General features: G+C 45.4%; 1 protein-coding gene across 1 annotated transcript; it reads right to left on the bottom strand.

Annotated features, from left to right (window-relative positions):
• Positions 1 to 87482: 87482 nt before the first annotated feature.
• LOC146809256 (uncharacterized) lies at positions 87483 to 238144 on the bottom strand. Its single transcript, XM_085614323.1, has 5 exons — positions 238116 to 238144; positions 204180 to 204285; positions 188823 to 188875; positions 188663 to 188719; positions 87483 to 87876 (listed from the first exon to the last, which is right to left on the bottom strand). Exons 2-5 carry the CDS (start codon positions 204281 to 204283, stop codon positions 87662 to 87664), a joined length of 429 nt encoding a protein of 142 aa, XP_085470449.1. The 5' UTR covers positions 204284 to 204285; positions 238116 to 238144; the 3' UTR covers positions 87483 to 87661.
• Positions 238145 to 288358: the final 50214 nt, after the last annotated feature.

Below are 288358 nucleotides of genomic sequence, written 5' to 3' on the forward strand. Positions count from 1 at the left end.
CCTTGGGCGCGCCAGGAGTGTAGCTGCACAGCGGGCGCCATTTTAAGGGGAGGTGGGAGGGAGGAGCAGGCGGGAGGCAGGTGGCAGGGGGCAGCGAATGGGCGTAGGGGGGCAGGGCCACAGGGGATGCAGCGGCGGGAACGGGAGCGGCGCAAGCGGGCACGACAGGGGACCCAGAAGGCAAAATGGGCAGCGGGGCACAGAGGAGCAAAAGGCACACAAGAACGTGGCACAGAAGGCACGTGGGCAGCGGGGCAGAGAGGAGAAAAAATGCACACACGAACGGGGCACAGAAGGCAAGTGGGCAGCGGGGCACAGAGGAGCAAAAAGGCACACAAAAACGGGGCACAGAAGGCAAGTGGGCAGCGGGGCACAGAGGAACAGAAGGGCACAGAGACACTCAGAGAGCGCAGGTGGAGCTGCTGCGGGGGGGAGCGACCTACCTGGCAAGGTCATTTAATAAGTGCCAACTTTAGACTGGTAACGCAGGTCCCTAGTTAAAGAAATATGCAGAAATGATGTCCTGTCAAAGGACAATTTTAATCCATTAAAACATTTAAGTCACAAAAATGGAACTGTGAGTGCCAGTGTAAAACAACATGCTCGGTGCTCCCTTATAAGGGACACAGGCATGTGAACAACGTGATCACCTTCCACGTCTAAATACCAAGAGGAGCAGAAGGGCACAGAGACAATCAGAGAGCGCAGGTGGAGCTGCAGTGGGGGGGGGGGCGACCCACCTGGCAAGGTCAAGGGTCGCTCTCCTCACCGCGCAGCGGCCGCCATTTTAAGGGAAGGTGGGAGGGAGGAGCAGCTGGGAGACAGGAGGCGGGTGGCAGGGGGCAGCGAATGGGTGTGGGGGCGGGGCCACAGGTGATGCAGCGGCGGGAACAGTAGCGGCACGAGCAGGCACAACAGGGGGCACAGAAGGCAAAATGGGCAGCGGGGCACAGAGGAGCAAAAGGCACACAAGAATGGGGCACAGAAGGCAAGTGGACAGCGGGGCAATGAGGAGCAAAAAGACGCAGGTCCCTAGTTAAAGGACTATGCAGAAATGATGTCCCGTCAAAGGACAATTTTAATCCATTAAAACATTTAAGTCACAAAAATGGAACTGTGAGTGCCAGTGTAGAACAACATGCTTGGTGCTCCCTTATAAGGGACACAGGCATGTGATAAACGTGATCACCTTCCACGTCTAAATACCAAGAACAACACAGCCCATCATACCAGATCATATATTCATAAGTAGGTCAGCTGTATCATCAGTTGACAGCATTTCAGTCCTAAGCAAATACCAGGATCATCATCAGGACACTAACATATATCATGAGCCCGAGACCATATTAGCAGACACTGTAAATTGAAACTGAAGAAGAAAGCAGGGTGAGTAAAAGAAAATAATTAAATATGTTGACTTGGTGCAAATACTTGTGGCAAGTGGAGTGCTCTACTACTATCATTAATAAAAACATTGTCTTATTGGGATTTATAAGAAATTGGAGCTTCTTAACTGTATTACCGTCAATCCTCGTCTATAAGAGTGATCTTGTCACAGGTCTTTCTTTGACGTATTAGCAACGCTGAAGATAGCATCCACAGTCAGACAAATTACTGAGGATGAGGCTTCAATGTCTAAAAAGGTTTTCAGATCTTAACACAGTACTCCATATAAGACTTTGAGATATTGTCACAATATTTTATGATATATAACTTTACAGCGTTAATCTTCATAAGGATCAGACATTCTGGGACCCCCATCGAAAATATGGTATCTAGCTCTATGATGAACTACATTGAACTAGTAAGGAGGCCGCAACCTGAGCCCCTGTCCTTTGCACACTAGCCACTCTAACTCAAACTACACTCATCTACTCCAGGTAGACATATTTGTAGTAAAGTGTTCAGTTCTTGAATTCTTTCTTGAGTTCTCTCCTCTAGTTTTGTTTGAATTTAAGCTGTAGGGGTGTCAGCACTATAGTAACAAGTTAGACACAAATAGTATAAATGATCTACACCACCAGTTAAAATAAGACAGCAGGATCAGCACTAAATAGCAGCCCCTCTTGGTGCAAAGGACCAAGCCTATTTGATATTAACAGCACCATAACCAGCATCTAAACGTACATGAAAGCAGAATGGCAAAATGGCATGTGATGGCTGTATTATAACATTTGATATTATGAAATCTATTTGTATCTAATTGTATTTGTCATTTACTATTCATAATTGTCAAGCTGTGGTAATCTCTGCCTTAGGCTGGTGATGGATCTTGTGTCTCATGAAAGACTCTTTAAGATTGGTGCCCTCTTTTTCATGCCTGGATGTTTGGAATAGTATATGTAATATACATAGTTATGTTAATCTTGTTTTTATCATCTGTAAAGGTCTGCTTCTGACAACATTTTTACACTAAATTTGAAATTAGAGGCACACAAATAGATAGTGCAGCAAATATTTGATAGAGTTGTATGGAAACAAATTTCGATACCTAGCAGCAAATTATCCAGGTGCAGAAAAATACTATATATGTGGCATTGTATTCTGAAAGTGTTCTCCCTAAAAACTAGAGGGCAGTATGCTTCCCTGCACATGTAAAAAAAACTATTTCCCTCAATGTCCATGAATCCATTGAATGTTGTAAATTCCATTGTAGGGCAACCACACTTTTTGATAAATGTTGATGCTTTTTTTAGACTCTTCATACAGTGCCCAATGCATGTGCTCTGACCTGTAGGAATAGGATATATGGAAATTTCATATTTGACTTACCTGAAAGTCCCTATGATATGGTAAATATTGTACAAAGGGCATGTAATTTAAATAGCAGTAGAGGACTGATGCACCCATTGAATCTTTTTTTTATATTTATGTCCTCCTGTCAGCATGGCATCTTACAAGTCAAGGACCATTTCCTGGTGCCCTTATATCGTGTGGACCCTTGCCTTTTCTCAGCCAGACCCTTAAAGAAGGTTCTTTCATACCGAAGAATAGACACCTCCCCCATATTCTGCTGTTATCATAGGACTCCGGAAAAAAAAAAAAGGGAAGGCATCTCAGCTAACTCGACCAATCTGCAAAAACCTTCCACAAGTCCCTTGTTCGTGGTGTATTGCCTTCTATCGCTATTTTGTAAGTCCACCTGGCCGCTGCCAACCAGCCATTTGGGTGTGGTGGTGCAGAATCTGTCCAGTGTTTGCAGATCTCTCATCTGGCCAGCAATAACAAGTAGAAAAGCAACCCCCTAGATTTACTATCAAGCATTGTTTGCAGATCGTGATTCACCCCAAAAAGCACAAGAGCCAGTGTCAATGTTAGTGGTATCTTCAAAATGTCACAGATAGTGGATTCCACCACCTTCCAATATTGCTCTATTTCGGGGCATGTAAAAAAAATATGTATATCATTGGCTTTTGGTATTTTGCATCTGTTACAACTAGGGATCGGTTGAAATACAAACTTGGCTATTTTCTGTGGTGTCCAGTACAGTCTATCTGTTGTAAAAAAGTGATGCCTTTTAAAATGTTCTGGTGTAACTAAAGAGTATAGCATTTTTAGAGAGCTCTTCCAAATTATTTGCAAATCCTCTTCCTGGAGTGCATCCTGCCAGATGGTATATGGGGCGTCTAATTTCCTTTCTTCCACTTCCATCAGTAGCATATACCACTTGGACACTTCTTTGTTCTTTGCCCTTGTGTCTTGAATATCATTCTCGAAGTCCCATTGTGACCCTATCTCTCGAGGTATTGTGGAGAGCCATGAAGTTAGCTGAATAAATGTATATTTCGATAATCTATTTTCAGTTTTGGCTTTCAATACTTCCCAGGGAGCCAATTTGCCTTGAAATAAGATTTCCCCCCACTTAATCATCCCAGTTTGCTTCAATGGTAACGCCTAGCAATCTTTTAGGCATTCCGGTGTACCAGGAGAGTCCCAGAAAGGGGCAAATTCCGAGAAGTATCCTATATTTAGCATCTTCCTCACTGTAAACCATAAATTTAAGGATGCCGTTAAAACTTTTAATCTTACTTTCTTAAAACAGTTCTGAGCCCCAAACATGTACAGAAAAGCTGTCCCGAGCTCATTTATAATTTCCCGCAATATTGAGCCCCAGGTGGTTGAGTCGGGATCCCCTATAAGCATTCGAAAGTTTTTAAATTGGAATGCCATACAGTATATCTTGAGATCTGACAGGGCTAGACCTCCCCCATGGAGCCGTCTTCTCAGCTTCTTCCATGAGAGACGTATTCCTCGAGAGGCCCAGATAAAGCTAGTTATTTTCCCTTGTATTTTGCTTATCTTTTCTTTAGGGAATTTTAACCGGATGCAGTTAAATATATATGTTAATTTGGGGAGGATGGACATTTTTATCAAGTTCACCCTCCCGTTGATAGTAAGCAGGAGGTTTTTCCATCTGGCCAGGGTTCTATCCATCTCTTTTCCCACTCTAATTAAGTTCCGGGCGGGATATCACTGATCTGTTTAACTATATTATTCCCTAGATAATTAATCTCCAGGCACCCTCTATCTTCCCACCCATCTAAATTCTAAGCCATCACCTCGGTTTTGGTAGTGTTTACTAAATACCCAGAGATTTCCCCGAATTCCTTGGTTAACTGTTCCATCCTTGGTACTGTTCTCTCTGGGTTGGAGGTATAAATTATAAGATCATCTGCAAATAGGGCTATTTTACTACAGAAGCATAGCGAGTGAATGGGAATTATCTGGTCATCCTTCCGCAGGAGCTGGGCTAGGAGTTCAATATAAATATCAAAGAGGAGGGGGGACAGTGGACACCCCTGCCTCGTACCTCTAGTGATCTTAAAACGCTCAGTCAAAACTCCATTTACCAGAATCTTGGCTGTAGGTCCTTGATATAATTTTTTTATAGCCTTAATATAGCCCATATTAATGCCCATTGATTCCAAAACTGCCCACAGAAACACCCAACACACGCAATCAAATGCCTTGGCGGCATCTATAAACGATCGCGCGGTTGCTAAATCAATAATCCCAATCAAGGGCAGGGTCAATTCCTGGATCTGCCTCTTGGGAACAAATCCCTTCTTGTCTGCATGGATTAGCTGAGGAGCTACCTTGGCCAATCTCCCTGCCAAAATGCCAGCATAGATTTTATAGTCGACATTTAGCAGGGAGATGGGCCGGTACGAATCCGCACTCTTCGTGTCTTTTCTAGGCTTAAGGATCAACATTATTATGGCTTCCTTCCATGAAGCTGGGGTTTCTTCCTCTCCCTTATACATCGAATTGGACGGTACTACCATGTCTGGAGTTATTTCATCTACAATTATCTTATATAGTTCTCCTGGCAGTGAGTCTGAGCCTGCTGCTTTTCCCCTTTTTAGATGTTTAATTTGTTCTCTAATTTCGCCCTCGGTAATTTCAGCATCTATTATCTCCCTGCCATCACTTGAGAGGACTGGGCGGTCCAATTTATCCCAGCCACTTTTTTAATGCCCCCTCTTCTGGCCTAATTTCCTCAGTATATAATTCCGAGAAAAGGGAGACCAGGCAAGCCTTAATCTCGTCTTCCTTATTTGAAATGTCCCCCTAGGCATTGATAATTAGTTCTCGAATATGATTCCGGGACCTATCAGCCCTAGACTTCCAGGCTAACAGTGCGCCGGCCTTCTCCCCATACTCAAATAAATCCATATTACCAGTCAACCACTTCTCCCGGCACTTGGTCTCAAAGGTCATCCTATAATTTGGTCTTGCCTCTTCCAGTTGTTTGATTGAGGACTCCGTATTTTGGGAAGGGTCAAGAGACTGCACCTTTAATTCCAACTCCCCAACTCTCCCTTCCCGATACTTCAGTTCAGCCTTATCACGTTTATTTAAATATAATGCTTGATTTTGCAATAACCCTCACATATATGCCTTAAAGGCATCCCATATTAGATTTAAAGGAGTGGACCGGGCATTCTCCAAAAAGCCGTTGCCCTTTCCCTCACAGTGTTGGACACCTCTGCCTTTAATAAAATTGATCTTTTTAAGGTCCATCTTGTGCTAAAGCCTACTCTCACTCCGACTAGTGTAGCACTTACCGGGGCATGATGTGAGATATGGGCTGGTAAAATATTTATATCTTTTAGTTTCCCTGCCCATAATCGGTCTACTAATAGGTAATCTAGTCTGGAGAAGTGGGAGTATTTTTTACTGTGGAAGGTGTATCCTCATTTTTGCCCTTTAAGCTGTCTCCATACGTCCATCAAACCCATTTGGTAAATCATGTGTTTCAGGGCCTGCCTTGTCCTAGGTGCCTGAGCCTGTCCGCTAGCCCTGTATGTGGATCTATCTAGTAATGGATCTAATAGGGTGTTAAAATCTCCTCCAATAACAATGGGGTTTTTTTACCGTTTCCTAACGTACATTTAGAACCTATTTATGTTTATATTTTACCGTTTACAAATGGCGACTGTGTGCTCTCAAGGTAATGAAGACCAGTATTCATGGTCTCTACTCATATCCATTGGCTTAACAGCTCACAAGGGGGTGGAGTCCCGTATACTTAAACACCATGGCGTTTCTCTTTAATTTCAACGAGGAACACGCCGCTTCACTAGGAACCCTGCGTAGGCGACTGCCGGTAAGAAAACCCTTTACGGATGATACACAGAGAGAGGGTCCGTGGTGGTAATGTGCACCTTATGTTTGTGGGGGTGTTTCGTAAACATAGCCCTTGGTTCAGGTTTATACATTGCCGTGATATTGCCTACCACTCGTGTGACGGCATTCTGTACCCTTCATGCAGTTATGTTTCCGTGCTTTTACGATACTACACGCACAGATTTACCTCGTGTCTCTTCTAACTGACGCTCAATACTCACTTTCTATAGTAACTTTGGTCAGGTCATATGTACGCTACCGGCTTTAGTCCTTTCCGGGTTCACCAAATGGCTGTACCTTGTCAAACTCTGGTTCGGAGCACATCAGTTTCGTTGGATTTAGTCTTGACATCCATGTAGACTTGAAACGTATGATGATTTCTGCATGTCTTTCATACAGTGCTTTCCATTATTTCGGCACCCCTTTTTGACTATCAAAATCAGTGAGTTTTTATATGATATGTTATAATCAACTTGTGGTATAACACACAGTGTGCGCCATCAGAACGAGTTACATTGGAGGTTGTGGTTATAGTATCTTAGCTGGGATTACAATGCCATCTATTCTGATTTTGGACATTGTATTTGTTTACAGAAAACCGAAGTATATGTGAATTACACTATACTTCGCCAACCATTCAAGACTTGCTCTACTTTTAAGAACATTATCATTGATTCAAGGTATGCATATTTCTCTCTTTTTTTGACTTGGATCTGTCTCTATTATATATTCACTTTTTCTTTATTAATTCAGTCTTTTTCATTTTTATTTATTTTCTTTATTATGTTTTTCTTTACATAAAGTTCAATAAGTTGCTCAGGTTCCTCATATCCTTTCCATACATCAGATGTTAGCAGATTAAATGATTAGGTGGACACTCACTACAAGTCGGTCATTGCTAGCCCAACACTTGTCTTTATATATGTGCTAGGTGGACACATTTTTACAATTAAGCTATTGTTAGCCAAATATCTGTCTGCAAATATGTACATAGTGTAAATATACAAAAAAACATGTTATTTTAAAGGGTCACTTTTTCATGTTGTCTAAAAAATGTCTTTAGAATTGTCATATTGTTTGGTTATATTTGTGTGTGTTGTTAGTCCTGTGCCTTATGATTCATATGTAATATATATGTTGTTTTATCATGTTACAGCCCTGATGAATTTCCCCTTGAGGGAATGAAACGCGTTGGCTGACCATCTTTTTACAACCCAAAATTATTTTGAATTAAAGAGGATATTAAGTTACAACGTCTGGCTTCTTGGACTATCTCATCTGTGCACTCCCACTCTCATTTTGTTTATACCCTCAAACCTTGTACTCTTAACTCCAAACTACATGCACCTGTGTCAGCCATATCTCAACTGAACTTCCCCTCACAGGCAGGAAGCTATTGGTCGTGGATGAGAGGAGGAGTCTTTGAACTGTCCTCAACTACCATCAGGACTTCTAGCCCAAACTCTCAACAACAGGCACCTGTGATGTTCCTCAATAATCACTTGTCAACCATTTCACTATGGAGGGTAAGTTCAAATTTGATGAGCAGTGTACACACAATGCTATGCTCTGACACATGTCTGCCTACTTAGGCTGAATTTACCATGGAGTCCTGAGCGAGAAATAGTGTGTCCATTACTGGCGCCATTCCAAATGTGTGCGCATTGTGTTTTCACTTAAATTTGTAATTTGGAACTACATTCTAACAAAGAATTGACGATTTGCATGATGTTTAGTTGATGTATTTTTACAAATTAATGGACTTAATGACAAATGTGTTGGTATTTTCGAAGTCCTTTCTGATTTTTAGATTATGAATTGTGTATGATCCAGGTTTTTAGTAATTGTTCACTTGATGTTTTTGTGACAAAGAACTTTTTTATTATTTTGTTTATTAAATTGTATTTATAAGTGTTTCGATATCCTGTCAATTTCTGCACCTGTGACTTATGGTTGGATGTATGTGAATATATGTGGAGTGTTTGTTGATTTATGCACCTAAAGGGAACTATGTATTTGACATTGACCGGTTGCGTTACATAAGGACACATTCATTTTTGTTAGGCACGGGGGGATTTAGTGATTTGCCCACAATCACAGGATGTTCAGAGTCATTGCTGAGACTCTAACCCGTTTCCCCAGATTCAAGGTCAATTAACCTAGCCGTTAGGCCAACGCCTCTCTCCATTATTATTGCTAACATAATGGGAATAGGTGGTAATGTTCCCATCGAAATCTGTTTTCTCATCCAGGCGTTCACTCATTGTGTTCCTGTTTATGTAGTTTAGTATACTTACATAAATAACTATGTGATCTCTATATCAACAAGTCACACTGGTAACACATCAAGAAAGAATGAGGAAATCACCCAGCCTCAGACTCCAGCCCAGAATCAACCCTCCAGTGATGATGACTCTCCTGCAAACTTGGATGTGAAGGAGGAACCTGGTCCATCAGGTTTGGCTGGGCAGACAGCACAAGTGAGTCTAGCTGGGTCGACTGCAACATCTACCACCACAGCTGACCCCTACCCCAACAACCACACAATCCAGCACGAGCCACAACATCTCCTGCGCACAACAGTCAAATCCAAGTTGAGGGGTCAAAACTTACTCAGTGAGGATAGAGGAGCTGATGCAAGTGTGCAGGCACAAACAGTGCAAGCCAATCGGGGTGGGGTGGTGGGAGGGCAAATGTGGGCCAACAAAGTAAAACGGCTGGTGGCACGGATGTCCAGGCCAACCTGGCCCGAGTAATGGGTACCTATGAGGGGTACCAGGGAGCAATGGACCAGGTATATCAGTAACTCGAGCTATAACAACTGAAGGTGTATCTATACCTCCAAATGAGAAGACATAATAAGCAAATGGATGAGGTCATTTGGGTGCTGAGTAACATTAGTACCATCCTCCACCCGGCTTTTGCACAAACATCTACCCCTCCCTGTGGTACAACTAAATCTGTCACTGCAGCATCTGAGACAGCCACGGGGAGGGATGGTGTGTATGGCAGAGAATCCTCAGTAACCCTGAAGCTATCAGTTGTGGGTCCCCCTATTGGACGTGGGATGGGTCGTCCAAGAAAACAACAAGGAGGGTCAAATGGCAATACACACACCACCGCCAGTAAAAAACGGTGCCCCTGATTTCCTCCTTTGTGTGCTAACCCTTCACTTTGTTGACTATTCATCCACAATGTTCCACCTCTGATGGGATGAGTGTGTTAAACTTTGGACTCCAGTCACTGTGGCTTTGATCCCAAAGAATTCATCCAACAACACTGACAACTTCACTCCATTGTGTTTTTAGGTCTCGCTGCATAGGCAAAAAGACCTAATGCAATCGCTACGGCTTTTCAGCCGAAAACGTGCACGTGTTCAATTGCCTTCAATGGCAATGCGTGCACGTGTGGCGATTGCCTTGCGGGAGCGAGCTTGACACCATATGTTATAATTAACTTATAAACACAAGGTGCCCCTGGCTCGCTCCTGCAAGGGAAAGCTTTGTGTGCTGTTGCACCCACCCCTCCCACTTTTAGCGGGAGGTGCACGCTTGTTCACATTTCTAACGTTATTTGGTAACCTTTTTTTTTTAGCAGAAGTACGTTACACTGCTGAAGCCTGTATCCTTTTTTTTACTAGGGCTGTAAATGGTTACCGCCAGTTGGAAAATTCTGGTAACTTGGCAAACTGTCTACGCTGCATGGTCTCCAGAAGCCTAGACATCTATGGTCCAGTGGTTAAACTTGTGAGCAAGTGCTACAAGGGCTTCATAGGTACCCTGACACAGACAACTATGTTTAAAACGAAAATTCGCAAATGCACTTGATGTGATGAACTGGCCCCTTCACTATTTGCTTGATAAACGTTGTACCCAATCATCTGCCCGTTTCCCTCGACCAGTCATGTTTTAGGTGGTCGATGGTTGGCTGCACCCAGCAGTCTTGTTTGCACACCTTTATTGACATTTGGGATTTTGGTGTAGTGTGAGGCGGTTTCGGTCACTGACACATTTTTGGGTTGTTGTTACCCTCCCATCCTTTCCCCCACATAACGCCATCCAGTTGCATAATAAGGGCCACTGTTTTCCAGTTAAGCCCTCCCCCTGCCACCTGTCACTGGGGCTGGGAGGCTGTCGTGCTCACACAATTGTTGTTTCTCAAAGCCAGCAGGTGTTGTGGGACTGAGTGTTTGTTTCGCCCCCCGCTGTGCATTGCCCCTGCCTTACACTCTGCTCTCGCGGGTCACCGAGGGGTTACAAGGCCAATCTGGATCACTTCGGAGTATTGTGTGGCATCGCGTACTATTTTTGTTGATGTTTCTGTTGTGAGCCCCGCTCGGCCACCGTTGTGACCTACTTCTTTATTTACATCACAGGCCTCGATGCAGAGTGAGCTCTTTGGTCCCAAATTCTGTATATAAATGTATGCACTGATTGAAATGTCCTCGCACTAGGTGCCTATGCAAGATAAGTTGTTGTAAACAGAATTTCCGGTCTGCTTCTCTTCATTATAGCTTTCGCATAATCAAATGTATCACCATAAAACAATGTCAAAAATAATAAGTTTATCAGTTGAGTTTAGCTTAAACTTGTGCACTTGGTTGTCTTGCTCATTGCCCATGTTACCCTTGCTGCTTAAATAGGCTCGGTTTCTCAGTGGCATGCAATTATGCAAAATATTAATTCGGCGGTTGCCGTTAATCAAAAACCTGCAATGGGTGATGTTTCTTTGTGTGAATAAATCTACTTAAAGGCGCAGTAGGCCGCACCAGCCAGATGGCTAGGTTTCCTCTAGAAGTGTCAAATGTGTACCTGTTCAGGGGAAAGCAAAAAAAAACAGCATTGGCATAGCCAATAGGTCTCGCTTTTGGGACCTTATAAGTGTTTAGCCATGCAACAGTTGTTGTTGCACCAAGGATATTGTGCTGCATAACTAAATACTTATAAGGTCCCAAAAGCGAGACCTATTGGCTATGCCAATGCTTGTTTCTTTATGCATCATAATTTGTCATTTTAGTACTCACCATGGCAACAGCAATAAATACACTTAACACAACAATACTAGCTCATGTGGTATAATCCACATCTAGAAATATATGGTTTAATTAGCATGTGATCCCGCTGATGAAAGTGTAAACTGCTTAGGTCAACATGTACATGTTAAATGTAAATATAGTGCAACAAATTCTCTCAGCCATGCCGCCACAAGATAGACAAACAGATGTACTGTATCTGAATATCTTTATTCTATAGTGACTAACAATAGATTGTCATGTTTAGAAACAATCAGCAAAAGTAGATATCCCACTCAACAATCAGTGTCAGTGACCACATATGTCATGTGCATATTTGTTTTTAACATGGTAAGAAGAGACACTTCTGACAATGCCAAATGAAATAGGAAACAGAAAATGTGTTCACTTCACCATCTGGAACAACACCAAATACCTCACAAAAGGTATCCAGCATCACTAGACAAAAGAAAACTAAACAGGGCAGTACTACTATCTGTAAGCACAGGTCTCTTCCAATCAAGTCATGCTGCATCTGGTGGGATGTCACAATCATATGTCAGTGGTGCGGCATTAGCACTGTGTCATACAATGATGAGACACATTTCCTGCTACATCCAGTTCTCACAAATTGAGGATATAGGCAATGTGAAAGAAAACTTGTATGGTCTGTCACCACCACCACATTGTGTTGGAGCACATGATGCCACACATATTGCAAAAGGAGCAACACGATAGGAAATACGTTCATTGGAGTTGTAGCAGCTTCCATCAACTGTGCAGGCGGGCTTTGTTATAGATTTGTACGCTCAAATTCTGACAGACATTCCCAGGAGCAATTCATGGCGACTTCGGACTTAGACACAGCTTACTGATGTCACAACTTTGAAATGTCCAAATGAGGAAGATATGGGGAAATTCACTAAAGAGAAAGATAATAAAATAGATCAGCTAGGAAAACATATTTATCACAAGTGTCTGTCAAATTTTACTTCAGACAGATCATTGGTAAGTTAATGCTAAAACAATTCTGTGTGGATGTGACATACCTATTTACATAAACAGTCTAGCACGTACTTTAGCACACATGTCCAGTACAAAATGTATCCATACACATAGTCCTCACAGATACATAACACTAATCACTGTAACAAGGGGGTGTGGCTGAGCCAGCCAAGATGACGGAAGTTGCTCCTGAGCTCCGCGCGCACGCTGGCCCATCAGTATCCATCCTGGCCGCTGGTACACCGTTGGGGTGAGATAACCCTGCAAAGAGCACCAGAGGCCCGGCTGCTGCCCCCTTGCCGGAGTCCTTGTACCGTTGTATTGGCGCTGCAGGGTGCTGGCACTGAGTGGTATCGCACGACATGGCGGCACCCGGCCCCCTTCAGCCTGCATGTCTGTGGTGTAACTCTTCCCTAGAGAGCAGCAGGAAGTAGTGATTCCAGACCCTTGAAGGGGAGAGGAAGTGGGCACTCACGATCGGCTGCTGCAGCGGCAGCCTCGGCTCTGGCTTACCCTGTGTGATTCCCTCCGTACGGCCTACCTGCCTGCTGAGCCGAAACCCTCTGATACTGCACTGTGCCGAGAGCAGCGCTGGAAGTCCCTGCCAGAACATTGACACCAGTACACGTTGTACCACTGCAGGTGAGAGGTGCAGCGACGGGGCAGGGAGTCAGATGCTCAGACCCCCGTCCGTCCCCTGAAACGGTGCCATAATCGAGGCACAGTGGTAGGGGTTACTCCCGGGAGAGCAGGGATCCTGCCTTTCGCTGCCCCTCCCTGGGCTCTCCCACACACCGCTGAGTTGACTCTGGACCTGATGGAGAGGCGACCTCTGCTGGCCTGCTGGAGGTGGCCCGCTGCAGCGCTGGGCCCCTGAGAGGAGACAGCTGTTGGGGGACCTGCGGTCTTGCCTCTTCCTGGCTCCTGACACCCTTCCTGCCTCTATCTGTGCACTCCTGGGCCCAGGAAGAGGAGGCCCCTGCTGCGATGCTGGGGAAGGCCCTTTCTGGCATTTGGCCCCTTACTTTGCCACCAGCATCGGGGCACAGGGGGCACTACCAAGGGACCGGGCCCATTCCCACCAGCTTATATCCTGCACCCTCTCTCTTCTCATCTTACCAGGACCTGGATGCCGGGATGTGGGGGTTCCTGCTGGGCTGCTGGTCTCTTCTATCTCTTAATGGTGCCAATCCTGACTATATGCAAGGAGAGGGGTCCCCGCTCTATCACTAGGAGGGCCCTCCTGGGTGTTAGACCCCTGAATCAGGGCCAGCATCGAGGTGCCAGGCACTGCTTGGGGGGCTGAGACCCTGCGTCCCCTGGCTGCTGCAATTTGGCCCACGTGACTTCCCTCACCCAGGCCTGGGTCTCAAGATACCAGCTTTCCTACAGAACTGCTGGTGGGGTCGGCTCGTGGACCCCTTCTGCTGGACCCCTATCGGAGCAGTCTCTGAGGGCCGGTTGGACACACAGCGAGACCCCTGGGTGGTGATGCACATCTGCCCTCAAAGCAGAGGCACCTGACATTTCATTCAAAGCACACGCATTGCGTCAACCTGGATGGAGGCACTGACCTCAGCCCAGACCCTTCATCAGTTGCACCTCCTGGGCATTACACTCCTTCCAGCCTCCAAAATCGACCCCTGATCCCACTAGCCAAGGTGCAGGGCATCCCGCAACCGTAACCCCCAGTGTGTGGGCCTTCGTAAGCCAGCCAGAGCCCATCACAGCAGATATCTGGGGTGTATCAAGCAACTGCGTCACTGCTAATCTTCCTCCCCCCCAGAGCCCATATTCCGGGCTGTGCTGACATCCTGCACCGTGTGCAGACTGCGCTCAGCCAATAGGGTCCAGACACCAGCTCCTGCATGACAAGCCTCACTGCCCCAACCCCATGTGGAGTGGTGAGGAGGGAGCCCAGAACCTCACTACATCGACAAGTTGGACAAAGTGCTGGCAGCGATAGAGCACTCTGGGTCGCGACTCGCAAGCCATTTGGTCCCCCCTTTTTCTGCCAGCATTCCTCCCATGAATGTTGGGGTCCCGCAGGGCTCTATTTTGAGCCAAACCTTGTTCAGTCTATATATGGCACCTATCGCCCTTTATGCTGAACAACATGGGGCAAAGATTGTATCGTATGTGGACGATATACAGTTGTTGTTCACTTGTGAGTTTGATGGTTATGAAATAAACTCATGTCTCTCAGAGGTTTTCTCATGGCTGAAAGATAATCAATTGAAATGTAACCCTGAAAAGTCTGAGATTATCTTTTTTGGCCCTCGCCCATGTGAGGCATGGCACAACTGGTGGCCGCAGGATATGTCCCCCCCCCAGTTCGTCTGTGACCATGGTTAGGAATCTCGGAGTCAGATTGGACGCCACGCTTTCTATGAAGTCTCAGATCCAATCTGCAGCCGGCACTTGTTTCGAGGTTTTAAGAATGTTGAGGAACTTTCTTCCCTTGCTTTCTGTCCCTCACAGAAAAAACATTGTCCAAGCTTTGGTGATTTCCAGAATACGGCTGCTAGGGCCATTTTTCTGGCAGGTCCCAGGACTTATCCTGTCCTCTTTGCATTGGCTCCCTGTTCAGAAAATAATCAATTTTAAAGCTATGATGTTGGCCTTTAAGGCATTTCATCAGATTGGAGCCCCTTACCTTAGTCAAAGATTTCCCCATTACACTCCTCAACGGACTCTGAGGTCTTCAGCTCAGCTTCTGATTCCTGTTCCTAAAGTTTCGCTCTCCCGGGTTGGAGGATGATCTTTTCAAGTGGTCGCCTCCCGCCTATGGAACAGCCTTCCTTTGTCCTTTAGACAGGTTCATGACCTGTTCATCTTGAGGAAAAAGCTCAAAACATGGCTTTTCCAACTTTTATCTGTTTTTTGCTGTTTCTGCCTTGGGAGTCTATTCTGTGGCTGTTATGTGTTTTTTTGCTCAGCGCCAGGACTCCAGGGAGTAGCCGCGTGCTTTATAAATACCAAATTAACATAACATAACAATGGAGGATAGCTTAAGAGCCCTGGCAGTAGACATCAGGTTTCTCCAGGACAACCATCGCAAGCTTGCTGACAGAGTCATGGATGGTGACAAAGCCCTTACTGCCCTACAACCACTTGCAAAGGACAATGAGACTGCAATCCGAGACATTCAGGGTTGAGTAACCCAGCTGGAGGACAGAGCGGACGTCTTGGAGCAAGGTTCGAGTTCTGGGGCTTCCAGAGGGAGTTGAAGTGCCCGACCCCGTTGAGTGACTAGACTGTTAGTTTAAAACATTCACCCTAGCCTCTGACCTCAGGCCGTTCTTTTCCTTTGAGTGGGCCCAACGGGTCCTGGCAAAACGCTCACCCCCGGGCTCCCCTCCCTGCCAAATGCTGACAAACTCCTCCATTTCAAAGACAGGGTTGCAGAGCTCTGTGTTGCTAGGCCAACGGAGCCCCTGTGGGTTGAGGACAAGCACATCATGTTGTTCCCTGACAATACGCTCACCAAACAACACCAGTGCTCTTCCTTCTTGGAGGTGAAACGTCGACTTCAGCAATACAGAGTACAGTATTCATTACTATTTCCAGCAAGTGTCAGGATCATCTTTCAGGGCATCACCCTCTTCTTCACTGGGCTGTACTGACCAGTATGCTCAGGAACCTTCTTCTAAGCAGCGGTGCAAGAAAAAGACTCAGCCAAGTGCAAAACCACTGTCCCAGACAGCCTCTACCAGCTCCCCCAGCCTGAAACAAATCATAGCGGATCTCAGACAAGCCCTGCAGGCTTTGGCGAACCTTGGGCCTGGCTCCGCAGCCACGGATGATGACAAAGGTCCTCACATCTTCACCACTGAGGAGAACCTCAGCTGCTCGGGCAGCTCCAGAACTGATTTGCCCACACCTCCTGTGGAGACACTGCAGATGGCAGACACTCTCATTTAGCTGGTCAGCGGTGACCTATCTGTGCTACAGACTGCTAGCAGTGCTTTGTCGCATCAGTGCACCCTTCGCACAGACGGCGACCTTACTCTCTGGACATTAATGGGCAGTTCACCACCCCTTGTTTTGGCTGCATGACTTGCTCACCTCCCAACAATACTCTAGAGCATGATACACAAATTACGTTTGAGCGTACCGCCAGGGCCGGACTGGCTACCAGGCGATTTGGTGTGCTGCCAAGCTAGGGGCTGATTTCGTTGATGGGGACCTGCGTGTGCTTAAAAGCTTTTGTTTTGCTTTGTTTATTTAAAAGCACACACAGGTCCCATTAACGAAATCAGCCCCCACCGCAGTGAAATCAGCCCCCAGCTTGGCAGCACTCCAAATGCCCGTTAGCCAGTCCGGCCCTGCGTACCGCCTATTGCTGTAGGACTCAGTATTGGGTATATCCCACTCCCCTATCCTTGCATTGCCTCCTCACCTCACTTTTCCCTACACCCTGTGCAGTAGGTCAGGTGGACGGCATTGCGATGTGAGGGTGGGCACTCTGGTACTGGAGAGGGACACCCCTATGCAGCTTCCTCACATCACTATTACATCATCATGGCCTCGCTAGTTGACATCCGCTTTCTCTCTATATACATCTGAGACATGCACACTGTACGCAAATGCTATGCTGTCTACTCCTATATCAAGCACCAGAAGGCCCAGATAGTTTTTCTGCAGGAGACACACCTAACCGCAGGGAAGCTAGACAAGTTGTGCAGGCACTGGTGGGGCTTCTTTTGAGCCACCACCTATACGGCATACGTGCGATGGGCTATGGTGTGGATTCTTCCTGGGGTCCCATTCCAAGAACTTCACAGGGCAGTTGACAAAGACAGCTGGTATTTCCTTCTTGAGGGGCACCTGGATGGGCAGCCAATACTACAGGGTAGCATTTATGCACCAAACACTGATCAGGATAAATTCTGGGTAACCCTCACAGGCACGCTTGCCCACTACACAGCACACCCATGGATATTAGGGAGGAATACAATTGTATACTCAACATTTCCTTAGACAGGTCCCATCCTCCCCTCACGCACTCCCCACCACACATACAGACAGAGCACTTTCACACCTAATCGCACCACTGGACACTCACCGATGCTTGGAGGTGCCGACACCCCACATCCAAGCTATATTTCTTCAATTCCATTCTGCACATTCTCCATGTGCAACTCAACTGATATCTCTGTTCTCCCCCAAATATACCCTTAATACAACACACAGACTACCTAGGTCGGGAAATTTCTGATACCGATGCACACAACCTGACCCTCAACTGGAGGCCCCCCTCACCTCCCACTTCCACTTGCAGACTACCTCAAGACTGCCTCAAGGATCATGTGTTCCGCAAGGAGCAGGAGACAAGTATTTACAATTAGTTTGCTGAGAACCAAAACATGTCGTCCATTAGGACACTAGAGTAGGGGTGGGCGGAATTTGCGAAAGCGACTTTCGCAAATTATCGCGAAAATGTTTAAAATCTCCGCAAACACGCGGAAATATCGCGAAGATGCGGAAGTTTTTTTCCCGCCCGTTCGCGGTATTTTATGCGTGTTCGCGGCTCGCCAACTTACCCATGCGGTTGCTTGCGGGCGCGGCCATCTTGTTTTCACTCTTCTCGCGGTGCATGATCGCGAGAAGAAAGACGTGATCGCGCGACGCATGACGTCACTGCGGGCGCGAACTGTCGCGAGACAGCGCAAATGGCTAAAACAATACAACATCTCATGGAGAACGCGACCGGATCGGGAAAACTTGTCGGCGAACGCGGGGATTCAGGTAAGGCGATCGCGCGCGCGCGCGAGAATGTATTAGTTTACAGCGTGAGCAAGAACCAAATTATCGCAAAGCTGCGGAATGCGGACATTTTGACATTTCCGCGCTCTCCGCGGAACGCGGAAATGCCAAATTATCGCAAATTCCGCGAACGGAACGGAAATTTTGCCCAGGCCTACACTAGAGAAGGTTGCTTTTAAAGTAGTGGCCTGAGGAACCTCTATTGAGCAGATTGCATGGGTACACAAAACTCTTTCAAGAGATTTGAAGGCAGCCAAGTGCAATGTTGCTACCCTCAGCAAGGCAGCTGATGCTGACCCGGCACTTGCACTCCGGTTGGCAGAGGCAAAAACCACCTATGCGGCCCTCCTCAAAGACCTGAGGTGATATCATCTTAAGGTTTATGCCGCCAGAATGCACCGAGGGGTTGATAGGCCAGGAACACTCTTAGCGTGGCTCATCCAGAAAGCCTTATTGTCCCACCATATCACGGACATGATCACCCCCAATACCATCAGGGTTCATACTCAAACTGAGATCTTGCAAGCCATCTATATCTATTACTCCATGGTGCCCCTCTCTACTTGGACAGAATCGACAGAAGAGTTCCTAGCAACATCCTTCTGCCTCGAATCTTCACCCTTGTGAGGGACTCTCTGGACATGGAGATCACCCCTGCTGACGTAAAACACGCAATTCTGGACCTGGCCTGGAACAAAACCCCAGGCTTAGACAGCCTCCCCGTGAGTACTATAAAACATTCTCAGCCCTCTTGGCGCCCCGACTGGCCACAAAATACAGGGCAGCCCTGGAGTGTGGCAAGCTACCCCACTCCCTTTGCGATTCCCTCTTGGTCTCGATCCCAAAATGGGATAGGAATCCTACCCAATTGGCCTCCTATTGGACAATTTACATACTTGGGGACGTTTACAAAATCCTAGGCATAATAATGGCTGGCTGATACACTCAGGTTGTCTCAGAGCTTGTGCATTCTGATAAGAATGGTTTTGTTCTTGACGAAGCACCTCCCACAACATTTGCCGCCTTTTCCATATCAAAGATCAGTTGAGAGGTAGGTTTCCCCGCACTCCCTGCCTTATCCTTGACCTGGAGGTGCTTGACACCCAAACCTGGCCTTACCTGTTTGCAGTACTCACCCACATGGGGTTGGGGCCCAAGTTCCTAGAGTACACAAAATTACTGTACTCAAATCCCACCACCCAGATCCATCTAGGCTGTCACATTTCCGTGCCCTTCTTGATAGGCCGAGGCACAATTCAGGGGTGCCCACTCTCTCCCCTGCTTTTTTTTTCAGCCATGGAGCTCTTAGCCATAGGTTTCCGAAGAAAGGGGCTGTAATGGGGTATTCCTTTAGTGGGAGAGACTCATAGTGTGCCGATTACCTGCTCCTGTACATAAGGGACATATTGGTTGACCTCAACCCCCTCTGTGCCACACTTGTGGGGTTTTCTGCTGTGTCTGGACTGCGAGTTAACAGGACGTAATCCACAGTATACCCACTAAGTCCAGACTTTCCACCACATGAGGTGCGCATTTGGGACTCCTGCCTTGCTTGGAACACACAGGCTCCGGCTATCTGGAAGTTCGCTTGTATCATGCTCCTCTCAATTTCTATGAGGGCAACCATCACAGGTCCTTGATGGGCATATGCTCCTAAGTAGGTTTTTAGAGTACACTTACCCTAGTTCCCATTGCCAGGATTGCCTTGACGAAAATAGTCATTCTACCTGGCCTCTCATATTACTTTGCTAATCTTCCAGTCATCTCACTCCACTCCATTTTTAAGGAGATAGATGCCTTACTCTGTTCCCTCATTTGGGGTGCCCGAGAGTCGCCTTGGCAAAGTTACAGTTGCCCACGGACCAGGGAGGTCTGGGAGCCCTGTCCTTTTAAGCATATTTCCTGGTGGCATAGCTGCAATGGCTGTCCCGCTGGACTCTATCTCAGGGAAATGAGTTCAGACACTCGCCCCTGCTGGTAATTAGTCTCTTACTCTTGCCAGAGGTCAGACCTGCCCTGACGCACCCCGTGCAAGTGATGTTAGCAAAATCTAGTTTGGCTAGGACACACGTCTTTCCCGGAACCCTCCGCTCTATACCCCTCTACTACCTCTGGTCAGCTTACCCTGGGGCCTGGGCTATTACACAGCTGGGGAACTATGTGCCTGGCCCAGGTTCTCACTTCTTGAAGAGGAAGCCCTTTTCTCAAATAGCCAGGTGCTTCCCTTTGCCCAGCTAAATGAGGAGAGCAGACTCCCCCAGGGCAGTTCCTTCTCCACAGGCAACTCGCACACTCTTGCCAGCGCCTATGTGACCGGTCAAGGAGTGAACCGCTGAAACACCCAGTGCTTCAGACCACATTGTCCATGGGGCCGGGTCATCACCTCATTACCTGGTTATACAGGGCCATCCGTAAGTCATCAACCACATCGCTCGACACACTTCGCCGAAACATGGGAGGAGGAGTTTGGAAGGGTGCTTCATGATAAGGAATGGGACAAGGCCCTAGAATTCCCAAAGAAAGTCTCCCTAAACCCACGCTTTAAGAACATACAGTGTTTTACCCTCCACTGTGAATATCTAACACCAGGGCAGCTCTACCGCCACTTCCCAGAGTCACACTCCTGATGCAACACTTAAGCATACTTTATGGTCCTGCTCAGCCCTACAATATTACTGGCATGACATCCACTCTACACTGCGGAAGGTCGCAGGTCTACAGTACATATGCACATGGGAAACCTGCTTGCTGGGCGTCTTCAAGCGCAGGACGCAGAATAAGGTACACACCTGATTTGCAGCCCTGGCCCTACATTTAACCAAGCATGCGATCACACTGCACTGGTGTGCTCCCATGGGCCCCCAAATGGAGGCAAGTATAGGGGCAATGCACAGATGGGGCACTGCAGAGAAGCAGGCACTACGATATGAAGAGTTGCATCGAGTGCGCCGATGCCCTATCTCCCCACAGTGGGCCCTTTTGCTTGCCCACTTCCGACAAATCTCAGACAGGGACCCTACACTCCTGCCGCCATAGGGCTCAGCCGTGATACCCGGGAGGCACTTATCTCTGAGGTGTCAACTGCCCATCTCTCGTGGGGGCTGCCCCTCCTTGGTGCATACTTACCCCCACAGCTACTTAATAAAATGGAGACACATAATGCAGTATCCCCGAGCCCAGTATTGTGCCCTCTATAACCAGCAGTGAACTAGTAATGCACCTGCCCTACCTTCTCTCCCTGCCATCTCTTCCAGAGTTTTCCCCGATTTACCAGTTTAGTTTTCATTTGCTTGTGGGTGAGACACACTGAGGCACAATCCGTCACGGGGGCGGTTAAGTTCTTTGGGCTCACTATGTGGCACCGTCTAACATCTACTGTATGTAATTTTGATTTGATTTGATTTGGAAATTTGCAAAACGCACGATTGCCCAAAGGTGTCTAGGCACTGCGCGGTGAGGTGCTAGAAAGAGAATGGGAACATTAGTTAGTGAACAGCTAGTTTTTAGCACCTTTCTGAAGGAAAGCAAAGTTTTGCTATTCTTTATATTGGTTGGGAGAGAGCTCCACAATTTCACTGTCCCCATAACAAAACCTCTTCCTCCCCAACGCACATTGTTAAATCTGGGGGTTTGTAGGAGTTTGCTCTGCGTTGATCTTAGATTCCTGGCTGGAGAGTACCAGATAGTGTTGTTTTAGGTACTGAGGACCATACCCATGCAATGCCTTCAAAGCTAGACATAAGGATTTAAATTCTATCCTTTTATTCACTAGGAGCCAGTGTAGCTAATAAAAGCCACATACACAGGTATCCAAATGAGGCTGTTTTATTTTATGCAACCACCGACAGGTAACCGATGTTCACAGCAGCGAATCCAGTGCCAGAATGCCTCGCAACAATTCAATGAAGTAAAGGCATTCTGACATTCTACAGCCCAGCTCGAGCTGGTCAATTACAACACATCCCCTTTACAAAAGCAATGAGGATTTGGAATAAACAAGAAGTAAATACAATGGCACAAGGCATGGACAATACAGAGAAACTAAATATAGTTACAGAACATTGTTATTGTGTACTAGCTAAACAAAACAGAATGAAAGATAAAAGGAGAAAATGAAATATGTTCAAATGCAAATAAGAACATATCTAGTACAAAATGTCATCTTTAAATTTCACAGGGGGCCACCTGTGCCTGTCTGAACAACCAGTGTTATCATTCCCCTCTACACAAACAAGATTAGGGTTTCAGCAGTACGGTGAGATGTCTCAGTGAATTTGACAAGCCTAGACATACTCCATGTACAGCCATTGTCTTGCAATTTGATCGTCTTTATATAGCTTGTATCATGTCACTTTATATATGATGGGGCAGATTTACTAGCCCCGTGCGCCACTCTTGCGCCGCCGTTGCGTCACTTTTATGACGCAGCGGCGGCACAAAGCTAGCGCCATGCTGCAACAGATTTACAACGTGACGCATCTAGGGAGATGCGTCACGTTGTAAAGCCCTGCGCCACATTAAACCTGCGTCAGGTTTAATGTATGCAGGGTGGGCGTTACATTGGAAAAAGCCTCAGAAAAGTGACGCAGTGAAATCTACAAGATTTCACGCAGTCACTTTTCCGACGCTGGTGCGTCAAATCTTTACGCCTGGTTCAAGCGGCGCACCGTGTTAGGGATAGGGCAGGTTGGAACAGTGCTGGAGTTGCGTCGAACTTGCGACACAACTTCAGCACTGCGCCAACCTTACGCCGGCAGATGCGTCACGCATCTGCTTGTCCTTGTGCCACGATGCACCGCATTGTAAATGCGGCGCATCTGCGGTGGCGCAAGGGCAAACTTGCGTGACACATTTTCCCTGGCGCATCCCTGCTGATTTGCAGGGATGCGCCAGGGAACATAAATGTGCCCCATTGTCTTTTGCACCACCATTGGTGATGGGTTACTTTTACTTTTTTCTTATTTTTTGCTACGCTGTCTTTTCAATCTTTGGAATGGTCTTTGCTCCTCTGATCTTTTGATTTTATATATTTCGCATGATTTATTAATTACATGTTTTTGCCCCACAGACCAACAGTTTTAGCTTGACTGATACCCGACATTAAGAATAAATTATGGTCATAAGTAAACCACTTGGTTGTTCATACAGACTGTAATATTAGTTGCGCCCTGAAGATGGAGCTCACTGGACTTCATGGGATCTCCGAAACACGCATCGGCGCTTTTTTCTTTGTTCATTGTTTTGGTCTCTTATGTATGTCTTATCGTATTGTGTAATGCATTGTTCTGTTTAGTATTTTTTGTTAGGTATTTTTGTGCTTTTTCCATGTATCAACTGTGATGAGCTTCTGTATGTTTGTTTTACTTGTCAGGCCCAGGAATTGTTTCCTCTTTTATGTCTGTGCTATATTGTGTGTATTATGAACAAAAAATGAATAAAAAATGAACACTAGTAGTGACATCACTACAGTATTTATATAAAAAGATATATTTTTGATAAATAAATGAAAGAAAACACTTTATAAACCTACTCTTGGTCTGTGGGTGTATTTTATCCAATGGACTAATTGCCTACTAGCATTATATTAGTGTGGGGATAGCGTTTTCGTTTTTTGATATTGTTTACTCCCTGATTACTCCCCCTCTTATTGACTGTTTCAGGGTCCCTCTATCGTTTTTCTTGCAGCCATTGTCTAGGACCACAACATTTTTCCTAATGGCAGTGATGGTAAATGGGCCAAGGAAATTAGACGTACCTTTGTGACTATGTTTAACTCTTTGGAGTCTCTACTTCTTTACTCTGACAGACATTTTATCATCATACCGCAGTTTGTATCTCTGCTGGTAATCTGCCAACTTGATTTTTTTAAAGTCATCAGACACAATCCTCTCCTTCCTAACGGGAAACCACACTGGATTAAGCTTAGAGTTGGCCACCCTACCTTGTAAGGCTTTAAAAGGAGATTTTTGAGAAATAGCATTGGGAACAGTGCGATGTGCCCACCAGGTTTCTCTCAACACACTGCTGAAAGAAATCCTGGAATCTAATGCCCGCTGAGCACAACTCTTGACAACCCTATTCATCCTTTCTGTGAGACCATTGGCGTTGTGGGGAATATAGGGCTGTCTTCTGATGAACAATTCCTAGATCTTCAAGAAATGCATTCATCTCATGGGAGGTGAACTGCACCCCATTGTCCGTAACTAAATATTTCGGAATTCCCTCAGATACAAACACGTCCTTCAAGAATTTGATCAGAGACCTAGAGTTAACAGCACACATGCCTTTAGAAATAACCCATTTAGAGGTATAATCGACAAAGACAACAACATATCTCTCATGAGAAGGCATAAACTCAAATGGACCAATTATGTCTAACCCCAACTGGGTCCAAACAACATCAGGGACCTCAGCGGGGGAAAGAGGAGTATGACTAGTGGTATGAGACTTTACATTAATGGCACACAGATGGCAACTACCTTCTCTATCTCTCGGTCCATTCCAGGCCACTAATATCTTTCTCTTACACGTGCCTTGGTAAGACACCTACCTAAATCCCTTCATGAGCTAGACTCACCACTTTCCTTTTCAGTGCATCAGGTGGGACCACACTGTCGCCCCTCATGAGGTATCCTTGACAAAAGGTCAAATTATCTTTCACAGCTCAAAAAGGCTTCAAATCAGAATCAAGATTTTTGTACTCGGGCCAACCCCTATTGATGACATTGATTAAATTTTACCTTTGGGGAATTCCGTTCACTGTTAAGTGAGATCGCCGCCCCCTTGTCAAAGTTTTCTCATCTCATCACAGTGACAAAAATCCCAATGATAATCAGAGGGGACGATGTTATAGGTGTGGTAGTTATTCCCATTCCTCTGCCTATCCCAATTGCTTTGCCAGAGATTCTGTGTGCAACAACTGTGGGATTAAGGGACACTATGCCCGAGTTTGCAAGTCCTCCAAGAGAAATCGTGTAACGCCAAGTGTACCTGAAATCTCAGTCCATGGGAGATTGACTGGAATTTCGGAATGTCCAGCAGCAATCTGGCAGCCGCGTTCTGCACATGTTGCAGCTTAAGCAGATGCTGTTTTTGCAGGCCCATATAAAGGGCATTATCATATTTGAGTCTGGCCAGGGCCAGAACTGTCACCAGTGTATTTACGGACTTTGGTGGAATAAAGGATAGAGCTTTCCTAATTGTCTTTAGAGTAAGGAAGACAGTAGATGAAAGCTTGTTAATCTGTTGTTGAAACATCAGGTTTTCATCAAAGATAATGCCAAGATTCTTCACCTTTCTGACTGGGACCGGAAAATCACCCAGACCGGCTGGCCACCAGCTATGAAACCAAAAGGATGTGTCGGAACACAGTAAGAGTCCCTCGGTTTTTTCCCCGTTCAGCTTTTGGCAGTTTGAGCTCATCCACTGATTCACACGAGACATACATGGGTTAAATCAGTCAGCTGTTCCTCCAAATTACTAGAGATGGACACCACCAACTGAGTATCAACTATGTAGGAAATCATGGAGAAGCCAAACTGCCTAATTATATCAGCCAAGGGGGCCATGTATATGTTAAATAATATGGGGCTCAATGAAGAGCCCTGCGGTACCCCACATGGAAGGATGAAATGCTCTGATATGGATGTTCTGAGCTGAACATAAAGAAATCTATTATTCAGATAGGATTTAATCAGTTTGAGGGCAGAGTCCTTAACCCCACCTCTGAAAGCCTTCTGATCAGTATGTCATGATTCACAGTGTCAAAAGCCACAGACAAATCCAATAGGATCAGAGCGGCCTTGGCACCTGAGTCCAAGATTGCTCTGAGCTCTTCTGCTGCCATGACTAAGGCTGCTTCCGTGCTATGTCCTTTCCGGAAACCATATTCCGAAGGATCTAGCGGTTCCGCTGATGATATGGAGGCTGTTAGTTGGATGTTTAAAATTTTTTCCAGAACCTTAGCAGGGAACGGTATCCTGGAAATTGGTCTGTAACTGCTGGTGTCATTAGGATCCAAATTAAGTTTCTTTAAGAGAGGTAGGATTGAGACTGTCTTCCAAGACTCGGGAAAGATACCAGAGCTGGTGATCTCATTAAAAATTATACTGAGTTGATCGCTGATGAGGTCAGGTGCCAGCTGTGATATCTGCTCTATGTTCAGAGGATCGTAGGACAGCAATACGTTGTCGTACGTGAGAAGTATACCAGCGAATGAATTGCCAATATTATCAGTGACCTTGTCTGTAAGAAATCTGTACACGGTCTCCACCTTCTCCTTGAAGAATCGTGCTAGCGAATTACAAAATTCCTTGCTTCTGTCCATATTGGTTGTTTCTGGTATTATAACTAGAAGTTTTAATGTTGCAAAGAGTACGTTGCTAGAGTTACTAGCCTGCAGAATTTTCCCTGTGTCTGCGACTGCTTTGATCCACTCGTTGAATCTACCGGCTGCCAGATTTGCCTCTGTTGTCAAATGAGGTTTTGAGTTTGACAAAGCTGATTGCAGTAACTGATGGTCGATGTTCCTCCAATCACGCCCTTTTAGTGCTCTGAGCAGATTGTGGGTACACGGTAAATGATGTGTGGTTGTTACTGTGAACAATATAGCTTTATGGTCTGACCAGGTGATTGGCAGAACCTCTAGAATTACAGACCAGAATTGGAAGTAAAAATGCTGTCTAATATGTGTGCAGTGTTGTGTGTGGAGTGCTTGACAACCTGTCGTAAGGAGACACTAGCCATCATGTCCAATACTGAGGCTTAATTATGAGCCTCTAATTTTTCTAAATCATAGTTAAAATCCCCCAGGATTGAGAAGTCCTCAGTATCATTACTGGATTCAATAAACGGGCTGATGGCTTCCGAAAAACAGTATTTTGAGACCAGAGGGCTGTAAAGGAACAGTCCTTTGAAAGTATGAATGAATGAATGAATGAATGAATGAATGAATGAAATGAGATTTATAGAGCGCATTTCTACCCTGAGGCCTCGTAGCGCTTAGGACCGGACAGACAGTAAGCGTGGCAAGTAAATAGGTGGTAGTGAAGAGGTGAGTTTTAAGGAGTCTACGGAAGGTTTGAAGTTTGGATTCCCTACGAAGAGTGGGGGGCAGAGAGTTTCAGAGAATGGAGGCATTCCAAGAAAAGGAACGTCCACCCCATCTGGATCTCCGAACTTTCCTCGTAGTGGCGAGGAAGGCGGCGCTAGAGCGAAGACTCCTAGAAGGTTGGTAAGGGGTAACCAGAGGATGGGTAATGGCTGGTCCAGTTTTCCAAATGGCTCTGTGGGCCAGGCACATAGCCTTAAATCAAATTCTGGACTGAATTGGCAACCAATGAAGTTCTCTCAGTACGGGTCTCGCTGATTGTCTCAGTGGGATCTCAAGGAGTAGGCGAGCCGCACAGTTCTGAATTACTTGCAGTTCTTGGATGGTGGCCTGAGGGGCGCCCAAATACAGGGCATTCCCATAGTCCAAGAGGGATAGGATAAGGGCTTGCACCATGATCCTCCGCGCCTGAAAGGGAAGTAGAGGGAGGATTTTCCTTAACATCCTCATCAGACCAAAGCAGGTAGCTGAGAGCATAGTGGCTTGATGATTAAAACAAAGGGAACTGTGGAGCCATATACCTAAGCTCTTGATCTGGTGCTTTGGGGCAAGCATAGTGCCAAGACAGGTCGGCCAGGAGAAGGCCGAGGAGGGTGAGGGAGACTTGCCTAGAAACATTAGTTCTGTCTTGTCCCCATTTAAATTAAGGTGAAATAGTGCCATCCATTCGGCTACCACCTCTAGGCAAGTGCCCAGAGCACACGAGGACCCCTCGGGGTGGTTTAATGCCACCACCAGTTGGGTGTCATCCACGTAGGTAATGATTTTTATGCCGAATGGAAGCACTATTCAGCCAAAGGCGCCATATAGGTGTTAAAAAGTGTGGGGCTCAGGGAGGAGCCCTGAGGAACCCCACAGCTGAGAGGCCATCGAGCTGAGGTGGCAGTACCCTCAGAAACCTGGAAAAATCGGTCCTTCAAAAAGGACTGAGGCCAGGTGAGAGCCAGATCCGTTACACCGAGACTTTCTTATCGTTCAAGCAGGATGTTGTGCTCCACTGTGTCAAAAGCGGCACTGAGGTCTAGCAAAATAATTGCTGCTGAGCCGCCCTGATCTAAAAGTCTCCTTGCGTCTTCTGTCACTGCCAAAAGGGCTGTCTCTGTCCCAAGCTGGGGACGGAAGCCTGTCTGGGAGTCGTGGAGTATATTGTTGGACTCTAAGTAGTGGACTAGAGTGGAATTTATGTGTCTCTCAACCAGCTTGCTCAGCCAGGGAAGGAGTGAGATGGGGCGATAGTTGGCCATATTAGAAATATCTAAGTTAGGTTTTTTCAGCAAGGCTATGACCTGAGCACATTTCCAAGCCGGTGGTACCTTTCCCGAAGTAATAGAGGCGTTAAGAGTATTCAAAATTACTGGGCGGATAGCATCAAGAACTAAAGTGAGATGTTGCGGAGGAGCAGGGTCCGTGGGCGAACCTGATGTTATCCTGAAGATAAGTGTGCTCAGCAAACCCTCATCAAGCAGAGGGAACTCCGCTAGGGAGCAGTGTGGATCAGAATGGAAACTCTCAGTGCGAGAGGTTGCAGACTCACTCTGGCCAGGAGGGAAGGATTGAGATATTAGCTGAATTTTTTGATGGAAGTATTCCACCAGATTGTTACAGCGAGCTTGTAAATCCTCTGGGTTGGGGGATTTTTGCGTAATGGAAATAAGAGATTTTGCCATCCTGAATATCTCCTTAGGAGAGTTGGCGACTGCACTAATCCTGTTCTCATAAAATGTGGATTGCGCGATTTTAATTTCGGCCTTATAGTCTCTAATTGCCTCTCTATAAACATTTTTCCTCTCGTCTGCTAAATTCTGTCTCCAACTCCTTTCAAGTTTCCTACAAGTTTGCTTGAGTTCTCTTAATTTGAGGGAAAACCATGGTACCAGTTTTTGTTTAGATTTCTAATGGAAAAGTTTCTTTGGAAGTAGTTAATCTAATGACTTTTTTATCCAGGAGTTACAATTACTGTTAGCCTTTTCAGGGTCTAGATCAACGATGGGGGTAGTGGCGGCTAACATTGTAGACCACTGACTGACGGGGAGATTTGACCATTTCCTTCCCAACAGAGGAGCAGCACTCTGTGTGGAAGAAGGGACTGTAGTTTCCCATACCAGGGGAACTAATAAATGATCAGTCCATGGGAGAGGAATGGGGGTGCCTACTGACAGACTCTGAATGTTACTGAGCACAGCGTCAAGGAGATGACCCTTAATGTGCGTGGGGGCAAAGCCCTTCTGCACAATTTGGAGAGCTGAGAGGCTGGTTAGTAGGTCTGTGGCCAGATGGTTAGAGGAGTCATCGAAGTGGATGTTAAGATCACCTAGTACTGTGAAATTGGCTGGGATTAGTGCTGATTCGGCAACAAAGGTCGGGAGTGTACTGAGGAATTTTCCTATGGGTCCTGGGGGCCGATAAGGTAGCAGACCAGAAAAGGTGCTAGTAGATGAAAATTCTAAAGAAAAACTCATGCTTTCACAGTCAGGTAGCTCCTCAGTAGAAGACAGGCAACAGAAGTTGTCTTTAAAAATTATGGCTAGACCGCCACCTCTTCCCGTCTTGCGATCCACTCTATGAATTAGATACCCCGATTGCAAGATCTGAGTAATAGCTGGATCCGCTTCCTCCTGTAACCAAGTCTCAGTCAGGAATAATGCGTCAGGTTTGAGATCTTCGATAAGGAGTATCAGTTCAACTGAGTGTTTAGGGAGGGAACGACAGTTTAAATGGAAAAAGTTTAATGGAGGAGCAGACACCTGGACTTCCTTTCCATGAGGTTGAAATTTAAAATTGCAATAGGGGCAGCTTAAGGGACTGTTGGCCGGAGACATCGAGTGTAGAAATGTGGTGCCCGGGGTAGTTCTTAAGTTCAACAGTGTCTGCGCACTGTAAGTAGGAGTATTTTTCTGAAAACTACCAGGGGTCCTGGCCCCTGGTCCCGGCCGAGCGCGGACTTTTACAGACGGGCTTGCCTTTGGCGTGTCTATTGCGCACCGCTGTCGCACCCGCTGTGCGCGTCCGCTGTGCTTGCGCATGAGCAGGAAGCTAAGTAGTGCTGGGGGCGCGAGAGACTAGTGCCCTACCCTAACAGGAAGTGGTTGCTGCTCCCAGGAAGCCCTCCGAACAATCGTCACTTGCCGCGTCGGACCAGGGCTAGGGAGATAGGTGACGGTAAGAGCTAAAGTGCAGATACAATTTTAAAATGCAATGGTTAAAAACACAAAAATGTCATAGTATTCAAACAAACACATGCGCACAGCTAGCAGCATCTCCTGCCACTGTGTGTCTGCCGCGTCCGCTGCGCGTGCGCGTGTGCATGAGCAGGAAGCTAAGTAGTGCTGGAGGCGCGGGAGACTAGTGCGCTACCCTAATAGGAAGTGGTTGCTGCTCTCAGGAAGCCCTCCGATCAATCGGCACTTGACGCGTCGGACCGGGACTAGGGAGAGAGGTGACGGTAAGAGCTAAAGTGCAGATACAATTTAAAAATGCAATGGTTAAAAACACAAAAATGTCACAGTATTCACACAAACACACACGCACAGCTAGCAGCAGTATAATTTTCACTTAGAGTGATTCTGAAAGATAGTAGTTCACAGTCTGGGCTACTTCCTGTGTGAAAAACCTGCTGTGCCTTTGGGCTAAAATGATGCTTCATAAGTAATGTAATTTGGTGCGCGTGATCACTCTATGTAATGCTCTGTATAAAGTCTGTAAAACACAAAAAAAAGATTTTAAAAAACTAAACAATCACTGTAACATCGAAAAGACATCTCACTGCACACTTACAGTCATGAAAATAAGTTGTTGATGAGATCTTGTGGCATGTCAAATCCTTCCTCTTTACCACTGTCATCATTAGCCATTCCAGGATCCTCAGCCGGTGGCTCCTGTTGGTCTCCATCTTTTCCGAAGAGAGGGATATTTTCCACACTGCCAGGATGTGGAGCATGCAGCAGGCGATTGTGATCTGACACCATGTCCCTGGTGAGTATTGGAGGGCTCCACCGGTCTTGTCCAGACAGCAAAATCTAGCCATCAGGAAGCACTACTTGGAGACATATTTTGTCCTTTCAAGTCTTCTATTGCACAGGTGACTTCTAGATGAGGTACTCATGAGGTACTTACAACTGCATCATCTTTAAGTGGACAGATGTGCAAGTGTCATTTGAGCAGGGTGGATTGAGCTAATCCATGCCACCTTCATCTTGCTAGTAACATTTTGCAATAGGTTCCCTGTAGCAGGTGGGCTGCAGCTCAACATGTTCCGGATTAGGGACACCTCACCATATGCTGATTGCAAAATCTTGCGGGGCTAGTCAGTTTTGCTTTCCATGTGTAATATCCTTTTGATAGCATGAGGTAAGTATGGTATACTACAAGGGCCTAGGAGGTAAGAGTCAAGAAATCTGCTGGAACATGCATGAGGTTAAATTGGGAAAAAGGTCACACATTCAGTTGTATCAGACTGTGGTTATGGCACCATTATGTAGGAGTATGAATAGATCATGTAACTTTCATGCATGTACTAATGGCTATATATGACCTAATGTAGTCATCCAAGTACATATTGTGAAAGGCCACAGCAGCTGGCCAAAGTGGTTCATGTGCTGACAGTGACCAAGAGGGACTTAGTGGCACAGAGGGTGATGGGGTGCCACGGAGAAGCAGACTGACACAACAGCAATCTCATCATTGTCAGAGTTGAGCTCCAGTGAGCCCTCCCAGGTGGTAGTGGATCCCCTGGACCTATGTCTATTACATCTAAATCCACCAACACCCCTACCATCTCCACCCTCACTGCTTCTACCCAGCCAGCTGTCCGAGGATGCTCCCCTAAAAGGGGAGGGGTCTCCTTTGCACTAGGCACCTCACTCCCTGCCTATGTCTCCTAAGCTGCCCTGAGTGTGGACGCCATTCACCTCCTGAGGCAGATCTGTGTGGGTCAGACAGCAGTGCTGAATGTACTCCAGGTGCATACCAATCAGCAGATGGTGTCGTACCGAGAAGGTATTCACTCTGACATGTCTTTCCTGAAGAGAAAGTGTCAGGCTCTAGCATCCACACTCACTGCAGCCTTCACACAATTCCAACTTTCCACCCACCCGCCTACCTCTTCCCCATCCACAATCCCTATTCCAGTACCTACCCAAATCAAACGCAAACATGACCATTCATCCACCACAACATTCACATGCATCACATAAGCACACACACATCATGCAAAAGACAAACACACACCAACTCAGCAGACAAAAGACACTCTCACTACTATAACTATTGACATACAGGCAGACTCCATGCCCACTATACAACATACCTCCACTACAGACATACAGGCAGACACAACAGCAGTAGACAAATCCACAATGAATACCACACCAGCAGACAAAGACACATCACAGACATCACATCCCTCTACCTCCAAAACCCCACCCCTTGTCTCACCTCATCCCCAGTGTGTCCAAAAACACTGCCTGATTGCCCTTGACCTCTTCCCTACCTCAACTGACCCACCCCCTTCCAAACCTAAAATGAAGGTCTTGCCACCCCTAACTTACCCTTCAATATGAACCCTAAAGAAACCAACCCACCCCCCTACTAACACCCAACCTACAATAAAAGTCACCAGAAAAAGGAAGTGTACCCGTCCTGTCAACGCCCCACCCCCTCCTAAAACACAAAAGTCCTCTTCCTCTTCCCATCCCAGTTCTTCCATGGGGAAGGAAAGTAAGCAGAAACTAGTTCCCCCTCCCTAATCCCTTCACCACCCTTCATGGACACTGTTGGACCTGTCAGCCCTAGGGTGGTCTCCCCTTCTATTTTTGTATCGTGCCTCATTTTTTCCACCCTCATTTTTATGTTGGACTAGGTCTCCGGGCGCCTTTTCATTGCCAATCAGTGTTAAGGTGCAGGTGTTCCCTTCTCCCAAGATGGCTGCCACAGACCCCTGCTACTGCAGAGTGGTCTTTCATAGTAGCACCCTAGCTGCCAGGAGCTGGCTGGAACCCCACAACAATGTTGCGACACCAGCCCGCCTTTTTGTACCATAGGTAGAGTGGGGAAGCTCCTGGAATGTGCTGGAACCTTCTAGAAGGGAGGTGTGGTTTTTCTTTTGCCGCCTTGGCTAGAGGTCACCTGACCTAGGGCTACTTAAGAGAGGGAGGGAAACTTTTGTGGTGAGTTGGCCATTGGGGTGAAGCAGAGCTGGAAGAATCCACCAGGAGTATAGGCGGTAGGGCCTAGCCAGGGACTTATGCCTCTGAGAGTGACAGGATTTAGGTGCTGCCTCTTAAGTGAGTGAGGGACCCTGTGAAACCCATTGATCTTGCCCAGTAGTAGGAGGACCCAGAGACTCTCTGCCCAGCCTGACTAGGAAGGATCTAGTCGCCCTCTCCATTCCTAACCCCCTGTAACAGAACCCCTGAAGGGCGCCAGATACATCTGCGCCAACAAGACTTCATCTAACAGCTGAGAACCAGACTGAACTCAAAAACCTATTCACCAAGCACTGAGACTGCGTGTCCAGACTGACCCCTGCACCCTGATACCAAGCCGACTGGAGAACCACCGGGGATCGACCAGGTATTAGCGCTGTGACCCCTGCGCTCCCTGCCCTGGTCTGGGACCCCCGGCAGCGTGCTCCGCTGAGCACAGAACCCCTTCCTTAATTTGAGCCCCCCCTGTGACGACGAAGCCAGCGCGCTCACCGCCGCGGCCTGGAGACCTGGTGAAGTGCCCTGTCGTGTCACGAGGCCCGCGGAGAAGCCCGGGGCCCCGTCGCTGCCGTCGCAGCTGCGTGAGGAGGTGTGCGAGGCCGGGGCCGAGTTCCCCCATCATCGTGGGAGCGGACGCCTGCTGACGCCGAGATCGAGGTAAGCCCGGAGGCTGGGATCACCCCCAGTGCGCCCCCTGTGGGTTGGGAGCCACACCGCACCCTTAGCTGAGTTTCCTCTCCGTGGGATTTCCCCCCCCCTGTCTTCGCGACGGAAGAAGACCCCGCCGAGGGATCCTTCCCGTGTGCCCCCTCGAGCGGTACTAAAGCGCGGTGCTCAACGAACTGCACCGGAGCCTAGAGACCTGCTCCTCGAGTCCCGTGGCGCTCCCCGCTGGAAGCTCCACTTCAAAGTACTGAGAGTCAGCGATTACGAGTGGCGCTTTGTGTTATATGCTCCGCTTCAAAGTACTGAGAGTCAGTGCTTACGAGTGGCGCTTTGTGTTATATGCTCCGCTTCAAAGTACTGAGAGTCAGTGATTCCGAGTAGCGCTCTGTGATTCATATGCCATACTGAAGTGTTACATGCTATTGATTCCGAGTAGCGCTCTGTTATTCCTATGCCATACTGAAGTGTTACGTGCTATCGATTCCGAGTAGCGCTCTGTTATTCACATGCCATACTGAAGTGTTACCTGCTATTGATTCCGAGTAGCGCTCTGTTATTCATGTGCCGTATTGAAGTGTTACGCGCTACTGATTACGAGTAGTGCGCTGTTATTCATGTTTCCCATTGCAGTGCTATGTGCCAGAGATTACGAGTAGCTCTCCAAGCTAGATGCCCCGTTCTGAGGTCGTCACCGGTTAGCGCGCACAACGCGTCAGGAAGGTAAAGCGCGCGTGTACAGCTAAGTGATTGGTAGGTGTGCCCTAGGCAGTACTGTTATTCCCTGAATTGCATATATGGTATGAACAGCCTTACTAGCTCCTGACTGATATGTACATCGCTAGCTATTGTATTATCAACTTATGAAATGTACTGCTACCTCATGAACTGCATCTAACGTGATCTACTTGGATAAACTTGAGTATCTAACTGAATCCAACTGTGTGGCGTCCCTTATTGTGTGTGACCATCGTTTCATGTGAGGTGCGTGGTGTATGGTTGCTTAACACACAGACCTCTGGTTGCCCGACCGCTCGTGTCACGTTACCGCCCCATAGGGCCTGGAGACCCCAGGTTCCTACATTGTTGGCGAGCGGTGGGATCCTTAGGACCTGTGACCATACAGCACCCTTCCGTGAAGCGAAGGGCGCCACAATTAAACGCATATTCTGTTTGTTCCAGAGCTCTAAAAACATTGATTGCTGCAGAGTCATTTCCACTGTCCAGGTTGAGAGTGCAAGAAGCCTGGTTAGCTATTAACTGTTGCCTATACCCTAGGAATTTTTCTCCTTAGTGTCTAGGTCCCCACCTGCCAGAATGGAATTCCAGTTAGCTGACCTCGAGGGGTACACTGTGAAGCAACTAAGGGAGTTCGGGCAAGGGATGGGGGTGCCTGGGATGCGGAAGGCCAAAGGACCGGAACTCCGCACCGTCATTAGGGCATGGGTAGAGGCCCACCCAGAAAGGAGAGGGGAGGAGGGACAGGAGGCGCCAGATGCACCTCAGGAGGAGAGCGCCCAGGAAGTCCTAGACATATTGAACGTACATGTGTCTGAAAATGTGCCCCCAGGGAGACGTTCTGGGGCCAGTAGTAGGACAGGGTCTAGCATGAGCGCGTCTCCAAGGGAGTATGAGGATAGAAGGGAAGAGAGGCAGTTAAAATGGGAGCTAGCCAAATTGGAACAAGAAAAGGAATTGGCCAAGTTAGAACAAGAAAGAGAGAATAAGAACTGGGCAATGGAGGAGAAGAAACTGGCGCACGAGCTTCAGTTGAAAGAGCTGGAGTTACGCGCCCTCCAATTGAACTTGTCCAATAGGGACAATGGTGGCAGCATACCGAAGGAACCTCACGAGTCAAAATTCTACCTGCCTAAGGAAGTAATTGCCAATTACACGGTGGGGGACGACATCATGAAATGGTTGGAGGCATATGAGGTGGCCTTGACTGCCCATGGGGTACCCGAAAGTAATTGGGGAGGTGGTCTATACCGGTACTTACCTCCCAATGTTAGGGACACCCTGCTATATTTGGCCAGAGTTTACAGGCCTGACTCTGGTTTCACTCGGGGATAGAGAGGTGGTCCCCGTAGTGTCCCTGCCCCCGAACACTGCTAAGTCTCAGCAGAGGGTGAGAATTAATGGGGAGGAGGTGGAAGCTCTGAGGGACACAGGGGCCAGCATGACCACTGTCGGGCGGCGGCTGGTGTCCCCAGACCAAGTAGTCCCCGAGGAGTTCCATCCGGCCGTATTGGCTGACAGCAGTCTGAGTCACTATCCAGTGGCTTGTGTTCCATTCGAGTGGGGAGGAGTCAAAGGCCTATTGAGAGTTGCTATGAGCCCTGCCTTGCCTGTGGGGTGCTTGCTAGGGAACGACCTGGAGCACACCAAGTGGAGAGACGTCGAGTTTCATGCTCACACCGAGATGCTGGGATTACCAGGGTGGACTTGCGTGAGCACGCGGTCCATGGCTGCCCGGCATGGAACTCACCCTGGGTTGGAGCCTGGAATCATGGCCCAACCCAAAGCCAAACATGGAAAGAAGAAGGTGGTAGAGGACATGCCCCGTGAGATGGATGGGGAGGCCGCAGAGGTGCCCCCGGAGTCCACGGAGGTAGATGTCGTTCCTGTGGAGGACTTGCCGACCCTTGCTGACTGGCATGTGGAAGGAGGGCCTACCCGGGAGGAATTTTGTCAGGCACAAAGGACGTGCCCCACTCTTGAAGGCATGCGGCGGCAGGCCGAAGCCCAAGTGGCCAGTCAGGAACTGGGAGGTTATCATGTGTATTAGGAGGATGGTCTCCTATACAGTGAGTCCAGGGTGCCGGTACATGGATTGTCGAGGGCCATAGTGATCCCCCAATGTTACCGGGCCTTCCTGCTGGAGTTAGCCCACGAGATACCCTTAGCCGGACATCTGGGTCAGGACAAAACCTTTGCACGGTTAGTCCCCCATTTTAATTGGCCCAGGATGAGGATTGCCTCAGACACCTTTTGTAAGACCTGCAAGTCTTGTCAGGCTAGTGGCAAGACTGGGACTAAGTTGAAGGTCCCGTTGGAACCGCTCCCCGTGGTCGGGACCCCTTTTGAGAGGGTCGGTATCGATATTGTTGGGCCGTTGGACCCTCCGACCGCAGCGGGACACTGGTTCATCTTGGTTTTGGTGTACCACGCCACAAGGTACCCAGAGGCTATTCCTCTGAGGACCATCACTGCACCGGTGGTGGCGCGGGCACTGTTGGGAATTTTTACCCGAGTGGGATTCCCGAAGGTCGTGGTGTCGGACAGGGGCACAAATTTCATGTCGGCCTACATGCAGGCCATGTGGAAGGAGTGTGGGGTGACCTACCGGTTCTCCACTCCTTACCACCCCCAGACTAACGGACTTGTAGAGCGCTTCAATAAGACATTGAAGGGGATGAGCCGAAGCCTTCCAGAGGGCTTGAGGCGTAAATGGGACATCCTCCTCCCCTGCTTGTTATTCTCCTATCGGGAGGTACCGCAGAAGGGAGTCGGGTTCAGCCCGTTTGAGTTGCTCTATGGCCATCCCATTAGGGGTCCCCTCAGTTTAGTGAAAGAGGGGTGGGAGAAGACTTCACAGAAGCTTCCCCGTGACATTGTCAGCTACATGCTGGCGTTCCGCAGCCAGATGGCCAAGCTGTGGAAGGCAGCCACAGAGAACCTGGAGGCTAGCCAGACCGTGATGAAGGAGTGGTATGACCACAACGCTCGGATGTTCGAGTTGGACATTGGACAGAAGGTGTGGGTTATGGAACCTGGGGAGCTTTGTGCCCTCCAGGATCGGTGGACTGGCCCGTTCAACATTGTGGAGCGGCGAGGCCAGACCACATACGTTGTAGATGTAAAAAACCCCCGTCAACCCCTCACGGTGCTCCACGTCAACCGCCTGAAGCCGCACCATGAGCGATCGGAGCTTGCTCTCCTTATGGTGACGGATGGGAGCGAAGAGGAAGAGAGTGAAGCTCTTCCTGACCTTCTTGCGGTACAAGAGAAGGATGGTTCAGTGGAAGGTGTAGTCCTCTCCCCATCCTTAACCCCAGAGCAACAGAGGGACTGTCGCCATGTCCTGGGACAGTTCACCCCGTTGTTCTCCCTCACGCCTGGAATCACTCATCTGTGTACCCATGACGTGGACACAGGGGACAGCCCCCCGGTGAAGAACAAGTCTTACCGGCTCTCTGACCGAGTGAAGGATAGCATCCAGGGTGAGGTGGCAAAGATGCTGGAGCTGGGGGTGATAGAACCTTCCAGCAGCCTGTGGGCTAGTCCAGTGGTGTTGGTGCCGAAAGCGGCCCCACCGGGTACGACGCCAGAACTGCGGTTCTGTGTGGACTACCGGGGGTTGAACTCTGTCACGAAGACAGATGCTCACCCCATCCCACGTGCAGATGAGCTGGTGGACCGGCTGGGAGCAGCCCGGTACCTCAGCACCATTGATCTGACATCCGGATATTGGCAGATTGCCATGGCCGACGGAGCACGGGAGAAGACAGCGTTCTCCACCCCAGAGGGCCACTACCAATTTCGAGTGATGCCCTTTGGGCTCAAAAATGCTCCGGCCACATTCCAGCGGTTAGTGAATCAGGTACTATCTGGTCTGGAGTCCTTCTCAGCGGCCTACCTGGATGACATAGCTGTCTTCAGTAGCACCTGGGAGGACCATCTGCAACACCTCCAGGAGGTATTGCAGGCGCTGCAACGCTCTGGCTTGACCATTAAAGCCAGCAAGTGCCAGATTGGACAGGGATCTGTCGTGTTCCTGGGACACCTGGTGGGCGGAGGTAAGGTGCAACCCCTCCAAGCCAAAATCGAGACCATCTTGGCCTGGGAGCCCCCCAAGACCCAAACAGAGGTCCGAGCGTTCCTCGGCCTCACTGGGTATTACCGCCGGTTCGTCAAGGGATACGGTACCATCGTGACCCCCTTGACGGAATTGACCTCAAAGAAGCAACCTCGCAAGGTCATATGGACAGCTGCATGCCAAGAAGCCTTTGACACGCTGAAACATGCGATGTGTACCGCTCCAGTACTAGCAACACCAGATTTCAGCAAGGAATTTATTGTACAGACAGATGCCTCAGAGCACGGCATAGGTGCGGTGCTCTCGCAACTCAATACCGAGGGCCAAGATCAACCAGTGGCCTTCATATCCAGAAGACTCCTCCCTCGGGAACGGCGATGGAGCACCATTGAGAGAGAAGCCTTCGCGGTGGTCTGGGCTCTGAAGAAGTTGAGGCCATACCTCTTTGGAACTCACTTCCTTATTCAGACCGACCACCGGTCCCTTCGCTGGCTCATGCAGATGAGAGGCGAAAACACCAAGTTGTTGAGGTGGTCCATTTCCCTACAGGGGATGGACTTTCGGGTGGAACATCGGCCCGGAGTTGACCACGCCAATGCTGACGGTCTCTCCAGGTTTTTCCGCCTTAGTGATGAGAACTCCCTAGAGGTTGGGTAGCTCTCCCCTCTTTCGGCTGGGGGGGACGCATGTTGGACCTGTCAGCCCTAGGGTGGTCTCCCCTTCTATTTTTGTATCGTGTCTCATTTTTTCCACCCTCATTTTTATGTTGGACTAGGTCTCCGGGCGCCTTTTCATTGCCAATCAGTGTTAAGGTGCAGGTGTTCCCTTCTCCCAAGATGGCTGCCACAGACCCCTGCTACTGCAGAGTGGTCTTTCATAGTAGCACCCTAGCTGCCAGGAGCTGGCTGGAACCCCACAACAATGTTGCGACACCAGCCCGCCTTTTTGTCCCATAGGTAGAGTGGGGAAGCTCCTGGAATGTGCTGGAACCTTCTAGAAGGGAGGTGTGGTTTTTCTTTTGCCGCCTTGGCTAGAGGTCGCCTGACCTAGGGCTACTTAAGAGAGGGAGGGAAACTTTTGTGGTGAGTTGGCCATTGGGGTGAAGCAGAGCTGGAAGAATCCACCAGGAGTATAGGCGGTAGGGCCTAGCCAGGGACTTATGCCTCTGAGAGTGACAGGATTTAGGTGCTGCCTCTTAAGTGAGTGTGGGACCCTGTGAAACCCACTGATCTTGCCCAGTAGTAGGAGGACCCAGAGACTCTCTGCCCAGCCTGACTAGGAAGGATCTAGTCGCCCTCTCCATTCCTAACCCCCTGTAACAGAACCCCTGAAGGGCGCCAGATACATCTGCGCCAACAAGACTTCATCTAACAGCTGAGAACCAGACTGAACTCAAAAACCTATTCAAGCACTGAGACTGCGTGTCCGGACTGACCCCTGCACCCTGATGCAAAGCCGACTGGAGAACCACCGGGGATCGACCAGGTATTAGCGCTGTGACCCCTGCGCTCCCTGCCCTGGTCTGGGACCCCCGGCGTGGTGCTCCGCTGAGCACAGAACCCCTTCCTTAATTTGAGCCCCCCCTGTGACGACGAAGCCAGCGCGCTCTCCGCCGCGGCCTGGAGACCTGGTGAAGTGCCCTGTCATGTCACGAGGCCCGCGGAGAAGCCCGGGGCCCCGTCGCTGCCGTCGCAGCTGCGTGAGGAGGTGTGCGAGGCCGAGATCGAGGTAAGCCCGGAGGCTGGGATCGCCCCCGGTGCGCCCCCTGTGGGTTGGGAGCCACACCGCACCCTTAGCCGAGTTTCCTCTCCGTGGGATTCCCCCCCCCCCTGTCTTCGCGACGGAAGAAGACCCCGCCGAGGGATCCTTCCCGTGTGCCCCCTCGAGCGGTACTGAAGCGCGGTGCTCAACGAACTGCACCGGAGCCTAGAGACTTGCTCCTCGAGTCCCGTGGCGCTCCCCGCTGGAAGCTCCGCTTCAAAGTACTGAGAGTCAGTGATTACGAGTGGCGCTTTGTGTTATATGCTCCGCTTCAAAGTACTGAGAGTCAGTGATTACGAGTGGCGCTTTGTGTTATATGCTCCGCTTCAAAGTACTGAGAGTCAGTGATTACGAGTGGCGCTTTGTTTCATATGTTCTGCTTCACAGTACTAAGAGTTATCGATTCCGAGTAGCGCTCTGTGATTCATATGCCATACTGAAGTGTTACATGCTATTGATTCCGAGTAGCGCTCTGTTATTCCTATGCCATACTGAAGTGTTACGTGCTATCGATTCCGAGTAGCGCTCTGTTATTCACATGCCATACTGAAGTGTTACCTGCTATTGATTCCGAGTAGCGCTCTGTTATTCATGTGCCATATTGAAGTGTTACGCTCTACTGATTACGAGTAGCGCGCTGTTATTCATGTTCCGCATTGCAGTGCTATGTGCCAGAGATTACGAGTAGCTCTCCAAGCTAGATGCCCCGTTCTGAGGTCGTCACCGGTTAGCGCGCACAACGCGACAGGAAGGTAAAGCGCGCGTGTACAGCTACGTGATTGGTAGCTGTGCCCTAGGCAGTACTGTTATTCCCTGAATTGCATATATGGTATGAACAGCCTTACTAGCTCCTGGCTGATATGTACATCGCTAGCTATTGTATTATCAACTTATGAAATGTACTGCTACCTCATGAACTGCATCTAACGTGATCTACTTGGATAAACTTGAGTATCTAACTGAATCCAACAGTGTGGCGTCCCTTATTGTGTGTGACCATCGTTTCATGTGAGGTGCAAGGTGTATGGTTGCTTAACACACAGACCTCTGGTTGCCCGACCGCTCGTGTCACGTTACCGCCCCATAGGGCCTGGAGACCCCAGGTTCCTACAGACACAAAATCCCTAAAATGATTAAACCCATCCCTACCCCTCCCAACTGAATCTTGCTCTCCCACTGACCCAGCTGACCCTCCCAATCCTGAGCCCAGCCCTTCCAAGGACCAACCCACTCCACCCTAGTTCCATCCTTTTGGTGCCTGGCCTGTCCCCTAGATGTCCCTACCGAGGGAGGGGGGGTATCCCTGGCGGTGTATCTGAAGGCAAGTTTGGATGGCCAACAGTTTGCTGTTTCATTTAGAGTGGAAATAGGCCTTTGTTTCTTGAAGTACCAATGTTTATATTAAATAAAGCATTAACTTGTTCTTGTATTTCTGTGTCCACTAATTGCTAATGATGCTAACTGGTATTCTTATGCAATTTGGGATGTGTGACTACGGTTGTGTTTGTTTAACCATGATAGTATATGGTTCTCATGTAGGTACGTTTATTGTGATCTTGTGTGAAAATATGTACTTACAGTGACTGAGGGTCAATGTCCGCAGGATATATATGTGAGTGGGGTCTAACTGGGCAGACATTGCATTGGATTTACTATGCATTCATGAGTTTTGTAGCTTTCTTTGGCCAGTGGCCAAGTGTGTCAATGGACAGACTTCCCTGAGATGTATGCTGCATGGGAAACATCCTTTACAACGCAGTCATTACATCGCAACATCCTTTACAACGCATGTCACTACAACGCAGCCATTACATTGCATGTCACTACAACGCATGACATTAGAACGCATGTCACTACAACGCATGACACTAGAACGCATGTCACTACAACGCAGGCATTACATCGCATGTCATTACAATGTATACCATTACAGCGCATAGTACCCCTACACTATCCAACATTTACCGTACTGTTGCACCCCCTGGAGTTAGAATATTAATTTTTACCCCTACACTATCCAACACTTACCTTAAATGAAATGTAATGGTATGCGTTGTAATAGTATGCGTTGTAAAGGTATAATGCGATGTAATGGAATGCGTTGTAAATGTCGTTTTCAAAAATTCGTTGTGATGGCATGCAATGTAAATGTATGCGTTGTAAAGGATGTTGCGGTGTAAAAACTGCGTTGTAAAGGCATGCGTTGTAAATGTATGCATTGTAACATCATACATTCATGCTGCAAACGTATTTCATGTGTACAAAGTAGGAATTTGTTTCTGCACACTTGGTGGGTCTTGTGTTGTCATACATAATAAGTACTTTGAATACACATGTACCCAATGCAATGTGTAGATCTCAACATTTCTCTTACTAGATATGGGACAATTGCTTTTGCTTCTGTGTGTATTGTTATGAACTTCCAATTACATACTTGCCACATGTGAATGCCACTTTTGTGACAAAACCCATTACTCCCAGATGAGAATAATTCCACATGTCCTGTTCACATGGAGACTAGGAGGTAGTAGCAATACAGACTGTGTCCTGGCCCTTTAGACTTACAGGACTCCATCTATTTTTGGGAAACATTATATGCAAGGAGTCGATCCCTTTGCGTGCGTCAGACGGCCGGAAGCTCTCCAATGTCACAGTGGGCGTGTGTGTCAGATGGATCCCGGCCGTCTGAGCACTCACTCATGGGGGAAGTGCTGGCGCTCCGTCCGTGGGCAGCCCTGCATGCTGCTCCTACCGGAGGGTCAGCGGAAGCCCTTCTGCTGCCCCCCTGCCCTCCCCCTCCACGTCATCTAATTACATCAGCGCGCACTACGCACCAGCGTCATTAGGTGAAACCAGACGTGATGTCAGCCATTTGCCTCCAGCGCGTCCAGGAGAGAGGAGATAATTTTCTCCTCAGGGAAGAGGCATCCGAGGAAAGGAAAGGGTTTTCCTTTCCTCCGATGTCTCTTTTCAGCATTCCTGCTGAACAATCGCTCATGGGGTGCGATAGGGCACCAGGAAAGCCCACTCGACACCAGGGATTTTTTTTTTTTAAATGCCGCTTGTGTCAGGGAGCACCCCCTTGGGAAAGGGTCGCTCCCCTTTGGGGAGCAATTTGTTTGGCTCTTCCTGCCCCCTTGGGGGCAGATCGGTAAAAAATAAAATAATTAGCTCTGTGTCCACTAGGCTACCAGGATTTTTTTTAATATGTTTTTGTGGAGCTGCCCCTTAGTCAAGGGTTGCTCCCCTTTAGGGAGCATTATTTGAGCCGTATCTGCCCCCCTGGGAGGGCAGATCGGCTCAAATATTTTTTTATTAATATGGTTGTGAGGAGAGGCCCCTTAGGGAAGGGTCAGTCTCCTTTGGGGAGCATTTATTTTGGCCATTTCTGCCCCCCTTGGGGACGGATTGGCTATATGTTTTAGGCCCATCTGTCCCCAAGGGGGTCAGAAACCATTAGACACCAGGGATTGTGTTGGTGTTGTTGGGTAGTGGTCCCTTCAGCAAGGGTCGCTCCCCTTTATGGGCTGATTATTGTGGCTGTTTCTGCCCCCTTTTGGACAGATCGGCTATAATTATTTAGGCCCATCTGTCCCCAAGGGGGGCAGAAGCCATTAAACACTAGACACCAGGGTTTTTAGGACTCGCCTGCCGTTATCAGCGCGCATGCTCTGCTCTCGCTGTTGCAAGTGCCTTTTGCAATCGATTCAGCCAAAGCTCGTACGGATGGACAAAGGTGGCTGCTCTCGCCATTCAGCCAAAGGTAAACATGCACGCATATGTGCACGCGTCGTACAGACAGTGGACAGTCCGACACCATCTTGTTTTGCTTTGTCGTGGCAACCACTCCCTCAGCAAACTTCCCAGGAGTCAGAGGGCTGCTTTTATTTACTTTATTTTCACTTTCGCGGTAATTTAGGGGTCAGGCCTAGGTACCGGCACAGGCGCGTAATGCTTTTATTTACTTTATTTTCACTTTCGAGGCACACACGCTTTATCTTCAGCCATGTTAAGCTAAAGCGCGGGTGCCGGGATTGTAGCAAAAGTAAACAAATAGAAAAACATCTATTACTTTACTTTTTCAACAATCCCGGCACGCGTTTTAGCTTAACATGACTGAAGATAAAGCATGTGTGCCGCAAAAGTGAAAATAAAGTAAATAAAAGCATTACGCGGGTGTGTGCCGGAACCTTGGCCTGACCCCTAAGTTACCGTGAAAGTGAAAATACAGTTTGCACCCACACATATATTTAAATGAATATTACTGCTAAGTTGCAAAAAATGTGATTTGTTTTGTACAGCACACCTTGCTATACCCTCACAATGTTCTAAGCTATCTGTACGGCGCATGCGTTTTTGCAGAGCACTCGGGACTTATCCACACCCCTGCCTCTTTTGAGGTAGCCTGGCATATATATCCATTGCAGCCTAAAGTCAGTATTTGTCACTTTGTCATATATTGGCTTGTTTAATGTAAGACTCATTTGGATGGGGTGTATGTCCTGCGGTTGTGGTACTAAGAGTATGGTGGGCAGAACTGTTGAGCTTGGGTGCGCACTCTAAGTAGGCAACACACCCCATGTGTGTTAGTACTGCCGCTCGTGTAGTCGTGCAGAAGTGTCCCAGAGTCTGCCTGTGCAAGTGTCACTGTGTATGCATTCAAGCCAATTTGAGTGAATGAATTAATTGTGTGGCTGCCGGCAGAGAAGTTTCAGAGTGGACATGCACTGCATATGTTGCCGATAGGGACTGTTTGCACATTAGTGTCCCATGCGCTTGGCCACCCGTGTGTCTCAGTGCGTGTTGCTACACGTATCCGCAGACCTTGCAGTTTGTCAACATGGGGTGAATCATTGCTGCTTCATGCATTCCACTGCTGTCAGTCACAGCGTCCACAAGTACCTCAGTCCTATCTAGATCGCATTTTACGGCTCTTTTAGCAGCTGCAAAATTCAACTCTCTGAGCACTTTCAATAAAAACAAGAATTAAAAATGCAATAGGTCTCGCCTTTCATTAAGTTAAAGCCATTTGCTCTTCTATACAATACCTTTAGCAAAGCAAATGGCTTTAACTTAATCAAAGGCGAGACCTATTGCATTTTCAATGCTTGTTTTAATGTTGGTGTTGGGAAGAGACCCCTTGGCCAAGGGTCACTCCCCTTTATGAGGGGGACTTTTTCAGCTGTTTCTGCCCCACTTGGGGGCAAATCGGCCTCATGCTTTTAGGCCCACCTATCCCCCAGCTTGGATGGTGGCTTGTGTGTGGACTAGTGCATTAGCTGCATATGTGATTGTAATGTTTTATTTCTCCTTTTTATTCTAGTGCAAAGCTTTTGATTCTAGTTTGTGGTTTCTGTACTGTTTCATCTGCAGTTTTGCGTAGTTGTATTTATTTGGTTAGAAAAACATTTTTGTTGTGTTTACTCCAAATGAGTATTATTGTCATGCATGAATGCATTTTTAGTAAGTGGTGTCATAATAGCAGCATATTTAGTTAGTGTTTTGAGCATTACATTCTTTGCGATGTGTTTTGCGTTGTCTTATGTGTCATTTCTTTTCTTTTTCTTTTTTAGTGGGATATTGTTGGTCCTTCCTGTGTTGGTGCAGAGTAGGTAGTGGTGAGTCTAGCTTCATCTGGCAAGTGAGTGGTATAGTTTTGGAGTATATAGGTCTTTGTGATAAAGACACATTTTGTTTATTACTTATTTTAAAAAGTGTTTGCTGTTCTTGACTTGTTTGACAAGTTATCTTTATCAGTAAGGATTATGGCTAGCCGCAGAATTACTGCTCAGCAGGAGGTTGGTATGCTTTTTCAATCTTCCTCTGACCATGATTATTAGACTGACAGTGCGCCTGACGGAGAGGAGGGAGTGCAAGATTCTGGCAATGAGTTTCCTGTCCACGAGGAATCAGCTGATTATGAAGCTACTCTCAGTGGGGATGAAGCTACTCTCAGAGTGGATGAAGTGCCTTTTTTAGATTAGGATACTGATGTGCACCAGTTGTTGCCTGCCTTTAGTGGTGATGCAGGGTGTAGAGTGAATTGTGAATTTATTTTGCCTATACTGTTTTTTCAGTTGTTTATGGATGTTGTATTTTTTGGCAGAGATTTTTTGAGCAGACTAATGTGTATGCTGAACAGTATTTAAGGGACAACAGTGCCAGACTTAGGCCCTGCTATAGAGCTACCCAGTGTACTCTCACAAATCCGAAAAAAAGAAGACACTTTGTAAAATTCCCTATAAGTCACATACCCACAGTTTCAGAAATGTGCAAATAGCTACTGTTTCTAAACTCTGGGCCATAGTATCAAGAACGGCGATAACATTATTGCCGCTTTAGCAACAGGAAACCGCCACTAAAGCAGCGCTTGATAATATGACCTAGAAAATTCACAAGCCCAGGTTCTGGTGTGAAGGACCACAAACCTGGGCTTCTACTGGAATTCTCTAGGGCATATTATAAAGCCCCTTATCGCTGCTTTAGCGTCAGTTTCCTGCCGCTAAAACGGCGATAATGTTATCGCCGTTCTTGATAATATGGCCCTTTATATTATATTCCTATTTCAGAAATACATAGGTGTCTTTGATACCTCTTTTCACTCTTTATATTTTACCAAATGAATTGCTATATACCCAAAAATCTATGAAAACCATTGCAAGACACTGTTCAGTGTTTGGCTCTGGGTTCCTCGGGTTCTTGATGAACCCACAAGTCCTATATATCCCCACAAAGGGGTCCAGCAGATGTAACGGTATATCGCTTTAAAACATCTGTCATACTTAGAAGAGGTTACAGGTTAAATCATTGGAACAAATTGCTGCTTTTTTAAACCAATTTTAATTTTTTCTTATATTCAACTGTTAGTTTCTATTAAAAAAACTTTGAAGGATCTACACAAATGACCCCTTGCTTAATTTAGAATTTTGTCTGTTTTTCAGAAATGTATAGCTTTTTAGTAACCATTATTGCTTTCACACCCATTTCTACCACTAACTGGAATGAGGTTGAAAGAACAAAAAGTAGCAATAATAGGCTGTGTCCCAGTAAAATGCCAAAACTGTGTACAAAAAAAGTGGTTTTCTGACAAAAGTCTGTCAGTCCCTGAAAGCTGTGAAGATGGTGATTTTGGCACCACAAATCCTTTGTTGATACCATTTGCAGTGGAAAAAAGAGACACTTTCTTCTGCAGCACTTTTTCCCCATTTTCCACCCCAAAAAAACATTTAGCTGTATTTTGACTAGTTTCTGGGTCCCTTCCAGAGGAATCAACAAACCCTGGGTACCTTTAAAATCCCCATGATGTTGGAACAAAAGAGTGCAAATTTGGCATGAATTACATATGTGGTCAAAATTGTTACAGGGGCCAGAGCACAAACTACCCCGAATAGCAAAAAAAAGTCTTAGCGCAGAGGGGGAAAAGGCCTAGCAGCGAAGTGGCTATACACTGAGCCTTCTGATGTTTTGGAACTTATAAAGATGGAATCTAATTTTCTTTACTTGCGTTTTTCATGTGAATGTTGTGTGTACAGCTATTACAGTGCTCTGTGAGTTAAGCTGTGTTTACTTAATAGCAAATTCCATACAGATGGACAGAATGCAGAACAGTGTCATACATTGACCCCAGTACAGAGATCTGGGCCTAAATCCTTTGTGTTTTTGCTCCCCATGCCTTTCCAACCCTTGAACCCAGCCACTTGCAAATCAGTCTTGACCCTGAGCCCAATTGGAACAGTCCAGCCTGAACTGCCAGGCCAGGTCCTCCCTGGCATGGAAACAAGAATCCTAGAACCGGTTTTGGGGTTTCAGCCCTCATCAGCATGGATATCTTGACTCCAGTGGCATTGAGAGCACTGGACCTACGTGTGAGCATACCCATCCCACTCGGGGTGACAAATGCAAAAACAATAATTGATGGACAGAATGCAGAACAATGTCATACACTCACCCCAGTACAGAGATCTGGCCTAAATCCATCATTTATTTTGCTCCCCATGTCATTACAGTTTGAACCAAACGCAGCCATATGCAAATCAGTCTTGACCCAGTTAGGACCCACGTCTGGGCATACCCATCCCAATCGGGGTGACAAATGCAAAAACAAAAATTGATGGACAGAATGCAGAACAATGTAATACATTCACCCCAGTACAGCGATCTGGGCCTCAACCCATTGTTGTTTAGCTCCCCATGCCATTCCAGTTGGAATCCAGCCATATGCAAATCAGTCTTCACCCTGCGGCCAATGGGAACAGTCCAGCCCGAACAGCCAGGCCAGGTCCTTCTTGGACTGGAAACAAGCATCCTAGGACCTGTTTTGGGGTTTCACCCCTCATCAGAGAGGATAGCTTTACTCCAGTGGCATGGAGAGTACGGGACCCACGTCTGGGCATATAGTACCACAGTACAAATGCTGATGAGGGATGTTACCCCCAAACTGGTCTCAGGATGCTGGTTTCCGGTCCAGGGAAGACATGGCTTGGCAGTTCAGGCTGGACTGTTCCCATGAGTCACAGGGTCAAGACTGATTTGCATATAGCTTTGTCTGAACTGGGTTGGCGAAGTGAGCTAAAGAACGATGATGGATTTAGCCTGTGACTGGGGGTGAGTGTCTCAAAAGGTTCAGCGCTCCGTCCATCATCTCCTTGTTTTTGCTTTGTTCGCCCTAAGTTGGCAGGGTATGGCCTATGAGGGGTGCTACCCTGTAACCAGTCTCCCGATGCATGTTTCCGGTCTAGGGAAGACATGGCTTGGCAGTTCGGGCTGGACTGTTCCGGACTTGACCTAACGGCTAGGGCGGCCAACCTCGAATCTGGGGAACTGGGTTCGAGTATCTGCAATGACGCTGAACATCCTGTGATTCTGGGTGAATCACTTAAACTCCCCGTACCTAACAAAAAAATAAAAAACAAAAATGAATGTGTCTTCATGTAATGTAACTGGTGCTATGTAAAGTGCTCTGATACCCGATTCGGGTCAGGTTCGTGCTATATAAAACTGTGTAAAAAAAAATGAGGCACAGGGTCAAGAATGATTTGCATATAGCTTTGTCTGAACTGGGGTGGCGAAGTGAGCTATAGAACGATGATGGATTTAACCCAGATCTGTGATTGGGGATGAGTGTCTGAAAAGTTTCAGCACTCCGTCCATCATCTCCTTGTGTTAGCTTTGTTCGCCCAAAGTTGGCAGGGTTTGCCCAGACATGGGTCCCTTGCTCACTTTGACACTGGGTTCAAGCTAGCCTGGCTGATGAGGGGTGTTACCCTGAAACTGGTCTCCAAATGCTTGTTTCCGGTCCATGGAAGATATGGCTTGGCCGTTTGGGCTGGACTGTTCCCATTAGGAACAGGGTCACAAATGAATATTTCTTTTTATTTTATTGATTTCATTTTTTTATAGCGCTGGCTAGACCCGGAGGTATCAGAGCGCTTTACATGAGGTTCCACATTGTTACAAAGTTACACCAGTTACAAGTTACATCTGTTGCTATAAACATTTAAGAAGCATAGAGGACGAGATAAATGGAGACTAGAGGGTAACGGAGTGAGGTAAAAGCGTAGGGGGGGGGGATACAGCGGAGAGATGAAGTAAAGTCTGCCCAAAGTCCAGCTGGGTAGGTGATGGTCGAGGGGGAAGTCCACAGCCCATCTTCTCTATAGCTATCAAAGTAGCTCCACCGGGCATCGGTCAAAATGCAAGGTCTCAACGTTCGGTGGCAAGGTCACAGATTCTATGTCCTGATGGGTGAGCCGGAAGGGGGATATGCTTGTGGTCTGGTCAATGTCCAATTTTTGTCAAAGAGTAGTAGCTTATTGTGGTAAAGGACCACTGTGGAGGCCATCTTTGGGTCAGGCAAGAGATACAACCCCTAGTGTTTCATTCGGCCGGACCTCAGTCTTAGGTGGGCATCTGGATCTACCCGTGGCTCTCATAGCTGCAATGATTTCAGTGTTTATAGTGTCAGGCGTTAGGGCTCTGGCGGCCACCTTAGGGTCAGCCACATTGTAGTTTCGGGGTTACCCCCTGAGCTTATTGAAATTAATCCCATCTTTGAGCAGTTGAGGTTACATAGGCCCCACGTATCTTCCATGTGTAAAGGTGCCCCTCCAATCACTTATGCAACCCTTTGTGGGAAAAGGGCTTCCCTTGGGTCACCATTTTGAGGTCAGGCATGCCATGTAGAATCTTAATTTTAGATAAAGAGAGCCCCACAGTGAAAAGGCAGTCAAGGTGCCCCCAGTGACCCCCGGTCCCTGCTCACCGTGATGAGCCGCTTCCGCTCTTCACTCACCGGTTCAGGGCACGTTCAGGAGCTTTCAGGGCCTCGGGCGCAGGCCTGCCGACTATGGAGTTGAATGTGCCCGCCACCTCCATCAATCACTCTCTGTGTCCCCCGGTAATCTTCACTGCTGCTGGAGGGACAAATGGGAGTTTTTGTGGCTCCCAGGTCTTCCACTTCGCTCGGCGTCTCTGCTGCCACTCCAGCGCAGTGATGTCGGGTAGAGGACCCCTGCCAGGCTCACCTCCTAACGCAGTGTCTTGGCTCCCCGGTAATCTTCAGTGCTCTGCCACCCTCCTGATGCCGCAGTGGGTCCTCTGCATTGCCCCTGCAATGGGCCTTCCACCCACGCCCTCACTGATGCCATCTTGATTCCACGGCAGCTGCCGGCCCGGAGTCTGATCCATGGCAACCCTCACCCCTGTGGTATATCCCTCGCAGTGCCACCAGCTCTACTGATTCCCTCAATCGTTCGGGATCGAATCATGTATTTTGGAGGTCGTAAGCGCTATGGATGCGCTCTCCTCAGCCGCGTTGTGATGCTTTTAAGATGGCCGCCTCACAATGGGCTGTCAGACTTTGAGCTGTCACGCAGTCAGCATTTCCTCAAAACGGATAACGCGGGCATGGTTGGAAAGATACTATATGATGGGCATATGGCTTTGTCTGAACTGGGGTGGCGAAGTGAGCTAAAGAACGATGTATTTAACCCAGATCTGTGACTGGAAGTGAGTGTCTGAAAAGTTTCAGCGCTCCGTCCATCATCTCTCTGTATTTGCATTGATCGCAGTAACTTGGCAGGGTATGCCCAGACATGGGTTCCTTGCTCACTTTGACACTGGATTCAAGCTAGCCTGGCTGATGAGGGGTGTTACCCTGAAACCAATCTCAAAATGCTTGTTTCTGGTCAAGGGAGACATGGCTTGACAGTTTGGGCTGGACTGTTCCTGTGAGGTAAAGGGTCAAGAAGGATTTGCATATAGCTTTGTCTGAAGTGGGTGACAAAGTGAGTTAAAGAACGATGATGGATTTAACCCAGATCTGTGAATGTGGGTGGGTGTCTGAAAAGTTTCAGCGCTCCGACCATCATCTCCTTGTATTTGATTTGTTTGCCCTAAGCTGGCAGGGTATGCCCAACATGGGTCCCTTGCTCACTGTGCTACTGGATTCAAGCTAGCCTGGCTGAAGAGGAGTGTTACCCTGAAACCGGTCTCAGAATGCTTGTTTCTGGTCCCGGGAGGACCTGGCCTGGCAGTTCAGGCTGGACTGTCCCATGAGGCACAGTGTCAAGACTGATTTACATATAGCTTTGTCTGAACTGGGTGGCGAAGTGAGCTAAAGAACGATGATGGATTTAACCCAGATAAGTGACTGGGGATGAGTGTCTGAAAAGGGTCAGCGCCCCGTCCATCAACTCCTTGTGTTTGCTTTGTTCGCCCTAAGTTGGCAGGGTATGCCCAGACGTGAGTCCCTTGCTCACTTTGCCGCTGAATTCAAGCGAGCCTGGCTGATAAGGAGTGTTACCCCAACACCGGTCTCAGGATGCTTGTTTCCGGTCCAGGGAAGATATGGCTTGGCAGTTTGGGCTGGACTGTTCCCATGTGGCACAGAGTCCAGAATGATTTGCATATAGGTTTGTCTGAACTGGTAATACAACAGATTCAGAAAGCCTGACTGACAGAATAGTCATTGACAGTGAGGTGAATTTTGATGCTGCAGCCTGAATACATCGATGTGCTCAATGCCGATTGCCTTGAGTGATGCGACATGGAGTGCCCAATAGCAGCATTGACTGCTAGAAACAGAGATTCTATCCTCAGGGGATACACGAGGCCCTGAGGTGGATGCGAGACTGAGGAGAAGGATTAATTGAAATCTCCTACTCACTCTGGGGCATATTCACAAGCCCTATTGCCACGGGAACGTCACTTTTTTTGATGTTCCCTTGATGATAGGGCCAGAGTCCTATTCTCAAGGCAGCGTTAACTCACTTAACGTGGCTTAAAGCCATTTTTAGTGGCTTAACACTGTCTTGAGAATAGGGCCCCTTTCACGCTAAACTTAGCATGAAAGGAGGCGTGCAGTGGGTGTTGCAGTGGGAGTACCACTGCAACACCCATTGAGTTTGACGCTACCGCCTATTATCAAGTGCAGTGATAATAGGAGGTAGCGGAAAATTTTAGATGGGACATTTTCCGTCTTAAGGTGGCTAAACGAGAAGAAAACCTGTATTTCTCCTCAGTTTTGCTTTTTTCTCGTGTGCTGCATGTAGCAGCACACATGGAAAAAGCAAACTGGCATTTTTGGTTTGTTAATGTACAGGAAGGGACACCTTTCTGTGCATTAACAAACCCCTCTGCTCGAATGAGATTTATTGCCGTCGATATGGGTAATGCCAGTCTGCACCACATTCTTGTCAATAGGGTGCAGACTGGCATTCCCGAAGTGGCGGTGAGAGGCGTTAAGCCAAAGAGGCTAATGCCTCTCACCGCCACTTCTTTGTGAATATTACCCCCTGTCTTAAGAGACTCAAAGGTGCTGGACATTCTAATTTTCCAATGGAGCACTACTAGGCAGTCTTTACTGTGCTCTTCATTTTTTCAAACTTCATATGCAGGCTATCATCACTTCGCTTAATGGCATGAAAAACTGAAACAGACTTCACACACAATGTAGCCATTCTTACTAGACTTCCAATTTTGCTTGACACATTTCTTGCTCTAGCTATCCAATCTGCTACCCTCCTATGCTGGACAACCATTGAAGAGGAGCCTCCGGTGTTGTATTTTTACTTTGCCATGGTCACCACAAGAAAATTTGGACATAAGTTTAGGAATGTGTTAAAAAAAAGACCCATGAAGACTGTTCCAGAGGTGTTGAGGAGAGCCAGAATGATGACTGAGTTGTGAAGGAGAGTGAAAACACCCCAGAATTAATGGCACAATAATAGCTCTTTCTGGTGTTAGAAAATTAAAAAGACTGAGAAATGAGAATTCACTACAAAAAGGATTATTAAATGGTAAAAACAATCTGATGTATAGTTATTATTATTTCACAGAATGCAGTTCAGCACAGAAACATGCTGTGCTGTGTTGCAATGGAGAGAACAGAAAGGATCCATATTTAAAAGGTATGGAACATTTCTGCTTTCTCCTAGTGCGCTGTGTGCTGCCTATCTCCAAGGCAAGCACCCTTGCACTAAAGTGCAAGAGTGCCTATGTTAGGGGCATGATTGTTTTTATGCAGAAAGGGACATCTTCCTGCAAAATAAAAACAATCCTTAAGATATTTCTCCTTGTTATGCATCTGTAGGGTAGGCATATCATTTTTTCGCAAACCCAGGTTTACAAGTCTTTGTAAATATCTGTTTGCCTCAAAATACATGAGTAATATTTGGGAACACCCATGTTCCATAAATGTATCGCTTAACACATGGTAACGCAAGGAAGAGCTATGATCTGTGTTGCAATACTTTGTATTTACTAAACCACACAAAGTCATACAAAGTGGGTTTGTATGGCTTAGAAAATGCCAAAAATCATTTTGCATTAGGGCTTTGCCACAAAAGTGACGCAGCCCCAATGAAAAGTCTTAATACATTTCGGCCAAACTGTCTCAAAGGCCATGCTTTGCAAGATAGGAAAGGTACAGCTGCACTTCCAGTTTTGTTTTTATTTCTTTTGGTAAGCATCTCTTTTTAGTGATCTTCGCCTAATGTATATCATATGATGAATTGGCTTCAATTACATATAACCAGAAAATAGAAAAAGAAAAAGAAAAGAAAATCCTGACCCCGCACTGGCTTTTTTAAAAAATGTATTCCTAATTGTAAATAGTACATATTTATAAAAATGTTCAGGTATATGCACTGGTATTTTCAAGTATCTGTGGGTATATGAAAGAATCCTGTGATGGGAAAGTAAATTTAGGTAACGTAAGCAGATAGATATATATATATATATATATATATATACACACATACATTTATTGGTGATGTGCCTGGGCCTTTCAAAGATAGTTTGATAGGTGGTCTGAGCTACACCGCAGAGAAGAAATATGATAAAGACGTACAATCGGTGTATTGTTCTCCGTTTGGCTTTGTGCTCTGTGTAGTTTATTGTTTTATTTATAACTGTAAATCTCCATTACATAAATGGTGCCAGCATTATTCCCACATGATAATAGCAGAGGTGTACAGTTGCTTCACATCTTCCGCATCCTCCCATATTTCAGAACGTGCTTTGACTGTCCTAAAGTGTGAGCTTTGAGTGCAGTCATTAACCCAGAGAAGATTAAGCTTTTATATCGGCAGTATCATCTTATAGGGCAAGAGTTGCTGTTATTATGTAGGACAAAAAGACTCCTGTACTCTGTGAGTCTTGCAACATATTACTCACTGATATATAACATTTTCTACCTTGTTTGATTATGAGGAAACGAGTGGCATAACGTGTCCATTACCTATGAGATTATTGGAAATGAATGTTATTTTTATATTTTCCTGCAAAGTTTCAATGACAAAATGGGCCACATCTCATACTATTTAATAACAGAAAATGACAAATGTACTCATTTTTTACATCATGATAAATGAGGAGTTGGGCCTGCAAATGAAAACGCTTAATGATTCTTAGATGAAGGGATACATAGAGAAACCAAACCAAAGGGGATGATGGACGGAGTGTTGAACATTGCAAGCACTCACCCCCAGTCAACTGATCTGGGTTTAATTCATCATCATTCTTTAGCTCACTCCGCAACCCCAGTTCAGACATGGCCATATGCAAATCAGTCTGACCCTGTGCCTCATGGGAACAGTCCAGCCCGAACTGCCAAGCCATGTCTTCCCTGGACCGGAAACAAGCATCCTGGGACCGGTTTTGGGTTCATAACCCTCATCAGCCAGGCTATCTTGAATAAAGTGGCAAAGTGAGCGAGGTACCCACGTCTGGGTATACCCTGCCAACTTAGGCCGACCAAAACAAAACCAAAGGGGATGATGGACAGAGTGTTGAACATTGCAAGCACTCACCCCAGTCAACTAATCTGGGTTTAATCCATCATCATTCTTTAACTCACTCCGTCACCCCTGTTCAAACATGGCCATATGCAAATCAGTCTGACCCTGTGCCTCAAGGGAACAGTCCAGCTGCCAAGCCATGTCTTCGCTGGACCGGAAACAAGCATCCTGGGACCGGTTTCGGGTTCATAACCCTCATCAGCCAGGCTATCTTGAATCCAGTGGCAAAGTGAGCAAGGGACACACGTCTGGGCATACCTTGCCAACTTAGGGCGAACAAAGAAAAACCAAAGGGGATGATGGACGGAGTGTTGAACATTGCAAGCACTCACCCCCAGTCAAGTGACCTGGGTTTAATCCATCATCATTCTTTATCTCACTTCGCCACCCCAGTTCAGACATGACCATTTGCAAATCAGTACATACATACATATGCACACTGGCAGACCTGGCTGTTTCTGCATGGGTCACCCCTAGCTTTTTACGTTGTGTTCCTGAACCTCCGGGGGTTGACTGATCATTCCCTAGGTCCCCTCATTGCCAATTTCAAGCCTCTTCCCTCTCAGGATATCGACTCCTCGGCACGGGAGCTTGCGAGCATTATCGCAAAGGCACTGGACACCCTTGCCCCCCTCAAAACTCTATATAGCGCCAGGAAACGCCCTTCAGCACCCTGGTACTCCGACTCTCTCAGAGTTCAGAGGCAGGCATGTAGGAGGCAAGAAAGGCTCTGGAGAGCTCAGCCCGATACGGAAGCTCGGACTAAGCACAGACATCTTCTCAAGAGTTATAAAGCGGCGGTGCTGACTGAAAAGCAATCCTATTTCTCTAACCTTACCTCTTCTCTTACTTCCCCTGTAGACCTGTTCAAAATTGTAGACTCCCTTTCCCTTGTCCACCACCCTAACCCCATAATCCCCTCACAAGAACTCTGTGATCAGATCTTCTCCTTTTTTCACTCCAAAATTTTAGACATCTACACAGCCCTCCAGACGGATAATCTCACTCGGGCTCTCTCTCCTGATTCGGGGAATACTACTCTCCCTACCGAAACCTACCCCAGTTTTCCCCTTCTCACAGCCAAGGACCTCGATAAACTTTTGGATTCTCTTAGGTCAGGCTCTCCTCTTGATCCCTGTCCACTCAAAGTTTTAAAAAACTGTAGGGCAACTCTAATCTCCCCCCTGTTGGCAGTTATGAACAGGGCTATATCCAGTGGTGCTTTTCCAGCCTCCTGGAAAACAGCTATTGTAAAGCCCCTCTTAAAAAAGGCCACTCTGGACCCTAGGATTTTAAAGAACTTTCGTCCCATCTCCCTTCTTCCTGCCCCGGCCAAGATGTTGGAAGCTCATATGAATCTCCATCTTAGCGCCTTTCTCAATAAAACCTCCCTGCTGGATCCTTCTCAGCATGGTTTCAGAAAGGCGCATAGTACTGAGTCAGCCCTTACAGTGGTGGTCAATAATATCCGCGCCAAGGTCGACAGGGGTCAGACTACGCTTTACAGCCGCGTTTGACACCCTGTCCCCTACCATCTTGGCCTCTCGCCTCAGTGAGATGGGAGTGGAGGGTCCGGCTCTTAGTCTCCTTACCTCCTTCCTCAACAACAGAGAGCAAAGGGTTAAATTGGGTGACTTCCTCTCCACCGCCAAGCATTTGCAGTGCGGGGTCCCTCAGGGCTCCTCTTTGAGCCCTACACTTTTCAACGTTTATGTGGCCCCACTTGCTAGGCTTGTCAGGTCCTTTGGATTGGAAGTTCTCTCGTACGCTGACGACACCCAAATCATGGTCTCCCTGTCGCAATCTGTTGGGTCCACGGCCCTAAACTTTAGGAACTGTATGGGGGCCATGGCAGGTTGGATGACGTCAAACTTTCTAAAGTTGAACGGGGAGAAGACTGAGATCCTTGTGTTCGGGGAAAACAAGGAGGTTTGGTCAGCCGATTGGTGGCCATCGACTCTGGGATTATGCCCACAGCCATCCCCCGTAGCTCGAAATCTGGGAGTCCTATTTGACACCTCACTCGCCTTTGACAAGCAAGTGAACAGGACCGTTTCCACCTGCTGTGGGGTTTTAAGGGTGTTGAGAAAGCTCACCCATTACCTCACCCCTGATGCCCGGAAACAAGTCTCGGTTGCCCTTTTATCTTCACGCCTGGACTACTGTAACGCCTTATATCTTGGGATGAGCAACAAACTGGTTCATCGGCTGCAAGTGGTCCAGAACGCGGCAGCAAGGTTTGTTGTTAATGCCCCTAGACGCTCCTCAGGAACTGCGATCAGGAAACATCTTAACTGGCTTCCGGTGCATGCCAGGATTAAATTCAAAACCCTGATTATTATCCACCGGGCTCTTCATGATGCAGGGGCCGAGGGCATTAGGTCTCTTGTGTCGTACTACACCCCAGGTAGGGCCTTGCGATCTGCTAGGCAGATGTTGCTAACCGTCCCTCGCGTTGCGAAAGCGAGGTGGGGAGGCAGAGCCTTCTTCGCTCTTGCCCCCAAACTCTGGAATGAGCTTCCCCTTGTCCTCAGGAATCAGGAATCTCTTATCCTATTCCGTAGAGGCCTTAAAACGTTGCTCTACTCTGAAGCTTATCCCTAATGCTTCTTTCTTTCAGTATCTTGGGTCTGGCTGATTGTTTCCATCAGTTGCGCCTTGACGCCTTCGGGCAAAGTAGCGCATTATAAATTCCCTATCATCATTATCATCATCATTAGTACACTCTTTCCCGGTTAACTTGTGGTAAAGTACTTGCACGCTCTCCTTCAAGCATAGCAAGATTGAACTACACCTAATTTGGCAAATTTAAATTAACTTGTAATTCCCTAGTATATTGTACTAAGTATACCTAGGGCTTGTAAATTCAATTATACCATTGGGAATGCAACCCTCCATGCGAGACCCTCTAAAGTAGCCTTTTAAAACATTTCTCAGGCCTGACACTGCAGCTTGTAGTGCTGTTTTAAAATGCCATTTCAAACCCACAAAATAAACAGTTTACCATGCCCAAATCTTTCTTTTCTAATACTTATGTCAGCCCTAAAAGAGTCTCTAAAGGCTCACAGGGCAGGGTGCAATGTATTTTAAAAGTAGGACATGTGTACTTAAGGTTTAGATGTCCTCTCAGCGAAAAATGTTTAGTGTCGTTTTTCACTGTTATAGGGCCTATCACTCCACTGACTAACCTTATTACATGTAATAAGTGCCAACTTTAGACTGGTAACGCAGGTCCCTAGTTAAAGGTATATGCAGAAATAATGTCCCGTCAAAGGACAATTTTAATCCATTAATAAATTAAAGTCACAAAAATGGAACTGTGAGTGCCAGTGCAGAACAACATGCTCGGTGGACCGTCATAAGTGACACAGGCATGTGATAAATGTGATCACCTTCCACGTCTAAATAACAAGAACAACACAGCCCATCATAACAGATCATATATTCATAAGTAGGTCAGCTGTATCATCAGTTGACAGCATTTCAGTCCTAAACAAATACCAGGATCATCATCAGGACACTAACATACATCATGAGCCCGAGACCATATTAGCAGACACTGTAAATTTAAACTGAAGAAGAAAGCAGGGTGAGTAAAAGAAAATAATGAAATATGCTGTCTTGGTGCAAATACTTGTAGCAAGTGGAGTGCTCTACTACTATTATTTATAACAACATTGTCTTATTGGGATTTATAAGAAATTGGAGCTTCTTAACTGTATTACCCTTCAATCCTCGTCCATAAGAGTGATCTTTTCACAGGTCTTTCTTTGACGTATTAGCAATGCTGAAGATAGCACATCTAAAGTCAGACAAATTCCCGAGGATGAGGCTTCAATGTCTAAATAGGTTTTCAGATCTTAACACAGTACTCCATATAAGACTTTGAGATATTGTCACAATATTTTATGATATATACCTTTACAGCGTTAATCTTCATAAGGATCAGACATTCTGGGACCCCCACCGAAAGTATGGTATCTAGCTCTATGATGAACTACATTGAACTAGTAAGGAGGCCGCACCCTGAGCCCCTGTCCTTTGCACACTAGCCACTCTAAATCAAACTACCCTCATCTACTCCAGGTAGACTTTTTTTGAGTAAAGTGTTCAGTTCTTGAATTCTTTCTTGAGTTCTCTCCTCTAATTTTGTTTGAATTTAAGCTGTAGGGGTGTCAGCACTATAGACACAAATAGTATAAATGATCTACAACACCATTTAAAATAAGACAGCAGGATCAGCACTAAATAGCAGCCCCTCTTGGTTCAAAGGACAGACCCTATTTGATATTAACAGCACCATTAACAGCATCTAAATGTACATGAAAGCAGAATGGCAGAATGGCATGTGATGGCTGTATTATAACATTTGATATTATGAAATCTAATTGTATCTAATTGTATTTGTCATTTACTATTCATAATTGACAAGCTGTGGTAATCCCTGCCTTAGGCTGGTTATGGATCTTGTGTCTCATGAAAGACTCTTTAAGATTGGTGCCCTCTTTTTTATGCCTGGATATTTGGAATAGTATATGTAATATACATAGTTATGTTAATCTTGTTTTTAACATCTGTAAGGTCTGCTTCTCAAAACATTTTAATACTAAAGTTGAAGTTAGATGCACTTAAATAGATTGTGCAGCAAATATTTGATAGAGTTGTATGGAAATAAATGTTGATACTTAGCAGCAAATTATCTAGGTGCAGAAAAATACTATACATGTGGCATTGTATTCTGAAAGTATTCTCCCTAAAAACTAGAGGCAGTGTGCTTCCCTGCACATGTAAAAAAACACAATACACCTCAATGTCCATGAATCCATTGAATGTTGTAAATTCCATTGTAGGGCAACCACACTTTTTGATAAATGTTGATGCTTTTTTTAGACTCTTTATGCAGTGCCCAGTGCATGTGCTCTGCCCTGTAGGAATAGGATATATGGAAATTTCATATTTAACTTACCTGAAAGTCCCTAGGATATGGTAAAAATTGTACAAAGGGCATGTAAGTTAAATGGCAGTAGAGGACTGTTGCACCCATTGTGTCACCTACTAATGTGACAGTACACACGTGTCAACAGGCCTTCCACTGTAGACTATCAGTACAGTTTTGTTCATTATATTATTCTCTATTTAAATACATTAAAGTGGTATTTGCATTGTGTTGGGTTTTCATTTTTATTTTTTACTGTTTTGGTACTACTAAATGCTTTTTCCATTTTCCTGTGTTAATTCTGTGTGTTCTGTGCCACAGCTATTGGCGGTTGAGCTCAGGTCTAAATTATGAAACCTTGACTAGACCTAACAGGAATAGCGCCAAAATTACTTGTGGTGGACTATCATACTGTCCCACTAATAATCCACTTTCCCACACCAATCACATGGGGTGACCTTATTCAAATCATAGAATGGAACCTGTTAGCTTTATTATTGGCTTCTTCTCTTGATATATACCTCAGACAGGTTATTTGCAGAAGTACAAATTACTCATTTAAAGAAACTCCTCAGGTATCAGTAACTCCTAAGGGGAAGAGGTATCAGGAGAAACAATATGGCATCATAAATGAGGCTTTATGATTTTAATAAACACATTAAATGGAAATTTCAAGTAAAGCTTAAGGAATATTGTACGAAATTTCCATCTTTTGCATATTGTTCCCCAGATTTTGCTTTCACGTTCTTATTTATTTTTGGAACTCACTTCTGATGGCATTAGGACTCTGTGTACCTTAGTCCTCCTAACCAAAGGTAAAATGCTTGTGCTCTCCCTTCCAAATATGGTAAAGTTGGTATACACCTAATTAGCACATTTAATTTACTTATATATCTGGTAAATTGTACTACCTGTCCCCAGGGCCTATAAATTAACTGCTACAACTGAGCTGCAGCACTCATTGTGTCATCTACCAAAGTTTCACTGTAAAACAAGCCCCAGGCCCACTACTTCAGCCTGTAGTGCAGTTTTAAAACTGACATTTTGACCTTGCAAAATAAATCTTTTCTCAGGCCTGAACCTACCTTTCATTACTTATAAGCCACCCCTAAGTTAGGCCTTAAAGGCTCATAAGGCAGACTGCATGGTGTTTAAAAGTTAGGACATGAGGGGCTGTAGCCAAGATGATGGTTTAGCAGGACGCTGTGTCCCGGCTGAACAAGCCTGAATTCCCTCAGTAAGTGACTGAATTCTGTGCCATACCAAACCCTCAAATGCTCACGCCAGGGTATAATTTGGTGGCCGGTGCCAGAGATGTGAAAAGGGAGCTTTTTGGCGTCAGGCTGCCCTCCTGAGTTTCACAAAAGCTGTGAGCTGCCAAAAGAAAGGGAGATTGAACTGGCTGAGGTGAGTTTCTGGGGTCTGCTGCATCCTGCTACAGGAGGAGCTGTGGTGTGTCAGAGTGAACCTTGGCCTGCGAACCGCACCTGTGAAGCAACGTAGGACTGCTTAGTAACACTACGCACCCAAGGCCTCTAGAATACAGTTGCTGAGGAGGCAATGGGGGAGGAGGTCGGCAAACAGGTGCAGCTTTGGAATATGCGGCCTGCCGTCCTGAACCACCATGGGCAGTTGTGAGATGAAGACTCTGAGGTGCAGAGCAGGAGGCCCAATCGACCACACAGGCCTGGAGGATAGATCAGCACACATGAAGTCCTCAGGCAAAGAATTAATCTTTCTTACACACCCCACCCAAAGCACAACTGAGAAACCACCTACCCTTATTGGCAGTAGAGGCCCAGAGACACTGAAGGCATCAGGGGTGTTGTGGAGGGTCCAGGCAAGGAAAGAGTCTCCCTACAACAGGGTACCAAAGTTTAACTGAGCATTTGCAAACTGGGTTGTGGCATCACTACCCCCAGGTCGCTGCCCGAACATGACCCTGTGAGTGTCCCAGAGAAGTAGGCCTTAGAGGCAACTAGCCCCGGGAGTAGAAACTGCATGGGGGTGGTGGGTCCCATGGTGACCCTCACACAGGAAGACATATCAACCTCAGTGACTCATAAATAGAGGAGGGAGTGGAACATCAAGGACATACTTTCCAAAACTCAGGGCTCCAATTTGGATACTGAAACACCGGCCGCGTCCTCATCCCCTAGCCACGCTCCCCAAACAGACCTATCAACAGATGCAGTGGGGGCTTCATTGACCAGATCATTTATGGAGGACCTTTTCAGAGGCCTGTGAGAGGACTTTTCCTCCTTAAGGAAGGAACTGCAATTGGACACATATTTGCTGAAGCAGGACATGCAGCAGATTGGCAACAGGGTCGATATGCTGGAGTGACGCCAGAGAAGAGTAAATTAAATTTTTAAAACAAAACATTCTCATCCTTAGAGATTGCATGGAGGATCTGCAGGCCCATATTGAGGACAGTGAAAACTGTGACACCGTTCTCGATCATACATACCAAGTCTCACTCCTTAAAACATGGTACATTAACTTGCCTCGATTTGGCATATTTAATTTACTTAGAAGTCCCTAGTAAAGTTGTACTACATGTACTTAGGGCTTGTAAATTAAATGCTACTAGTGGTCCTGCAGGACTAATTGTGTCACCCTCTTAAAGAGCATGTTAAACTTGTCCTAGCTGCCATTGCAGCCTCTGTATGCAATTTTATAAGTGCCATTTTGACCTGGCAAAATAACGTTTTTGCCATGCCCAAATATTCCCTTTTAATACATATAAGACTCCCCGGGGGTAGGCCCTGAACAACTCAGAAGGCAAGGCACAGTATATTTAAAAGGTGGGACATATACTTCTAAGTTTTACATGGCTAGGTAAAGAAAAACTCTTTGTTTTCACTACTGCATGGCTTGACTGTCTTATAGGATAACATTGGAGTTACCTTACCATATTTAATGAGCTATCATTTTCAAATGGCACGCAATTCAAGTCTGAATTGTAACGAAAAAAGCTAATTTATTATCACCATCCCCTCCTGCTTCCTTTCTGTTGCAACCCCCCTCTTGCATCTTCTGCATAGTGCTCTACCACGCAGGGCTCATGTTGCTTTATCCCTATGGCACCCTAAAGATGCTATGATATCTTAACTGGTGTTTCCTCAAAATGCTCATGACTGATGTCTCCCACCATCCTCATGACCGATGTTCCCCCATCACCCTCATAAGTGATGTTCCCTCAGTAGCCTCATGACTGATGTTTCCCCAGCATCCTTCATAATGATGTTCTCCTAGCACCCTTATGACTGCTTGTTAGAAATGGGGGTCTCTAGTTGGCAGAGGTAGGGATCTTTGTCCAAATAGGGACCCTAGCTTCTAGTCAGGGTAAGGGGGATACACTTCTAAAATAACCCCTGCTCACTCCCTTGATAGCTTGACACAAGCCAACAGGCTTATCTCAGAGGCAGTGTGTAAAGCATGTCTGAACACATACAGTAATTCATTGAAAACTCTACAAATGTACACCACACTAGTAGAAAAATAGGTGATCTTTATTTAAACCAAAAACAAGACCAAACGACAAAATACAGTAATAAAAATATGACTTTCAGATGATAAAAATAGTTCAGTTCAAAGCAGATTGCAGATGCGACACTTTTCACACAAAGTACGTTGGATGCGTCGAACAAACAAATAAAACGGGCCGCAGGGAAGCTGATGCGTTGGTTCCTTACACTCAGGGAAGGTGATGCGTCGGTTCCTTGCTCCAGGGAAGGTGATGCGTTGGTTTCTTACAGCTACGCAGGGGAGGTGATATGTTGGTTCCTTACCGGAGAGGAGGTGATGCGTCGGTTTCTTACTGCATGGGGAGGTGATGCATTGGTTTCTCACTGAGTCCCCCAACAAAGCGACAGACTTGACGCGTCGATGCGATGCAATGATCCGGGACGATTTGTGGACTCTTGCGGCCACACAGCAGGGCTTGCGTCAGAATCGGTGTGATAATCTTGGACATCAGAGATCGTTGCACTCGATGCAGCGTGCAGCGATTTCTCGAGCTGCGGCAGGCTCTGTGACGGTTTCTTTGGCGATGCGTTGGAAACAGGTACGGATGCGTCATGCTTCTCGGTGTTGCGTTGATTTTCCAGCTCCCAGCAGAAAACAGTCTCTAGAGGTCCAAAACAACAGCAGGCACCTTTTTGCAGGTCAGAACTCCCAGCAAAGCAGTTCAGGGAAGCTGGTGGTGAAGTCTTTGTGTCCCTGAGACTTCAGAACAGGAGGAAAGCTCAGCTTCAAGCCCTTGGAGATCTTTTTCAAGCAGGGGACACAGCAAACTGCAAAGTCCTTTTCTCCTTTTGTTGGCAGCAAGCAGCACCTGCAGGCCAACCCCAGACAGAATGTATGACATTATTCTGCATTCTGTCCATCAATAGTTCTTTTTGCATTTGTCACCCCGAGTGGGAAGGGTATGCTCATACATGAGTCCCGTGCTCTCCATGCCACTGGAATCAAGCTATCCTGGCTGAAGAGGGGTGAAACCCCGAAACCGGTTCTAGGATGCTTGTTTCCAGTCCAGGGACACCTGGCCTGGCAGTTTGGGCTGGACGGTTCCCATTGGGCACAGGGTCAAGACTGATTTGCATATGGCTGGGTCCAAACTGGAATGGCATGGTGAGCAAAAAAATGATGGATTTAGGCACAGATCTCTGTACTGGGATGAATGTATGACATTGTTCTGCATTCTGTCCATCAATAGTTCTTTTTGCAACACCAGACAGCAAACAGCACAGGGGCAGTATTCCTCCTCAGCTTCCCCTGGCTGCACTCCTTGGCAAAGGTTTCTCTTGATTCCCAGAAGTGATCTAAAGTTCTGGGGTCTGGGCCCCAATATTTTTACTACAAAATCATTTGTTCTCCGATGGCAGAGAAGCCCTGTGCCCAGTCAAAACCAGCTCTGTCCTCTCTGGTATCGCTTCCTGGCAGGAGGTGGAGACAGCATTGTCCTTGGCAGACCAGGCCCATTCAGGTGAAAGGAAATCTCCTCCCCCTACACTAAATGCAGCCCAGATCTATTCAGCCCCAACAGCCCTGACTCAACAGGCTCTCTGGAGCCACTCCTCCTCCCCAGCCCCTGTCATCCAAAAGCCAGACATGCAATACACAAACCTGGCAGAGGCATACTGGATGGCTAAGCAAGAAAATACCTACTTTCCAAAAGTGGTATTTTCAAACAGAGAATGCAAAAATCACCCTCACTAAAAGATGCATTTTAGCATTCTGAGTTCAGGTATACTAAACTTTATTTTCCTATCTTTTTCCCATGGGTAGTTATGTTTATAAGATGTTATAAACAAACTCCCCATTCTATCCTGTGGGAACAGGTGTCCTTGCAATAGTGAAAAACGAAATTGGCAGTAATTCAGTATCAGGACATGCCACACACCACACACCACACACCACACACCTAGGCATGGCCCACCTTTCACATGCACGGCACACTGCCCACTGGGGTACCTTGGACCTACCTTAGGGGTGACTAATATGCAAGAAAAGGGAAGGTTAGGGCCTGGAAATAGGGTACACTTGTCAAGTCGACATAGTAGTACTAGACTGCACACAGGCTCTGCAATGGCAGGCCATAGTTACATTTACAGGCTGCTTGTGTGGGTGGCACAATCAGTGTTGCAGCCCACTAGCAGCATTTAATTTACAGGCCCTGGGCGCACACAGTACACTGTACTAGGGACTGACTAGTAAATCAAATCAACCAATCATGGAAACACCAATCCATAACTATAATTTACACAGGAAACACTTGCACTTTGGCACTGAACAGCAGTGGCAAAGTGCCCGAAGCACCTAGACCAGCAAAACAGATGCCAACACACATCAAACACACAGGAGGCAAAGGCAAACAATGCAGGGGAGACCCATGCCAATGGTGCCAGGTCTAACACTGATGCACCCCCAGCATCCCTCATAACTGATGTTCCCCCAGCTTCCTTATGACTGATGCGTCACAGCATTGCTCATAACAGATCTTCCCCCAGCTTCCTCATGCCTGATGAACTCCCAGCATCCCTCATAACTGATGTTCCCCAGCTCCCTCTTGACAGATGCACCCCAGCATCCCTCATAAATATTACTCCCTTAGAATCATAATGACTGATGCTTCCCCAGGACCTTTATGACCGATGCTTCCCTAACACCGTCATTTCATTGCGTTTGTATCCCTTCAAGTGTTCCATACATCCCATGAACCAATAAGTTAACTACACCCGCTGTTATTAGGGCCTTGGTGTGGTTTTCCATTGAATCCCTGCAAGCTTTCCCCAGAATTCTGTGAGCCCATGGCAAGCCTTGTTGACAGTGTCTCTGTGGTCTTGGTGCTGTTTTACACTATGCATGTTCAAATAAAAACAATACATTTGTTTCCTGTTATTTGGTTCAAATCAAGGAGTTGCACCTGTCCATTTTGTAAGGTCAAAGAAAATGCACTAACAAGTGCTTTCCTCAAGGTTGGAGAACCTTCCAGATGGCCATTTGCCCCATGTTCTTCATGTGATATAGCTACATCCATTGAGCCTTAAAGAGGGTATATACACCCTGCCCACACCAGAATAGTGGCTTGGCCTCACTCCCTGAAGAACAAGCCTCACCCTTCCCACTTACCTGGAAAATCCTGCCAGAACCGAGAGGTGCTCCAGTCTCCTTCAAGTGCATCCAAACCAGTGAATCCCCTGGCAACAGCTCTCTTGAAGACTTCTTCCCCTCTCCCTCCTGCACAGCTACTCCAGACCACCGCAACTCCCTGAGTCAAGGCTTCAAGATCTTCTTCGTACTTAAGAAGAACAATGCTAAGTCTTGGTATGAGGTTAGTGTGCACTAAATCTCCTATAATAGTAAACAGGACCGGGTATGCATGTCTTCAAAGACTATAGACTTTTCCCTCATCCCCTCTTTGTGAATTACTCCAGTGCTTCTTGTGTGTTTGTACTCTGGACCCTTCCTGCAACCTTGGTGCTAGAACTTTATCACACAAGGATTAAAGACTTGTGCTCCGTCTTTCAATGATGAACTGTAGTGCCAAGAGAAAGCACTTCAGAGTCTTTGATATATGCATGAACCTTCTACTTCACACTGTGTTCTGGGTGTATCCGTAGGAGTGCTAGTATCTACAACCTTTGCTCCTAGTGTATCTCTGGGAGTGCCAATAACTCCAATCTGTATTTCAAGTTTAATCCTAGGAGTGCCACACTCCAATTTGTGATGTTAGTTATTCTTCTCTCATGCCAAGCTGCTGATCAAACCTATAACTGAGTGTCACTGAAGTTAATGCCTGGTCATAGTATTTAGAGTCCTGTTAGTGAACTGTTGGTAACTGCACCCTCTTTTTATTTTCAGTATATTGCATCATCGTAAAACTATAGGTTCTGGTCCGGTGCATATCCACCTTGTAGACACAGAAGGTCTAAGGAGCTGCAAATCCTGTTATGCAGTGCCGGACAGCTGCTGAGAAGATCCAGTACCGCAAGTCTCTCTTTTCTCCTACTATCCCAACTCCCTTTCCCCTAAGGGGACAGTGAGGACTGTCAGGATTAGGTTCTTAAATCTGCATTGTCCTCAGGAGGGATAAGAGGTCCAGCATCGGCTCCAGTGTTTTGCCTCTGCAGTTGAGACCAGGTGAGTGCATGACACTTACGGATTCACATGACTGTGTGTAGCCGACAGTTGTGTTTTGAGTATTTCTCCTAGACAGCCAAGCACAATAGAGAGCTTAGGTGTGCCTGAATGGGCCATCACAAGCAGGATTGGAGGGCAGTACTGGGCCTAGCACTACTTACACCTGAACAGTCTTCGTCCTAACTTCACACAAAGGGCTGTATACCCCCTGTAGTTAGTGTGGAGCCAGGACAGGGAAGGCGGGATGTCTGGGGACTTTAAAGGGAAACCTATAGAAGCATCTCTCCCACTTCAAAGGCACAACTGGATATAAATACTTGACCTCAGGCAACAACTCTTTTGTGCACTTCAGTACCTGTGGATACTATGCCAGAAAGAAGGACTGCTGTGCTGCTGAAGGACTGCCAATCTTCTTGACTGCTGCTCCGAAAGACCACTGCCCTGCTGTGCTGACCTGCTGCCTTCTTGCCTGTGGGAGAAGGTCTCAACCTGTATTGCTTGAACCCAAAATGCCACAGTGACTCAAAAGGCTAGTTATCTGACCTCCTGATATGAAGTCTCAGGGACACAGCAGGCCTCCACCAACCTTGCACCTGCACCAGGAGTATGTCAAGTCTACCCTGCCAAGTTTTACCACCCCAGTCCTGGATCCTTGCAAAGTGGGCTTGAGGTGCTCTGCCAGGCTCTGTGGATCCAGCTGAACTTACCCATCTGCTCTACTGTGTGGCGCAACCCTGAGCAGAACCATTACTTCGCTGTTGCTTCGTGGATTGGAACCATTGCAAAAACTTAATCGCATCGCAGCCTGTAACCGCTGATGCGCGATGCATCCTTTGCAGTCCCTCGCATCTCTTGTCAATAGTAGTCTCGCCAATGACACCGGACTCCTCATCGCAGCCTTGCAGTACCTCGGAGCTGACGCATCATGCCAACTGTGTGACGCATCCTCGATGCCAGACTTGACTTCACAAGCCCTCATCAGCGGGATTATCGATAGAGGAGCAGGACCTAGCATTGAAGCCTCACCACATCTCAGAACTGACGCATCGCTTCGGTAGCAAGATATATCTTCGACACGGATCCTTGCAACACTCCGCAAGCCCAGATTTAAGGTACTCCGTTCAGCAGGCCTAACTTCATCCCTGTAGCAGGCTCGTGCTCCATCGCGGTTGGCCTGCACTTGTGACTTTGTCCCAGTCCGGTGGTACCAGATATCAACTGTTGATGGTTTATGCCTTTTGACTCTATTTGTATTAAAATCTGTCACATTTAATATATCCGGTTCTACTGATTTTATTTTTGTTCTATTGATTTAAAATACTGTTTTTCTTAGCTAGTGTGGGATCCCGTTTGAAGTGTTGCTCAAATTATTTAAACATTTACTCTGAGTTAAGCCTGACTGCTTTGTGCCCAGCTTTGTGCCCAGCTACCCAAGGGTTGAGCACAGATTAATTTAGGGTTGCTTGTGACTTTACCCTGAGAAGAACTGTGGTTGAAGCTGCCACTGAAGCTGCCTCCCCTTTAATATTAGCTAGTATTATGCTGATACCTGATCATAGTTATTTAGTAACTTCATCCCCAAGTTCAGAGCAGGCTATGCTCCGTACTCGTTCTGTATTTGTCTTAATACATATGGTACCACTGCTACTTAAGGAATACCATGTTTCTGGTATACATGGCAGCAAAGACTGTACCCTAAGAGGTGCAATCCTCTACTTGTGGTGTTATCCCCATGGACAAGCAGGTTTTTAGTATTCTGAGTTTTTCAAACGGGGTAGTATTTGGGAATACTGCCGCAAATGGAGTTATTTTCGGAGCCACCCAGAATGGCATTTGTTCACCTTTTAATGGGCATTTTGCCCATTACTACATGTAATGTTTGTTGAGGTATATTAATTGTTGTACCCTGAGAATGAGTTCCATTTGTTGCAACTGTTGTTGATTGGACTGTGAAAGTCCTCATAACGTATTGTGTCCGGTTTTGTTAGATTCTAATTAAATCTTTGTGTTGTATGAGTAAGTCTTGTTGTGGCATTGCATAAATGTCAGTATGTGGTGTGTAGGCTGCTAATATTAGCCAAGTTGCCACGTCTCCTCCGAGCAGGCCTGATCTTACTCTGTGTCTTATATGGGGTAGGGCACCTTTAAATCAGTATCTGTGTTCCAGTTACGTTAGGGGAATCTCTATGTCCTCGCAAGGACCACATTCCAGTGGTGCATCTCCTTCTGTATAGTAGTGAAATGTCTGTGTTCTTGCATCTGCTTCTGGGAATGTAACCCTCAAATAGAATACCTCTGTTTTGTTTGATTTGTGTGTCTCTATCACGAAAGCTACTATACCACCCCTAGGTGTTAAACCATATTCTAGTAGTTACAGAGTGATAGTCCGTCTGAATTTAGGTTCAATGTGAATTGTGTTTGCATCTTCTTCACCTGTTGTGAGCTGCAGATTCCCTGCTGGGTTATCTTAGCCCTCAGTCATTTTTGTAAAGAAGAAGTTTGTTCAAGGGAACTAAGATAAGGTGTTATGCACAATATAAGGAACACTATGTCCTTCAAGCTTGATTAACCAGCAGCCAATAAATAGGATTTCTCGCCTACTCAGCTGTGGCTGAGTTTATGCCCACCCACTCCAGATGTCTCTGTTGTATATGAGTAGGGGTCTCTGAGAATTAGCACAACTGAACTACTCAGATTCGACTGTTAAATAAGTACCCAACCAACGTTGGCAGCGCCATGTCTTGTAGTTCCTATATTACCCATACAGGACCTGCGCGTTCCGGATAACATAAACTGTGGGTTTGGTGGCAGACTGGCTCTGAGCACCCCCACCGAGAAATGTTAGCCTGTTTGCATTAGCTAGCTCACAGTGCCACTAGTATCTCCTCTTATCGGGGAGAGAATAGTTGAAGGCAACCTTAGAACATGACAACCCTGAACCCTCAGGATCGTGGAAATAACGTACTACTTTTTGCTCAGACACTCGTGCTCACTTATTCGGTCTCAGAGATACACAGAATAAACAGTTGGGGCGTTTCAATAAGGATTTATTGAACAGTTGTTATTCTCGTGTAGAATATATGAGCTGCAACAACCATTAGAAAGTACAGATATATATGATTAGCAGTACTATGAATGTAAAAGGATAGTAAAGTTCTACCATCTTGCAATAAGCATGAATAAATACATGAATATAAAAAGCAGGATAAAAGTGCCCGTACTCCTACGATACCTGTCTAGATGTACCTAAGCGTACCTAGCATTTGAGTAGGTGTGAAGCCAAGAATCCCTCTAGGTTTTAGTCAAACCCCATTACCTGAATTGTGAGAATGTAGGAGCCCTTCTTGATCTCGAGTTGGACACACTGCGAGGGATGTACAGACCACTGTCAGCTGGAGCATCTGCATGCAGGAGCCTCAGCGTCTCTGGTCAGTGTGTTGGCCTAGAAGTCTTAGTTCCCTCTATCTAATACGCGCAAGATGTGCTGTATTTATGCAGAAAGTATCTAGGGCTCCTTTGTCCCGTGTCTCATGTATTAGCCATTGTTGGATTTGAGGATGACGTATGGGATGAACCTTGTACGTAGATATGGTGGGGTAGGTGGTGTAGCCCCTGCCTGGCTTCCAAGAACCTTATGAATATTCATTCATACTTTGTGAGTCTATTGATGAAGTTATAGGACTTTGTTTAGGAGAAACCCTCTTTCTGCACCCAGGACTATAACTAGGTAAAAGTTACATCCTAAAGGCTCATTACTTTGTAGTATAAGTGGGATAATGTAGGTAGCGGTGTATGATATTACCGGGGCCTATATTAGGGTACCTATATGAAATATAACACTGCTTGGGAAATGTTTCACCCCCCCACTCCCCCAACCAGTAACCCTATTTCTTAGAGGTAGTCTGTAAAGGACTAAGGCACTTATTGGAGCTAGAGGGGCTTAAAACCTGTTGGCAAATCGAAACTTGGTACGTGGTACCGGAGGGGGAGCAGTTTTAATATTATCAAATCTGACAGAGGATCACCATCTCAACCTAAACTAACAGCCGGCTATATTTTCTCACACAGCAATGATAGATCTCAGCTGAAGAAGGGAATAAGTATCATTGATTCATACATTTCTCACACATTGAAAGGAGTTGGGGAACATGACTAGCCAGCTGAGATGGGAAAAGGAACTTAGCTGGGGGCACTGGAATGGAAGGCAATATTCCACCACATAAAGACAAATGCAGCCAGTGCAGAAGTCAGGGAGATGTTTATCAAGATCAGCTCCTAATAGTACTATGCACTGGAGAGTTTAAATGCATGAAATACATCTAAAGCCAGCACTTGCTTGAGTGGCTGTATGCAAACAGGTTCATAATTATATCTCCTCAGGCACCGCCCCAAACTAGGACGAAGTGTTGAATGACAGAGATGCCATGTTCAGTAACGCAATACTGAGGGCCTCATTTATGAAAAGTGGCGATTCGCTGCAATAAAACAGCAATGCTTCACTTTTCATTGCGCCCTACTTGTGACACAAATGATGCATCATATTTACAGTATGACGCATCATGTCACAAGGAGTTACAGATGGGGAACAACCTTTACAACGCAACTTTTACAACGCACTACACTTACAACGCAAAATCCATTACAACGCATACCATTACAACGCATGACACTACAACGCATTTTTAAAAACTACCTTTACAACGCATTCCATTATATCGCATACTACCTTTACAACGCATACCATTACAACGCATAATATTACATTAAAACCCCTACACTATCCAACACTTACCCTACTGTTGCACACCCTGGAGTTAGAATAGTAATTTTTACCCCTATACTATCCAACACTTACCCTACTGTTGCACCCCCTGGAGTTAGAATAGTAATTTTTACCCCTATACTATCCAACACTTACCCTACTGTTGCACCCCCTGGAGTTAGAATAGTAATTTTTACCCCTATACTATCCAACACTTACCCTACTGTTGCACCCCCTGGAGTTAGAATAGTAATTTTTACCCCTATACTATCCAACACTTGCCCTACTGTTGCACCCCCTGGAGTTAGAATAGTAATTTTTACCCCTATACTATCCAACACTTGCCCTACTGTTGCACCCCCTGGAGTTAGAATAGTAATTTTTACCCCTATACTATCCAACACTTGCCCTACTGCTGCACCCCCTGGAGTTATAATAGTAATTTTTACCCCTATACTATCCAACACTTGCCCTACTGTTGCACCCCCTGGAGTTAGAATAGTAATTTTTACCCCTATACTATCCAACACTTGCCCTACTGTTGCACCCCCTGGAGTTAGAATAGTAATTGTTACCCCTATACTATCCAACACTTGCCCTACTGTTGCACCCCCTGGAGTTAGAATAGTAATTTTTACCCCTATACTATCCAACACTTGCCCTACTGTTGCACCCCCTGGAGTTAGAATAGTAATTTTTACCCCTATACTATCCAACACTTGCCCTACTGTTGCACCCCCTGGAGTTAGAATAGTAATTTTTACCCCTATACTATCCAACACTTGCCCTACTGTTGCACCCCCTGGAGTTAGAATAGTAATTTTTACCCCTATACTATCCAACACTTGCCCTACTGTTGCACCCCCTGGAGTAAGAATAGTAATTTTTACCCCTATACTATCCAATACTTACCTTAAATGCAATGTAATATTATGCGTTGTAATGGTATGCGTTGTAAAGGTAGTATGCGATATAATGGAATGCGTTGTAAAGGTAGTTTTTAAAAATGCGTTGTAGTGTCATGCGTTGTAATGGAATGCGTTGTAATGGATTTTGCGTTGTAAAAAATGCGTTGTAAGTGTATGTGTTGTAAAAGTGTGCGTTGTAACGTCATACATCCCTTTATGGCTGTTTAGCAGCAGTAGAGTACACAGAGCTCAAAAGCCATCAAACACAGCCAGAAACAAAGATGGGACCACAAAGAATGGTGTGATTAATTAGAGTCCTACTTCACTAATGATATTCTGTAACGTTTAACAATGTAGCTTCGTGTAATATGAATGAAGAGGAATCAAAATGGAGCTTGATATATGGTCAATAGATATCATACTCTTTCTGCCATCAACCTCCATCCAAAAAAGTGGAGCTAATGGCCTCCTGGTTTAAATAAGGAATATTTTTAGAAATCTTACATTCATCAAATCAGTAAAAGAAAAACACTGGAGAGGATATTTGTAAGAAAGTGGGTTATTAGTTAAGAGTGGTGAGAGCCCCACTAAAGTAATAATAAACATAATCCTTGCCAGGGTGAACCAAAAAAGGCACTAAATAAACCTGTGCTCAGCCCTCTGGGATCTTGGCACAAAAGCAGTCAGTTTTAATCTCGAGTTGGACACACTGCGAGGGATGTACAGACCACTGTCAGCTGGAGCATCTGCATGCAGGAGCCTCAGCGTCTCTGGTCAGTGTGTTGGCCTAGAAGTCTTAGATCCCTCTATCTAATACGCGCAAGATGTGCTGTATTTATGCAGAAAGTATCTAGGGCTCCTTTGTCCCGTGTCTCATGTATTAGCCATTGTTGGATTTGAGGATGACGTATGGGATGAACCTTGTACGTAGATATGGTGGGGTAGGTGGTGTAGCCCCTGCCTGGCTTCCAAGAACCTTATGAATATTCATTCATACTTTGTGAGTCTATTGATGAAGTTATAGGACTTTGTTTAGGAGAAACCCTCTTTCTGCACCCAGGACTATAACTAGGTAAAAGTTACATTCTAAAGGCTCATTACTTTGTAGTATAAGTGGGATAATGTAGGTAGCGGTGTATGATATTACCGGGGCCTATATTAGGGTACCTATATGAAATATAACACTGCTTGGGAAATGTTTCACCCCCCCACTCCCCCAACCAGTAACCCTATTTCTTAGAGGTAGTCTGTAAAGGACTAAGGCACTTATTGGAGCTAGAGGGGCTTAAAACCTGTTGGCAAATCGAAACTTGGTACGTGGTACCGGAGGGGGAGCAGTTTTAATATTATCAAATCTGACAGAGGATCACCATCTCAACCTAAACTAACAGCCGGCTATATTTTCTCACACAGCAATGATAGATCTCAGCTGAAGAAGGGAATAAGTATCATTGATTCATACATTTCTCACACATTGAAAGGAGTTGGGGAACATGACTAGCCAGCTGAGATGGGAAAAGGAACTTAGCTGGGGGCACTGGAATGGAAGGCAATATTCCACCACATAAAGACAAATGCAGCCAGTGCAGAAGTCAGGGAGATGTTTATCAAGATCAGCTCCTAATAGTACTATGCACTGGAGAGTTTAAATGCATGAAATACATCTAAAGCCAGCACTTGCTTGAGTGGCTGTATGCAAACAGGTTCATAATTATATCTCCTCAGGCACCGCCCCAAACTAGGACGAAGTGTTGAATGACAGAGATGCCATGTTCAGTAACGCAATACTGAGGGCCTCATTTATGAAAAGTGGCGATTCGCTGCAATAAAACAGCAATGCTTCACTTTTCATTGCGCCCTACTTGTGACACAAATGATGCATCATATTTACAGTATGACGCATCATGTCACAAGGAGTTACAGATGGGGAACAACCTTTACAACGCAACTTTTACAACGCACTACACTTACAACGCATTTTTTACAACGCAAAATCCATTACAACGCATACCATTACAACGCATGACACTACAACGCATTTTTAAAAACTACCTTTACAACGCATTCCATTATATCACATACTACCTTTACAACGCATACCATTACAACGCATAATATTACATTAAAACCCCTACACTATCCAACACTTACCCTACTGTTGCACACCCTGGAGTTAGAATAGTAATTTTTACCCCTATACTATCCAACACTTACCCTACTGTTGCACCCCCTGGAGTTAGAATAGTAATTTTTACCCCTATACTATCCAACACTTACCCTACTGTTGCACCCCCTGGAGTTAGAGTAGTAATTTTTACCCCTATACTATCCAACACTTGCCCTACTGTTGCACCCCCTGGAGTTAGAATAGTAATTTTTACCCCTATACTATCCAACACTTGCCCTACTGTTGCACCCCCTGGAGTTAGAATAGTAATTTTTACCCCTATACTATCCAACACTTGCCCTACTGTTGCACCCCCTGGAGTTAGAATAGTAATTTTTACCCCTATACTATCCAACACTTGCCCTACTGCTGCACCCCCTGGAGTTATAATAGTAATTTTTACCCCTATACTATCCAACACTTGCCCTACTGTTGCACCCCCTGGAGTTAGAATAGTAATTTTTACCCCTATACTATCCAACACTTGCCCTACTGTTGCACCCCCTGGAGTTAGAATAGTAATTGTTACCCCTATACTATCCAACACTTGCCCTACTGTTGCACCTCCTGGAGTTAGAATAGTAATTTTTACCCCTATACTATCCAACACTTGCCCTACTGTTGCACCCCCTGGAGTTAGAATAGTAATTTTTACCCCTATACTATCCAACACTTGCCCTACTGTTGCACCCCCTGGAGTTAGAATAGTAATTTTTACCCCTATACTATCCAACACTTGCCCTACTGTTGCACCCCCTGGAGTTAGAATAGTAATTTTTACCCCTATACTATCCAACACTTGCCCTACTGTTGCACCCCCTGGAGTAAGAATAGTAATTTTTACCCCTATACTATCCAATACTTACCTTAAATGCAATGTAATATTATGCGTTGTAATGGTATGCGTTGTAAAGGTAGTATGCGATATAATGGAATGCGTTGTAAAGGTAGTTTTTAAAAATGCGTTGTAGTGTCATGCGTTGTAATGGAATGCGTTGTAATGGATTTTGCGTTGTAAAAAATGCGTTGTAAGTGTATGTGTTGTAAAAGTGTGCGTTGTAACGTCATACATCCGTTACAGATACGTCAGTATTTCCGACGTATCTGTAGGTGCAAAAATGACGCATTGCTGGCGTGTGTCACAAAAGTGACGCATCTCCAGCAATGGGTCATTACACATGGGCAAGTCCCATATGAAAAGTACCTGTGTCAGTCTTACGTCTACCATGAGGCAGGCGAAAAACGTTGACGCATTTGCGTCCTAGAAGTGGTGCAGTGATATTTTATAGATTTCACTGCGTCACTTCAACGACACTTTCTTGCTTCGGAAAAGCCCGCCCTGCATACATTATACCTGGCGCAGGTATAATGTGGCGCAGGGGTTTACAAAGTGATGCATCTACCTAGATGCGTCACTTTGTAAATATGGTGCAGCAAAACTCATTTTTTACACCGCTGGTGTGTCACAAAAAGTGATGCACCGGCGGCGCAAAAGTGACGCAAGAGCTCATAAATAAGCCCCTGAGCCTCTCAGCGTACATAATCTTTGGGGGTCGAGGGTAGCCTTTTTTACCCTCTGCAGTCTACCAAGAGCAAGTTAATGACAATTCTCCTGAGTGCAGCAAAGCGAGTGGTTCTGAGTGCATGGAGCACCTCTACCACACCAGATCACCGTCAACGACTCAATAGGATTTGGGACCTCCTAGGTAAGGATACAATTTCTCTGACTTTGGAGCAAAAGGGAAGTGCCTTCACAAAATAGTGGAACCCATGTTTGGAAATTATTTTTTATGAATCCCAGGAACTTACATGCCTTGTTATCTTAGGGTTATTAGATTAACAGCTCGGGGGAAATGAGAGAAACACATTGAAGGTGTCGATCTTTCAGGAATCAAGGGGAGGAAAAGGGCTGTGGAATGTTGAGGAAGAGACAGGAGTTGCTGGTGAAGGGTGGGAAGGAAAAGGGAAGGGGTTGGGGTTAGGGTAGCTTACAGCTAGAGAAATACTTCTGCCACTCATCTGAATTGTAATTCACCATCCTCTTTAATGGTAAGTTGCATTTTAAATTACTATTTTGGAAATCGCACTTTTAGAAAGTTAGCATTTTTCTGCCTATACCAAATGTGATTTCTGCAGGTGATCAGTGTTACATTATTGTTAATGGCTCTCCTGAGGTGTGATGTGTATTCCTTCCATGCAGTGGACAGTGGGGCCGTTGGTGTGGGTTGGGTGTTTCTCTTCAGGGCAGGATGGCCTGGAATTCTGTGGTTCAAAACCTTTTTGAGCTAAGGGCTATATTCCACTCTTTGCTTACTTCACAAGGATCCTGCCTTGTCACTGGCAAATGCAGCTCATACCTTAGCCTGTCTGGACTTTGTTTCACTAGCCAGGCTGGAGCCAGACCCACGGAAAGAGAAGAACTAACCAGAACCATTTTAGGGGTAGATGAAGGTGGTGTCTTCCACCTACAGGCTGTCACTGGGCATAATATTGTCAACCCAAGAATTCCTTATCAGCCCACTCCTGGATCTATGGACAGCCCTGCTGTCTGAAACCTGAAGGAACACTGGACCTTCTTGTTTTGAACCCAGGACCCGAGACGTGACTCCACAGGACAGTTGGCTGACCTCTTGTTAAAGCTACAGGTGAACAAAATCCTTACAGAGGCCATTACCTGTAGCTCCCAAGATGACAAGCACCAACTGAGCCTTTCTGAAGCATTCTCCTGGCCTCCGGTGGAGTGATTCCTAATCCTCAAGAGGTGCCCCCCCAGGTCCTGGACCCTTGGGTAGAGTAGGAGTGCACTCCTCCAATCTGCAAGAACTGGATTCAATGGGATAAGATAGAGGATTTGAGTAAGGGTGGGCGGAGTTCACGAAGTAGCACTTCGCGAAGCTACGCAAAGTGCAGTTCGCACTACGCGAGCTACGCGTAGCACTTCGCGAACTGCGTAGTAACATGTTCGCACTGTGCAAGATGTTGTTTTCAATGATTGCACAGTGCGGACAAGCAACCGGCACTGTGCAATCATTGAAAATGTCATCTTGCACAGTGCGAGCTGTAGTTTTCTGCTGCTCGAGTAGATTTTTACTCGAGCTGCAGCTTTCTCAACGCGAACTGGTAGTTTCTCATCGCGAGTGGTCGCGAGCATACGCGACCCCTCGCAATGAGAAACCTGACCTCCTCGCGTTGGGAATCTCGCCTGGAGGTTTATTTTCCATGCTCGCGATCGCCAACTTGATGTTGCTGATCGCGAACAAGGAAAAAGTCTCGCCGGGATGTCATTTTGCTTGCTCGCGGTCGCCAACTTGACATTGAGGACCGCGAGCAAGCAAAAAATGACCGCAGCACTACGCAACACTACGCTACGCGTGTTCGCACTGTGCTACGTGCAGTTCGCGTAGTGCGAAGTTGCGCAAACTTCGCAAACTACGCGAGCGTAGCGTAGTGCTTTGCCCATGCCTAGATTTGAGCCCTTTGCATCAAAAAGAACCAGCCTTGGTCCCCTCGCGAATGTGAATGTACTTCACTGAGGCCAACACAGAACCTGCATCTGACTGTCCAGGAGACCTTCTCCGATAAATATCCCTGACTTTGCCCATATAGATTTCTTCGCATTGACAACAAAGTTTCCTGCCAATGTGAAGTTCTGATTGTCGACTCGCTCTTCTCGCCAGCAATCAGCGCCCTACAGTCCCCAGCCAAGATGAAGTTAGAACCACCTATTACTTCAGCAGATCGTTGTCGACAAACCTCCCTACGGATAAAGACTGCAGCCCAACTAAGTTAAAACTGACTGCTTTTGTGCCAAGATCCCAGAGGGCTGAGCACAGGTTTATTTAGTGCCTTTTTTGGTTCACCCTGGCAAGGATTATGTTTATTATTACTTTAGTGGGGCTCTCACCACTCTTAACTAATAACCCACTTTCTTACAAATATCCTCTCCAGTGTTTTTCTTTTACTGATTTGATGAATGTAAGATTTCTAAAAATATTCCTTATTTAAACCAGGAGGCCATTAGCTCCACTTTTTTGGATGGAGGTTGATGGCAGAAAGAGTATGATATCTATTGACCATATATCAAGCTCCATTTTGATTCCTCTTCATTCATATTACACGAAGCTACATTGTTAAACGTTACAGAATATCATTAGTGAAGTAGGACTCTAATTAATCACACCATTTTTTGTGGTCCCATCTTTGTTTCTGGCTGTGTTTGATGGCTTTTGAGCTCTGTGTACTCTACTGCTGCTAAACAGCCATAAAGGGATGTATGACGTTACAACGCACACTTTTACAACGCATGCACTTACAACGCATTTTTTACAACGCAAAATCCATTACAACGCATTCGATTACAACGCATGACACTACAACGCATTTTTAAAAACTACCTTTACAACGCATTCCATTATATCGCATACTACCTTTACAACGCATTCCATTACAACGCATAATATTACATTGCATTTAAGGTAAGTATTGGATAGTATAGGGGTAAAAATTACTATTCTTACTCCAGGGGGTGCAACAGTAGGGCAAGTGTTGGATAGTATAGGGGTAAAAATTACTATTCTAACTCCAGGGGGTGCAACAGTTGGGTAAGTGTTGGATAGTATAGGGGTAAAAATTACTATTCTAACTCCAGGGGATGCAACAGTAGGGCAAGTGTTGGATAGTATAGGGGTAAAAATTACTATTCTAACTCCAGGGGGTGCAACAGTAGGGTAAGTGTTGGATAGTATAGGGGTAAAAATTACTATTCTAATTCCAGGGGATGCAACAGTAGGGTAAGTGTTGGATAGTATAGGGGTAAAAATTACTATTCTAACTCCAGGGGGTGCAACAGTAGGGTAAGTGTTGGATAGTATAGGGGTAAAAATTACTATTCTAACTCCAGGGGATGCAACAGTAGGGTAAGTGTTGGATAGTATAGTGGTAAAAATTACTATTCTAACTCCAGGGGGTGCAACAGTAGGGTAAGTGTTGGATAGTATAGGGGTAAAAATTACTATTCTAACTCCAGGGGGTGCAACAGTAGGGTAAGTGTTGGATAGTGAAAGGGTTTTAATGTAATATTATGCGTTGTAATGGTATGCGTTGTAAAGGTAGTATGCGATATAATGGAATGCGTTGTAAAGGTAGTTTTTAAAAATGCGTTGTAGTGTCATGCGTTGTAATGGAATGCGTTGTAATGGATTTTGCGTTGTAAAAAATGCGTTGTAAGTGTAGTGCGTTGTAAAAGTTGCGTTGTAAAGGTTGTTCCCCGCCATAAAGCAATTATTCTTCCCCAAAAACATTATGTTGCTTGTTTGACCTATTTGAATTTCCTACAATTCCACTGTAGATAGTGCCTAAAATGCACCTATGACATAGAAGGATAAATATCATATGAAGACACCACCCACATATTTGACAAAAATATGTCCTGGGGAATTCCTGTACCCTGGCTAGGCTGCAGTTTAAAGTCACTGCAGTGAGGCGTCAAGAAGATTTGTATATATTATTAGAACATTGGAATTTTGAGAGCTCAATTGAAGACAATGGCACAACAGTGGTCTATATGAACTGGTAAAGGCCTGTGGCACTCAACATTTCACAGTTACAATAACCAGCCTCTGCCCCTCTCTTTTCCTGCCACTCCAAAATACATGGAGTGAGCAGGGGAAAGTGAAAGGAAAAGGCTGTGCTGCTGGGAGCCTTCCCATTCCTCTTTTCTAGCTTAGAGTAATTTGAGCATTTGTTGTGTAGTTCCTCTAAACCTATATATGATCTGTATATTTAGACCACATACACTGAGGGATTGGTGTCCAGAATGATTCCAGACACCCCCACAGAGTATGTTTGCCTGTATACCAGCTAGCTCACAGTGCCACTAGAAACCCCTCTTACCAAGGAGAGAATAGTTCTTGGCAAGTATTGAACATGACAACTCTGTCCCTTCAAGGATCGTGGAAACAGTGCGTTACTTTTCGCTCAGTCACTTGTTCTTACTTTGTCTCAGAGAGATGCACAGAATAAACGGTGGGGACATTTTCAATAAGCATTTATTGAACCAGTGTCATTCTAGTGTAAAATAGGTGTGCTGAAACAACCATAAGACAGAAACTGATATAAATGATTATAAGCACCAGCTGAGTAAAAGGATGGTAGATTTCTACCATAGTACTAAAACAATGAATACAGGTAGGTATAAAAATACATGACAATAAAATGCGTACTCCTACGATGTGACCCTAACTAGATGTACCTAAGTGTACCTAGCATTAATGTAGGTGTAAAGCAAAGAGTCCCTCTAGGATAAAGTCAAACTTATTACCTGAAGTGAGAGACTGTGGGACCCCGTTTGGTCTTGAGCTGGACCTCTGCGAGGGATGTCAGACCACTGTGAGCTGGAGTGTCTGCGTGCGGGAACCTCAGCATCTTGCGTCAGTGTGTCAGCATGGAAGTCCTTTTTCTTCTCTGCCTGCTTCAGCAAAGATATGGTGTATATATACCCAAAGTGGTACCCTCAGGTGTTCTACCTTGCTGTGTCATGTCGGACTTAGGATGATGGAAGGAATGTCCCTTGTACATAGTTATTATGTGGGAGATGGTAGTCCTGCTGAGATTCCAAGAATCCTCATGCATAATGGATGAGGCTAGGTTTCAGGGAAAACCCCACATCCTGTAATCAGTACCTTAACTAGGTAAAAGGTAAGTCCCAAGAACCGTTATGTAGTGTAATGGTAGGGGAGAATATAGGTGAAATGTTAGGTTGCTACTTGGACCTATATTGGGGTACCTATTTGAAACATAACAATTAGGAAGGAGGGAAGGGGAATGCTGCTCAGCTCCTGTGTTTCCCAGACTTGCCTGAACTACAAAAAGCAGGTCAGCCAAGCCAGGGACAAACCAGGGGCTGACTTTGTCCCCTTTTCACATCTCTTACTGTGAATGTTCAAAAGCTCACAGGTGTAAGCAATGCTGTTACCTGTAGAACATTCACAGTAACCGCTGTGAACAAAGGGTTCATGGAGCCAAGGGGATTTCAATACCCTTGGACTCTGTGTGGCCTTTCTTTCACTAATTAGAACATTCTGCCCTGATAAGATGGAATGTTCTAATAGCTTTATAGCTTGCCTTAGCTGACCTATACCGGCCATTAAAGTCCTGCTCCCTTGTTAAAGATGATCAACCTTGGTTTGGGCCTTTAAACCCTGGAGTGGGCCTTTTGATTGCTGTATAGCCCACAACAGTGGACTATGATTCTATAATAAGTCACCACTAAAGTGTACCTTATTATCTAACATAATACAAGGTAAGGTGCCTAATACATAAATGATTGACACGTTCTGCATTTAAAAATTGTGTCCTCAGAGTGACTGTAGGCATAAAAGCTATTTCTTTACAGGTACAGGTCGAGCAGGCCGAGATGTGATTAAAATATTTAATTTTATATCGCTGCCCTTTAAAATGTTAGCAGACCTCTTTAAATCTATTTTTTTTACTTACATTTCAAAATCTGATTCAGTGGTGGAATCATATTTTTGATAACTTAAATGGAAAAGTAACTTTATAAAAATGCACTTTGGGCTACTTGAGCTAGAACTGATGTAAAACCATTCCTGGCTCTCATTACAGACACAAGAGCTGGAAGACATATAATTAGTTGTAATTATGCTAGGTCCATTCCGGTCAAATAAACGTGGCCTGGATAAAGGCGTGCCTCAGGGATCATGTCTCAGCCCTACCTTATTCAATCTATACATGCCCCCTTTAGCTAAAATAGCCGAATCCTGTGGGTTTGAGATCATCTCATACGCGGACGACACCCAGCTTATCTTTAAAATCAACCCAAATGCAACGTCAGAACACCTACGCTTTGCAGCAGGAATGACCACGATCTCAACCTGGATGACCGAGAATCTTCTCCAGTTGCACCCGAGTAAGACAGAGATTCTATTAGTAGGGAAAGCTTCCCTTTTTTGGTCCAAGGACTGGTGGCTGCAAGAGCTTGGGACGGCTCCAGTTCCTAAGCAAGTAGTGAAGAATCTGGGGTTCACACTTGATCAGACCCTCTCGATGAAAGACCATGTAGCTACAATCACCAGCTCCTGTTATTTTAGCCTGCGGCTTTTACGGAAGATTCTCCCTTATCTTCCCATCGAGCACCAAAGAACTCTAGTTCAGGCAATGGTGATCTGTCGCCTCGATTACGGCAACGCTATGCTCGCCGAACTTGGCCCGTTCCTGTTAAAGAGACTACAAGTCATCCAGAACACCGCTGCCCGAATGATTCTCGATCGTCCGGCAGGCACGCCTTCAGCCCCTCTCCTATTAGAGCTCCATTGGCTCCCAATTGTGAAACGATCCCACTTTAAGACCTTTTGCCTTACTTACAAAGCCTTGAACGGTATAGGTCCTAAATACTTGGCAAGCAAACTAATAAAAAAGACCTCCATTCTTAATTTAAGGTCTAACGCCATGGAATTTCTGAAGATTCCTAGAATCCGCCGGTCCCGTTCAGGGGCGAGGGCTTTCTCATGTCTCGCGCCGCGTTACTGGAACTCGCTTCCTATTGCCATTCGAAACTGCCCCTCTCTTACAATCTGTATGAAAAAATTGAAAACTTTTCTATTTCTGACTCCTTAGTACTTGTCGTTGGCTTCTTCTTCCTACTTTTTCCCTCTCAGTGAATAACTAAGTATAGCGCCGAGATGCCCCCGGGTGAGTCGCGCGCTCTGGAAGTGCCCCTAACATAACATAACATAACAAGAGGGAATGTCCCTGATTTAGATGACAATGGTCTATCTTTGAGCCCCAAAAGGACAGGGAGGTGTTAACTATTTACTACTTGGAAGGGATTAGTTATCTCGACTTGTACAGGAACAGTTGGCAGAACAAACAACAGTCTTAACACCACCTCTTTTAACTTGGAGACTAGGCAGGGCTTCTCCTGTTATTTCACAGCAACCTCCTAGACAGGTAGAAGTCACAGTGGGGAGAGGTAGTCAGCTTGCACCCTAGCAGGGGTAATGAGAGCTCATCTCTATAAGAGTGGCCAAAGAGCTGAAGACAGGAATAGCTGGAGGTGGAAGGGTTCTACAATATTGGAGCAAGGACTGCTGGTTTTACAGTAAGTCATAGAAGAAGTGCTGCATAAGGAGGTTAGGCACTGCCGGAAAATATTTATGATTGCATGGCACAATTTCTGAAATCACTAGCCCAGGCACAGAATAAATCTGGCACTTTGACCCCGGGACACTCCAGGGCCTGTGAAAATTCCACCTGAAGAAGACTCCTGACTTCTGACCCCTGACTCAAGGACTCCTGAGTACTGCTGGCCCCAATGGACCGGAACATCATTTTAGTAGTCAAATGGTTTGCTTTTTATTTGCCTGCTTCAGGAACACAAAAATCAGAAGGCATAGCTGACCATAGAGAAGTGGACCCTATAGGGGTCCTGGCCGAAGACAGAATTGAAGTCTGTAAGCTGCCCTGAGGAGCTTGGGCTTGCATGGCCATCCAGAAGAAACTTTCTTAACAGTTTGAAAAAGAGATTTTATTTTAATTTGCAGACGACTGAGACAAGGTGCTGAGGCTTGCAGAGAAGGGCCGCATATTAGGCAGGAAACAAAACCAGATTCATCACTCATCTGAGCATTTTGCATCACAGAAAACAAGTTTGAAGGAACCTTGGAATCCCGGAGTGCTGCCTGCCAATAGCTTCCAGCCTTGCCCTAATAGAGGATTTTAAATGGGACTGGCCAGTCAATGCAGCTTTGTTCTTGCACTGAGCTTTTTGTACCAAAACCAGCAGTTTCAGTGCATGCTCGATGAGGACACATCCGACTTCGAGGGACCTTCAGCAACCATAGCCTTGGACCATGCCCTGCTGGAAGTTTTTTTCTTCCATTTCAGAGTCCGAAGGTAAACACATTGACTGGGGTGACTCACTTGGTGTATTTGACTCCACTTCATTGTGGATGGCCTGAAATTGCACATAGGTCCCGATCAGTTGGGAACTTTTGCCTTCCCCCAATTTCAGAGAATATTTGTTCATTTAAATTTTCCTATTTTTCTAAATGTGTTTGGTAGTTTTATTGTGTTTGTTCTTCACTTTGAAATTGTTAGAACTGCTTGAAATTAACTTGCCATTCTCTGGAGATTTCCAATTGTTGTGGGCTAGCTCCAAGGGGTTGAACAAAGGTTCTCTAAGAACTGTATTTTGAGATAACTAGACTGTGTTTATTAAATAAGTAGAGGTCCCTCTCTTCCAAAGCTTCCCAATTTCTAATAATTACATAAATGTGAGTTTAGTTACATTCTCGGGAAGGCTAAGGGAATCATGTCTTTTCTCTTGCAGGTTAAGGGAACCTAGACTCGCCTTGACTCGCCTACAAAGCTAACCTGCAAAATAAGTCGGGATAGCAGCTCACGTCCCACTCACTTTCTCTTAACATTCACAGACAAAGAACAAAACAGTTAAAGAAACAAATGACTTAAAGTACCACACCATGTTTAGAGAAAAGCAGAATATTTTATGAAGCAAGACACGACAATTATGATGCATATCGGAGAAGGGATACACAAGACAGGCAAAAAGAAAAATGTCCCATTGAAGAAAAAATGCCAAAATAAAATTTAAGGCAATTTTTAGAAAAAAACTAAAAATCAGCTAAAATTATCATAGAGCCCATAATAGGCCGAGGATACACGTAAAAATGGGAGAAGCCACGTTAGTGGATAGAATTATTTGTAGTGATTCAACAAAAATTACATGTAAAAGCACACCTCAGTGAATTGGACTGACAGCTGAGTTTCATTCACATGTGCTTTAAGTGCACTTTTCCTTAGGCACACATGTACGATCCTGACTAGAGCGGTACACATAGTCCTTATTGCAGACGCACCAGGGGTCACACCTTTGTGGTTTGCTGGAGATCTCATCTGGCTTCTCACAGGTTGCATCAGGCCTAGGTGGGCACGGTTAATAATGCATGAAGTCTGGGCACTTAACCTGGCACTGTTCATAGTGTACACACTCCTTCCTTGCACTGGTTTTAAAAATAAAACCCTCATTGCATTCACAGCCCATTTTGCATTTTTTGTCACAGACAGGGATGTTTATTTGGCTGAGTTCATCACAGTGTGCTCGGCAGGTCCTCTGACACCGAAGTGAGCTGTTGGATGGGCAGGCGACATCTGTTGAGAGACAAAAATGCAATTCTAATTTATGATTTGTAGCACAGATGCAACTGTTCTTTTTTCCCTAACCCCCACTGGTTATCATTGTATTTCCTTTCTCCATCACAATATCCTCCTGTCATCCTTTTTTGACAACCTTTCACCAAAAAGTATATTTTCCCATTGTGTTTTGAAAGTTTCTTTATCTACTACCCTCTTTCCCTTATATCTTTAATTAATTCACACGTTAAGTATGTATTATTATTATTATTATTATTATTATTTCGCGATTTTTATTGCGCAAACAAATACCCAAAGGTGTCTCGGCGTATGTGACAAAAACGAGAGACCGAGCCGCAGGATTACTGATTGAACAGCCATGTCTTTAAGAGCCTACGAAAGCTTATCAAATTGGGGGCAGTTTTTATGGTGAGTGGCAAAAGGTTCCAGAGTTTAGGTGTGGCAACCAGGAAGCGCCTGTCTCCCCAGGTTGCCGTTCTCGTGCGAGGTACCGGAAGCAGGCAGGAGTTGGCGGATCTCAGCTGTCTCTTGGGGCTATACAACTGGAATGCTTCAATCAGAAACTTTGAACCGACGCCATGCACTGCCTTATAGGCAATGCAGAGGGCCTTGAATTTAATGCGGCCCTCTACTCTTAGCCAATGCAGGTGACGAATGGCTGGAGTAGTTGGCTGGCGGCGGGGGATGTCATTGCACATTTGCAGACTTGTTTTATCTCCATTAAGATGTAAAGTGATAGCTGGAATTTGATTGACATCAAACAGGTAGAAACCATCAAGGCTCAGTTGTATAGAAATTTAGAAAGGCACTTAGATGTCAACAGCAATCACAGTAGGCAGAGGGACTCTATTGAAGCATCATGACCGCTCACAGGGATTAACTATAACTTCTCCTAAAATCTTGACCTCAAGTCAATAAGAAATTATAATAAAAGTAAAATAATCAAAAAGATGGTTACATTAATATATACAACTCAGTCAAAAATCAAACATTTTGAAGGCAGCATGTATTACTTTCATAAGAGATTAGTATCTCACCCAGAAACATTAGCCCGTCAGTTATGCCCCTGTGTATAACTCTTCTTGGCTTTCTTCCCATTTCTCTCTCCTCCCTCCTTCTTAAGCTACATGGTCTGCTTTGAATATTGGCGAATCTCCTGTGAGATGCCCTGTCAGGAGAGACTGGAGACATACCTTGTTGGCGTCTCAATACATTTGGGACTTACCTTATTCCTCTGTTGATCTTCCTTCACTGGCAACGAGGAAGGGATACTAAGCAAAGTGCAGCAGCGTGGGTTCACCTCTGAGGTTATGAACTTTTACCTCCAGACCTGCTCAGATCTGCACTATAAGACTGACTGTTGTGCATTACCATTGGAAGACTGACTGCTGTGCTGAGGGGGGACTCTACGAGTCTCATGGTTTGCCTCTATTGAAGTGACGGACATAGTGTGGTGTACATTGGTCTAAGGTTCCCATACAACTTATTACCTGCTTTTCCCATGGTAACTAGATTGAGTGCAAACAGCTGTGCTATTGCAGCCTCTATTCCACTGGACCATTAAATCCTTAGTCTAAGTGGTGCTCCTGGCTTTAACACATACCTGGGCCTGGTTCCCTACCCAGTCTCCCTTTACAGTAAGTGGCGCACTGCAATTTAACTTGTCTCCACTCTCATTATCAATTAAGAGCAAATCCAGGACCCAATATCAGCAACCTAGCGACAGATATCACCAACGACCAGGCCCCAGCCCAGTCGACTCAGGCAGACCATGACCCAGCGGGAGACGGGAGAGAGCTAGGAAAAACGCTGAAAAAAGAGTATACAGAAGAAACAGAAGAGACAGAAGTGATAGAAAAAACAGAGATAGAGTATGATCTAACGGATGCCTCCAAACTAGAAAATACCCCTCAACTTACAACAGAGGAGTGGGAGAGGCTAGTAGCATCATACTCTCCACCTATCCCTCAGGAGAAAGTCACCAAACTGGAACCCAATACAATCCCAAACACATTCCCAAACACAGAAGAGCCTTCAAAAGGACCGGAAATACTATGGTCATCCTTGCTAAACACGTTACAGCTATCAATAAAGGCCATGCAGTACCATTCGGACAAAATGGATATGCAAATATCCCTCCTAAACTTCCTAGCCAATATCGATAACAAGCTGGCAGACATGAACAGCATGATTGAGAGGGTCCAAGCTGAAACAAAAATATTGCAGCCAAGTTGTGCCTGCTACACAATTGTGGACAATCTCACAACGATCCCACTATTACTGGGGGACGTCCTATTTGACTTAAAAAAGACAACTGACAAAACAAAAAATTAAGTAAACGCAGGCATGGCAAATGCATCAACAAAGCCACATCTCAGCCAGCCAAGAGAACAGCTTGGGAGCTTAAATCTGCGGAGCACTGCGCATGATCTCCCCCATTAACCTCAGCAGCAATAAAAGAGATTCAGACTGCAAGAACATAAGTCCACTCCAACAACCAGGTGGTAGTGGGCAGCTGATAAAAGAGACACAGAACCTACCCAACACATCAAATTCCAAAATCAAGAATGGGCATATGGCCCGAAACCCAAGCGGGGGTGAGCCAAACAGCCCAAATACCTCGGAGAAAATTAAAGACGAAACCTACGCCGCAGTTGCAGGAATAGCTACAAAGACGCCCGCAGAAGCACAACGAAAGGATTGCTCTGAGCAATCGAACAGACAGCCCAGATATATGCAGGGGAAACAGGGAAAGGGTCCAGAAATCATAAATCACCAAAGCCCTCAAGACAAAAGCATGGGGAAAGAAAGCCCAGAAAAACGTAGGGAACAAAATAAAAGAGGGCGAAAACCGAAAACAAAAAAGGAAAGGGAGGAAAAAGACCAGTAACATAAAAGCATTCTTTAAAGTGGTAAACCCGACTCCAGAAGAAGAAGATGAAGCAGAAACAGATATGCCAACAGAGACCACAACAACATCACCGGCCAAGGAGACTGTACAAACCGCAAAAAGCTAGAATTCCAACCATACAGGCAAAGGCATAAACAGCAAGCACCAAACAGAAACCATTCACCGAAAAATTAAGCCCAATAACGGTATAGAGAGGGCAGACAGTACTGACCCCCCAAAAACCCGAAGGCTGGGAACGTCACTAGCTGGCATCAAGGGAGCCCCCCTGACACAGGGCCCTATGTCGGCAGAAGACACGGAGGAATTAGATATGAAAGTGGAAGAACCACTACTCGGAAAGAGAGCCAACTGGATACAGGTCAAACCAGCCACAGAAGAACCTAAACAACGGGACCACAGGCAGGGAGCCGAAAGTAGCACAATCTTACTCATACCGGAGTATAAATCAAGAGGCAGAGGGGATATTCTCAATCGAGGCAACATTTTACGCTTATTATCCACCATCAGCAACCTGACGGATATAAGTACAAATGACCTAGAATCTGTGGAGTTTGCACACTATAACTACCTGTCAGATCAAGAGGTCACTAAAACAACAAGGGCCATGCAGGAAACAGCCGAAAGAATCATGGAGATGGAACTGCGCTTTCAAGCATGGGGGATACGCCTAAAAAGACAGGAAAAATAGGGTATCCAGAACCACTATGTCAGGCACAAAAAGAGAGAGATGATTGCAGATTCCCAAACAAACAAAAAACAGTGAAAACGGAAAGTGTCCTGAAGGGGGCCTGAAGTTCATCAATCTCACAGATGGTCACCAACTCATTGAGCCCAAGGCAAGCCCAAGGATCACTTGGACAAAATGACTGGAATTGGATAGCAAGGACCATTAACATAAGGGCCTTGAAGACTTGACAAAATACACAACGAAATACTGCAACAAAACATCAATTAAGAATATGTTCTTGGAACATAAACGGTCTAGGTAACAAAGCAGACGATACTCAGCTTTTACTTTACCTCCCAAAATTTGACAATAATTGCCCTTCAAGAGACCTGGTCAGATCAACCGCATCAAATACAGGGCTTTAAAGCATATCATCTACCAGCTAAAGAAAATGCCAAATATGGCCACTTAAAAGGAGGCCAAACAATATACACTTCAATAAAGTGCATTAATGAAATAAAGAACAAAGACGCCAAACAGCTAGGTAACAATAGCATAAAAACAATAGAGCTGGATCTAGGGGGAAAAGAACAAAACCAAAAACTAATACTGCTTAATGTATATCTACACCCTCGTGAGAAAAAACCTGGGATGAAACTACTGATTGCAGAAGTGACAAAAACATTGTCAGAGGAGCAAACATCTAACCTCATAGTTACAGGGGACTTCAACGTGTATCTTGGAGGGCCCCAGACAAGGGATTCACCTCTGGAAGAACAGTTTTCTGCATGGGGCATACCACAACAGGAGGCAAGCAAATGTGGCAAACAAAACAGGCTGGCAAGAGACAGTTTAAAGGATTTAGAACATCTTAATCTTGTAGCTCTATATGGCCGTTTTACAAATGACAGCCCCTCGGCAGCCACCTTTCATAATTCGACCGTAAGCTCAACTATAGACTTTACATTTTCATCTCTACAATTGTTGGATTTCCGAATAGGAACAATATCAGCCAGTGACCACTTACCGCAAGAGATCACCCTCAACATCTATGGGGTAGCGGTAACCATGCCAGCAGTAAACGTGGGATCCTCGCTTTCGGTCACACAAAAAAGAATAAAATGTAATACGCATAACTTAGAAGGCTTCAAGAAGGAAGCGAAAAAACTGTGGGAAAAAAGCACCGCGACTCAGATAGACAACTTAAGTCGATGGGAGCTATTCACCAGCAACCTTGGGACTGCAAAAACAAGAGGAAAAAAGGCCCACACAACAATGGATGACCAAAAACCAAAAAAGACCCATATAGTGTCCTCACACCATGGAAGGCCACGACAAGCTAATAAAACAAAATATCAACTTAAAGTACCTTAAGAGAAATATCAACAAATTACTGCGGCAACTACACCGAGACGGTCCGGACAATGCCGCGCAAATGGAACTGCAAAAACTAAAAACCATCAAAAAGAAACTAATCTGGCACTTAAAAAGGGAAGCAGAGGAAGAGCTATGGGCTAAGTTGCTTCACGACGCAAAAGGAAATAACACCAGCGGAAGATTCTGGAAAATGGTGAACAACCTCCAGAACCCAAGAAGATCAAGCATTAATTCTCACCTTACTGAAGAAGCTTGGTCCGATTACCTTTTGCTTCACTTTAATACAGCACCAAAACAAGACCAACAGAACCCAACAGTAAAATTCTAGATTGTGCACTACTAACAGAGACAACCACATTGGCTTTCACAGAAAAAAAAATCATAAGTAGGATAGTGAAAGGAAAGACAGAGGGGGCGCCGGGCCCCAAAGGAATCCCCCCATTTTGTACAAACGAAACCCGGAATACTGGGCTGCGGCGTTATCACCACTTTATAAACAGATTTCTGAAACTGAAATAATCCCTGACTCATGGAAAGGCTCAATAATAGCTCCAATCCACAAGAAAGGCAACATAAACGATCTAAAAAACCACAGACTTGTAGCCTTAATCGACAATGTTGCCAAATATTTAGGCCTGGGCGAAGCACTACGCTACGCTCGCGTAGTTTGCGAAGTTCGCGCTACTTCGCACTACGCGAACTGCACGTAGCACAGTGCGAACACGCGTAGCGTAGTGTTGCGTAGTGCTGCGGTCATTTTTTGCTTGCTCGCGGTCCTCAACGTCAAGTTGGCGACCGCGAGCAAGCAAAATGACATCCTGGCGAGACTTTTTCCTTGTTCGCGATCGCGAGCATGGAAAACAAACCTCCCGGCGAGATTCACAACGCGAGATGGTCAGGTTTCTCATTGCGAGGGGTCGCGTATGCTCGCGACCGCTCGCGATGAGAAACTACCAGTTCGCGTTGAGAAAGCTGCAGCTCGAGGAAAAATCTACTCGAGCAGCAGAAAACTACAGCTCGCACTGTGCAAGATGCCATTTTCAATGATTGCACAGTGCCGGTTGCTTGTCCGCACTGTGCAATCATTGAAAACAACATCTTGCACAGTGCGAACATGTTACTTCGCAGTTCGCGAAGTGCTACGCGTAGCTCGCGTAGTGCGAACTTCACTTTGCGTAGCTTCGCGAAGTGCTACTTCGCGAACTACGCCCACCCTTACAAATATTACGCTGGCCTCTTACTAGAGGAGCTTACGGAATAGGCGAATGAAAATGCAGTGATTTCCATCACCCAGACAGGCTTCCGGAAAAAATTAGGAACAACAACAAATATCCTGGCTTTAACACTCCTAATAGATGCTGTCAAACTCGCCAACCTGCCTCTTTATGTATGTTTCATCGATTTCACTTCAGCTTTCGATAACATCAACAGAAATCTATTATGGGAGAAGCTGGCCAAAAGAAAAATACCATCAACCCATCTATCATAATTGATGTTACTACATACAGACACGTGGGTACAAATTAAGTTGGGATCAGGCGACTGCCTGTCAAGGAAAATACAGACGACCAAGGGTCTCAAACAAGGGTGCGTGCTAGCTCCGACCCTTTTCAACATCTTTATGTCGGATCTCTCATTGAAGCTAGACGAAAGTAACCCTCATGCCCCGAACCTAGGAGGACTAAATCTTTCGAACTTGATGCATGCAAACGATATTGTGCTTATTAGCCTCACGCCGATAGGGTTACAACACCTTATTGACACAACATATAATTATTTGGCAACGAACGGCCTCAGCATAAACCTCTCAAAAACAAAAGCAATGAGAATAAACGCGAAGACGTCTACACCCAATTTTTGCTGGCAAATGTAAGGACTAACACTGGAAACTGTGGATGAATGCAAATATCTGGGTGTAATTGTTGATAGAAAGGGGACATTTCAACCACAGAAAGAAGCAATAACAAGGAGAGGAATCACAATATCGGTTGCACTGAGGAATCTTAAAAAGAAAGCAGCTGGCCGTAGCTTTACCTCACAATTACAAGTGATCCGAGCAAAACTAATACCGGCCATCACCTACAGAAGCAAATGCCTCAGAGGGAGGGATGCGCAGACATTGGACAATATAACAGCCAGGCCAATGCGAATGATATTCAACCTTCCTAAGTATACCTCGCAGGCACAAATAAGGCTTGAATTTGGCCCGAGGAATCAAAGAATAGAAAGAATGGGTGCTTATGCCAAACGTTTGCATAAAATACAGGGAGCCGAAGTCTCAAGCTTGGATCACCATCTCTGGAAGGAGTTAGAAAGTAAAAATAAGAGTGCAGCTGCAAACTATTTAAAGCACTCAATAGACTCCTTGGAACTACAAGATGCCTGGAAGAGCATTGGATCTCATAACACGTTCAAACAACTAGTAAATAAATCTGTAAGGATTATTTCGCTAGTAGAGGACAAAGCAACACTAGCTAACAGGGCTCATGGCTGGATCGTCATTCAAAACTATACCAGCAGCTCCTGTCAAAGACACCTAGGAGTTGGTTACACACGAACCACAAAGGAGAAGTTTATACGATTACGGCTGGGTATTCTTCCATCACAATACCATCTCCCCCCGTGGAAAAGGCCCCAAACGATAACCAATTGCTGTTTATGTGGGGACCCAAAAGAGGATATCCTTCACCTAATATGCATTTGCAGAGGTCTGGAAAAGGAGCGCAGATATCATTTAAAACCAACCCTAAAGAAACTGGGAATAAGAACATGCCGGCATGCGGTTAAAGCATGCTTTGATGGCAAAAACACCAAATTAGCAAGCCATCTTGTCGCCAAAAGGGAGAGATTGGACGAAACAAATTCATAACGCATTTAAGTCCAACTGCCCTACTTGGCAAAGACAAGGAATAATCACTTCAACGTTAAAACCTTGCACACGCAAAAAACTTCGGACTCTTTTTAATTTTTACGCTGGCATGAAGGGGGCTCAAGAAAACGGTATTCGTCATTAAATAATATAAGCTGCACGCCTAGACCGTCTGGCTGCACCTATCTCAATCACAAAATATCAAAGGCCTCCTTTTTTTAAACAAGCATATACACTTCCGTCACTAAGGATCGGTCACAACGATACAAAACCGCAGAAGCTGTTTGCAACCAACGGTCTATCTTTTGACTGTCACGCCCACCTGACGGTGCTGTTTAAAATTGCTCCAAGAACCTGCAGTCATATGGATTTGAATACAGACACTTTGGGCCACACAACGATTCATTTGTATCTTAGTTTATGGAAAGTGCTAAAGATGCCTAATTTTTAGAATGCACATTTTAGCCTTATGAAATGCTTTTAATGTTTTAAGGCAATTTTAACCAAATTCATTTATAAAAAGGGTTTTACTAGATAAAATTGTATCTTAAGTTTGCTTATATGCAAAAACTCAGGTAGCCGATTGCAATGGTTTTAATTAACTGAGCAATAAAGAATTACTTACTTACTTACTCAACAGTAGCAGTGATCAAGAGTTCATGTGATTAATAACAGTATTCTGTCCAGTATATTGTACTGGGACAGTCCGGAGTTCTTATAGGTATGATAAGTCCTGCGTGCATAGACCGTAACACACGTTAGTCCGGTCGTTCCTCCGTAACTATTCCAGATGTACCTGGGGTGGAATTTTGAGCAGCACACCACTCTTTGAGTGGTGCCATTTCAAGAACTCTCATTTGAGTAAGACCTCCTATGGCCCCATAAGTAATATTTACTGGTGTGAGTTGGTTCGGAGACTCTCATTTCCACAGTCAAACTGCAGGAGTGACTCTAATGGCCCTTACGTGGTATCTGCTTGTGTGATGGCCCTTGTTCTTCAGTAGGTCTACTGCACTCACGGGTGCCAGCTACAGAATTCCAACCACTCTCTTTGTGACATCTGCGGTATGAGGAGTGGTTTGCACTTCCAGGCACTGACTGCAGGATTTCACAGTGCAGTATTCATTTTTAGCAGCATACTGCTGTACTTTAAAGCATCATCATTTTTCCTGGTGTTCTCCTTAGATCAGGAGCAGGGAGCCGATGGTGTCGGCCACCATTCCAGCCTTCACTTGGAGCTGACACAACTCTTCTCTTCGTGAAAAGCCGTTCTGCTCCTATGGGGACCTCCTCTCTTCAGGTTGACATGCCTCATGGCACAGCTGCATGAGCACCATCGTAGATACAGCATTATGACTTCATGGAATGCTACGTTGAATTGATTGTTTAAATCTTCCACGTGACAATGAAACCGACTAAGACTGGACTCTTTATGCACTTATTCCTATTTTTATAACGCTTTAAGCCCTTGGCACTATTACTCGTACATGTTTATTATTACATTGTATCGTATATGCACAGAGGTATCAGGTTAAACACACTTGTGTTGCTGATCAATAAATTGCTTTAATTTCCTTACACTATCACTCCACAATTCTTTTTAATGGCTACTGCCAGAATGAAACAGACTCTGCTTTCCCTAAATCATATTGGTAAGCCTGAGCTACCAAGGAAATGAGGGGTTAAGATTTGTGAATCTTATATAAGAGCAATCGGAGAAATAAGTTCACTTCTGTATACAAACAGCATATACTGCTTCATAAAGTGGGCATGCAGAGTACAAAAATGCATACGATAAATGTAGTGAATGAGGAACAGAAGGCAAAACGGGATGTCTACCAGGCACATTACAGATGTTGGAAGAACAATTTCAGTGAAAAAAATCAATGTAGTACTAGAGAGACATACGTTCTTCAGCAGGACCCAGGCTGAAGGTGAAAAGGTTGCACACAACCTTACTGTTCTTAGAGGCTTCTCTAATGCTTGTGATTTTGGACCTTCAGTCATTAGAGATCAATTTGTCATATGCACCGGTGACTCCACGAATCAAGAGAAATGATTGCCCCATAATCCTAATTTACAGAGGCCATTCACATTGCCAAATGTGTTGAGCATGCTGCTACATGTATAAAAAAATGTAATGATCTAGCAAATCTCCTAATAGTATCCATGAGGTGGATACAATTACTAATGCTAATGAGGGGTGTGAAATAAGATAAGTACATGTGCAAAAGCCAAAAGTACAGTCAGAGAAATGTCAGTGTTTTAGGTGTGGAAACAGTAATCACCTAGCCAATAACCACAAATGCCCTGTACATGGGGTGATCTGGAAAAGATGCCACAAAAGGGGCCATATTGCCAAGGTTTATAGAGAACCAAAAAACAAAACGTTCACATTAGTAGAATCGACAAAAAAGTAAGAGACGAAAAGGGAAAAATAGCCATTCGAGTGAACTTTATGTAAAGTGATAGTAAAGTGACATACCTTACATGCTGCTTTGCTCTTGATGGTGTTACTATCAATGTATTTGCTGACTTATACTCTCCTTATACATTAATAGACAGGAATGCGATTCATGGGAAATTTTCATGGAAGATATACACACTACAACCACTAGACATAAACCCAGGTGGATACAACAAACATACTGAACCATTAGACTGAATGTTAAGGATGCACATATCCATTAAGGATAGGTCTATTGTAAGAAAAGTCTATATAACCTAAACGACTTTCAAATATACTGGGTTGGAGCCATCAAAAGGATATGGATATTAATTTTTACTCACACAACAAAGAAAATGTGGTGTTGACTGAAAGATTTACTGCAGGTATGAATGTGTGTGGTGAATTTCCCAAAGTATTCTATGAATAGTTGTGCTTACTAAAACGTTTTGTGCACAGGATTAAGTTTAAGTCTGACACAGTTTCTATAGTATAAAGTACTTCCTTTTCCCATGCGTAAGAGGTTTAACTTAAAAAGAGAATTAGATAAACTAAAAAAGCAGGAAGTTACAGAAAAGATCCAGAGTTTGGAATAACTAGGCCCAATAGTTATCACAGCTAAGTGTAGAGAGGACAAAATATGCCATTGTCAAACTGAAGATACTTAATTCCAACATATGGGTGAGTAGGTATACTCTGACAAGAATCAACATTTTTTTAGGTCGAGCCTAGGCAGCGCGCATGCGCTGTCTGGAAGACCTGAAGTAAACAATATACGGAGTGTAATCCCGCTTGCTGTTTGGCATTGGTTCACTCCTGCATTGCTCCTCTGCCCTTGTTCCTTATTGGTTGGTGGTCCCACACAGCATTTCCGTTTTCTGCCGAGGCAGCACCGACTAAGTACAGTTTACTTACACTGTACATGTTTCTCAGTCCCCTTGCGGACTACCTATTTTTATTTCATTGTAATGACTAGCCACAGCAGACGCTTCCTAGGCCGCCACACATAGCTTTAACATACATGGGCGCTGCGCTTTATGTTTCATGCGCCCGGTTTCATATTTACAGCAAGTACTTTCAATTCGGCCCCTATTTCTTCGCCCACCCACACCGCCCTTCATGCTATTTCACCTCAGAAGCATTGCTAAAAACCTGTGCCGCCAGACCGTACATATCTGCCCTAACGGTGAGTTGCTGCCAGAGTGTTTGCAGCATGAAGTAATCACTGCTGCGCTCTTCAACTGAGTTCATGACGGTCTACACGAGGTCTCATGAATGGAACTCTGCTTTCTCCACCCCAGTGAACAACAGATTACCAGGGAATGCCGAGATAAGGGTCTGGCCGAAGTCTAAGAGCCCATGCACAAACTGCATGCAAACTGTGCAACACAAACCACATAAAAAATGATAGACTCTTACAAATTAAAAAAATATCTAAAATTTCTTTATCACACAGAACCGTTTCATCTGAGAACAACCGATTGCTTCACTGTGGCCACATGGCCACTTGTCAGAACATAAGCCCTGGTCTCCGGACGTGCGCAGGCTGGTTGTTGTGATGGCTTTACTCAGCCTTGAACTTTTTCATAGGAGCTCGCGCTGAAGACTTCCAAATGGGAAACAAAGGGCTGTGCTCATCTCTTCCAGGGGCGTGTTTTAATGGCAATTGGTCAGTTCCGGCCAGGGCTTACAGGGGGAGGGAAAGAGGCGCAAGTGTTTGTTTCCTGTCAGACTTTGTTAGCTGAGTGCTAGTTAAATTATACAGAGTGCCAGGTTAACAACAGCGGCGTGCGCACTTTCAGGAACAGCAGGGAGAGCTTGAGAGATTGCATAATCTACATTACTTCTCCACTAAGCAGGCATGCACCTAACCTTTCACTCCTTGGGAGTGCATGTATTTACAGGCTGTCAACCTTATTTGTAATATCATGCCGTGCTTCTCCTACAGGCAGCCCTGTTCTTCTACAGCCCTATTCAGTTGCATGTACGTCCATTCCGTTTTAAACCACCAGCCTTTTAAGGCACCTGGGGAGCTTGCTCCTCATTGCTGTCGCGCTTTACTTTCTGTTGCTCAACTGGTCAAACTCTATTTTTTCAATTGTATACACTTTTCGTAAGCAGCCGGGTGTGCTGCGCTGCTTATGAACAAGTTACAATATTAAAAAAATAGGGGCAGATTTATAACGGACTTGCGCCACTTTTACGCCGCCGTTGCGTCACTTTTGTGACGCAGCGGCGGAGTAAACCCTATGCCATGTTGCGCCCCATTTACAACGTGACGCATCTAGGGAGATGCGTCAAGTTGTAAAGCTTGCGCCACATGTGGGCGTACCTGCACGGGGGGGGGTGTTCTGGCGCAGGAACGCCTCCGAAAAGTGGCTGAGTGAAATCTACAAGATTTCACTCAGTCACTTTTCCGGCCATGCTGCGTCAAAACCATGCGCCTGCTTGAAGCAGGCGTAAGGATTGACGCAGCATTGTAACGATAGGGCACCCCCGAGCCTTGCTGAAGCTGCGTCGCGCTTGCGACGCAACTCCAGCAATGCGCCAACCTTCCGTCATCAGATGCGTCACGCATCTGTTTATCCTTGCGCCATGATGCGCTGCATTGTAAATGCGGCGCATCTATTGTGGCGCAAGGGTAAACTTTCGTGACGCATCTTCCCTGGCACATCCATGCTGATTTGCAGGGATGCGCCAGGGAACATAAATCTGCCCCACAGTGTTTGGCGAGCTGCGGCTCTCTTTTCTCTGGGAAGGCTCACCAAACTCTATTTTTTCAATATTACGGGGCATATTTACAAGCTCTGTGTGCCACTTTTGCGTCACTTTTCCCATGTTAAAAGTGACGCAAAAGTGGTGCAAGGAGCTTGTAAATCTGCCCCAATGTTTTTTCGGTGCTGGGGCTGCTCTCTGGCCAGCTATCAATGTGGTGGGGGAGGGGCAGTGTGAGTTTAATAGTACCACCTGACTTGGTTCTCTGGTCTGTGTTGCAGTCTGCAACGGCTGCGGGCACACTCCGTTTGTCTTCGGTTAAAGTTCTCCGGGACATTCACCGTCATTGCGTCCAAGAGGGCACTGCTCATCCTTGCCAGGGGGGAAGTAGGAGATCTCATGCATGCGCTGTGAACATTAGTTTAACAGAAATAAAACAAATGACGCTTGACAACTTAAACATCGTAAAAAGCCTCCAGTGCTCTCCTCCGCAGCAGATATTTATCTTCCCTCCAGGAGCACCGGATGACTGTACTGGGAGGCTCTCCATTTGACCAGAGCCAGTTGTTGTTGGTTTACTTTGCAACTTTTGTTGGCTGTTGTGGCTGCATGATGTAATGTTGTGTTTACTCACTCGTGCCTCTGCTGTGTGCGGTTCACACAGCTCATGAGCTCTGTATATTTATTTTAGTTGGTCAAAAAAGGAAGTAGAACGCTTAAAAAGCAAAGAATTACTTCTCCACTCACATTGCACCTGGCTCATTATAAGTATACACACGATAGTATGATCTTTTACACATGTACATGCCATTCTCCACTGCCTTAAGGAAGAATTGCGTATTTCAAATAGGAATCATGAATGTTATATATTTACACCATACATTTCTTAACAAAAACACTTTTCAGACTTCTGTACTGAAAGATGGGAACTGTGTCTCCCCATTTGTTCTGTAAATAAACAGAGAGAGAACCAGTTGAATGACGAGGTTAGCTTCGCCAAGCTCGATGGTTGATTAATACTGCAGTGCAAGAAGTCACTGATGACATATTCATGCTTCTGTCTTTATCGTTACAAACACTGTTAGAGTGTTGAGCTGACTCGAGATTCATCTGACTCGCAAAAAATGTTTGTGCTAAGAGTTCAATTCTTTCATGATTTACGCTACATTGCAAGTGGTCAAGTAAAGAGCATTTTACTTATTCATAGTGGTTCAAATTAAAAGGGAGTATTGTGGAAATCGCAAACAAAACTTTGGGCGCAGGAATAAAGATAGTCACAAATTTTAAGGGATAACACAATGCATGTTTATAGGTGCAAATCAGTTTGCATTCACGGAGGTGCAGGTAATTAAAGTGGCCGGCTTGAAAAGCAAGCATTTGCAATGCAGTAGGCCTCACATTACTGAAAGTTTGAGCTATTGGCGTTGCAAATAATAATGCAACACCAATAGCTCAAACTTTCAGCAATGCGAGATCTATTGCATTGCAAATGCTTGTTTAATATTCTACTTGATGCTAAGTACTTCAGTAGATAATATTATCGTGTAGCCCTTAATCCAGAGTTAAAGGGGCACATGCGTCAAGCATTTTTGCTACGCAAATGGGCCGATTCGCAGAATCGACATGTTTGCAAATGCAGACAATGCTTTTCAGATGCAGCAAACCCTGTTTGCAATTCGCTAACCTGTTACCAAATCGCAAAATAGGTTTGCGATTTGCTATTAGAAAGGGGCGTGTTTAGGGCGTACCTTCTAATACCGAATCGCATCAGTATTTAGGAATGTTTTTTGACTGAAATGCAGTCACAAAACATTCACCTTTTACCACCTACCTTAAGCGTCTCATGGACCACTGCCTACTGTTAAACAAGCATTGAAAATGCAATAAGTCTTGCCTTTGAATAAAGCCATTTGCTTTGCTAATGGTATTGTATAGCTAAGCAAATGGCTTTAACTTAATAAAAGGAGAGACCTATTGCATTTTTAATGCTTCTTCTTCTCTTAGTTTAACTCACACTTGTTTCACCCACACATCTTTATTATGGATGGCACTAGATTGTGTATTCTCTTCATCAATGGTTTTGCACCACCTCAACCTATGACAATAAGGACATAGCGATGGAATAAGTAATTTAAGGACTCCAGGACAACCTGCTTAGCGACACATATAAAAATAATGTGGTGCAAGACTCTCTTTCTGCAAAAGTATCTTATCTTCTTGGACGTGAGTGCAAAAAACAAAAGTGTTAACCCTAACTAATGGGATGCTGAGTTGGTCAATGGAGCCTCGACGACGCTGAGTGGCATGCTTCTTCACAGGGTCTGCGTCTACCATGGTAGGATCATGCCATCCATGGTGGGCTACTACTAGTGACCTCTTTGGAATGTGTGGCAAAGTTTGTGCCCTACATATGACAGGAGTGCTTCAGCTTCTGCTCTGCCCATGGAGGGTCTGAATTGGGCAGAAAATCTTAATAAAAGGATTGAAACTGCTGGATCAAGGAAATTTAAATTGTGCAGGGTTAGGGGAAGTCTATATTTATTCACCCCTCCCTGTCACAAGGTTAAAAACAAGAGAGTTTATAATGACCCAAATGAGGTGTGCGCCACCAACAGAGGTTAATTTCTCACGAAAAGTATATGTCCTACAAGAGACGTGTACTCCATCAGAGTTACATCCTCCATCAGACATTAGAAGTCAGTGCGAACATATTCCGTACCACACCCGCAACCCCTAATTCTTTCCTGACAGTCCAGAAATTCAAACCTACTACCAAGAACTAAGACAATAGGACTCGTCCTCAAACCAGGGCTAGCTTTAGGGTGGTGCTTCCGGTGCTGCTGTACCTGGAGCTGAGCTCAGGGGAGGGGGGAGGTGCTGTGTTTTCAATTATTTTATGGTCTTAAGAGCACCTATTACCGAGTTTCCTGTGTGTCCTGCCATTTTTAGGCAACAATAAAAATGCTGAGTTATTCTGTTGATTAATGTTCCTGTTGGAGAGAGCTCTGAGTTTTGTCTATTAGCAGTTTTGAATCATCACAAAGTAGTGCAGAAAGATGTCTCTGATTCAAAGAACGTCTAGCATGCAGATCACAGAACTGTATTTTATGTGGATAGCTCAGTCGGTTACTGCTTTTGTCACAGAGATCCTTTGGTTACTTGCAGTTCATAAGTTACAATCCGAATATAGCACAGTGACCTATGAACTGTCACCAAAGAGCTGCATACAAACTGCATGGTGTAGGTTAGAACATGATGCTTTTTCACTATGCTACTGTTACAAAAAAGTGTTAGTTTGTGTAGCAATGAATTCCTATTATGTGAGAGAGGGTCTATGGAGAGATGAGCGAGACTGTGGGAGGGTGTTAGTGAGGGAATCCATGGAGGAAGTGATTGGGGTGGCAGGACTTTAAGTGGGGTGTAAAAACTAGAGGGTCTCTCAAAGGGGTGTAACCGGCATAATTAAGGGTGTGGTTTAAAGATACTTAAGCTAGAAATCTGTGCTTAACATAGTGTGTCACCGACTGGTATTTTGCTGCTTCTGTCATTGCATCCAGACGTCTAATACAACAAGTAACATTACACAGACAACAACCAGGACTATTGGCTTTGTCAATGGTTGTTAGTTGTATGAGATATATAAGCAACAACCATGGCTTTGTTGTATATAACATTGACAATGCTTCTGTTTTGAATGTTGAGACTGTGAAAGAAATACAACAAGTCACTTTAAAGTTACATCAAAGGCAGTGAAGGGTGGTACCACTGCAGAATTAAGATTCTTTTTTTTCATCTTGTTTGTGAGGGCAAAAACGGAGATCCTGATAGGAACCCGTCTCAGCACCTGCTATTTAAAACTGCCAGTGCTGAGCACCGGCAGGACCCAGCCCACTTAAAGCCCTGGGTGTGGGGGGCAAAACATTTATCGCACTGGACACCTTCAACGCTTACACTCAGTAGGTGCTAGAAGGGTTTTCTAATTGCAGATTCTGTTCTGTTTTAGCGAAAGACTATATTTTTCTTGCTATATGAGTAAAGTTTAAAAGCTTTCTCGTCATATTTTTTTTAATTATTAGTAAAATGTATGCACCTTTTACATATACTTAGAAATGCATTTATACATATAATAATAAAGACACAAATACACACAACTCTAATAAAATGTCAGACCAACACACACACACACGTACACACGCACACACACACACGCGCGTACGCACACACACACACACACAAGGATGTGCACCTATGCACATGGAAAGTCCGAGAAGAGCCTCTGCAAAATCCAGTAAATGGAGTGAAACGATTTGAACATCATTATGTGGCAAAAATAATATCTTCTTTCCTATGTCTCACCATGTGTTTCCCGCCAAAATAAAAATCAGAAATCAAATGGAGTTTTCCACCCATCCGTATTCAACACATAGATGAACCGTGTTTTTGAGTGGCGTGCCTTTTAGAGAAATGCGACCTGGAATATCTCAACTAACTGTTCAACGTTGCCTTTCATTGCCCAATTTTTACTTGCTTAGAAAGCTTGTGGTTTTCGTGCAGTAAACAACTCAGTGGAATAAACACTGGTTGTCTCTTGAGTCGCTGTTGTGCCTAAAAATTACTTCGGTCAGACTATGTCTCTACGTAGTGTTTTGGTACCAACTGCACGCGGAGCATGGTGTGAATGCGCCACGGCTATCAAGGCGCATGGTAAAGTCCAGAGGACGTATGCACTGGCTCGCGAGTGTGTTTACAATATGACTTGTTGATGCTGTGGTATCTTCAACCTGCGCTGTGTGTGCTTTACCTGATCTTTGCTGACTTCTGCAATTCTGTTAAGTTCTCATTTATCCTATTTTACTAATTAAATCTTATTAACCTTTAGCTTGGAAACCTAGACATGGCAATTTCACAACCAGCAAAGTCCTGTGGTTAGAGTCTTTAACTTTATAAAACACTGAAGGGACCAAACACGGCGCTGGCAAGGATATAAAGAGCAACAAAACTGAAATTTAAAAAAAATTAAAAAAGGAAACAGACAAACTGTTACACAGCATGCAGCAGCTGGGTTGTGGAGGGAGAGAGTACAGTCCAGCCACAACAAAGCATTTCCTCTCAGTAACGCTTTCATACCAGCTCCGACCACACAACGTTTAAAACAAGCATTGGAAGTGCAATAGGTCTCGCATTTGCTTAAGTTAGAGCTATTGGTGTTGTAAATGGCGTTGTAAATGATAATGTCTTTTATCCATGGGTTATGGAGTATATGTGTTGTGTAGTGAAGTTCCCAGTTTCGGATTTGCTTGTAGAGCTGTGCAGTGTTTGAAATAATAGTTCTTTTTAGCAGAGGTCTTTATTGGTTCTTCTAACAAAAGTGTGTTACTGTCTCACTGCCCCAGACCGGCCTGCTGGCCTCAGGCTCCCAGCGATTCTCAGATAATCTGTGTAATACTTGCTTACACTGCCAAGATGTGGTAGGATTTTTTTTAAGCCCCTAACAAGTTTATTCTTATATGTAAAAAGTGGGTGTATACATGAACTCACTTATGAAATGCTTGGCTTATTTTATTATTAACTTGTGTTTATGAAGCCTGTAATTGTATTGCTTCATAAAATGTTTTCTCATTCTGTATGCTACAGGATGTGGCTCGCGGCTATACTGCAGACTTTGGAGCTGGGAAACCAAGGTGCGAGTCTGTCTCGGGGTGGACTCCACATCCTGTGAGTCTGCGCAAATCACATAATCTCCAAACGCCTACCCAAAAAAACCATACATATATATATATTTCGAAACAGTCGATTCCTGGCCAAGAAAAGAATCCACACGAGCCCACTCGATCATTAAAGCAGCTTTATTCCTCAAAGGGCAGAAGAGGACGACGCGTTTCGACCACGTCCGTGGTGTTGGTCACATGACCATAGTCTCCATTTGCACCAGTTAAAAAGGGTAAGTGCACTTTTTTTAAACATAGATATAGAAGAAATAAACAATTGGTAGTTTGTTTGTACACAATGCAATAAATCATATAATTGTAATTTACAAAATTACAATTCCAAAAAAGTACAGAAAATAAGCTGACAATACAATTCTTTTCATTATTGGTTCGGGACAGTAACCAGTTGGTGAATATGCAAAGGTGTGGTTTTGCATGTGTTAACACGCCATGAAGGACTAGTGCCTATTGGTAAACTATGTGACCAAATTAGTGTGGTTTGTAAATAATATAGAAGAGATTTTTTCTCACAAAATAAAACGAAGAATATGATGAAGGGTCTAGTGCCCTTTAGCATCTATCCAAATGTTGACTTGGAGTAGGGGTGACTCCGGTGCTCGTAATTCTATCACTGATGTGAGATACAGGAGAATTCATAGTGATGTTCCTGTATAAGATCAAAGAGATAAATTGAATTAATGACATAGTTTAACACAACCATTATTCAAGGACATAGCTATATTTCACTTTCACTGGTTACATGTGATTTTCTAAATCCTGTACATTCAATAAAATATAATTAAAAAAAAGGAAAAGCGCATTTTTGTTTTTGGGGGTTTTGAACAGGGGGAGAGAGATATGGACAGGGCGTGAGTAGCCCACCAAGGTCTTTATGTTTCAGTATCAAATGATGTCTCATTAAAGGTGGGAATAAAGTTCCTCGTCCTGATTCAGGCCATCCGGAAATTTGGTGCCTGCTAGGAGGATGAAACGTGATTCAAGTTTGCGTAAAGAGGCAAAACGGTTCCTCCTCTAGTGTTGGGTTTGACTGTATCCAATCCAAAATATTTGGCTTTGGTCCAGTCGGCCCCATGTTCCTTCGAGAAGTGTCTTGCCGTGCTGTAAGTTTGGTCGCAATTCGTAATTGCTCGCCAGTGTTCCAGGATACGTTTTTTAATCGGGAAGGTAGTTGATCCGATATACCATAGCTGGCAAGGACATACTATTGCATACACCACAAAGTCAGTATTGCATGTAATGAGTTTCGGAATTTTCAAGAGTGTTTTTGTTCTTTCAAGTGTGACTTCTGATACATTGTTGCTGTTTTTACAGGCCTTACAGTTCCCACATTTTCGGAAACCCTTCATTTGCTGGAGCCAACTTGTTTCTTTCGTTTGTAAATGGCTATGTACCAGCATGTCTTTGAGAGATGGACTTCTCATGAATGTAATAGATGGGGTGGCCCCTATTTCATTTCTCAAGATTGGATCCTGTTTAAGGATGTCCCATCTGTTTTTAGGATATTTCGCATCTGATTGGATTGACTGCAATATTTGGTTATGAATCTTACTGTTTTTTTGGGAGTGGTCTGATTAGTTACAGTCTGTTTAGTTTTGTTGAGAATTTCATCCCTTGATTGACTATCCACTCTTTTTTCAGCCTGCAGTATCGCTTTTCTGGGGTAACCTCTTTCCTTGAATCTCATTTTCATTTCCTGCTTCGTGTTTTCATACATTGGGTTGGTACTGCAATTACGCTTAGCTCTTAGAAATTCACTATAGGGGATTCCCCACCTGAAACTCGGTGGATGTGCACTGGCTGCATGCAGGATTGAATTTCCTGCTGTTTTTTTCCTAAAAAGATTGGTGCTAATTCTGCCGTTATCATTACTGAATTTCAGATCAAGGAAATCGAGACATTCTTGTCTATAGTGTCTAGTGAATTTGAGATTGACATCATTCTGATTAAGACAATTGATAAACAGATTGAGTTCAGTCTCTGTTCCTTCCCATACAAAAAAGATGTCATCAATGGATCTGAGCCATTTTGATACACATAGAGTCCAATGTTCAGTTTGTTCATTCCAGAGCACCTGCTTCTCCCACCAGCCTACCATGAGGTTGGCATAGCTGGGAGCGAAGCAGGTGCCCATGGAAGTGCCTTGTAGTTGTTTATAAAATTCTTTCTCAAACATAAAAACATTCTCCTTTAGACAGATATTGATCATGTCCAAAAGCATAAGTGTGTGTTCCAGAAGTTCTATTCTACGTTTCTTGAGAAAGAATTTGCAGGCTTTCACACCATCATCATGTCTGATGCTGGTGTATAATGCCTCCACGTCCAGACAAACCATCCAATGGTTTGTTCCTAATTTAACATCCTTGATTTTCAGTAGGAAATCTGTGGTGTCTCTGAGATAGGATGAGAGATCTTTGACAAAGGGAAAAAGGAAGTGATCCACATATGTGCTAGTATTTTCAAGTAGGCTGTTTTTTGATGAGACAATAGGTCTCCATGGAGGTTCGATCATGTCTTTATGTACCTTCGGAAGAAGGTAAAGTGTCGGGATTGTGGGAGTATTATTTGTGAGGAATTGTTTCTCATCCCATGAAAGTAGGCCTTTATCATGCCAAGTTTGAAGTTTGTCATGATAAGTTCTTTTTAGGTCACTAGTGTATTTCCTATCTACTTTACAATAGCATGTGGGGTTATTCAACTGGCGTAATGCCTCTTTGGTATACATCGCTCTTGTCATAATGACAACATTACCTCCCTTGTCGGAGGGTTTGATCACTATTTCCTGATCTTTTTGTAAACTGTTGACCACCCCCCACTGGTTTTTAGTCAGATTGTTGCTCTGTGTATTTTTCTTCTCGAGAAGATCAAGGAAATCTTGTGCCACTAGGTCACTAAAGACATCAATGTTATCTTTGGCCAGTGTCGGAATATACTTAGATTTGGCTTTAAATGCTGTACTAGTGGTCTCTCTGGTATCTAAGTCGAGGGTAGTAATGATCTGGGATATCTGGGAGCACTCAAGGGGGTCAACCATCCTATCAGCACCCACCGAAGATTCTGATTCCCCAAGGGTGGTTATGGTATGTAATGTGGGTATATCACCAATCGATAAGCCCCTATTGTCAGTAGTTAATACTCTTGATGTTGGTTCGGTCTTTTTGTTAGCATGCATTTTACATAATTTCAACTTCCTTTCAAATTTATACAAGTCAACTCGTGCCGGTGCATAATCAAAACGCATCTCTGGACAAAAGGATAAGCCTTATTCTAATACATTGATTTCATCTTTGTTAAGTACTTTTTTTGTCAAATTAATTACCGTCATTTTTGATGTATTGTCCTCCATTATAGTGTTGATGTCTTCTGGCCTCTTGTTCCCATTCCAGTTGTCCTTGAGTTTCCTGCGTCTGATGTTTCTCTTGTAGTTTTGCCTGTGTTTTCTTGCTTTTTTCTTTTCGGTCTCCCACGGTTTGATTGTTCCTTTGCTTTTTGGAGAAGCCGTAACTCCTTGGAAAAAACCTGTTGGTCGGCACTCATTGAGGCGATACTGTCAGAGGATTCTAGGTCTGAGCTGAGGTCGGTCGTGGATTCTTCTCTGCTTGACTCAAGGAGACTCAGTGTTTGATCTTTTGCAAAAGTCTGTTCTTATTTTGTCAAATTTCTTAGCGAAAGTTAATATTCGTCCTGACGCATAGTCTCTTTCATCTCGTGTAAACTTTCGTTGTTTTCTTGCTATGTCGTCTTTCTCAAAGTTTTTCATACGGTCATCAACTGTTTTGATCATTTTATCAACTTCCTTTTGATTACTTTCTTTTTTGAAATCCTCCATAAGATCCTGGATTTGTTTGAGTAAGTCTTTGTGTTCATCCCAGGCATTCATGATCAGTATCTCTATCATTCTTTTTGAGCAGGCTGTTGTGTTATCGATCCAGTCTTTTAATACCTGTGGTTTGGGTATTGACAGCGTGGGGGTGATGAAGATCCGCAGTCCCCGGGGAATACGGTTAACATCCACATAATTCTGCAAGGCAGTTGCTTCCCACCATCTGCTAATCTCTTTCTTTCTTAGACTCTCCAAGATATTGATTTTTTGTTTCAGGTTGATTTGTATGGTATCCGTTTTGGCATTACCTGTTTGTGCATTGGACTGAATTTTGCTGAAAATTGCCTTGGCGGATTCCTCACGCCCCTTCATAAACTCGTCTGCCATGATTTAATGGTATAAAAGAAAAAGTGCGTTGTTTGCACTCTGCTTTGGTGGTGATCGTACGTACTGAGCCCAATGGCTCACGTAGACTCTGGTCTGTGCAGGTTATGGCGTGATTTGTAAAGAAAGCGGAGAACAGAGAGACGAACGCGCCAATGCGCTCGCTGTTTTCTGTTCCCGGTTGTCAAGGGAACGAGGTACACGGAAGGGGGGCCGCACACGAGAGCGCGCAGCGCCTTGCCTCCTCTCCCTGGTTGTAGCGGCGGACAAGGCGGGACTCCAGGAAGTGCTCGCACTGTTCACCACAGTGCGCCGCTGCCTTACTCGGGCTCCTTGGTTGTCGGTTAGTTCACTCGTTTGTCGTAGTTGATATTGTTCACCATTAGAACCTGACAATCAGCCGGCGGGTGCTCACGTTTATCAGGAACCAATCGGAGGATGGACGGAAGGAGAGCACCCTTCCTAGCGAGTCGGGGCTTCGCTGGCGGTCGCCGCCGCCGAATTATTTCGAAACAGTCGATTCCTGGCCAAGAAAAGAATCCACACGAGCCCACTCGATCATTAAAGCAGCTTTATTCCTCAAAGGGCAGAAGAGGACGACGCGTTTCGACCACGTCCGTGGTCTTGGTCACATGACCATAGTCTCCATTTGCACCAGTTAAAAAGGGTAAGTGCACTTTTTTTAAAGATAGATATAGAAGAAATAAACAATTTGGTAGTTTGTTTGTACACAATGCAATAAATCATATAATTGTAATTTACAAAATTACAATTCCAAAAAAGTACAGAAAATAAGTTGACAATACAATTCTTTTCATTATTGGTTCGTGACAGTAACCAGTTGGTGAATATGCAAAGGTGTGGTTTTGCATGTGTTAACACGCCATGAAGGACTATAATATATATATATATATATTAACTACTGGCGGTCGCCAGTAGATAGTTATAGTTAGGACCGAGTTTCCATAGGAAATCTCAAAATTCTATTTTGAATAACTTTGGCGCCGATTGACGAATCCTCGCGAAATTTTCAAAACTAATGGGGCGCTCCGCTCCTACCCTGAAAGTCTCGGGGTGATTCGTCAAGCGGGGGCCGAGAAAAAGGGGGGTCCCAAAACGCGTTTTCACCATGGATTTTTCCATAGGGACTTTAGTCGCAGCTACAGCCCGAACGGCTGAACAGAATTACGTGAAATTTGGCAGAGAGGTAGCCATAAGGTCCATGAATTGCCTTTTGCAGGTTTGGTGTAAATCTGCTCAGTATTTCCAGAGAAAATTGCATTTAAATCAATATATATATCTCTACGCGCGCAGCGTGCGCGCTTTGTGCGCGCACCTTGCCGTGCGCGAGCGCAATTCTGATTGGTTGTTAGATCTTAGTAAACATTCGAATCGGTCGAAACCAGGAAGTGTCGGCCACCATTTTGTCTCTCGCACTCTGAGGGGGTGAAAAACAAATGTGGAGAACGTGAAAAGGGGGCAGGGTGGACAGTTCCTGACCCCCTAGCCGTGGTCAGGGGGTCCCAGAAGGACCCCCAAGTGCAAAAAAATTGTTTATTTTTTTTTCGAAAAATCGCCGAGTGCGCGCACCCTACGCGCACCACCCAAACGTAAAAAAATTCTGCGAAGTTCGCGCAGCGTGCGCGCACTCCGCGAATTTTCGAAAAAAAAAAAAAATTATTTGGCCCTTGGGGGCGAAGCGCTCCGTGCCCACCGCACGTGCACGGTGCGCGAAGCGCACGGCACGAACTGCGTAAAGTGTGCGCGCGGTGTGCGAAGCGCACCGCGTGCCCACTGTGCGTGCACGGTGCGTGAAGCGCACCATGCGCGCACGGCACGTACTGCGTAAAGTGGGCGCGCGGTGCGCAAAGCGCACCGTGCGCGCGCCGTGAAAAAGTTTTGTTTAAAAAAATATATTAATAAATACATAACTTAGCATTTAAAAAACCATACAAATTCACTGAAAAAACCATAGGTTTCACACACGTTATAGTTAGGAATTAGCATTTAAAAAACCTTGCAAATTCACTTAAAAAACCATAGGTTTCACACATGTTATAGTTAGCTGGGCATTTCCCGCGTAAAAAACCAAAGAAATTCCCCCGTTATAGTTAGTGCAGGCAACTATAACTCACGCGACCGCAATCCGCTGCTGATGACGTCAGATATTTGTGAAACAAAAAATAGGAAACTTATGCTAAAACAGTGAATTCGTATACAAACAAGATCTAGTCGACTAACATTAACAAGTTGACCAATTATGACCTCAAAAGGTTGTTTCTATCCATTTATTATTTATGACTTTATACATTTATTTATGAGCATATGTACCAACAATCTCTTCATTTTACAATATCATTTCTTTTGACATAAACAAGTATTGTTATGGGTACTATATCAATGCATATCTGGTCAACTGATTACATATTAATACATATATATACAAAGGTAGAATTGTTGAGCATGGCTGTTAAATCGTTAAATCTACGCGCGTTTCGGCGTTCAGCCTTCTTCAGGTAGCCATGGTTCTTAATTCCTTTTTAGATGGGTTCTTATACCGCCGGTGTATACTTTTATCGTTAGACCCGGAATGTTGAGCGTAGTTTTTTCGCCTCCTACGGGATGGCTAGAAAATCCTGTGATATGTCTTTGATTCTGTAGTGCCAAAAAACTTAAAAGCTCTCGTGTTTCAATCGTGACGAGTTCTCGTATATTAAGGGTTTCCTAGGGACGTTTTAAGTCTCCGTCTTAGTAGCGGGTGGGGCTGTGGTCACGTGGGATCAAATGCAGATCGCAGGTATCAACTGCATTTCAGCCGTCTTATTGCTGCTGTATTGTTTTAGAATGTCGGTTCTACGCTCTCATTCAAAAAGCTGCTCGCGCCATCCTCTTTTATGGCCAGCTGGGCAAAAGAAAAGGCCGCGCCAACACACCGGCCGAAAGCTTCAAAGAGTTTTCCTGCCCGCTGTCCGCAATCCGCTGCTGATGACGTCAGATATTACATCACTGATGACATATGTGGCTTTCTGAAAAAAAAAAATGAAATATATGTATAGCTAAAGATGAATGGAAGAAGACATGGGTAAATAAGTGTCTAAATACAGTGATGTAATATCTGACGTCATCAGCATGTTAGCTGCTCCCCATGTGGAAAAGCAATGACTTCCTGCGGGAGCCGGCTTGGACCGTGGGGGATTGGGACCCCCCCACGGTCCCCAACGAGGTGGCCAGGCCCCAGGGGATGGGGTCCCCGGGGCCAGTAGTGGCCCGGGAGGGGGGCCACGCGGCCCCACTCCTAAAAATACATAAATAAAAAAACGGCCCCGGGGAATGGGATCCCCGGGGCCAAACAGGGACACAGGAGGGGGGCAAGGCAGCCCCCCTCCAAAAAGAAAAACATTTAAAAAAAGTCCATGCCCCGGGGGGGGCAAATTATGGCCTCAGGAGGGGGGGCCTCACGGCCCCCTTCCCGATTTTTTTTTTATTATAAAAATATACAAAATGGGGGCGGGCCCTGGGGGATGGGGTACCAAGGGCCAAAAAATAAGAAAAAGAAGGGGGGCTACACAGCCCCCCTTCTTAAAAAGAAAAATTAAACAAAAAACAGGATGGGGAGGGGGCTACGCCCCCTCCTTTCATCACTCTGCAAACACGTCTCCTGGGGAACGAATTCCCCTTCAATACTGGGGGTCCCTGGAGGCCAACTGGCCCACCAGGAACCTCCAGTATGTGCCAGGGGGCTGCGTTGCAGAGAGGTGTAATGAGGCCACGCCCCTTTTTACACCTCTCTGCAACGCAGCTCCCTGGCGCTTACTGGAGGTACCTGGTGGGCTAGTTGGCCGCCAGGGGACCTCAGGATTCAAGGGGACTTAATCTCCCAACTTAAAACACGCCACGGGGTGCGTTTGCACAGTGGTGAAGGTAGGGGGCAGGACCTGAGGTGATACTGTGCAAACACGCCCTGTGGCGCGTTTTAAGTTGGGGAATCCATTCCTCTTCAATCCAGAGGTCCCCTAGGGGACAACTAGCCCACCAGGTACCTCCACTAAGCACCACAGAGCTGCGTTGCAGAGTGTTGTAAAAAGGGGTGTGGCCTCCGAACACCTCTCTGCAACGCAGCTCCCTGGCACATACTGGAGGTACCTGGTGGGCTAGTTGGCCGCCAGGGGACCTCAGGATTCAAGGGGACTTAATCCCCCAACTTAAAACACCCCACGGGGCGGGTTTGCACAATGGTGAAGGTAGGGGGCGGGGCCTGAGGTGAGATCTGTGCAAACACGCACTGTGGCACATTTTAAGTTGGGAAATTAATTCCTCTTCAATCCTGAGGGTCCCTGGGGACCAACTAGCCCATTAGGTACCTCCAGTAAGCGCCACAGAGCTGTGTTGCAGTGTTGGAGAAAGGGGCGTGGCCTCTGAATACCTCTCTGCAATGCAGCTCCCTGGCGCATACTGGAGGTACCTGGTGGGCTATTTGGCCCCCAGGGGAACTCAGGATTGAAGAGGAATTAATTCCCCAATTTAAAACGCGCCACAGGGCTTGTTTGCACACGTCACCCCAAGCCCCTCCCCCTTCCTTCACCATTGTACAAATATTCCTCTAAAATCAGCCGAACTACGAATTCCGATTTACTCACCTGTTATCAGGAGAGAACCCAGGGCTGTATCTTTTAGCCCAGCACTGACTCTGAAAAGTAATTCTAGCATACTTACCAGTAACTTGTATTCCCTTCCATAGGAATCCATTGTGTGGTTTTCACCAGAAAATTTTCTGTGTCCATTTTTGAAACGTACAAATATTCCTCTAAAATCAGCCGAACTACGAATTCCAATTTACTCACCTATTATCAGGAGAGAACCCAGGGCTGCATCTTTTAGCCCAGCACTGACCCTGAAAAGTAATTGTAAGCGTACTTACCAGTAACTTGTATTTCCTTCCATAGGAATCCATTGTGTGGTTTTCACCAGAAAAGTTTCTAAGTGTCTATTTTCACAAACTAAAAATATTCCTAAAAAATCATCTGTATGACTTAAACACATTCTTTCAACTGTTTACAGGAGGTTGGCCAGTGCTGGATCCAGGATCCACCACTGAGTAAGAAAAAGTAACGATAACACAACTTACCTGCTAAGTGAATTTTCGGCAATTGGATAACATTGGTGATTCTATGGGAAAAAGTTTCTAAGTGTCAACTTTTAAAATACAATAATATTCCTTAAAAATTACTACTGTAACCAAAGCGCTTTTACTCAACTGTTTACAGGAGATGTCCAAGGACTGAATCTAGGATCCAGTCCTGTGGTTAGAAAAGTAATCCATAAAGTAACTAATTGCATTTAACTAGAAATTCACATTGAGCTCAATGTTGCTTTGTGTTTGAAATTGTGTTGCCCATTGCAACAACTGTAACTACTGTACTTAAAAGTCTGTTGGCTATTTGATAAGTATTTAAACTAAAGTAATTAATTCTGAGAAAGTATATTTTGTATTGTAATGTACAATGTAATTATAATGTAATTAAAAAAAATATCTAAAAATAACTAGTTTAAAAAATGTAGTAAATCAGTATCAAAAAAATCAGTATAACAATTAATACATTAAAAATTGTCATTTACAAAACCTTTGAAATTCACTGAAAAAACCATAGGTTTCAGGCCTGATATAGTTAGGAATTAGCATTTAAAAAACCTTTGAAATTCACTGAAAAAAACATAGGTTTCAGGGGCGTTATAGTTAGGAATTGGCATTTAAAAAACCTTAGAAATTCACTGAAAAAACCATAGGTTTCAGGGGCGTTATAGTTAGCTGGACATTTCCCTTGTACAAAACCCTAGAAATTCCCCCGTTATAGTTAGTTCAGCTATCTATAACTCGCGCCCCCGCAATGCACTACTGATGACATCACATATTACATCACTCATGACATGGTCAGTGACATCACTGAAGACATCACCGATGACATCACCGATGACATCTCAAATGACATCACTGATGACGTCATCCAGTTAGTCTGTGTTTCTGTAAAGTTTTAATATTTTTAATATATATAGGGAAAGGCCTGTTGAAGAATGAGTGGGTGTACAAGTGTGTGAATGGATGTTTTTCTAGGTGCGTAACTGACTCTATAAGTGAGTCATTAAATGTATCTTACTGCAGACTAGTGACTAAACTGTGTGAATGTCTGTATGTGTCTGTGTGTTGGTGTATAAGTGGCTGCATGGTTTTGTGAATAAATATATGAGTGTCTATATGGGTTATTGGTTGGTTGTCTGATTATCTGTATGGGTGCCTGAGTGTTTGTGTGGGTAGGGTGTGTTTGTGCATAGATGCACAGCAAACCTTGACCCAGTCTTGAGGCGGAAGCCGGGGCTGGAGGTACTCCATTGTTTTAAATCACTTTGTACTTCCCACTGCACTCTGTTTCATGTGTGGTGTCACCATTGTATCTGTGTTTTAAAGAAAACGTTGCATAATTTCAGCGCTCGCTCGCTCTCACCTTAAAGCGCTCAGCTGATCCTAAAAGCTGCTCGCTGTTCCTATCTCCTTGCCTACAGCCGCCATCACCTGCGGCGTGCGCGCTGACTCCGCCCACTTAGAGGCCACGCCCCCTGCTCGCCCTACTTAACCCGCTGATTACTAGCGGTTGTTAGCAAACCTTGACCCAGTCTTGAGGCGGAAGCCGGGGCTGGAGGTACTCCATTGTTTTAAATCACTTTGTACTTCCCACTGCACTCTGTTTCATGTGTGGTGTCACCACTGTATCTGTGTTTTAAAGAAAACGTTGCATAATTTCAGCGCTCGCTCGCTCTCACCTTAAAGCGCTCAGCTGATCCTAAAAGCTGCTCGCTGTTCCTATCTCCTTGCCTGCAGCCGCCATCACCTGCGGCGTGCGCGCTGACTCCGCCCACTTAGAGGCCACGCCCCCTGCTCGCCCTACTTAACCCGCTGATTACTAGCGGTTGTTAGCAAACCTTGACCCAGTCTTGAGGCGGAAGCCGGGGCTGGAGGTACTCCATTGTTTTAAATCACTTTGTACTTCCCACTGCACTCTGTTTCATGTGTGGTGTCACCACTGTATCTGTGTTTTAAAGAAAACGTTGCATAATTTCAGCGCTCGCTCGCTCTCACCTTAAAGCGCTCAGCTGATCCTAAAAGCTGCTCGCTGTTCCTATCTCCTTGCCTGCAGCCGCCATCACCTGCGGCGTGCGCGCTGACTCCGCCCACTTAGAGGCCACGCCCCCTGCTCGCCCTACTTAACCCGCTGATTACTAGCGGTTTTTAGCAAACCTTGACCCAGTCTTGAGGCGGAAGCCGGGGCTGGAGGTACTCCATTGTTTTAAATCACTTTGTACTTCCCACTTTACTCTGTTTCATGTGTGGTGTCACCATTGTATCTGTGTTTTAAAGAAAACGTTGCATAATTTCAGCGCTCGCTCGCTCTCACCTTAAAGCGCTCAGCTGATCCTAAAAGCTGCTCGCTGTTCCTATCTCCTTGCCTGCAGCCGCCATCACCTGCGGCGTGCGCGCTGACTCCGCCCACTTAGAGGCCACGCCCCCTGCTCGCCCTACTTAACCCGCTGATTACTAGCGGTTGTTAGCAAACCTTGACCCAGTCTTGAGGCGGAAGCCGGGGCTGGAGGTACTCCATTGTTTTAAATCACTTTGTACTTCCCACTGCACTCTGTTTCATGTGTGGTGTCACCATTGTATCTGTGTTTTAAAGAAAACGTTGCATAATTTCAGCGCTCGCTCGCTCTCACCTTAAAGCGCTCAGCTGATCCTAAAAGCTGCTCGCTGTTCCTATCTCCTTGCCTGCAGCCGCCATCACCTGCGGCGTGCGCGCTGACTCCGCCCACTTAGAGGCCACGCCCCCTGCTCGCCCTACTTAACCCGCTGATTACTAGCGGTTGTTAGCAAACCTTGACCCAGTCTTGAGGCGGAAGCCGGGGCTGGAGGTACTCCATTGTTTTAAATCACTTTGTACTTCCCACTGCACTCTGTTTCATGTGTGGTGTCACCATTGTATCTGTGTTTTAAAGAAAACGTTGCATAATTTCAGCGCTCGCTCGCTCTCACCTTAAAGCGCTCAGCTGATCCTAAAAGCTGCTCGCTGTTCCTATCTCCTTGCCTGCAGCCGCCATCACCTGCGGCGTGCACGCTGACTCCGCCCACTTAGAGGCCACGCCCCCTGCTCGCCCTACTTAACCCGCTGATTACTAGCGGTTGTTAGCAAACCTTGACCCAGTCTTGAGGCGGAAGCCGGGGCTGGAGGTACTCCATTGTTTTAAATCACTTTGTACTTCCCACTGCACTCTGTTTCATGTGTGGTGTCACCATTGTATCTGTGTTTTAAAGAAAACGTTGCATAATTTCAGCGCTCGCTCGCTCTCACCTGAAAGCGCTCAGCTGATCCTAAAAGCTGCTCGCTGTTCCTATCTCCTTGCCTGCAGCCGCCATCACCTGCGGCATGCGCGCTGACTCCGCCCACTTAGAGGCCACGCCCCCTGCTCGCCCTACTTAACCCGCTGATTACTAGCGGTTGTTAGCAAACCTTGACCCAGTCTTGAGGGGGAAGCCGGGGCTGGAGGTACTCCATTGTTTTAAATCTCTTTGTACTTCCCACTGCACTCTGTTTCATGTGTGGTGTCACCATTGTATCTGTGTTTTAAAGAAAACGTTGCATAATTTCAGCGCTCGCTCGCTCTCACCTTAAAGCGCTCAGCTGATCCTAAAAGCTGCTCGCTGTTCCTATCTCCTTGCCTGCAGCCGCCATCACCTGCGGCGTGCGCGCTGACTCCGCCCACTTAGAGGCCACGCCCCCTGCTCGCCCTACTTAACCCGCTGATTACTAGCGGTTGTTAGCAAACCTTGACCCAGTCTTGAGGCGGAAGCCGGGGCTGGAGGTACTCCATTGTTTTAAATCACTTTGTACTTCCCACTGCACTCTGTTTCATGTGTGGTGTCACCATTGTATCTGTGTTTTAAAGAAAACGTTGCATAATTTCAGCGCTCGCTCGCTCTCACCTTAAAGCGCTCAGCTGATCCTAAAAGCTGCTCGCTGTTCCTATCTCCTTGCCTGCAGCCGCCATCACCTGCGGCGTGCGCGCTGATTCCGCCCACTTAGAGGCCACGCCCCCTTCCTTCTTCTACAAATGTGCTTACATAGGACGCGCAGCGGACGAGCGCAGCGGGAGCGCCGTTTGCGCGCCGAAGGCGCGCTTAAGGCAAGCCCGTCTGCGCCCGTCCGCGCCAAGACCGCGCCAGGCGCAGGAACCTCTGCCCAAACCCCCTACAATATCAGGTACGCTTCCAACGACCTCCTTAGCCTCCGAGGCAGGTTCGATTGTTCCTGTAAGTTCGATCTGTCAAAAGTAGTCGGCTCCACCAGCTGCACTAAATGTCGCTGGTCACTCAACTTCGACTCCAACCTGCTTACCCCCACAAAAAACCAACGACCCCCCTTCAAAGGTGGCCTGATAAACGCACGGTCGATGTGCAAGCACAGTCAGGACATCCACGACCTTATCATTGACCATGATCTTGATTGCCTCATGATCACTGAAACCTGGCTCACTGATGACAGTAACCCCGATATAGCCGTAGCCCTCCCTCAGGGTTACTCCTTCCATAGACAGGACAGACAGAAAGGCAGAGGAGGAGGCGTAGCAATTATTCTGAAGAACACCTTTAACTGCCACACCTTCTGCCTGGACCCTCTCATGGACGCAGAGGGACTAGGTTTTTCCATCAAACTCAGCCAATCCCTCTCCCTCTCCGGTGGCCTGATCTACCGCCCACCAGGTAATGCAGCTAAGTTTCTAGACTCTCTTAACGACGCTTTAGGACACTTCCTACTTTGCTACCCCCACTTTACCCTACTGGGAGATTTCAACCTGCACCTCGAGACTGACGCCGACTCCCAAACTAGCAATTTCCTGCAGACTCTTGAAATTTTCAACCTACAACAAAGCGTCCAGCTACCTACTCACTCCCTTGGTCACACCTTGGACGGTGTATGTTCCAATTTCCCCTCCATCACTACCCTATCCCCCCTACCCCAGATCTGGACTGATCATTGCCTGATCCCCTTCCATATCTCCAGCTGCCTCCCTTCTACCAACCATAAACACACTCTTCCCCATTCTCACTCTACCAATTGGAAAACGGTCCAGAAAAATCTAACCCTCCATCCCTTTTCCCCAACCAGTGCACCATCTCTATCCGGCAACATCGACAGAGATGCAGTCCGCCTTGACAACTGGCTCGCACTAGAAATTGCCAAACGATGCCCATCCAATCCCCAGGTCAGTACTTTGAAGAAAACTAAAATCAAAGCTCCCTGGTACACCCCCGACTTAGCCTCCGCACATCTGCTCTGCAGGAAAGCAGAACGGAAATGGCGAAGAACCTACGATAATAGTGACCGATGCTCCTATATACTGCAGAGGAAAAGCTACCTCTCCACCATCAAATCGGCCAAAAGAACCTATTACGTAAATGCCAATAAAGAGGCCAGCCAAAAACAAAAAACTTTGTTTTCAATAGTAAGAACCTTCACCAATCCCAAAGCTCTTCAACCAGAAATCCCTCCATCACAAGAGCTATGTGACAAGATCTCGGATTATTTTGACGATAAAATTACCTCCATTCAAAAAAACTTTCCCCCTCCCCCTCCAATACACAACACCCTCGAACCAGACCAACCATGCCTGGCCGCTAACAGCCTCAAAAATTTCACTCCAGTGACCCTGGTGCAGACCAGAGAAGCGATCCTTTCCTGCAAATCGGGCTCCCCCGCTGACCCCTGTCCCCCAAAGATTCTCCACCTTATCATCAACGAAGTCAACCCTATTGTCAACGAAATAATCAACTTATCCCTTAGTACCGGCTCTGTTCCTCTCTCATGGAAGAAAGGCGTGGTTAAGCCTCTTATGAAAAAGGCGAACAAATCCCCAACGGACTTGACCAACCTCCGCCCTATCACCCTGCTACCCGCTTTGGGTAAAATAACAGAACAGCTAGTCCACAAAGAGCTGAAGACCTTTCTGGAAACCCACAACTTACTCCATCCCCAGCAATCTGGTTTCCGGTCCAAACATTCTACGGAAACCGCCCTAATCGAGCTGACCGACACCATTAAAACCGTACAAGATCAAAGGAAGAAGGCGATCTTGATCCTTCTTGACCTCACGGCAGCCTTCGATACCATTTCCCACTTCATCCTGATCAACAGACTTATTGATATCGGTATCTCCAACTCAGTCCTATCATGGATTAAATCTTTTCTCAGCGATAGGTCCCAAACCATCACCCTTGGTTCCTTCCAATCAAGCGAGAAAAAGGTATCCTCCGGAGTCCCCCAGGGGTCTATTTTAAGCCCCCTCCTCTTCAACATTTATCTTATCCCTCTTCTCACCCTGATAGAATCTTTCGGCATAACCGTAACTTCCTATGCCGATGATACCCAACTTATCATCCCCCTTGATGACAACTCCAACAAGGCAGAGCTCAATCTCAAACACTGCCTAACGGCAGTTTTCCAATGGATGGATGCCAACCACCTCCGCTGTAACTCAAATAAAACCGAGATCCTCCCCATTGGAAAAAATGTCTCTTTTTGCCCTGCCTTGTGGTGGCCTGACAACTCTGTAGCTCCTCCTCAGACGGTTACCTCGGCCAGAAACCACGGAGTCCTTTTTGATTCTGATCTCTCATTCGATCTCCACGCCGCTTGCGTAGCAGGTAAATGCTTCGGCATAATCAAATCCTTGCGAAAATTCTTTGACTTTCTCCCCCTTGACTCCAGGAAGACAGTCACAGTGGCCCTCATCCTCTCACGAGTAGACTATTGTAATGGCCTTCTGGCAGGGACCAAGAAATCTACTCTGTCAAAACTTCAAAGTGTCTTACACACCGCTGCCCGCCTTGTTCTAAAACTTCCACGTAAATCTTCTATTTCCGCAGCCCTGAAAACCCTACATTGGCTCCCCCTGCACAAGAGAATACTCTTCAAGATTCTCACTGTCGCATTCCGAGCATTTAACAAATCAGGTCCCTCTTACCTCACCAGACGCTTTCCTCACTACAACCCTAGTCGTTCCCTCCGATCCTCACAAGAAAACTTCATGACCTCTACCAAATTCAACCTGAAATCTAAAGGCGGTAAAACTCTCAGTGCCCTGGCTATTAGAGCCTGGAACAGCATGCCAAGACATCTCAGACTTCAGACGCTGGAGAAACCTTTTAGGAAACTCCTCAAAACTTGGATTTTTAATCTTCCTGATGACTGGACCAAAGCTTCAATCTAGCCCCCCCTCACCACTCTGTGATCTGGTATCAAGGTCTTGTAGCGCCATGATGCTCCTTCCGGAGCGAACGTTGCGCTCTATAAATACACCTCCAAATATCCAAATATCCAAATGTGTGAGTGGGTGATTGTATGGGTGCATGGTTTTAAGAGTGCAACTGTGATGGGCTGTATGGGTGAGTGTATGTATGGGTGTGTTAGTGATTGAATGTATATCTCAGTTGTACATGTGTCAGTAACTACATATGTGAAACGCAGTGTATATGTGTGTAAGAGTATATATCTAAATGTGAGAGTGTGTGATTGCGAGAGTGGCTGTAGGAATGAGTGTGTGCTTGTATTAGTAATTGTATAAGAGCGTCAGAATGTGGTAGTAATTTTATGAGTAAGTGAACTTGAGTGTGTTTAACTGTATAAGTGAGTAAATTGGACTGTGGTTAATTATTTGCATGACTGACTAGGTGTGTCAGTACCTCAATGGATGATTGGCAGTGTGTGAGTGTCTATATAGGTGTATAAATGCATATGATAGTCCTGTACTGGGTGACTGTAAGTATGAGTGTCTGTACAGGTGAGTGAGTGGAGATGTATGCAGACCTAAGAGTCAATAAGTGGGTATGTAGTTATTGGTATTGGAGTATCTATGGTTTTCAAAATGGCCATCTGAAATTTCGGTGTCGGTGTATCAAAGATTATATTAGGGTGTGAGAAGATGCACTAATTTGTCACATGGATGATGTCATCAGTGATGTCATCAGTGATGTCATTTGAGATGTCATCAGTGATGTCATCAGTGATGTCACTGACCATGTCATGAGTAATGTAATATGTGACGTCATCAGCAGTGCATCGCGGGGGCGCGAGTTATAGTTAGCTGAACTAACTATAATGGGGGAATTTCTAGGGTTTTGTACGAGGGAAATATCCAGCTAACTATAACGCCCCTGAAACCTATGTTTTTTTCAGTGAATATACATATATATAAATATATATATATATTATCTACTGGCGGTCGCCAGGAGATAGTTATAGTTAGGACCTATTTTCCATATGAAATCCGCATCATTCTGTTCCCAATAAGTCTGGCGCCGGTTGACGAATCCTTGCAAAATTTTCCAAACCTTTGGCCAGCTCCGCTCCGCTCCTACCCTGAAAGTTTCCTGGTGATTCGTCTAGCGGGCGCAGAGAAAACAGGGGGTCCCAAAACGCGTTTTTGTCGCAGTTAACGCCCGAACAGCTGAACGGAATGACACCAAATTTGGCAAAGAGGTAGCCCTCAGTTCAGACTCGTTCCTTTTGCATAAATGGTGTGAATCCGTTCAGTAGTTCCTGAGAAAATTAGAGTTAAAAGTACATAAATATCTATGGGCGGGGAGGATCCGTTGACCCTACCCGCACCGTAAGTGCACCCTCCCCGAATCGAGCGTGCACCCTCCCAATCACACACTGAATGCTAATTGGCTGTCGAGTGTCTCTCTACATTCGAAACCAGGAACTGTTGGTGGCCATTTTATGCCTCGGTAGAAGCGAGGCTGAAGAAGCAAGGGGAATAAGTGTGTAAAACATATAAAGGGGGCAGAGTGGAAATACTCTGACCCTCTAGAGGTGCTTAGGGGGTCCCAGAACGACCCCCTGGGGCCCCCTTTTTTTTTTTTAAACGGCGAAATGCGCGAACGGTGCGCGTTGGGTGCGCGGATCCACGGTATTTTGGTTAACAAAAACATATTGTAAGGAACATTATATATGATTAGCTGATATGTTGAAAAGTGAAGCACACTTCCTCTCTTGTGTAGCAACATTGTGTGCTGAACCTCTGACCTGTGTGCTCAGTGCAGTGTTCCATGACCAGTGCAGTGTTCCATGACCTGTTTCTATGGTAACAGGCAGAAGGCAGATTGGGGTAAGGGTTGAAATGTATTTCAGTTGGAAAGGGTTGAAATGTTTAACCAATAGAAATGTGTGTTTGCTTTTGAGTTTATGTGTGAAGGATTGTGATTTGATGTTTATATGTATATGTGTGGAAAAGAAAGGGAAACTTTTCCATTCTTTGTTTTTGCTGAGAGGTGCACAGTGCAGAGATACTGTAAAAGAAAATATGGTGAGTGACTGATATACTTCTTAATCTACAAAAGAACTTGAAAGATGAGGTATTTAATTGTGAGGGGATGTATGTAGACTATTTTGATTTTAATCAGACTAAGGTATTTCTCCTGCTAAAGTGTAGGGAGTACTTTTTTCTCTACAATCTTATTGACAGTGTGTGTGCATGTAGAAACCATTCTGTTATAAGCATTTGTGTTTTTCATGTGTTTGCAGACAGATAACTGTGCTGTTTTTATATTTTGTTAGAATTAGAAACCAGTCATTGTTTATGAATTTGTGAAATGAGTTATGTTATGTTTCTATACTAAAATGTAGAACTTCTAGATGAAGAAATGTGTTTTGGTATAGTGGAAGGGATAGTGTTGTTTGTCTAGAATCACACAGTGAGTATGTGTGCATTTGGGAACCACTGTGAGAGAAGCATTTGGTAACATTGTGTATTTGCTGACAGATAACTGTTTTAACCTGGCATGTTGTGAGGTTTTAGTAGCATTAGAAGACAGTTATGGCTTATGCTTTGATTAAATGAGTCAGGCTTTGACAGAAAAGTGCAGTCCTGAAATATGTAGATTGTGTGCAGTTCCCTTACCACTTGCACTGTAGTGAATGAGTTTTGGTAAACTCCTAGGGATGGTGGTGCTTGTCTAGAATCACACTGTGAGTTAGTGTGTATTTGGGATCACTGTGAGAGAAGCATTTGGTAACATCATGTATTTGCTGACAGATAACTGTTTTAAAACCTGTCATGTTGTGAAGTTTTAGTAGCATTAGAATCCAGTCTTTGCTTATGCGTTGATTAAATGAGTCAGGGTTTGACACTAAGGGGCAGTACCATGTACTATTCTCTTCACTGTGGCAGAACTGAACATTTAAAAGTTTTACCCAAGCACTGTCCTAGAAGTAGCCTGATGATTTAGTCAGTTTCTAAGTACCAAATAGACTGCTTCACATGTCTATGCAGTATGCATGTAGTGTTCTAACATACTAAACACTTGTCTTTTACACCTTCAATTCCCTGGTCAGTATCCATACACTTCCAGGAAACACCCTGTCACTCCCTTTGCAGTCCTCTAGTGACCCATTCAACACCATGTACTAATCCATTCACTGTGCCAAAACCCAAACACTTATAAATTCACCAAGACATTCTCTTTCCAGTACTCTAATGATTCAGTCACTGCCTAAGTATTCATGCACTGAGCCAGGCCTTAGCACATGGACTTCTTCAAACCCCTATCCACTATGCATGCAGTCCTCTAACCACCTACACACTTGTCTTTCACACCTTCAATTCCCCAGTCAGTATCCATACACTTCCAGCAAACACCCTGTCACTCCCCTTGTACTCCTCTAGTGAGCTATCAAGCATCATGTACTAATCCATTCACTGCGCCAAAACCCAAACCCTAATAAATTCACCCAGGCACTCTCCTTGCAGTACTCTAATCATTCAGTCAGTACCCAAGTACTCATCCAGTGACCCAGGCCTTAGCATATGCACTGCTTCAAACCCCTATCCACTATGCATGCAGTCCTCTAACCACCTACACAATTGTCTTTCACACCTTCAATTCCCTAGTCAGTATCCATACACTTCCAGGAAACACACTATCACTCCCTTTGCAGTCCTCTAGTGACCCATTCAGCATCATGTACTAATCCATTCACTGTGCAAAAACTCAAACACTTATAAATTCACCAAGATACTATCTTTGCAGTATTCTAATCATTCAGTCAGTACCTAAGCATTCATGCACTGAGCCAGGCCTTAGCACATGGACTGCTTCAAACCCCTATCCACTATGTATGCAGTCTTCTAACCACTTAGACACTTGTCTTTCACACTTTCAGTTTCCTAGTCAGTATCCATACAGCCCAGCAAACATCGTGTCACTGCCTTTGCACTCCTCTAGTGACCCATTCAGTAGCAAGTACTAATCCATTCCCTGTGCGAAAAGCCTAGCACTTATAAATTCACCTAGGCACTCTCCTTGCTGTACTCTAATCATTCAGTCAGTGCCTAAGTATTCATGCAGTGAGCCAGGCCTTAGCACATGCATTCCTTTAAATGCCTATGCAGTATGGATGCAGTCCTCTAATCACCTACACAGTTGTGTTTCAAACCTTCAATTCCCTAGTTAGTATTCATACACTTCTAGCAAACACCCTGTCACTCACCTAGTGTGTCTCCTTATAGCACTGTAATCATTTAGTCAGTTAGCATGTAGTGTTTTAGTGAGGTAGGCTTTAAAGTAGTATGCACTATGCATGTAGTGTTTTAACCATCGTCACACTTGTGGTTCAGGGCTATAGTTTCTTAGTCAGTATTTATATAAAATGTGTTTGGACAGTAATGGAATTGTATAATTCTGAAAGTTATTAATATACATTTATTTGTGATTCTTTTTTACAGATACAGAACAGGAGTGTTTCTCATCTGTTTGCACTCTTCTCGTGCAAGATTGTTTGGATGAAGGGTCCTTAGTTGTTTCATCATAAATGCTGTGCCGCATGAGTATTTTTTGTTAGGATCCCCTCGTAACAGAACTCTTTTGAAAATCTTGTGCATGAGAAAGGTGGCATTGGTCTTTGTTTGCCCCTCGAGAAAAGTAGAAAATTTCCACATCACTGAAGGAAAACGTTGTGGGCGTGGTGCATCCTCCAAAAATTCATCTTTAAATTTGGTGAATATTTTAAAGCGACATCATTTAGAGTTTTTGTAAGTTAAAGTTAAAAAAATTTGTTAGCTGTGTGCTTTTTAAATATCTGTGATTTATAGTTTTTTTTTTTGAGAATAGCATGTTGGGTTTTGTTTAACAATCTTTGAGATTGTGATTTTTTTGCCCGCTGTTAAGTGATGAGTACAATTGAAATCACTATTTTTAGTGAAATTTAATATATTCTGAGAACAGCAAAAAAGGCAAAAAAATTACTTTGTGGAAACTAGGCTGTGTTGTAAAAAATGTATTATAACATGTCATCATTTTTTTTTCCTTTTCTTTCACAGATCCAAATTTTAAAATAAGCAATTTATATGAATTTATATTTGAATGAAAAACAGAAAAAAATGTATACCATTTTTTATTCCTATTACTGTGAAGGTAAGTTTAACTAAGTCTCAATATGCAGAATGAAGAGGTCTGCAAGAAGTTACAAAGTTGAAACACGTTTCTAAAAACACTCTGTTTATGTAGTTTTGAAATCTGACCATAATCAGATATCATGTGACCTGCAAAAAAAGAGATTTGAGGGGTTCATAATATTTCCCATTTTAGCTATTGAAGGACCGCAATCATTTTAATCATTCTTCTTTGAACATCTTTGCGGACAAAACTCTGTGCTTACCTTCTATTATTCGCAAGGAAATTTAAAAACGGAAATATGTCACTTTTTGTAACATAGTTATTGTGCAAGATACTCTTTCATATTTACAAAGAGAGGAAAAGGCACTCTGTGCACTTTTTATGCTCCATGTAAATATAACCTCATCATGCACACCACTTTGTGTTGAAAGGGTGTTCTATAAGTGTTGTTGTGCATGATTGCACTTAATACTCATAGAACAAGACACATGTCTAGATTTATCATAAATCATAAATCTCGATATGTGTGTGAATGCTGCACCATTCTAAAATTGGTGTAGGAAAGCACAACAAGGAGAATTGTTTTCGTTTTCATTTCTCCACATTTTTATATCTTCAATGCATGCTGAAATGTTCAGCATACATTGAAGGAGAAAAATGCATTTTCTCATTGTTTTTGTGCAGGAACGTGAGTCTTCCTGTAGAAAAACAAACAGCACATGACACAGATATCCTTGCACTATGGTGCAAGGGTGCCTGTGTCACCACATGGCTGCAGTTTAAGCAGCCGTGCAGAGAGAAGCCTAGATTTGCAACATATTTATGTACATATGTTGCATCCCTGTGCTGCGGAAGTACTACAGCACACTGCAGTTAAAGAAGTTACCGTGTGATGCTGCAGCACTTCCTCATACTTCTGCACTTATACATGCACCATACGCTACTAATGCATTCATTCAGTCAATTACGTACTACACATACATTCATCTAAACTAACACTAGCAAAGAAATTTAGCTCTTTTTTTAAACCAGCAAAGTTAGTTCTTACAAGAACTTTTTTTTTTCTTCTTTCTTCTTTTATAATTTTTTGGGGTTTTCTGAACAATTTTTTTTTTGTTTTGTTTTTCTGCAAAAACAAAAAACAAAAAACAAAACAGGAGAAACCAAACAATGAACTTCAGGGAACAATAAAAAAAAACAAAAAAAATGTGACTTCTTGCCGGCGGCAGATCAGATCGATCGACTGCTCACCATAGCACAAAATCTGATTGCACTTAGTGCAGAGCACTTTTAAAAATTGAAATTGAGGACGGATGTCCAAGGTTTGGGCTGATGGATGCACTCTTGATGTGCTCGGCTGCGATGATGTGGATGGTGCAGGAGCAGGAGTGTTTCTCATCCGTCGGCACTCTTCTTGTGCAAGATTGTTCGGATGAAGGGTCCTCATGTGCTTCATCATACTTGCCGTGCCGCAAGAGTATTTCTTGTTAGGATCCCCTCGCGACAGGACTCTTTTGCAAATCTTGCACGTGACCAAGGTGGCATTGGTCTTATTCTGCCCCTCGGGAAAAGTAAAACTTTTCCACACCACTGAAGAAAAACGTTTTTTGGGTGGTGCCTCTGGCAAAAATTCATCCTCAGAAGTATGAGGTGATGCAGGTGATGCCTGCTGACCTGAAGCCATTTTTGGTTGAAAAAGTTAGAGCTAAGTGTAAACTTAGTCTAAAAAATCTTCTTCTCTCCAAAGAGATGGTGCTCTAAAGAAGGTCAAAGAAGAATGATTGAAATGGGTGGGGTCTTTCAATAGTTAGAAGAGGAAGTGTAATGAACCAATCAAATCTCTTTTTTTGCAGGTCACATGGGATCCGCGCACCGTGCGCTTACGCAGCACGCACCCAGCACGCATCCGCGAAATTGAATAACATTTTTTTATAGGATTAGATGTAAAAATATTTTAGTTTTAAGACTAGTTTAGAGTTTGTCTTCATTTGAGATGTCATCAGTGATGTCATCAGTGATGTCACTGACCATGTCATGAGTGATGTAATATGTGACATCATCAGCAGTGCATTGCGGGGGCGCGAGTTATAGTTAGCTGAACTAACTATAACAGGGGAATTTCTAGGGTTTTGTACGAGGGAAATGTCCAGCTAACTATAACGCCCCTGAAACCTATGTTTTTTTTAGTGAATTTCTAAAGTTTTTTAAATGCCAATTCCTAACTATAACGCCCCTGAAACCTTTGGTTTTTTCAGTGAATATATATATATATATATATATATATATATATATATATATATATATATATATTACCTACTGGCGGTCGCCAGTAGGTAGTTATAGTTAGGACCACGTTTCCATAGGAAATCCGCAACATTCTATTTTGAATAACTTTGGCGCCGGTCGACGAATCCTCGCGAATTTTTCAAAATAGGTGGGGCGCTACGCTCCGCTCCTACCCTGAAAGTCTCGGGGGGATTCGTCAAGCGGGGGCTGAGATAAAAGGGGGGTCCCAAAACTCGTTTTTCCCATGCATTTTTCCATAGGACCTTTAGACAGGGCTACAGCCCGAACGGCTGAACAGAATTTAATGAAATTTGGCAGAGAGGTAGTCCCCAGGTCAAGGAAGTGCCTTTTGTAGGTTTGGTGTAAATCTGTTCAGTAGATTCTGAGAAAATAGCCTTTAAATCAATATATATATCTGAGCCAGCTTACGGTGCGCTTACGGTACGCTTACCGTACGCGTACGGTGGCGTGCGCGAGCGCGATTCTGATTGGCTCTTAGATCATAGTAAACATTCGAATCGGCCGAAACCAGGAAGCGGCGGCCGCCATTTTCTCTCTCGCACTGAGAGTGTGGATTAAAACACAAAGCACAAAAACATGTAAAGGGGCTGTTTGGACAGCTCCAAAACACCTAGCCATGTTGAGGGAGTCCCCAAAGATCCCCCAAGGCCAAAAACGGAATTTTTATTTTTTCGCTAATTTCGCCGATTACGCTTACCGTACGCGTACGGTAAAAAAATATTAAAAAAAAAAAATTATCCACACTCTCCCCACCCCATGTGCAAACGGTGCCCGAAGGGCAACATTTGTGCATGGCATATTAGACATGTAAAAAAGTAAAATATTACCTTTCAAAACGAAGTGCATCATATGTCCTCCATATGTCCTCCATACGTGGGCACGCGGTGCGCATAGCGCACCGCATGCCCACCGTGCGTGCACGGCACTAACTGCGTAAAGTGGGCGCGCGGTGCACGAAGCGCACCGCGTGCTCACTGTGCGCGCACGGTGCGCGAAGCGCACCGTGCGCGCACGGAACGAACTGCGTTAAGTGGGCGCGCACGCCACGAATGGCGTAAAGTAACTTAGCATTTAAAAAAACGTACAAATTCACTGAAAAAAACATAGGTTTCACACACGTTATAGTTAGGAATTAGCATTTAAAAATCTTGCAAATTCACTGAAAAAACCATAGGTTTCACACATGTTATAGTTAGCGGAAATTTTACTGATAAAAAACCAATGAAATTCCCCCGTTATAGTTAGTGCAGGCAACTATAACTCACGAGACCGCAATCTTCTGCTGATGACATATGTGTCTTTATGAAAAAAAAATATTTGTAATATATGTATAGCTAAAAATTTATGGAAGAAGACATGGGCAAATAAGTGTCTAAATACAGTATTAGCATCAGCAGAGGATTGCGGTCGCGTGAGTTATAGTTGCCTGCACTAACTATAACGGGGGAATTTCATTGGTTTTTTATCAGTAAAATTTCCGCTAACTATAACATGTGTGAAACCTATGGTTTTTTCAGTGAATATATATATATATATATATATATCTGAGTGTGTCCTTGTGTAAACATAACTGGTGCTTATGTAATGTATGAGGCCTGATTTTCTCAAGTTTTTCAATTAAATAGTGGATTGGAAGGACTCGCCCATCATATCCCAACTTGAAAAAAAACATGAAACAGGAACGTATTGCTTGAGGTGCCAACTGCATTCCAGGCCCCCTTACAATTCGGCTGCTAGGCAGTTGCTCTCACCCGCAGGAGCCATCGGAGCTGCCCATTTCAAAGACATAAATCAGAGACCAGCAAATAAAGGCAGAAGTGAACTAGAATTCCTGAAATGCGTGCACTGCGCTCTAAATAAGGCTGGAACTACAGCAATGATGGCTACAGTACAGCCACAAATGAGAGAGTGAGCAACCCCGGTGAAAATTCTTGAAGCGAGGACAAGTATGTAGAGTTCTCACTCTGGCACCAACAACCGTATATGTAGGGTAGGCTCAGCACTGAGAGATCACAAGATCTCCCCAGATAATTCCCAGCAGGCTACCCATGTCATTCAGCTTACACTAACCTGCGGGCAGTGTGAAGCCAAAACATTAATTTCTAATTTCTAATTTAAAACACTTATAGAGCGCGGCGTACACCTTGCGGTTTCTTGGCGCTGGAGGTTCAGTAACTGAGGAGGAAAGACCGTGGAAGAGTGGAGTAAATTTTTAGACGGGGAAAGCCTGGCTAAAAAGAAAAGTTTTCAGGTCTCTACGGAAGGAGAGGTACTGAGTGGCAGAACGGAGATTATCTGGAAGTGAGTTCCAGAAAATGGGGGCCAAAGTTGAGAAGTTAGAACCGCCCCACTTTTTGCGTGAGAAGCGGGGGGTCTGAAGAAGGGACTTGGAGGAAGACCGGAGATTTCTGGCAGGGACATAGGGTTTAATTAGTGAGGCGATGAAAGCGGGGGCAGTGCCCAGGCGGGCCTGAAAAACCATGCATCCAATCTTAAAAAGGGAGCGTTGTTTCACGGGGAGCCAGTGAAGCTTTTTTAAAAGGGGAGTGGAATGATGGTAGCGTGGAAGGCTGTATATCAGCCTGGCCGCCTGGTTCTGGATAACTTGGAGTCTACGCAGGCTGTATGCTGGAATGCCATGATAAAGGGCGTTGGCGTAGTCCAATCGTGAAATTACCAGGGCGGCTATGATGATCTTAAGTGCCTGGGGGGAGAAGAAGCGGGAAACGGAACGGATAGTACGGAGAGTGAGGAAACAGGAGGAAACCACGGAACTAATTTGTGAGTGAAGAGTGAGCTGGTTATTCATTTTAACACCCAAAGTTTTGACCACAGTGGAGGGGGATGGTGCCGGGCCAAGAGAGGGGGGCCAGAAAAGGGAGTTCCAGGGGCTGGATGAACCACCAGTGAGAACCAACTCGGTCTTATCAGGGTTCAGTTTGAGATGGTTGTGATTCATCCAGTCCCTGATGAATGTCATAGTTGACTGGAAATTCGAGACCGAAAGGAGAGAGGGGGACAGATCAAAGATGAGCTGGAGGTCATCCGCATAGTTATAAACAGTGACCTCCAGCTGCTGGAGTGCATAGATAAGAGGAAAGATATAAAGATTAAAGAGTAAGGGAGAGAGAGAGGAGCCCTGGGGGACACCACAAGTGACAGAGAGAGGGGTGGAAGTGAAATCGCCTAGTCGGACCGCCTGAGTGCGGTCCCTCAGAAAGGAGGAGAGCCAGACCAAAGCTGATCCCCCGATGCCGGCCGCCTTGACACGGGCAAGTAAGATGGTATGGTCCACTGTGTCAAAGGCGGCGGAAAGATCAAGGAGGACCAGTGCCTGGTAGTTGTTGTCATCCATACCCTTTCTGAGGTTATCAAGGACTGAGACTACGACCGATTCGGTCGAATGCCTGGGGCGGAATCCTGCCTGGCGAGAGGCCAGCCCCCCATTTGCCTCAATGTGAGCGCTCAGTACCGCGGTGACATGGCGTTCCATCACCTTGCCCAGAAAGGGCAGCAGGGAGATGGGGCGAAAATTAGCCGAGATGGAAGGGTCCGCGCCGGGTTTCTTAAGCAGAGGCACTATGGTAGCGGCCTTAAGTACAGGGGTCACAACACCCTGAGCCAAGGAGCTGTTAAGGAAAGCAATAGGGGGGTCAGGGCAGCTAGAGTAGATTTGCTGTAGGATGCGTGCGGGACAGACATCCGCCGGAGACCCCGACTTTACTTTAGGGAGTATTGCTAGAAAGGATTCCTGAGTGAGGGGAGGGAACAGAGTGAGAAGATTCTGGACAGTGGGGGGGGAGGGATCAGCGAAAGCAGGCGAAGGTAATGGGATATTGGCCTTGATAGTTGTGATTTTGTCCATGAAATAGTGATTGAGTTGATCGCAGAGGGGCTGGGAGGGTGGGATTTGGGACGAGGATCGGTCAGAGAATGCCAGGTCATTCACAATGCCAAAGATTACCCTGGGTTTGTTGTCAGCGGACGTAATTTTCATGGAGAAGTAATCAGTTTTTGCAGCCAGGATTGCTGATTTATATTTAGCCAGTAGTGCCAGGAAATGAGTTTTAGATGAAAGGCTGTAATCTTTCCTCCACTGCCTCTCCGCCCGTCGGGCACTCAGTTTGAGTTCTTTTAGGTGGTCATTAAACCATCTATTGGAGTCCTTGAGTCGACGAATGGAAATGCGACGTAGAGGAGCCACTGAGTCGCAACCTCCAGCCAGCCAGATGTTAATGGCCTTGGCTTGAGAGGCAGATGATAGGCCAGAGAAGGAGGGAAAGGAATTGCGGAGCAGGGAGGTCAAAGAGGGGAGATCCAGCCTGTTCCAGTTCCGCGCCCAGGTGTTTTTTGCACGCGGGGTTTTGGAAAGTGGGTTATAGGGGATTGAAAAAGAGATAAGGGCATGATCAGACCAGGGGCAAGGAGAGACAGCCACCGAGGCCAATGGAAGGTTGAGAGACCAGACCTGGTCGAGTGTGTGCCCGTGAGAGTGAGTGGGGACAACTATATGTGACACGAAGTTAAAAGATAGTAGGGATTCTGTGAATTCCTTTGAAGCAAGGCACTCGTGTTGGTCCGAGGGCCAGTAATTAAAATCCCCCAGCACCAGAACCGAGGCATAATTGACCACCAGATTGGCCAGTAGGTCTTGAAAAGCAGGTAAAAATGAAGGTGAGGACTGAGGAGGACGGTACACAAGAAGGCAAGTGATGGGAGGAGAGGATAAGAGGGAGCGGACTACTAAGAAATCAGCAGGGAACATAGGGGGAAAAGGAAGTGATAAAAAATGCAAATCTGACCTGGCGATTAAGGCGACCCCACCGCCAGCCCTGTTCGCCGGACGATCGGCACGCAGGGCCACGTAGGAAGGCGGAAGGGTAGCCAGGAGGGCGGGGAGGGAAGAATCACAGTACCAGGTTTCGGTCAGGAGCAGTAAGTCCGGTTTCTCGGTATCGAGTAGGACGTACAACTCGTGGTGGTGCTTGACCCCTGACCTGGTATTGAGTAAGATGACAGACAGTGCTGGGGTCGTGGGACAAGAATCAGCCAGGGGGGGGCACGGTGACAGGGGGGTGCGTAGCGGGGGTAGCGGAAGTATGGGGAGGGTAGGAGCAAGGCCTAGTGAAGAGACAAGACTATGGACAGAATCCGGGAGTGGCCACAGGCCTTGAAGGGCGATAAGGTCCTTAGATGAGTAGGACAGGCTTTTGGCATGGTGCCGTGCCCCTGGCCCCGATCGGCCGCGGACGGGCGCAGACGGGCTTGACTTATGCGCGACTTCGGCGCGAAGTCGGCGCTCCCGCTGCGCTCGTCCGCTGCGCGATCTGAAATGGCACATTGTTATAGGTGGCCGTAAGGGCGGAAAGGGGGCGTGGCCTGAAAGGTGGGCGTGGCCAGCCGGCAGGAAGGGCGTCACGTGAGCGCTTGATCCGCTACACGGAGCCCTCGAAGTGCATCAAAACAAATAGCAGCAGGTGAGTTAAAAGCACACAACACACAGTCTCAAATGAGCGTCTCCCGGCTTTCCGCCTCAGGAGATATGAACCCAGTGGGCGCTCGAGCGCTGGCGCTTAAAAAGGGCGGAAAGGGGGCGTGGCCTGAAAGGTGGGCGTGGCCAGCCGGCAGGAAGGGCGTCACGTGAGCGCTTGATCCGCTACACGGAGCCCTCGAAGTGCATCAAAACAAATAGCAGCAGGTGAGTTAAAAGCACACAACACACAGTCTCAAATGAGCGTCTCCCGGCTTTCCGCCTCAGGAGATATGAACCCAGTGGGCGCTCGAGCGCTGGCGCTTAAAAAGGGCGGAAAGGGGGCGTGGCCTGAAAGGTGGGCGTGGCCAGCCGGCAGGAAGGGCGTCACGTGAGCGCTTGATCCGCTACACGGAGCCCTCGAAGTGCATCAAAACAAATAGCAGCAGGTGAGTTAAAAGCACACAACACACAGTCTCAAATGAGCGTCTCCCGGCTTTCCGCCTCAGGAGATATGAACCCAGTGGGCGCTCGAGCGCTGGCGCTTAAAAAGGGCGGAAAGGGGGCGTGGCCTGAAAGGTGGGCGTGGCCAGCCGGCAGGAAGGGCGTCACGTGAGCGCTTGATCCGCTACACGGAGCCCTCGAAGTGCATCAAAACAAATAGCAGCAGGTGAGTTAAAAGCACACAACACACAGTCTCAAATGAGCGTCTCCCGGCTTTCCGCCTCAGGAGATATGAACCCATTAATTTGAGGAACCTGCCCCCCTCACCCCACCTGGAAGCCCCTGATGCACAGCATACCTTTTTTCGTCCTCACACCAATACACTTTCCGTTGCAGTGAAAACCGCATGACTGGACGCGATGAGTGAAGGCGGGTAAATAGAAGGGAGCCACCACCCTGGAAAAATCCTGTCCTTACCAACTCTGGAATCGATGACACTGAAAACAAGCTCAAAAGCGAAAGCGCGGCGCCTTGTTTATGTGCCAACTTTCACTTTTTGCGTCTCTCCCTCCCTCCCTCGTTCATCACTGTCTTCTTCCCTCCCTACCTCGGGTTTCCCACCGATGCCCAGCGAGGATCTCACATCTCTCTGACCCTCTCTCTTCTTATCCTGTGTAGTGATGGTTTAATCGTAAACATGCTCTCGTTCTGCTTTGTCCTCGCGATGACCAACTACAGCATCACGCGACAAAACAGAACGAAGCATGCAACACTACACCCTGGCTGTTCCCGCTGCCCCCTCGGGTTATGATTGCTCAGGTCAGTGGCAACCCCAGAACTCCTTCGACGCGAAGCTTCAAGTCAATTGTGGACTCAGCTGGAAGTGTCACTCAGGTGGAAGTGTCGCTCAGCTGACACTCAGGTGGAAGTGTCACTTAACTGGAAGTGTCACTCAGCTGGCACTCAGCTGGAAGTGACACTCAGGTGGAAGTGTCACTCAGATGGAAGCACTCAGCTGGAAGTGTCACTCAGCTGGAAGTATCAATCAGCTGGAAGTGTCACTCAGCTGGAAGTGTCACTCAGCTGGCACTCAGCTGGAAGAGTCACTCAGCTGGAAGTGAAGTCGGTGTGTGCCTATTCCGGGTTGGTTGTGTCCTGCTGCCCCGCACAAGTGATGACAGACACCGACCTCCGGCACATAGATCTGTGTAGAGCGTGCATCCCTGATAGAAACAAGGAAGATCCAGGATCCCTCCCTGCGCTCTGTACCCGGCGTGCATTGCGGCAGAGAAGCAGCTGCAATGTCCCATTCTGGGGCAAAGACAGCCCCTGTACCCAGCAGCCTTCCTATTGCCGTTAGGCCATTGCCTGCCGAGACACTGCTAAAGCGAGGTATGCAAATTCATACTCATACTGCTCTCTGTAATGGCATTCCGGAGTTATGGCTAACCCTCATAAAATGTACACAAAGAATGTACATGTTGTTCACACTGGTGGAATCTCTTAGTTCATCATTCTGGTATCTCTTAGACAAAGACATGATCAGCATCGTAGGCATCCATTTAAAACAATAAAATACCAGACAGCGGAAGAAGCGCCCCTGAGGTTTTTTGTTGTCTTTGTTCACCAGAGCCGTACTTACTTATTTTAAAAGTGTGCGTCTCCGATGGCGGATGAAGTGCGCGCCACAGTATGTGCCGGAAAGTCAAAGCAGCACACAAAATTCGGAACCCACAGACTCAATACTAAAAAAAAAAGCATTTGCAATGCAATAGGTCTCGCATTTATGTGAGTTTGAGCTATTGACATTGCAAATGGCAATGCATTTTATTCTTGTTTTCGTTTTTAAAACTTAAATAAAAGGCAATTTGCAATGTCAATAGCTCAAACGCGCATAAATGCGAGACCTAATGCATTGCAAATGCTAACGGCTGTCCTGCAGTTCCCCCGAGGTACAAGCAGGCATCCACTTCTGTCAGGACAGCTGATCGCAGCAAAAAGACAGAAGTGGATGCCTGCCTGTGCCCCGGGGGCACTGACATAAAAAAAACACACGAAGCGGCATTTTGTTGCTATGGAAACAAAATGGCATGAGACTGTCCACAGTCCCGCGCATGCTGTTTGCAATGAACAAATGGTGAGAGCAGCCATCTTTGTCCATTGCAGACGCGTGCATGAGAGCCCTCGCAGAATTGATTCCAAAAGGTGCTCTCCTGGCTAGGGCAACGCATGCGCTGCTTTCGCCAGGCGTGACCTAAAAGTGAAAAGAAAACTTTTCATTTTACTTTTTGTAAAGCATCTTGTTTTCCTTTAAGATTGCTTTATTTAAAGCAAACACGGACATGGTGGTCACCATCCCTGTGATTTTTGCGAGTCCTAGGGGGTCGCAAATGGTGATCAACCTCATTAATATTAATGAGGTAGAGTGATTTGCTAACCCCTAGTAATCGCTATCTGAAACTCTTTGAGTTTCATACATTGTAAATTGTGATTACCTAATTGCGATTCTCAGGAATTCTCAATTAGGTATTCGTAATTTACAATTTTGATGTATATAGCCCAAAATCCCTAACGCCTTTCAAACAGACAGATTCCATAGGATGCTTCTTTAATCAGCGGCTCCTGTACTTCAAAGAGAAATGCAATATTTCCTAAAAGAGCTACACATGGTCATGTGTTTCCAAGATGATATCATGATCTATTAAAAAAAAGAACATAATGACAAAGACTTAGGCATCCTTGGTGTGGTGTCCCCTATCTTTTTGCCTTCTGACCTTCTGTTTTTGACTTTGTTTACTGACTTTGTTGTTGTTAGTTGTAGGATCCTGCACTTTTTCACTGCTAATTAGTGCTAAAGTGCTTGTGCTCTTTTACTAAAATGTGGTAACATTGACTTATGCATGAGTGGCATATTTGATTTACTTATAAGTCACTAGTAAAGTGCACTACATGTGCAGAGGGCCTGTAAATGAAATGCTACTAGTAGGCCTGCAGCACTTATTGTGCCTCCACTTAAATAGCACTTTAAACATATGTCAGGCCGGCCACTGCAGTGCCTGTGTGTGCATTTTTAACCTGCCATGTGGCACAGTAACCTACATGCCAGGCCCAAAATGTCCTTTCTATTACATATAAATCACCCCTAAAGTAGGCCCTGGTCAGCCGATTGGCAGGGCGAGGTGTATTTAAAAAGTAAAACTTTATAGGTCCTGCTAGTGAAAACACATTTTGCATCCCTGGAATCACAATTTAAAAACACAACCTATTGTGAAGTTGGTTTTTAAATTTCAGTTCTGAAAATGCCACTTAAAGTTGGTATTTTCTTACTTAAATCATCTGGAGCCTTCTGCATGTCTCTAGAATACACATGTGGAGAGGGTGGCAGCTGGCTTCCTGCATTTCCTCAAGACAACCACACACAAAGGCAAGGTAGCTGTGACCGCCTAGTCATCTGCATGTTGATTGGTCATCCTGAGCAGGAGGATACTCTGCACCTGAAAGAGCTGTGTCATGTTCCCAGTCAAAGAATTGCACACCATCCTAGAGTGAGTCTGGAGCCAGGGCAGAAAAGGCAGGGTCTTGTGAACGTCAAAGTATCTCTTTGAAGTCTCCCTACTTCAAAGGTCAAATGGGGTAGAAGTACTGAACCTCTGACCCTACCAACTGAGAACACTGATGGAACTGAGGACATTCTTCCAGGAAGATGGACTGCTGTGCTGTAGGAGGGACTGCCACTTTGCTAATCTGCTTTGCTCTGTTGGCCTACTGCTCCTTGCCTGGAAGTAAGAAGGACTGGACCTTATATCATTGTTCATATAAAAAATAGCTGGCTGCGGATCCTTTATTATACATTTCCTCTATATGTATGGCCCATGCTTCCTCTCCCACCTGACATTTCAGCTTTCAGAGGCAATTTTCTAAGAAATATTGTGCGTGTTCCCCAAATTTTTTAATGTCATTCGTCTCTATGGTTATTTACATGATTCTCTATTTTTTGTACTGATAGGCTCATTTATTACTAGCTATCAAACCTTTGAGCTTTTCCCTTAGGTCGATAAGTTGGGTTTTAACCTTGTTAGTCACTAAATGCTTTATATTCCTTTATATTTTCCTTATCCACATTTTGCTGTGTTGGCCTGCTGATAAGATTGCTCTGCTGTAGGAAGGAGTGCTAATTTGATAATCTGCTTTGCTGTGTTGGCTTGCTGCCTGCTGCTCCTTACCTGGGAGTGAGAACAATTGGACCGGCTCTTTGCATCCTAGAACCTATGCTTCTTAAAAGGCTTGTTGGCTTTGCCCCTTTTTTCTGTAGTCTCAGGGATCTCAAAGACTTCACTTTTCATCTTCTACTCAACAGCTGGACTTTGCTTGCTGTAAATCTGGCTCTGTCAGGTGGTGCCAATCCAGCGCAGGGCACTTGGAAGTGAGGTTAAAGTGCTGCGCCTGACAAGAACATGCACATCAATGCTGCTGTGCTGATCGGAACCGACACATAGCATGCTGCAAGATTGATATATTACCACTGCTGCGGGAACTGGGACTGGCACATTGCACTCGGAACCACCTCATAACTGCCAGAAACATCAGATTTGGAACCATTGCACTCCGGAACTGGCAATTCATCTGCAGAACCAATGTATTACCACTACTGCATGGAGAAATCTGGTGCAGCCTCTCAACTGCGGAGGGATCATTGACATATCGCTAGACTGCACCACGCTTTTCTTACTTCGACAAGGTTTAAGGTACTTTTGCTCAGCAAGCCCTTCGTGGGTTTTGGAGCCAGCCTGTGCTCCATTGCGAGCGGCCTCAACTCTTGACTTTGTCTCAGTACAGCCTGACCATTTTAATCCCCTAAACGCTACTTGCGTCTAAGCGCCATTTTGAACGTGATTCTTTAAAAAAAACATATCTTGACTTCTACTTGTTGGGTGTTTGTCATGTTGTTCTTGTTCTGATCAGAATATAACAACCTATTTTTCTAATCTAGTGTTGAGTCCTTATGTGGCATTTTCACTGTGTTACTGTTTGATGTGTGACCTACTGTGATTAGGCTTGTGGTTCCTACTTGGACAGGGTGCATACCTCTGCCAACCAGAAACCAAATTTCTAAGACAAAGCAACAGAAGTAATACCCAACCGACAAAAGCAGGATTCACCATTAAAAGAGAAAATATGTAGGGTTTGTGTGACGTTTGTTGAGTATCTTGAAAACAACATTTCAAGTGAAGGGGTTAACCACAAACCGAGTCTAGTTGATGGGCAAGGAATGCACCACCTCCTTCTAACAAGAATGAACTAAAATCATTTTTGGGTTAATCAGAATATATGCACAAAGATGTCAGAACCCTTGTAGACTTAAGGGCTTATTTATGAGAAGCTTGCGCCACTAGAGCTTCACTTTTTTTTACGTTCTGGTGGTGAAAGCCTCTCAATCATATCTATGAGGCGATGCGATGCCAGACTGCATGACTTTGCATGACGCTGTCTTTCCTTACTCTCTCTCAAGGAGGCATTCCATGGGCATTGGGGTAGGGTTTCCCATGCAACACCCATGGATTTTGTATTTAATTACATATACCTGGGGCAGCGCTAAAACCTTATGGCTCCCCAAAGCAGGCCTAACAAGGAGCAATATTTGTATTTTTCCTCGTTTTATTTCTCTTTCCGAGTGTGCTGCATTCTACAGCACTCACAAAAAGAGGAAAAAATTCCACTTTAGACTTTTTTGTGCAGGAAAAGTGTGTCTTCCTGCACAAAAACAATCCTGCCAACATCGGCAACTCTCTTGAACAATGGTGCAAGGGTGCCTATGTTGGTACTAAGTAGCAAATTGTGCGCCAGTGCAGAGGTGAAAGACAGAAATGCACTGTATTTCATGAATACGGTGCATTCCTGCCCTTTCACATTGGCATAGAGCAGCAAAAATACTTGTGGTGCTGTCCTATGCAAATTCCTCATAAATTAGGCCCTTAGTTCACCCACTAAGATGCCTGTTCACAAAAGGCCCCCATGTGAATGGTCTACAAAGCACCATAACAATTTCATTAAAGGATGCCATATTTAATGCCCCCAACATATTCAATTTCAAAATCAACCTTAAAACCATAGCAACCGCTAATGCCAGCAGCAAAAGCCTTGGGCTACCTTATCTTAAAGTGTTGAAGGAACAGAAATACAATTCTTTTTACTCTTAGGTCCCTCAGAGATGCCGAATATAATTACTCTACAGTGGAAAAAGTATGCACCTCAGCCAGGCAGAACCCACCTCCCTGGTCAGGGTAAGGGAGTTACACATCCAAGATAATCCCCACTGACCCCCTTGGTAGCTTGGCAGAGAAGTCAGGCTTATTCCAGAGGCAATGTGTAAATAGCTTACACAACACATATACATACCACACATACCGGTGACACAATAAATACACTACAAAAGAGTCTCCAACCAGTAGTATACAAAAAATATCTCATATTTTGTATATAACACATAGACCAACATCACATAAATCATATATCACGTTGCAATTTAGGCAATTGTCAAAACATCACAGTTAGTGCACTAAAGTAAATACTTATATGTTGAACACATAATAAAAACACCATTACCGCACATAATATGCAGATCCTGAAATGATACTCGGTATCCTGTCTTAGCAAGGCATAGAACAACATAAATCATAACTAGTGTGGACAAGATTGATATATTACCACTGCTGCGGGAACTGGGACTGGCACATTGCACTCGGAACCACCTCATAACTGCCAGAAACATCAGATTTGGAACCATTGCACTCCGGAACTGGCAATTCATCTGCAGAACCAATGTATTACCACTACTGCATGGAGAAATCTGGTGCAGCCTCTCAACTGCGGAGGGATCATTGACATATCGCTAGACTGCACCACGCTTTTCTTACTTCGACAAGGTTTAAGGTACTTTTGCTCAGCAAGCCCTTCGTGGGTTTTGGAGCCAGCCTGTGCTCCATTGCGAGCGGCCTCAACTCTTGACTTTGTCTCAGTACAGCCTGACCATTTTAATCCCCTAAACGCTACTTGCGTCTAAGCGCCATTTTGAACGTGATTCTTTAAAAAAAACATATCTTGACTTCTACTTGTTGGGTGTTTGTCATGTTGTTCTTGTTCTGATCAGAATATAACAACCTATTTTTCTAATCTAGTGTTGAGTCCTTATGTGGCATTTTCACTGTGTTACTGTTTGATGTGTGACCTACTGTGATTAGGCTTGTGGTTCCTACTTGGACAGGGTGCATACCTCTGCCAACCAGAAACCAAATTTCTAAGACAAAGCAACAGAAGTATTACCCAACCGACAAAAGCAGGATTCACCATTAAAAGAGAAAATATGTAGGGTTTGTGTGACGTTTGTTGAGTATCTTGAAAACAACATTTCAAGTGAAGGGGTTAACCACAAACCGAGTCTAGTTGATGGGCAAGGAATGCACCACCTCCTTCTAACAAGAATGAACTAAAATCATTTTTGGGTTAATCAGAATATATGCACAAAGATGTCAGAACCCTTGTAGACTTAAGGGCTTATTTATGAGAAGCTTGCGCCACTAGAGCTTCACTTTTTTTTACGTTCTGGTGGTGAAAGCCTCTCAATCATATCTATGAGGCGATGCGATGCCAGACTGCATGACTTTGCATGACGCTGTCTTTCCTTACTCTCTCTCAAGGAGGCATTCCATGGGCATTGGGGTAGGGTTTCCCATGCAACACCCATGGATTTTGTATTTAATTACATATACCTGGGGCAGCGCTAAAACCTTATGGCTCCCCAAAGCAGGCCTAACAAGGAGCAATATTTGTATTTCTCCTCGTTTTATTTCTCTTTCCGAGTGTGCTGCATTCTACAGCACTCACAAAAAGAGGAAAAAATTCCACTTTAGACTTTTTTGTGCAGGAAAAGTGTGTCTTCCTGCACAAAAACAATCCTGCCAACATCGGCAACTCTCTTGAACAATGGTGCAAGGGTGCCTATGTTGGTACTAAGTAGCAAATTGTGCGCCAGTGCAGAGGTGAAAGACAGAAATGCACTGTATTTCATGAATACGGTGCATTCCTGCCCTTTCACATTGGCATAGAGCAGCAAAAATACTTGTGGTGCTGTCCTATGCAAATTCCTCATAAATTAGGCCCTTAGTTCACCCACTAAGATGCCTGTTCACAAAAGGCCCCCATGTGAATGGTCTACAAAGCACCATAACAATTTCATTAAAGGATGCCATATTTAATGCCCCCAACATATTCAATTTCAAAATCAACCTTAAAACCATAGCAACCGCTAATGCCAGCAGCAAAAGCCTTGGGCTACCTTATCTTAAAGTGTTGAAGGAACAGAAATACAATTCTTTTTACTCTTAGGTCCCTCAGAGATGCCGAATATAATTACTCTACAGTGGAAAAAGTATGCACCTCAGCCAGGCAGAACCCACCTCCCTGGTCAGGGTAAGGGAGTTACACATCCAAGATAATCCCCACTGACCCCCTTGGTAGCTTGGCAGAGAAGTCAGGCTTATTCCAGAGGCAATGTGTAAATAGCTTACACAACACATATACATACCACACATACCGGTGACACAATAAATACACTACAAAAGAGTCTCCAACCAGTAGTATACAAAAAATATCTCATATTTTGTATATAACACATAGACCAACATCACATAAATCATATATCACGATGCAATTTAGGCAATTGTCAAAACATCACAGTTAGTGCACTAAAGTAAATACTTATATGTTGAACACATAATAAAAACACCATTACCGCACATAATATGCAGATCCTGAAATGATACTCGGTATCCTGTCTTAGCAAGGCATAGAACAACATAAATCATAACTAGTGTGGATATCCTATCATTGATCTGGAGGTAACTTCAAAGAACTTTAGAAGTACACAACACCCCCATTCAATCCCCGCCCCTGGCTCCAGACAAACTATAGGGGGGGTAGAGGCAGCATTGTGAATGGCAGCCAGAGCCCTATTCAGGTGCAGGTGACAACTGCTCCCACCTTTCTAGACCAGGAAGACCCATCAGAATATGTGTGACACACCTCAGCTCCCTCTGTGACTGTCTAGAGTGAATGCATAAAACAGTCTCCTGTCAGTCTAAATCAGACGTTGATTGGAGTCAGGCTGCAAACCACAAAAATTCATATGCATACAGAAATGCTAACTTATAAAAAGTGGCCTTTCTAAAATAGTACAAAAAAATTCACCAATACCTACGATTTATCACCACTATTCCAGATTTACCAAACATGGCAACGCTACCAATTCCAGATTAGAAATTACCACTGAAACACATATCAGGTAATTCCCACTGCAAACCTATCAGAGGAGCAGCCTCACAGCTGGGAGAACCCAAATAAGCTGTTTGTCACTACCAGGACAGGCCACACAACAAAGGCACATGTCTTACCTTTTACCTATACAGCACGCTGCCAGTAGGGCTACCTAGAGCCTAATATGCACTTCCCGCTAAATTTCTCAAACATCTCAATGCAGCCCTTCTCCCTCTCTGGACCCGGATCATTCAACAATTTCTCATACAGGGGAGGATTCCCGACTGCCTTAACCACTTCGCCACGGGGGTAATTTCCCCACAGTGCGGGGGGGGCAGCGGCGGCAGCGCTGTGCTTGTGACAAGCCCAGCTCGTCATGAGGCACAGTGAAGCTGTGCTCATGACGAGCTGGGCTCATCACGACTCTGCCCACTGATTGATTCTCCCGCACAGGCGGGGAATCAATTACGCGTGGGAGTGGCGCGAACGTTATGATGAGCCCAGCTTGTCATGAGCACAGGTCCACTGTGCCTCATGATGAGCTGGGCTCGTCATGAGCATACAAGGGATTAAGATAGGTCAAGTCATGCCCATCTCCAAGAAACCTAATGCAGACTTAGGGGATCCCATTCCGAATAACTTCCGTCCGATCACCAGCATCATGTCTTTAGTGAAATTTCTCGAGACATGCATTCAAACACAGCTTTGTGACCACGTTGAGAAATTAATTTCAAGTCTTAGAAGGACACCAGTCAGGCTTTAGAACGGGGCACAATTCAGAAACAGCTCTAACTCACATCGTTGATGATGCCTTGAGGGCTCTTGACCAAGACGCTCTTTGTCTTCTGATCCTTTTTGACTTGTCCTCTGCTTTTGACACTATCAAACATGACAACTTGATTACTCTTCTTCAACACAGGATTGGGTTATCTGCCCTGTCTTAAATTGGTTCTCCTCTTTCCTGCATAACCAAACTCAAAGATTCAAAGTCAACCAATCTCTGGCTGCCAGTAACCTGGTCTCTATTGGGGTACCTCAAGGATCTGCACTCTCGCCCACTTCGTTTCATGGAACCTCTAACTGCTATTTTGAACTGTGCTAGGATTCAGTACCATATGTATGCGGATGACACTCAACTGTATTTGAAGATCTCCTCTCCAGATGACATTAAAACTCTTAATGGGGAGCTTAAAATAAATCAACATGGCTAACGCATAATCATCTATTACTAAATACCCTCAAAACAGAATTTCTCCTGATAACCCCCGATACCACTGAGCCCCTACACAAAACTGGATCAAACAACTCTCAGCACTTAACTGCACCCCTCATATGGTGGACTCTGCTTGTTCTTTAGGCGTAACACTGGACAAATTCCTAAACATGCAAGGGCACATCAGTGCCACCATTAGGAGTGCCAATCATCAGCTCAACACTCTTAGGAAAAGCAAGCCTTTCCTACTTCCTGAGGACATCCAGGCAGCAGTCCAATCCCTAGTTATATCATGATTGGAATATGATTTGGTGATACTAGCTGTGCTTCCTAAGACTAGATTAGCTCCGCTACGTGCTACTCTGAACGCCTCTGCCAGACTCATCACGGACTGCAGAAAGCATGATCATATCACACCGGACTTAATTCAACTTAACTGGTTTTCCATTGAAGCAAGGATCCGCTTCAAGACAGCAGGTCTGACACATAACCCTGTTAACCTGGCATATAATTCGAGCTCTCCCGTTCCAGTCGGAACATTAGAAGCTTACGGCCGTGCCTTCTCAGGGATGGCTCCAAGAATTTGGAATGCCCTTTCACCGGAGATCAGAGCCAACCCCTCGACTTCTTCACTTAATATACAGGTAAAATGGTGACTCTTTAATGAACGTCATCAGCAATAGCCTTTATGAGATTTGCTAGTCACTTCCTTCTCTTCCTTCTCTTGCTTGACAATCATTTTACATTGTGTTTCGAAATATATTTTGTTGTCCTTTTGACATAGTGCTCTGCTAAAACTTCACTGCCCCTACTAGTAGGGCTGTTAACTGTTGATTGCTTGCTATTTCGCCTTCCCCTTGCACCCCCATTTACCTTTTATGTTTCAGGTACCTCTTATGTCTCCTTACTAAATTGTACTCATGCTGTTTCCTCATGTCAACGTTAGTTATTTTGTACAGCGCTCTGATACCCATCTGGGTCTTATTCGCGCTTTATACATTTTTTCAAGTAGATAAATAATAAATACCTTAGGGGTGACCTATATATAGCAAAAGGGGAGTTCCAGACTTGGCAAGTAACTTTAAATCATCCACAATAAGGAGCATGAGAGGGAATTCCCAATCAGGTCGCCCTTCACTCAAAACGAACAATATAATTACTATACCTGATTGTGCTTGGACACACAAAAACTTTTTAGGATCCTTGGGGCAGGGTATTAGTATCTCTGTCCAAATACTGGCTTCTAACAAATGCCACTAGAGACCAACCCTGGGTGTCCATCTTTGTAATGTTTATCAGTCCACCCTACTCAGTAGTGTGTACAAAAATAAAAATGAGTGAAAGGTCAGAAAGTACCTCACGTAAGCATCACCAAGAGAGCTGCTGGCAGGTACTCACCGGTTTGCTCACGTTTTTTATCATTGGTGACTTTCGTGACCACAAAAAAATGAATGCAGTATCAAGCTTATTATAGGAGGTGAAGAGAAGAAAAGATAGAAAATTATATGTGAAAGAATGCACAAGGAGTGCTTGTATCGATCTATCCCAACTAGACTCCGTGGTGAGAAAAAGGATAAACTCGCTTCTCCAAGCTAAACATGAGTTGCGACTCACTTGCAAATCAACCAACTTTATTGGATGCTGTGAGCGTTACTCAAGATTTAAAACAAACAGCATGTTTCAGACCACTTTAGGACAGTCCAACATGTTTCATTCCCAAATACCTACCACTAATTTCATCAAGGCCCTGGCCAGTCTTCATCTCACTGGTATTTCAATTTAAGCCAAGGGTGAGAGGTGGTTACCCTCAAAGTTCATTTATCAAAAACAAATCAGTTAGTAACGCACACCCTTTTCACAAGTACAATGGGTCTAGAAACAGTACGTTGTATAAAGACCAATATTGTTCATAAGTAAATAACCAATTTCAAAAAAGTTCTTGGAGGACTCAGAATATTCCACGGTTCCACAGTTCCACTGGATGGGACAAAGTACTCGTCACAGCTTCAAGCAAATGTTCTTTTTATTGGTTTTGAAACCCATATTCAGTATTCAAAATAGCCATCAAATAACCAAAGCAGCCAACACATGTTTCGTCCGTGCTTGATATACACAATGACTTTCTCAAGGCTAGAGATTGGTGTTATTACTTCCAAACTCCAAAATACGACGTGAATCACGAGATGTTAAATCAATTAGACATCGCCATAATGTCTAAGCAAGCGTCACATAAAATCCAAAACAATTGAATAGCAGTGTTCTTGAAACTTGCAGATGAAATCCAATCTTGCATCAATAGTCACACTCGAAATAAGGTGTGACCAGTCAATAAAAATCTGTATGTTTGGGTAGCACGTATATTAACCCATGCATGATAACGCTCTTGGGAAGTGTCACAAAGTTCATACTGGCACCCCACCATCTAGAGAGTGTCCTCCATTAGTTAGTTACACCTCCCCTGCAGACCCATGCAGTTGCCGCCTGTCAACCACATTTGAACGTGAGTCCGACTTCACTTCAATTCAATCCCATGACTTTAAATACCAAGTCACTGTGGCAGTAACATGTCCAATATCCAATGTAAAGGGAGCCAGAGTCCATTCAATGAACTAATACTGATAAACCCATTGTGAACACACTAATGAACATGCCACACTTGACCTAGAACACTGCATACTCACTCCTACCCATAACACAGGTCATACCCTGGATGGTATCTGCTCAAACCTCACGACCCTCATAGTTAAGGACCCATTTAGCCTTACCTGGTCTGATCACAAGCTTATACCTCTAGAAAAAAGATACAAGCACACGAAAAAGCACAAAGGCCACATACCCACAGCTCAAGCACAAAGCCCAGGTGGAATGATATGGCAACCCTTCCAGACTTTGATTTAGAAGCCTCAGTGTGTAAGCCTAGACTATCGATGGGCCCAGTTGAAGACAACAAATGGTTCACGCTGTGTATGTCCTCAAAAGAACCACCCGTTTCAGAAACCCTCTGCCCCATGGTACACCCAAAACTTGAAAGAAATGCATAGCCCCTGCAGGAAGTTGGAATGTAGATAGCGAAAAAAGTATAACCAGACGGAATGGACCGAGTTCAAAGCCGCCCTTGAAAACTGCCATCAAAATATAAAAGCAGCCAAGAAATCCCATTTCACCAAAATGCTCAAACTGGCTAATTCTAACCAAAAAACTATCTTTAAGATAGTAAACTCTTTTTTAAACCCCATGCCACTTAAACAAGAGATTCTCCCATTACAGTCTCTCTGTGAACTTTTTTTAACAGAAGGCCCAGTCCCTGTACCCACTGTCCCTCTCCCAAATACCAAGGTCGTTTCTGAAATAAACAGACCTGCCCTTCGAGTTTTTCAAAATGTCAGCCCAGACCAAACCTGTCAGGCTACTCTGGCTGTTAAATCGGGGTCCCCTTTTGACCCCTGCCGCCCCTTAATCTTACATGCTCTGATAGATACTGTCAATCCAATCATCAACAATATAATTAATGCTTCCCTGTTCCCAATGAGTGGAAACTTGCGGCAATCAAGTCTCTTCAAAAGAAACAGCTCGCTGACCCCACCAGCCTCGCCAACCTTCAGCCCATCTCGCTACTTCCCTGTCTAAGAAAGATTACAGAAAAACTGTTTAACTCACAACTTAAGTCCCACAACATGAGCCACATGGACGTAAGGAGGAATCACTGCCCCTACATTCGCAGATGCTTACATACTTGATTATTAATGGACATGATGCATCTGTGTGTATTGGAAGGTATTATTCACGCACAGTGGAGTGTTGAAGCTGTCTTAGTACTGGGTCATGCAGACGACACTTTACAATGTTGCCCCGTAGAGGGCCAGCCAGAGTCCTATAGATATTGTCAAGTCACAGGGAAGGAAAAGAGTCCAGTCCGCAGGCTGATTGCTGTGTCATTGTTTTGCAGACGATATGTGGCAGTCCCTGTTGAGGTGCAAGGTTAGTGTGGCTGTGTGTATCGGGGGACAGTGGAAGGTGTTATTCCAGGGCACGATGCAGATTGTAGAACCAAGCATTGAGAAGCCATATGGCGGAGATGAATGCTACTGCTTCCTACTTACCACTGAGACAGATTCATCCTCATCTTCGGCCCCTGACATTTCATGTGCCTCACATGTGGGTGGTGATGTTTCGTCTGCAGTAGTGTGTGACATGTGTGGATGTAGAAGTAGCAGCAGCATTCATCGGCGCAATGTCATTGTGGGTGTGTAGTGTGCTCTACTTACTTGTGCATGTGGCACCGTATCCCGACTGATGACTGTGGCCACCATTTTCTCCATGTCATCCAGCTCCTGGTGTGCCGCTAGACCCCCACCTCCAATGAGTGTTGCTGCTTTCATGTTGGCATCGAGTTTCTTCTTGGTTTTGGCCTTCACATCATTCCAGCGCCTCTTGACCTCTTCCATTGTCATCCTCAATGTTGCAACTGCATTCACATGGTCCAGGATAGTCTGCCATATTTGCGTCTTTGTTGCCAACGACACGTTTGCGGTGCCAAACAGTTGTTGGTAGTGTTCTGTCACCTCCGTAACGATGATCCTTTTTTCCTGCATACTGAACCGCGTCTTCCTCTTCTCCTTCGCCTTTCTCGACCCCGAGGTTCCTTGCTGGTCGTCTGTTGCGCTTGTGGGATTGGCGTTGTCCTCTGCACTCAGTCTGGGTGCATCCATGGTGCTACGCAGTTTATTTTTTTTGGCCTTTTTTTTGTTTTTCTTTTATAGTGCATTTCCCCGCATTACGTCTGGGAATTGCAGGCCTGTCGCTGGTTATCGCTGATTTTTGTAATGCGATTGGCCACATCGCAACTTTTTTCGCGTTCCTGTTTTGTGTGTTTTTTGGCATCGTGTTCGTTTTAACGCAGCAATTTGCCACGTTATCGGGAGACTATTGCAGGGTGCTGAAGGGTCGAGAATAGAACGTTAAAACTGTGTTATTTTCTCGCAATAAACTGCGATGTGCAAAGTTGCGTTAGGCACATTTTGCGATAGTTATCACACGTTTTTGAGAATATCCCCCAAAGTGTGTCTTGTGAATATCATAAGAAGACTGCAATCTAGGACCTTATTGTACATATGTATTTCTGTATTCCAAATTTAATTTTGGGGAGTTTATTTATTTTGTCTTCGTCGTACTACAGCAAACAATGGACATTCTTTTAAATTAGAAGGTTTAGCTTGTGTTTACCGTTGTTAAACAAATTGTTGATTAAATAAAACGGTAAACAGTGATGCCAGGGAATTATACAATTTTATAGCTACAACATTTACCACATAATTACGGATTGGCTGCATTTGCCAAATAATTTTCCATATTAATGAAGATTTCACCAAAAGTATTGTTTCTGGCCACCGAATGTACCACATAAGTTGCAGTTTTTTGGATATAATTTAGACAACTTTCCAGCATGATGTGGTCCTTTGTTCCAGGTTTCACACAATTTTAAGTAGCCCAGACAAAGTTATCGCTTCGCTCTGCAGAGCGGGATGAAGGCTGCCCTTCAAATGATAAAATTCATATTTCATAGGCACGTGAAATATATTCCTTATTTCTCGATTCCATGTGACTTACGGAAACACCCAGCCCATTTTTCATGTGTCAAACTTAACGATGTCCATACAATTCTTCCATTGTGGGTTCTAATGTGTATAGACGAGTGCATGTCACTTGATAAAAAATAAGTTGGTGAAGAAGGTAGATGGCTGGTGGAAGAAGTTTGTTTTGCTGTGTTGTGTTTTGTGTGTTGTTGTGTTTTGGTGCCTAGTTGTTCTATTTTGCTGTGGTCGGTCGTGATTTGTTTTGTTTTCTGTTATCCTGTTGAGTTTTGTGTGCTCTTTTTCATTGCTGTTATAATGTAAGTTATTTTGCATTGCTGTTATAATGTAATGTGATTTCATTCTTTGGTATACTGTTGTGTTATGTTTGCATTCCATTTCGCTGTGTTGGGGTGTTGCTCAGGGGCGTTCTGTTTTTGTATTTTATTGATGCTATCCGGTTGTTAGTTTATATTGCAATGCTTCGGGTTGATGTGATGCAAATGCAATGCTGTTCACTTATGCTGTGTGTTATTATTGAGTGGTTTCCTTTAATTGTAGTGGAGTTTATTGTATTTAATGTGCTGTTGTACTGTAATTTCAGTTGTTCTGGTGTTGCTGTTGATTGGATTTGTGCAAGTGTCCGAAGGTATTACTCCCATAGCACCAAATGGTATGTCTATAGGGACATAATGCAGCCGTATTGACTGAGGTATGAGAATGAATGGTGCCATCAGGAACGAAGAAAAATCATAAGCTTCTCATACCTGTATGAACTGTTTGGTTACTTTCGGGGCATGAAATTTCGTGGCATTAAATTCCTATCAAGGAATGCCATTATCCCCCTTGGAGACATTTGCATAAAGTATTGTGGTCTTTAACACCAAAGTACATGGCTACTTCCTTCTCCTAGAAACAGCAACGGAATAAAGTGATTCGGGGCCTGGTTCAGGGAAGCTTAAACGTTTGTGTAAGATTACTATTTTTTTGCTATTTACAATCTCCGATTTAATAGTCCTATAATAGATCTGTGTGCGGCGTTCTCTGCCCTGACTGCAGAATCTCCACAGTTATAAACGTTCTATTAACTAGGATTTTCTCAATAGCTGAAAAATAGTACACAGAAGCAAAGCGTAAGTTTACCTTTGTGAATCAGACCTATATTCTGCCCGAATACAAAAGTACCCAACACATATAGACTGTAGGTGAAAAGCTCCCAATGTCATAGTAATAAGTAAGAGGGCCAATGCAAATATTGTTCAAATTTAAACTAAACTAAACCTGGATAAGATCAGTGATTGCACGTATTTACTGACGGAAACTCCGGGAACTCGTTGGCATGCGCAAGAGGACAAACATAATAAACAAAAGGAATAGGCAGACAATGCTACCGTCAAAGCAGGAAGTTCAGCTTATTTCATAATCAGTTATTGCAGTTGTTAACATTAGCGATGCAACCTCAATTAGAGGGAGGGAGCCGATGAATGCGCCAGTCACATGGCTCTGGCAAGCCTATTGCATCACTTGCAAGCTGAGACATTTGTTTAATGGCCATGAATCAGAGAGGATCATTAATCTTTCGTTATGTGTCTGAAAGAGACAAACTTAGCTCTGAAGTGTAGAAGGGTCCATATTACTCACATATGACATACTGTACATATTGCATATTACAGTACTATGTGTGCGGTTGGGTTTATACTAGATTATATATATTAGAATGTGATGTGGCGGGAGAAGGAGCTGGGACTAGGTGAAATGTATTTATTTATTTTTATTTGAGAGTTTTTTTTAGTACTGGCAATACCAGAGAATATCAGAGTGCTTTACATCAGTACATGTTCATGACAGATAACCCATATGATCAGTGCAGCTCAATTGAATCAAAACAAAGTTTGAGCACGATTTAGCAAGAATATTACAGCGGAGGGGAACAGGTCTTTTGGGCGATGGATGGATGTCCTGCTCATTGAGATGTTAGATGAGGAGGAGATCCTTTAGCTTGCCCTTGAAGATCAGGAAGGAGGGGGTTGTCCTGATATGTACTGAAACGGAGTTCCAGATTTTTAGGGTATTGCTCGAAAAGGAGAACGTCAGGGGTTTTGTTTGTGGGCTTTAGGCTGAATGAGGAGTAGGGTGTTTGAGCTTTTTAGTTTTCTTGGCTGGTCTAGTTTAGAAGTGAGGTAGGCTGGTTTCCCGGTGTGAAGGGCTTTTTGAGTCAGACAAGCAGTTCTGAAGTTGCAGCAAGCTTCCATTGGGAGCCAATTCAGTTATTCAGGGGAGATGTGGTCATATTATTTGATTCCTGTGACCATTTTGGCTGCTTCATTGAGAGTGGTTCAAAGGGGTGCAAGAAAGGCTTTCATCGTGCTGTGAGGGTGGCGTTCCCATAGTCTAATCTGGGCAGCACCAGGGCTTGGGTGGCACATTTAAGATTATTCAGTGGCAGGTAGGGTTTAATTATGTTCAAATGTTTCAGGTTGTGGGAGGCATTCTTCACACTGTTCTTTAGATAATCTTTCATGATCAGTTTGAGGTCCAGGGTGATTCCTGGAGATTTGATTAAATCAGCTAAACTTAGAGCAGCTCAGAGCGTCTATGGAGTTTATCCATTCTTACTTCTGAGCAACCACTCTGTCTTTGTTGTGAGAATCATTTATATCTTATCTCGGTTGAGTTTTAGGTGGCTGCGGGTTAGCCATTGTTGTTTTTCTTTGAGGGTGGGATTTAGCCAGTGTATGTCCTTTAGTGCAGAGATTTCCATGTAGAGCTAAGTGGCATCTGCATATAGATGGAAGTGGATGTTTGCTTGGTTGAGAATGACAGCGAGGGGCTCCATGTATATATTGAACAGTGTGGACGAGAGGACAGAGCATTGGGAGGCACCCTGAGTAATTGCTCTTGTTTCAGAGGTCAGGTTATTTATTTTTAATTGTTGAGAGCGGTTATGTAGAAAAGATGTGTAACCAGCGAAGGACCACCACGTCCGCGACAATCCTTTTTTTATAGCGAATCCAATAGAAGATTGTGCTTAAGAGTGTTGAAGGCCTTTATTGATAGGTCTTGGAGTGTGAGCAGGCAGCATTGGTCTGTATCCAGGGATTTATCTAGGTCATCTACTATGTTCAGAATAGCTGTTTCTGTGCTGCATCCTTTTCTAAAGTCTGATTGATGAGGGTTTAGGAGAATGCTGCTGTCTGTCTTGGGTTAGTTGTGAGAGAAAACATCTCTCTAGAGATTTGGCTAGGAAGGGGAGATTGGAGCTGGGTCTGCAGTTAATGAGGTTGTGCGGGTCTGCTCCCGTTTTTTTAAGCAGTGGCGTAACTTGTCCGACCTTGAGACAGTCTGGCATCACTCCAGTCATCAGGAGCAGTTTATAATTTTATTTCAGAGGGGGTATTGGGCGCAGTTGAGTTGTTTGCCAAGGATGCTTGGAGGGGGACTGCCCGGTGGGAGGAGGGTTTGGATGTAGCCAGCAGAGCATAAATGTCCGCCTCTGAGAGTTGGCTGGATACCTCCCAGCCTCTAGGAGTTGTGAGGTGCCCTTGGATTCAATTACTTCTTTTGTTGTATTGTGGAGTAATCATTGATAGCAAGGCCATGGAGAGGGGGGATTGCTATCTTCCTTTCAGGGAGTATGGTTCCCATTGGTTGACTGGTTGTGATCTTCAAGGGAGAGCTCAATATTTGTGATTTTATAATTGGAGATGCTGGTGAAGGTATGATACCATTCTTTGGAGGTCTGAGGGTTTTTTAAGGGTTTGTTGTCTGATAATATTGAATAAGCTCCTTGGGGCAGTGTTTGCCATTGTCTGGAGAGTTGCGGAAGACGGTGGCTTTTTCTTTCATGGTGTATTTTTTGTAATTTCTTCACTCCCTCCTCAGTTTATTAAGGTGGGTTGTGGATAGATTTGTTCACCAGAGTCTTTCTGCTGCTCTAAGCTGTCTTCTTTCAGTGTTTAGGTCTTCATTGAACCAGGATCTTGAGGGTGTGTTTTGCACCCTTTTCAGTTTCAGAGGGGCTACCTTGTCCAGTATGGAGGACATTGTTGAGTTGTAGTGCGTGGAGTTCGGTTGTGGAGAGGTTGTCTGATGAGTGGCAAAGTGGTGATCTCAGTCGTCCTTTGAGGTTAGCTAGGGCAATTTGTCTTATGTTTCTCACTCATTGGAGGATTGTCTGTGTGTGAGTTGGGTGATGAAACGCTTCTTTGATATGGAACAGAAATAATGTGATGATCCCACAACTATGAACACGCCTCTACGACGCTGGAATCCAAGAGAAGGCCCTGGACTACTCATCCCTCAGCCCAACGTTGTTCAACGTCTACATGGCACCACTCGCCCACATCGCACGACGGCACAACCTCAACATCATCTCCTACGCCGACGACACTCAGCTGATCCTCTCCCTCACCAAGGACCCCCGCACCGCCAAAACCAACCTCCACGAAGGAATGAAGGCCGTCGCCGACTGGATGAGGAACAGCCGACTGAAGCTGAACTCGGACAAGACGGAGGTCCTCATCCTCAGACCCACCCCCTCAGACTGGGATGACTCCTGGTGGCCGACTGCACTAGGAACACCCCCAGCACCCACGACCACGCACGCAACCTAGGGGTCATCCTTAACTCCACCCTCTCCATGACGAAGCAGGTCAACGCCGTCTCCTTCTCCTGCTTCAACACCCTCCGCATGCTTCGCAGGATCTTAAAGTGGATCCCCACCCAAACAAGAAGGACAGTCACCCAGGCCCTCATCAGCAGTAGACTGGACTATGGAAATGCACTCTATGCAGGAGCCCCGGCCAAACTCCTGAAATGGCTTCAACGCATCCAGAACGCCTCCGCACGCCTGATCCTCAACATCCCTCGCCGCAGCCACATCACACCCCACCTAAGAAACCCGCACTGGCTCCCTGTCAACAAGAGGATAACCTTCAAACTCCTCACCCACACACACAAGGCACTCCACAACACCGGACCAACGTACCTCAACAGCCGACTCAGCCTCTACACCCCCACCCGCCAGCTCCGCTCCGCAGATCACTCCCTTGCCACCGCCCCCCGCATCCGAAGAGTGACTGCCGGCAGCTGATCATTCTCCCACCTCACCGCCAAGACATGGAACACCCTCCCCATTCGCCTACAGCAGACCGAAGACCTTCTGACCTTCAGAAGACTCCTCAAGACCTGGCTCTTTGAACAGTAGCAGCTCCCCCCCCCCCCCCCCCCCCCCCAGCGCCTTGAGACGCTCACGGGTATGTAGTGTGCTTTACAAATGCCATGATTGATTGATTGATTGATGAGGAGGATGTTATCGATTGTTAGTGTTTCTTCCTGAGCTATGATAGCATCCAGGGTTGATCCTGAGTAATGGGGTTTACCTTTGCAGTGCTGAGTAAGAGGTCATTTCAGGATTGGATTAGAGTATTGCTTTCAGCATTCTAGTGGATGTTGAGGTACCCTAGCATGAGGTTATTGGTGCATGAGAGTGAGCAGTGTGTTATCAGATATTCAAGGTGTTCACCAAAGGAGAGTGTGTTACCTGGTGGGTGGTAGAGTAGGTAATAGATCACATTAGTGTGGTCATTCATCCCTATGGTGGTGATGAGATATTCAAAAGAGTTGTAGTTGAAGGTGTCTATTACCCACACGTTGATGTTGTTCTTTTGAATAACGGTGATTCCTCCACTGTGGTAGCTCTCACTGCCTTTCTTGATGATTGAAAATTCTGGTAGAACTAGTGTCCATGTTAGGTATGACAATTCATTAAGCCATATTTCTGTGATGAATGTAATGTCAATGTAGTGGTCCAAGATGGCTCCTGCTACTTGGTTGCAGGCCTGCAGTTAATAAGCATGCATTTGGCTTGCTGTTCTCAGGATCTTGAGGGGCGGTGGTCAGGGGGATATTGATGAAGTGTGCTAGTGACCTGGTCGTTCTCATTGGAGTATAATTTCTCCCTACTCATGTGACAACCTGGATCTTAGAGGAGGGGTTGGTTTTAGCAAGTTCCAGGTCCTAAGATTTGGTTTTGTCCACCGCCTCACTGCAAGACATCATGACACTCATTCTTTTTGGCCCCTGAGCTTTGTAGTTGAGATGTTGTGGTCCAGCTGAGTGACTGTGTCTTGTTGAGTAGTTTAGGTCCCTTTGAGATGGGGTCATTGGCGTGTTGGTGATCGTGGAGGGTAGGTAGTAGGAGGAGTTAACATGAGCAACTCAGTCAAAGTCCTAAGAGGTATGTGAGGCAGGGGAGAGGGTTGTTTTTTTTTTGCAGAGTTTTATATAGCGCGAACGTGACCCGAATCCAATCAGGTATCAGAGCCCTTTACATAGCACCAGTTATGTTACATGAGGACACACATTCATTTTTTGTTAGGCACAGGGAGATTAAGTGATTTGCCCAGAATCACAGGATGTTTAGCGTCATTACCAAGACTCGAACCCAGTTACCCAGGTCTGAGGTCGAGCGCCCTAGCCGTTAGGCCAACTCCTCTCCCTTAGGTTTGTATGGGGGTTGGTGGTCAGAGGATTTGTTGGGTTGGGGAATGGGATTGGTGTTGGTATTCTGAGTTGAACTGCTGTTCTAGGCTGGGCTTGTAAGAATGTTGGTAGTTTTGTGGAAGCGAGGGATAGTGGTGTGAACAGGTAGGCATTTCTCTGGGTCCAATTGTTACAAACACGAGTCACTGTTCTCTATGTGGTATTTAATTGAACATTTGTGTATTTTTAGCTTCTTTTGAAGAAGTCTTAAGTCACCCGAAATGATGTAATGATCTCACACAGTGCTATGTGCTGAGAATGTATTTAAATGCAAGTGAATGTAATGTAACATTGTTTGATTAATAACCACTGTTGTGTTTTTTTCATGCGTTAAATAAACATTTTCAAAAACTTTCAATACTTTAAGTGTATTAATGATTAAAGTGCAAAGGTTTGGATCATACTCTTGCTTGCAGGCATTTATCAACGAATATGAGCAGACTCAGTCACAAAACAGAACACTTACTTTGATCACTAGGTTCACTAGGATTATCTTTGAGTGCAGGATAGTCTCTAACTATAAATTGGACAGATGAGCTGCCAGGTCGGCTAATTTTGGTTCTGGTTGAGGCAATGGCAATGTGTGTTATGAGGGAGGGAGTAGAGTTTGTGGTGTAACTCATGTTTGTTTCATTTTGTGTAGGATCTTGTGGGGGGAGTGGCTGAGGGAGTCTGAGGTCTGTGTCAGTGAGATGGTGCTTTTTTAGTGAAAGGGAATATGGATTCAAAAGAGCATAGGTTGGCATCATTGGCTTGTATCATGATAGTTCAGTTTCAGAGGATGGTACTGGTAGCATTGCTTTTGAACGTGGGTGAGTTGGAGATTGTAAGTTTGTGCCTGTACGGGATGTTAGTGGATTTGGTCATGTGAAGTTATGTAGTTAGGAAATTGTTCCATTTTGCAGGACTTGTAGTGTAAAAGATGAGATCTGTTTTCTATTGGCTATGGAAACAATGCTATAGATATCAGTGATGAACAGTTTAGGGTGTTGATTAATCAATTTGTGTTTGAGATTTTTAGCTACTGTTTAGGAGGGGTTCAGTGGGAGAGTAATGGATAAGGAGTTTGAACCTGAGGTTTTAAAAGGGAGGATAGTGCAGGGTTCTCTGGAGGCCTGCATCATATGTCCTTTCAGGGGGAGCTGTCTATTATGGGTGGAGTCCTGCGAGCTTCAACTGGCTCTGCTGTGAGGGCAGTTCTTAAGAAAGGGGGGTATATGGGGTGAGGTCTCCACTAATGTGTATTAGTGTATTTAGTGTACGCAGGAGTAGCTTAGAGCAGCGTATTTGAGTTGAGTTGAACTTGAGCCAGCCCATTCCAAGATGTCCTCCTATGTGGATTGCAAGGGGCACCCGGGTCCCACTGGTACTTTTTTCTGTGCAAGATCAGCAGGATCCTGTGTCGTTAGGGAATACAAGGAGGCACCTAAAATGGTGGCTTTGTTGCCCTCATGAGCTCAAGGAAGCTGGGACAGCACAAGAAAGTCAGGATCTCACCTCTATGTGATGAAGCAGGCAAGCCAAGTCAGAGGGCACACAAGAAAACCTCAATGCATGTGGAGCTTACAACAGTTCCGACTCACCCGGAGCAATGCAGACGAGATGGGTGACGAGCACTTCCTTGGGACTGGCCAGGCATGTGAGAGATGAGCACTTCTGCTTGGAGGTTCTGTGGCAAAGCACGAGTCCCCCGCACAGACCAGAACTTGTAGTTTATGGGGCTGACAACAGGTACATCTTATTGAAGCCCTGTGTCAGCTGTAGCCCCTTCCTTAGGCACACAACTTTCCTCCTGGGGGGCTGGGTCACATGACATTAATGTGGTCTGGAGGAGGTGAGATTCAGCCTCCGCTGCAGAGCAGCAGTGACTAAGAGGGCATGCAGAAAAATAAAAACCTTCCCAGCCTCTGCTGAGAAATGTTTACATTGGTCCCGCCTCCATTGATTGTATGCCAATGGCCAGACACTCCAGGGAGAAGCTCTTACTGCAGCCAGGGGCTCTGCGGCACATGCAGATCCATCGCGAGACCAGAGAGCTTGCAGGCCCAAGGAGCCAAGGCAAGACGAGTGAGCGGGCCCTTCTTGGGGATCGAGGACTTCTCATTCTGCATGCTGTGCAAGAAAGTGGGCTTGAGGGGGACGAGAGAGTCAGTCTGAGATTCTTTTCAGCCCTTGCAGTTAGTGCAGTTTTGCTGATCCAGGGCTCGCTGTGCAGGTCACATCAGGACCGTAGAGGGTCAGCAGTTCGGGGACCTTGTCTTTGGGGGCTGTGATACTCACAGATCAGTCCAAGAGGAAGATGGTGGATCAGGTTTTGTCTCCCACATTTAAATTTAGCAGTTGCAATTTGTGAAACTTTTAAATAAAATTACATAATTTTGCACTGGAAGACATTTTCTGCTGGGGCCAATCTTCTGTCAATGTCTGTTGTTTGTTTCACACAAAGTATGCCCTGATATGAAAAAAGTCATATAAAATACTGACAAACTACAATTCATTCAACAGTATTGTTTGCAACATTTACATTATATATTTTGGAACAAAGTACACAATTTTGTACCCCTTAGCAGAACACAGAATTAAAGCAGTACTCGAGAGCACAACATACATTTGGTTTTCCTGCATTTGCATTACCATTAAGCACTTTTCAATAAGCATTGACATCATAATTTTATTCACATTTACAGTTTGAAGTACAGAGTGATACAGTGATTTGCCATAATAAGAACTTGGATAAATAATGAAGCACAGACTTTGCACTGCGCAGAGCAAGCTGCCTGTGATCTACAATGTGATGGAATGTGTAAACCACATACAATTACTGCAACTGTAAGATGCTTCAAAACAAACAAACTGCATCTCTGCACGTGTTAAAACCGGGGGCATATTTACGAGTTTAGTGAAACAGCAAGTCACCTTGCTGACCTGCCCAGTGTCACAGAGAAGGGGCAGGAAAGCCACTATATTTTTCCAATATGGTGCATTCCTGTCCTTCTCCTTGTGCTGGCCCCGTTTTGGCAGCCCTGCACCAATGCAGACACCCTTGCACCAAGGTGCAAGGACACCTCCATTGAATGCAGGATTGTTTTTGTGCAGAAAGGGGATCCTTCCTGTACAAAAACAACCCTGAGAGGCTTTTTACTCCTTCTACGTGTGCTGCAGAATACAGCACATGTAGGAAGAGAATAAAAGGAGGATAAATTAAGATATTTCTCCTTGTTACGCCTCACCTGAGGAGACATAAGATTTGGGAGCATTTCCAGATTTACTAATCCTTATAAATCACGGAATGCGTCAAAAACCATGGGAGTATAGTTGAAGCGCACCCCTTCAACTCCCATGGAACGCCTCCCTTGTGCAGAGAAAGGCAATGCGTCTCATCAATATACCACTGTTAGAAATGGGGGTCTCTAGGTGGCAGTGGTAGGTACCTTTGTCCAAATAGGGACCCTTGCTTATAGTCAGGATAAGGGGGATAAACACTGTTAGATAACCCCTGCTCACCCCCTTGGTAGCTTGGCACGAGCAGACAGGCTTATCTCAAAGGCAATGTGTTAAGTATGTGTGCTCAAAACACACAGTAATACAGTGATAACACCACAAATGGACACCACACCAGTTTAGAAAAATAAAATATCTCGATCTAAACTCAAGTACATGTCCTACCTTGCACATACACTGCGCCCTGCTATTTGGGGTACTTTGGGCCTACCATAGGGGTGCCATACATGTAAGGAAAGGGAAGTTTAGGGTCTGGCAAGTGGCTGCTTTTGCCAGGTCAACATAGCATTTTGAAACTGTATGCAGACACTGCAGAGGCAGGTCTGAGATACCTTTTCAGGGCTACTCATTTGGATGGTGCAATCATTGCTGCAGCCCCACTAGTACCATTTGATTTACAGGCGCTGGCACACTCAGAGCACATTATTAGGGACTTATCAGTTAGTCAAATATGCCAATCAGGAAGAACCAATCGTAATAACAATTTACTCATGTAGCACTTGCACTTTTACGCTGATCAGCAGTGGCAAAGTGCCCAAAGCATCTAAGCCAGCAAAAACGAAATCCAGCACAGCATCAAAATCACAGGAGGTGGGGCAAAAAGTCTGGGGAAACCACACCAAAAATGCCAAGAACAGCATGTGTCTCCTCCAGCTGCAAAGTGGGGAGAACTGTCCACCCTCTTGGGAGTTCTCATCACTAAGGCAGAAGAATCTGGACAGACCATCAGCATTGGTGTGTTCTGTACCAGGGCGGTGTTCCACCGTAAAGTCCAGTCCCTGCAGGGAGATGGCCCACCTCAACAGTTTTGGGTTCTCACCCCTCCTTTGCATCAACCATCTGAGGGGCTTGTGGTCTGTGTGAACCCGGAAGTGAGTCCCAAACAAGTAAGGTATCAGCTTCTTCAGCACCCAGACCACAGCAAAAGCTTCTCTTACAATTGCACTCCACCTCTGTTCCCTGGAAAGTATCCTTCTATTAATGAATGCTACAGGTTAGTCCAAGCCCTTGTCATTCAACTGTGAGAGTACTGTTCCCACACCATGCTCTGAAGCATCTGTCTGAACAACAAGTTCTTGGGAGAAGTTGGGTGCCTTGAGCACGGACACCTATCACATGGCAGATTTCAGGGCATCAAAAGCGGTCTGACAGGCATCGGTCCAGATCACTTTCCTTGGCTCCTTCCTTGAAGTCAGCTCTGTCAAAGGGGCAACAATGGTGCCATAACCCTTGACAAACCATCTGTAGTATCCGGTGAGACCTAAAAAGGCTCTCACATCTCTCTGGGTCTTCGGGGGCTCCCAAGCCAGAATGCTGTTGATCCTAGGCTGTAGGGATGCCACCTGGAAGCTTCCTACCCGGGGCCCTAAGTACACCTTTCTGGCACTTATTGGCATTGATATTGAGGCCTGCCTTCTGCAGGGCCTTCAACACCTCACAGAGGTGTTGCAAGTGTTCCTCCCAGCTGGATCTGAACACAGCAATGTCATCCAGGTAGGCGGTGCTGAATTCCTCCTGCCTGGTTGACCATTCTCTGGAATGTGGTGGGGGCGTTATTCAACCGAAAGAGCATGACACGGAACTTGTAGTACCGCTCTGGCATTGAATACGCATACCTCTCTCTTGCCCAATCAGTCAAGGCAATCTGCCAGTAGCCAGATGTTAGATCAAATGTACTAGGGTACCAGGCAGCTCCCAACTGATCAATTAGCTCATCAGCTCTGGGGATGGGGTGCGTGTCGTTCTTGGTGATGACATTGAGCCCACGGTAGTCCACACAGAACTGTAGTTCAGGAGTGGCACTGGGTGTAGTAGCTTTCAGAACCAAGCCCACTGGGCTAGCCCAGGGGCTGCTGGAGGGCTCTATAACCCCTAAGACCAACATCTTGGAAACCTCTTCCTTAATGCTGGTCCTGACTTTGTCAGTTAGTCTATAACTTTTGTGTTTTACAGGTAACCTGTCCCCAGTGTCCACATCATGGACACACCAATTGGTGATGCCTGGAGTCAGACAGAGCAGGGAGGCAAACTGTCCCAGCACCTGTTGACTCTGCTGCTCTGGGGTCAGGATGGGAGAGAGGTTCACACTGTCTACTGACCCATCATGTTCCTTGGCTGACAAGAGGTCAGGAAGAGGCTCACTCTCCTCTTCCATTCCGTCATCTGTGGCCAGGAGCATTGTCACTTCAGTTGTTACTTCACTCTTGTGCTCCACCACATCAAATGGCCAAGTCCACTTGTCCTGGAGCCTGCAAGGCTCCACTGGTACCATCATCAACACTTTTTGGCCCGGCTGAAACACAACCAGAGTGGTATTCTGGTCATATCATTGCTTCAACTCCTCCTGGCTGGCTTTCAGGTTTGCCTGAGTGAGTTTCCTGAAATGTTGAATCTGGTTCCTGAAGGCCAGCATGTTGCTGAACACAACTTGGGGAGCTCTTACCACACGTTTTCTCCCAGTCCTCCTTCACCAGACTCAGAGGTTGTCTCACAAGGTGCCCATACAATAATTCAAAGGGACTAAATCCTAAGCATTTCTGCGGTACCTCCCTGTGGGCAAACAGCAGGCATGGTAGAAAGACATCCCACTTACAACTCATGGGTTCTGCAAGACCCTTTATCACGCCTTTCAGGGTTCAGTTAAATCTCTCAACCAATCCCTTTCCTTGGTGATGGTAACGAGTGATGAATTTGTACATTACACCGCACTTCTCCCACCTAACGATGTCATATACCCTTTATATGATGTTTGTACCTCAGTCTGAGACCACCTCTCTTGGGAACTCCATACAGGAAATGATCCCTATCAATGCACGGTTCACTCCTGAGAGGGACAGCTGCTGGGTACCGGGTGGCATGATACCGAGATGAACTTGTTGCCTAAGGCTCCTGGGGCTCCACAATGTCAATGACCACCAGCTCGAAAGGGGTGCTCACCAAAGGAAAGGGTTGGAGGGGAGTCTTACACTTCCCTCCACTTTTGCCACTTGCCTGGCAAGTCTGACAAGATGTACAATGTATGCCAATTGTGCTATTGCATTTGGGGTCAGTAGCAGTGGGTGACAAGCTTGTGATAGATCTTGTTGCACCCCAAATGTCCTGCCAAAGGCACATCATGAGCCAGACCCTGTAGGAAGGTCCTGTAATACTCGGGTACCACCGGCACACAGGCTGTCCCGGGCTCAGCAACCTTAGGCTCATTATATAGATGACCATTCTCCCGATAAATACAATGTGATCCAGACAGACCACCTGTTGACTTTTCTGCAGCCTGTTGCTGTAAACCAACAAGAGTAGGGCACTCCATTAGTACCTTGCAGAACCCCTCCAAGGAGGGTCCTCCTTCCTGCTCCCAATGGGTCAGCTCAGGCAGGTCTCCCGGTTCACTTGTTCCCCTGTAGAATCCAGGGCATCCCCCTCAGGGTTTGCCTCCTCCTGGACTGTGGGAACGTTTGGGGTGGGATTCCCATGCTCCATGCCCCTTCTCTTTCTGGCAGGCACCTGGGCCACTGTTTCAGGCTCCAGGTCCTCTTGATTACCCTTATTGGCTGCCATAGAGCGAGTGGTCAAACAGTCCCAACATCTCCAAATGAGCCTCCTTCCAAGGGAAACTCTGTGGGTCATTGCCAAGCAGACAGTCAACAAGCATGGATGGACTCACAATGACCTTCAAAGGCCCTGGGACCTCCCCTCCAAATCAAGGTGAACCTGCGTCACCTTACAGAGGTGCTCAGAGTTGTCTGCTGCAACTACAGGTTGAAGCACATTGAGGATGACCTGCTCCTCAGACACCCATTGACAACTGACAGATGTCACACTGGCTCCCGTGTCTCTCAGAGCTTCCACCCTCCTCCCCTTGATGGTAACTCACAGCATTACAACAAACAAATGATGGACGGAATGCTGACAATGCATACATTCTCCCCCAGTCAAGAAATCTGGGTTAAATCCATCGTTCTTTTGCCCACTACACCACCCCAGTTTAGACATGGCCATATGCAAATCAGTCTTGACCCTGTGCCTCATGGGAACAGTCCAGCCCAAACTGCCAAGCCATGTCTTCCCTGGACCGGAATCAAGCATCCTAGGACCGGTTTCTGGCTATCAGCCGTCATCAGCCAGGAGAGCTTGACTCCAGTGGCGTAGTGAGCACGGGTCCCACGTCTGGGAATACCCATCCCACTTAGGGCGAAAAGCGTTACAACAAACAAATGATGGACGGAATGCTGACAATGCATACATTCTCCCCCAGTCAAGAGATCTGGGTTAAATCCATCGTTCTTTTGCCCACTACACCACCCCAGTTTAGACATGGCCATATGCAAATCAGTCTTGACCCTGTGCCTCATGGGAACAGTCCAGCCCGAACTGCCAAGCCATGTCTTCCCTGGACCGGAATCAAGCATCCTAGGACCGGTTTCTGGCTATCAGCCGTCATCAGCCAGGATAGCTTGACTCCAGTGGCGTAGTGAGCACGGGTCCCACGTCTGGGAATACCCATCCCACTTAGGGCGAAAAGCGTTACAACAAACAAATGATGGACGGAATGCTGACAATGCATACATTCTCCCCCAGTCAAGAGATCTGGGTTAAATCCATCGTTCTTTTGCCCACTACACCACCCCAGTTTAGACATGGCCATATGCAAATCAGTCTTGACCCTGTGCCTCATGGGAACAGTCCAGCCCGAACTGCCAAGCCATGTCTTCCCTGGACCGGAATAAAGCATCCTAGGACCGGTTTCTGGCTATCAGCCGTCATCAGCCAGGATAGCTTGACTCCAGTGGCGTAGTGATCACGGGTCCCATGTCTGGGAATACCCATCCCACTTAGGGCGAAAAGCGTTACAACAAACAAATGATGGACGGAATGCTGACAATGCATACATTCTCACCAAGTCAAGAGATCTGGGTTAAATCCATCGTTCTTTTGCCCACTACACCACCCCAGTTTAGACATGGCCATATGCAAATCAGTCTTGACCCTGTGCCTCATGGGAACAGTCCAGCCCGAACTGCCAAGCCATGTCTTCCCTGGACCGGAATCAAGCATCCTAGGACCGGTTTCTGGCTATCAGCCGTCATCAGCCAGGATAGCTTGACTCCAGTGGCGTAGTGAGCACGGGTCCCACGTCTGGGAATACCCATCTCACTTAGGGCGAAAAGCGTTACAACAAACAAATGATGGACGGAATGCTGACAATGCATACATTCTCCCCCAGTCAAGAGATCTGGGTTAAATCCATCGTTCTTTTGCCCACTACACCACCCCAGTTTAGACATGGCCATATGCAAATCAGTCTTGACCCGGTGCCTCATGGGAACAGTCCAGCCCGAACTGCCAAGCCATGTCTTCCCTGGACCGGAATCAAGCATCCCTGGACCGGTTTCTGGCTATCAGCCGTCATCAGCCAGGATAGCTTGACTCCAGTGGCGTAGTGAGCACAGGTCCCACGTCTGGGAATACCCATCCCACTTACGGCGAAAAGCGTTACAACAAACAAATGATGGACGGAATGCTGACAATGCATACATTCTCCCCCATTCAAGAGATCTGGGTTAAATCCGTCGTTCTTTTGTCCACTACACCACCCCAGTGTAGACATGGCCATATGCAAATCAGTCTTGACCCTGTGCCTCATGGGAACAGTCCAGCCCGAACTGCCAAGCCATGTCTTCCCTGGACCGGAATCACGCATCCTAGGACCGGTTTCTGGCTATCAGCCGTCATCAGCCAGGATAGCTTGACTCCAGTGGCGTAGTGAGCACAGGTCCCACGTCTGGGAATACCCATCCCACTTACGGCGAAAAGCGTTACAACAAACAAATGATGGACGGAATGCTGACAATGCATACATTCTCCCCCAGTCAAGAGATCTGGGTTAAATCCATCGTTCTTTTGCCCACTACACCACCCCAGTTTAGACATGGCCATATGCAAATCAGTCTTGACCCTGTGCCTCATGGGAACAGTCCAGCCCGAACTGCCAAGCCATGTCTTCTAGCGTGCTCCGGTGTCACCTCGTTGCCAACGAGGGAATCCCCGGCGTAGGGATTCCCCCCCTCGTGTGCCGGATCGAGCGGGAGCCCACCCCGCATTGTGGTGCGTTGGCGGGTGCCCACCCCGCTTATTGGATCCTTTAGTTGGCGGGTGCCCACCCCGCTTATGTGTGGTGGTTGCGAGGGAGCCTACCCCTCTCACGAGCCGGGAATCACCGCTGCGGCCGGGGAAGCCCAGGAAGTCAGGCAGGCCGAGGGCGGGCCTCCGGGACAACCGGAACTTAGAAGAGGAGGGCGGGAGCCTACCCCGCTTCCTACCGAAGCGTCGCGGATGCTCAGAGCCCCGGAGCAGGCAGGAGCCTACCCAGCACCCCGGGGCACTCTGCCCGAGAGAGAAGGACTGCTGAGGCGGCGGGGCCCCGAGGCACATTGTCGGTGCCTGTCCCGCCGCGAGAGAGCCGTCCCGACGCCGGAACCTCCACAGCAAAGGAAAAGAGCCCGTCGACCACCGGAGTCCCCAGAGAGCAGCCCGGTAAGTGGTGAAGGGCTGGGGGACTCCGTACGTGTGGGGCAGCAGGGTGAAAGAGTCCCCCGTGTGGGACTCCGACGTACCGGGGGCATGAATGTCTAGAGCGCGAGGCGCTCCAACGAGCGGGCCACTGTAATTAGGGGGGGCAGTGTTCCTGAGCCTGAAAGGCTCCAACATCGGGGGCATTTTATTCGCTCCGAGTCCAGAGGGACTCCAACGACGGCTCCGTGTTTGTTCAGAGCCACGAAGGCTCTAGGGGGCATTTTGCGAGGCGAGAGCCCAGGAGAGGCTCCACGAGAGCGGCAGATTTGTTTTGAAGGGCACAGTGGTGCCCACGCTCTTTCCTCCAGCTGCCCAGCACTTAGTGGGCAGCTGCAATGTTTAGGTTGGGATCTTTACGCTTCTGGCTTGCGCAGCCTTACTGGACAGGGCGTCCTAGCCCCTACAAGGCCAGTTGGCCCAGGGACTGCCACAGGTGGTGGTTCGTGTGAAGTCTTGTGCAATTGTGTTTCCCTGCACCTCTGAATGTGTGTTTATGCATCATGTGCCTTGTTCTACACCGCTGAATGTTTTTATGCATCATGTGTTTTCCTTCCCTACACCTCTGAATGTGATGCATCATGTGTAACGTGCTATTACCCCTACAGGTATTGTGATACTTAGGTGGTTGTTTGTTTTCTCCTAGTGCAGGTGGTGCTAGTGAGGTCCTAGTTCCCTGCGTGACATTTTCCTAAGGTTGTTAGGGTTGCGTAGGTGGTACTTACCTGATACCAGTAGTTACTGGTTGTGTGCTATATATGTTTTTGTACTACAGTTTTATTCCTATGTTCTAAGTGTAATTTCTACCAAGTGCTAATTCCTGACAGTGGTCCATGTGGCCCTGTCCCCTGTACATATAATCCCTTGTAAATTCTGCCCGTGCCTGTTGGCACATTGTAAAGTGTGTGTTTTATCTAATGTGTTTTGGTATAATACAAAGGCTATTTTTATAGAATACCTTGTGTGGAGTTTCTTTTGTGGTGGGCCTTGGGTGTTGTTGCTGGGTGCGCGTGCAAACGCTTTACACATCGCCTCAGAGATAAGCCTGACTGCTCGTGCCAAGCTACCAAGGGGGTGAGCAGGGGTTATCTTGGGCGTGTAACTTCCTTGCCCTGACTAGAGTGGTGGTTTCTGCCTGGCTTTGGCGCAAGCCCTAGCCAACCAGAACTCCCCATTTCTAACAAGGACAATTTGGAAAGGCCCTGCGCTTCCAACTTTCAAGTAACCTCAAGGTTAAGCTACCTCATGATACAAAAACTCAGAAGCAGCAGGTCAACTCATCTGGCACTACAAGCCACAGCAGTGACCTCCCACCGGTTGCCCTCAACTACAAAGTGCCACTTCCAACATCCTGCTGCCTTCCAGTTCCTTCCCACAGTTCCTGGCCGCATGCCAGCTCCTGCCTGCATGCCAGCTCCGGCTCTCTACTGCTTGTTTCCTGGCTGCTTACTGCCTCGGAGCAACGTGTCCTTCTTTCTGCCCCTGTATGCCGCTCCGGCTTGCTCGTCCCTCACAGAGTGATACGCAGTGTTTGTAACTTGCAAGGAATTGGGGCCCCTAATTTCCTGTACGCTGCCTCCCTCTTCTTAAACGTCTGCCACAGCTTTGGGGATTTTATTTAATAGCCCTGCGAACTTTACAAGCAGTTCGACTGACTCGCGCCAACTACAGCGTGAGTAGACAGTCACCATCATCTAATGGAGGTCAGTCTTATTTTTTAATTTTGCCTGCATTTTTCATTAGAAATGCCATTTTACAGCACCGTTACCGTTATTCGTGACATTTGAATGTGGCGCGTGGCACCTCCTTACCTCGAGCTGTAGTTGCGCGGATCCTCTGTGGCTGCACCTTCCATCCAAGGTTTTCCTCTCTGTGACGATCCTTCCGTGCATCATCACGGCTCTTCAGCATTTGTCGAGCCTGCTCTTACCGAGAGCCACCCTGCCCGACGTCTTCCTGCGTGCCGTCATTTTGAGTTTGGCACCTTTCTTCACATCATGTGCACCTTCCAGCATACTTCTCTTTTTGCCAACCACGTATGTTTGCCATCCAATCTTCCCACAGTTTTCTGTTGTGCCTTCTTCCGTCGCGTGAAATTTCTTCAAGGACATCGGAGCGCCTTAATGGATTTTCTGCAGATACTGTTCCATTTTATTTTTTTATTTTTAAACCTGCTGCCTGCTCACATTTGTTTTTGAGACAAGCCGTCTTTTTTGGGAACCTTCAACTCCACTTTGATCTGCTGTTTCCTTTCTCGAAGTACTGTACTTTAACTTTTCCAATAGCGCCATCTAGCGGTTATCTTCCACCACTGCACCTATACAAAGAATTTAAGGTCCACTCGTTTTAGACACTTACACTCTCTCCAGTATTTTATCTCGTCAATTTTCCTACCGTGGTACTATTACATTCCTTTTCATCGTTTTTCACCGTACTTAGCACAGTTCTTCAGCAGTTTCCAGACCACGGTGACCACCTCATTTATTTTATTTTAATATTTTTGTAGGACATTGACACACCTCATCTTAGCAGAGTGTTACTAAGTTCTAATGTGCCATGTCCTGTACATCTTGCTGAGCTGCAATTTCACCCATTCTCAAAATGTGTACTTTATGGTGTTTTTACTGGTATATATATATATATATTCACTTAAAAAACCATAGGTTTCACATACGTTATAGTTAGGATTGCGGTCGCACGAGTTATAGTTAGCTGAACTAACTATAACAGGGGAATTTCAATGGTTTTGTACAAGTGAAATGTCCAGCTAACTATAACATGTGTGAAACCTATGGTTTTTTCAGTGAATTTGCAAGGTTTTTTAAATGCTAATTCCTAACTATAACGTATGTGAAACCTATGTTTTTTTAAGTGAATTTGCAAGGTTTTTTAAATGCTAATTTCTAACTATAACGTGTGTGAAACCTATGGTTTTTTTAGTGTATTTGTAAGGTTTTTTAAATGCTAATTTATGTATGTATTATTATATTTTTTATATATTTATTTTACAATAAACTACCTATGTATATAGTTATAGATTGACTGTATCCTGTAATATGGAATGGCTCAGCTCTTTTTTTTAAAATTTGGATAAAGTTGAACAGCATAGTTAATATCTTCTATAAACTTATAAACATTTTAAAATGTTTTTTTTTTTTAAGGGTTTTTCACGGTGCGCGCATGGTGCACGCACGGTTCGCGCAGCGGCAATTTTTTTAATTAAACAAAATGTTTTTTTTTATTTACGAGGTCCTTTAGGGACCCCCTGAGAAGGACTAGGGGGTCAGGGACTCTCTACCCTGCCCCCTTTTCACGTTCTCCATGTTTTTAGCTCTCTTCCGCCTCTAAAACTCAAAATGGCGGCTGGGGGGTGTGCGCACTGTGCGAGCACCCCGCGATTTTTTGAAAAAAAAATAATGTTTTTTTCACCCTTCGGGGTCCTTCAGGGACCCCCTGGCAAAGGCTAGGGGGTCAGGAACTCTCTACCCTGCCCCCTTTTCACGTTCTCCACCTTTCTTTTTCACTGTCACACACAAAATGGCGTCCGACACTTCCTGATTTCGACCGATTGGAATGTTGACATCTAACCACCAATCAGAATTACGCTCGCGGACATTTGGTGCACGCCCCGTGCGAGCACCGTGCGAGCACCGTGCGCGCACGGTGCACGCATATAGATATTTATGTGCTTTTAACTGCAATTTTCTCAGGAACTACTAACCAGATTGACACCATATATGCAAAAGGCACATGCCTGACCTGAGGACTACCTCTTTGCCAAATTTCAAGTAATTCTGTTCAGCCGTTCGGGCTGTACCTTCGACTAAAAGTCCTATGGGAAAATGCATGGGGAAAACGCGTTTTGGGACCCCCCTTTTTTCTCAGCCCCCGCTTGACGAATCACCCCGAGACTTTCAGGGTAGGAGCTGAGTGGAGCGCCCCATTAGTTTTGAAAATTTCACGAAGATAAGTCATCCTGCGCCAAAGTTATTCAAAATAGAATTTTCAGATTTCCTATGGGAACTCGGTCCTAACTATAACTATCTACTGGCGACCGCCAGTAGATAATATATATCTTTACTCATTTTATAACACAGCACCACATGAAAAATACAGGAGGTAGGAGCACACCACGCCAAAGATACCAAGTCTAACAACCCCTCATTGTTTAAACCCAAAGTTATTAGAGAGGGAGGGGCTGATTCACAGAACTAACTTAGGACAAAATCTTAAACTTACTACTTTTGGTATTCACAGAAGTTAGGATTTTGTCTTAAGTTTGTCTTAAAACAAACTTAAGACAGACTTAAGACAGACTTAAGACAAACTTAAGACAGACTTAAGACAGATTTAAGACAGACTTAAGACAGACTTAAGACAGACTTAAGACAAACTTAGGACAAAATCCTAACTTAAGTCTGTCTTAAGTCTGTCTTAAGTCTGTCTTAAGTCTGTCTTAAGTTTGTCTTAAGTTTGTCTTAAGTCTGTCTTAAGTCTGTCTCAAGTTTGTCTTAAGTCTGTCTTAAGTTTGTCTTAAGACAAACTTAAGACAAAATCCTAACTTCTGTGAATACCAAAAGTAGTAAGTTTAGGATTTTCTCTTAAGTTAGTTCTGTGAATCGGGCCCGATGACTCTATTTTAATGTTTTAATTGGGTCTGATACTAAGGCTTGTTAATGAATATTTAAATCTGGTGCTCAGGATTCAATGGGTATGAGGTTTCCTAGTGCATTTGTAAAACACAATATGTACTGAACAGCAGACTTTAAAGAAACATTATAATAAAAATAATAAGAAAATGTGGTTTCAGATATGTTCTAGTTCTGATCAAGGCGGAATAATTTCCAAAATCCATGTTATGATGTGCTCCTCAGTCATTACACCAGTCTTCTGCTTCTGGCTTTAACCATATAATCCCAGACATAGGATAGCACTCCTTCTGTCACTGATGGCTTCACTTTTAGCATCACATATTCTTAAGCCTTGCTAACCAGATGTGTCTGAAGAAAGAGTATAGATGGATTATGTACGCAGAACAAAACACACCAGTCTGCTGATCAAGTACATCTCTGACGACCAAAATTAGGACAGTTTTGAAGGACGGCTGGAGGTCATTACTAGAAAACAAGATGGACTGTTGGGAGGGGGGGGCAATGGTAATGTCTTATGATCAGTGCTCATTAGACATGTTTGAATGTCATGGCCAATGTGCACTGGTTGTGGCATCCTGGAGGTGACATTCTAGGGAAGGCTGGACTAAAAAACAGCCTGTAAAAGTTTTCAAACTAGCCTCCCGCTGCAGAAGGTCTCTACTAGAATGAGGCCATGGGGGCTTTCATAGTCAAGCCATGGCAGCCTACACTGGTTGGAAATCAGCCCCTTCTTCTATAGCCAACCGGCAAATGTTAGAGTGGCCAAACGGGCAATAACTAGAATTGGCATAACTAGATGAGTAAATAGCAGACGTCCATGTCCGGTGCTTTACACCAAGTAGGCATGGTCGTGTCTTGGCTGGACACATCCAAAAGTAATGCTCATATAGCAATGAAGGTGCCGTGACTTGGAGCATGTCAAAATAAAAGCCCATATGGCTTAGTTTAAGAATGCTTCCAATAGACGGTTCTGTGTGACAAGTCTGCTTCTGTGTTCTCTTGGACAATAAAATGAGTAACAGTGAGTTGGACAACAATAAACATCTGCGATTTAGTATGTAGAAACCTCTAGTTGAACCTGTGCTTTCCACACTCAATCAATCAATCAAAGAAATTTATAGAGCGCACTACCTACCCGTAGGGTCTCGAGGCGCGTGGGGGGGGGGGTGCCGCTACTGCTCGAACAGCCAGGTCTTGAGCTTCTTCCTGAAGGAGAGGTGGTCTTGGGTCAGGCGCAGGTCGGCCGGGAGGGAGTTCCAGGTCTTGGCGGCCAGGTAGGAGAAGGACCTTCCTCCAGCAGTGGTTCTGCGGATGCGTGGGACGGTGGCGAGGGCGTGGCTGGCGGATCGGAGGTGGCGTTTGGGAGCGTAGAAGTTGATTCGGTTGTTGAGGTAGCTCGGGCCTTGGTCGTGGAGAGCTTTGTGTGCATGGGTTAGGAGGCGGAAGGTGATTCTCTTGTTGACCGGGAGCCAGTGCAGGTCTCTTAGATGTCCGGAGATGTGGCTGTGACGTGGGATGTCGAGGATGAGTCTGGCTGAGGCGTTCTGGATGCGCTGGAGTCTCTTCTGGATCTTGGCGGTGGTTCCGGCGTAGAGTGCGTTGCCGTAGTCCAGTCGGCTGGTGACGAGGGCCTGGGTGACGGTCTTCCTGGTCTCCGTGGGGATCCACCAGAAGATCTTCCGAAGCATGCGCAGGATGTTGAAGCACGATGAGGAGACGGCGTTGACTTGCCTGGTCATGGAGAGGGAGGAGTCCAGGATGAAACCCAGGTTGCGTGCGTGGTCTGTCGGTTTGGGTGCGGTGCTCAGGGCAGGGGGCCACCAGGAGTCGTCCCAGGCAGAGGGCGAGGAGCCCAGGATGAGGACCTCCGTCTTATCTGAGTTCAGCTTCAGGCGGCTCGTCGTCATCCACTCGGCTACCTCTCTCATCCCTTCGTGCAGGTTGGCTCTGGCGGCGGCGGGGTCGTCGTTGGTCAGGGAGAGGATCAGCTGGGTGTCGTCGGCGTAGGAGATTATGTTGAGGTTGTGTTGGCGTGCGATGGCCGCGAGAGGGCTCATGTAGACGTTGAAGAGAGTCGGGCTCAGTGAGGATCCCTGAGGGACGCCGCAGATGACTTCGGTGGCCTCTGACTTGTACGGTGGTAGGCGGACTCTTTGTGTTCTTCCGTCGAGAAAGGAGACGATCCATTTCAGCGCCTTCTCCTGGATTCCGACGTTGCTGAGGCGCTGTACTAGGGTGCGGTGGCAGACCGTGTCGAAAGCCGCGGAGAGGTCTAGGAGGATGAGGGCCGCTGTTTCCCCGTTGTCCATCAGGGCTCGGATGTCGTCAGTGGCGGCGATGAGGGCGGTCTCGGTGCTGTGGTTGGCACGGAATCCGGACTGCGATGGGTCGAGGGATCCATTCGTCTCGAGGAAGGCGGCCAGCTGTTTGTTGACGGTTTTCTCGATGACTTTGGCTGGAAACGGGAGTAGAGAGATGGGGCGGTAATTCTTGAGTTCGGTGGGGTCTGCTGTAGGTTTCTTGAGTAGAGCGCTGAGTTTGGCGTGCTTCCAGCTCTCGGGGAAGGTGGCGGTGTCGAATGAGGTGTTGATGATGTCCGGCAGGTGGGGTGCGATGACAGCGTCGGCTTTGTTGAAGACGTGGTGAGGGCAGGGGTCGGTCGGAGATCCGGAGTGGACGGAGTTCATCGTGTGGACGGTGTCTTCGGTGTTGACCGGGGTCCAGGCGCGGAGGGTGGTGGGTGGCGTTGCTGCGGTCGTGGCGTGGGTCGGATGGGTGCTGAAGCTGTTGTGTATGTCCGCGATCTTGTTGTGGAAGTAGGAGGCGAGGGAGTTGCAGAGGTCTTGCGAGGGGGTGATGTCGTTGCTTCCGGCGTTGGGGTTGGAGAGCTCTTTCACGATGTTGAAGAGTTCCTTGCAGTTGTGTGCGTTGTTGTCCAGTCGGTTCTTGAAAGCCGTCTTCTTGGCGATGCGGATCAGTTGGTGGTGTTTCCGGGTGGCAAGCTTGAGGGTGGTCCTGTTGTCCGGCGTGGGTTCCCTTCTCCAGGCTTTCTCGAGGGCGCGGCAGTTCTTCTTGGAGCTCTTGAGTTCGTCGGTGAACCATGGGGCTCTCTTGCTGCCGGGTCTGCTGGGCGGGGTCCTCAGTGGGGCGAGTTCGTCCGCGCAGTTGCTGATCCACTTCGTGAGGTTGTCGGCGGCCTGGCTGGGGTTCGCTGAGCTGGCCGGAGGGTGCTGGCTCAGGGAGGCGGCGAGCTGGTCGGCTGTGATCTTGTTCCAGCTTCTTCGGGCAGCCTGTTGCTGGTGGTGGTGGATCGTCGTTCTTCTGAAGGTGAAGTGGATGCATCTGTGATCCGTCCAGTGGAGTTCTGTGGCGTGGCTGAAGGCGATGTCTTTGCTGGATGAGAAGATGGCGTCGAGTGTGTGTCCGGCGAGGTGGGTGGGGGTGGACACCAGCTGCTTGAGTCCAAGGTTGGCGAGGTTGTCGAGCAGGGTGCTGGTGTTGCGGTCGTTGTTGTTCTCCAGGTGGAAGTTGAAGTCCCCCAGGAGGATGTAGTCGGCGGAGGGGAGGGCGTGCGGGCTGACGAAGTCGGCGATGTCCTCGATGAATTGAGTGCGTGGTCCCGGAGGTCGGTAGATCAAGGTGCCTCTGAGGGTGGTCTTCGGGTCGGTGTGGATCTGGAAGTGCAGGTGTTCGGCGGAGGGTGGGGAGTTGTCGGTGCTGGTCGTGATGCGGATGGTGTTCTTGTGGATGATGGCGATGCCTCCTCCCACCTGGTTGGCGTTGCGATCCTTCCGGGTGATCTTGTATCCTTCTGGGATGGCGATGGCGATGTCGGGCGCTGAGGAGGCGTTCATCCAGGTCTCCGTGATGAAGGCGACGTCGGGGGCTGTGGTGTCGATGAGGTTCCAGAGTTCGATGGCGTGTCTGTGGACGGAGCGGGTGTTGAGCAGGATGCACTTGAGGTGGTTGCTGCTGGTGTTCGGCATGGCAGGTGCTGGTGTCGGGCAGGTCCGGATGCAGGTGAACTTGCAGGCGTGGCAGCTGAAGGGTCCGTGGGTGTGCTTCGGAGTAGCTCGGTAGCATCTCTGGGTTCCGCCGGTGTTGAGTGCGATGAGGGTGGCGGCGTTGTACGTCAAGCGGGATGGTCGGGGTCCTCGAGGGCCAGGGGTCCTGGCACTGGGCGCGGTCCAGGCGCGGACGGGCGCAGACGGGCTTACCTTTGGCGCGCCTTCGGCGCACAATCGGCGTGCCCGCTGCGCGTGACCGCTGCGCGTTCGCACGGTCGCCATATATGGCGAAGTGCGCGGGTGGGCGGGGCAGCTGGGAGGCGGGAGCGGGGAGGGATACAAAAGGCAAAAGGGGCGGGGCTGAGTGGCGGTGGCGGGAAGCGGGGAGCGGGGAGGGAACAGAGGGACAGAAGACGACAATGCTGGCAATTAGGAGAAAATGAGGAAATCACACAAAATAAAGCAAACAGAACTAATTAGGGTATACAGAAGACAGCAGGGCACAGGAGCAACCACGGACCTCGAGGCTCGAGGGAGGGGGCGTGGTCAAGCGGCAGCAGCCGGGCAGCGAGGCACAAGGCAGAAGGGGCACACGCAGCAGCTGGTGGCCGTGCGGCGCGGGGGTGTCCCACAAGTAGGTCACACTCACCTGCGTCGCACGGTCGCCATATATGGCCAAGTGCGCGGGTGGGCGGGGCAGCTGGGAGGCGGGAGCGGGGAGGGATACAGAAGGCAAAGCGGCGGGGCTGAGCGGCGGTGGCGGGAAGCAGGGAGCGGGGAGGGAACAGAGGGACAGAAGACGACAATGCTGGCAATTAGGAGAAAATGAGGAAATCACACAAAAAGCAAACAGAACTAATTAGGGTATACAGAAGACAGCAGGGCACAGGAGCAACCACGGACCTCGAGGCTCGAGGGAGGGGGCGTGGTCAAGCGGCAGCAGCCGGGCAGCGAGGCACAAGGCAGAAGGGGCACACGCAGCAGCTGGTGGCCGTGCGGCGCGGGGGTGTCCCACAAGTAGGTCACACTCACCTGCGTCGCACGGTCGCCATATATGGCGAAGTGCGCGGGTGGGCGGGGCAGCTGGGAGGCGGGAGCGGGGAGGGATACAGAAGGCAAAAGGGGCGGGGCTGAGCGGCGGTGGCGGGAAGCGGGGAGCGGGGAGGGAACAGAGGGACAGAAGACGACAATGCTGGCAATTAGGAGAAAATGAGGAAATCACACAAAATAAAGCAAACAGAACTAATTAGGGTATACAGAAGACAGCAGGGCACAGGAGCAACCACGGACCTCGAGGCTCGAGGGAGGGGGCGTGGTCAAGCGGCAGCAGCCGGGCAGCGAGGCACAAGGCAGAAGGGGCACACGCAGCAGCTGGTGGCCGTGCGGCGCGGGGGTGTCCCACAAGTAGGTCACTCTCACCTGCGTCGCACGGTCGCCATATATGGCCAAGTGCGCGGGTGGGCGGGGCAGCTGGGAGGCGGGAGCGGGGAGGGATACAGAAGGCAAAGGGGCGGGGCTGAGCGGCGGTGGCGGGAAGCGGGGAGCGGGGAGGGAACAGAGGGACAGAAGACGACAATGCTGGCAATTAGGAGAAAATGAGGAAATCACACAAAAAGCAAACAGAACTAATTAGGGTATACAGAAGACAGCAGGGCACAGGAGCAACCACGGACCTCGAGGCTCGAGGGAGGGGGCATGGTCAAGCGGCAGCAGCCGGGCAGCGAGGCACAAGGCAGAAGGGGCACACGCAGCAGCTGGTGGCCGTGCGGCGCGGGGGTGTCCCACAAGTAGGTCACACTCACCTGCGTCGCACGGTCGCCATATATGGCCAAGTGCGCGGGTGGGCGGGGCAGCTGGGAGGCGGGAGCGGGGAGGGATACAGAAGACAAAAGGGGCGGGGCTGAGCGGCGGTGGCGGGAAGCGGGGAGCGGGGAGGGAACAGAGGGACAGAAGATGACAATGCTGGCAATTAGGAGAAAATGAGGAAATCACACAAAATAAAGCAAACAGAACTAATTAGGGTATACAGAAGACAGCAGGGCACAGGAGCAACCACGGACCTCGAGGCTCGAGGGAGGGGGCGTGGTCAAGCGGCAGCAGCCGGGCAGCGAGGCACAAGGCAGAAGGGGCACACGCAGCAGCTGGTGGCCGTGCGGCGCGGGGGTGTCCCACAAGTAGGTCACACATGCTATGTTTGGCCTTCACATATTACCAACTTTGCATGGCTGAAGGACATGTCCAGTGCGAAGTGGGATAGAATAGCAAGAACAAGGCACTGGAGCCAAAGTGTGGTTCCTTGTCATAGTCTGTGGCCAGAACCAACTTTCCAAAGCAGTAGGTTGTGTCAAGTCAGCAATTGTAGCAAGAAACTGGGTTCAGGGAATTACCACATCCACTTCACTACTCACAGCAGTACCTGGCCATGACCAAATCTATTCCCGGTTGATAGTGCCGTGTGTAACTTGGGGTGGGCATAGCCAAAGTTTATGAACTATATAGTCCATCTGAGTCATGGCTCACAGGCTATGGAAAAGTCCTCACCCTTCAGCCAGTGCCTTTTTGTAAGATATGCACACCTGCAGCTGGGGGCAAGATAATGGAGGGGAAAAGAATGGGCACAATGTGCATCATAGTACCCAGTAGACTTGGCCAAATGTAGCCACACAGGTATTGACAGGTGTATGCACAAGGGTTGTTGTTGTGCCTCGTGTATAATGGAGACACTGCCAATGGTCTATATCTGTGCAAATTGGAACTGGATAGGTATAGCTCATGCCAAAAACTGTGGTGGATGGAAGGGTGGGGCAGGACATTTAAAAAGATTATACATCAGTGAAGCAGTAAAGTGGCTGACAGTGCACTAATGACGTGCGAAAATCCACATGGATTTAGTACCCCAATTCTCATGTTTGTGGATGACACTCTTACTTTCTAAAATTCTGCAAGGCCTATTAACCCTCTTGAATTATTTTATATCCTTTTGCACAGCTAGGGGTCTAGAGAAAAACTCCACAAAATCTAGGTTTATTGCACTGAATCCGAATTGTTTCTTCAGAGGGAGGATGTTGATGGAGGGGGTGCCCTTTGAGCAAGTGAAAAGTTTCGACTATTTGAGCGTGCGATTGGCCAATAACTTGCAGACAACTTTTCTAAGGCCCCCCAACTGGAAGAAAGCAGAGCAACCTTACACCAAGCCGGTCCGCCATAGTAAGCTAATACAAGGCCCCCTCTTGCGAAGCAGTATCGCCAGCCCCTGAAGTATATAGGGTGACCATATTGGCAGGGACTACATACGGCTACATACAGAGCAGAAATTTGAGGATTTTCCAACGTCTCTTTACTTACCCAATTGAACCATCAGGCCATTACCCAGTCTGCCCTCAAGCACACTCTTTCACTCCTACGTTGAGGACTAGCACTAAACAGGATACATCGTGTGGTTCTTTTAAAATCCCTGTTATATTTTGTGTGTCTTTGGATAACACTGGAATTGTTTTCCTACAGAGACTACCCAGTGGAGTTAATCAGCATTGATAAAAGTGCACACATGCCGAGGCTCAAAAAAGATAACACATCTGTGTGAAGCTCTCAAAATGAGGAAGTTTGGTACTCCCCAACCACAACGAGTAAAGGCATAGTTACCAAATTGAAGTAAGACTTTCGGATTTTACACCGCTTCAAACATGGAAAAACCCAAATATAGGGAGTATCAGTAAAAAATGTCTCCAAAACAAATGTATCCCCAGTTTTGACCCTCATCTAGATAGGATCAGGGCATCAAAAGCAAAAAGCCTGTACATAAAGTTTGGAATTGGCAGCTTGACATTAAGATCTTTTGTATGTAAATCAAACAAGAGAACACCTCCATCTCCGTATTTTCCCTTTTGCCCACTGCTTCAAGAGACAGAGGCCCACTTCTTCTTTTGCCTAGACTATGCCGCTACCCCTGCAGGTAAGAGTGGTGGGGTGGTGGGGCCGGGTTGGGGGGGATTTGGACAGATGATCACGAGGGAAAATTAAATAAATAATGAATTGTCCCTGTTGTTGTCTGTTAAAATCCCCCTCCCCCCACATGGCCCGCCGCTCTCACCTGCACGGGCCGCGGCTGTTGGGCATGGCACACCACTGGGAAGCACTCAGGCTCCTAAGGTGTGACACTAAAGTTGTACCCAGGCTACTTCACTGGGTGTGGCATAGTTGCAAATGCAGTTTAACAGCTCAGACTGCGGCTAGCCAGCTCACTCTCCATATTATGTAATCCAACTTACATGTCGCACATGCTATTTTAAAACAGGTATTTTTACCCATGTCATTTTAAGATCTTTTTAGTATTGTGAATTATCTTGTTTGTTAACATGTTTAAACTTATTTATGTATGTACTATTTTTATAAGCCGAAATAAAGTAATATTGGATATTGAGTTGGGCCTTCCTCTGTGCCCTATAATTACTGAGCATTGCTAAAGGCTGCCCTCAGCTTGTACCGGGGATAGATGTCCAGGAGTCAGTCATGGACAATGGGCTTCGTATGCAAGTGTCAGCTCGGGATGATGAGTAGGAGACCCAGCATAGTGAGGGGCGAAAGGCCAAAGTATATCATTTGCTCACAGTAACAGCTGGACACAACCCAAGGTTGGGCAAGTGGTTCATAGGGGCGGGAGAGCGGGCATGATCAATATATCGTGAAAAAAAAGTAAATGCATGCATTTCTGTTGAAGCTGAAAGATATCCTGCGCACCGCATGAACATCTTTCTTCAGCTGAAGAGTTTGCTATCCAAAACCTAAAAAACACTAAGGGGCAGATTTATGAGGTTTTGCCGTAGGGAAGCGCCGCAGGCCTTCCTGCTGCGCTTCCCTACGGCAAAAGAAAAGGGCAGGGATGCGCCGTATCTATAAAATGCGGCCCATTCCTGTCCTTTTCCCCTGCGCCGGCGCACAATGGGGTGCCTGCGCCAACGCAGGCACCTCTGCACCATGGTGCAAGGGTGCCTGCGTTGCGGAGATGAATATTTTTGTACAGGAAGGGAAACCTTTCTGTACAAAAATAATCACAAGAGGTTTTTCCTCTTTGTATGGGTGCTGCAGAATGCAGCACACATAGAAAAAGGAAAAACGAGGAGAAATAAAGATATTTCTCCCCGTTGCGCCTCCCTTACGCCTCCCCTGGGGAGACGGGAGCTTTTGGTGCTGCCTCAGATTTACGATTTCTCGTAAATCTGGGGCAGTGTCAAAAGGCCATGGGTGTTGCTGGGAACGCCCCCAGTAACACCCATTGTACGCCCCTTTAACGCAGAACACTGCGTTAAAGGGACTGATATTTATGAGGCTGCATTGAGCCAAAAAAAGTGGCTCAGTGCTGCCTGATAAATATCACGCAGGCTTCTGCGCCACGGAACGTCACAAAAAGTGACGTTCCGATGGCGCAACGGGCCTCATAAATCTGCCCCTAAATGTTCTGCAGAGCCACCAAACGATGGCTTCATAATGCATTGGTTGCGACCTTATTCTTGATATCATCTCAAGGCCAGAGTATAAATTCAGTACCCAGATCCTATCATTCCTTTTCACCATCCTAACCAAGAGAGTGCGTCTCATTTCTAAGACAAGCAGTCATGATTCCAAAGGCCGAAGAATTTCTCAGCAGAGTAACATTTTTCATTGTTTTTAATCTACAATAGTTTACTTACTGTTGGCTTCAAATATAGCATTGCCCTGCCCCACATATTGCCTGTATATCATTAACCAGTAACGATACAATAACAGATGGTATTGTGGTAGGGAATGCAAGGCTGTGCTGTGGAAGGTTTGAACTCAATAATCAGGCCACTAACACTGCATCCACCTTCAAGTCCTTACAGATTGAAGGTGTTCACACAAGGAAGTGTTGCAATACCAGTAAACATTAATTCAAAGTAGAAACTCAAAAAAGGGAACATCCAAGGCTCCAACCCCTATAGCAGAGGAGTGCCAATAAGGAGCAACCTAGAATGATATACAAAGGCATAAGGAAATGTCGAAATGGACCAGCTGAGATGATCCTGAGTGACAACCTCTGGGTCTAGACTATCATGCTGCTATGCCTCTAGTCAAGCAATCCTGTACCCCTTAGAGAGAAAACTGGAGCACAGCATAGACAGAACCAATGGCTAAATCTAGGGTCTGATTTAGAGTTTGGCGAATAGGGTACTACATTACTAACAGGGCAGAGTACCATGCCCACCAAACTCACTCCGTGCATCTGAGAGTGGGGTGGACCATCATACTTCTGCTGGTGGTGCCCTTGCTGGCCTCACCATGGGAATACTTACACTGAGGGCCCTATGGACTTAGGGCTGTTGGTGGAAGTAGATCTGACTGTCTGGCATATTTAGAGCAGATGGCCTGATGAACTTTGTTTTCTTTTTTGGGCTGGCAGAAAAGCCAGGTGGTCCCAAAGAGAAAATATAGGTTTTATTGCAGAGCTAGATCAAAGTGCTACTCAGGGAAGTCCACACTTAATGGTGTTGCAGACCATTAGTGCCCGAAATATATCAGGAATCCAAAAATGTCCACCTTTGCTATCACTAACACATGGGTGTCCAGAGTTGGCAAGTAGCATGTGTCCCAAGTTTGGGTGGTAGTGGATACTCCTCTGGAAGGGATAGAGTTTAGATTCTGGTTGTGGATACTGGCTAATCCTTGTCTTCTGGAATCAAGACAGCCTTCTGAGTCCAGAACTACTACACAGCTAGGGCTATGAATAGCTGTATCCTAATTTTAACCTGTGTCCTATTAAAATCTAAAATGTTTTCATCTTAATCTCATCTACATGAAAACAATTACTGAAATAAACAAAACTTTCTGGGAGTTGTGTCACTAAAATCCTGTGTCCAACATTTTGAATATAAAAAGGAGAACAGTTCAGAATTTGAGTAAGAGCTTACTGGGTCATTCTTTTAGTGTTTTCAGTGTATTTACGTAATTTCCCTGATATGACTCAGAGAGGAAGAAGCCCAGAGAAAGTGTGTAAACCAACAAGGTTGAGTTGTACTTTATTTATTCATTTATTTTAACAAATTGTAAAGCACACAAATACCCGTAGGTGTCTCGGCACTATATGCTGGAAGGGTAGGTCATGGCTGGTGAGAAAAAGCCTATTGCTTGAAAAGCCAAGTTTTTATTTGTTTTCTAAATGATAGCAGCGTGGGACTAGCCTTAATAGGCATGTGATGAGAATTCCATAATTTGGACGTGGTGACTATGAAGCTTCTGTCGCTCCAGTTGGCTTTTTTGGTTGTAGGGACGACCAGAAGTTTAGCATCTAGTGAGCGAAGAGATATGTTGGGGGTGTAAGCCAGAAAGGCTTTCTTCAAGTATACCAGACCTGTATTGTGAATTGCCTTGTAGGCAATACAAGCAGCTTTAAATCTCATTCTACTTCTTATGGGCAGCCAATGGAGCTGTCGCACCACATTAGAGATGGATATGAACTTGGGGGTACCTGACAGCATCCTGGCGCCTGCGTTCTGTACCAACTGCAGTCTGCCCAGAACCCTTTCCTGGGCATTAATTAACAGGCTGTTGCAGTAGTCAACCTTAGACATGACCAGAGCACCGATTGGATGAAAATGAGTACAGAAGGGCTTTGGCCTTGTGCTCAATGCCTAAGGCTGAGACACGATTGATCAGTGTAGCATGATCAACTGTGTCGAAAGCTGCCTATAGATCTAAAATCACCAGTGCTACGGCACCCCCTTTGTCCGGAACAAACCTAATTTCATCAGACGCTTTAATGAGCATCGTTTCTGTGCTACGTCCTTTCCTGAGGCCAAACTGTGTATCAACCAGCAGCTTATTCTCCTCAATGAATAGTGCCAACTGAGTGTTCATGATCTTTTCAAAGAGTTTCGCTGGTAGAGGGAGACACGCAATGGGTCGATCATTTTTGATCTCTCCTGGATCAAGGTTAGGTGTTTTTAACAGCGGCAGAATAGAGGCCTTTTTCCATATGGAAGGATAAGTGCTTGAACATAGCATTGCAAAAATTGGCCAGGTTGGTGCCTATTAGGTCTGGTAAACAGCTTCAGGACCGACGGGGGACACGGGTCAAATGGGGAGCCTAATTTGTTTGTGTTAACCAGATCAGTGATCTGATCTACTGAAACTGGCTTGAATTCCATCAAATTGGAGCTGTCCCTGCTCTTGTTATCTCCGGCTGGCTGATTCCAGCCCACTGTGGGGGCAATGAAGTTCGAATAAATTTGCCCTACCTTGTCCTCAAAGCCAATGGCTAGCGAGTCGCAGAGTACTTGGGATGCTAGTTTATCGGCGTTATCCGCTGGCCCTGCTAACTTAGAAACTACCTGAAATAGCTGTTTAGCTGAGTCTTGTGCAGTTTCTATTTTCCTAGTGTAATAATTGCCTTTTTCTATAAGTATAAGACGTTTGTAATTTGCCAGTGCCAGTTTGTAGAGAGATTTCTCCTGGTGGTCATACTCTAGGCGCCAACGCCTTTCTTGTTTCATACAGCGTTGTTTCTCCAGCCTCAGTCCCTCAGAGACCCAAGGGGCTGATGGAGCCTTCCTGTTTTTGCAGACCGTTTTAAACGGTACTAGACTAGTAAAAGCATTTTGAAGCCATTCTGTGTAATTTGTGAAGGCCAATTCTGGGTCAGGAGCCTCTTCTGGCTGGGTGTTAATTAGATACTGTTTAAGAAGGTCCTGATCTATCCCACTCCATGCCTTAAACTGCTTGGTGGGGATTGAGCTGGGCAGTGGGGAGGAAGAATCCAGTATCCCAATATCAAATAAAATTTCAAAATGATCTGACCACGTCAGATGGAGGATCTCTTTTAGAGAGATCTGCTCATTGTTTGTGAAAAGACCATCCAGTGTATGCCCAGCTGAGTGCATAGGATTCGTGACTTTTTGGGAAAGACCTAACACCTCTAACTCCAAGGTAAGGGTTGTGGAATCCTTATCCTCTGCGGCTGCCAAATAAAAATTAAAACCCCCAGAATGGTACAATTAGATTCACCTGCAACGGGTTATAAAAGGTTTCCTATTGCTGATAGAAAATCTTCCCTGGGGCCTGGTGGACGATATAGGAGGATCCCCTTAAAAGATTGATGATTAGTGAGCATTATATTAAAGTTAAATGCCTCACACACCATGGAGGGAATCATCTCTATCTTGACTGCAAAATCATTTCGGTATATAAGAGCCAGACCACCCCCTCTTTTCTTTACTCTGTCGCATCTGTATGCAGCAAAGCCATCCGGAGTGTTAATACAGAAATCTGGGCCTGTAGAGGGGTCAGCCCATGATTCCGTGATAAATAGAAGATCAAGATGATGATTATCTAAGAGTTCTGCTATTTCATATCTATGCTTTGGGTGGGAGCGTGCCTTGATCAAGGCGCAAGAGACCTTGTCCTTTCCAATATACTTATTATTTTTTGGCTGAATGTTTCTGATTCCAGTTACAGTCTGGTTAGACTGTATCCTGTCTTGGGCCTCCAATCTCAAACCACAGGTAGGACACATAAATGTGGCTCTGTTGGGGAGAATAGCTGGGTCTAGTTGGGCTCACCGAAAGCCACCATTATTGATGCTCGTAATTGCTTACTGGTGTAGTGTATTCGTCTTTGCAAACACAATCTGCTAAATGATGTGAAGTATGGTTCATTAGCGAACACAGTGGCTCGAAGTACTTCGGGCCATGCTAGGCTGCTTAGTGAAAATATGTTAGCATTATCTAGACTGTCCAGAAGGCTGCTTTGTGTATATTTATTGTGTATCTTTAAATATTCAAGAAGCATTGAAAAGCCCCTTTAAAAATACATCTATAGAAGCGTAAATTTCTAATAATAATATTGGGTTCATGAGTTTAAAAGAACATTACATACACCATGTCAAATGTTTAAGAGTTTCTACAACAGTGCGGAGGTTATAATTGTAGTTATTTCATTTTTACATTGGGGTGTATCTGTCCGTATTCCCACTGTGTATTTTGCTGAGAATTTTCAACAGGGGGCCAGTCAGAATAAGTTCCTATTTAAAAAGCATTAGGGCTGATATTGTCTGAGGCAAACTCATATTATCATAGTGCTGTGCCCATATAAGAAGGGTTCACCTTCAAGAGAGAGGATTTTCAAAAAAGTATAGTGATTCACCTCGAGGCCGAGGGATTACATTTCCCCTACACCCACACTGGAGTGGGTCATGACACACACCATCAGCACCATACCTACAGATGCAGGATCCCTCATCCAGACTCACTGCTTCTACCATCACCGTGGCATAAAAGAGAAGGTGGTGCATGGTTCATGAGCTGACACAGTAGTATTATTTAGTAAACTGATTAAATACATTAGCTGAATAAACAGATGGAGCTAAATCCATGAGGGGACATGTAGGTTGGAGAGTGCAACAGTAGAAGAAACAAGAGGCAGTCTGAGCTGCTCCACAGTGACTGCAAAGCTGCAAAGAAGGGCCCCTTCATATGATCACGTGTCTCTTTAACAAAGGGACATTTTGTATTCAGCCACTTCTTTGATGTTTATGAAGTTATTACGTTCAGTTATATTCATTGGTGCATAGATATTCAAATTTTTCTTTCCACCACCTTCACAATAAACATCACAAATTCTCGCCTGGGGTTTTAATGGAGGAACAGAGTTAAAAATAAAGAAAATAGGTTAAGGAACAGAATTAGAAAAAGACAATTGGTTAACGAACAGAGTTACTAGTTGTATTAACTTCTCAAACATGTTGGTGCCAAAAATTTTAACAAATGGACTGGTTCTTACCATCTGCTAGAGTTAAATGAGGGCCCACAAAAAGACTCATCAAGAGGACAGACAGGGCTGGAAAGATGAAAGCAGAGTTTATTGGCTTGTGAGGATCCAGTGGTGGCTACACTCACATCATCTATGGTTTGGCACAAATGCTTCCTTATGCGATACTCACCTTGCCCCAGTAGCAGTAGAGATGAGCTGGAGGCTGACATCCTCTTTTTAGATCTAGAAGCAAACAATGCTGATGAGATGAAGATATATACAGAACAAAGTAGGGATGTGATCGCAGAAAGGAGAGGGGTTATCAAGCGTTTCAAAGAGCAAGAGATGTAGCAGAGACACAGTAAAGAAAATATTGTTTATAATAGTGTCCTTTTTTAATCTATGAGTAATACCCTGCAGAGCTAATAACATGACTGGGTGGTGTAATCCCTGGGTTTAGAGTTTGAGTGCATTGCCTTACACGTTGCTACCATCAACTTCATCATAAGGTGGGGAATTTCCTCATCTCTTAAAAATTGGCAGAAGGGTAAGATATCAATCCTGCAGATATCATATAAAACAGCATAAAGTGATCTGATACCTAAAGTTACCATATGGGCATAACCTCATAACTTCATCTTCTATAATTTCAACAGTGTGCAGTCAAAATATCGATTTCTTTATATCGACCTACACAAATATCGAGTTTTTAATATCGTATGGACAGAATATCGATGTTAAGAATATCGGTGACCAGAATATCGACCTTAAGGTAAGTAATATTGTTTTTTTTAATATCGAAGTAAGTAATATCGTTAGCAAAAATATTGTTGTTAATTATATCGATATTTATATTAGTGTAATGTATTTTAGTATGTATTTTATATGTAGGTTTACCATTTTTTTAATGATTTATTTTTTATTTTTAAATATATGTAATAAATGTTTAGAAATTAGTAATTTTTTTAAAGTAAATTTTGCGTTTTAGTATCAGAGCAGGTTGCGGGATTATAGGGGAATAGGGTGGGAAGTAATTTAATTATAAATTTGTTTTTATTTATTGTTAGTGATTATTATTATTTTGTTAATTATTAATTGGTAATTAATTTTTACTAATTGATTCATTTATAATTATATTAATTATAATTAATTTATTGTTATTTTTTTATGTATTGTTGATTAATTATTAATTGGTAATTAATTTGTATCAATTGGTTAATTGATAATTAAAATGAGTATGTTAATTTTTATGTGTAGCGCGTTGTGGGTTTATAGGTGAAAAGGGTGGGAAGTAATTTAATTATAATTAATTAATTAATATATTGTTATTGATGATTAATTTATTGCTAAATGATTAATTGATAATTAATTTTTATTAATTGATTAATGTATAATTATATTATTTATAATTAATGTATTATTATTTTTTATTTACTGTTATTGTTAATTAATGTACTGTTATTTTTGTTAATACATTTTTATTAATTGATTAATTGAAAATTAAATTAGTTGTGTTATTCTTTATGTGTAGTGGGTTGTGTGTTTATGGGGGAATAGGGTGGGAAGTAATATAATGTTATTTAGGTAAATATTAATTTATTTTTTTTAGTATTTATTATTAATTCTGTTGTTAATTAATTTTTAATATGTTATTTATTTTACAAAATTCATTTAATTAATAAGTATGTTAACTTAACCCCTACGCTATCCAACACTTTCCCTACCGTTGCGCGCACTGAAGTGGGACTTGTAATTTTAACCCCTCCGCTATCCAAAGCTTTCCCTACTGTTGCACTCACTGGAATGGGAATAGTAATTTTCACCCCTACACTATCCAACACTTTCCCTACTGTTGCACTCACTGGAGTGGGAATAGTAATTTTAACCCCATGCTATCCAACGCTTTCCCTACTGTTGCACTCACTGGAGTGGGAATAGTAATTATTACCCCTACGCTAACCAACGCTTTCCCTACTGTTGCACTCTCTGGAGTGGGAATAGTAATTTTTACCCCTATGCTATCCGCTTTCCCTACTGCTACACTATTTGGAGTAAGTATATATTTTAACTTATATGTATATGTAGAATTTATATTGAAATTATATGTATTTGTTATTTTTTTTAAACATGTTTTAATATTTTTAACTATGTTTCTTTTATTTATATGTATTATTTACTTAATTTTACATTATTATTACAACATTTTAAAAAACGATATTTTTAACATTGATATTTTTCACAACAATATTTTTTTCTCGATATTTTTGTATTTACCATTATGTAGATAGGAATTCGATATTTTTGACATCGATATTTTTGTGTCGATATTTTTGTGTTCGATTTTCTGTCCGTCAATTATTTTGTCAGACATTCGATTCACCACCCCACAGCTTCGCCTAACTAACGTGACCTACGAATTCTTCGGCCTCACTTTAATTTAAAACTATTTCATTCATTTAACATTATCTAAAAGGTACTTAAAGATCGGTAAGCATTTAAACAGAGAAAGAAAGGGACATAATGTTAATTTAATAACTATGTTAATTGCTTGAAAATCGGAGAAAGAAAGGGTTATAATTGTTTACACCTAGGAAATATGTAATCATGAGTTAACTTGTTTTATTTTAAATTTTGAAGTCTCTTGAGCTGAAACTCTTTTAAAACATTTCGTCACCTTTTTTTGTATCTTACTTCAATGGTAGTGACCACATGATGTTATAATTTTACTGGCACGCTGTAATATTACCGCATTCTCGCACTCACTGAGGGGCAAGGTGCTTTAGTATTGTTCCAGAGCTTGAACTGTGCCTGCACGCCCGTTCCGACCCAGCAGCCAATCCCGGGTGCGGAGGGCGGGGCAGAGCCAGGCCCACACAGGAAGGCGAGCGGTTAGCGCTCTAGCTCTTCTACATTCGAGGGCAATTTAGCCACTCGTCGCCTCTAGCGCGCAGCGTTTGCGCGCAGTGTGGTGCCTACTCCCGCGCCTAAGACGAGCCGAAGACCAGCCCGTCTGCGCCCGTCCGCGACAGGTCGGGGCTAGGGGCAGGGGGCTATGGAGGATTATACAACCAGCTCAGAGATACCTCCTAGCAGCAGGATAACATACACCTCTCAGGTATTAATAGAGATTGGAACACATGTTCCTAGGGTATGCACACATGAGGTGGGAACCAACCTAGAGGGCCCGTTTGCCTTTCGGGGATGTCATGTGCAGTTTAATATTCCCACTGAAGTTAGGCAACACTTGGAGCACCCCCCGGATTTGGCGCTAAAAGTACAACATATTACATCGACAAACAATCACATGTGCAATATACCATTGGGGAGTAAGAACTTGCTGTGTAACATTCGTTCATTAGCCAAACATGCCGCTGAGGTATGGCACCTTATATCATCTGAGGAACCAGATTTATGTTTCCTAACAGAAACATGGCTCAAGTCTCACTCAATCCCGGCCATTACCTTGGGTATACCGATAGGCTACAAAATAACCAGGCTGGATCGCCCAAATAAAACAGGGGGGGGGAGGGGGGTAGCTATGGTATACAAACAAGAAATGAACGTCATTATTATCGAGGAACTTTGCACACCTCAGATAGAATTATTGATTTTTAAAATTGATTCAGCATCTAAGGAGCATAGGAAGGGAGCTTTGGTGTACCGCCCCCCTGGTCCATGCGAGAACTTTTCTGTTCTTCTCATTGAGGCTTTAGTTCCTCATGTGCAAGAGAAACCTGATTTTCTTCTTGTAGGGGACTTTAATGTCCACAGTGAGTTGGGAAACTGTATGGAGGCAAAAACCTTACTTACGGACCTAGACTTACTGGGACTAAAAAAGATCAATCATGGGCCCACTCATCAAGCAGGCCATACTTTGGACTTAGTCATGTCCAATTCACCCTTGATCAAATGTATGCCACCTACTCAAGTGGACTGGACGGTCCACTTCATCCTTAAATTTTACCCCTTTGCTAACTACAAGCCCCGGGCTGGACAGATTGCGCTAGCCAGCACAAGGAGACCCTGGCACAAACTCACTTCGGAGGGTTTTAGGGAAAAATATAAGGAACCCATAGCTAATAACCCTGCAGATGATATCACAATTGAATTAAATATGTTTGAGGAAGCGGTTGCCGGGGCTATAAATGCTACCATTCCTCTGAGAGTGTTTAAACCTCGTGTAGCACATAAGCAAGAGGTCTGGTTTTCCGATGAATTAAGATCCCTTAAACTAAATACAAGAAAACTAGAAAAGATATGGAGATCATCGCGGAGGACTGAAGACAAGGAACACCATAGGATCTCACTTAAGACATATCACAAGCCCATTCGTGATGCACGGAAAAACTATATTGCAGCACAATTATCAGCAGCTGGTAAAAACTCGAAAGTGCTATGTCAAATCTTACAAACTTTCATCAAGACAGCAGCCTGTGAAACGGCAGAAATAGCATCCCAAGAACTCTGCGACGAGATCTCACTATTCTTTATAAGAAGATAGATGGGATCTATGACAAAATAATGTATTCCAACAGAACTGCCATAGCAGATAATATCCCTCCACAGACTACAGGAGTCCATTCTCACTCCGCCCTGTGCCTTACTGATTTCCCTCCCATATCTATAGAGGAGGTAATTTCATTAATCATGCAAATAAAGAGTGGCTGTCCTTTGGATACCATCCCTGCACGTATCATGCCTATGTTGCCTAACGATCTAGGTCCGGGAATTCAGCGATTAGTCAATCTGTCCCTGAGTACAGGGGAGGTTCCCCTAGACTGGAAACGGGCGCTGGTAAGACCTTTGAGGAAAAACAATGCCATTCCCTGGACAGAACTGTCTAATTTGAGACCTATATCTCTTCTTCTCTTTTTGGGTAAACTAATTGAGAAGTTTGTAAACCGCCACCTGTCTATTTACATCGAAAAAGCAGGGGGGCTGGATTCTTCCCAGTCAGGGTTTAGGCCTAGACACAGCACCGAGACCACCTTGCTGTCTGTTGCAGACGATCTACATATGTTCCAGGATAGGTGTTATTCCGTTATCCTGGTGCTGTTGGATCTGTCTGCGGCGTTTGACACCGTGTCGCACGACATCCTGACCTCCGGGCTAGCTGACATTGGCCTGGAAGATAAAGCGCTGGCTTGGCTGAGGAGTTTCCTAACAGATCGTACCCAAAGTGTCACCTTGGGTACATATCGGTCAGAGGAGCTGGGGATCTCTAAAGGGGTGCCACAGGGCTCTTGTTTGAGCCCCACGCTTTTTAACATCTATGTGGCCCCCTTGGCCAACATCATGAGATCCCATGGGTTCATCCCGGTGTCATATGCGGATGATACCCAACTCCTCTTTCCATTTAAAACCCTCACTACAGAGATCAGGAACTCTTTTGCCCAGGGAATGAATGCAGTGGCACACTGGATGGCGTCCAACTATTTGCAATGTAATGTTGCTAAAACAGAGGTGATGTTATTCGGTGAGGCCAAACTCCTGTGGACTCCGGACTGGTGGCCTCAAGATCTTGGGCCAGTCCCTGAGCCTAAACTCGTAGTGAAGGACTTGGGTGTCAGGCTGGACCAGGAGCTTTTCTTAAAACAACATGGTAATCAAGTGGGGGTCTCATGCTTTCACATCATTGGGCTGCTTCGGAAAGTGTTTCCTTTACTTCCAGACGCCACAAGAAAGACCTTGGTGCAAGCGCTAGTTTTGAGCAGACTAGACTATTGTAACGGTCTGTTACTATCAGCAAACGAAGGAGTCATCTCAAGATTGCAGGTGGTTCAGAACACTGCTGCTCGCCTTGTACTAAACGCACCCCCTCGAACACCTTTCAAATCCCTGTTGGTTAAACGTCATTGGTTACCAGTGAAACAGAGGGTGAAGTTTAAAATATGCTGTATCATACAGAAATGTCTGACTGGGAGAGGCCCGGCCTACCTGGCCAACAAATTTACTCCATATGTCCCCACACGCTCTCAGATCTAGTGAACAGGCCTTGCTATGGGTCCCTAGAGCTAGGAAAGCAAGACAGGGGTCCAGAGCTTTATCCGTGGCAGGTCCTATGTTGTGGAACAGCCTCCCCATAGCTATCAGACTGTACAGAGAACATTTTCCTTTCAGGAAACAATTAAAAACCTTCCTTTTTCAGAATTAGGATACCACTTCAATGTTATAATGGTACACGGCTAGTGTCTGTTCTTTGTTTATTGAAGGTGCTAAAGGGCGCGGAGATACTCCTCAGGGAGTCGATTCCAGCGCGGTACAAACATGCAAATAAATAAATAAAACTTGTCACAAAGCGTTTCAGTTTTAAATCAAAAATATATTCAATTACAAAAACAAGAGTATTAGGATTTACTCCTTAGTTAATGCAACAGATAAAAAAAATGGACATCTGCAAACACGGATCAAAACACGATAGGTCTCGTATGTTTTTTCAAGTTAGAACCGTTGGCATTGTAAATGGCAAAGTCTTTTAGCTACCAAGGGAGGAGTGAGCAGCAGGGGGCAGATTGCCGAAATGCTCTCTTAGAGAGTGATTGGCCAAAAGTAAACCAAAGATACAGAGACTATTTGTAAAATAAATAGATCAGTATCAGTTGATAGAATGGGGCCTGTGCTGTTCCTAGGCACTATTGCAATATGTTAGACACAGGACCATATATGCAGGATGAAGGGACTGATGGAGGCGGGGTGCCAATAAAGGCAGGCACAAGTCCGCTGGCTCTGCCGCACTGTGGTCTGCGCTGCTCAGAAGACTTACGTACGCCAGCCCCAAAACATCAATTCTCTATGCAGTACCTTCGCAGTGGTGTTTGTATCCATATACGTGGGGCAGAAAAGTGGATTGCCTTGAGGACAAAAGCCATCAATTAGACAAACAGACATCTAGGTAAACATACACAGACATGTGTGAACAGAAACAGACAAGCATGCAGATGCATAAAAACACACACAAGCCTATAGATACAAGAAATGCTAAAATAAAGAACAACTGGTCACGCTGCTCACCAGTTCGTCAGAAGATACATCATGCAAACATGCTTTAAGCAGTAATCCCATCCCATGCCACCATTAAATAACATTACAAAGTGCCCTGGTGCAAGCAAAATAACATTTTAATACAGCGGAATACTGCAAACATTCTTCCATTAGACCAATCAGTGGTGGGAATTAATAAAACTGCCAGGGTTACTGTTGGAAGTGGGGGTTCTAGTCTCTCACCACCGCCACCAAATGCATAAGGCGGGAGTCCCTGTCCCACACTGCTGTTGCCAGGTGCGCGATCCGGACCCCTCGTTTCAACATTAGGCTAAGTAAGGACACTGTCTGAGATAACCCTGCTCACCCCCTTAGTAGCTTGGCAGGAGCAGCCAGGCTGATCTCCAAGGCACAAGTGTACAGTATGTGCAACCACACTCACAGCAACCCACTGATGTCACCACAAATAGACTCAACACGAGTTTTTATAAAACGAGTATAATCTTTGTGTAAGAAGATACACAATACAAAACTAACATGTAAGGATGGGTAATTTTCCTTCCAGTGGGTTGGTAGGTTCTAATCCCAACCACTGCTTCTAACCAACAGGTAATTTTTACTTCTAACCGTTCCTAAAAGGTTAGGCAGGTCGTATTGCTAGAATCACACACATTGCAAAAGAAAAGAAATACTGCAATACGTAACGACATACCCCCGTGCTATGCACAAGAGAAACAATGCCATAAGTAGCGCCACAATCATGTACTTTGCAACAGAATGAATAATGCAATGCGTGTCACTACCAGCATGCCCTGTGCATGGAAGAAACAAAGCAATGCATCACGCTACAATCATGTACATGTGCAATGGAAAAACAATGCAAGGCGCCACGTAATACACCTAGACTGTGCGATGAAGAAATAATGCAATGTGCCACGTTACAATCACGTACTATGCAAGGGAAAAATAATGCAGTGCGTAGCGCACCCAGCACGTAGTTCGTCAGGCACAATTAGAGTCAGGCTTCATACGACAGTTCAATAGTTCGTTAGCAGCAGTAATTCAAAGTGTAATACGACAGTTTAGGTGCTCCGTAAACAGTGCCCCCAATCCAGGATCAATGATGACACAAAAGTACAGCTTCTCACTCTGGCCCCTGTACTGCCCCATCTTGGGTCAGCACGGGCCTAGATCTGAGCTGAAGCAACAGGCTTGTGCAGCTGACAGAAGCGAGAGGCCGAGAGAGTGTCCCTCCGGGCCCGCACCCCACCCCAGGTGGTGATCCTTGTTAGATGGGGCGGCGCGACCCCTCCGTGGGTCAAGACCTCTCCCAGCTCCTCTCACCTTACAGATCCAGATAGTCAATCCACATTTCGCAGAGACACACAGAAATGCTTAAAGCACACAACTAAGCTACTTTATAAAAGAGCGGTTTATGAACACATAGGGCCATATGTAGGAAGCCTAATACCGGTCGGTAATGGCCGATTTTCGGTAAATATCCCGTTATCGACTGGTATTTAGGCTTTTGCTATGTAGGGGGCACATTTCAGGATTCTGTAATTTACCGAATCGGTAAAATTACTGAATCGGTAATTTTACCGATTCGGTAAATACCGAATCCTGAAATGATATGTAGGTGACACTCAAATGAGTGATGTGTAGGGAAAAAAAATCGGTATTTAGCACCAAATATATGTTGGTGCTAAATACCGAATACATTGCAAAAAGCAATATTTTGCTGGACTAAGAGTGCCATGTGGCAGACATACATGCCACATGTGCACACATGCAGGAATCTGGGGTGCAACAGGGTGTCACTGTGACACCCTGCCACCCTTGATTGTGCTCCCCCCATTACCGATTCGGTATTTACCGATTCGGTAATGGTAACTGGCTTCCCATTGATTCCTATGGGCCTCCTGGCCCATAGGAATAAATGGGAAGGTATGCATCATTACCAAATCGGTAAATACCGATTCTAAATTACCGACCCATTCCGAATCGGTAAATATTACCGATAGATTACCTACATATCATTTACCGATTCATAAATACCGAATCGGTAAAATTCGGTATTTATGAATCGGTAAATGTTAGGCTACCTACATATGGCCCATAGTGACAAAACCACTTTCACAGAAAGATGTGCTATGACATTGTAAGTTCATTCATACTAAACTCCATCTCTCCATTATAAACTTACTGGAAACTAGGCTACCAAAACATAATACCCAGCCTCCCCCATTCTATCCTATGGGCAGAATCGCCTTTCACAAGTGAAAAACAAAATGGAGTGTTTTTCCTTGTCAGGACATAACACACACCTCAGTAAATGTCCTGCCTTTTACCTACACTGCATCCTGCCCAGGGGGTTACCTAGGACCTACCACAGGTGCGCCCCATGTGTAAGCAAAAGGGAAAGTAAGGCCTGACAAGTGGCTGCACTTGTCAGGACAACATGCTAATTTAGCACACTGTGCGCAGGCCCTACACTGAAGGCCTGAGTTCCCTTCTCTGTGCGCCTTTGCATTACTAGCTCCTGCACACAGTGCACATCACTAGGGGCTTTACTAGTAAGGCCAACATACTAATCATGGCCAACCAATTACCACTACACTTTACATAGGGAACCCTTGAACTTTGACACTGATTAGCAGTGGCAATTTACCCAAGCATCTAAAAAAACAAAGGCGATGGAGGCAAAAAGTCAAGGGTAATTACGCCAAGCTATTGCTCGCTCTCTCCGGGGTCTGTTTCCTGAGACCGAGGGCTGGCCCAACTAGATCCTGAGGACGCCCCGACTATGGGAAAGGATAAGGCCGCACGCACTGCCTCAACTTAGATTCCTATAGACTATTACATGACCAACTCCAGCGGTCTCGCCTTGGGCCTGCTGGGCCCCACGGACTCTGACAAGCCTGGGGCTCGACCCACTGACCTCAGTCATCCTGCAAGCAATCCAGGCATCACAGGCAGCAGTGGAAGCCAAAGTCACAAGGTAAAAATGGATGTTACATTGCTCCTTCAAGAACTGCGGAACATGGGACTGCAGTACCACCTCCTCTTCCCAGCCAGACTCTGGGTCGTTTTTCAAGAACAAATCCATCTTCTGTGACACACCCGAGGAGGCCTGGCAATGGTTAACGGAGGAGAGACAGCTGCAGGAGCACTCTCACCCCTCCACCAGCAATCGGGGCCTAACTGCCAATCCCGTTCCAAAGGGCAACGCCACTGCTCCAGGAGGCAACGTGGTGGAACTCACTGGGCCACACCACTGGGTTCCCCTGCATCATTGTCCCATATCGGAAATGCCCCAGCCAGGGACCAAGCAGCGAGCGAGAAGGGCGACCCTGGAAATGCCATGCGCCCTCTGTCCCCCTCCTTAAAAGACTCCTCAGTTCCTCAGCTGGACTCAGACCTTTCCTGCAGTTCTGTACTCTGACTGCCCTCTGGCGCTGAACTTGGCACCTGATGATGTCCTTATGGTTCTCTGGCTCTCTTCGGAGCAGAGTTGGTCCCTTGTCCATCTACCTCACCGGAACTATTCTCAACCTTTCAGTTGCAGCTGGTGTTGATAAATCCTGCCTTTACATTTGTGCACCTCAAACCCTGTTGAATACTCATTAATGCAATACTCAATGTTGACTTCACTGTTCCAATTTCTCTGGGCAACAGATGCTTCTTGGTTAGAAGTATAGGGAGGGATCAGAGTTTGGGGGTGGGGTTTTTGGTATGCATATTTGTTGAGTGTTTCTGACCCTTTCTTCTTTTTAGGTAACAACAAACTTGATAGTCTCTCTTGTGGCCACAACCTTGCAGCCCTAGTGAATCTCAAATCTCAGAGTCTCCCAGACACCTGCTTCATTGCCGCACCTTCCGCCCCCTGGGCCCGTTCAGGGGTCACAATCCAACCCACGTACACACTTGACCTTACCCATTGACATTCAAGGTCCCATCATGGAATGTTAATGGTCTGTTGGACTGTATCAAGCGCATGGCAGTCTTCACATTTGCCCATCGACATTTGCCAGACGTCCTCCTCCTGCAGGTAACCTACCCTCAAGGCGAACGCTGTCTTTTCCTATCCTGCAAAGGCTATGACAGGGTCTTTCATGCAGGGTACTTGCAGAGAGTGAGGAAAGTAACCATCCTCTTGCACCACTTCTTCTCCCTTGTGGTGTCCCGAGTTTCCCACTATTCCCAGGGGCGCTTTACAGCATTAGAAGGCACCCTGGAGGGACGAATGATTGTATTGCTGTCTGTCTACACCCCCCAGCTGCCCTCGCAGGCTGCCTTGCCGACCTCTCAGCACTTCTTCGCCCACTTGACACTTGTGTTAGGCAGTGATTTTAACGCAGTCTCCGCACCAACCCTAATTTTAACTTGACCCACTGCCTCCAGGAGCCCCGGGTCAAGATCTCTTGAGAGCTGGCCTGCCTTGTGGTACCTCTGTGATGCTTGGTGGTCCTGGCACCTGACGCTTCACAAATTCATGCAGTCTCAGCCTCCCATCACACACACTCCCGCATTGCTCTGATCCTCCTGCCGGCACCGGACTGTCAGTCACCAAATCACATTGACATACTAACCAGGGGGGTCTCGGACCATTCTCCCTTACTCCTCTGCTTGGGACACCCCCCTCAACAAAGAGACCCATGTGGCGCATCAACGCATGATACCTCCAAGACAAAACCATTGTCCAAGCACTGAGAACAGAGCTCCAAACCTACTTCCTTAATAACTGGGGATCCGTGACCCGGGTGAGTACGCTCTCCATTATTACTCAGCTGGAAACCCAGGCTGCATGTCTGGAACAGCGCCTCCTCTCTGACCCTCAGGATGTAATTTCCCACCAGCTGCGCCTTGTCCTGGAGGACATATGCTTACACTCCATAGAAATGGCCAGGCTCCTCAGGTACGTAACGATGGCTAACATTTACGGTTCAGGTGACAAAGATAAAAAAATGCTGTATTGGCTTGCCTCACACCAGCAGGTTAACAGAATAGTCCCTGAGATTAGGGATGAAACGGCTATGTGCACCTTGCCCTCCCAGACATCGCTCAGGCCTGTGCCCGTTATTACAAATAATTGTACTCCATACCCCGGGACAGAGACTTGACAGCAAGTAACTGCTTCTTAGACTCAGTTGACCTAAATATAAAGGGAAGATATCTTTTATCTGTAATTTCCAGGTAATTGGTAAATCAGAGATATCCTGCTTAAAAGCTCGGATCCAGATCTGAAAAAATCTTATGGCAGCATGCAGTGTACTCTACACTCGCCGACGTAGTTGGTGTCTATTTGTATCCTTTTCAATAAACCATGTACACAGTCAATGCTGCGCTGTCGATATGAATCTGAATTAAGTTGTGGCGATTCACAGAGTACACTGCATGCTGCCATAAGATTTTTTCAGATCTGCATCCAGGCTTTTAAGCAGGATAACTCTGATTTATCAATTACCTGGAAATTACAGATAACAGATATCTTCTATTTATATTGATCTCTCTGAGGGTCAACCATTGCACATTTTTACAGTCCTGAAGATGGTGGAATAGAGGACAGCCCATCGACCGAAACCTCGACAACTACACTTTTTTTCTGTATAATGTTCATATAGGCAATACCCATTTGTATTATTTGTGGGTCTTCCTTGTTTCGATTTTGGAAAAAAATTTACACAATTGTCACTGAGAAGTATAAAAAACTATTATTTCATATATATGACTTCCCATTACATTGTGTGTTCAATGATCTAGTACCCTTGAGTATTATTATTTGTAAAAACGATAAAAAAAAATTTTTTCACTATACACCCGTGGGCTGATGTGTTATCCTTTGATATATGCTTGTGTGTTCTCATTTGATTAGAGAACTAAATTATTTATGAGCTGTTTATCTATAGATAAGTTAAATCATTTCAAAATAAATTAATCTGCAAGTATAGTTAAAAAGCTTGCTTTAAGTAAAAAGTAAAAATAAGTTCAAACTAACTGAGAAACAAATGCCTTGTAGGCACATTTACCTGTTCATCTTATACTACCCAAGCCATCAAGGGTCGATTGGGTTACCCATTTTTATTATGAGCTGTATTGCACCTGCACTTTTACGGTCTCTTGACCGATACAACGTTTTTTTATAGTGTTAATATTTTAGAAATTCATGTCTCCAGTTACCAACATTGGATTTTTGTCACTTTGATGTCATTTTAAAGATAAAAATATTTCCTATTTTTATAAATGGAGGTTGGATTTTTCTTTTGTGTTGTGTCTTAATTATTTACTGAATTGATGTTAGATGCTTTGCATACCTGTCTCCTAAGTTAAGCCTGCCTGCCTGCCTGCAGCCAATCTACCCAGGGTTGAGCATGTGAATAATTTACTGAGACCTATTCTGAGCCACAGATGCTGATAGTGGCCTTAATTCAAGTGGTAGATGCATATTTACCACTACTAATAACTCACTTTCCAACATAAGAGTTTATGAAAGTGTATTTCATTCAAATTTATATAACATTCACTGGCAGAAACTCCAGTTTATTATTTCCATTAAAAGAAGAATACTCTCATTCGACATAAGACTGCAGTTCCATTGGTTAACTTCAGCTAGGGGATGGTAAGTGTTCAATTCTTTTTTTAAGTTTGAAAGAAGAATTTTATTGAGACAAACAGAGGTATCCATACTGTAAGCAATAACAATAAATACATATCAAGGTAATCCATTTACATAGAACAAAAAGAAAGCGGTAAGTTCATGCCATTACATTACAATAGACTTATACTGCTAAAAATAAAAAAGACAAACTCATGAGTAAAAGATAGGCTAGTGATGCAAAGAAAATAACTCAAAACAGTATTAAAATTTGGAAATAAATCTGGGAACGCATAAGGGGTTCATGGGGGTTTCAAGACCTCTGGTTGGGACGGCTTTAGCTGAGAGGATTTTTTGGCACACAAGTCAAGGTAAAGTGTAACAGGGGACCACAAGTCCAGACGCTTCGTTGCCAACTGCATTGGATATACAAAGGAGGTGTCCAGTCTGTGATTATGGCAGACTACATACCACCACGCCTTGTAAGAAATTTTAGTAGAGTCCTTCCAATTAACCGTGATCTGCTGAAACGCAGCCGCTAACAGCAAGTCAACAATTTTAGTATTACCTGGGACATTCTCCCAGCATGATGAGAGACTCCCTAAGAAAATATGGGGGATAGAAAAGGGAAATGTAGTGTCAAAAATTAAATTTATTTGGGACCAAACTCGCTCCCAAAAGCTTTGCACAAGCGGGCATAGAAATAGCGCATGAAATATGTCCGCGTTTGGGGACGAACATGACCAACACGTATCTGGAGTAGATGTGAATCTTCTGCTCAAAACACTTGGAGTGAGTAGAATACGATTATACACAAAAAATAGCGTTTGTGTGAGATTGGCTGCCCTGGATTGGTCAGTATTAAACACAAAAACTCTTCAAAAAAAGTAGTAAAAGCAGCGGTAAATTTCGGATCCAGAAGGAGGGCATTGTTAAAGCGCCACCTTTTAGGACCTGTGGCCTGAGGGAGAATTTCGAGACCAATTGACACAGGGGCATGATCTGATAACAGAATAGGGCCAATTTCTGCGTGTGTAAGGGTTTGTGAGATAGAGTGAGAAACAAAAATGTAGTCAATTCTCGATTGAGTGTGATGTGAGGGGGAATAAAAAGTGTACTCTCTGGTGGTTGGATTACAGAGACGCCAGGCGTCAAAGAGTTGGTGCTGGGAAATAACTCGTACAAATGATTTCTGAGGTTTGTTAGGAATATAAGAAACCTTGGAGCTTCTGTCTATAAAGGGATCAAAAACCTGATTGCAATCACCAGCAAAAATAAAATTATCCTCTAAACCAAGGGCAATTTGAGCAGCTAAGGTGGACCAAAAAGATGGTTCTCCGCAGGTTGGGGCGTATACATTGAACAGAGAAACAGGAACCCCTTTAAAGGACAGTTTAACATTTAACCATCGTCCGTTAACATCTGAATTCTGGGTCAATAACATAAGCGGGAGAGATTTGCGGCAAAGAATCATCACCCCATTCCGTTTGCCATCCCCAGGAGAGAAGAAGACCTCCCCTACCCAACCCCTTTTCAACTTTAACGATTCATCAGCGGAGAGGTGAGTCTCTTGTAAAAAGACAATGTCCGCATTTAAATTGGCCAGATGGGTCAAGATCCTTTTCCGCTTAATGGGAGAATGTAAACCCCTGACGTTCCATGTAACCAGTTTCAAAGACATGAGCAATCATAAGTAATACAGAATGCAATTAGAAAGCATAAAGTCAGTGCAGTACAAAATCCGTAGGAAATAGAAAAGATGCATGGCACAAAAGAAATCTTTTGGTTGAAGAGAGAGACAGAAGAAAAAGACGAAGCAAGCATAGAGAAGAGGATAGAAGTAAATAGGAGAGAGAAAGTCGGAGCAATAAGGATACCAGAAAGGCAATGAGATACACATGAAAAAGTAGATTACCAAATCAAAAACAATACAACAGAGAAGACGCACAACAAAATATAAAACATATCTACAAAAGGAGAGAATGGGTGGGAGGGTGGGTGGAACCACATGGAGCAGACACACGTCCAGGGAGGATCCGGCGGGGAACGGGGAAGACCGTATAAGAGGACATCATAACTGTGAAACAAGAACATATGACAAAAATTAGTCTCAAGAGGCAACTGTAAAAGACAAGCACCAGGAAAATACGAGCCAAAAAAATATAAAAGAACAATACTGTAAAAATGCAGAACCATTAATGCAGTGAAGAACGGCACAAATAACTAGCACTACTATATAGAATAAAATGGGAACAACTTTCAACTAGCAATTGGAGAGACTATAAAGCAGGAAGAATGATAGAAAGACAAAAATATTGAGTAACGATTAAGCAACATGTGAGGAGGGAGCTCCCGAAGAGGTGGTGGCATCCATCCTGTGTGAGTCGATAAAGCTCTGCAGGCGCCCAGGATCTTCGTAAGTCGTAGTCCTATTATTGTACGTGACCTTGAAAAGACAAGGGTGAAAGAGGCCAAATCCAGCCCCCATAGAACGAAGATCAGGTCGGAGATTCAGGAAAGCTTTGCGCCTGTCGGCAGTGGCCTTAGAGTAATCCTGCGCAAAGAACAGCGTGGAACCTGACCATGTGACACGTTGAAGAGCTTTGGCTGCCGCCAACACCTTTAGCAAATCTGTATATTCTAAGAAGTAGATGATGACACCCCTCGGTCGTTGGGGAGAGGAGCCAACAGAAGGAACACGCCCTAACCTGTGGGCTCGTTGGATGTTGAGCATAGTTCCGTCTGACAAGTGAAGGACTTTAGGGAGGAAAGTCTTAAAGAACGCAATAGGGTCACTTCCTTCAAGTCCCTCCCCCAGGCCAAAAATGCGGAGGTTATTCCTCCGATTGCGATTTTCAAGGTCTTCGACCTGTTTCTGGAGGCTAATAATTTGCGAGTGCAAGACAGGAACAGTCTTAGTAGTGTCACTAAGGGTGGCAACACTATTTTCAACTGCTGTAAGCCTTGTGTCGAGTTGCCCCCAATTGTCAGAGAGAGCTTGTAATTTGGAATTTGTTTCCTCCATAAAGGGTCTAAGAGCCCTTATCTCATGTAGCAAAAGTTCCATGGAGAGATCCGAGGATGTTTTGGGAGGCGAGGGAGGGTCTTTTTTTAGCCTCTTCACGTTCGACTTGGCAGTTGTAGCAGGTACAGGATCCATCGTCAAATGCTCAGTCCCTTCCTCAGGCAGCTGCGAATCTTCCAGCTTGGAAAGTTGTGAGAACAAAGTAGAATTTTTGACAAATGAACGCGGTGGTAGGGACGGACTGGTATGAGCGCCCTGTGTCCTACCCATAAATTAGTAGGACTAGCAGCAAGGCACAGAGGAGAAGAAACTACCAAATATGGTGCGCAGTAGCTAGTCGTGAGTCAACAAGCAAGGTGGTAGCGAGGGTGAAGAAAGCAGTCCAGAACTTATTTTCCAATAAGGTTACTAGAAGCTACAATCCGTGAAAAAAGTGGTAATGGAGAGTAGCAGCGAGGAGCTTTCGTGGAACCAAAGCAAGACTATGCAGTCCCAGCCAGCGCCTATCCCGAATTGGGCAGCAAAAATATAGCAGGAGAGAATGATGAGGCAAACCATCACCTAAAATGGCGGCCACTGCTAGTATCCATGTAGGCTGAGGTAAAAACAGAAACAGCAACAAAGAAAAACCAGGAAAAACGGTCTTGTAGGCATCATGGGTAAAGGAGACACCAATTGCCACTAGAATTATGTCTTGATATCGCTTTGTAGTGGAAGCTCATGAGAAGAGAGGTCATTCCGCCGAAATTCAAAATGGCGGCCGCAATGCTGCAGAGACGGGCAGACGCTCATTACCTGAGAAAGATAAAGTAAATCGGCTCAAATCGGCTCGTGTAACATCGTGCGCGATGTAGGAGCGCTTCCGATGCTAAATCCTGCCAGCCGCTTCCCAGGAAATCATCGCAAAGTCGGACTTCTCCGCTCCGGGACCGGGAGCCTCACAGAGACGCGTCCATACTCCTTGGGCGTCTAGCCACGCCCCCCCAAAGCTACTCCTCTCAAGTGTTCAATTCTAACCTGAAAAAGTACATATATTGTATTAAAGCTGGTTACCCACCCCTAAGAACCTAACCAGAACAGTGTTTATGGCCTCGTACGTGACATCACGAATATTTTATTTTGCGACATAACTAATGTTATCATTGCAGAATAACGGTCAGAGCTGCTGACGTTGGAAATGGATAACCAGGTTACAGTCCCGACCTTGGCTCAACATCCTGTGATATAGGGCAAATCACATTTCTCCTATTGTTAAACAATAACTGTGTAATATAATCTGCGACTTTTGTAAAGTCTAACGCACTTGGTCCAGTTTATGTGTCATTAGCATTGATTACATCATAGTTGTCACCACAAATTATATAGTATATGTCTTAACTGGTGAAATCATAAGTGACGCTATCGATTACATCACTGATGATAACACAGATGATAATATTGGTGACATCATAGATGACACCAAGATGTGATGGCACTTCATTGGCTGGCATTGTAAACACCGGGCAGATATTTAGTGATTGAGGAATGACTGATTGAATGCCGACAAGTGCCGCTGCAGACCTGAATGAGGGAGGCCTCTCATCTGGGCCTGAAGACCAGATTGGTCTTTGACATGTTGTCGACAAGGATGTCGCCTGTGTACATTTTGTATGGGGTAAGTTACTGATGTTGCAAAATAGCGAATTCTATGTTTTTTTCTTTCATATTACTACTTTTAAGCCTCTTAGAGTGAAGCTTTTACAGGGTATTTATTTATTTTTTATGCACGTGAGGAAGCCCTTTTTCCCTAGCTCGAGATTCCTAACATTTATTTTTTATCTTACAGAGTTTTATATAGCGCAATCTTGACCCGGTATCGGGTATCAGAGCGCTTTGCATAGCACCAGTTACCTTACATGAGAACATGTTCATTGTTGTTAAGCATGGGGAGATTAAGTGATTCACAGGATGTTCAGCGTCATTGCCAAGACTCGAACCAGGTTCGCCAGATTCAAGGTCGATCGCTCTAGCCGTTAGGCCAATTCCTCTCCCCTTATTCAACTAACTATTAACGTTCAATTATCTATGTTTTGAAGTCAGTCTTGTGGAAAGATATTTGCGGAGAGAGAGACGGAAACGGTGTGGATACACAATATATTTACTACAACACTCACTGGCCTGGCACAGCCTAAGCTCTGTTAGTGGAGAGAAAGTCAATGTACGTTGTCTTAGAGTAAAATAATGTACCAGAATTTATTTATTTTTTAAACATATTTTATTTGTCAATTTGCATATACAACGGAGGGCTCTGCACACCAGAGACGTCTGCCGAATCAGACCATATATAACCATGAAAGCAATCGACTTTTGTTGGCAAAATCAAAAATAAATGCATAACAAGGACAAATTAAATGATTTAGAAACCCCTCACCATCTCCCACCCTCCCTCGCCCCACCCCCTATGATCGCACTAAGTCCGCATAGTCTTGTCCACAGCCTAGATGTGAAATCGAATCATCTTAGCATGATAACATGCACCCCCCGGCCCCTCCTCCCCTCCGTCCTTACAGACCAAGAAACTAGCCTGATTAATGAGCCTCCGCTACCGCTGGCAGCTCCAACCGATAGTCTGCCTATTGTTTCCATATTTTATAATGCTTGCGCGGGCATCCCCTGGCTACAAGGATAGGTTGCTCCAACCCCATGCAAAAATCCAAACCATTCTTCCATGCAGCCACTGAGGTGGCCTGTGCCGCCTTCCATGCTTTAGCAATGTCTCGCTCTGCCACTGTGAAGCCTAATAGCATGAGATGCTATTTATAGACATTGCCACCTATCCCCTCCATGACATGGAGCAGGGCCAACTGCGGTGCACGAGGCAGCTCCCATCCCAGGACCTCGGAAAGCATGCAAAGACTCCCTTACAAAAGCGATCCAGGGATGTACACCGCCAGACCGTGTGTATTAACGTGCCCTCCTCCCGACCACAGTGGAGACACTCTGGGGAAGCGATCAGCCCTGCCCGCCACAACCGTGCCCTAGTAAGGTAGACCCTGTGGAGATATTTCAACTGGACCAGGCGGAGTCGCATCGCTATGGCAGCACCCCGCGGGGCTGCCAAGGCCTCCGTCCAGTCCTCCTTCTCCAGACTGCCCACATCCTCCTTCCAGTCCCCACAGAGCTTTTGAAGTGTGGGGGAGCAGTGAGTGACCAGGGATTGATATATTCGGGAAATCTTCTTTTCTTGTATGTTCCCCATAAAAACCTTTACTTCCAGTGGACTAAATTCAGGGAGGGACTCAAGACCCTGCAGACTGGGGGACAGGGCATGACGAAACTGGAGGTATCGATAAAATTGTGACTGTGGCATAAGGAATTCCTTCTGGAGGTCCCAGAATGGTTTGAGTGTCGTGCCCCTCAGGAAATCTCCCAGGGTTGAGATACCAATGTCATCCTATCCCCAAAATCCCTGAAGGGCCGACAATTGGGGCACGTGCCCATTATTCCACAGAGGGGTCTCCCGTGTCAGGGTATTCCACCAACCCATACGCCGCAGCCCCTGCCTCCAAATCGAGAACATCACCTGCGTGGCCGATGGCAACGTACCCTGCAGCTGCGCCGAGTACAAAAGTGTGTGTAGTGAGTGGCGTCCCATGAGTTGTCGCTCTAGCGAATACGCCGGATCTCCCCTATCACTGTACCACCACTCATTGAGGACCAGCAAGTGCGAGGCCTGGTAGTATGAGAGAATATGCAAGGACGCGAGACCTCCACAATAGGTGGACAGGAAGCATGTACGCAGTGCTACGCGCACCTTTCCCCCCTCCCACAAGAATTGCCCAAGCACAGAATTCACCAGCCGGAACCATCTAGGCGGGATCGGGAACAGATGATTCTGTAGCTGGTAGAGGAGCCGGGGAAGCACCACCATCTTGAATATTGCCGATCTACTGAACAATGTCAGGGGCATACGGGACCAGGACTTAGGGTCTGCACGAACCCGCTCCCACACCGGGGCCAATTTTTGCTCCCAGGTGATTGCCGGTACGTCCGAGAGAAATACCCCCAGATATTTCAGGCCTCCTGCTACCAACTGAACCGAGAACGCCCATGTGCCCATTCTCATCCGATCCCCCAGAGCCCACAATGTGGATTTGTGGGGATTCATATACAGAGGCGATGTCTCCCCAAAGATCTGCATGATACGCAGAAGCCGTGGCCCCGTCCTGTCAACTGCTGTAAGAAAGAAGAGGACATCGTCCGCGTACAGCGCGATCCTATCGGACAGACCCGGGGCCCACTCGAAGCCCTGTACCTGTTCATCCATGCGCACCCATTCCGCCAGGGGTTCCATAGCTAGAGCGAATAAATATCGAGACAGGGGGCATCCCTGCAGTGTGCCCCTTTTAATAGAAAAAGTGGAGGAGATCGCGCCCGCTACCCATACCCACGGCGTCAGATCGTGTATAGGAGCTTTATATAAGAAAGGAAGCGTGGGCCCAGATTGAGTCTGCTTAACAATGCGAATAGGTACACACAGCTCAGGGAGTCGAAAGCCCTATCCATATCCACCAAAAGAAGTGCCGCCGGTTCCACGGTCTGGCAAATAGCTGCTACCCCTGCATGTGCCCTCCTAATCTTGTGTCTGGTCGCTCTCTGGGGCATAAACCCCGCCTGATCAGGGTGCACCAGCGTAGTAATATGGGGCAAGAGGCGATTGGCTAGTGCCGTTGCTAGAATTTTGGCCTCCACGTTTAAGAGAGAAATTGAGCGGTATGAGGCATGTTGCTCTGGGGGACGACCAGGCTTATGGAACACCACCACCTCCGCATGCCTCCAATCCTGGGCCTCTTCCACCACCACCCGATAATGTTGGGCCAACTGTACATTATAGCGTCGGAAGAATTCACTTGGAAACCCATTGGGTCCAGGTGCTTTCCTGGGGTTGAGCCCTCCCAAGGCCGCTCCCAGCTCCTCGTCTGTCAAAAGGACCTCCAGCTGACTCCGAACCTCGTCTGACACCGCCTTGGGTGGTAGGTCTGTTATGAACTTGTCAATGGTGGATGCTGACAGACATTCCTGGGGGGCATAAAGATCCACATAATATGTAGCAAAACTATGGCAGGAGGATCTGTAATCAGTATTCCTGCCGAGTCCAGAATTCCCGGGAGGGCCTGGGAGTGGAAGGTGCGCTGACAGAGTCGATGCAGCATCTTGCTGGACTTGTCCCCCCATTGGTATATCCGACTGCAGACCTAGCGTTTTTCGGCCATCAGTAGGGCAGCACAGGCCTGTTGTGCAAGAAGCAATTGTCGCACACACTTGTCCCCCCCTGCCTCCCGATTCTGACGCTCGAGTGCCTCTATGTCTGCTTCTGCGCGAGTCAGTTCCTCCCTACACTTCCTGCGAGCCGCTGCGCACCAGGATATGTCTGCCCCACGAAGAGTGGGCTTCAGCACCTCCCACTGAGTGGCGGTGCTAGAAACGGACCCCTCGTTATCATCAGGTACTGGACAAATGCTTCGCTCATATGTGTACCATATTCTTCGATCTGTAAGTGCCACACTGAGAGGCGCCACCGAAATGGTCGCTTCCCCCTACCCATATAAAGCTCAATGGATACCGGGGAATGATCCGAGAGGCCGCGGGGTAAAATCTCCGCCGACGCCACCCTACTGAACGCCGCCCGGGAACAAAGATATAGTCAATTCTGGAGAATGATTTGTGGACCATCAAGAGGTAGGTGTGTCCCTGAGAATCACCGTGAATATGCCACCATGCATCAACCCAGTCCAACCCCGTTACCAATAATGTTTTTTCATGGAAAGACTGCTCCTGGGGCTACCCCTAACCCCAGTCCTATCCTTGACCAGATCCATAGCGTTATTCCAGTTCCCGCCGACTGTGGATAGCTCATCCGGCATGTCTGCCCACAGGGATTGCAGTTTCTCTATCAGATTCCCTCGTAGGGGGGGAGAATATACACTGCCCAGCACCAGGGGGCCCTCCCCGAGCTTGCCCCGAATAAACAGATAGCGCTCCTGTGTATCGGTCCACTGCTGTATATGCGTGTAGGGAACTCTACAGTGCATCAGGATCGCTACTCCCCATGAACCCCTCGTAAATCCGGCATGGAAGACCTGTTGGAACCCATAGTGTTGCAAGCAAAGGGCCTTCTTACCTATAAGGTGCGTTTCTTGTAGCATGAGCACATCAGCCTTAGCCCACTTCACCTGGTGGAGTATGGCCCCACGTTTGATTTTATCCAGGGCCCCGCATACATTTCAGCGAATAATGCGGAGGCTGCCCGGGGTCACCTGTCCTCTGTTGGGTACACTAGCCATGAGGGGGCACATCCTCTTTCAAAATGGATGATGAACTGTGGCGATGCATGTGTAAAATGTAACAGGCCTTTAGTGGACGTGCGATCTGTAAACATGAACAACCCCCACCCAACAAACCCCCAACCCATACTTCAATAACACCAAAGTATCTGTTGCGGCAGGGCTAGACCCCAATCCCCAATGGGGGGATGGACACTGCCCCAACCATTGGATCCCCAACTCACAGCCCATGTCCTCCAGGCATCCTTCCCACCAGCACAATCCTGGCAGAGAGACCAGCCCACTTCAGGACTCCACAGAGAAACACCCAATTTGACTCTGCAACACATCACTGATATTATATGTTAGGATCCCAATGTCTATCGCCCTGGTGTAGTGCCCCCCCCCCGAGAGGAGGCAAAGCATGACTAGGAGCACCGCCGGGATCGTGATCTTCTTTTACTCCTCTGCCATTGAACTCGGGGGCACCCCCGAGCCACCTCGCTTGATGAGGAGTCTGACTCCCGTCCAGGTGGCGTGTGGGCCCTCACCCGCACTGTTTCGTCTGTCCACTTGAACACTTCCTCGGGGGTGTCGAAGAAATGGGTGCGGGAGCGAAATACCACTCGAAGGCGAGCCGGAAACAATAGGGCGTATGGAAGCTTAAGGTCTCTCAGGCGGGCTTTCGCTGCTGTGAACGATTGGCGCTGTTGCTGGACTGGCCTTGTGTAATCAGGAACTATAAGGATGCGAACATTATTGTAGAGCAGAGGTTCTTTGGCTCGAGCCTGCTTCAGTATAGCATCCCTATCGAGATAGTTTAACAGTTTTGCTATAACTGGCCGTGGGCGAGCCCCCACCGGGGGTTTCTGCATAAGTGCTCTGTGGGCCCGCTCCACAACAAATCATCGGGCCATGGCCTCAGGGGAAACCAGCTGTCTAACCACATCGTAAGGAATCGTTCCATGTTACCCTCTTCACAGCCCTCCGGAAACCCAACGAATCGAGGTTATTGCGTCGGTCCTGTCCTTCTGCGTCCTCCACTCTGAGTGCAAGGCCCCTCTTCACAGTCTCCATCATTGCAAACTTCTGCTTCAGCAAAGTGACATCATCTTCTACACCAGAGATACGGGTCTTGGCCTCAGTGATACAGGACACCGCATTGCGCAGATCTTGTCGCAAAAGCATAACGTCTGAGCCAACTGCCCCTATTTTTGCATCCAACATGTCCCTGGACTGGGTGATGGCAGCCATGAGGCCGCATTGTCCGGCATGGCTCCCGATTGGCCCCCGGAGGCTCCCGCCGCCGCTCCCGAGCCTGTGAACTTGTCTATGGGGCCCTGCTTGGTCGAGCCACTGCCACGTTTATCTCTCGTCATAACTGCCCTCTGGGCTCCCCCCTCAGGCCCAGGATGAGCCAGGCAGGGCACAGGCGAGTAGACCACCAGCAGTCGTCTCAACACCTGGGCCAACAAAACACCCCTGGGCCCCCACCCCGCTGGGGGCTCTCAGTCATATGGGCGTGGTCCGACCGACCACCAAATCGATGGTGTCACAGATTAGCAGGAGAGGCCCACGCGCGTCCCAGTCCTGTATCCCTGCCTCTGGTAGCAACATTCCCCAGTCTCAGAGGCCCAATGTGTGCCCACGCGGTCCGAGCTACCGCCGATGTAGGCGTCCCTGCGGGCCCGGAATGACTCTGGGGGGGATAGGACAGAGAGCTAAATGGCGGGTCTCTCAGCCCCGGCCCACGTGGCCTGGTTGTGCTGCCGGTCCCCCACTACGATGTCGGAAGGAGGGAGGCGCCAAATAGAATAGGCCAGTTGTATACGGCCCGACTGACTGCCAGCGTGGGTGCCCCCGAGAGCCCAAGACTGTTCCAGGAGAGGGGGGGGGGGGGCAAATTGTGGGTCCCTACGGGCACTTCCAACACGGCCCAATTGTGCCGCCGATCCCCCTCTGTGGGATGTTTCTGAGGGGGTAAGACAGAAGACGGGTCCCCTGACAATCTCCCACACGGCCCAATTGTGTTGCCGATCCCCACTACAATGCCGGGGAGGGGGGACAACGTGAAGAGCAGGCCAGCCGCCCCTATCGCCAACCGTCGCCTCCACAGGACACCCCAACTGCCAGGGGACCCAGTCCCGGACCGCGGCCCTCGCCTTCCAACGCCTCGTCTCACCTTCTCAGCCACCGGGTCTCCCCTTCGATTATGCCTCAGGCTGTGTTGCAGAGCGGCGGAGCAACGCTCAACACCCCGGTCAGCTAGTGCGGCTCTCTAAGAACACTGGGACTCTTCCAACTGCTGACTACTCCGGTGGGCAGACCAAGTTTGGCGCACGCCCCCCAGCCGCCTCCAGTGACTCTGTGCGTGACTCCCCGGCTCCACCGCCGGCTGCTAGGCATCATCCCCGACGCTGTCCGATCACACCGCCTCCAGCTGCCACGGGCTCCCAAATTACACCGGGCGAATATATGGCCAGTACAGCACTGCAGAGATGTCGCAATGAGCAATTAGAGATCTGGGAAGTCAGGATAATTGTCAGATATTCAGCAAGCTGGATAGAGCTCGCTCAGCACACGTCCGCAATGTTGGCTTGCCAAGCCACGCCCCCCCAATGTACCAGAATTTTAAAAAATAGTGACACTATACAATGTCGTGAAGCCCTGTTTTGGTAATCACCTGTGCTGATTCAACAAAAAAACACCCAAAGACTGACCCCACCGTGTCTGCATCAGTGAAGAAATGAAGATAGGTGGTGGAAGTGTAGTTACGCATCGCCCCATGTGATTAGTTTGTGATGAACATATACAACCAACTCTCATCTCAGCAAGCAGGTAAAGAGTGAAACTGAAATGTTAAACTCCCTCAGAAATCAGTAGATGTAATTGGAACACACAAAATTAAATACAGCCCATGTATTTATTATAAAAAGGTTATTGTCTTGACACGGAGTGTGGAGTAACATCTAGAGCTGCCGTCTTTGGATCTAAGGAACTGGGTTTGAATCTTGATGTCAGCTCTCCCTTCATGAAATATAAAAGCGGGCTCACTCAGCCCAAAAGCACACACGTACCCCCTCGGAAGTAAACAATAAAATGAAACATGAAGCGCAGTGCCCGTCTGAGAATTGGGCGCCATGCCGATAAAACAAAATAAAGTGTGCTTAGAAACACTACTGGTTGGAAAATGCAAGCGCGGCATCACATGTGAAAAGTATTTCAGCTGTCCAGAACAAGACGCAAAGAGTGCACAAACACTACAGAAAAATCCTTCAGAGAAAGGCTATGTTAATAGGCCAATACTCCAGGGGAGGAGTAAGACACAAGAAGCTTTTGGAAAGACACACACTTTAAAGAAATTGGCAGTGAGGGCGTGAGCAAAGCCCGTAAAAGTGAATACAGATTGCCTCATGTGGCAGTGCATGCGCACTGCCAGGCCCGACCTAAAAACTACACTTTAAAATTCATTTATTAATTAGCAATGCTGGGAAAGAGGAAAACAAAAGGAACATTAAAAGGAGGGTGCCCTTTGATATATATTTTAGTACTGTAAGTGCAGGTTTGAGATAGATTGGGGTTCTACTTATTTATTAAATAACTATATAGGGTTGTTCTAGTGATGGTTTAGAGTGGTGGGGGGGGATGATTTTGTGGTAGGCCTAGGATTTGGAGTTCAGATTTGTCACAGATATCTCTTTGCACAAACAAATATCTGGAATTCAATCTTCTGGTAAGCAGTAAAGGAACTTTGCACTGTGTGACTGTCCTCATCACAGAGATCAGCTATTGTTCGCGTTTATGTGGTATATGTGGATGGAGGACACGCCTAGTTTGCATGCCTAAATACAACTTAATTAAAGGATTTAATGAAGCAGTGCAATAAAAGGCTGGTACCTTGATGGACTGTCACTGTAACCCCAGATGAATATACTTGTGAATTTATCTAGTTCCTGCATGTGGCAGTGGTATTTTCACAATTCCTCACAGGCATTGAGGCACTGCCACTACTGTGCTTGTTGGTCTTGGCCCTTTTTGCAGAGTCATCCCTGAACTTTTTGCATTCCTTCTGTATTAGTTTTTTTTGTGGTGTTGGCTGTTTTGTGACACCTTTACCGCTGCTGGTCAGTGCTAAAGTGCATATGCTCTCTATTGTAAATTCATGTATTGATTAGTGACTTCATGATTGGATTATTTGATTTACTTGTCAGACCCTATTACAGTGCATCATGTGTGCCCGGGGCCTGTAAATCAAATGCTGCTAGTGGGCTTGCAACACTGGTTGTACCACCCACAGAAGCAGCCTGTAAAGTGTGTCTCACGCCTGCCATGTCAACTTGGTAAGTGCACCCACTTGCCAGTCCCCAAACCTTCCCTTTGCTTCATATCAGACACCCCTAAGGTAGGCCCTAGGGCAGGGTGCATTCTAAGTATAAGGTAGGACATGCCCTGGTGTGTGTGGCATGTCCGAATAGTGATTTACAGCCATTTTCGTTTTTCACTATTGCAAGGCTACCAGTCCCCATAGGCCAGAATGGGCAGTTTGATTATAACATCTTATAATCCTAACTGACCCAGGGAACATGGTAGAAATTTGAGTTTATGCCTGAACTCAGAATGATAAAATACATATTTTTGTAAAGTTGGTTTTAACATTCTGTGTTTGAAAAAAACACTTTTAGAAAGTAGGTATTTTCTTACCTAACCATCCAGCCTGCTTCTGCTAGCTTGTGTATTGTGTGTCTGGTTTTGTGAGTGACAGGGGCTGGGGGATTCCAGGAGACAGGGTGAGTCAGCACAGGGCTGAATAGACCTATCTGCATGTAGAGTGGTGGGAGGAGTCAGCACCTGGGTCTGAATAGGGCTATGCCTGCCTTCCACAATGCCGGCTCCACCTCCTGTGGTGCGTCTGATGGCCCCGGCCCACACTGTCAAAGGAAAGAAGGAGTTCTGTAAACAAAATGCTCCAGGACTGCACATAACTGGTTTGGACTAGGTACAGGTCCCTCTGCCTTCAGAGGGCAAAGGATTTAGTAGCTTAAATATGGGGACCCAGGCCCCAAGACTTTAGATCACTTCTGGAATAACAAGACAAACCTCTGCCAAGGAGAAGAACCAAGGAAGCTGTAGGAGTTGGACTGCCCCCTGCCAGTGTGCTGTGTTTCTGGGTTGGCCTAGTGGTGTCTTCAGTGCCAAGGAGAGGAGAAGGAACTTTCCAAAAACTTTCATCATCTTGAAGAATATTACTCCAAGGGCTTGAACTTGGGCTTGCCTCCTGCTGAAGTCTCAGGGACAAAAGACTTCACCACCAGCTCCCCTCTGAATTTCCTTGCTGGGAATTCTGTCTGCAGAAGCCTGCGTGTTGCTGGGAGCTGGAAGCGCGACTTAACGAGAAGAAGCGTGTCACAGTCGCAGCTCTTGCCATCGCATCGTCGGAGAAGCGTGTCGCCGCCGCAGAGGTCTCCGCCGCAGAGGTCGCCACCACATCACCAGAGAAGCGTGCCTTCATCAAAGCTGTTACCAAACGCATCATCGGAGAAGCGTGTCGCCACCGCAGAGGTTGCCATCGCATCACCAGAGAAGCGTGTCGCAGGGGCTGTCGCGGCTCCAAAACTACAGAGTTCGCCGCACGGCCGCCAGGCCACCAGGCATGCACGAATCATCTTCACGTTGTCACATCAAGGGTGCCATCTTTTAGCATCTGACCAGATTGTCACATCGGATTTAGGTGCCACCTTGTCGCATCATAACCGGAACGCAGTACGAAAATCTACGCATCACCTGCTCTCCGGTAAGGACCAAGACGCATCCCCTACTCTGCGCAAGCATTGAGGCGTGACGCATCATCTCCCCCGAAGCAAGGAACCGACGCATCTCCATCCCTGCGAGCCTTTTGTTTGTTTTGTGTTACGTATCCAGGTACGTTTGTGAGAACTTTGTCGCATTTATCAGCAACTTGAACTAAGTCACTTTTACCATCGTTAAGTCTATTTTGAGTACAGTATTGTGGATTTTGTCATTTGTAGTCTTATGTTAAGTCTATATAAAGAATACTTATTTTTTAAAAACCTGAGTCCATCTGTGGTTTTTTCACGGTATTACTGTATGTGTTCACAAATGCTTAACACACTGCCTCTGAGATAAGCCTGTCTGCTCGTGCCAAGCTACCAAGGGTGTGAGCAGGGGTTATCCAGTAGTGTAATCCCCTTTACCTGACTTAGAAGCAAGTGCCCCTATTTGGTCAAAGGTGTATATCATTGCCAACTAGAGACCCCCAGTTCTCACAGTGCTTTTCACCAGAATGTGGCTAATCATAGCTGTGTAAGCCAAATGAGGGCAAACCAACTGAAGCCATAGTGATCACCTCTAAAAAAAAGAGAAGAAGGGGAGTATGGGTCCTAGCCACAAAGGAAAACTTAGACCAAAAGTCTAAGTTTACAACTTTCGGTATTCACAAAAGTAAGTTACGAGTAGTATCTTTACATCCTCACTCAGGGTGAAATTTCTGCACGCGGGAAAGATCTCCACCTTGAGTGTGGAGATTCCGCCATGAGTACGACGATACTATTTGTAACTTATCTTTGTGAATACCAAAAAGTAGTTATGTTAGACTTTTGGTGTAAGCGTAGAATAAAAGTCTAACTTTACCTTTGTGAATCAGGCCCTCAGTCTCCAGGCTAACCCTGTCACACCAACAGAAATTTGAGCAAGTTGAGAAATATATGAATGCATTTAAAGCTATTTCTAGAAAGCATGAGCCAAGTTCTCGAATATATTCTTGAGGTTCATTTCAGTTTTGCCCGACTCCCGAATGTCAGCAGAGGGGGAAATGCGCTCATTTGTCTAATAAAAATCAGCACCTCACTCACTCAATATGTGGGAAACTTCTGAGTTTGTTTATGCGTAGGAATTTGTACGGGAATTATACCATCTCTCACCTCTGCACCATGGTGAAAGGTTGGGCATTACAGTAGAAAGCCTTGTTTGAGTGCTAGCGCTGGCGATGACTCGAAGGCCAGTATGTAGATTTGGCTTTGCACTGTGGTTTCCTCCCAGCACAATGCAGCTTAGCAAATTTGGATGCTGCTCTCCATTGCCTGGAAACTTAGTAAATCTGGGCCACAAAGTCTTCCCAATATGGCTATCAGTGTATGCATCAAATATATGATACTGTTCCGTTCTCCCCATTGGTAGTAGTTGCCAATTGGAATATAGAGTGTGCATTGTAATTAGATTAGGGGTTTGAGAATGAGACTACCTTGAAAAGTAAATTACAATGCCCTTTCTCTTGTTCTCCTTGCCCTATGAATCGAATACTTCTTGCTTAGCTCTCTCAAATTTGCTTAGCTTTAAACTTATTTCCAGCATTTAAAAAAAATGCAAATTCCTTGCCCGATTTTGTGTTCATGCCTTTGTAAGTGTGGAAGCGAACTTCTACAATGTTTGTAATCCATCATTAATAATCAATTTCAATGCCTCGGGTTCAGAAGGCTCGTGTTTTAAACTTCATCATTTTGGATGTAGTACTATGTTTTCAGGTTTAATGTCAACGCAGCTGTCTCATTTGCTAGACGTCTTGGGTACCGATCTAGGAATGCATTCCATCCATTGCGGACAATTGACTTTGTGGTTTGTAACTCGCATTTTCTGGCTATCTATTTGCTGGCTTTATTTGCTTGAATTCGTCCCTCCCATTGCCCAAACCTTGTTTACTGTTTTCTTCCACAAACTCACTTTCGGTAACCAGGCCTGTGAATCATGTTTTTATCTTGTCACATTTGCTGTGCTTTCAAATACAGTAACTGTAATAGAAGAGTGTGTAGGATTGTTTTTCTAGCACACAACCACTAAAAGAACTGTGCTGATGTTTCAGAATATTTCAGAACTAGTATAAATGAAGACAAATATTTGAATGTGATCAAAACAAATCAATCCCCTGGGTGATGACATTTGCACACATTTTTGTTTGTGTGTAGAAAAACTGTATTTCGGTTCCATTGTAAATGTGCTGTCTGCAATGGCAGTGTGCAACTACACCATGCATGCTCCACACTACGCCACTCCGCTCTATGCCCTTACACTCTATATCGAGCCACTCCATTCTATGGCACTCCACTCTAATCTATGACATGCCTCTCCATTCAATGCTTCTACACTCTAAGGCACTCTATGATATCCCACACCACACCACTCCACTCCACTCTATGCCCCCCACTCCACTCCACACCACATACCACATACCCCACTGCACTCTCACCCACTCCAATCTCCCCACTCCATTCAAATCTATCCCACTCCACTCCAATGTACCCCAATCTTCCCCACTCCACTTTGCTACAATCTACACAAAGCTGCTCCACTCCAATCTACCCCACTCAGCTCCACACGATCTACCCCACTCCATTTCAGTCTGCCCCACTCTGCTTTAGTATACACCACTCCACTCTAATATATCCCACACCAATCTACCCCACCCCAAATAACCCAACCCCACTTCAATATACCCTACTCTAATCTATCCCACTCTACCCCAATCAACCTCATTCCACTCCAATGTACCCCACTCCACTCAATTGAATATTCTTTTTAATTACTTGCACAACACACACTGTCTATGCGCTATCTTCCACTGCGCTTATATTTTAATTGATTGTACTTCTTTCACCTACCGTTTTAAATAACTGCTCTGCAACGTCTGTCTCCTCGCATTGTTACACACAGAGCCTTTGCTTTCTGTGCTGATATTGCAGGGAAAGCCTTTTGACCCCTGGCTCTCTTAAGGTAAAAAACAATATTATCCACAATCACTATTACTCAGGGGCTACCTTACACCAACTCAGGGCACAGAATAAGGCCAGTACACCACCAAAATCCCTATGTACCAATTGTTATCCCCATAACCTAGAGCGTCCGGTGGCCTGTTATATTGTCATTTTCAAAGTAACAACAATTTAGGAAACAGTACAGAGAAGGACCCCAACTCCACTCCAATCAAGTATGGTCTAAAAAGTTTTCTCTGTAATGTAAGGCCATTAGCTAAGCACGCGACTGAGATATGAAATTGTAATCACTTTTCGGTCTCTGGACATTTGTTTCTTAAAAGAATTATGGTTAAATTCCTCTAACCTCCCAGCTATCACAATAGCTATTCCAGATAACCATAAACTCATTAAACTCAACATAGGCTTAAAAATGGGTGGATGTTTTGCCATAGTTTTTAAAAGCACAATCAGTGTAACATGGATCACAACTATCATCTCCGACTCCATGGAGTTAGGCATCTTTAGATAAAATTCCCCACAACTGATACCTGGAATGGAGCTCTGATCTACTAACCCCAGGGCCTAAGGCCAATTTCAGCCAGCTGGTGGAACAGATATCCATGCATGTCTTATCCTAAAATAAATATCTTCTCCCAGGTGACTTTAATTTCCGCGGGCAGGATCTCAGTAACTTGGAAGTAATTAAGTTATTGACGGACCTAGAAACACTAAGACTCTCCCAAAGACTCATAGGCCCTAAGCACATAGCTGGCCACTCACTTGATCTACTATTCTCTAACATTGAATGTCTGGAATGTAAGGTACCACTAGCCCTTACATGGACCAACCATTTTTTAATCCCTTTTGATGTTCAGTCCTTTCGCCCCCCGTCAACAACAAGGAAAAACAGATCGCCACGCAATGCCTATAGACTGTGGCACAAACTCACTGCTGAAGCCTTCCGGGACGTTTTTCACCCTAGCTTGCCACAAAGTAATCCTGAGGTGTCTGAACTATTGGTGTTGTTTAACTCTGCTCTAACTGTAGCGCTGGACGCAACCATCCCTTATAAAAATCTCTATTTCACCTATCACTGACCTTCGGCCCCCTGGTTCTCGCCAAAGTTAAAAATAGAAAAATCAAAGTGCAAGAATCTAGAGAGGCACTAGCGCAAGAGCAAAGAGCCTCAAGCTAAGGATCGGTATAAACAAGCTCTGTCGTGCTATCACCATAAAATCAAATCTGCTAGGCGAAGTTTTTATTAATAATCAAATCTACCAGGCAAGCAATTCCCCCAAAGCTCTTTTTAAAATAGTTCATGATTTTATTTCTCCTCAGGGGTGCACTCAGTCTCCTTCTGAATCACAGAAATTCTGCAAATCTCTGGCCAATTTCTTCCAGTATAAAATCTCCCACATCTATACCAAATTTCAGATCGCCTACCCTCAAGGCACAGAGGTCCTCACCTCTGAAGAAGACCGGTTAAAGGCTCCCCCTCATACATTAGATAGCTTTGAGCATTTCACCATGAGGGAAACCCATTGTTCTTTGGTGCCTGCGAAGTCCGGCTCTCCCCTGGACATCTGTCCACCTAAGATAATGTCCTTGCTGGCTACCCTCTGTGCCCTAGTGATTCTAGAGATTTTTAATTGTTCTATCGAAACAGGTACTGTCCCGCCAGAGTGGAAGGTTGCATGTGTAAAACCCATTTTAAAAAAACCTACTTTGGACCAAAGAGAAACTACCGCCCTATATCCTCGTTACCTCTTCTAGGCAAACAGCTCGAAGGTCTAATTAACAAATAATCGAGCTCTTACCTCGAACTTAACCATATCCTTTATCCCTCTCAATTCAGCTGCTGCCCAGGTCATAGCACGGAGACGGCACTCTGGGCAGTGACTGACTTTCTGCTCCTGGGGTTTAATGCAGGCAATCCAGTGATACTTGTATTATTAGACCTTTCTTCAGCCATTGACACCATCTCGCATATGAGGTTGATGGAAAGGCTGCAAGCAATCGGCATACAGGGCCTAGCATTCAAATGGCTCCACCATTTCTTGACAGACAGTCGCCAAATGGTCATCCTGGGCCCTTACTCTTCACGCAGGTTAATCTTAGACAAGGGTGGTCTGCAGGGCTCATGTCTGAGCCCTACCTTATTTATTATCTACATGACTCTTGGTTGGGAACGCAGAGCGTTTTGGCTCTGATATAATCTCATATGCGGATGACACCCAGCTGATGTTTACACTTGGCCATGACCTAATAGCGACAAAAAAGCGTTTTGCCTCAGGCATGTTAGCTATTTCCTACCTGATAAATGAGAACTATCTCCAGATGAATGCTGATAAGAGAGAGATCTTGCTGTTTGGCAAAACCTACTCTATCTGGACAGACGACTGGTGGCTTCATCAACTGGGTGCCACTCCCGTGCCTAACTAAGCAGTAAAGAATTTGGGAATAAAACTGGACCAAGCCTTGACGATGAGAGAGCACATTTTGGCTACCACTGGCACATGCTACTACAACTTACACCTAGGGGCATATTCACAAGTATTTATCTCTGAGTCACTGGCACTTTATCGCAGCCACAGTGGCGATAAATTTACCTCCCCATTCACAAGCTGGTGCTAACAACCCACAGCACCAGTTTACCCGTGATAGCAGCCGCAAAAAACAGCGCCACAGAGGATCCCCGTAACTATCGCTAATGAGATGCAGAGTGGGCGTTCCCGTGCCAAAACGCATGACCACACCACACCTCAACATTCTAAACGACCAGACAGATCGGCGATAAAAACACAAAGCAGGCGATAAGGCGCGTTAGCACCAGGAAATCTACACCTGCTCTGACCTGGTGTTAAGTCGGACGGCAGCCAGCACCACAAAAGGGAGACCAGCCCAGGGCCACATTGGAAGAGAAACAGATGTCAAGGAGCCACCTATCATGCGGCCCAGACACCCAAGAGGGCGACAACACCCACCGACACCACCCCATGACCCCACCCCACACCCTGAACACCCCTTCCCCCAGACAACCACAGAGGCAGCACAGACAAAGACAGCGGAACCCCAGGAAGCGTACCAGCCGCCCAGACCCAACCTCTGACAATGTCACCGTCCACCACAGGCTGAAAGGAACAACCGCCCCATGCATCCCGACCATATTCGCCCAACAGGCTGACAGCACCAACACAGCGGACAACCAACATCCCTCCCCACACCAAGCTGCGGGCCTGGCTGCACCTGTTGGCCTCTGGCACCCCCCAACCAACACCCGCCAGAGTCGGAGGAGTCTCACAGCCAGCCACATCCAAGTCCCTCACACCTGCCCTGGACATCACCATCACCCTGGTACCCCAGTTCCCATATGTCCAACACAATGGGCAGGTCACGCTGGACACCAAGCAAGGATCATACGCCATAGCAGGATGCACGCATGTGTTGGGGGCAATCCACAGCACACATGTCCCACCTATGCCCCCTGGTGACACAGCACGCTATCACCGCAACAGAAAGCACACATCCCACCCCAATGTGCTGGCATCAACAGAACACCGTGGAACCTCCAACAATGTCGCCTTCAAATACACAGCCAGTGTGCATGATTCCTCCATCCTCCAACAGTCCATCAGCAACCAGCTTTCCAAGGAGGGCACAAAGGGAAATGTACAGCCCCTTGGCAAGTTCCAAATGAACACCCACTCACCTCAACTCCACAACCATGCAAATCACAACTCTGGCAATGCACAAGTCACAAAATCACAACCAACATGCACAACAACATGCCCACCCACCAGACACAACAGAACAACTCACAATGGTTACCTGGCCAAGCCGTGAACATGAATTATCAACGGCATGGCACATCAGCCATACAAATGTGGGAAGAGGTGGCACACAGGCATGTGTGAAGGATGCAGTAGTACCTTGATTGGGAAAGTACACAATGCCAAGAGTGGCGGAGATGTGCTGGACAGACCGCAGTATGCACCACACACCCATATCCATGGCGACGTACACTTCTGGTGTACGGAGTGTAGTGGACAGTGGATGCAATCATGTCACCACAGCCAGTGGGGGACCTCAAGGAAATCTTGCCTTACGCCCCCCCTTAAGCCTGACCGGAGTGGGTGGCCCAGTGTACGCCACGCCAGCGTAGGGGTGTGAATAAGTAGCACGAAGCCCTGGGTGTGGTCCTCTTCCAGAAAGCCCAATGTCTCTGCAGGGCGGCGCCTCTCACCCCGCCATGAGGCAGACGCCGTCCTCTAGAGTGGAGTTGCCTGCGAAGCTGTGCACCTGCCAGACCACAAACCCGTCAGGCCCGCACCAGCGCAGCCAGGCTTCACTGATCACCTGCCGACACCAGCGTGTGTCAAGGAGGACCCACCATGTTCCGGCTCAAGCTCCAGGCCTGAGTCCCGTGACCTTGGCAGCCTCCTCAGACCATCACAGCCTCCACGACACAGGCCCGCTTTACTCCTTTTTCGTTGACCTACTCTACTGCCTCCTCAGGTCTACTCCTCGGCCCCGTAGGTCCCATGTGTGAAACAGTGTACTGAGTCATGAATGGCAGTGACCCCAAACCCAGGCCACTGGCAACAGTACCAGACTCCCTTCGATCAGTGAGGCATAGTTCCATATGGGCTTCTTGTGACACGTGGTGCCAGTAATCCTGTTATATGCCAGCTGGCGACACGTGGTGCCACTAAACCTGTTCAACGCCAGCCGGCGACACGTGGTGCCACTAACCCTGTTCAACGCCAGCCGGCGACACGTGGTGCCACTGAACCTGAACTATGCAGGCCGGTGGGGCCATCCTGCCACTAAACCTGTTCAACGCCAGCCGGCGACACGTGGTGCCACTAACCCTGTTCAACGCCAGCCGGCGACACGTGGTGCCACTGAACCTGAACTATGCAGGCCGGTGGGGCCATCCTGCCACTAAACCTGTTCAACGCCAGCCGGCGACACTCTGTGAATGAGCCGTGCTGACCGCTGCCTCAGGCCTACACCACGGTCAGGTAGGACACACATTTGGAACTGAACATCAGTCATTCAAAAGGCAGAATACATGTCATCGCATGCACGGAGAGGTGTAAAAGGATGACATGTTGCAGTCCGCAGGGAACAAGTTATCGTGATGGAGGAGTTTGAACAATACCGACAACTGCCCTGGTGTCACTAATTCTGTGCTGCGCCAGCCAATGACACGTGGCTGTGGGCCACTGCTGACCGCTGTCTCCAGCCTACACTGCGGTCCAGTAGGCGACAGAGTCTTCATTTTGCAATGTCTGAGTTTGTATCAGCGTACCGGTATCATCGCAGACAGCATCCCCTCTCAGCCCGGAGCCACTAAGTCTGTTCCCTGGCAATCATGGACACTCTCTGGTCGAACTTTGGTGGCGTTTGAGCCTATGGACTATGAGGCAGTTTTCATCCTTATGTAGCTGATACGTAATTGGTGGTGGCAGTGAGGCTGTCGCAATCCACTCCTACATTTGCTGCTTCCGGATAAAATCAAACATTCTGGCGTCATGCCCTGGAGGACACCTTCCACTGTCCCCCGATACCCTCCTTAACATACACCATTGATGGTGACCCACTCATGTCGCATGGCCCATCTGACTGCACCGTAAGTCACTGTCCTGTGGCTAAGTGCCTGTGCCGGCCGCAGTGCATCCGGGGCCACTAACTCTGTGCTGGTCCATTCCGGGACCCCTTCTTCTAAGATATTGGATAGCCCCTGAAGCGTTGGCCTTGGGTTCATCAACGCCATTTCTCTGTGGCCCTGTGCTGTATGCAGCCTCCGGGCCCAACAGCGTCCCACCAGGGCTCACACACCAAATCGAGTCATGACCGGCCCGGACATGGCATCACCACAGGAGGCACATGCCACCACTGCAAGGGCCACCTCCAACAGCCATCTGCCAGAGTCGAAACGGTGGTCCTGACAGACTTGCGGAGTTGCTCAGACCTGTCGTGGATGCCATAATCGGCCTGATACCCTGCTCAGCACTCCAGGTGCCAGTGACTCAGTGCACCGCAAGCCATTGTCCATTACTGGTTGAGATTTGAGCTGTGGAGTGGTTGCACACCTATGTCACCTCAAACAGTGTTTGGGCCCTGAGACGTTGATTGGGAAGATGATGCAGGTATGCCCCCCCGACTGCATCTGCATCAGGTATCTGTCGGAAGGACACAATCAGTGACTTTTTCTTCACATCGGCGGGCTCATCTCTGGTGTCCCATCCCCAGTGCACTGCAACTCACGGACACTTCTGTTTGCATGTTGGCTGTCCTCTGGACTTTCTCCGGATCCCTCCATGTTGCTCAGCAATTGACTCTTTTATGCATGTGTTTTCTATTTATGTTGCACTGGTGTCTAATGTTCAAGTGATTGCCAGCACCAGACATTCCTTGAGTGCTGGCTTACACTCACCCCACACACATCCAGCACAGGCGTCACTGTACATGTGGCCTTGCCAGTAAAGGGGCCAGGTGCTCGTGCCCGTAGCTAGTTCTACATGATATCTGCTTGTGTCCCTGTGATCTTGTTGTATGCATGAGGGCCCTGGGTCCTACGCCATTACATTGAGCTGTGTACATCGGATGCAGACGTGTCACCTCAGGCAGCAGGTTGGAGCTTGGACATGTAACTTTGTCGTCCCCCACTCAATTTGTAAGGGGAGTGTCCAGGGCCATTGTACGCAGAGCCAACAGGGGTGTGGGACTGCAATGTGAGTTCCCCTGCCCGTGGTTCTGTACTGTGAATGTGCAACTGCATGTGTCTCTATGGCAGTGTGGGTCTCCTTAGTGTGCTGTTGGTGGCCCCTAGAGGGTGATGGACACTTACGTATGTGTCCTGGTTCGCATTCCATGGGTTCGGCCCCCACCCGCATCTGTTGAGCTTCCTCCTTTTGGAATGCAGGAACATGGCATTGGGGTGCGATGTGTGGGTGGGTGAAGTGTAGTGGGCCAGCTGTGCTTGCGGGTGCCTCCTGCTGTGTGGTCTGTTGCAGGCTCGGTGTTCTCCTCTGAGTAGCTTGGCTGTCCAGGTCCTGGTGGGGGGTTGCGTGGGATATCCATGTGCTGTTGTAGGGTGTCGGTGTCGACGGTGTGGTGGTCCTCTGCGGCATCACTGATGTGTTGTATTCTGTGCTCTGCTGAAGGTGTTGTGTGCCCCTCTGCGTTGTGAAGGTGAGGTGCGTATTGACTTTGCATTGACATGTATGTTGGCGCATTGTGCAGGTTCGCATGCAGACTGTATGGCAATGTACATTGTGACTGTTTGGGGGTGCTGGATTCTTCTGCGGGACAGTGTACATTTAGTCTACATGACGATGTGATGTCGTACGTGTACATTACCATTTCAGTTTCCTGGTACGTCAGATGTAGTGGGCATGTTTCTGTGCATGTGCGTAGCCAGTTGTGTCCTCTGTTCTGCAGTGTCGGCTACGTGTGTTGTTCCTCGTTGTCGTCAATGTGGGTGTGCTGTTCCTGCTATGTGTGTGCTGCAGTGTGCCAAGGGGATCGGGCCCATGGACCTGGGTGATTGTGAGTGTGCAGTGTGCTACACCTCATTGTGCATGTATGCCATTGCACCCACTCCCCCGTCCACCCAGTCCCTGTTGCTAATGTGTCAGGTCCTCTCGAGCTGTGTCCGTACTCCCTACTCCTTGCAGCGTCTCCGCACTGATGACTGTGGCCTGGGTTTCCTTCAGCTCCTCCGTTGGCGCTGGACTGCCACCTCCTGTCACCATTGCTGCCTTGCTGTTGGCAGCTGGTTTGTGCCTGGTTTAGGTAGTCGCGTCATGCCGGCGCCTTTTGGCCTCCTGGATTGGCCTCCTCGGCACTCTGACTGCATTCCAAGTGGTCTGCTAGTGGGTCAGTTGCTGGTAGAGTTCTGTGGCCTCCATGACGCTGGTCTTGTTTTCCAGCGTTCTGCACCCAGTCTACCTCTCCCTCCTCTCTTTGGCCTTCACTGACCCCGTTGTTCCTTGCTGGTGGTCTGTGGGGGTTGTGGGGTTCAAGTTGGCCCCTGTGCTGTTTCAGTGTGCATCCATGTTGCTACGCACTTTGGACTGTTTTTGGTGTATTTGTTCTGTGGTTTTTATGGTGCATTGTTACGCCAGACGCGTGGGATTTGCAGGCCTGTGGCTGGTTTTCGCTACTTTTTGTACCGCGGTTGGCCTCATCGCTTATTTTTTTACGTTCGGGTATCGCATTTATGCGGCGTGGCGTTGATTTTCACGCAGACAGTTTGCACGTTATCTGCTGACTATCGCATGCTACCTCCTTGTTGTGAATCCCACGTTGTCACAGGGTTATTTTTCCTGCGATGGGCCCCAATATTGAAAGTTGCGTTACGCTACTCTTGCGGTAGTTATCACACGTTCTTGTGAATATACCCCCTAGTGCGCAGAATTTTCCCCTACCTCCCTACCTCTGCCCATAGAACTCTGGTCTGGGCCATTGTAATAAGCTGTTTAGACTATGCCAATGCCCTTTTGGCAGATGCTAGTAAAACGTCTCTAAACCTCAGGTCGTTCAAAATACTGCAGTCAGACTTGTTCTTAACCGCCCTTCTGGAACTTCCTCGACCTCTCTGCTCAAAGAACTACACTGGTTGCCAGTGAAGAAACGTTCTTACTTTAAGATTTGCTGCCTTACATATAACACCTTAAAGGGTAAAGGCCCACTTTATTTTCGGAAAAGAATAAAAGCTTATGCACACTGCCATAATTTAAGATCCTGCGATAAAACCTTAATGTGTGATTCCTGTATTCGTCTAACGTGCTGCGGTGAAAAGGCTTTTTCCTACTTCGCCCCCATGTACTGGAATAATCTTCCTCTTCACGTTCGCTCCTGTCCTAACTACTGTAAATTTAGGAAACAACTCAAAGCTTATCTATTCTAAACATCCTTCCTGTTTTGTGATCTTGTTTCTGCGACAGCGCTGAGATGCCCCCTGGTGATTTGTCTGCTATATCGAGTCATATAAACATAAAGTACCAACATTCTACCCCAATCTACCCAAGTACACTAAACTTCAATCTACTCCATTTCACTCCAGTCTACCCACTCCACTCAATCTAACCCATTCAACCCAAACCAACTCCAATTTATGCCACTCCATCCCAGTCTACAGCACTCAACTCAAATCTACCCCACTCTGCTCTAATCTACCCCAGTCTACCAACTCCACTCCAATCCAATCTAATCCACCGCACTCCCAGGTACCCCAATCCAACCCACTCCCCTCTAAATTGCCCAACTCCACTCCAATCTAACCAACTCCATTCTACTCCATTCCCAATCTACCCCAGTCCAATTTACCCCACTCCATTCCAATATAACTGACTCTACTTCAAACCCTACTGCAATCTATCCAATTCCTCTCTACTCTAATCTACACCACTCACCCCACTCCAATCAACCACAATCTATATCACTCCAACCCACCACAATCTACCCCACTTCACTTCAATCTACCACACTCTAATTCACACAATCTACCCCTCTCGAGTTCACTTCAATCTACCGTACTCCACACTAATCTACCCCACTCCATTTCACTCCAATCTACCCCACTTCACTCTTCTCCAATCTATCTCACTCCACTCCAATTTATCCAACTTCACTGCACCCCATTTTACTCCAATCTACCCCACACCACTCTACCCCACTCTACCCCATTCTAATCTACCCACTCCAATCCACCCAATCTACCACACTCCAATCTACCCACTCCAATCCACCTAATCCAACCCACTCCACTCTACCCCACTCAACCTCACTCCATTCCACTGTCCCTCAATCTACCCTACTCTACCTCAATCTACCCACTCCAATCCACCTAATCTAACCCACTCCACTCTACCCCAATCTACCACACTACATTCCACTCTCCCTCAATCTACTCCACTCTGCTTTACTCTAATCCACCACAGGCCTCTCAAATCTATCCCACTCCAGTCTAACCTAACCCACTCCACCCCAATCCATAACCTCAACCACACTCCAAACTATCCAATGCCACTCCAGCCCAAACAAACTACTCCACTCCACTTCAATCTACCACACTCCACTCTACCACCCTCCACTCCAATCTACGATGCTCCTCAAATCTACCCCATTCCTCCTCACTCCAATCTACCCTACCCCACTTACCCCAATCTACCCTACTGCAATCTACCCCTCCCCAATCTACCTTGCCCCAATCTACCACACTCGACTTTACCCCAATCTACCACACTCTATTCCCCTCTACCCCAAACTACCCCACCCCACTTTGCTCTAATTTACAAACGTCCCTCAAATCTACCCCACTCCAGTCTCTCTCCACTGCAATCCCCCCTACCACACTTCAATTTACCCCACCCCACTCCAGCCCAAACTACACTACTCCAATATACCCCATCTAATCAGCTCACTCTAATCTACCCCACTCCAAACTACCGCAATCAACCCTACTTAAAACTAACCCAATCTTCCCCATTGCATTCCATTTTACCCTACTATAATCCACTCAATCTTCCTCACTCCACTCCACTCCACTCCAATCTACCGTACTCCACTTCAATCAACCGCACTCCACTTCAATCTACCCCAATCCACCACACTCCCCTCTTCCCCAATTTATCCCAAACTACCCCAATATAACCCACTCCAAGCTATCCCAATCTACCCTAATCTACCCTACTACTATTTAACCCACTCCAATCTACCTCACTCCACTCCAATCTACCCCAATTCGTTCTACTCCACTCCAATCTACCATGCTTATCTACCCACCTCCCCCACCCTCATAAATACAACTCCAATTTACTCCAATCTAGCCCACTCCACCCAATTCAATTGTACCTCATTTCACCCCACTTCAATCTAAAATCTAAATCTAAATCTGTATTTGTGAAGCGCAAACTACTCACCCTTACGGGTCTCAAGGCACTGGGGGTCATCGTGGAAATTAAGTGAGCTATTGCCCAGAGTCACATGGTGCTGAGCTGAGCTACCACCGGAGCCGGGAATCGAAACGTGAACCCTGTGCTCTGAAGTCAGCTGCCCTGGCCGCAGCACCTTACCTCTCCAATCTACCCCACTCTCCCGCACTCCGCTCTATGCCAGTCTACCCCACACCACTCTACCTCAATCTATCCCATTTCACTCTACCCTAATCTACCCCACCACACTCCATTCCATGCCATGGCAATAACTGTTACCCATGCTAAACAGCAGCCACACAGGTGTAAAACATGGCTAAAACACCTTGCCAAAGCTAATATCTCTTGAATTGCCTCTTAATTTAAAGTTGTGAGATGGTCCTTGTCTGAACATCGTTATCACTACGGAGAGCGAGAGATAGTCAAAAATACCTGTTTTCTGAAACCAAAGTATTAAAGGGCCTTTTTAGGTCGTGCCTTGATCGACCTGTTGTATCCTCTTCTATGGACTCTGGAACACCCATCAATTGCCATTGGTTATTTCATGTGGCATTTAGAAATGCTGGCTTATTATTGGTGCATTTGTGTAAATGTCCCTCCTTATTGTGCTTAGCTCTCTTTCCAGTGATTTCACTCAGAGAATATTTTGGTTGATCATCATATTGTACAGCGTTTGATGGCCCCTCACCCCTCCTACTGGATCTCCCATTGGGCGCCCTCCTGTTACATGACATTGTAAAAACCTATCAGCACAGGTGTTGGTTGATGTGCATTTCCCCCCACAGCACTGTTGTTTATGCATGGAATTTGCCCTTTGTAAAACTGCAATAACAAAAAGCTCAATTAGATTGACACTATGTTTTTGCCGGGTTAAAATGGGCTCTACTGCTGGCCAAGGATTCCTGCTGTTAAGATCCAGGCTAAGGGGCTGAAGGGGCTATAGCCTGTGCAACTATTCAATAGGGACCTAAACGATGCAAAGGCCATTGTGTGCAAGATTTGGAAAGTTATGCATTGTGTAATATTTCCAGCAATGCTCAGGACAGCTGCACATTTTAAAAGGGTCGTTTTTCTCTCCTCTTGTGATGCTACAGCCAACTCAAGAGCTCACGCACAGTTGTAGCACGGGGCAGAGCTGTCTGAGTCAGCGAGGTGGTCATGTAAAAGCCAGGCTCAGGGATTGGGCAAAAGACAATGCATGTGCTGCAGCACTGGCAGATGTAAACAGCTTGCGTTACCCCAGTGACTCACTCTCGCTACGCCCCCTATTGTTACCTGGAGCTCCGCTCCCTCGGAGATTGCAGGCTCCTGGTTATACAGCAGGTTGGCCTCGGCCCCCAAGTCCAACACAAATTTGACCCTGCTGCTAGCATCACTGAGGTGCATGAAGAGCAGCTGGTGTCAGGGACAGGGATAATAGCACAGGTGGTCCTCATCCTGAAGTACAGCGGCAGTTCCGCTTTCCTGAACCATCAGCAGGCGGCGCACAGTTCGGCCACTCTGCAGTGCTCCCTTTGCAATTCAAGCGGTGGTAGGTTCCAACTCTGAGCTTCGTTCGAGAGCAGCTGAGGGACTAGGGTGGCCAACTGGCATGGGTGCAAATTCAGGATGGTGAGTGTAAAAATTCAGGACAAGAGGTCAAAATTCAGGACAAAAATTCAAGACAGGAGGTCAAAATTCAGGACAAAAATTAGTGACAAAAGGTATGCTTAGTAAACACATCAGTGAACATCATGCAATAGTGTATAAATAAATAGGCAAGGAACATAAGTACAAGTCACTTCTCCTACTCCGTCACCGCTCCTTTGACATTTCCTCTGCCCCGTCACTGCTCCTTCCCGTTCTCTGCTCCTGCCCTTTCACTGCTTCTGTCCGTTCACTGCTCTTGCCCGTTTCACTGCTCTTACCCGTTCACTGCTCCTACCCGTTCATCGCTCCTGCTCATGCCTAATCACTGCTCCTGCCCTTTCACTGCTCCTGTCCAGTCAGTACTCCTCCTCATGCTCGAGCACCGGTCCTGCCTCGTCACTTCCCCTGCCCCTCACTTCTCCTGCCCCCTCACTTCTCCTGCCCCGTCACTTCTGCTGCCTCGTCACTTCTGCTGCCCTGTCACTTCTCCTTCCCTGTTCACTGCTCCTGTCCTTTCACCGCTCCTGTCCGTTCACCGCTCCTGTCCGTTCACCGCTCCTGTCCGTTCACTGCTCCTGTCCATTCACTGCTCCTGTCCGTTCACCGCTCCTTTCCGTTCACTGCTCCTGTCCGTTCACCGCTCCTGTCCTGTCACTACTCCTGCTCATGCCTAATCACCTCTCCTGCCCCGTCACCTTTCCTGCCCCATCACCACTCCTGCCCGTCACTACTCCTGCTCATGCCTAATCACCTCTCCTGCCCAGTCACCTCTCCTGCCCTATCACCTCTCCATCCCTGTCACCTCTCCTTCCCTGTCGCCTCTCCTTCCCTCTTGCCTCTCCTTCCCTGTGACTCCTCCTGCCCTGTCCCTTCTCCTGCCCTGTCCCTTCTCCTGCCCCGTCACTTCTCCTGCCCCGTCACTTCTCCTGTCCCATCACTTCTCCTGCCCCGTCACTTCTCCTGCCCTGACACTTTTCCTGCCCTGTTCATTGCTCCTGCCCCGTTCACTGCTTCTGTCCTTTCACCGCTTCTGCCAGGTTAATGCTCCTGCTCATTCCTAATCACCGCTCCTGCCCTGTCACTTCTCCTGCTTCGTCACTTCTCCTGCCCTGTCACCTCTTCTGCCCAGTCACCTCTCCTGCCCTATCACCTCTCCATCCCTGTCACCTCTCCTTCCCTGTCGCCTCTCCTTCCCTCTTGCCTCTCCTTCCCTGTGACTCCTCCTGCCCTGTCCCTTCTCCTGCCCTGTCCCTTCTCCTGCCCCGTCACTTCTCCTGCCCCGTCACTTCTCCTGTCCCATCACTTCTCCTGCCCCGTCACTTCTCCTGCCCTGACACTTTTCCTGCCCTGTTCATTGCTCCTGCCCCGTTCACTGCTTCTGTCCTTTCACCGCTTCTGCCAGGTTAATGCTCCTGCTCATTCCTAATCACCGCTCCTGCCCTGTCACTTCTCCTGCTTCGTCACTTCTCCTGCCCTGTCACCTCTTCTGCCCATCACCTCTCCTGCCCCATCACTTCTCCTTTCCTGTTGCCTCTCCTGTCCCGTCACTTTTCCTGCCCTGTCACTTTTTCTGCCCCGTCACCGCTCCTGCCCATTAACTGCTCCTGTCCGGTCACTGCTCCTGTCCGGTCAGCACTCCTGCTCATGCCCCATCACTTCTCCTGTCCCATCACTTCTCCTGCCCCATTCACTGATCCTATCTGTTCACTGCTCCTATTCGTTCACTGCTCCTCCACGGTTACTGCTCCTGCTCATGCCTAATCACCGCTCCTGCCCATCACTTCTCCTGCCCCATCACTTCTCCTACCCAGTCACCTCTCCTGCCCCATCACCTCTCCTTTCCTGTTGCCTCTCCTGTCCTGTCACCGCTCCTGCCCCGTCACCTCTCCTGCCCTGTCACTTCTCCTGCCCCGTCACTTCTCCTGCCCGGTCACCTCTCCTGTCCCATCACCTCTCCTTTCCTGTCACCTCTTCTGTCCGGTCACTGCTCCTGCCCTGTTCACTCTGTGTACATCATTGACAAATTACACAAGGGGGCAAGTTCCCCACAGTACTCTGTTTGGGGAAAGCGCCTCTGTAATCACTAACTACGATCTCACTGGCACATGATATGCTACAGGCAGTCGGTGGGCGCATTGTTATTCAAAAGGGGATAATCGGCCTCAGTCGGAATGACAATGACCCTGCCCAGAGTGTGTGAGAGCTCAAGGGAAGGGTTGCTGCAGCCTCTGGAGTTCAACACCGAGAAGTGCGAGCTGGCCCCTGAAAACTTTTAATCTCTTGGGGCTTCTTTCAGGGAACGCTGTAATTAATGTCCAAAATTACGGACAAAAGGCGCCCGTAAAATGAATGATTACAGACAATGGACATCACACCAATATGACGAACGGTCCGTGAAATTTATGGACGGCCGGTCACCGTCGAGGCACACAGAGGCTCAGAGGTTTGAACATGGGTAGGGAGCAACAGTTGGGCAACCTGCCCAAGAGCAGACAAGCTTTACGGAGCGAGAGCAAGTTCAGTGCCTACACGATGTATAGAACATCAGCTGTATACCGTGCAGCTTCCTGGTCAGCCATTAACAAACTGTCAAAGCCGTTGCTAAGCTTCAGCCAATCAACAGCAATTTTATATCCATGTTGCATACTCTTATCCACCATGTTGAGTGTGGCACTCTGATTAGATGTGATATTGAAACATGCTGCTTTCTTGCTATGCAGCAACAGAGACACTGTGCCCTTATACCTGCCTCTGAAAATATTCAATGTGGCAATGTCAGTCCAGGAATGCATATTACTTTCTATAATATAGCAGTTGTTTTACAGACCGCCTATTACCTAGGTTGGTGAAGCAATACTAGGTGTATAAGGAGCAGGGAAAAAGTACCCAGAATTTTCGAAGTGTAACTGAATCCAGGTAACTGAGAGGTGTGGCTCACTGGTTAGAGGCGGCAGACCCGTAAGCGGAGAATCGGCCAGGGACCAGGGTTCATTTCCCGACGCGGCAGGGTAGTGGACCAGGGTCAAAACGGACTCGATAATTCTCGCCTCGGTACCTACTCTAACCAGGAACACACTCGGCAACTCTGGGCATTAAGCTTGCCTCATCTCTACAACGGCCCCCCACAGACGCCGGGGATGCCTGGTTTCACCTTGGAGATACCCAGAAAGGGACCATCTCACAGGGATAGCCAGGACGGGTTCCCCAGCGGTCTACAGCGCCGGGATGCCCCGTTGCTGGGGCAGCTGTGCGCTTTACAAGTCTACAACATTTACATTTATTTACTGAAACTTGACTAGTAATTATCTTACGCATAGCTCCCACTATCAGACCGTCTTGGAAGGCAAGTGCAAGATCTGACTAAGTTTGAATAGCATTTACTGAGCAGCAACTTCCATAATACCAATAATGTGCATATACTTTAAAATCTGGAATGAAAGTCAACATATGCATACAGTCACTGATGTAAAGGAGAAAGTGGCACCAAATTGACAGCATTTATATTTGAAGAGGAGGTGAGCACAGGACTATGACAGTAGTTGTACACTGCTGAGGTTTTATGGGAATGCTCCAGAGCTCCACAATATTGAATGTCGCTAATTCAAGATGCTGCAAAATTGGCGCAAAAAAATGCAATGGTGCGCCACAAAATTCATTGGTTTGTGCCGCTAACTTCCCTAATTCATGCCACAATATTCTGAGGGCCTGATGAAGGAGTAAGTAACTGGTGCTCATGTAAAGCACTCGGGTCGAGCTTGCACTATGTAAAACTGCAACAAAAAAATTACATTAGATTGACACTTTCATGTTTTTGCCGGGTTAAAACAGGCTCTGTTGCTGACCAAGGATTACATATTGGACAGAGGGTAATCGTTTGTTTCCCCATTCTCTGTGTGGCAATCTCATTTAATTAAAGCCCTTTTTAGGTTGATATGCTTGTTGGGTAAAGCATGCACTTATTTTCAAAATTAATATGCCACTGCAAACAAACAAATAAGTAAAAAAAACATTACCATTTACAACACCAATAGCTCTAACTTTCAAAAACACAAGACCACTGCATTGCAAATGCTTGTTCAACAGAAGCCGTGGTACAGTACCTATTCCATCTTGTACATGCTCTAATCGGAAACCTGACTATAGCATTGCATTGCTCATTATCTATATATTTATCTGTCTAGCTACATATATATATTTTATTTCTTACTGTAAAAGTTATTGTTAAATTTACAACATGAGCTAATATTAATAAAATGCAAAAAAACCCTGAAATACCCCGGTGATGGTTTTATCGCCTACCTATAATTTGCACCCGCTTCTTGATCATCCACATTGATGGCATTTATTATGTCATGAGTGATATAATAATGGAGGTCATAAGTAATGCATGAAGAGGGCACTTTAGGAGAAAAGAATGCTGGGGTTACCTGAATTCAAGTGTTGGCTACAGTCCCAAGGGTCGAAATATCACTGACATTTCTAGGGATTCAATACCTTCATAACCACCCCAAACACCTATATGAATGCAAATTTCTCAAAACCTACTGAAGGGATTTACATGAAATAATGAAATGTTGTGTCATTTGATTCAGCGTTTTTTCTATAATGGAGAGCAAAGTCTTCTATGGTAATTAACATAGGAAATTGTTGTTTTGAGACTGATACTTTCTTCTTGGCCCCTGCATGACAGATCAGTGCACATCTTTCCACGAATGAGCCAAAGGGAGTGAATTTTGTTTTTGAAAAGTTTAATGCAGATTCTTCAAACAGCAAAAAAGATATTAAAGAAAGAAACTTAACTATGACTACACTTGCATTATCACCACCAGTGAAGATAAAATATATGCATAACATTATAACTACGATTCCCTTTGCCCCCATGTTGTCTGATTTACCCTTTTCAGAAGTACCTAGAAGCAAATTACTTTGGCATTGAGCGCTATGCCAAAAAATACAGATACGCAAACTGTGGTGCAGAAGAAGCTATACTAATCCAATCTGATGTGTATGTGTGAGTCTGGTAGGTGACTGCATCTTATATTCTGCCATCAGAGGCAGATAACTAAGCCATAACTTCAATTATGCACCTTCTTTCAGCTTCCAACCTCTGTTTTAAGATCTTTCGAGACTCTGGAAATATTGCACCAGCAAATACCTAGCTTGACCCACACTGCTCCATTTCAGCAAGTAATCGTCCATTGACCAATGCATCATGGCACACAACATCTCCTCCCATCACATACCTTGCTGTCCTTGTTCTAAAGATCCGCTGTGTTCTGTTGCTTCCTCACTCTCTTTTCATTCGTGGCCAGTGTGTTAGCTATTAAAGCAGTAAGTAGGACACTGGGTGAAACTCCCAACCAGCAAATCTACTTTTATCACATTTGCTTCCGGGCCTCCTTGCATCAATATTTAAATAGTCAATAATTAGTAGTGCTTGTGCATAATAATGCAGACCCGCCCGCCTGCTTACTTGGTGAAATGTAATTATCACTACTTCTGTACACATTGATGTATACTGAGCAACTGTTCAATAAAAAGATTAATAAAAAAGACACACTGCTCAGTAAGAGGTTGCATATGTCCTTCAAATTAGAAGGAGTGCTTATTTGCAATGTAATTTTTTTACAAAAATAATCTAATTCTCTTATTCTGCTGTATATATGATATCATAGGATCCATTTTTCGTAATACAGAGGAGCTTTCCAAAAAATACTGTTGCACTCACTAGTGTCCGAATGCTCACCTTAATTCTGGATCCCATGTGAGTGACAAATATTGAGTACTTCTCAGTATGCACAGCCAGCCATACACAATACATTCTTTAGGGGGGTCGGTGTCAATCTCATAGGGAGTGCTCCTTCATAACACCAGGGACCGTATTACATATGCAGCGCATTTTCCTTCATTGCACTGGGCATACCTTTAAAAAGGTGCGCCCAGGGCAATGAAGGACAATGTGACAATTTAAGATGAATACTCTGCCCTCAGGGCAGCCACGAATTCACGCTGCCGTGGGGGCAGTGCATTCATGTGAAAAACAGAACGGCTGCTTTAAAGACGCTCCAAGTTTTCAAAGCGCAGGCTGAAACCTGCCTGCAGTTTGAAGGGCGATTAGAGATCCCCTGGCAGGTGGGTGCAGTCACCAACTGCACCCGCCTGCAAGGGTAAGTCTGGGGTGTCCACAGGACTCTCTTTACCCCCTCCAGAGGGCTGCTGCCACTGTGCGCACTGACAGTGAACCTCCTGACAGCTTCTTTGCCTCTGCGCCCTTGTCTGGTGCAGAGACAAAGGGATTCCCTCATATGCATGGGGTAGGCCCCGGTTCAGTGACTTATTATCGAGAGACAAAATATCGACTACACAAAATATCGATGCCAAAATATAGAAGGACAGAATATCGACTCCCTATCTACAAACAGGTAAGTACTAAAATATCGATTCCAAAATATAGAATGTTAAAATATAGTTAGCTAAAATATCGAATTTTTTAAAAGTATTAAAAATTATATAAAAGTAATTAAATATTAAAAACAATTAAATAAAACATACATAATATATTATAAATAAGCTTAAAATGTAAACATAATAAAAGTAATGTAAAAAAAGTAGAGATTTTGTTGGATAGTGAGAGCGTAAAAATTACTATTCCCACTCCAGTGAGTGCAACAGTAGGGAAAGCGTTGGATAGCATAGAGGTACAAATTACTATTACCACTCCAGTGAGTGCAACAGTAGGAAAAACGTTGGATAGCGTAGGGGTAAAAATTACTATTCCCACTCCAAAGAGTGCAACAGTAGGGAAAGCGTTGGATAGCGGGAGGATAAAAATTACTATTCCCACTCCAGTGAGTGCAACAGTAGGGAAAGCGTTGGATAGCGTAGGGGTAAAAATTACTATTCCCACTCCAGTGAGTGCAACAGTAGGGAAAATGTTGGATAGCGTAGGGGTAAAAATTACTATTCCCACTCCAAAGAGTGCAACAGTAGGGAAAGCGTTGGATAGCGGGAGGATAAAAATGACTATTCCCACTCCAGTGAGTGCAACAGTAGGGAAAGCGTTGGATAGTTAGGGGTAAAAATTACTATTCCACTCCAGTGAGTGCAACAGTAGGGAAAACATTGGATAGCGTAGGGGTAAAAATTACTATTCCCACTCCAGTGAGTGCAACAGTAGGGAAAACGTTGGATAGCGTAGGGGTAAAAATTACTATTCCCACTCCAAAGAGTGCAACAGTAGGGAAAGCGTTGGATAGCGGGAGGATAAAAATGACTATTCCCACTACAGTGAGTGCAACAGTTGGGAAAGCGTTGGATAGTTAGGGGTAAAAATTACTATTCCCACTCCAGTGAGTGCAACAGTAGGGAAAACATTGGATAGCGTAGGGGTAAAAATTACTATTCCCACTCCAGTGAGTGCAACAGTAGGGAAAACGTTGGATAGCGTAGGGGTAAAAATTACTATTCCCACTCCAAAGAGTGCAACAGTAGGGAAAGCGTTGGATAGTGGGAGGATAAAATGTACTATTCCCACTCCAGAGAGTGCAACAGTAGGGAAAGCGTTGGATAGCAAGAAGGGAAAAATTACTATTCCCACTCCAGTGAGTGCAACAGTAGGGAAAGCGTTGGATAGCGTAGGGGTACAAATGACTATTCCCACTCCAGTGAATGCAACATTAGGGAAAACGCTGGATAGTGTAGGGGTAAAAATTACTATTCCCACTCCAAAGAGTGTAACAGTAGGGAAAGAGTTGGATAGCGGGAGGGTAAAAAATACTATTCCCACTCCTGAGAGTGCAAAAGTAGGGAAAGTAATGATTTATTTTTAAAATAAGATTACATTAATTATCAATACCAATAAAAAGTTAATTTAAAATAGTTACCAATTAATAACAATTAATTACCATTGAAAAAAAAAAATAAGCAATTAATAATAATTAATTACCAATTAATAATTAATTATCAATTATCAATACACATAAATATAAATATTATTATTTACTTTATTACAATTAATTTACTTCCCACCCAATTCCCCTATAAACCCACAACCCACTCCCAATAATTAAAAAATACAATTAACATTATTATCAATTAATCAATTAATAAAAATAATTTTGCAATTAATAAACATTATCAATTCATACAAATTATTTACCCATTAATACAAATTAATTACCAATTAATAGTTAATTACCAATTAATTATCAATACACATAAATAAAAAAAAAATTATTTACTTTATTACAATTAAATTACTTCCCACCCAATTCCCCTACAAACCCACAACCCGCTCGAAAATAATAAATAATACAATTAACATAATAATCACTTAATCAATTAATATAAATTAATTACCAATTAATAAAAATTAGTTACCAATTAATAATTAATTATCAATCAATTAATTATCAAAACATATAAATATAATTAATAATTAATTAACCATAATTAAATTACTTCCCACCCTATTCCCCTATAAACCCACAACCCGCTACGGAATTAAATTACGCAAAAATTAAATTATATAACATTCATTAGTTTAAATAAATTAAACATACATTACAAAAATAATACATAATTTTTACACATATACTACCATAAATAACACTAAAAAAAATCGATATTATAGATATCTATATTTTTTAATTCGATATTATAGTACTCTATATTTTAACATTCGATATTATGTAATTCTATATTTTTAAATTCTATTTTATGGAAATCGATATTTCGTACCCCAATTTCGATATTCTGACCTATCTATATTTTGATAATTCGATATTCTGTCCACTCTATATTTTAACTTCGATATTCTGGGCAGTCAATATTTTGGAATCGATATTTAGGGTGTTCACCGTAGGCCCCATGCAAATGAGGGTACTCTCCCTGAAGATAGTACTGCTGCTTTATGTGTACCAGCGCTATCGGTATTACAGAAGGGGCTGCACAAGAAATGATTTATGAATTTAATTGCCATGATTTAAACTTAAAGTAAATTCAAATACAATACACTGAACGTTCATAAAAACAGTGCTACATGGAATTCCTATATAAATAAAAAGAATAACAACAAAGTGCAATAAACCAGAGGAGACAACCAAATCAGGTATATTGAAAGTTCACAGAAATTTAACTTGAAGTTTATTTTATAGTGAAGTAGGAGAGCACAAAAGAAGAAACAAAAAGAGTATTAAAATATTAAAGAAAGCAATCAATATGTGTTTCGCAGCCTTTGGATGATTTTTTATGGCACATTAAACGGGAAGCAAACGAATATCTAGTAGACTATAATACTGTGATTGTACACTAGTCAATGTATTACATGCAATGGCATCTAAATGAGATATATATATATATATATATATATATATATATATATATATATATATATATATATATATATATATATATATATATATATATATATATATATATAAATATATATATATATGTATATATATATTTTTTTATATATATATATATATATATATATATTCACTGAAAAAACCATAGGTTTCAGGGGTGTTATAGTTAGCTGGACTTTTCACTTGTACAAAACCATTGAAATTCCCCCGTTATAGTTAGTTCAGCTAACTATAACTCGCGCGCCCGCAATGCACTGCTGATGACGTCACATATTACATCACTCATGACATGGTCAGTGACATCACTCATTACTGCAACCCTCCCGCTTGCCATGCATGGTCTTCTGTGCTACCATGGCCCCTCCCACCTTCCCTGTGTGGTCAGCTAGCTGCCCCTGACCCCCTCCCACCTTCCCTCCATGGTCTGTGTGTATGCCATCATAGTCTCAGTGTTGCGCTCCATGGTGTGTCTTGTTTCTAGTGACCATCCTGCCTGACCTCCATGGTCATCTTGCTGCTCCTGCCCTGCCCCCTTGCCCCCAGCCCTCTGTTTCCATGTGCAGACCCCTATTTCCTCCCTCCTGGCTTGTCTGTTCCATTGTAATACCCCTGATCCGACCCTCCTGCCCTTTATGGTCTGTTATGCTGCAGCTTTCTCTCCTGTCTGTCCATTATGGTCAGCTAGCTACCATTGCCTCTTTCCCCTCTGTTCTCTGTTGTCCATGTGCATGGTCCTGTCCCCTCCCTATTGATTTCTATGGATTGTTACGCTGCACTCCCGTCCTGCATGCGCTGTGTGGTGTATTGTGCTGCTGCAAACCCTGATGCCTGCCCTGTAGGGTCAGTTTGGTGCACCTCTCCATGTCCCTCCTGTCCTCTGTTATCCGAGTCCATGTCCCTACCCCAATTCCTCCTGCCTACCATGATCCAATGTACCATATTTGCGAACATTTTGAACTTGGTAAGAGGGAGATTTTGAAAAAAACTGGGGCATTTTCCCCTTTGAGTTACATTGAAAAGAAGAGATTGTAGACAGGAGACAGATCAAATAAAGCCCATTTGAGCTTAAAAACATTGGATGTTTCCTGGCTGAAACGGGTCTGTTGGCATGTATGGTTGTACTACCACTGCCTCTTCCTTCTGCCCACAATGGTCTATTATATTGCCACAGCCTCTCTTGCCAGTCCTGTATTGTTGGTTTGTTGCCCCTGCCCCCCTTTCCACTGCCCTTCATAGTCTGTTGTGCTGCCACTGCCCTTCCTGCCTGCCCAGTGTTGTCAAATTGTTGCCTCTGCACTCTCCTACCTGCCTTCAATTTTCAGAGTCTGTGCCCCTGGCCTCTGCCTCTCAACAGTATCCCAATGAACAACTAGATTGCTAACACTCTATATTTATTACAAAAGTGTGGAACGCCTGACGTCATCTGGATGTAATCAAAACTGTATTACCTAGAGTATTTCCTTTAGAAATTACAGATATGAGAGGGTCTTATTTGCATAAAAATTATGGTTAGTGCTCTAAAAAACTAAAATGAGGACATATTTTCTGAGTTTTCAAATAGCGACAAAGAACTTTTAAATTATTTGTAATCTTTATGTTTTTATATCCAGTTGACCACTTGATTAAATGTTGCACCTAGGGGAGAGGATGTGGTGTTACTTCCAGAGCTGCAGACTTTGCAACTGGGGAACCAGGTCGGAGTTTCTGCTTCAGCTCAACATTCTGTGATTCTGTTCAAATCACTTAATCTCCCCATGTCTACAACCAAAATGAATTTGATCTTGTGTGATGTAACCAATGCTCATGTAAAGCACTCCAATACCTGACAAGTCTGCACTATATAAAACTGCCAATACACAAATAATAAGTGTTTTGCACACTTCTGTCATTGGACTTCATGTGGGCTACATCTGGGTGATATTTGTGCTGCATTTGGGCTCTTTTGTCTCTGGTGGCCATCTTGGGAGATTTATTTGTTATGAAGTTTCCTAATTTCCTCATTTACTGCAGTCTCCTCAGTAGGAAATGCTTTCAGTTTTTTACTTTGATTCCATCAAGAAGGTATTCAGATATGTCACACATTTGCCATAAATTCTGAATGTTAGCACTCTAGTTGCTCATTAGACCACGGTAGTAAAGCTACTGCTCACCACGGAAGTCTGCTGCTGGTATTAAAAGTGCATGTTTCAGTCTGCATATCAGAATTTTTTAATGAAATAGAAGAGGATTTGAGAAGTCACTCAAAATGTGCCCTAATTTTTCTTTCTTCAGCACTAATCATAATCTCTATGGCAAAATGAACCCCCTCATTGTGTTCCTTCTTAAATTAAATTTTTTAATTGATACCAGTTTATTCCAATCAAGATGGCTTCAGGTGTGCCATACTTTTGTCATAAGTAAGACAGTAAGCGCTCTAGTTGTTCTTAAGAACACTCTGGGACATTCTGTCATTGGGCTATACTTGGGCTACATCTGGGTGATATTTGGGCTACATTTGGGCTCTTTTGTCTATGGTGGCCATCTTGGGAGATTTATTTGTTCTGAAGTTTCCTATTTTTCTCATTTACTCCAGTCTCCTCAGTGGGAATACTTTCAGTTTTTTATTTTGGTTCCATTAAGAAGGCATTCAGATGTGTCACACATTTGCCATAAATTCTGAATGTTAGCACTCTAGTTGCTCATTAGATCACTGTAGTAAAACTACTGCTCAGCAGGGAAGTCTGCTGCTGGTATTGAAAGTGCATGTTTCAGTCTGCATGTCAGAATTTGTTTATGAAATAGAAGAGGATTTGAGAAGTCAAAATGTGCCCTATTTTTTCTTTCTGCAGAACTAATCATAATTTCTATGGCAAAATGAACCCCCTCATTTTGTTCCTTTGTAAATTAAATGTTTTAAGTGTTATCACTTTATTCCAATCAAGATGGCTTCAGGTGTGCCCTACTTTTGTCATAAGTAAGACTGTTAGCGCTCTAGTTGTTCGTTTTAACACTCTGGGACATTCTGTCATTGGGCTATACTTGGGCTACATCTGGGTGATATTTGGGCTACATTTGGGCTCTTTTGTCTCTGGTGGCCATTTTGGGAGACTTATTTGGTATGATGTTTCCTAATTTCCTCATTTACTCCAGTCTCCTCAGTAGGAAATACTTTCAGTTTTTTACTTTGATGCCATCAAGAAGGCATTCAGATGTGTCTCACATTTACCATAAATTCAAAATGTTAGCACTCTAGTTGCTTATTAGATCACTGTAGTAAAGCTACTGCTCACCAGGGAAGTCTGCTGCTGGTATTGAAAGTGCATGTTTCAGTCTGCATGTCAGAATTTTTTAATGAAATAGAAGAGGATTTGAGAAGTCACTCAAAATGTGCCCTAATTTTTCTTTCTGCAGCACTAATCATACTTTCTATGGCAAAATGAACCCCTTCATTTTGTTCTTTTTAAATTAAATGTTTTAAGAGTTACCACTTTATTCCAACCAAGATGGCTTCAGGTGTGCCATACGTTTGTCATAAGTAGGACTGTTAGCGCTCTAGTTGTTCTTTAGAACACTCTGGGAAGCTGCAGTAGAACACAAAGGAGTCAACTGACAGTCTCTGCCCTTTTTGCATGTACATGTTTACTGAGAATGTCAGACTTCATTCTCACATGACTGAGAAAGATAATGTGAATTTACAGAAAATATGCTCTCAGTTTAGCTTATAGATCACCTTCCAAACCTCTGTGGGAAAAGCATGAGAAAATAGTTTTCTCTCAAACATGATTCATGATATCACAGCAGAAGGCTTTTTCACATGGTAAAAACACCTTAGAACACACCACAATTCCTAAAATGAGTATGGTACCATCAACAAATGATTTATAATGTAACTAAAGTCTTAAAACCTTCTATTAACTGCAATGCTTTTTAATGAGGGGCTATCATGTATATTGGTCCCAAGATGGCTGCCAACACTTGTGGGACGAAGTGCTGACAGCCAATCAGATCTCACGATGAGATGTGTGGTTAGGCTCCGCCCAGATATATATGTGATTTTACTTTTGATTTTCTCAGGAACTACTGAACAAATTTACACCATTTAAGCAAAAGGCATGAGTCTGAACTGAGGACTACCTCTTTGCCAAATTTGGTGTAATTCCGTTCAGCACTTCGGGCTGTAGCTGCGTCAACAGGTCCTATGTGAAAATGCATGGGGAAAACGCATTTTGGTACCCCCTTTTTTCTCGGCCCCCGCTTGATGAATCACCATGAAATTTTCAGGATAGGAGCGTATAATTTGCTCACCAACTTAGTTCACTTATTAATTAAGCCATGCAATTGCACTCCCACGTGTAATTCTTTCATTAGTAAGGTTGATTAATCAAAACACTCGACAAAATTAATACTTAATAATTAATTCTTAGTAATTTTAATTATGACATATAAAAATATAAACTGAAGTTCGAGTTTAAATAGAAAACCCTGCTCCAGCAATACCCCCTTTGGTGATATATCATCAACACAAAAATCCAACCCAAAAAATGTAGTCCCCTTTTCTTAGGAGAAAATCAAATGTCTTTTTGCTTTTACATTAAACACATTAAACTCCAGTTTCTCTTTCATCATCTCTTTTTGTTTCTAAGTACATGCTCTCTCTAAATTCTTCTAATTCTATTTCTTGTGGCTCTCTTTTTGACCTCTTTTGTCTCTTTTCAATATTTTCTTTTATTATTTTCTTTTTACTCCTCCTGTATCTACAACATAAACACCCTAATCTAAGAATCAATAAAGCAATGATCACACATGTCAATGGAAATAATATCTTACCAAAAATGGTACTACCTATCTTAGCAATAAAATTCTTAACAGCAATCATCTTATTAGCCATTTTAGTCCAGATACTTTCAGCTTCCAGTGGTACTAATTCTTCATGCAAATCAGTAATATTTTTGATATAGACCTTTAGATCTTTGCTTTCATCAGGAATGTAAGTGCAACAATGTTGAACTTTCAGCATTCCACAGACTCCACCCTCTTTTGCCAATAAAATATCAAGGGCAAGTCGATTTTGCATAGACATAGCGCGTAAGGCAACCATCTCTGTATTTACCAAAAGAAACCCTCCAGCGGTGCTTGTCGATAAGCGATCCACCACTGTTGACAACTTCTGAATTCCATATGCATTTAGTGAAATTCCCACTGCTGGTATCAAAGCTCCAAAAATATCTCCTACAATTTCTGACCAAGTTTCTCTCCTAAAGCGTGTTAGTAAATTAATTTGTTCTGCATCTTCTATTCTATCCATATGAAAAATCTTTGGAAAGACCAGGCCAACATAACATGTGCCATACCAATTGTCAGGCAACCTGTAATAAGCCTTATTCCCACAAATATAATACACTCCTGGAAAAACTGGATCTTCTCCTCCTTTAAATCCCCATCCTGTTGCAATAAAGTATGTATCATGGCACTCACTAGTCCCAACTAATAATTATCATATTGGGATTTCCTTCTGGTAATGCATAGTTTACCCTTCTGTGGTGCATCTAAAGCCAAAGTTGGACTGGCCCCATTCTTCAACTCCTTTCCCATCTCAATGTCCCACACTGTCTCACTCATTTTATATCCTCCTGCCTTTTCATGCATGCTCATTCTCCTTTTCTCTACCATGTCTAGGAAAGCTTTTTCTTCTTCCTTCAAACTACAAGTTAAATTGTTTCTAAAAATGTAATCTAACGTTAATTCTTCTGTTTCAATATAAATCTCACCTAAAATGTTAGCTTCTTTAGCAGGATTCAGTTTTTTATTCATAGGCAATTGCCCAAAAATGTTATCCTTATTAGACATCTCATAATCTACTTTCCCTAACAGATAAAAAATACTACTCAACACACTACATGAAATCCCATACGTAGCTGGAAGATGATGTTAAGTAACTCCCTCTGAAACGGATGCAGGTAACTGCATACAGACGTAGCAATCCCTTACTTCCATTGTCTTTACGTATTCATACAACAATTTCGAAAAAACATTGCTAGAAAAATCATTAATTGACCTATCCTTGTGTATGTAGATATTACTAATTCTAGTTGGTACTATTTTCTGTGAATTCTTCTCTATATTAGTCATATTGTCAGTATGTGTTCCAAGAGTATCTATTGTAACTCTAAAAGTAACTAATAAAGCAAGCACACTCCATAGTAGCATCAATAGTCCTGTACAGCAGCAGCACATTCTGCACCATCTTTTCAGAAAGGTACATCTACTTTGATTTTCTTCTGTGTTAGCCATTGTACTACTTTGACTGTGTCTTTTGACTTAGCCTCTACTACTCCACTACTGAATCTCTAGATCACTAGATTATTACAATCTGTTAATTTTCAGAACTCTTCTTCACTCTTCTCCAAGTGACTCTCTCAATTCACTCAATTTGGATTTTCATCACTTTTCACTTCTTCTTCAGCAACATCAAATTGTATCAGATCCTGAACATCTGTCTCTTCTCCAATGTCAGACAAAATAACTTTCAGGATTCCAACAGTTTTCTCTTCCTCAACCACTCTCCGTAAGGTCCCCTCTGGATTTCCTTGACTCTCTGCCTCTTCTTCTTCTTCAGACAGTGCCACGTACGTCCATTCCGGTGACCTATACTTCTGGTTAGGTTTTCTGATTCTTTTGATCTCCTCTGGATCCTTTGATTCTTTTCGTTCTTCTGCTTTTGCTTGATTTTGACTTGACACTTCGTTCACCTGTTCAGCTTTCGATGAATTTACTCGTGTCAATCGATATCTCAGCCTCTTTATCTTGTTAGGCCAAAGATCTCCTTTTACACTTCTTTTCTGTTTTACTTCTTTATTTTTCCTTTCTCCGATCCAAGTTCTCTTTCTCAGGACTCGACCCTCTGGTATCTCATTCTCACTCTCATGAGATTCTGTCTCATTTGCCTCTTGTTCATCAACAATTCTCTCTTTTTCCACAGTCTTCTTTTCCACCGATTGAGACTTCCCTACTACTGTCCCTCCTCGGGTCTCCGACACGCAATCTTCTTGCTGTCTACTTGTCCCTTCACCTAGCTTATCAGGAATGTTCCCTACACCTCCTCGGTGGTCTTCCGCAATCTGTCCCTCTCTATCTTCTTCTGACCCTACTTCTTCAGAAGTTATCTCAGATGGATTCCTCTCAATCTCTTCATTTGACTCAGATATAGTCTCTGTGGAATCACTCTTTTCTTTTCCTTCTTTCTCTTTATTTTCACTGCTCGTTTCAGGCACTTTTCCAGAATCTGAACTCTCTTCTGAGGTTCGCAATGTTCCTCTAGAAGCTTCTCTTTCTAAGAAAAAAGAATCACCTGACTCTCTTTCCGACTCTCTTTCCCCCCTTTCAGGATTCTTTTTTCTTCTCACTGTTTCTGTGTCTGCATCATCACTGGAATCTGACTCTTGAAAGTACTCTTTCCCAGTACCATCCTTTGGATTTGGAACTCTCAGAGTATGACTTGCATGAATCCAGTTCTTCACACCAGCACACTTCACAGCAGTCGTCGTAGTCAGAATGACTTGTCTTGGCCTTCCCCACCTTGGAACCAAGCAATTTCTTCTTCTGTGCACTTTTATTCTCACCCAGTCCCCTGGGCTCAGATCATGGGCTTGCTTCTTTTCAAGTGTAGTGGCATCTTCTCCAACCTGGTGAAACACAGAATGAACTGCGTCAGCCAGGCCTTTACAGTAATCCAAAATCATGTCATCAGTTATAGTCATCAGCTTGTTGACAGGCACGAATGCATGTCTCATTGCACGTCCCATTAATATTTCATGTGGACTCAACACCGTAGTTCTGTCTGGAGTAGATCTAATAGTCATTAGCACTAGAGGCAAGACATCAGGCCATTTCATTCCAGTAGCTAAGCACATCTTGCCAATTCTATTTTTAATTTTGCCATTCATCTGCTCAACAATGCCAGAAGCCTCTGGCCTGTATGCACAATGTAGCTTCTGCTGTATGCTCAATGCTTCACAAATTAAACTCATGAGCTCATTGTAGAAGTGTCCCCCTCTGTCTGACCCGTACCTAGGAATCAACTCTCTTAACAGTAACTTGGCCACTGTTATTCCATCATTTCTCCTAGTTGGATATGCTTCCACCCACCTTGAGAACAAACAGACTACCACTAGAACATACCTCAATCTATTGACTTGGGGCATTTCAATGAAATCTATTTGCATTCTGGTAAAAGGACCTCTTTCTCTGTCTATTGTTCCTAGGCTCACCACTGTTTTCTTTCCAGTATTGAATTGCTGACAAATCAAACATCTTTGACAGATGCTCTCTGCAATCAGCCTGAACTTTGCATTGTACCAAGTCTGCTTGAAGGACCTAATCATAGCATCCCTCCCCAGGTGTCTCTGGCCATGATACATTCTTGCCATTGTTGACAACATAGAATTTGGCATGACTGGTCTTCCATCCCTATAGATCCAAACATGATCTTTTTCTCTTGGTGCACAACCTGCTTTGATCCAATCTCTCATTTCCTCATCTCCTGCTTCATCCTGCAACTGCCTCACCTCATCCCATGTTTCCAATACATTAGTAAACATCACAGAACAAAAAGACATCTTCTTCTCCTTTCCCCGGTTAATGGAATGATTGTTCTTTGCACAATACTGTGCTATGTCATTTGCGAATCGATTACCAAGAGTAACAAAATCATTTCCCTGTCCATGAGCAGCACATTTTACAACCGCTAGTTCTTTAGGCAGCTGTATCGCCTCAAGCAATTTCCCAATCACTTCTGCATTCTTTATAGGAGTTCCACTCGAGGTCAGGAAACCTCTCTGTAGCCAAAGCTGGCCAAAATCGTGAACAACTCCAAATCCGTACTGACTATCAGTCATTACAGTCACTATCACATTTCTTCCAATCTTGCAAGCTTTTGTCAGTGCCACCAATTCCGCAACCTGAGCAGATTTAACTCCTTTCAAAGGTGAAGCTTCCATAACTTCTGAAACTTTGCACACCGCATATGCTGCACTCAACACACCTTCTTCTGTTCTCAGACATGATCCATCCACAAACAACACATGATCACTCTCAGGTAGTGGCAGATCTCTTATGTCTGGTCTCGGTTTTGTACAGTAATCAAGCACATCCAAGCAATCATGATCAACATCATCTCTCACACTCACATTTTCAGCATCTGGCAAAAGTGTTGCTGGATTCACATTCACACACCTCTCAAGAGTCACATTTGATGCTCCCAGAATTATTTTCTCATATTTAGTCAGCCGACTATGTGACATATATTGAGTTCTGCTTCTTGTCAAAAGAATTGCCACATCATGAGGTACGAATACCCTTACAGGATACCCCATTATTATACCCTCACTCTGTTCCAAGCTTCTGCATGTAGCAGCTACTGCTTTCAGGCAACCTGGTAAACCCACAGCTACTGGGTCAAGTGTTGATGAGAAGTACGCAACTGGCCTCCTCAGACGTCCATGTTTCTGGATTAATACTGAAAGTGCACATCCATTCCTCTCACTACAGTACAGTTCAAACTCCTTCTCATAGTCTGGCATTCCTAGAGCAGGAGCTTCACATAATCTGCTCTTCAATTCCTCGAATGCTGCCATTTGTTCTGCATTCAATTCCAATGGGTCTTTTACTTCACTTTTGGTCAATTTAATCAGTGGCTTTGCTATCAGGGAAAAGTTACTTATCCACTGACGACAATAACCTACCATTCCCATGAACATTCTTACTTCTCTCTGGGTCATTGGGGCTCTCATTCCTCTGATAATTTTAATCCTGTCAATGGTCACTTTTCTTAGACCTTTCTCAATATTGTGTCCAAGATAATGTACTTCTTTCTTGCAAAATTGCAATTTGGCTGGAGATACCTTTAATCCTCCATCTGCCAGATGATTCAGTAAAGCTGTGGTATCTACTTCACAGGCTTCACGTGTCTTCGATGCCACAAGTAGGTCATCGATATACTGTACTAGTACTGAGCTTTCAGGCATTGTCAGACTTTCCAAAGATTTTTTCAGCAACTGATTAAATATTGAAGGACTCTCTGTATACCCCTGTGGGATTCGGCACCATGCCAAAATACGCTGTCCAAACCGAAATGCAAAAATCGGCTGGCTGTCATGATGCAATGGAATTGAAAAGAAAGCATGGCACAAATCAATTACGGTGTACCATTCAGCATCATGTGGAATCTGATACAAAATCACTGATGGATTTGGCACAATGGGACAGCATGATACCACAATTTTGTTAACTTTTCTCAAATCTTGCACTATCCTGAACTTCCCATTAGGTTTCTTCAGCCCCATTATTGGTGAATTACATGGGCTACTCAGTAACTCTCTCAAAACACCTTGCTGAATCATTTTGTCAATTATAGGTGTTATTCCTTCAATTATCTCTGGTGTCAGTCTCTATTGTGGGATATTAGGATAAGTGATTCCCTCTTTCACTGTAATCTTTACTGGATCTACATTATTCATCAATCCCCCATCCTCTCCAGTAAAACCCCAAACTGCTGCTTTTACTGTGTGTCTCAACTCTTGAGGCAAATCATCTGGATTAAATACAGCATATGTTCCAACAATCTCATTTTCTCTATTATCCAGAGTCATCCTGTATAAGACATCCTCATCCGGTGTCTCAAAAGCTATTCCATCAGGAGTACAAAAAATTGTGCAATTCATTTTACACAATAAATCCCTACCTAACAAGTTCACTGGACTAGTGTCGCACACTACAAATCTGTGCATATCTGAAAATGTCCCTATCCTTACCCTTACTGGTTCGGTAAGACGAGTCTTAATCTGTGTATTAGACACACCAACCACTTGGATTGCTTCGTCCGAGAGAGGAAGATTTCTTATATCTGCTGACCTGACAGTTGATCTCGTCGCTCCTGTGTCCACTAAAAAAGTAACACTTTCCCCATTTATTTTCCCATCTACAAATGGTCCTGCCTGGTTTATTTCTAGAGTTGCTCCAAGTATGCACTCTTCCTCCTCTCTTCGGCACCGTCAGTAGTCCCCTTCAGACTCACTCCCCTCATTCTTTAGCCAGTATTGTTGTACTGGATTTGTACGTCTCGGTTTGTTTACCTGTTCATCATTCTAGAATCCTGAGTCTTTATCGTATTTCTGGGACCCTCTGTTCTGCGGCAAGGGCGGTTTTGGCTCTTGATTCTGCTGCTTGACAACCTTCTGCTGTTGCTGCTGATGATTACATCCCTCGTTCTGCACCTGTTGATTCAAGGATTGATTTTCATTACTCACTAATGGTGGATTCGTACACTCGGATCTCCAATGCCCTAACTTTCCGCAGTTGTGACACGGAAATGTTTTCTTCGCCTCTTCTATGTTCCCCTTTCCTTTTCCTGTACCATATCTGGGCCTGTTTCCTGGATTATTTGCTTGTTCAACCAGCTGTGCTTCTTGTCTCTCTGCAACCTTCACCTGTGCCCACATTGCTTTTTCCTTCAGCTTTCTTTGTTTTGCCTCAATTTCATCACTGAAGTATTTCACATGTCTCAAGATTTCATCAATCTTCTTACTCTGCCAATCAACTGTGTGCTCTCGAATCATTTCACTGATTTCGGGTCTCAAGCCATATACAAATCTGTATACAAAATGACTCAAATCCTTATCACCCAGATGTTCATCTCCACTGAACTGTTTAAAAGCCAGTATCAACCTTTCATAAAAAGCATGAACTGATTCTTTTGCTTCCTGATGTGTTCGATCTATCTTAACCCAATCTGTCTCTTTAGGGGGTACCTTATTCTTCAGGAACACAATAACCTGCTCGTATTTTCTCATAACCTCTGGGTCTGGAGCTCCTGTCTTTTGATCTCTTGGGTATTCTTTAGCAGGCCAATCTACAACTATTTTACACTCTGCCCACAAGTCTGCTGGAACAATTATGTCAAACAGACTATTCAGGTCAATCCACAGCACTTTTGACAATTTCACAAACCTATCTACCTGCCTATACCACTCGACAGGCTTTTCTCTCAGTCGAGGGAAATCATTCGTAAATGACAAAATATCCTGTCTAGTCCATGGGACATGTACATATCCTCCTCCAGGAATGTCTCTCATAGGATAAGCATCCACTGTTTTTTCCTTTTCTCTCATGGGGAAAGCTGAGTAAGTCCTGTCCACTGTATCTTCTCTCTTCTTATAACATCTATCCTTCCATTTTTCCACATCACCCCATTTTCGCAATAAGGAAATCATTTCCTTAATCTGCCCTGTTTTGCCAACATCATTTAGATTCTCAATGTCCTTGTCCGAAAAATCCACTCTGTAAGGCTTCTGTAAAGCTTTTACCTTATCCATGTCAACTCCCATTTCACTCGCTATTCCTTTTAACCTTTCATGTGTATTCTTAGCCCTCCATGTGATACTCTTGCACATAAATAACAACTCTCCATCATGATGATTTTTTAACATTTCTGTAGGAATTGTCCCCGCTATAAGCTCTTCCAGTTCTATGCGCAACCTGGCTACATCAATTGCCTGAGAATCTTTGTCTTTCTTTTGAAGAACTTTCAACCAATCATTCAAATCCTCAGCCGTTATTTCTGTAGACTTTTTCCCTGTACTCACTTGCTCTGCCATCCTCTGTGGTTCCAAAATTGATCCTTCCATCATAACATTTCTCTCTACACAACCAGTATTCAATCCTGAATTAGGTTGTACATTTAACTCTCCACCACATGTGTCATGTCTCAACTGTCTCAATTGATTTTCTCCCGTCCTCATTCCTGACTCTCCCGGAGAACCAACTAGTCCATTTCCTACATATGGAACTGTCAAACTACTTTCACCCATTCTTTGTTTATCAAAAATAGGCATAACTGGACCAATTGTTACAGGCACTGTAACAGCTTCTAGATTCTTGGTTAATTCCCTAATCTTCTCTGTCAACTCAGATGTGGTTCTTGCTAATTCTCTTGTTTTTTCATCCCCGATTTGATTCTCTCTTTCTCTCTCTCGCTCTCTCTCTCTCTCTCCCTTTCCGTGAAAGGGCTACTACTTTTCAGATCAGGGGTCACAACTTCTGTTTTAATGATTTTCAAAGTATCTTTTATTGGTGTAGCAACTGGTGTTCTCACTTCTGGTTCTGGTCTATATGGAGGTGGTCTCTTATAGATCATGTCATCCAAGACTTCATCCTCATATTCATTAGCCCCATACCTTCCAATTCTGCATCAGATACCTTTTCCGTACCTTTCCTCCCTTCTGTTTCTTCAACAGTTCTCATAGGATATAGTCCCTCTGACATACTAGCATCTCGCCATCTCCTCATTCGATCATGATGAGTTTCACGATCATATTTCCTCCCGAACATATACCTATAATTACCTCCACTCCTCTGCTTTTCTCGCTCATGCACCTCATCTTCCCATTCTACCAATGCCTCGAACTGTGTCGGCCTTGGTCTAGGCTCTAGACACATCATTTTCTCCCGTAAATTTCTCAACACGGCCAGATTAAATGAACCATGTTCCGGGAATGCTAGAACACCATCCTCTCTAGTGTACTTAGCCCAATTGTCTAACCAAATACAGGTATGATACCCATATTTCGCAACCATGAAGGATGCAGGGGTCCTTGTCGGAGGTAGTAACTCACCCTCTCTAGTTATTATGTCCTTATCCTTGTCAAACCCTTTTTTAATTTTACTGAACAAGGATTTCTTTTTCTTTTCCTCTGTTTGGTAATACATTTTTGCGTTTACCACAACCCTCTAGTCCTGTCTACAACTGTACGATCTTTTGTCCAATAACAGCGCGACTCACACCAACGCACCAATCCCGGAGCGTCTACGTCACCCTGTACTTCTTCCAATCCCTGCGCGGCTCACACCAACACACCAATCACAGCGCGAGCACTGTTCTAACCCACTGTCCAATCACAGCGCGGTCTTTCTGACATCAGTAGTCGCTGCAGTCGCTTCTACTCCTGTCTCCTGTCACTCGTCTACCCCTCCTTTACAAAACCTTCTTGGTAGACTCTGTTTCAGATTCTACAAATCTATTAGTTACAACATATAAACATCTCCATTGTCTGCTTCGCTAACCACAGAATAGTAAAGACCTTTCCCACGAGAATCCCGCTTCCCTCTAGAACAGAGCTTACCTCTGCTCCACTACGGAATTATTACTTTCGTTGACACAGTAGCACATCCCTCTACTCTGCTGTTCTAACATGCATTCATTAACTGTTTCCTCCAGGAATGTTTCAAAGAGTTTCACAATCAACTAAACGCTCATACATTCACGCACTTTCATACCAGAAAATGTAGCACATTTACACAGAATCCTGTCTTTCCCGAGAACAGCGAACAATCTGTCCTGCTAGAGAATTATAACATACGTTAACCAAGCAGCGCTTACCTCTGCCCACTCCTTCAAACAAGCTCAGAGAATACCTATTACTTCTCCAGCGGTAAGCTTTAACGGTGAACCTTACGGATCCCTGGGACTTAAAACCAAAGTTTCACAGATAACCTTCGCAACCATACACACTTCTCTTATACAGAAAATATGTCTCTAGTAGTAACACACGACAATGTCACTGAATCGAACCCAGACAATGCGACGCGCAACTTCAATTGTCACACGCTTTTCCCTGCATTCGTACAGGGCCAACAATCCCGTCTTTCCCGAGAGCAGCACTCACTTCCCTCTGCCCTACTACGGAACCGTCACCGACTCCCTACGTCCCAGAAGCCGTACACACTACATATAACTCAATACGACGACTTCAACATTTAGTGTTAGTACATGTATCAACATCAATCAATAAATCAATAAATCCAAAAGGCCTATGTACAAGCAATTCATCAGATCAAGACAATAATCAAAACCATCATACTGCTACCAGGAAACTGCTGCAGATCAGAGCTTATAAATTCTCCCTACTTCCACGGACAGAGTAATTTCACAGTCATACGCACATCCACACATCATACGCTAGGGCCCATCACACCAACATTCATTCTATAACTCTATCCACACTGAATATATGAGAGAACTTCTTGATCAATCTGCATTTAATTTGAGGTCAATGCAACCAAATTGAATTGTCTCGAGTCATGATTTAAACAATAAGAATACATTTGAGATCTCAATAAAATGACAAAGAAATAACCACCCGACACTGTAATTCAAACAGAAATGATTTATCTAAATTAGTTCAAATGAAAAGTTATTCAATTGCAAAATTATTATTCTCATATTTACCTATTCTAGCTAAATAACATATTCTAGATCAGGACAGGTCCCTCAGTAAAGAATCATAGTCTCCCGAGTCGCCGTCCTCTCAGTCAGCATCGATCCTCTTCGGCATAAGTTCAGGAAGAAGTGGCCTTAGACCCTCTCTAGTCTAACAATATTTATACTAAAATTTACATATTAAAAGTTACAAACAAACTCTAAACGTCCGTTGAGCATAGCGAGCAGGAACGGATGTTAGCTCGCAACATTTAGAAAAATCTTCACTCTCGGATATCTCAAAAATAAAAAACACGGAAAAAGGAAGTCAAACTAATTTTGCAACATCTATGGATGCTCTTCTCCGGAATTATTTCACTTGCAGTGAAGCGAAGCCACCGTAAGTTTATCAAAAATGTTCATTTGTGATAAATGTTCTCCTCCAAGGATATCTGGCGACCATCCCAGAGTTGTCGTCCTTTCATAACTTTTAGCTCAGACAGAGGCCGAGGTCATTCAACCATATTCAGTGAGGCCTCTCTTCATATTTCATCTACTCAAATGCAGGCTGTAGATGTCGGCCATTTCTCAACAGGCCAGAATGGACAACTTAATTAAAAAGAAACGCAAAACAACGTTACTACATCGTATTGATTATACAGTGTTAATTCCCACTAATACCCTTATGTGTATGTATTTATCTAGCCATTTGCGACATAAAAAAGCATTAAAGCATATTATTTAAAAGCACAAACACATAACAAATAGCGCATTAACCACACGTATTTAATTAATTTGCTCACCAACTTAGTTCACTTATTAATTAAGCCATGCAATTGCACTCCCACGTGTAATTCTTTCATTAGTAAGGTTGATTAATCAAAACACTTGACAAAATTAATACTTAATAATTTATTCTTAGTAATTTTAATTATGACATATAAAAATATAAACTGAAGTTTGAGTTTAAATAGAAAACCCTGCTCCAGCAGTAGCACTGGTAACAAAGGGGGTTCCATGCATATTCCATGAAGTGAGCTATTTCAGAATGAGGTATAACATGCAGTAGAACTGGTAACAAGGGAGTGACATGCACATTTTTAAAAGTGAGCCATTTCAGACTGACGTACATTTGATAGTACTCAAATAAAGTAGTGACATTCAAATTCTGATAAGTGAGCCATCTAAAAATACTCAAAATAAGGTACAACATGCTGTAGCACTGCTAAAGAAGGGGGTGATATACACATTCCAAGAAAATAGCTATCTCAGAATGCAGCTTAACATTTTATGGCACTGGTAAAAAAGTGAGTAAGACGCAACTTACTAGAGGTGTGTCATCTTAGACTGAGATGTAAAATGTTATAGCACTAATAACAAAGTGGGTTACATACACAATCCAAAATGTAAGTCTTCTCAGAATGAGGTTCAGTGCTTTAAATAGGCCGGTACTCGCCGGTACTGAGTACCGGTACTTCCGAATTTTTTGAAGGTCAGTACCGGCACTTCTCTGTAGCCAGGGAGAGTACCGGTACCCTGATCGGCGACATGGGAGGCTCAGGTTAGTTTTCTCCTCCAGTGCAGGGCAGTAATTAACTGGGCAGAAGCAGCCTTTGCAGATTTGCTGGCAAAGATTCCAGCAGCGCCCATGGGAATGTCCCCAAACTGTAGGGGGGTGAGAGGGTTTGTGCCACGCTGTGATTAACAGGACGGGGTCTCTAGACAGACCCTGCCCTCTCAATCAGGTGCGCAGTGACCATTCGGGTGAAAGTGTCATCATGACTTTCATTTTGTGCAATGAGTTAATCTGTTTTTCTTTTACAGAAACATATTTCTCATGTGTTTTAATATGTGTTGCAACTGGTACAGAAGTAATTATGTATGAACATATTTTGCCCTTAGCCCCGCCCCTAGCTCCGCCCACTTGCCACACCTCTATTTTAATGAGTACCTGCACTTATGTTTCCCCATTTAAAGCACTGGTTAGCACTGGTAACAAAGAGGGCGGCATACACATCCCAAGTAGTGGGCCCCTATGCCCAAACCTGATACTGTGCGTGGATTGAGTCATAATCCCAGGCATCACGCAGAAGTGGAGTGACATGAAGGGGCCATTTGCACCGGTTATGACAGGCACCACGACCCGTCTGTCACCCACTAAGGAAATATTAGGGGGTTGTTCCACTCCATGCACACCCAGACACTAGCCCTCTGTGGAACTGATGAAGCTAGAAAATGCCCGGACAGCATGTTAGTCCCAGGAACATAAAGAAAGACAAAAGAATACACCAGAGTTACTTTTGCGCCATGGTGCTTGTACGTCCTCCTCCGGGAGTCAGGGCCGAGTACATGAGGTCAGCAGCAGATGATCGCATGTCGTTCTATGCAGCAGTCCATGTTTTGGGTACCGCGCACAAGGAAATAAACAAAATAAAAAGCTCAGCGTTAAAGTTTCCTGTCCATGGGCCCTGTGCAGAAGTATCTGTGCCAGGGAGCAGCGCTTCGATCAGGGTACCACTGTGTCAGTGGCAAACCTGAGCATCGTGCAGAGGCTGTCGGTGTGACTGTTGTGAATGATAATAATAATCATTTATGCTCTCACGTGACTCCCTGTTAACTGAAGTCTCAAACGTTTTAGTATGTTTGTAGCAGTCTTTTTCTTTGGTGGTTGCGCCTCACTACGAAAGCATTTTGAGGTTACTGGAAATGAGGGCCTCTACACGTACAGTAGCACTAACACCATACCCAAATCTTCAATCTCGAAACAGATTACGGCTATTCAGTGGATGAGTAGGGTTAGGGGCCGTTTATATTCTTAGCCATGAACTATAAATTGTAGCACATAAATGAAGGCCAACCTTTGGGCTCTGTTCTCTCTCCTATGTCATTCAGCCAGAGCCCTGCAAAAGCTTCAACGATGCAGAACATCCCACACAGAAGAACTGAAAGAACAAGCATTTTCAATGCAATAGCTCTCGCATTTGCGAGCGTTTAAGCTATCGGCATTGTAAATGACAATGCATTTTGTGTATGTGTTCTTTAAAGCAACACATAGATAAAAGGCATTGTCATTTGTAATGCCAATAGCTCAAACTCTCACAAATGCGAGACCACTCTAATGGTGGCTTGGCCCCTTTCTTTGGAGGCTGCTCCTTGTATTCAGGTCACAGCGAACAGTCTAAAGAAAGGGGCGTGGCCAACATTAAAGTGGAAGCGCGTATGTTGCGCTTTCATACAAAGCAACAAAACAAATTATGAATTTAAAAGGTTCTTTGGTGCGTCTGCTAAAGTGAAAGCAGCTGATATTGAAAAGCGGACAACCCGACTTACCTGGGTGCAGACTCCTGTCCACGGGGCGGCAACGCTGTAAGTCTCCCCTGCCGCCGCACAAAATCACCTGCCGCAGTGGGGGGAGACTACAGCTCCCAAGCATCTTCGCGGCATCAGAGCACTTCCGCCCACCAGCGCGCCCGGAGGCGCTTCAAAAGCAGAGGCTACCTCCGCGTCAGGGGACGCGCGCGGGCGGCGCTGGGCTAAGCCCGGGCAAAGGACGGGCCGTCTGTGGCCGTCCGGGGCTGGTCGCGGCTGTGCTGGGCCACCTCCCTTGATTTTACTACAGGTAATTCGATGTATGCAAATGATGTTGTAACGTTTGATTGCCATTAAAGCGGTGCTTCATACAGCTCGATTTCTTGTGACAAAGTAAGGATGGGCAAAAATACACCAATGTCTACTCGTTCCACCGCAAGGACAAAAGTTCAACCAACAACCCCATTACCAAGCCAGAAAGCAATAGACAGGATGGTACAAAAAACTATAGGAGTAGTTGTCAATGCAATCGAGAGCACAGAGAGGCGTCTCTCATTACCTCCTAGTATGTGTTTGCCAACTCAACTTATCCAAGATAATATCACACACGTGAATACTACCTTGAACACGGCGTACTCGCAGGAATCAATTCTTATGGATTCATACGCGGATTTTCCAGCCAAAGACTCTAACTGTGTTATTATGTCGAAAGTTACATCCCCCGCCGAGCTCATAAGTCGGGAAAATAGGTTGTCTCTTACTCCCAACTTACGGTTAAATGAGGAATCTCCACTTTTAATAAATGTGTCAGATATTTTGGAGGAGCCAACTAATTGTACAAATAATGATATGAACACAGTAGGAACAATACATAATGTGATTTCCCCACAAAGTTTACAAGGGAAAGGCTTAAAAACTAAAGTTGTATGTTGTAATTTACTTGTATTCTGTGTGCAGGGCTATGTCAGTGGTTGTCCTGGTGACAGAATGTGAGTCTGATGGTTCCATGACAGACTGGCATTCTGACTGAGGAGACACTGGAGAGCTGACCTGTTGGCTAGTCCTGTCGGTGGTTGAAGTTAATAAAGTCTTCCTGTGGACAACAATCTTTCTCTGGATTCATTACTGGCGACGAGTTGCTTGATTGGGGACAAGCCACAACCACCGATTCCCCTGCGAACCTACGCTGGATGGATTAATGATTTGGTCTAATCTTGGGATTCATGGAATTATCTTAATACTTGTTTTTGGCTACTCATTGGATTTACAGACCACAACTACGAGGTAGTTTCAGCGAAATTTGGATCATAATTGGATTTTTCTTAAAAGACTTGTGACTCGATATTTGATAGTAAACGGCTGTTTGCTTACTTTCAAACGCCTCACGAGGCCATCTCTGCGCGCTGCTGACTCCATGGCAACCCTTCTTTGCACGCGCCTCGTCCTTCGATCTCCGACTCAGCTTTGAGTTCTAACGTTGTGACACTGACGTTCACGTTACGTGAGGTGAAGCGTCATCAAGCGTGGCGGCCATCTTGGATTGGGCTATTCATCACACCTCACGTCAGTGAGCGAGGCAGCCATTTTGGATTGGGTCATTCATCTCACCTCGCGTTTTGCCCTTCTCAAGAGAATTTTCCTCAAATCACATCAATATCGGCATTATGATAGCGAGGAAACTTTAAGGTGAGACAGCTGCCTCGATTTTTTTTCTGGGTATTTTATTTAAGTTGGATATTAATTGAAATATGGCCACTTCCACCAGCATGTCCCAACCCCCTGCATTTTTATCTGAAAAGGGTGAACCCCTTCTTCCTTGGAAAAGGTGGCGGAACTTATTTGATTCTTATCTTGTGGCAATTGGGGGAGAAAAATTCTCTGCTATACGGAAACAAGCCATATTATTGCACAATCTAGGTGTTGAAGGCAGGAACACTTATGACAGCATGGATCCTCTAACTATTGGTAGTGGAGATGGAGAACCATCAGATGTCTATGAAATGTCCATGACAATGTTAGAAAGATATTTTGGACCGCGTATAAACGTTGTTTTGGAACGTCATAGATTTTTCACGAGGGTTCAAGGTCCTACGGAACGTGTTGGAACTTACGTTGCTTCTTTGAAGACATTAGCACGCACCTGTGACTTTGGCGAATTGTCAGATTCCTTGGTAAGGGATCGACTTGTACGGTGCACAAATAGTTCAAGGGTACAAGGGAAGTTACTGTCTAAAAATCCCTCACTGACTGAAGCAATCGCAATAGTGGAAGGTGTTGAAAACACTTCCACCTGGGTGAAAGAAATTAGGAAAGACAAAGAGGATGGTAACCAAACCCATAATGACAATACGAAGAAAAGTCAAGGAAGTGTACACTCCATGGCGGAGTGTGACGATGAGACTGATTTCCCTGAGGGGATTGCTAAAGTGTCGTTGGGATCGAGGAATAAAAATACTATGAGGAACACACAGTCACATGTCGCAAGTAGTAAAGACAAAGACATCCAACAGAGAAATTAGCGTGATCCTCGGCAACAGCGTGTTTTTGATAGAGAGAAGAACAGCAATGACATTAGGAGAGTACGCTGTTATAGATGTGGAAGCTTTTCACATTCCTCAAGTTTTCCTAACTGTTATGCCAGAGACTCAATATGTTTGAACTGTGGTATCAAGGGGCATTATGCCCGGGTTTGCAAATCCCCTAGGAAAAGTCATAATGTAGAAAACCCTTCTGATATGATTCGTACTTTAGTTATATCTAATATTTCAGAGGTGGAAGACAAGGTGGATTCGGGAAGGGTCACCATGCCTTTTTGTGACATTTCTGTTGATGACAAGAACTTCACGGTCATGGCTGACTCTGGCTCGCCATTCACACTGATTGGGAACAAAATTTGGGATGAAGTGGTTGGGTTAGACAGCGTGAAGTTACAACCTCCGGATATTGCTCCTTTTAGTTATGGTGGTTCCCGTGTGGACATTGTTGGATATGTAACTGCTAAGATTGGATTTAAACAGAGGGTAATAACGGGCAAAGTTTATATTGCCGTAAGGGGAGACAATCTTCTGGGGTGGAGGCATCAACGTGATTTGGGTATAATTTTAAATCCCAATGCCACTGACCCAAGGGATCAAGTCATGTTGATGGATGAGTTGTGTGAGAGGTTGAATGGAAGGATTTCAAAGATTGATGATGAGGTTAGTAATGAGAAATATGTCAAAGACTTCCCGGAAGTATTTTCGGATACTCTTGGTTGTTTAAACGGTTTTGAACATCGGATTATTTTGAAGAGTTCAGCTAAGCCTTGTGTACATAAGGTACGCAGGGTGCCAAATTTAATGATGGAACCATTGAAGATGGAACTTAAAAGATTGCTAGAATTGAAGGTGATTGAGGAGATTGAAGCGTCAGAGTGGCTGGCCCCAGTGGTTTTGGCACCCAAGGATGGTGGATCAGCGGTGAGAATGTGTGTGGACTTGCGCGGATTAAATGAATGGATCTGGGTAGATCGGCAACCCCTTCCTAACATTTCTGAATGCATCAGTTTGTTGAAGGGGGCCAAGGTTTTTAGCGTGTTGGACTTGTCCTCCGCGTATCATCAAGTTAAACTTCACAAGAATTCCAGGCATCTAACATCTTTTGTTACTCCTTTGGGGGCTTATCAGTTTTTGAGGATGCCTTTTGGTTTGGCTTTGGCCGCAGCTTGTTTCCAAAGAATTATGAAGATGGTACTTGGAGATCTTCCTAATGTCTTGTTTTTCCAGGACGATATTTTAGCTTATGGGAAGTGTGAGAGTGAGCATGAAGGGGTTTTGAGATCTGTGTTGTGCAAGTTGAGGGAAAGAGGGCTCACTCTTAAGAGAGACAAGTGTCGAATAGGGTTGAAATCTGTGACTTATCTGGGACACGTTATTTCGGGAGAGGGTATACAACCCAAACTCAAGTTGGCAGATAGTATTGTGAAGGCCCCTGCACCGCAGGATAAGGAGCAGGTTAGGTCTTTTCTGGGCATGGCGGAGTTTTACTCCAAATTTGTGAGAGGGTTTGCTAGTGTGGTTGAGCCAGTTAGAGTTTTACTAAGGAAAGGGGTGCATTTTGTTTGGACACCAGAGTGTGAAAAAGCTTTTGAGTTAGTTAAGTCAGAAATTGGAAGGATGCCCACATTAGGTCATTTTGATGTGAAATTAAGAACCATTCTTACAACTGATGCGAGTCTCAAGGGACTGGGAGCGGTACTTTCGCAGGTGGAGGATGGTGTAGAGAAGGTTGTGGCATTTGCCTCAAGGGCTCTCAGAGATGCGGAGGTTAACTATTCTTGTATTGAGAGGGAGGCGTTGAGTGTGTTTTGGGCTATACATCACTTTAAGTTTTATTTATGGGGAATTCCTTTTGAAGTAAAATCTGACCATCGCCCTCTTGTTCAAATTTTCTCGTGTCATCACAGTGACCATTTGACTCCTAGGCTTAAGAGATGGAGTGAAGGATTGCAGGAATTTAATTTTCGCGTGCACTACATTTCTGGTGTGAGTAACAAGTCAGCTGATTGTTTGTCCAGGTTGCCGGCGAGTGGCGGAGAGCTGAATGATGAGTCTGTGAATGTGAATTGGGTGATGGAAGATCCGCTCTCAGAGGAAGAGTGGTTGGCTGGTGCTGCTGAGGATGAAGCTTTTGTTTCCCTGAAGGAGATTGTAGCTAAAGGCTGGCCAAGCTACAGAGTTCTTGATCCTGTTGTGGAACCATACTGGTGTGTTAGGGATGATTTATCTTTTTGTGGAGGCAAATTGATGAGGGGAGATAGATTGGTTCCGCCTGGTGTTCTCAGGGATAAGGTGGTTAATCTGGCCCATGAGGGACATCTTGGGAGAAGTCTCACAAAAGCACGTGTTAGGGAAAGGTACTGGTGGCCAGGAATGGATCGAATGGTGGAGTCTGTTGTTAAAGATTGTCATTTATGTGCCATCAATGACAAGTCTCATGTGACCAATCAGGTTCCCCTTTCACCTGTGGATGTGCCAGATGCAGTGTGGACTAAGTTGGGGTTGGACATCTTGGGTCCGTTGGAGTTAATGCCTCTTCATGAGAGGTTTGTTGTACTTTTGGTGGATTACACTTCAAAGTGGGTGATTACCAAGTGTATGGCCACGGTCAATTCCAAGTCAATAATTGAGTTTCTAAAGGATGTTTTTATTTCTGAAGGGGTACCCAGGTTTCTGGTTACAGACAATGGTGTGCAGTTCGTCTCCCAAGAGATGCAAGTTTTTCTTGAAGGTCTAGGGATAGTTCATCAGAAGACTGCATTATATTCTCCACAGGCCAATGGTCTCACGGAGAGGATGAACAGAGTTGTCAAGAGTTGTGCTCAAAGGGCACTTGATTCCAAGGCCTCTTTGAGTGAAGTGTTGAGGGAAACCTGGTGGGCTCATCGAACAGTTCCCAATGCGATTTCTCAGAAGTCTCCTTTTGAAGCTTTAAGGGGGAGGTTGGCAGTTTCTAAGTTGAAGGCTTCCTAAATGGGTGAGCAAGGGTGTATGTGAGGAGGAGAGGAAAACCAGGCTTTCTGAGTATCAGAAGAGATACAAAGTGCGTTATGATGACAAGAAGTCCGTGAAGGAGAGGGTATGGAATGTTGGTGACAAAGTTTGGGTGAAGAGAGTGAAACGTTGTCATAAAGGGGTGTCTAACCTATCTGGTCCTTTTGTCATCGTTACAATTAAAAAAAATGTTGTGACCTTGGACAATGGCTGTACTTGGAGTATGTCTAGGTTGGTTAAGTCTAATGGCACAGATCCGGGTGCAGCCAGTGTTCATGGTTGTGTTCCAGAAGAAAGAAGTGGGGGTTTTGGGAGTTTGAATAGACGGAGGCACATGCCTTCAAAGTTAAAAGATTATATTTTGTATTAGTGCTATTTATCTTCGTGTGTTCTTTAATTTTAGTTGTTTGTGTAAATGCCAGGAATATTGTTTTCTTTCTTAGTTCTTGCATCTTGCTTTCTGGGGTGCTTTGAGTTCATTTGGTTGTTTGTAAAGGGGATGTGTTGTAATTTACTTGTATTCTGTGTGCAGGGCTATGTCAGTGGTTGTCCTGGTGACAGAATGTGAGTCTGATGGTTCCATGACAGACTGGCATTCTGACTGAGGAGACACTGGAGAGCTGACCTGTTGGCTAGTCCTGTCGGTGGTTGAAGTTAATAAAGTCTTCCTGTGGACAACAATCTTTCTCTGGATTTATTATTGTACCAAATAGGAATTTGCGTATTGTAACTAAAAATAGAGGAAAATCAAAAGGTAAGCAGAAGAAATCTGTACCAATTTCTCTAAAAAGAAAAAGGGGAGAAAAGTAAGCCACAACATAGTTTAGAAATGTCTAGTAATGATGATAGGTATACTGTGCAACAAGGAACTACATTGACAGATTTGGTAGATTTTATGATAAAAATTGAGCAGTTAATGAAATCACTTATTTTGCCAGTAGTAGGAAGACTAAACATACTTGTGGAAAAAGTAGAGGGTCTAGAAAAGCAGGGAGTAATTAACTCTGACACACTGAAGTATTTGAGCATATTAATTAAGCCTATAGCTACTTCTAATTCTAGAAAATCTGATAATGTTGTTAGTGGTGTCTCAAAGTCAGCCGAATCCACAATATCAGCGGTAAGTTGTGATAAGGGTCGTGTACTTCATACCACACCCATAGGGACTAAATTGTCAATCCATAGGGACACTGGACATGAAGGAGCCGAGAAGGAGACAGGTAAGGGACCCATAGGGAAGGAAGGTACGACAGACTTGATTGCGATTAATCGAGATAAGGTTATAAATACCTATGATTAGGCCAAACATATACACATTGATCTCCCCCCCAGTCAATCCCTTATACAGTGGTGTTGGCAGGGGTGCCAGAGCTGAGTAATGGAAAGGGAGAAAATTACCAAGAACTTAAGAACAAGGTAATGCATTGGCTGAATTATAACAGACCCTTTCCTGGACAAACACGAGTTGAGATTCTAAATGTTAGGAGAGTACATTGGATTGGTCATAGGCAAAAAGACCTACCTGGAGATTGTGTAATTGTTAACCTCAGAGATAGAAGAGCGGTAAGTTTTATATGTCACTGGGAACCTAATTACGATAGTGGCAGAATTCAAACTGTAGACTTGACCTACTTTTACCCACTAATGAACTTAAGGAGAACTAACACATGGTACCAAGGGGAGTATAGGTCTAGATATAGAGACAATCTCATTCCCAATTTTGATGTTCCACTAGCAAACAGATTTCATATCTTGCAAGGGCTAGAAGATATTGACTGACTTAAAAAAGATAATAGGTGCATTGATTTAATCCCCAGTGGACGGCCGGAGACTGAGGACCGAGGGATGGAAAATACCACCATAGATATAGAGACAGACATGGTGGTTGATATTAGCAAGATGCAAGGCCCTGTGTGTCAATACAGCCCACAAATTGATGTACCTCAATGGGATATAACGTATTCAAACAGCAATACTGATTTAGTGGTCGGTCAGACAAATGGGGAGGTATGGTCATTTCTGAGTTGGAACATTGCAGGGTTAAGATCCAAATTGGGTAATGAAAATTGGGAAAAGTTGTTAAGTAACCACGATGTTATAAGTCTCCAGGAAACATGGACAATCGAACCAGTACACATTAATGGATTTAAAACTTATTTCTCCCCAGCAGTTAGCTCACCTTATGGTAGGGCTAAAGGAGGTTTGTGTACTTACGTTTCAAATTTGTTAGTAAGTACCAAAATTGAATTAGTTTTTAATAATACGTATTATCACATTATTAGGATCACAATTAATAAAGGGATGTTCTTAGTTTTGGTCAATTTTTATAATAACATTCAAGGAGAAGACGTAGATGAAGTCTCTAGATTATTAGGAAGTAATATTAAATCTGCTATAGGGAGGGCGTCCAAGGAGACTTGTATCATATGGGTCGGAGATTTTAATTGCCCAATATGCAAGAATGTAGAGAGTGGGACATGTGGGGTAAAATTAGATAAAGATATCAGTCTCAGTCACTTTGAACATTCTAAATGGGGGGACCATGTAAGTGAACTTATATTTGAGAATGACATGGTCTTTGTTAATAGATTGATCAGTCCAGAAGTCCCCTTTTCTCCAACGTTTAATGGCAGAGGGGCAAACACAACTATTGATTATGTCATAATGACTACTAGTCATGGGGGTATGATACAAGATTATAGTATTCTTGATTGCCCGCTTAGCGACCACTTTCCTCTCACTTTTAAAAGGAGATTGAGATCTAAAGAATTTTGTGGTAGGGCCAAATCTAAAGTGTTAGTAGACAATATTACTATGGCCCGAAAAAATGGATACGCTTTAAAGTGGACAAAAATTTCCCCAGATGACTTTCAGGAAAAATTAATAAAAAGTATGTTGCCCCAATTCTATGCATGTACAGATGAGAATGTTGATGACTTTGATATGATTAACAACTTTTTGATGATTGTTGCCCAAACTAGAAAGTTATTATGGGTTGGTATTAGAGGTGGAAATAAGAGGCAGAAGGGGTGGTTTGACTCTGAGTGTACAAAGGCATACTCAAGTCTAAAGCAAGCCCTACATGCCCCGGTGAAAGATATTGGCCTAATCAGAAACTGCAGGAATGTCTACAAGCAAACCCTCAAAACTAGAAAAAATGCTCTAAAGAAAGAAGCATGGGATGCTTTATGTGAAGCTTCGTTGAGCAAAGATTCTGCTCTATTTTGGAAAGTTGTCAATACCATTTTTTTTAAATCCTAGTAATGTAGACCCACTAGATGTGGCAATAACAGAGAGTGAGTGGGTTGAACACTTTGTAAAATTGTATTCCAATGTACAAGATAAGAGGGAATGTGTAAATGAGAATATCCAAATGGGAGCATGCATTTACTCTAGTAGCACTTTTGTTGCCGAAATTACAGTAGCAGAAGTGCACAAATGTATTGATGCCTGTCTGGGAGGGAAAGCACCCGGCCCTGATGGGGTCCCGGTTGATTTATTTAAAAATAACAGGGAATTGTGGGCCCCTATTCTCACATGCCTTTTCAATGCCACTCTACATAAAGGTCTCCTCCCTTCGTGGTGTGAATCCCTTATAGTCCCTATTTTTAAAAAGGGCGATCGAGAAAATTGTCAGTGCTACCGCCCAATATCACTCCTGGACTCCACCGTCAAAATCCTTGGAAGAGTAATTTTAAATAGACTTCATGTATGGGCAGAAGAAACTAAAATTTTAAGTGATCTGCACTATGGTTTTAGGAAAGGGCTTGGAACAATTGAACAACGTTTGAATCTGCATATTTTAATTGAAAAATACACTAAAGCCAAAGAAGGTCGAATGTTTTTAACCTCTATTGATCTTACCTCTGCATTCGACTCTGTAATACATAGTAAATTTTGGCTAGTTATGGGAAACATTGGAGTAGACCAACTAGTTATTAATTTTCTCAGAGAGCTCTATGCAGGAGCTTCGGCCAAAGTCAGATATGGAAAAAGTGGTGAATGTACCAAATCTTTTGCAATGAAAAGGGGTGTGCACCAGGGCTGTGTCCTGGTACCGTTCCTTTTTACACTCTATATTAACAATGTGGAAAAAACTCTGCTAGCTGAGTGTAGGGACATGCCGATGGTGGGAGAAAGATCAATCCCAACTTTGCTATATGCAGACGACGCGGTCCTGATGGTCAGAACACCACAGGCCATGCAGAGACTAGTTACCTCCTTTTCTGACTTTATGAAACGGTTTGATTTGAGAATAAATTGTTCTAAGACATTTACCATGCATTGTGGGTCGGGTGCACACAGAAAGAAAAAAGTAATTTATATTGGTTCTACCCCGGTAGAGGTTACCTTAACGTTTCCCTATTTAGGGGTTCTAATCGATAGTACAGGCCTATGGAACACTACAATCAAGACCAGGAAATTGTTGTACTGTAAATCTATTATGGCATTGAAAAACTTTAGCCGTAAAATAGGGAGGAAACCAATTAAAGATATGTTAACTGTATACAAAGCGACTTGTGTAGCTATTGTTACATATGGGGCAGGCCATATTTGGAAGACACAATAAAAACAGCCCCAGTTCTACTTTGGCATAGAATATGGACTGTGGATGAGTCTGGATTAAACCGATTGATTATGGAAAATGCGATGGGATTAGAGAAGTGTGGAAAAATTAGATGGTTGAACTATATTAAGAATTTTCTCACGCTATTAGGAATGGGGAATTATTATCTAGAACCATCTTCCACATGCAATATCTCTAGAAAATGTTTAAAAGAAAAATGTATGACCTACTTGCACGAGAATAGAACTAGAAATGAAATTAAGAAAATTACGGTGGCAGCTCATGAGCAAATCGTTTTTTGCAAGAATATACAGCCGTATCTGAAGTTATTGATGAGTGATCATGAAAGGTTTCTGTTAACACGTTTTAGATTTAATTTATTATTTAGATCACTCAGCTTTCCAGCCATGAATGACTGGTCAAAAATCTTGATTAAATGTCCCTGTGATGATTTATCAGTTCAAAATGATATGCATATACTTTTTTTTTTGTAAATTTTATATTAGACCCAGACAAATGTATGTTGTCCCATTGCTAAAGATCATGGAAATCAATCATTGTCGCCCTGCCTTTTTAGCTGTACAGAAACTGGATAGTATTTTAACTGTTGAATTTATTTCCTCATTTTTTAAAAATGTTTTTAAATTACGAAAAACAATTGTGATCTGAACCTATGTGGAAATTTCTCTGCTTCGCCTTAATGATAAAAACCCTCTTTTCGTGATTTTTTACTGTACTTTCTTGTACTTTTATGGTTATTTTGTTACAATAACCGAATAAAGTTTATTTGAATTTGAATATGAAAGCAGCTGTGCCATTAATTAAATAAATAAATAAGCACAGCTGCTTAAGTGAAAGCGGCACGAACTGTAAATTAAATAATTAAATAAGCGCTTTCGCGGCCGCGCTGTAAGATAAATAATTAAATAAGCACGCCCGCTAAAGTTAAAGCGACCCACACTATCATTTACATAGAAATAATATAAAAGCAGGCAACCCGCTGCGATGTCGTGGGTGGACTAGGGGAAGATCAATAAACAAAATAGTGCTCACCGACTTATAAAGTAGATGGTGTAGCAACACAAGTAGAAAGTCCAATTGTTACGGGAGGTTACATGTGCCCACAAGGCGGTACCAAGGCGGACTACAAAGCCTATTCACAAATGAGATGCAATGATTTTGCAAGGACAGTAACTGGAGCCAATTGAAAAAATGGGCGGGGCTTCTATGCTGTACCTCAATACAGCATGCCTCACAGAGTAGCAAATGCGCTGCCCAGGCTCGACCTAAAAACTGGTACAGAGAGAACAAAGAAATGGGGATAGAAAGAGGAGAGAAGCTGAGATTGCGATGCAGAAATGGTAAATCTGAGGGGGCAAGGCATGGGATGGGAAGAAGAGTTGGTGACAAGACACGTTCTGACTGTGTGAGATACATGCCAACAGAGAACAGACCCAATTCTGGCGGGAGTCTCCAGATTTTTAAAGATAAAAATTGCTTTCTTTTATTTTAGTTATCTCCTGCCTAAATATGCAATGGGAAAGTACATTCCCCCTGATTTTGTATTTAAAATCTCCCATTTTCCTGTTCTAAAATGTTGGGAGCGGGATACACAGAGGAAAGTATGAAATGAGAGGGGGGTGGGGCAGAGGGATTGTCCCAAAAATATATAGGGATAGTGACAGAAGCGGGAAGAGGTTAAAATGAGAGAGCTTGAGGCAGAAGGAGAGCAAGTAAAGGACACAGTAAACAGCTGATTTTTGTTCAAGAGTTTGGTGAGAACAGGTTGTGGCACGGTGTCTACCCCAGTGTGTTTTATAATATAGCTTTTCCTCGTTTATGCTGTCTGTTCCAATGGCCAGGGCTACTGGGATAATGAGGTTCTGTGTCAGGGGATGGTTCTGCTTAATTATGGATTTGCTGCATTTCCCACATTATATGCAGCTTAATTTTCAGTTTTAAACAAAAAAAATAAAATTGTTTCTAGCTGTGAGAAGGTGGCCTGATATATGCTGTCCACTAGTTCTAGTGGGCACCTTGTATCAGTCCAAACAACCCCTTATGGTGATAGGTTAAAGACAGCCTTTATTGAAAGCTATCCTAGTGGTAGCTATGGAGAGCAGCCTTCAGGCTAAGTCTTGAAGGAATGTAAAGCAGCTTGTTTTACCAGTCTATAATCTCTTGAATGATCAAATGAAAAGACAACATAGTATAAAACACACCCCTCTAGTCTTTTATGAGACTGGAGTCCGAAGTACTTTATTTACAAGTCAGCAATTTTCAGTAATAGCACAAATACACGTTTGGGCCCTAGGAGCGTACCAAACCATATACCAAAAAAGTGGTATAAGAACCACGACTGGTATAGACACTAGGCCTATAGCCTCTAGAATCGCTGGGACCCCAAGGAACCACCCAAGGTAGTGACACAGGGGACCCAGAGGGACTGTATGCAGTGTGTAAACACAACCGCGGGTTCCCGTTATCTTCTATGGGCAATGTCACGGTTGGAAATATAAAGATTAGGGACTTTTCGAAACGAGTCCGGACCAAACCCTTTTGGACTTAAGAAGTTCTAGGGCTTGCACTCACGTGAGCACTGGAGTACTCGAGTTACCTCATCCAGGGAAGCCGTGTGCATAGGTCTCTTTTGGTGTCGGGTCGGGTCGCGTCGTCGATTTCAATGGGAGCCTGCAAAGAACTGTTGCTGCTGTGAAGAGGAGAAGCGTCCGCAGAGATCCAAGCCTGGATTTGGGATGGAAGGAACCTGAAAGCAGACGGGACGTAGTCTGGGTCACTTGCCTATGACCTAGGGCAGAATGGTCCAATGCCCACATATGTCGGGTGCTTCAGGTGAGTTGATGGGTGTATTGACTCTTCAGCCACGAGGTCCAGGAGGCGTCGATGAAGTCCACGAGCCGGTTTCGAGCTGTCCCACAAAGTGCTGCGGTGTCGGCGACCAGAATGGATCCAACAAGCCTTGGCAACGCCAAGTCACTGGAATTTAGAGAAAGGACTGCGGTGCAGACCAGCAAGGTCTGAGGGACTCACCAAGCGAAGGTAAGTCAGGGCACATCTGGAGCCACCAGGAAAGCCCAAGTAGAAAAGGAGTTGCCTTCCTTGGGTACCTGCTAGCCCATGGGCTAGTGATCGCGAAAGAGCCTCGAGGGGTCTCACTTGAAGCTGGCCCATGGGTCACTCGTGGAATGGAGGCCAACAATCTTCAGTGCAGGAGGTGCTCATGGCTGGGGCTACTGGGAGCCCAAAGCACAACTTCGAGGGGGACCAGAAAGATAGTGTTGCTGCAAAAGTTCACGGTGTCCAGGGGTCATGACTCCACGTCACCCATAGTAGCCACGGGCCTCAGCTTTGCTGTGGACTCAGGGTAGCCTCAGAGAAGTCTGGAAATCCACCTCTGGTGATGCAAAGACTTCGGCGTCCGGCGGGAGCTTCAGCGATGCAGACCGGTCAGTTGCTTCTTCGGTGCCTGCCAAGCAGGGTAGTCACTCCTTGAACCCAAGGGAGATTTTTTCAGTCTTCTAGTTAAAGTAGAACATCGAAGGTCCAGGATATGTGTAGCAGAGTTTCGTCCAGGGTAATCTAAAATCCGAGGGAATGGATTCCTATACTTATAGTAAGTTTAGGGGATGGACTAACTCTAAGGCCCCACGTATGGGTGGGCCAGGAAAGAGGGGTGGTTACACCCATTTCTTTTGTCCAGTTTCACGCAAGAGCAGGGGCAGGTAACCCCTGCAACTGGCTTGAACTGAGCTATGCACAGGGACAGCAAACGTGCCCCCAGTGCAGGACTTCAAAGCACCAGAGAGTGCTCCCGCCCAGCTCCAATACACATCTGCCTGTCTAGGGAAGTGGTCACACCTCCCTTCGACAGGAAACCTATTTTCCAGGCCCCCCTGCCGGAGTTTCGGTCAGCAGCAGGAGGCCAGATCCCTGTCTGTGGCAGAGGCATCCATTTTGTGATGCCATGGCTCAGGAAAGTCCTACCGGGTTTAGCCAGTGTGAACATGTCTATCCCTCTAGAAGGGTGGAATGCTATCCCCGCCGCCAAAACTGGTGGGGGGGGGGGGGTAGTATTCCAAAGCATTTGACACCAAACACAACATGTTTTGATGCAGCCATTCCAAAGATAGAATTTACTGCGAGGTTATAATGCACTTAAGAGTATATGGTATGGCTGTATCACAGAACAGCCATAAGGAAGTATTTAAAAAAGCTGCAGAGGGGCTCAGCTCAGGCTTGGGCACCCTCTCACATAAAAAGAAGCACTCTGCCTTCAGGATTGTCAAGGCCTGCCATAGGCGTGGCTTATAGGTTTATTTGTGTCTGTATACATGTATGGATATAGGTAGCCTATACCACTGTAAGGGGTGCAAGCACACCCTTACCCAGGCTGCAGTAGCAGCCCTGTGGTGCCATTTTGGAGTGCTTTCCATGGGTGACATAATATATGCTGCAGCCTCAGGTAGGCCTCTGAGGTACCTATGCCATAGGTACATAGTATACCATATACTAGTGGCTTATAAGGCACTCCATAATCCAATTAGATATGTACCTAATGTACATGGACACCATTTTAGAGCGGAAACAGCTAGGCTGTGGTCCTGATTAGCAGGGCCACAGCCAGACTAAGGTCGAAAAACTGTGAAACACCAGCAAAAAGTGGGGGTAACCATATAGTCAGATTCCACCTTCCTACATAACCCCGCCCCCCCCAACGAAAGCATATAAGGCTAAACTTGGCCAGTTGAGCCTTTATTGACTAAGTGGCCATATAAGGAAGCACCTGCACTATCATGGTTGCCCCCTGTCTTATGGTCCACTAAGCTATTCCTCACCCTAAGGGCATTAGAGGATATCCACCATGGGGAATTACTACCAGTAGTGTGTTTTGGCAAAGTAGAAGGCTGGTGAGGTGTCTGAGTAGAGAAGTGAGTCCCTAATAAAGTTGGCCTCAGCTTCCTCAGATCACTTGTCACCATGGATGCCTTACTTCCCATGACTAAGTTGTACTTTGTTCTAAGGGTCAACCTCTGACTGTCTACAGCTGGGGGTTGGGTCCCTTTGGTTGGAACACTGAAGGGGCTGGGCAGGTTTGGAACCTTTCGGTCCCATGTTTGCCCTTGCCCAACAGAGTCCTGCTGGGGGAGGTCCCTACTCAATGGTAATGGGGATCCCTCAGTGTGTTAAGGGATTTTCACCTGGCTAGGGCTACTAGACTGGGTGCCCCTAATCTACTCATGGGGGGTTTCCTCTGGACAGGGGGCCCTGTGGGGTCCACTGACCTTCCTGACCTCTGCAGCCCTGGGCTGACTGAGGCAGGGTAGAGAGGGGCAGGTTACCTGCTCCAGACTGGGTACCACCTTGGAAGCTTCCACTGCCTTCAGGGGTGTTGCCAGGCCAGGCCTGACTACCTCTGGGGCAGTTCCTTTACAAGGAGTAGGATCAGCTCCCTGAGGAGGCTGACCCGTACCTATTGTCTGGGGGGAAGAAGACTTCTCTTCAACCCTTGTGCTCTATTGTGGAGGAGAGTGGGCCATTATTTCAGGCTCCATAACTCCAAACATGTTCTGGGTTTGGGATGTGGCCATGACAGCCCCACTAACTCTTTCAGGGATGCCCAGCATTCTTAGATGAGTTTGGTGTTTAACTTCAGCCCATTCTGAAATTGCCAGATCATTGCCCATCAGGCAATCTACAGGCAAGTTTGGGGACACTGCCACTCTTTTTGGGCCTGTGACCCCTCCCCAGCTGAGATTGACTATGGCCATGGGGTGATCTGTTCTGACACCATCAATGTTGGTCACCTAGTATTTAAACTCAGGTAAAGGCTGCTGAGGGGAGACTAGTTTCCCTGTCACCATGGTAAAACTAGCCCCTGTGTCCCTGAAGGCCACAGCTTAATGACCATTAATCAGTGGCTCCAATCTGTACCTTTCCAATGCATTGGGACCTATGGTAAAAGTGGCAAATCCCATTCCACCATCAGAGTCAGAGGAGTTAGGTGAAGAGACCCTTACTAAATTGGGGCCTACCTCTGTTCCACGTGCAAAAGCACCTAACTTTTTGGGTGCAATACTACCACCTGGGGGATTACTACTAGTAGTACCAGGAGGAATGGTAGTATTTGTGGGAGGAACATTTTCTTTATTGCCAATCCTGGAGCAACTGGGATCAGTTTTCCAGTGTCCAGGCTTTTTAAAGACATGGCAATATGGTTTCTTTTCAGGTGAGGAAGGAGTTTGGGACCCACCCCCAGAAGAGGACTTTTGGGGCCCTGTGGTGGACTTATATTTAGACTTGTCCCACCCTTTCTCTTGGGGCTTGGTAGAATCTTTCTTCTGGTCACCCCTCTGATTCTTAGGCCTTACCCTGGTTCTGACCCATTTGTCTGCCTTCTTTCCCAATTCTTGGGGAGAGGTCAGATCAGAGTCCACCAGGTACTGGTGTAAAAGCTGGTTTTGACAATTACTAAGGATCTGCTCCCTCATAATCAAATTGTACAATCCTGAGAAGTCATGCACTTTGCTGCCATGTATCCATCCTTCCAGAGCATTAGTAGCACAATCAACAAAGTCTACCCAGTCTTGAGTCTGAGCTTTTTGTGTGTCTCTGAACTTCAACCTATACTGTTCAGTGGTTAGGCCAAGCCCATCTATTAGTGCACTTTTCAAGACTTTGTAATCATCAGCATCCTCTTCTCGTACAGTGAGGAGCTTATCTCTACCTTTGTCTGCAAAGGAGAGCCATAGGATTGCTGTCCACTGGCCTTGAGGGACCTTCTGTACTTTACAGGCCCTCTCCAAGGCAGTTATCCATTTGTGGATGTCATCCCCACTCTGGTAGGGAGGGACAATCTTACTTAGGTTTCTATGGTCATAAGACCTCTCCCTAGCTCTACGGAAATTGCTGCTACCAAGGGACTCTAATCCCTCCTTTTTACTAGCTCCGTAGAGCTCTAGGGCTTCCCTATCTAAGCCTATCTGCTGCTTTCTGAGGTTGAACTCGTCTTGCTCATACTTCAGCAGTCTCTCTCTTCTCTCCTGGGAGGTTTCCCTTCCTCTGTGAAGAAGAAACAGAGGTTCCTATAGAGGAGTTAGATTGGATAGATCCCCTTGAAAGAGATCTATCCCTTCTAGCCCTGTTGCCAGGCCTACCTGGAGGAATAAAGGAAGTGGCATTATTGTCATCCTCCTCATCCTCATCCTGGAGGTCTGTATTCACCAGAGTCTGGTCATTGTCACCAGTCTGGTCAGCATTAGAGGTAGGGTCAGGGGAGTTTCCACCCCTAGACCCACCCTCAGGTGCTGCCCCACCCACACTGTCTACATCATCAGGCCCACTAGGCCGTGTGATATCATCCAGTTTCAGTATCTTTATGAGATGCTGGGTAGATGGACTTTTGCCTATCTTCAGCTTCCTAATGGAACATAAGGCCCTAAGCTGAGCAAAGGAGACATCCTCATATTTATAGGGAAGGAGCTCACTGGTTCCTGGTAGGGACCCACTGGTTCCTGGCTGGTTAGACATTACTAATGTGGTGTGGTGTATTGCACTACCTACACTAGTGTGGCTTACTAAACTCTCTTGAGTTGTAGAAAGGGTGTGTTATCCCTTAACACACAACTCTAAGTTCAGTAGAACTTACTGTAGCTAAACTTGATATTATATGTACCTTAGGCACCTTTAGTGGTTTTCAGTTGATCAATTCAATTGAGATTATCTGGTAAAACAATAGCAAGCTGGAATCTCACACGCTGCACACCAATGTGAGAAGGTGGCCTGATATATGCTATCCACTAGTTCTAGTGGGCACCTTGTATCAGTCCAAACAACCCCTTATGGTGATAGGGTAAAGACAACCTTTATTGAAAGCTATCCTAGTGGTAGCTATGGAGAGCAGCCTTCAGGCTTAGTCTTGAAGAAATGTAAAGCAGCTTGTTTTACCAGTCTATAATCTCATGAATGATCAAATGAAAAGACAACAACACCAGGTATATATTTAAAATATATGTATTTAGTATAAAGCACACCCCTCTAGTCTCTTTATGAGACTGAAGTTCGAAGTACTTTGTTTACAAGTCAGCAATTATCAGTAATAACACAAATACACGTTTGGGCCCTCGGGGTGTACCAAACCATATACCAAAAAAGTGGTATAAGAACCACGACTGGAATAGACACTAGGCCTATAGCCTCTAGAATCGCTGGGACCCCAAGGAACCAGCCAAGGTAGTGACACAGGGGACCCACGGGGACTGTATGCAGTGTGTAAACACAACCGCGGGTTCCAGTTATCTTCTATGGGCAATGTCGCGGTTGGAAATTTAAAGATTAAGGACACTTCTAATTGAGTCAGGACCAAACACTTTTGGACTTAAGAAGTTCTAGGGCTAGCACTCACGTGAGCACCGGAGTACTCGAGTTACCCCACCTAGGGAAGCCGGGTGCATAGGTGTCTTTTGGTGTTGGGTCGCGTCGTCGATTTCAATGGGAGCCTGCTAAGAACTGCTGCTGCCGTGAAGAGGAGAAGTGTCCGCAGAGAACCAAGCCTGGATCTGGGATGACAGGAACCTGAAAGCAGACGGGACAGAGTCTGGGTCACTTGCCAGTGACCTAGGGCAGGATGGACCAATGTCTACAGATGTCGGGTGCTTCAGGTGAGTTGATGGGTGTCTTGACTCCGTCTTCAGCCACGAGGTCCAGGAGGTGTCGACGAAGTCCACGAGCCGGATTCGACCTGCCCACAAAGTCTGTCGAGTGCTGCGGTATCGGCGACCAGAATGGACCCAACAAGGCTTGGCAACGGTAAGTCACTGGAATTTAGAGAAAGGACTGTCTTCGTGGGGACCTGGTAGCCAACAGGCTAGTGATCGCGAAGGAGCCTCAAGCGGTCGCACTTGAAGCTGGCCCACGGGTCACTCGTGGAGTGGAGGCCAACAATCTTTGGTCCAGGAGGTGCTCAAGAGCAGCTTTGAGGAGGACCAGGAAGATAGTGTTGCTGCAAAAATTCACGGTGTCCAGGGTCCACGGTTCTATGTCACCCACAATAGCCACGGGTCTCAGCTTTGCTGTGGACTCAGGGTAGCCTCGGGAAAGTCTGGAAATCTACCTCTGGTGATGCAAAGACTTCGGCGTCCGGCAGGAGCTTCAGCGATGCAGACCTGTCAGTTGCTTCTCTGGTGCCTGCCAATCAGGGGAGTCACTCCTTGACCCCAAGGGAGATTTCTTCAGTCTTCTAGTCAAAGTGTAACGTCGAAGGTCCAGGATATATGTAGCAGTTTCGCCCAGGGTAATCTAAAATTCTAGGCACTGGATTCCTATACTTATAGTAAGTTTAGGGGATGGACTAACTCTAAGGCCCCACCTGTGGGTGGGCTTGGAAAGAGGGGTGGTTACACCCATTTCCTTTGTCCAGTTTCATGCCAGAGCAGGGGCAGGTAGCCCCTGAAACCGGTTTGAACTGGGCTATGCACAGGGACAGCAAACGTGCCCCCAGTGTAGGACTTCAAAGCACCAGAGGGTGCTCCCGCCCAGCTCTAATACACATCTGCCTGTCTGGGGAGGTGGTCACACCTCCCTTCAACAGGAAACCTATTGTCTAGGCCTCCCCTGCCGGAGTTTCGGTCAGCAGCAGGAGTCCAGACCCGTGTCTGTGGCAGAGGCATCCATTTTGTGATGCCCGGACTCAGGAAAGTCCTACCGGGTTTAGCCAGTGTGAACATGTCTATCCCTCTAGAAGGGTGGAATGCTACCCCTGCCACCAGAACTGGCAGGGCGGGGTAGTATTCCAAAGTGTTTGAACACCAAACACAACATGTTTTGATGCAGCCATTCCAAAGTTAGCATTTACCGTGAGGTTATAATGCACTTAAGAGTATATGGTATGGCTGTATCACAGAACAGCCATAAGGAAGTATTTCCGAAAGCTGCAGAGGGGTTCAGCTCAGGCTTGGGCACCCTCTCACATAAAACCAAGCAGTTTGCCTTCAGGATTGTCAAGGCCTGCCATAGGAGTGGCTTATAGGTTTATATGTGTCTGTATATATGTGTGGATATAGGCAGCCTATACCACTGTAAGGGGTGCAAGCACACCCTTACCCAGGCTGCAGTAGCAGACCTGTGGTGCCATTTTGGAGTGCTTCCCAGGGGTGGCATAATATATGCTGCAGCCCCTGGTAGGCCTCTGATGTACCTATGCCCTAGGTACATAGTATACCATATACTAGGGGCTTATAAGGCACTCCAGAATCCAATTAGATATGTACCTAATGTATATGGAAACCATTTTAGAGAGAAAGCAGCTAGGCTGTGGTCCTGATTAGCAGGGCCACAGCCAGACTAAGGTCGAAAAACAGTGAAACACCAGCAAAAAGTGGGGGTAACCATATACTCAGATCCCATCTTCCTACACTATCTCAAACAGATCAATAGTTACTAAAATTGAAGCAACTTGTTTGCACATAGTGGAAGGCCCATTGCAAAGGTTAACTGGTCATCTTTCCATTGCCTATTTATTTTTTTGGTTGGTAAACTGGCACTACTGAGGTGAAATCTTTACCCAGAGAGTATTACCATGTGTAAAAATGTCAAAATAACAAAATAAGACATACTATGAAAAAGTGGAGCATTATGCTTCATAACTTGGCTTTTCTTGCCACATAATTTTGTCAACCCTGCCGCATAATGTGGTGCACTCCGGGCACATAATTCCAGTGGCCCTGCCTAAGCTGACCTGTCAAATGAACCCTGGCCTTCCACTTTTTCTCGTTATGGCTTCTTGGGGCACCGCTGCAATGAAGAGTACCCAACGGACGGGGGGAGGGGTCACAACAGTTCCCAGCTGGGAACAGCAGGGGGAGGGACTGTTTAGCATTTAAAGTGAGGTGTCTGCCACTGTGCCACCACCTTTATCAAGGAGACATCACAGTGGCTGGACTGTTGGCAGGGCAGTTTCAAGCCATTGGCTAGGTAGGCCAGCGTAGTGCGAAAAATGCAGGTAGACAAAGGATTGACAAGGGAACCTTGTGGCTTATCAGGGAGACGGAAAGTGAAGATATCTTAGTCCCCGGTGCGACAAAGGAAAGGATTGCCAAAGGCAACAGGTCTGGGTTTAATGGGTAACACATGCAGCATTAGCACATAACAGTGAGTCACACAATAGTGTGCATGAAGGAGCAGGACGATGGGGCTTTAGTTGCAGTTGAACTGAAGCACTTGAGTGGGTTTGGAAGAATACAAGCAAACAGCCAATAGCATTAGGTGAGAGATGCATATTCAGCTGGGCTGAGCTAGGCCAGCGACAAAGTCTGAAGCCATAGCCTGAAAAAGAAAGGCAATGGTTGAAAGGGGGAGACTTAAAACCCACTCTGTGTAAAATGTTAGCAACAGGTCTGTTCAACAGCTGTGCTGTCAAGACCCATACCTAAAAAGATACTACATTTAAGGAATAACGTTTCGGCCAAAAAGCGGCGATAATTTTATTGCCTAATTAGCAAGGACACGCTAACACGTGAAACCTTGCATTAGCGTCGGGATTCCTAACGCCCAGCTTTGCATCTCTAATGAGATGCAAAGTGGGCATTCCTGACCAGACATGACAGGAGAAATGTCGCTAAGCGACATTTCTCCTATCATCAAGCCCCACGCTATGAAGCATAGCGGCAGGAAAAGTAGCGATAACCCCTGTTATCGCTACTTTTCTTATGCCTGCTTCAGGACTGACTTAGCCATGATATCCTATGTAAGGTGGATATCATGGCTAAGTTTCTGAGTCCCTATCAGCAACCTAACGCCACAGTTCGTGAGATTATCGCTGGATTTCCAGCGCTAATCTCACGTTAGGTAGTTAGCGCCAGGATTTTTATCGCTTTTGATATAGGCGGTGCTAATAGCACGCTATCTCAGCGATAAAAATCCACGCTAGCCGGTGATAATTATCCTAGCGCTAAGTGCGCTTAGCGATAATTATCGCCGGTTGTTGCTGATATGCCCCTAAGTGATTTGCCGAGAGCGTTGTTGCTGAAACTCGAAACTGGTTCCCCAGATTTGAGGTCAACCTTTCTAGCCGTTAGGCTACATCCTCTCTTTTACTACGAGCACACCAGTAGTGCAATTTTTATGGCCTCGTAGAGTCTTTAGAATCTGGTCATCTATTCCTCATCTTTGTTGGGTATCCCACTGACCCGAGGCATGTTCTTCTGCAGTTGTATTTTATCAGTGGCTTTTAGCTTGGACCATTAATGTATTGTTTGGTAATGATGTACTATGCCCATGTGTTGTAAGACTTTATTCTGTAATTACTAGATTTTGAACACAAGACTTTTGCAACATCTGCCACTGCACAACATCTTCACTGGCCTCCCATTGCCAAGTGTCTATAAATTGATGCATCTGCCAATAAGCCGTTTACGTTCAAAGTCCTGCGATTATAAGAAATTTCATCATTCCATACCACTTTGCTCATACTCTCCATTCTGCGTCTTCCTGTTTGATGGCTCCTACTTAAGGTTCGAAGCAAGAGGGCATCATTTTGTACCTCTTGATACCTCATTTCTGATCATACGGTTTATAGAAACTTCAGAGGCCAGCGCTTAGTAACCTTTGAACAGCTTCCAACTGCATTGTTTCCTGCATGCTTAAATTGATTAAATTGGCCTCCGGTGTGCCTCAAAATGGGCTCTCCAATATATATATATATTTCACAGAAGGATCTGGATGCGTTTTGGCTGTTTGCATCACCTTGCCCGCATGGCGTGGATGTCATTTTATATACAATATAAACTGTGATGTATATGACACATAACAGCATGGACATAGTGAAAACACTTAGGCACAACTGTTTATATCTGGAGGGAAAAAAGTGCTCTTTGCAAAATATAATAATATAAAATTAAAATAAATTGCATTACAATACACAAAATATCTTATTTGTACAAATATATTCACTGAAAAAAACATTGGTTTCAGGGGCGTTATAGTTAGCTGGACATTTCCCTCATACAAAACCCTTGAAATTCCCCCGTTATAGTTAGTTCAGCTAACTATAACTCGCGCCCCCGCAATGCACTGCTGATGACGTCACATATTACATCACTGATGACATCTGAAATGACATCACTGATGACGTCATCCCGTGAGTGTGTGTTTCCATAAATTTTAAATATGTTTAATATATATATATAGGGAAGAACCTATGGAAGAATGAGTGGGTGTATAAGTGTGTGAATGGATGATTTAGTAGGTGCGTGACTGACTCTATAAGTGAGTCATTAAACGTATCTTACTGTAGACTAGTGACTAAACTGTGTGAATGTCTGTATCTGTCTGTCTGTTTGTGTATAAGCAGCTGCAAGATTTTGTGAATAGCTATATGAGTGTCTCTATGGGTCATTGATTGGTTGTCTGAGTATCTGTTTGGGTGCCTGAGTGTTTGTGTGGGTGGGGTGTGTGTGACTCTGTGCATACATGTGTGAGTGGGTGATTCTATGGGTGCATGGTTTTAAGAGTGCATCTGTGATGGACTGTATTGTTGGGTGAGTGTATGTATGGGTGTGTTAGTGATTGAATGTATATCTTAGTGGTACATGTGTGAGTAACTACATATGTGAAAGGAAGTATATATGTGTGTAAGAGTATATACGTGGGTATATGTGAGAGTGTGTGATTGTGAGAGTGGGTGTATGGATGAGTGTGTACTTGTATCAGTAACTGTATAAGAGTGTCAGAATTTGTTAGTATTTTTTGTGTGTTTAACTGTATAGGTGAGTAAATTGGACTGTGTTTAATTATTTGCATGACTGACTAGTTGTGTCAGTACCTCAATGGATGATTGGCGGTGTGTGAGTGTCTATATAGGTGTATAAATGCATATGATAGTCCTGTACGGAGTGACTGTAAGTATGAGTGACTGTACAGGTGAGTGAGTGGAGGTGTATGTAGACCTAAGAGTCAATGAGTGGGTATGTAGTTATTGGAGTATCTATGGTTTTCAAAATGGCTGTCTGAAATTTTTAGTCGGTGTATCAAAGGTTATATTAGAGTGTGAGAAGATGCACTAATTTATCACATGGATGACATCATCAGTGATGTCATTTGAGATGTCATGAGTGATGTAATATGTGACGTCATCTGTAGTGCATTGCGGGGGCGCAAGTTATAGTTAGCTGAACTAACTATAACGGGGGAATTTCTAGGGTTTTGTATGAGGGAAATGTCCAGCTAACTATAACGCCCCTGAAACCTATGGTTTTTTCAGTGAATTTCTAAGGTTTTTTAAATGCCAATTCCTAACTATAACGCCCCTGAAACCTATGGTTTTTTCAGTGAATTTCAAAGGTTTTTTAAATGCCAATTCCTAACTATAACGTGCATGAAACCTATGGTTATTTCAGTAAATATATATATACATATATATATACACACACACACCATACACAGATGTATTTAGGAAGAATTTTGTGCATATAAATAAACAAGACTTCAAAATCAGTATGTTTTTGAAATTCATCCGAATCGATTATCGTCAAAGGTCGGTCATACCAATCTACTGCCTCAATTTCGTCTAATGTGCTAAAAACTATTAATAATTACTTCATATTACATAACATATACCAAGTGTGAAAACTATATGGATCATGAAGGAGGTGGTTGTACTCATTTCATCGAAGTTACACTTGAATAAAGCAAATTGAATTAATTTCATCTCCCGAATGGGTGCCATATCAATATCACAATCGAAAATATACATTCCTCTTCCTGTATCTTATATTCATGGCAAAGCCTTCTCATACTTCGAAGTCCAACACATAAGTCCATATTAACATAAAAGTGCACAAAGTGATTCAAAATTAAAATAACTATGTACTCAATTTTCACGTGACAATCAACTCATGGCTACTTAAGAAAACAGAGGAGGGGAGCACCAAGTGTCTTACAAAAGAACACATAATTCCTCAACCAATTTCAAACCATTAGTCATGATACTTTTCAAGACAATTATGTAATGAGATTCTGATCTCCTTAACTTGAGCTCCCTGTTGCCTCCTCTGAAGCTTTTTGGGGCCAAGTCTATGACAAAATAGACCAGATCATCTGCATTGCCACTGTGTGTCTCATGAATATGGCGGGCAACTAGGTAACTCTGGTCATCATTGGCTATTCGGCTTAGGTGTTGTAATACTCTTAAAATGCACCATATGAATTGTGCTCCCTTTACAGATTTTCAGACAGGAACACTGCAGAACATAAACGACAAAATCACTCCTGCAGTTATATGCACTGCCGAAATGCAATAGGAGCTACAACTTTGACCTCCTGTAAAGAGATCTGCTCTCTTCCCCAGCAGCTTCACTGTTGTTCCACTGCCGCTGCCCTGTGCAGTGCCCTGTGCAGGTAGGTGTTCTAGGCCCTCCTCCACAGTCAGGCTTCTGCCTGTGCCTCATCCCTGGTGGTCCAGTGATAGAGTCAGCGGCTGTCTGTCTTGTGTTTATGCCCGTTTTCTGTTATTGTGTCTTTTCTCTTATTGTGTCTTTTCTGTTATGGTGCCTGTTTTCTGTCTTATTTATTTTGCTGTGTGATTCTCTGCCTATTCCCTTCCGGCTACTGCTGCCCCCGCGGCCCCGGCCCCTGCCGGTTCCCACTCCCAGCTGCGCTTCCCTCCCCTTCCCTATTTAATGGCGGCACAGGCAAGCCCGTCTGTGCCTGTCCGCGACCTGACCGTTACCAGCTCCAGGGACCCTGGCTCTCCGAACTCCCACTGCGACAACTCAGCTGACCTCCTCGTACTCAACCCCGAAAGGAACAACAACTACCATCTCTCTTTGCCAAACACCACCCACGAACAGTTCCCCTGCCGACACTGCTGACAATCCTTCACAATCCTCCACACCTCCACGACCACCGCACCCATGCCAGATGCCAGCACCACCAGAGCCCTGAAGTGCATCCTCCTCAACGTGTTCTCACCTCACAGACCTAGAGATCTGGGACCTCCTCGACACCCTCTCGCCAGACGTCGCCTTCTTCATGGAAACCGGGACCAACGCCTCCTCAACCCCCGACATCCCCACCGCCATTCCCAACAGATATAAGATCCATCACGCAAAAGAGCTCCCTCCGGCTCTCCACCTCCAGTACCAGCATCTCCCCTTCCAACACCGAACACCTTCACTTCAAGATCCAGACCAGCCCCAGAACAACCCTTTGCGTCACCCTCACCTACAGAGCCCCCAGGCCTTGAGCTTCGTTCCCCACTACCATCGCCGACCTCATAGCACCCCACGCTATCGCCTCCATGGACTACATACTCATCAGAGACCTGAATTTCCACTTCAACAACCTCAGTGACCCTAACTAAACCACCCTCCTGGACATCCTTGCCAACATCGGACTGAAACAGCTCATCACCAAACCAACCCACAAGGCAGGACACACCCTTGACACCATCTTTGCAGGAGGGAACAACATCCACTTCAGCCACACCACACAGCCCCTCTGGACAGACCACCACTTCGTACACTTCTCCTTCAACACTGCCACTGCTCACAAACCCACTCCACGTCCACCGCAAAGAAACTGGAGCAAGGTAACAGAGAAGCACCTCAACTACATCCTCATTAACGACCCCCCCGCCTCGACCCATGCTAGCTGTGCTGCAGAGGGACTACCCCAATGGATCACCACCTACACAGACAAGCTTGCACCCCTCCGCAACCCAGACAGACAACTCCCCTCGAAGGCCACTTGGTTCACCACCGACCTCCAAGAATCCAGATGCATTTGCAGATGGCTCAAAAAACGATGGAGAACAGCAAAAGCATAGAAGATCAGACCACCTACAAGAACGCCATGACAGAATACCACCAACTCATAAGATCCACTAAAAGGACCTTTATCCGGAACAAAATCCTCACCAACTCCAGTAACTCGAAGGAACTCTTCAGCATTATCCAGAAATTCACCAAACCCCCAGAGAAGCCACAGACATCAGAACCTCCCAGGACCTCTGCAAAAAACTCGAAATGCGCAGAAGTCATGCCCTTCCTCAAGAAGCCCTCTGCAGACCCAACGGACCTGAAAAACTACCGACCCATCTCTCTCCTTCCCTGCACAGCCAAAGTCACTGAGAAGATCCTCAATGCCCAGCTGACAAACTTCATTGGAGAGAATGCCATCCTCAACTCCTCCCAATCTGGATTCCACATTAACGGCCGAGACCACCCTGCTCACTGCCACAGACGATATCCGCACACTCCTCGACCAAGGCCACACTGTGGCCCTCATCCTTCTGGACCTCTCTGCAGCCTTGGACACCGTCTCCCACCGCACTCTCGCAGCCAGACTCCACAATGCAGGCATAAAGGGAACCGCCCTCGGCTGCCTCTGCTCCTTCCTCGCCAGAAGAACCCAAAGGTTCAGACTCACGCCTTTCCTCTCCAAACCCATTGAGATCAACTGCGGAGTT

This window comes from Triturus cristatus, chromosome 7, assembly GCF_964204655.1.
Source record: "Triturus cristatus chromosome 7, aTriCri1.1, whole genome shotgun sequence".
Lineage (NCBI taxonomy): Eukaryota > Metazoa > Chordata > Amphibia > Caudata > Salamandridae > Triturus > Triturus cristatus.

What these genes read in the sequence shown, in the direction of transcription:
- LOC146809256 (XM_085614323.1), bottom strand. Translation starts at nt 204,283, where the DNA reads ATGATGTCCTCTTATACGGTCTTCCCCGTTCCCCGCCGGATCCTCCCT. An exon ending in CCCACCCATTCTCTCCTTTT is followed by an intron (nt 188,876 to 204,179) that starts GTAGATATGTTT and finishes GTTTGCTTCTAG; the next exon opens with ATCTAAAAAGAGGATGTCAG. An exon ending in TCATTTAACTCTAGCAGATG is followed by an intron (nt 87,877 to 188,662) that starts GTAAGAACCAGT and finishes GTCTCTCAACAG; the next exon opens with ATGTCGCCTGCCCATCCAAC.